This window comes from Carya illinoinensis, chromosome 16, assembly GCF_018687715.1.
Source record: "Carya illinoinensis cultivar Pawnee chromosome 16, C.illinoinensisPawnee_v1, whole genome shotgun sequence".
Taxonomy (NCBI): domain Eukaryota; kingdom Viridiplantae; phylum Streptophyta; class Magnoliopsida; order Fagales; family Juglandaceae; genus Carya; species Carya illinoinensis.
Genome location: NC_056767.1, coordinates 21,833,864 through 22,092,500, shown reverse-complemented (window position 1 = coordinate 22,092,500; position 258,637 = coordinate 21,833,864). Strand labels below are relative to the sequence as shown.

Here is a 258,637-nt window from a genome sequence, read left to right as displayed (position 1 = left end):
ATAAACAAAGAGAGAATTGCATTAAATTAGCATAGACAATCAAGCATAGTTCAGAAATAGGTTACATCGTTTTCCTAGAATGAAGAAAATTTAGCTCATGCTAGAAATGGAATTCAACATAAACGAATTCACCATAATTGTTCTGAGAAGATAGGAAGAAGAAAATAAACACTGAAAAATCCTCATTGCAGCCTTAACTTGTCGTCAAAAGCTCAAGGGAACAATTCAACGCTTTTCTCTCGTCCGTGCTCGTGTATGATTCCAACGTACGTGCAATTATTGGAATTCTGTCTCCAAAAACAGATGAATTGAATCCTTCTAACTGTGTTTTTCTCTCCCAAGAAGTGTTCTCCAGTCAAAACTCGCGGCTCTAGAGTAAAAAATTGCTTTTATATGGTCTCACGGCGGAAAACCTAAAATCTGTCAAAATACGATGTTCGCTCGAGCGGGGTGTCGAGCGCGCGTCGAGCGTTCGACTCTGCCTGATTTCGCTCAAGCGTCCTATCGAGCGCACATCGAGCGTTCGACTCTGCCTGATTTCGCTCGAGCGGCCAATGTCTCCGCTCGAGCGATCTTTTGTTTTTCAGCAACCCGTTCGAGCTGTCGAGCGGCAGTCGAGCGTTTAAATCTGCCTGAATTCGCTCGAGCGGCCAAAAGCCTCCGCTCTAGCGAACTTGTAAAATTTGCAATATGAAATTTTGCAAGTCATCAGAGAGGCAGGGACGTTAAAGTTAAGTAGGAGAGTTGACTTGTGGTCGATCAGCTGGAATTGAGAGAAGTCGGTGGGTGCTTAATGTGTTGTGCTGAAACTGAAAAATAAAAAGGAAAGAAAGCAAAGTCGGTGCATGATTAGAGAGAGGTATGTAAGTGTTGTGCTGGAATTAAAGTGTGTTTTGCTGGAATTGAGTGAAGAGCAAAGTCGGTGCATGATTAGAGGAAAGAGAGCCGTGCTTGACTTGTATAAAGCAATGGATGGTGAGAGAGACGTGGGATTAGAGGGAATTTTCTGGAGGTATGTAGCCGTGTTGGACTTGGTTTGAGTGGTTTGAATTGAGGAGAAGAAATCGGTGCTTGATTGAATAGATGAAGAGGCGTGATTGAAGCTTTCCACCGAATTGGACATCATTGAAGTCAGTGGATTGGCTCTTTAAATAAGAGGTGTAGTCTGAAAGAGAAGGGGGGAACTTTCTGCTTTGTTATTTCTTTGTTATGTTCTTTAAATAATTGGCTCTTTCTTGTGTTCGGCAGTTTTTTTTTTTTTTTGACTTAAACATTTTGTTTGCTTGGCAGTTTGTTTTTCCTTTTGGCTTGAATGCATTATTGTTTTAGAATTTTTATTAAGTGTATTAAGAATTGTTCTAGAATTTTATTTCATTAAGTGTAATACCTTAATTTCTATCAAGTGTGCTAGTTTGTTTCATGAAACAAAAGAATTGTTTTAGAAGTTTTCATCAAGTGTGCTAGTTGGTTTCATGAAACAAAAGAATTGTTTTAGAAGTTTTCATTAAGTGTGCTACCTTAATTTATTGCAAGAAGGGTTCGGTTGAGAGCTTTTGTTTTTTATTTTTTTGAAACATGATACATGGGAGTAGAGGGAATTGAGCTTTTCATTCGTAAAGTGAAGTGAGTCGGTTTAGATTTATTTTTCTAGAGGAGATTTAGTTGGTTTGAATTATATTTTTCAGAAAGTGAATGAGAGAGCTTTTGTTTTTGTTTTAGTTGGGTAATTTATTTGTTGTTTACTTATTTCATGTTATTTATTTTTATTGTTTCTTTAAGCATTTATTTAATAGTAATTACAATTGTTATGTGTTATTTTGAGAATTTGTGATTTAAATACAAAGACGAATTCTAGAATCATGGTTTTAGGCATTTTCAATTTTCAGTGCATGTTTTGTCAATTACTTTCTAATTTAGTTTAATTCTTAATTTAGTTTTATTAATTTCTGAGTTTAATCTATTAGTCCTTTACATTCCAATCCGAGACAATCAAAATCTAAAAACATGAATCTAGTCCATGACTAGTACCATTTTCCATCCATTGCACATATCATCATCTTGTTTTCCTCTTTGTGAAGTTTTTCACATTTTTCAACGAGTTTAATTTTAAGTAACTTTCCCTGAGGAGACGATCTAGGAATTTATTCCTAATTATTACATGACATCCTCCTGCACTTGGGATAGCTTTTGTGCTACTCATTTTTGAGTGAGTCAAGTTTTTGGAGCCGTTGCCGGGGAAAGTATTTTAGCTTAAATTTAAACTCGTTATTTTTGTTATACTCTTTAAACTGATGTTTCATGTCATGGGTGAGAGACACTTCAAATAGGTTGCTTAGAGTCACATCGAGTGTTGAGAGTAGTATACACAGCTTGGAGATAGATAGCTCGTCTATCTTTTCTTTCAGTGAGCCAGGTGACGAAATTGAAATTAAACCAGAAAGCATGGCTGCACCTGCACCACGCACTCTTAAGGACTATTTGCAACCCACTCGCACCACTACACCTTCATGCATAGTTTTACCAGAAAATGCACCTAATTTCTCTATTAAGCATGGCATGATGTCAGTGATACCTCAGTTCTACGGGATGGATTCTGAGAGTCCTTATCAGCACTTGACAGATTGTGAGTTGGCGTGTGCTACTTTTATCACTAGGGCTGTTCTTGATGAATTCATTAGACTTCGTTTATTTCCTTTCTCTTTAAAGGATAAAGCGAAGATTTGGTTTAACTCTTTGAGACCTAATTCTATTTCTAGGTGGTCTGATATGCAGCGTGAATTTTTACAAAAAAAAATTTCCTTTTCAGAGAACTTAGTTTTTGCAAGAGCAAATCAGTCAGTTCAATCAGAGACCTGATGAGCCCTTTCAGGCCAGTTGGGAAAAATTTAAGGATTTGATGAACATCTGTCCACATCATGGTTTTTAATCTTGGAGGTTGGTGAGCTATTTTTACACTGGTCTCACTCCAGAATGCAAACGTTTGTTCAGACAATGTGCAATGGGGAGTTCTTTAGCAAGGAACCTGATGAAGCACTATCATTTTTTGACTACCTTGCTGAGAGCGCACAACAGTGGAACACTCGTACTGATCGAGTTCCATTAGCAGCACAGCCACTGAGGGCTATTTCTGGAGGGGGTAGATATGAGCTTAAGGGAGACACTGATGTTCAAGCCCGAATAACTGCATTGACTAGAAGACTGGAGGTCATGGAAATGGAAAAAGTGAAGGCTGTGAAAGTAGTAGAGGCATGTTCTATATGTGCTGATTCAACCCATAAGACCCAAGACTGTCCGATAATGCCAGTATTTCAAGAAAGTGGGTCTGAGCCGATGCAATCAGCTAACTGGGTCAATAGAGCACAGAATCAGCCTTTCTCCAACACATATAATCTGGGGTGGAGGAATCACCCAAATTTCTCATGGAGAAATGATCAGCCTGGTCGGTCCCCACCACCTCAGCAGCAACCATTTAATCAGGGTGCTCCTCAGCACCAGTATCCGCCATATCAGAATCCTCAGAGCTATCCTTATGTAGCTCCTCCTGGATTTCAATCTCATGTAGCTGTACAAAGTTCTCAGCCTTCATCATCTGCAAAGAAGACTCTAGATGACAGTATGGCTCAGATGGCCAATACACTTCAGCAATTCATGCAGATTCAGGCCACCACAAATAATCAGAACACTCAGGCTATAAATGAGTTGCGAGGCACTATTAATAAGATGAGCACCCTAGAGAAAGGAAAATTTCCAGCACAGCCTCAACCTAATCCTCAAGTATACAGACAACAACAACATCAAGTGCATAATGTCTTAGGAGACGTTATTGAGACAGCGAAAGCTGTTCTTACTTTGAGAAGTGGGAAGGAAGTTCCCCGACCTGAGATGACCATAGACACAGAGGTAGTTGCTCCTACGCCTAAAGATGCAGTAGAGACGAATGAAGTTGAAAAAGAATCAGAGGTAGTAAGACCAGAACTGAAGAAGCCTGTGAGTGCAGATGTTGAGACTAGTAAGGGATACTAACCTGTGGTTCCCTATCCTCAGAGATTGGCAGCTGGCCAAAAGAACAAGTATCACACGGAGATTCAAGAAATTTTCAAGCAAGTGAAGATTAATATTCCACTCTTGGATGCCCTACAACAAGTACCTTCATATGCAAAATTTTTGAAGGACTTGTGCACAGTAAAGAAAAAGCTGAATGTGAAGAACAAAGTTTTCCTAACGGAGCAAGTTAGTGCATTGATATTGAGCGAGACTCCTCAGAAGTTTGGAGATCCCGGCTCTCCCAACATTTCCATTATGATTAGTGAATCACGCATTGGGAGAGCTTTACTTGACTTGGGGAGTAGTGTGAACTTGCTACCGTTCTCAGTATATGAGCAGTTGGGATTGGGTGAGCTGAAAAAGACCTTCATCATGCTACAGTTGGCTGACATATCAGTTTAAGTACCGAGGGGTATTGTAGAGGACGTGTTGGTCCAGGTGGACAAATTCTACCATCTAGTAGATTTTGTGGTTCTTGACATGCAACAGCCGGTCTCCACTATTTACCAAGCTCCTGTCATCCTAGGAAGACCATTTCTAGCTACATCAAATGCTTTGATCAATTGCAGAAGTAGAGTTTTGAAGCTTACCTTTGGGAACATGGCACTTGAGTTGAACGTTTTCAACGCTTGCAAGATGCCAGCATATTTTGATGACACAAGTGATTTGAATGCTGTGGAGAGTTTGACACCAACAGATTTTATTTGCTCAACTTCTCCCTTCTCTGATGATGATTATATTTTTCAGACACCTGAATTTTTACTTGATGAGAAAATTGATTATATCAATGAAGAAGACTTTGATTTTTTTGATTGTTTTGCAGATTCTTCTTTACCACTTGAAGTACAATTTATGGGAGGAAGATGGAAACCCCAGTTTGAAGCTCTACCACCACCAGACATACTTAGATCTTCAAAGGAAGAAGTTCCCCAGTTGGAACTGAAACCGCTTCCTCAAGATTTAAAGTATGTGTTTCTTGGTCCTGAAGAAGGCACTTTTCCGGTGGTGATTTCCTCAAAGCTAAATCAGAAGGATGGAGCCCAGTTGATTGAAGTATTAAGGAAGCATCGATGCGCAATTAGTTGGACAATGGCTGACATCAAAGGCATTGATGCCGCTGTATGTACCCACAGAATCCATCTTGAAGACGATGCTAGACTAGTTCGTGATGGTCAACGTAGGCTCAATCCTACCATGAAGGAAGTTGTGAAAGAGGAAGTGTTTAAGCTACTTGCAGTAGGTATCATTTACCCTATCTCAGATAGTAAGTGGGTAAGTCCAACTCAAGTGGTACCAAAAAAATCTGGTTTGACTGTCATAAAAAATGATAAAAATGAATTGATTCCAACTAGAATAGTTACTGGCTAGAGAATGCGCATTGATTATAGAAAACTTAATTCAGCCAGTAGGAAGGATCATTTTCCTTTACCATTCTTGGATCAAATTTTGGAAAGAGTAGCTGATAATGCATATTATTGTTTCTTGGATGGCTACTCTGGTTATTATCAAATTGCTGTAGCACCTGAGGATCAGGAGAAAACCACTTTCACCTGTCCTTTTGGCACTTTTGCTTTTACTAGAATGTCTTTTGGTTTGTGTAATGCTCCAGCTACTTTTCAGAGATACATGATGAGTATTTTTTTTTTTACATGATTGATGATATTTGTGAAATATTCATGGATGATTTCTCTATTTTTGAAAAATCCTTTGAGAGTTGTTTGCATAATTTGGCACGTATTCTCCAGAGATGTGAGGAAAAAAATCTTTTACTTAATTGGGAGAAATGTCAATTTATGGTTACTCAGGGCATTGTATTGGGGCATATTGTTTCTTCTGAGGGTATAAAGGTTGACAAGGCAAAGATTGAATTAATATCTAAACTTCCTATCCCTAGGACAGTTAGGGATATTCGTTCTTTTCTTGGTCATGCTGGCTTTTATAGGCGGTTTATTCAAGGGTTTAGTTCTATTGCAAAACCTTTGTGCACTCTTTTACAAAATGATATTGAATTTGTTTGGACTGATGAGTGCCAAAAAGCTTTTGATACCTTGAAAAAATCGCTTACCACTGCCCCTATTGTGCAACCCCCGCAGTGGGACATTCCCTTTGAGATTATGACAGATGCTAGTGACTATGCCTTAGGAGCTGTTTTGGGACAGCGGATGGATAACAGACCTTTTGTGATTTATTATGCCAGTAGAACCTTGAATGATGCCCAGAAAAATTATACCACTACTGAAAAAGAATTGTTTGCAGTAGTTTTTGCACTTGATAAATTTTGGACTTACATTCTTGGTTCTCCTGTTACTATTTTCACTGACCACTCTGCTCTAAAGTATTTGTTGGCTAAGAAAGATACAAAACCACGCTTGATTAGCTGGATTCTATTACTTCAAGAGTTCAACATCAACATTAAGGATAAGAAAGGAGTTGAAAATGTGGTAGCTGACCACCTCTCTAGATTGTCATCATCTCCTTCTTCAAATGTCAGCCTTCCTCTTGATGATAGTTTCCCGGATGAGCAGCTGTTTGTGGTTGATAGAGCTCCCTTGTATGCTGACATAGTCAATTATCTGGTGACTGAGCGAATGCCTTCTGAATGGTCAACCCAAGATAAGCGTCGGTTTCTATCTGAGATCAATGAATTGGATGAAGCTCGTCGGAATGCTTATGACAACGCGCAACTGGCAAAGGAACGCATGAAAATTCTGCATGATCAGAAAATTCATCCAAAGCATTTCATACTTGGTCAATAAGTTCTTCTTTACAACTCTCGCTTGTATATTTTTCCTGGAAAGTTGAAATCTTGATGGAGTGGGCCGTACATTGTAAAGACCGTTCATCCTCATGGAGCGGTAGACATTGTCAATCCGAAAAATGGTAATAGCTTCACTGTCAACGGACAACGTCTAAAGTCATTTCTGAAAATCTTTGATCCACATGAAGAGATCTTACTTGTGCAAGACCCCAGGGAAGTGTTTTAAGTTGCTTTTCCTTCTTTACAGTTTTCTTTACTTGCATTTATTTTATTTGTTCTTTTGCTTTGGTTTTATATTTCATGTTGATTGTTTGTTTTGCCTGCTTAGTTCTGTGCACTTTGTTTTCTTTCATTCGATTCATTGAGGACTATGTCTCTCACTAGTTGGGGGTAGCATGTGTGCACAGTTTAAAATATATATATATAAATAAAAAATAAAAAAATAAGATTTGAAAAATTTGAGCATCTTGGTGAAATAGTTAAGCGGGATCATTTGTGAAGATTTATTTTCAAACTTAAACACAGAGCATGATTTTTGATGCATCATATTTTGTTGATATGTGGCTTGAAACCCTGGGATGTTATGCTTATTGAGATGAAACTTGATAAAATTTTTGTAGAACGAAAGGCAAAGTTTGAAGGACATTTTGCACATGCTTACGCTTGTATTGTTCCTTATTTACCATTCATTGATTTAACACTGGAGAAGTAAACTGCAGGACTACCGAGCCATGCCAAAAAGAAAAAAAAATGAAAAAAAAAAAGAGAGAAAATGAATAAAGGCAACTTAGTGAACTTTCCTAAATAAAAAGGGCTAGAAACAGTTACCCAAGACTTTGGGGGTTGAGTGTCCAACCTTTAAAAACAGAGCTGGCGTGAAAACTGCTAGTCCCTTGGGCTTTGAGGTAGTTAGAATCAGCAATGATTAATCTTAAGGTTGAAAAATCCTATGGCAAATCATGGCTAGTAATGAGGAATACATAACCGGTCTAGTTCCACACACACATTTGAGTCTTGAGATATTTACCTTAATTCTATGTGAAAGATTGTTGAGATAGTCTTAGTGGGTATAACCCTTGGGTTTGAGTAGTAACATGTCACTTTTGTGAGAATTCAGAATTGTGTTTGATTGTTTTTGTTTGAATTTCGATCTTTATGCAATATTCATCTCAATTAATTTTCACTATTCTGCTCAAGGATTAGCAAAATGTTAGTTGGAGGGTGTGATTGAGCTGAAATATTGCATATTTTAACTATTTAAAACCAATGTATTTTAAATTCATCATGACATTATTATTGGTTTTAAATGGAAAAATGGTTAATAAGAATAAAGACAAGTTGTGATTTAAATTGATTAATAGCATGAGTTTATGCTTAATTTTATAACTTGAGATTTAATTGGATAATGTTTATTCATATGCATATTTTATCTTATTTAGAAAGCTTGGTATGAGATAAATTTTGTGTGTGATCCATATGTTAAACTTTTTCAATAGATTGGAAGTCATTAATGCATGCATGACTCAAAATAATGAATTTTGGCTTGTAGGTCCTATACACATGGCATGGAAAGATATATTGAATTGTTGACCACCTCTAAATTGAAGAGTGCCGTATGCACTTCATCCCACCAACTCAACCCAAGTCACTCTCATCAATCATCCACCACCTCTTCCGTTCACACTCAAATAAATCCACCAACTCCTTTCCAACCCACGGAAAAATACTTCTTTTGTCTTCCAAGTGGTTGCATATCACATGAATTTAATCCATTCACATGGCAACAACTTGGCAAGCTGGAAGAAGGAGCTGAAATGTGATCCCATAGAAGAAATAAAAAGGTGCCGTGCATTACTTGACTTGTGGAGTTGGTGGTGATTATTAATGAAGAGCCGTGAATTGGAGGAATGAGTTTGCAACTTGGGGCAGCTATTTATATATATATATATATATATTGCTAGATGAAGAAAAGAAAGGAGAGATGCTGTGCTTGACTTGTGAAGAGAAGTCGGTTGGAGTGAATTGTAGTTGGGAGAGTTTGGCGCCGACTTGATATATATATATTGCTGGATGGAATGGAGAAGCACCGAATTCAGCCATCTATATATATGTGTGTGTGTGTGTGTGTGTGTGTGTGGCTGGACGGTAGAATAAAGGTGTGAAAGGAGAGATGCCGTGATTGAAGGGGAGTAGGTAGGAGGATTTGCTGAGAGTAGGGAGGTAGACGTATAGGGAGTGAGCTGTGCTTGAATTGGAAGGGAAGAAAAGGGAGGTGCAGGCGAGAGAGAGTTTTGATTGAAGGAGTGAAAGAAGGCAGTCATGATTAGAGAGAAACGTGTTCGGTGCATGATTTGCTTGAGCTGAAGTGTGAGTGTTGTGCTGGAATTAATTGAGAGAAGAGAGAAAAAGAAAAGTCGGTGCTGGGGGTTGTTCTAATTTCATTAAATCCGTTGCTTTGAATTGACTGGAAGGTGTTGCGTGGAGAGGCAGGGACGTTAAAGTTAAGTAGGAGAGTTGACTTGTGGTCGGTCAGCTGGAATTGAGAGAAGTCGGTGGGTGCTTAATGTGTTGTGCTGAAACTGAAAAATAAAAAGAAAAGAAAGCAAAGTCGGTGCATGATTAGAGAGAGGCATGTGAGTGTTGTGCTGGAATTAAAGTGTGTTGTGCTGGAATTGAGTGAAGAGCAAAGTTGGTGCATGATTAGAGGAAAGAGAGTCGTGCTTGACTTGTATAAAGCAATGGATGGTGAGAGAGACGTGGGATTAGAGGGAATTTTCTGGAGGTATGTAGCTGTGTTGGACTTGGTTTGAGTGGTTTGAATTGAGGAGAAGAAATCGGTGCTTGATTGAATAGATGAAGAGGCGTGATTGAAGCTTTCCACCGAATTGGACATCATTGAAGTCGGTGGATTTACTCTTTAAATAAGAGGTGCAGTCCGAAAGAGAAGGGGGGAACTTTCTGCTTTGTTATTTCTTTGTTATGTTCTTTAAATAATTGGCTCTTTCTTGTGTTTGGCAGTTTGTTTTTTTTTTTTTTGACTTAAACATTTTGTTTGCTCGGCAGTTTGTTTTTCCTTTTGGCTTGAATGCTTTATTGTTTTAGAATTTTTATTAAGTGTATTAAGAATTGTTCTAGAATTTTATTTCATTAAGTGTAATACCTTAATTTCTATCAAGTGTGCTAGTTTGTTTCATGAAACAAAAGAATTGTTCTAGAATTTTATTTCATTAAGTGTAATACCTTAATTTCTATCAAGTGTGCTAGTTTGTTTCATGAAACAAAAGAATTGTTTTAGAATTTTTCATCAAGTGTACTAGTTGGTTTCATGAAACAAAAGAATTGTTTTAGAAGTTTTCATTAAGTGTGCTACCTTAATTTATTGGAAGAAGTGTTCGGTTGAGAGCTTTTGTGTTTGATTTTTCTGAAACATGATACATGGGAGTAGAGGGAATTGAGCTTTTCATTCGTAAAGTGAAGTGAGTCGGTTTAGATTTATTTTTCTAGAGGAGATTTAGTTGGTTTGAATTATATTTTTCAGAAAGTGAAGGAGAGAGCTTTTGTTTTTGTTTTAGTTGTGTAATTTATTTGTTGTTTACTTATTTCATGTTATTTATTTTTATTGTTTCTTTAAGTTTTCATTTAATAGTAATTACAATTGTTATGTGTTATTTTGAGAATTTGTGATTTAAATACAAAGACGAATTCTAGAATCTTGGTTTTAGGCATTTTCAAATTTCAGTGCATGTTTTATCAATTACTTTCTAATTTAATTTAATTCTTAATTTAGTTTTATTAATTTCTGAGTTTAATCTATTAGTCCTTTACATTCCAATCCGATAATCAAAATCTAAAAACATGAATCTAGTCCATGACTAGTACCATTTTCCATCCATTGCACATAACATCATCTTGTTTTCTCTTTGTGAAGTTTTTCACATTTTTCAACGAGTTTAATTTTAAGTAACTTTCCCTGAGGAGACGATCTAGGAATTTATTCCTAATTATTACACGACATCCTCCTGCACTTGGGATAGCCTTTGTGCTACTCATTTTTGAGTGAGTCAATGTTACGTCCTATAATCGATGGGGTATGAGCACGGAGTATCGACTTATATAACCAGGCAGGAGATGGACTCGACTGCACTAGGTGGTGAGGAGAGATTGGGACACTTGGGATAGGTGTTCCCTCCTATAATCTCCTGGGTGCGAGTGCAGATCAATAGCTTAGATAATCAGGCGGTAGATAGACTCAATTGTATTGGGTGGCAAGGAGAGACTGAGAAATTTAGAAGAGATGTTCCCTCTTATAATTGTCAGGGTGCTAGCATAGAGGATTAGCTTAGATAACAAGGTGGGAGATTGACTCAACCTCACAAAGTGGATAGCAGAGATTGGGACACTTGAGAGAGGTGCTCCTTCCTATAATTGCAAGGGCGCGAGCGCGGAACATGGACGATAGCTAGTAGATAGACTTGACTGCGTTGTGGGGGTGAGGAGAGACTGGATCACTTGGGAGAGGTGTTCCCTCCTATAATCACTAGGGTGCGAGTGTAGAGCATCGATTTAGATACCTAAGCGAGAGATGAACTTGGTGGCGTTGGGTGGCGAGGAGAGATTGGGACATTTGGGAGAAGTGTTCCTTTTTATAATCGTCATTGTGCGAGTGCAAAACATCGACTTAGATAACTAGGCAGAAGATGGACTCGACCGCATTGGTCGATGAGAAGAGACTGAGACATTTGGGAGAGGTGCTCTCTTATAATTGCTATGGTGCGAGTTCAAAGCATTGACTTAGATAGCCAAGTGGGAGATGGTCTTGACTGCACTAGGTGGCAAAGAGAGACCGAGACATTTGGGAGAGATGTTCCCTTATATAATCATCGGGGTGCGAGTGCGTATCATCAACTTAGATAACTAGGCAGGAGATGGACTTGACTGCTTTGGGTGGCAAGGAGAGACTGAGACATTTAGGAGAGGTATTCCCTTTTATAATCAACGGGGTGCGAGTATAAAGCATCGACTTAGATATCCAGGCAGGAGATGGACTTGACCCCGTGGAGGCAGCTTGAGGGGTGTCCAACGATACCGGCTCGAGGGGTACGTCGGCCCCTCCCTGCTTCAGATTCTGCTCATTCTGAGTCTCTACCTCCTAGTCGATGAGTTCGGATAATGGAGGTAGTGCTTGCGAGGTGGCCTACGATAGTTGCCGCAGGCGTCTTCGCTTCAATAATCTCGAGCTTTTCCTCTTTCGAAGCTGACATTGTCTTTAGTTCCTCTAACCCTACCGGTGTGTCCTCCTAGGTGACTAGGGCGGTTTCTTGTACATGGGCCATTCAAGAGGAGGTCGTATTTGGCTCATGAAGACACACTGATGTTGTTAGACTAAAAACAACAATCTCACAGATGTCGTCAACTATTAAGACGTGTTTCTAACCACCAGCCTTGAACCGTGCCCTAAACTTATAAAAGAAATAAGATGAGGGTGGTTGAGTGTGTTCGGGACACCTTTGATGCCTAAGTGAGAAGACAGTTCCCATAGGAGGACTAGAGAGAAGAGAGAGAGTCAGGGATGCGTATTGAGTGATTCCTCTTTCATTTGTTAGCTTTATACTACTTATATTCTTCTTGTTGGGGTCTTGTAAGCTCATATTGCCATACTGCTGCATTAAATGCAATAGTTCATTGTTCGTCAATAGGATTTCCAAGCAGGGTCTCATGCTTGCATTCCATGTTGGGGCATTTAATGTGGCTTAGCCTTTTGCCCAACTCGAATAGGGATGCGCCATCACTTATACCCGTATGGGCCGTCTTCTCGCGACCATTCTCCAGGTTCAATTATCCCAATTTTGAAGGAGGACCCCGCGTGCCGAGGTGGGGGCGGGTGGGAGGGGGGAGAAATATTCCCATCCTCCTAGCAAACTTCTAAGGGGATGTTTGGAAATAATTTCTATCTCATCTCTTCTCATTTTCTTTTTAAACATCATTCAAATATAAATATTCTCAAATAAATTATTACAACTTTTCAAATTAATTATCACAGCTTTTACGAACTTCTAAATAGAAAACTAAAAACAATTCAATCTTTTCAAATCTCAAAATAAAAATAAAATTAAAAAATTATACTTTAATAATATTTTAATTTTATAATATTTTATATTCAACTTTTTCTTTCTCATTTCTCAAAACTAAATAAATATTTAACTCAAACTATCTCACTACTATTTATAAATTATTTATAAAATTTTTATCTTGTCTCATTTCTCATAAATGTATTGCAGGTGGCAATGGCAATGAGAAATTGTCTTTTTTTAGTCTCTTTTTCCTTTTTCGCAATTTTTCGCAATTAAGGGCTACAATTGATTGGGTAGGGATTTCATGACTTGGTTTATTAATATATGCTATTATATAATTTTACTAATAAAGAGGTGTTGGCTCAATTTGGTCTAGGATATTATTACAAAGCTTATATTTAAAGGCAATATAAAAATTTTGTATTTCACCTTAAGTTATATTATCTTCTGTCATACCAACTATTGTAATATATTTTGAGTATTTTTCGTACAATTTGGTTTAGGATATTATTACAATGCTTATATTTAAAGGCAATATAATTTTTTTTTTTTAATTTCAGCTTAAGTTATATTATCTTCTGTCATACCAACTATTGTAATATATTTTGAGTATTTTTCGTACAAATAATTAATATAAGATGTAATTTAAAATTTCTAGCATTAATTAAATTTGAGAAATTCTTGATAAAAAAATTATAAAAAATAAATCTACAAATTGGTACTGTTTAATTTAGTGTGCTACAATCATGCTATTTAAACATCTGAAATTTACAGTTGAGACGACCCATGATACTAGTATTTTAAATTTCATTTTGGTGAGGATTCCGATTAAGTACTGAAATGAAGTATTTTAGTACTGGCATGTTTTGAATTATTATTTGAGAATTAACAATATATATGTATATATAAATTAATAAATAATAGAATCAATATATGTATATTAAAAATATTAAGTGTTTAATAAATATTATAAGATTTGTTTTAATTGTAATTGAACATCTCTAATCTAAGGATGAAAGTTAATGTAAGTGACTCAAAAATATATTTATTTATTTATTTTATTTTCAGGGGTCAAAGTACGCGATTCTATTGTTTCCAATAGTCAAGATGAAAAAATTATTGATGGTAGACACTAAAATATTGAGGAAAAGGAAAAAGAAAATTTAAATGTAGTTGACAACTTGACTGATGGAAATTACACTATCATGAGTTGCCAATAAACAGTTGCCTGGTTTGGTTTGGTAAATGAGATGAGTCTTATTTAATCATGATAATTTTATCAAGTTTTTGTATAAAATATAATAAATAATTTAATTTTTTTAAATTTTAAAATAAAAATTATATTAAAAAATAATATTTTAATAATATTTTATTTAATTTTTATTTCTTATCTAATTTTATCTCATCATCTCATATGTGTAATCAAACTATGCTAGAGTGATGTGAAAAGGCAGTTGATAGGAGACCGTGAAGATGTGCTCTCAGACCTCAGTCTTGAATTACCATTTAATATTTCAAACCGAAATGCAGATTCCAGTTGAAATGACTAGAATTTTAGTCTGAAATGGAACAATTACTATTCTAGCACAAAAACTTTAGGCTGTTCCAGCCGGAAAGGAGCGAAAATGAAAACTTTGTGTTATACCACCATGTGATGCTGCGTAGTATTTTTAAAAAATTAAAAAATAAATAAAAATGCATTTAATTAAAAAATAAAAAATACAAATGAAAAAGAAGTAGAGGAAACAAAGAGTTTGGCATATCGTGGTGGTGTCACGTCGAGAAGGCTAACTGAGCGGTAAGTTTTAGATGACTCAATAACAGTAGTTTAGTACGCTATATTGTAAAATAAAAAAAATATTTTTAAACTGATGTATAGAGTTCAGTTCATCTAATAAAATACTTACACGTTATAATTGAATTTAAAAGAGAATTTTTAAAATTTGAATTTTACAAATCAAATATCACAATTTAAGTGATATAGAATGTATGCTCTACACACCTACTTGATAATATAATAATTTTATTGTAAAATTTAATGAAATTTTTCCATTCATCATCTCCCCATACTACACACCATATTTATTTTTATTTTTTTTGATTTTCTTTTTTTTAAATTAATTGAATTATTCTATTCATTATTTATATACCACATATTTGATAAAAACAAATATTGTATATGGTATATGTGTATGATAAATAGAATTTCTCAACTTAATGATATATTATGTCAAGTTATATTAATTTATAATTTTTTTTATAAATTATTATTAGACATATGCTTTTATAAAATTTATACTTAAAAAGGAGAAAATGTTATTATGAATAAAAACATTTCAGCCGAAAAGAAAGTAAGGAAGAAGGAAAGAAAAACAACTTTTACAGGGCTGTTCTTCTTCAGCTTCCCTCTCCTTCAAATCAATAGGCATTTATTTCCCTCTTCGTTCTTCTTCACTTTATTACTCCACGCTCCTTTCATGTTTCTCTTTCTTGCCGATCTTTGTGATTAGGGAGGTTTCAATTTCACAAAATGCCACTGTTCCTCTCCGACGAGGAGTTCTCGCAGTGCGCAGAAGACGGCGCTGCGGTGGCGGAGAAGGCCGACGCGTTCATCGCCGAGCTGTACAAGGAGGTCGAGATCGTCAGGGCCCGGGCCGACGCCTCTGCCATCACCGCCGAGCAGACCTGCTCACTGCTTGAGCAGAAGTACCTCTCCCTCTCTGAAGAATTCTCCAAGCTCGAGTCCCAAAACGCACAGCTTCACTCCTCCCTCGATCAGCGCCTCTCCGACCTCGCCCAAGTCCAGGCCCAAAAGTATCAACTCCAGTTGCAATCCGTAAGAACACCTTTACCTGCACTTGTGCTGGATAGTAATTTTTTCTTTTTCTTTTCGGTTTCTATATGAGTGTGTGTACGTTTAAATGTGTTTTGTATGTTTGGATGGAATAATCTTAGAGTCTTGGAATTTCATAGATCGGAAAGGATGGGCAGATAGAGAGGTTGACAACGGAGGTGTCGGAGTTGCATAAGTCTAAAAGGCAGCTGATAGAGTTGGTCGAGCAGAAGGATTTGGAGACCGGTGAGAAGAATGCCACAAGCAAGAGCTATCTTGATAAGATTGTGAGTTGCGTATCTTGTTGCCTTAGCAATTATGTTTGTTAGATTTTCGTATTTTTAAGCTAAACAATCAATCTAATGTTGTTTATCCTTTTGATGGTGATTCCCAAGGTCAAATTATCCGACACTGCTGCGCAAAGGGAGTCTCGTTTGAGTGAAATCGAGGCTGAGTTGTCGCGTGCGCAGGCTACACGCTCTCGTCTTTCACAGGTATCTACACTCCTTTAGTTGTCAAGTCTATCGCTCTGTATCCTCTCGAAGCTGGCTTTAAATTTTTTGTTCTTCTGAAAAGTTAATTTTTTCTTTTTCCTGGTCTGGAATTTCGTGACTATAATTGGGGGGTGCATTTGATATGGGTGCGCCCTTCGATTTTGCCCCTTGGGTGTCCATAAGAATTGGAGTGTGATTTCATGATATCGCAAATAGCACGTGCAACAATTGTCATGGCCTAATTATAATTGAATTCTGAATAGCAAAATCTTGTGTGAAAATAGGTTATTAGGGAGTTTACTTATAGTACGGCAAAAGCTGTGATATGGAACTCTGGCTGGTTATAATATTTTCTGTTTTATTGCTTCTCAAAATATTGTTAATTAGCGGAGCAAAATGCTTAATAAGAAAAAGGTGGGCAGAACAGAGCTGCTATGCTTTCTATGCACTGTTCTTCACTTAGATAGAGATTTTCATTACAGTGCTTGTTTAATGTTGCTTAACCTTCTGATACAATGTTTGAGTAATAAATGGGAATAAAAAGGAAAATGAGAAGCATATTATTTGGTTCACACTTCAACAGGTTTCTTTAACAGAACTCGTTTTCCTTTGTCTGTTGTCTAAATTGACAGGATAAAAATATTCTGAATGGTGTATATCGCTCCATGTTCTTTCCCTATCCCATTTAAAAAATTCAACATGGTGTAGGGTTATATTAAACTTTGTGGTTAAGTGGGTGAATATTGTTTACGGATCAGGGGCTCAAGATAGGGCAACACTTATTTTTGCGATAAGTAAAGGGATGAAAACTTTTATCAAACAAAAAGTGCTAGGGGCGCAACCCAAGCACACGATATGTATATAGAGGAAAGACACCTGGCTAAAACAAGTGAGAAGAACAAGAATTCAAAAATCTGCAAAAGATGTGAGCATAAAGATACTTAACTCTGGCAACGTTCTTTCACAATCTTCATAGTTGCGGGTATTTCCTTCCTTCCCTATGCTCAACATCTTAACAAAGTAGCCATCTGCCATACCTTTGCATTCTAGTGCCTTTTTGTTTTACCTCCCAAAGCCATGCCAATAACTTCACCATCAGTTGGGGCATGGCCCAATCAATCTGGAAGAAGCTGAAGATTGAGAACCATAAAACCCTAGTCATTACACAAATTCATCCTTGCAACAAGTGATTTTGAACAAATAGATATGGTCCATCAATAACAAGTATAGCTCATTTTTTTTCGATTTTAAAAGACTTCTAGAATTGTGGTTGCTTTTCATATGCATTCTGTTCCTTTGGCATGTTCATGGGAGGTTCTGGCTTTGAGTACTTCCTCTTACTGCACACAAGCCCTACTGCTTTGAATTTCATCTATCTATTGCTTTATTTTGTGGTTCATTTACGACATAGATGTGTTTGAATTGGTGCAGGAAAAGGAGCTTATTGAGAGGCATAATGTCTGGCTTAATGATGAGTTGACTGACAAGGTTGATAGTCTCAATGAACTGCGGAGAAAATATAATGATATTGAGGCTGATATGTGTGCTAAGCTTGCAGAAGTAAGAATGCCTTTACAAGTTGTATTTGTAACCGGTGAAGCTTAAATTATAATACTATGCCAATTTTGGATTTTTTTATCAATGCTTTTAGGTTGAGAGGCAACACAACGAATGCTCTGGTTCATTACAATGGAACAGGGAAAGAGTGAGGGAACTAGAAACAAAACTAACATCCTTGCAGGAGGTGTGATATGTTTTTTTGACCTTCTATATTATTTTGCATGCCATTTGTTTTGTGACAGCTACCTCATCAATATTTGTCTTCACACATGTAGGAGTTGTGTTCATCTAAAGATGCTACCGCCGCCAATGAAGAGCGATTATCTGCTGAACTCTCAACAGTGGGTTTTATATATGTTTGCAATTTAAAATAATCGGCAGATATATTTTTTAGATATGTTGCTTATATTTTCATATTTCTTAACCCCTAGGGGTTGGCTCAAGTGATAAAGGCTTTGGTCTTAGTGGTATGCTCCCTCCAAGTATAAAGTTCAAATTCTCTTGGATGCAAACAATTTCTAGGGGCCATTGGACTGGGAGAGCTTCCCCGTGAATTACTGAGGCGTACTTGTGGGAGACTCATTGCTGAGAGCCTGTGCACCCATGGGATTAGTCGGGACTTTGTTCCTGAACACCTAGTGCCAATCAAAAAAATATTTATATTTGTTTAGGACATGCAAAAACTTGTGAATGCTATTGAGTAAATGATCTTATTAATGTATGGTGTTGACCGGTGTGTATTTGAACAGCCGCATTTAATCTTGCTTTCTATTATTGATACAATTCTTCTCTATAGAAACAAGACTGACTGCTGGAATCAATCTAGCATTTAATTAAAAAAATCATTTATTTTCTGTGTTGTTTGTTCTACGTTTATTCTATACAAGTAGGCCATTGTTTCTGATTCTGACTATCAAAGCATGAGAATGGCCATTTGATTTTTACCTAATTTTACCTGTCATGTATTTCCATTGTTTTCGTTTCTGACTACCAAAGCATGATGGCAGCCATTTGAGTTTTATCTAATTCAGTCACTTTTTTTTTTTTCATTTAAATGATTACAACTTTGCAGCTAAATAAGCTTGTTGAACTATACAAGGAAAGTTCTGATGAATGGTCCAAGAGGGCAGGAGAGCTTGAGGGCGTCGTTAAAGCCCTAGAGGTGACAAGTTATCTGTCAATTCGGTGATTTCTTAAATTTGGACTTGTGGTGTATTTTTCCTTATCTTGATTTTGAGATTTCGTTGCTATCCTAAGCAGACACATTTGATTCAAGTCGAAATTGATCATAAAGAGAGACTTGAAAAGGAAGTATCTGCAAGGAACCAATTTGAAAAGGTATGCTCCTGACTTATTTGTGACGGACTAATATTTCAATGGAATAGGAAGCAATTGTTTTGTTGCTGTCCTCACTTTATTTTGTTTACCAATGCCATCATTGCATGAAAATTTGATAATTTTATCTACTCATAAAAAAAATAATTGCATGACAATTTCATAGGTGTTAGTTAGTTCTCGCCCATTTGAACTATTCCAGATCAGTACTTGCAGTTCCTATCATTTGCTTTGTTTTGAAAACCTCATGATATGCGTTTATTTTGGTGTGCCTTTACTTAGTAGCTGGTTGTTCTATCATTTTGTTTTGTTGTGGAGTCTATACAATTACTTTGTACCTAAGTCCTTTTCGATTTTTTTCCAATAATTATGGTTATATCTTTTTTTTCCTCATAGGATGCTGCAGATCTGAAAGCAAAACTTGAAAAGTGTGAAGCTGATGTTGAAAACAGTAGAAAATCGAAGGAACTGAATCTTCTTCCACACAGCAATTTCAGTACTGAAATGTATGTTCGAATATGGTTCATCTAATAGTACCTTGTCCTGCTACTTTTTTCTTGAAAGATAGGATGTCTTAAATGTTAATAGTGTTAGTCCACTGATGTGGCATAGGTGAATGTGCTCTTGACTTTATTGGGTATGCTGGTTTGGGCAGATGTAAATCCCCGTCTCACTTATCGAAAGAAAAAAAAAGAAAGTCCTCTTCTAGTCTAGTGGTTTGCTTAATTTCCAATATTTTTGTTAATATATTTCTTGGTGAAATTTACTTAAAGAAAAAAATACTACTTGATGAAATTTTATTACTTGTAAAAGAAAATTTCTGTTATTGGGAAAATGGACTTGGTGATACCAACATGAGAGGAGGCCTTGTAGAAAGCTATAGTGGGCTCTAAATATAGTTGTGCTTGGGGTGACTAGTGTACTAGGAGTTACTTGTGTCACTTAGGGTGGCCTTGTGGAAACATGTCATAAGATGTTGGTCTTTTTTTAAGTCATACAACTTGAGGTGGTGATGGCTCGAGTATTAGATTTTAGCCTGACATATGGAGTGGTGACAGGGACTTCATGGAAACTTTCCTAGAGATGTATAGCATTTCTTGTGTACAAGAGGCTTCAGTGGTTGATCTATTGGATTTATCCTATGGCTACCTTTTGTAGAATGGTAGCTTTTCTAGGGTGGCTCAGGACTGTGAGGTTGATACCTTTACAGATTCAAATCATATACTTTGGTAGAATATGTCGTGGATGTATTGATCAAAATCTTTGGCCCCCTTTCAAGAACAGGAAGTTCAAGATTCTTTTGAACAACCTCCTTAAGGAAGTTCTTCATGATTGATAATCTAAGGAAACATCATATCATTGTGATTGATTGGTGCTACATGTGCAGAAAAGAGGGAAATCAATCGCCCACCTTTTACTCTGTTGTGAGTTTGCTAGAGCCTTGTGGAACGATTTATATGGTAGAGTTCGGTTGGGTTGGGTTATGTCCAGCAGGTTAGTAGATCTCTTTGCAAGCTGGAGAGAGTTCTATGATAACATACAAATTGCAGCAGTCTGGAAGATGATCCCTCTTTGTGCTGTATTTGGAGGGAAAAGAATCAAAGAAATTTCAAAACTCCAGGAACGGACGATGGAAGAACTTAGAAATTATTTCTTCAATGCCTTGTTTCTTTGGACAACCGTGATAGACTTTAATGGCCGGGTTTTTATGATTCCTTGTATTTTATTTTTTATTTTTTTATCAGTAACAATTCTCTCAATAAGCCTTGTGTACTTGTGTTGTGAGTTTTGATTCTTCAATAAAACTCTTGATTACTTCTAAAGAAATGTGGTAAGATACATTTGGTTACGTTCTTCTTTATTTCTGTCAGATTATATGGCATCTTCTTTTATGCCATTGGGGCAGCAACTTTGTAAGAGAGAGAGATGATCCGAGTTACATAGACAGTGTGTCAACATTTCATATTTTAGTATATGAGAAACTTAAACAATAATAATCTGGAGTCAACTTTTTTACCTAAAAAAAAAAAAAAACAGAATAACCAGATTTGAATGCTGGAGTCATAATAATCTAGAGAGATACCAGATGTTTATAAAGGTGCACTTATCATAACAAAATACCTGAACTCGTGACCAAAAGAGAGCTGGTTCTAAAATACAATGTTTGATCCACACACACCATTTCTCTCCAAAACCTCCCAAGCAATACAATAAAAAATCCCAACTAACATGATCTACGCTTTTTCCTTGTCCAATTTAATCAAAATTCCAGATTCATTTGATTTAATTCTGTTGTCCACATACTCATTAGCAACTAAAACCGAGTCAAGAATTTGTCTCCCTCTTACAAAGACATTTTGAGATTTCGATATAATATTTCCCAACACCACACTCATATGATTGGCTAACACCTTAGAGATTATCTTGTATTCCCCATTCACCAAACTAATAGGCCGAAAATCCCGCATCTCCACAGCCCCTACCTTTTTGGGAATAAGTGCTATAAATGTAGCATTGAATCTTTTCTCAAACTTCATAAATGTATAAAATTCATGAAAAACCTTCATAATATTATCCTGCACTATATCCCAACAAGATTGAAAGAAAGCCATTGAGAAATCATCCGGACCCAGAGCCTTATCCCTTGCCATTCCTCTAACCACATCAAGAACTTCATCCTCTTCAAAAGCTCTCTCCAACCATTCTGCACTTGCTTGATCAATGGAGTCAGAAAACGGTCCATCAAGCTTTGGTCTCCATGAGTATTCTTCACTGAAAAACTTCTCGAGATTTTCTGTTTTGGTAAATGGCACTCTGGTTGGGTTTTAATAGCTCACGTGGTTTGAGACAAGGAGATCCGCTATCTCATTTTCTTTTTGTCCTTGTCATGGATACATTGAGTAGAATGTTGGAAGCGGCAGTAGAAGGAAGGTACTTGTCGGGTTTTGAGGTGGGCAATGAGGAATGGAATGGCGTGAAATTATCCCATCTTCTTTTTGCTGATGACACTTTGATTTTTAGTGAGCCCAACCAAGAACATATTTGGTCTTTGAGAGCATTGTTGTTATGTTTCGAAGTTGTCTCGTGTCTCAGGAACCTAAACAAGTCTGAAATTGTACCTGTGGCTGCTGTAGGTACTATTTCAGATTTGGCTAATATTTTGGAGTGTAAGATTGCTTCACTACCACTGAAGTATCTTGGTCTTCCCTTGGGGGCTCCTCACAAATCTGTTTTGATATGGGATGGGGTGATTGAGAAGATTGAGAGAAGGTTGGCTGGATGGAGAAAGTTATATTTGTCTAAAGTGGGAAGAATTACTTTGATAAAGAGTACGTTGTCTACTCTTCCTACGTATTTTTTTTCACTTTTCCCTTTGCCTGTTGGAGTTGCTAGAAGAATTAAGAAAATTTATCGTATTTTTTTATGGGGAGGAATAGGAGAGGAAAAGAAGTTTCATTTGGTTAGTTGGAACAAGGTTTGTCAACCGGTTTCTTGTGGAGGATCGGGGGTGGGAAATTTGAGGTTGTTTTATTAAGCACTCCTTGGAAAATGGCTTTGGAGATATTATGGAGAGAGATGCTTTATAGAAGAATGTTGTTGCTGTTAAATATGGGAGTGGGTGGGGGGATGTTCTAATGAAAATAGAGAAGCGAATGGGGTGAGTTTATGGAAGTTTATTAGGAAAGGTTGGGGGGAGTTTTCTAAACATTAAATTTAAGTTGGCGGAAGGGAAGAGGATTCTCTTTTGTCATGACATTATGTTTGGGGAATCAGCTCTTAAATCACATTTTCCATCTCTTTACAGGATTGCAATGGATCAAAATGTTGCTGCAGCAGATTCTCTTCATTGTACGGATAATAATATTCTATGGAATGTTGACTTTATTAGAGATGCAAATGACTGGGAAGTGAATGTTGTTTCGGATTTTTTGGGAAGAATTTATAATTCAAAAGTGATTCAAGGAAGAGAGGATAGGCTATTGTGGGATCATGCTGGGAATTTCAGGTTTTCAGTCAGTTCCTTTTATAAGGTGCTTAAGTGTCATTCTGGCTGTGTATTCCCCTGGAAAAGCATTTGGAGGGTGAAGGTACCTGCTAAGGTGGCGTTCTTCGGTTGGGTGGTTGCTCTAGGGAAAGTATTGACCACGGATAACCTTTAAAAACGTGGTTTGTGTATAGCTGATTGATGTGTCATGTGCAAGAAGGATGTTGAATCTGTAAATCATCTTTTTTTACATTGTGAGGTGGCAAAGTCTTTGTGGAATGAGGTTATTGGTTGGACAGGTTTATATTGGGTGATGCCTAAGGAAGTTGCGGTGGTTCTTGCTTGTTGGCATGGTTTTGAGGCAAGGAAATGTGTTACTGCCAGATGGAGAATGGTTCCTTTGTGTTTAATGTGGTGTTTATGGCTGGAAAGGAATGAGAGATGTTTTGAAGACACAGCATTCTTTTGAAGATCTTTGAAATTTTTTCTGTTCTACTTTGAGTTAGTGGGCTAAGATCTTTGTAAGGAATGATGATAATGTACTGAATCTGTTTGTGTCTTAGTTTCCTGCTTTCTAGAGTGTAGTAGGTATTCCTTTGTATACATCCTGTATACTTGGGCTGTGCCTATTCTTGGTAATAAAATTCTTATTAATTATAAAAAAGAATATTCGAACAACAATGTAGAATCCTAATATTCAAATGGTAAAGGCATAAGAAGCTTAATAAAAACTCCCTTGAACTTCTTCTTAAAGTTAGCTTTTTGGTTTGTATGTATCTCCAGGATAATGGAGTTTTAGATCTGGCGGCTGTTTTTGCATTTATTTGACAGTACTGGTTGTTTTTATGGTGTAAACTAGGACACAGTCTAGTCTTTTCTTTGTATTTTTTGTTTTTTCAAGAATAATTTTCCTGTCTCTCTTTCTTGTTGCTGGCTTAATTGGTATATTTTATGCTTTTATGCGCTCTGAACTGTATATTTGTTTTTGTAAATGTGAATACATCTATTTGCAAGCATCTTTATTGACACACTAAACATACCGCTGATGTGGAAGCCTTACTGCTGATGTGGCAGGCTTCCACACTTGCTTACATAAAATAGTATTCGAACATATGACTCTTTTCATGAATATAATTTCATGAATATAATTGGTCCCACAGTAAACATTGTGTTAGAACCAGGCTTGTAACTAGCACAACTCTATGTATTAATCTTTGATTTCCAAATCATAAAAGAGAAAATATCTGATTTATAAAAGAGAAAATATCTTTTTTTGTTTTGTTTTGTTTTGTTTTATAATAGAATCTGTCTTTGTTTTGTTTTATGTTTTTATTTATTCTCTGATTTATTTTTATTTTTTCTGGGAATGATTGGAGTTGAAGATTTATTGGAAGGTCTTAGGATTAATATTTAAGTGTCTTGAGTGGGATCCAAAAAGTATGATTATTTTAAATCATGTGCTTTTAGGGGGAGTTCTAATTTCTGTCATTCCCAAAGGATCTTTAGAGCGGGCTTGTCTTTTCTCTCTCATTCTTCTATTCCTGTCCTTCAAAATTTTAAGCTTTCATCTTTGTCAATGCCTGAATCAAACAATTTGAAGTAAGGTTTCAGATCCCTCATTGAAGGATCTGACTAGCTCTTTTTTAACTAGTTTTTGCAAGTTCATCGGTGGTTCTTATATGATGCAGCAAGGGAGTAGATATAGATAGTAGATTTAGAAATTTATAGAGAAATAAGAGACAGGATCGACTTCATTTTTGCACTCATTTTTTATGTGTTTGACAGTTATTAATGCTGGAGAGATATCCTGGATTAACATCCATGCAGTGTACATGTCAATATATGTATATATCCATGCTGTGTGTAATACTGATGTTCCACAAACTAAACTCTCTTCATTTTGTTTAGTAAATTACCTTATGTGCTGGTTTTCGAATTTCTTAATCATCTGCTGAGTAATGTAGTACTAATTTAGACTCATTTAATATATTTATGATGTTAATATTTTATTTTAGGGCTACTTATCAAAAAATATTTTATTTTAGGGCTAGATGCAGATGGTTTATTTTACAAAGTCACTTTGACTCAAATCTTTTACGTAATTGAATTTATTTTTCTTTTACAGATTGATGAATTCATTTGAAACAAATTGCATGGTTGAGGATAATCACGTGGTTGTCCCCAAGATTCCTGCAGTTGTTTCAGGAACAGCCTTGGCAGCTTCGCTTCTGCGTGATGGTTGGAGTGTGGGTTTTGAACTTTAACTTTTTACTTGTTCTCACATTTTAACTAATTTTGAGTTTATAAACAAAAAAACCATTGAACTAATTTTGAAATTTTGTGTTTTGTTGCTTGCCTTTCTTTCTTTTAGCTGGCTAAAGTGTCTATTTGAATTTTAACTAATTTTGAGTTTATAAACAAAAAAACCATTTAAATAATTTTGAAATTTTGTATTTGTTGCTTGCCTTTCTTTCTTTTAGCTGGCTAAAGTGTATTTGAAATATCAAGAGACTGTTGATGCCCTAAGAAATGAACAGTTGGGAAGGAAGCAATCTGAGGTCATTCTGCAACGGGTAATCTATTCACTGTGCATTAATTTATAAAAGCTGATGCATCCTTTTTGTAAAATATTGTGCCTCCGCATTTGTCTATTAGAATTTTATTTTTTAATTATTTTATTATGTCAAGTTTGTGAGAATGGCCGAATGCCTTGGCCTTGAGAGCTCTATATATTATATATTCTTTACAAACAATTCTATACATGGAAACAAATAAGTATACACCTAATTCTAGCTCTATGCAATAGTACGTAGAGAAAGAAGGAAAGAGTTATATAAGGAAAGAATGATGAATAATAATGGACAGCAACACTGTCCATTGACAGCCCCCCTCAAATTGATGCGGATTGATCAACAAGCATCAGTTTGCTACTTAATAAGCAATGTCGATGGCAAGTGAGAGCTTTGGTGAAGATATTAGCAATTTGAAATTTAGTGGAAATATGTGGAAGAGTGAAAACATGAGCTTCAAATGCTTCACGAATAGTGACAGTTGACTTCAGTATGCTTTATGCACTCATGATAGACAGGATTGGCTGTGATCTGAATAGCACTCGTATTATCTACATGTAGAGGTGTAGGATTGGTCTCAAAGAAGTCTAACTCAGCAAGCAAGCCTTGAAGCCAAATAATCTCGAAACAAGCAAGAGACATCACCCAATTCTCAGATTTGGTAAATGACTTAGAAACTCTATCTCGCTTCTTACTATTTTAGGAGATCAATGCATCACCTAGAAACACACACCAACTAGTGATGGAGCGACGTGTATCAGCACAATTGACCCAATCAGCGTTGCTATAAGCAACAAGATGAGGAGAATTGCCTGCAGGAAAGAATAAGCCACGAGTAGAAGTGCCCTGAACATAGCGTATGATCCTACGGACAGCAGGCAAATGAAGATGAAGAGGAGTTTGAAGAAATTGGCTAACTTCTTGTATAGAAAAAGAAATGTCTGGTCTAGTAATAGTGAGATACACAAGGCTACCCACTAACTTTTGGTATAAACTGTGATCAGCAAGTACGTCACCCTTTTTGTGAAGATTGACATTTGATTCCATCGGAGTATCAATAGAGGTAGCCTCCTGTAGGCTAGCTGTGGCCACCAGGTCACTAGCGTACTTATGTTGATTAAGTGAAATACCAGAGGGACTATGATGCACCTCAAGACCAAGAAAATATGTGAGCGACTCAAGATCTTTCACATGAAAGGACTTTGAGAGATGAGTCTTAAGCTGGCCAAGTGAAATAGAGTCGGAACCAGTGATCACAATATCATCAACATAAACCAAAAGAACAACAATACCCATGTCTGATTTCCGAAGAAACAATGAAGTGTCATACTTGCTTTGCTTGAATGAAAATTGTAATAAAGTGGTGTGGAATTTATCAAACCAGGCGCTCGAAGCTTGTTTGAGACCATAAAGAGAGCGACGATGCTTACACACGTGAAGTCGAAGAGGGAAACAATCCCGAGTGTGGCTTCATATAAATACACTCTTTAAGATCCCCTTAAAGAAAAACATTTTTGACATCCATCTGATGTAGTGGCCAATCACTAGAAGCAGCAAGAGTTAGCATCGTACGAACAGTAGTCATCTTAGCCACAGGAGCAAATGTCTCTTCATAATTGACACCATATTTTTGATTATTCCCAAGTGCAATAAGCCGAGCTTTGTAACGATCCAAACTGCCATCAGATTGAATCTTGATTGAGTAAACCCATTTACAACCCAGAGGAACAATGGTGGGAGGACAAGACTCAATGTCCCAGGTGTGATTGGCCTTTAGAGCAGCAATTTCTTCCTGTATAGCTTGTTGCCAACATACATGCTGGGCAGCTTTTGAATAGGATGTGGGAATATCAAATCTAGACAATGCAACAGTAAGAGCTAAAATAGAATTACCAAAAGAGGGAAACCAATACCAATCGGGGGGTACAAACACTTGAGAAGAGCGACGTACCAAAGGCTCTGGAGGTGCTGCAATTGATTGAATCTGGAGCGTGGTAGGATCAGATATTGGGTGAGCCAGCGGAAGAGACTGAGGGCGGGAGCGTCTTGTATACACAATACCTGGTTTAAAATGAGAACTGATTTGATGAAGATCCGGGAACTGCTGCTCAAAGGAGGGGAGGACCACAGTAGAAGAGAAGGGCACAAAAGACACTAGAAAGAAATGTTGATTTTCAAAGAAAATATTCCTAGAAATGCGTGTACGGTGTAATGTAGGATCATAGTAAACAAATCCCTTTTGATACATTATAACCCAAGAATGCACATCGAACAGATTGAGTAGATAATTTATAGTGCTCATGAGGAGATAAATGAACAAAACATACACAACCAAAGGTACAAAGGTTTTCCTAACTAGGTTGCTTAGCAAACAAGCAGAAATATGGAGACTCCATGTGAAGGACTTGGGAAGGTAAACGATTAATCAAGTGAGTAGTAGTTTTCAGAGCCTCAACCCAGAACATGGATAGAATATAGGATTCTAACAAGAGAGTACGTACCACATCTAGGAGATGATGATTTTTATGTTCAGCTACTTCATTCTATTGTGGAGTGGCGGGACATGAATGCTGGTGAATAATACATTTAGAAATAAAAAATGTCTAGAACTCAGTAGTCAAATATTCACCACTGGAATCTGTGCATAATGTCTTAATAGAAGCAGAAAAGTGATCAACATATGCAAAAAACTCAGTGAAAGTATGAAAAACCTCAGATTTAGAGCGAACAAAATAGACCCCAGTAAATCTGCTATGATTATTAATGAAAGTCGCATAATATTTAAATTTTTCATGTGAACTAAATGGGGAAGGTCCCCAAGCATCAATATGGATAAGATCAAAGCAATGAGAAGCTCTACTAGCATGCAAAGGAAAGGGAAGAGTTTTGTTTTTACCAAGTTTGCAAGACGCACACTCAAGAGACAAAGAAGAACATTCTTTATTATCAAGTATACCGGAGTTCAATACATGAGATAAGATCTGAGTATTGGAATGGCCTAAACGACGATGCCACATCATACTAAGATTTGGAACATTATTACAAGCAAAAGACTTAAGAGAAGAAACTTGAGAAAATGCTGGAACAAGCAGAAGTAGTGGAAACAAGCTCCCCCGTTACCTGGTCCTTTACAATACAACCATTACCAGAAAAATTAATAGCACAATTGTTATCAACTAATCGACCAACAGAAAGAAGATTTGTGGAAAGCTGAGGAGCAAGAAACACATCAGTGAACTTAGAAGAGGCATCTCCGACAGCAGCATTGGGTAAAGAACTGCCATTGGTAGTTTGAATAGTAGATTGACCAGCGTAGGGCCAAACATTGACCTAGAGTAGTGGGATTATTCGTCATGTTGTTAGAAGCCCCCGAGTCCATATACTAAAGTTTAGTAGAATGGTTACCTTGGAACCCCATTGCTGATAATGTTGAAATTAGCATCTGTTGCACCATTTCTGGTGTGCAGTAATTTGCGGTAGGAGGTGCAAGATCAGAGGAAGCATTAGAAGAAGAGCCATGTGTTGTAGAAGTCACTGCTGAAGGGGCAAGAATAGAAGTCTAAAATGCTTGGGCCTGACGATTATGGGGACAAATACGACATTCTTTAACAATGTGACCCTTCTTTTTGCAATAAGAGCATTATTTTTTAGGACAATTAGCAGCAATATGCCCATATTCCTTGCAGCAAAAACACTGCAAGTTTTTAGAATTCATAGGTGGCCCTCGTCCTTGGGCAACATAAGCCATAGTGAGCGATCCTCAACTGCCATGGGAATGCTCCAGAGTAGCTTGAGTATTAAGACGTTCTTCGCGAAGTAACTCACCAAAACAAACCTCAAGAGAAGGAATAGAAGAGCGATTCAGCAAAGAGGAATGGACAGATTCAAATTCGGGATGTAGTTTCATATGAAATTGATCACGACGACTAGTCTTGTGAAGTTTTTGAATAATGAAAAGAGCAGCAACAGGAACATTCGCGGTAACCAGATCAGCATATTCGTTCCAAAGGGTTAGAAAACCTGAATAGTAATCTTGGATGAACAGAGTGTCATGTTGAAATGTGGAAATCGCATGCTCTAATTGAAAACGACGAGCAGCATTATCTTGATGATAAACTTTCTTTAAGTAAGTCCACATGGATTGTGCGGTGTGATGAGGCCGCAAGTTGGTGACAATATGTGACTCAACCGAGCCAAGAAGCCAAGACATAATTTGAGCATCAAGCACAACTCAAGAAGGAGAAGATACTGGATCCTTGGATTTATCAGGATTAGGTGCGCAATCCGTGCCATCAATATGGCCCCAAAGATCTTTTCCCTTGAGGAAAAGTTCAAATTAAAAAGCCCAGGGAGAGTAGTTTTTTCCCATAAACTTGATGCACACGGGTGCGGAATCCATTGTAAAGAAACGAAAGCCGAGACAAAAGCCAAAAAACCAAAGGCAAAATAACCAAAAACAAAAGAACCAAAGCTAAGAAGTAAATAGCACCCAATATAAATGGTTCCGAGAAGCAAGAGCACCAAGAAAAATTGTAAACTGCAAAATGAGAAGCAAGAGCACTGAAAAAGAATGTAAGCAACAAAAGAACGTGAGACCGAAGAACCAAAACCTGCAAGATGCATCGCACAACACCTGCTAACAGCCACAGAGGACTGTTTCGAGAGCCACACCCACAGAAGAACGTTGGAAATACCACCAGAAGGCTGTTTCGACAACCACTTAGCCACAGAGATGCCGAAAAAGACCAAGGAAGATTGCACTGACAGCTACCTTGTCTGTAAACCACCGACAGAGACCACCGAAATAGAAAATAGAGACCACCGAAAGACTTGCACCGAAAAGAAAACTACCTAGAAAATAGACTTGCACTGAAAGACAGAGAAGATGACGTCAAAGACACCCAAAAACAACATAGAGACCACCGAAACAGAGAAGGTTCATGTTGGAACCAGCACAGAACCACCGAGAAGAAGAAGTGCAAGTCGAAACTGCACAGAGGCACTGAAGCCGAGAGAGAAAAAAATTCGAAGGATGCTTGAATTGTTGGTTGACGGCTCTTGATACCATGTCAAGTTTGTGAGAATGGCCGAATGCCTTGGCCTTGAGAGCTCTGTATATTATATATTCTTTACAAACAATTCATACATGGAAACAAATAAGTATACGCCTAATTCTAGCCCTATACAATGGTACGTAGATAAAGAAGGAAAGAGTTATATAAGGAAAGAATAATGAACAATAATGGACAGCAACACTGTCCATTGACATATTATTCCCTAATTATAATACTAACACATTTATACTTCCACCCCGTTATTATCACCTATTACCCATCTCTTGTACTTCTCGTCAACTTCCAACCTTTATTACCATTCATTAGCTGTCTTTTGCACTTCTTGTAAACTTCCACCCATTATTACCACTTCATTAGCTGTCTCTTACACTTCCCGCCTCTTGCACTTTCTGTCAGTTACCACTTTTTATTTTCTTAAGTTCAATTTTACCTTAAAACTGTTTGGTTTCCAGATTATCAAACTTATTCGGTTTTCGGATTATTAATGGTTATTAAAACAATTGGATAACCATTTCAGCATTAATTTATTCCACCCCCCCCCCCCCTCTGTTTTCCATCCTTCTCTTCCCTTCTACACTTAGTTTTTCTTAGTTTCAATGGATAAAACTAGGCGTTTTACGGTTGAGTCAAAAAACCTTTTCATTCTCGAAGGTGGATGCTAACAGTTTTCGTATTACTAAGAGAAATAGGCGTATGGCTATGTTCATACACATTAACGGTGCCACTGCTTCATGGGTGGTTAGAATGGTGGTAGAAGCCATTGATGCTCGTTGGCGTGAAGTTTTCTTCAAAGAGTTGAGGATGGGTAACGGGGTCTTCACTTTGCAACATCATAGAAACTCAAGGGGATGTTATCTATTGCTGGAGGAGTTTAACAATGGCAAGAGAAGGGGCTCATTGATCATTCTTGAAGAAACTAAGGGTAGCGGCTAGGAGGGGTTTGCTTACCACCTAAAGAAGGTGGCGGAACACGTGGTGGAGCAACCAGAAGGTGTTACACCCCACACAAGTTGTGAATGTCGTGTATGCTCTTGGCTTCAAGGTGGTGGGTGGCGCAGGCAGCTCGCCAGTGCCCATTTGGTCTCGACGTCACAAAACCCACCGACGGTAGCCTTGGGTCAATTGGATTCAAGTGGGGATTTCTCGAAGGCCTCTGCTGCAGTTGCGATGGATGTCACCACCACCCAGGACAGTTTCATCTTGCCGTTGCCACAGATAGGGCCACTGGCTTCCTTCCCTGCCACGGTTGGCAGGCCAAACGAGTTGGGGACTATGTCTTCCTTAGGCCCAGCCACGAGGGAACACCCCGATGCTCCTGAACTTCTGTTGGGCCTCTCTGAGACTCTAGGGTCTTGTGCACTGAGTTGGAAGAAGTGGACGACTCATCCGTGGAGGGGGGTTGTTGGATGAAGGGGCACATTATGGGGAAGAATTACAGCTAGTATGCAAGGAGCTAGATGCGGGTGATGTGCCTAGTCCTCTCTGTTCCTTGCAACCAGCAGCTTCTTGGGCTAACCCACAGCCCGATTGGGTCATTCAGAAGGTTAATAATATGAGTCATTATCTGGGAATGTTTTGTGAAGGCTATGAGGACCAGTTGCAAGCTCTACTCATTGCAATACAAACAGGTCAGCCTCTACTCGCCAGATTTGCAGTTAAGAAGGATAGGGAGCTTAAGAGACTTGCTTGCTCCATCAATTATGACGCACGGGAAGGAAGTGCGAACAGGGGACGACACAATAATAGGGTGAACTTTGCAATCCATGAAGCCCAAGATTCTTTCTTGGAATGTTCGTGGTTTGAATGACCCGAATAAGCGCCTCAAAATTAAGAATTTATTACAGAATTGAAAAGCAGATGTCATTTGTTTGAGGAGACGAAATTAAAGCTTATTGATAGGCACATCATCAGAAGTCTATGGAATTGCTCTTATGCAGGATGGACCACCCTAGCTTCAAAGGGTGCTTCAGGGGGTATCCTGGTAATGTGGGATAAGAGAGCAGTTAACTTTGTAGAGGAATGAGTAGGGGAATTTTCAATAGTATGTTCTTTCACGAATGTGGATGATGGTTTTGGTTGGGGATTCGCAGGTGTTTACGGACCAAACGATGACAGTAGTAGAAATCTGCTCTGGGATGAGTTAGCTGGACTATGTAGTTGGTGGGAGATCCCGCAGTGTATCGGAGGTGATTTCAACATCACTCGGTTCCCAAGCGAGAGGTCGGGGGTTGCTAGCACGAGTACTGCTATGGCTGATTTCTCAGCCCTTTTATTTGAGCTAGATTTGGTGGATCTCCCTCTAGCAGGGGAGACTTCACTTGGTCTAACGGAAGAGCCTGGTTGAGGTTGGATAGGTTTATTGTTTCTCCCTCCTAGGAGGCCCATTTCCCCTCTTTATGCCAAAAAATGACTACCTCGACTTTACTCGGATCCTTTTCCCATATTACTAGACAATGGCGGCCTTTATGAGGGGAAGAGATGTTTTAAGTTTGAGAACATGTGGCTGAAGGTGGATGGGTTCATCGAGAAAGTAGGTGCATGGTGGGCTTCTTACTAGATCACAGGCACTGCTAGTTGTGTTTTAGCTGGGAAGCTCAATGCCTTGAAGAATGATCTAAGAAAATGGAACTTGGAAGTTTTGGGGAACATCAATGAACAATGGGACAAACTTTTTTTGGAACTGCGGCAACTTGATGAGCAAGAGGCTGAAGGGGCATTAACGGCTGAGGATAGGGATAGAAACATGTTTGTAGTCACCGAGCTGGAAAAAATACTTTTATGGAGGAAATCTCATGGAGGCAAAAATCATGGGCTGTCTATTTGAAGGAGGGGGATAGGAGCACAAAGTTTTTTCATAGAGTTGCAAACTCTCATCAAAGAAACAACGCCATAGAGGTTCTTCATGAGGAGGGCAGGGTATTAATAGATAGAGATGCTATTAAGGATCACATTGTTCACTTTTATGATAAGCTTTTGACTGAGTAGTGCTTGTGGCGGCGAAAGGTTGACAGTCTAGTTTTTGACTCCATCGACCACACGACGCGGTTTGGTTGGAGAGGCCTTTTGAAGAAGGCGAGGTGCTTGGCGTGCTAAAAAGTATGAACAAAGATAAAGCCCCCGGACTTGATGGCTTTCCAATGGCTTTTTTTCACGCCTGTTGGGATGTTGTGAAGGAGGATCTTATGAAGGTTTTTATTGAATTTCACTCTTATATGAAATTTGAGAAGAGTCATAATGTCTCTTTCATCGCCCTTATCCCCAAGACGGCAAGGTCAGTGGAAGTTAATGGTTTCCGTCCCATAAGCTTGGTAAGTGGAACTTACAAGATCATCTCTAAAGTTTTAGCAAAGCGACTGAGCGAGGTCATGGGGAAGATCATCTTGAAGTCTCGAAATGCCTTTGTAAAAGGAAGACAAATTTTAGACTCGGTCCTCATTGCCAACGAATGCTTGGAGAGCAGAATTAGAGCCGGAATTCTAGGTATCTTGTGCAAATTGGACATGGAAAATGCATTTGACCATGTGAATTGGGATTTCCTGTTATATATCCTTGGCAGGTACGGTTTTGGGGAAAGATGATGTCAGTGGATAAAACATTGTATCACCACAGTCAGATTCTCTGTCTTGGTAAACGGCAGTCCTGAAGGCTTCTTCATCAACTCTCGGGGTTTGCGCCAGGGGGATCCACTATCCCCGCTCTTATTTATCCTTGTCATGGATGCGCTAAGCAAAATGATGGACAGGGCAGTGGATGGGGGTTTCATCTCAGGGTACTCGGTGGGTGCTATTTTTTGTGACCTGGATTTGGATAAGATTTGCTCCCTTAGAGCACTTCTACTTTGCTTTGAAGTTGCTTCTGGCCTCAAGGTGAATTTGTCTAAGTCGGAAGTAGTCCCTGTCGGCTCGGTCAACAACTTAGGGGAGGTGGCTGCTATCTTGGAATGCAAGGTCACATCCTTGCCAATGAAGTACCTCGGACTCCCTTGGGGAGCCCCTCATAATTCTAAGTTAATGTGGGAAGGGATTGTTGAGAAAATTGAAGGCAAGCTGGCGGGATGGAAGAGGATTTACTTGTCTAAGGGTGGGAGAATCACACTTATTAAGAGTACGTTATCTAATCTCCCAACATATTTGCTTTCGTTATTTACGGTGCCCGCAAAGATGTCGAATAGACTAGAGAAGATCTTCTGTGATTTTTTATGGGAAGGCTGGAGGATACAAACAAATTCCATTTGATCAAATGGGATAATGTATGCACTCTGTTGTCTTGCGGCGGGTTGGGCCTAAGAAATTTGAGAACTTTTAACAAGGCACTTCTCGGCAAATGGTTATGGCGTTATCATTGAAGGAGATGCTTTTTGGAGAAATATTTTAGAGGCCAAATATTGGAGTGTCTGGGGAGGTTGGTGCTCTAATGAAGTCAGAGGGGCTTATGGCGTGGGACTATGGAAACTTATCCGGAAGGGCTGGGATGAATTTCTTGGCAATTACATGTTTGAGGTGGGAAGGGGCACACAGATCAAGTTTTGGCATAATATTTGGTATGGGGACGTGGCCTTGAAAAACGCTTTTCCCTCTCTTTATAGGATTGCGTTGGATCAAGGGTCTTCAGTGGCTGATAATATGTGCAATAATACTGATTCCATTACTTGGTCAGTGAGATTCACTAGAGCTGTACAGGATTGGGAGATGGGAGACATTACTGATTTTTTCCGTGTGTTATATGCGCTGAAGCTAAGGGGAGGAAGGGAGGACAGATTACTCTAGACCGATATAGGGAATAAGAAATTTTTAGTTCTTTCTTATCACAAAGCTTTGTCGACTTACTCCTTCAATGACTTCACTTGGAAGAGCATTTGAAGGAGCAATGTTCCCCTCAAAGTTGCTTTCTTTGGCTGGGTGGCCTCTCACGGTAAAATCTTAACAATTGACAAGTTAAGAAAGCGTGGACTACATAATAGATTGGTGCTATATGTGTAAACGCAATGGCGAATCAGTGGATCACCTTCTTCTTCATTGTGTAGTAGTTACGGAATTGTGTGATGCGATCTTCTTGAGGCTTGGTATTGCATGGGTCATGCCTAAAAGGGTGAGAGATCTATTGTCTTGTTGGCGAGGGATTCAGGGCAATTGCTAGATCGCTGCTGTAGGGAAGATGGTACCCTTATGTTTATGTGGTGCACATTGACCGAAAGAAATGGCCAATGTTTTGAGGATAGGGAACGCTCTCTGGACAGCTTTAGGGACTTTTTCTTTCATACATTGTTGCTTTGGGCTTCTCTATCGTATGGAATGGAATGAGTCTTAATGTTTTGTACGTTACTATCAGTAGCACGTAGTTTGGTAACTAGGCTGTTTTATGTATACTTCCTATGTACTCGGGCTTTGCCTATTTATGTGGATCAACAAACTTTTTACCTAAAAAAAATATTGTTTAGTTTCTAGACTTACCTGGAAGTTTGTTATACTACTGCTTATTTCTCTGTAGATCTTGGTCTTCTATTTAAGGTGTCATTTTTGGTTTAATTGTCATCTTGGAGAGGGATAGACGATTTTCATCTTTGCAATCATTGATGATACTCCAAACAACGTTGCAGTTTCTTCTTGAAAACTCATTTGATTGGGTGGTTGTGAAAGGTTCCAAAACTGGTTTCCCTCTTAGAGATGAAACTCAGTGGCAATGTTGATGGCGTTGATGGCTATCTCTTTTGTGCAAAAATCTGTGGCAACTGAGACTCCAGTGCCAAGCCTAACAACTGAAGTTGTCATCTTTGTACCCACTTTCTTTGCATCTCTGGGAATTTTGACTTTCGGATTGTTCTTTTGAGCAATAATGGTCTCAGTCCAATGACCACCATAGATAGGCAACATGATGGTTCATTTCTCTTTTGAACTTCCCCCATCTGTGTGCGTGTGGTCGAGCTTCTCATGACTATGAGAGAGGTAAGGAAATAATAGAATTAAAACCTCAATAATTTCCTAGGCATCATGTGGGTGTACGACTAGTTAATCCATAATCTTCTTGCAAGGATAAAAAATTGTATGTGGTCTATTTTAATCATAACAAAACTCTTGTAAAATGTCTTGTGTACTTGGCTATGTATACCCTTTTATTAATCAAACTTTTACTTATAAAAAATACAATGGAATAGCCATTCGGGATTAATGTATAATCTTCTTGCTAGGATAAAAATAGTTTGTGTTCTATTTCAATCATAAATGACTCCTCTTGTAAAATGTCCCGTGGACTTGGGTTTTGTATACCCTTTTATTAATCAAATTTTTACTTGTAAAAAAGAAACAATGGAATAGCCATTCGGGAGGAATGGTTAATTTCATGGTCTTATTTTGTAAAACAACTGTAACCTATGTTTTAAGTTCATTATATTTACTTTAGGTTTTAGATTGCTTCTCTCTTTCTTTCTGCTTAATATTTGCAATATCAGGCTTAGTATGTTTTATTGTTTTTGGAGATGGAATGTTGCAGAGTTTCTTTGCAGAGAGCTCATAAAATTTTGCTTGATGACTACTGCCCTTTCAAATTAAATTTTAACCCAGCTTTTGGAATGCTTCTTACTTCCTTTTGTCAACTGTTTCATCATTTGATCTGTCAGTTTATTGTTGAGCAAAAATCTTTTATATGCATTGGATGATATTTTCATAGTGTGTCTAAGATAGAGTGCTCAATTTAGATTTAATTTGGTCTTGCAGGTCTTATATGAATTAGAGGAAAAAGCTGAAGTCATTTTGGATGAAAGAGGTAGAAACTATTTTTTTTTTTTTTTTGTTTTGTTGTGTTGATAGGTAAGTTAGTATCAGGGATTGGGATGGTAATCTTGGGATTTGGTGTCTTGCATAATGAAAGTTATATAACACATTAATAGTGTTTGGTAGGACCTATCATCTTCTGAATGCCATGTGTGAAATGATTGATCTGTAGTTCCTATATGCTATGGGTTCTTTGAATACAACTTGATTCAAAGTCGCTAATGCGATCTGCCTTTGTGACGACTATAATTTTTTTTTGGTGCAACACACTCCATTTAATTTTATGATATGCAATTATTTTCTGCTGACAGGTCACTTTTTAATAGTTTTTATTTTTATTTTTTATCGATAAACAAAATTTCATTGAGCATAAAATAGACAAAAGCCTGAGTATAAGGGACATATACAAGAGCATCACCTATGCATGCTAGTTGAGTGATACAAGGAAGTCATGAAAAGACATGCCATTAAAAACTTGGTGCATACTTACCAAAAAAAAAAAAGGGTGCATTTATCCCCTTCAACCACAGTGCTCGTGACTTTTGTCTCCAAGATATTTCTTTCAATAGAGGAACCATTTAGAGATCTGCAGACACTTGAATTTTATGAGCCCTCTCCGTTTGAGATAATACGTTCTCCTCTTCTTATCCCTTCAATCCTTTGAGTTCCTCAAAGAGTGTAGACATTTTAGCTTCCACATTTCCAAACGCTTGCTCATTTCAAGCCTTCCAATCTTTTTTCAGGGACTTCAATTTACATGACATGATATAACTTGGAGTGCCATGAAATTGATAAGAAGACCACCATTATTGGATTCGATCAAGGAACCCTTCAGATTTCAACCACATGTTTGTCAATTTTGGTCTGAATGCCCTTTCCACACCATTTCCTTTCATTATATAGAAGAGATTTTACATCATTGTTGCCATGTTTCTATCGCCAAAGTGCTATACAACGTAAGTATCTCCAATGTATTTACAGCCTAATTATCTGCTATATATACAAGCTAGCTATAAAAGAAAGCATCCTAAAATATTACAAATCAAATATTATAGTATCAATCAAATATTAAAGTATCCTAAATTATCTCTATTAACATCCTCCCTCAACTTGATGTTGGGAGATCAAGAAGCATCAATTTCTCAACTAAGAACTGATGCTGGTGCCGAGAAAGAGCTTTAGTGAATATGTCTGCAGTGTGATGTTCGATGGAAATGTGAGGAAGAGTAATCACATGTTTGTCAAAAGCTTAACGTATGGAATGAAAATTGACTTCTATATGTTTCGTATGCTCTTAGAAAACAAGATTAGCGGCGATCTGAATAGCACTTGTATTATCAACATAAAGAGGAGTGGAATGAAGCTGAGGAAACTAATTTCACCTAATAACCAATGAAGCCATGTGATCTCAGAGCATGCAGAGGACATAGCAAGATACTCAGACTTAGTGGACTTGAAAACTTTGTCTTGCTTCTTACTCTTCCAAGTGCATTGCCTAAGAATATATGCACTGACCAGTAATAGAGCGATGAGTATCCGCACATCTGGTCCAATCAACATCACTATACCCCATCAACTGTAAGGAAGATTCCTTAGGAAAGAACAACCCGCAAATAGAGGCGCCTTTTAGATATCGGATAATGCGACGGATAGCGGCTAAACGAAGATGTCGAGGGGTCTGCATAAATTGACTGACTTGTTGCACTACAAAAGAAATGTTAGGATGAGTAATCGTCAAGTAGTTCAAACTCCCAACAAGTTGCTAATACAAGGATGGATCTGAGAGAAGCTCGCCTTACTCCTAACAAAACTTGAGACTTACCTCTAAATGAGTAAGAACAGAGTTACCCGATTGGAAACCATCCAATGAAATTACTTCTTGAGTATATTTGTGCTGATGTAACAATATACCAGTCGGAGTAATCTACACCTCAAGGCTAAGAAAGTATTGCAGGGGACTAAGATCTTTCATGTGAAAAGAGACCTTGAGATGCTGATGTAATTGCTGAATTAACTCAGTATCAAAGCCAGTAATCACAATGTCATCAACATATATCAGAAGTGATACAATTCTTGCAGTAGTCTTGCGAAGAAAAAGAGAGGAATCAGATTGACTCCGAGTAAAATGAAAAGCAAGTAGGGTAGAGCGAAATCTATCAAACCATGTACGTAGAGCTTGTTTCACTCCATACAAGGATCGACGTAGCCTACAAGCCTCTGAGGAAGGTTTAGCAAACATGCCGGGAGGTGGAGACATAAATTTCTTCCTTCAGATGCCCTTGTAGACAATCATTCTTCACATCCATCTGCCGGAGAGACCACCCTTGCGACGTAGCAAGTGCCAAGATGGTCCTCACAGTAGTCATTTGGCAATAAGTGCAAATGTCTCTTCATAATCAATACCATACTTCTGCTCGTTCCCAAGAGTCACGAAACGGGCCTTATATCTGTCCAGTGATCCATCAGACCGAAACTTGACTGAATACACCCATTTACAACCAATAGGTTTGACACCAGATGGATAGGTAACAATATCCCAAGTGTGATTGTCTTGAAGAGCTTAGATTTCTTCTTGTATGTCCTATTGCCAATATGTTTGGGTGGCTGCCTGGGTATAAGAATGAGGAATAGAAACAGTGTCGAGAGTGGCAGTAAGTGAGGTATGAGGAAAACTATACCTATCCGGTGGATGTGTAACCCGGGTAGAACACCGAGGTATAGGAACCGTGGAATCAGATGACGGATCAGTGATACACCACACCTAGTTTAAATCGCTTTATAAAAGAAGACACATCATAAAAAGCATGAAGAAGCAACAAGAGGATCAGAAATAACCTAAGACTGAAAGAAATATTGATATTCGAAGAAAATCACATTTCGAGAGATTTGAAATTTGTTTGCATGAGCATCATAACAAACAAATCCTTTTTGAGTAGGGCTATATCCCATAAAAGCACACATGACAGACTGGGCAACAAGCTTCTGACGATCAACAAGTGGCAAATGAACAAAACAAACACATCCAAAGTATGAAATGACTGATACTCAGGAGATATGCCAAATAATCGAAAATAGGGAGAATCATAATTTAGAGTGGCAGTAGACAAGTAGATAAAGCTTCTACCCAGAACTTAGAAGGAACGGAAGAATCAATCAACAAAGGACGAACGACATCTAAGAGATGACAATTCTTATGCTTAACGACTCCATTTTGTTGAGGGGTATAAGGACTAGAATGCTGAGAAATGATCCCCTTTTGCTGAAGATAAATTTGAAAGGAATGAGACATGTACTCCTCCCCTGAGTCGGAGCGTAAGATTTTGGTACAAGTATTGAACTGTGTCTCGACAAGCACAACAACTTTTTGAAAGACATAAAACACGTCAGTTTTAGAACGGAGAAAATAGATCCAAGAAAATCGACTATAATTATTGATAAATGTTACAAAATAACGATACTGACCATGAGAAATAACAGGACTGACACCCCAAACATCAGTATCCACAATCTCAAAGCAATTAGAAGCATGACGGTCATGCGCAGGAAAATGTTAAGTTTTACTATTACCAAGACGACAAGTAGCACAATCAAAAGATACAAAAGAAGAAGAAAATGAATTTTTATTGCCCAAAAAATCATGTTTCAAAAGATGAGTCTAGACAACAGAATTAGGATGACCCAATTTCTTATGTCAGACTTCATTATTATTGGTAGTATCCGTACAAGCAAGAGAAACAACATTAGGAATAGAAAACTGTAAAGGAAATAGACGTCCCACTTTAGGCCCCTTCATGATCACCGTCCTGGACATCCGATCCTGCACAAGACAACCACCATGAGAGAAGTGAACATTATAGTTATTATCCACCAATTGTCCAACAGAAATCAAATTGGTAGATAATTCAGGAGAGACAAAAACATTTCGAAATGAAGAGCCCAAAGTACCAACAACAGTTATAGGAAGAGTATTGCCATCAACAATCTGAATAGTTTGCGTGCCTCCATACTTACGAACACCATGGAGTCCTGTCATACTACCAGTCATATGATTAGAAGCACCCGAATCAACAATCCAAGAAGAAGTGGAGTTAGAACCCGTACCTTGCAGGCCTAAAGTCGTAAAAGTAGATACAATCATCTGTTGGACCATGGCAGGTGTGAGAACAGATGAATCAGAGCTTACAGTGGGGTGCACAGAAGAAGACAAGGACTGAACAACAGCTTGATAGGCTTGGGATTGGCGATTCTGAGGCCGAACTTGACAGTCTTTGATGATATGGCTCTTTACAGTAGTTACTAACTTTCTTAGGACAATTGCGAGCAATATGATCGAACTCCTTGCACCTGAAACACTGCAACTTGTTCTTCCCTCTCATTTGTGTTGCATAGGCTACATTCATAGCCTCGAAAAAGACATTTTCAGAAGTCATACCCATCTGAGTGGATAACCGCTGTTCTTTACGCAATAAATATCCCAAACAAGTATCCAACGAAGGAACCGGATTACGGTTCAATAAACAGGCTCGAATAGGCTCAAATTAAGGTTGAAGTGTCATCAAAAACTGATTGCATTGACTCTCAAAATGAACCGCTTGAAGAGCTGCGAGGGTCACAGGGGGAACCTTCGCATGAACAATAGCAGAATACTCGCTCTAAATATTAATAAAACTAGAAGAAAATTGCTCAATGGTCAAATTACCTTGATTGGAGTTGCTAATTTCCAACTCCAATTGGAATTTTCAAGCACTATGGTCTTGGTAATAAATATGATGCAGGTAGTCCCACATAGCTTGAGTCGTAGTAAAACATTAAAGATTAGTGACAAGATGGGGCTCAATCGTTCCCAATTTCAAGTGGATTCAATGCCTCCTTAGTGAGGATTTCCTTTCATTATATAGGCACAAGTGTGCAAGATACAAGCTGGAATCAAGCCTAAATTATAGGAATTAAATCTATCTACAAGAGAGGAAAGTAGGACTATCTACAAAATCTGTCTAAGTATGAAACTTCTGCTATCTAAATAAGGAAGTATATATATACACAACTCATAAAAGATAAATAAGGAAAGAGGAAACGTATCATGCTGTCATCCTCCCTCAAATTGATGCTGGTTGGTCAAGAAGCATCAATTTGCCCACAAGAAACTGATGACGTTGTCATGTCATGGCCTTAGTAAACACATCAGCGATTTGGAGGTCAGTAGAAAGATGAAGAAGAGAAATGATACGTGTCCAATACTTCCCGAATGGAATGACAGTCCACCTCAATGTGTTTCGTACATTCATGAAAAATGGGATTTGCAGCAATTTGAATGGCACTAGTGTTGTCAGCATGTAGAGGAGTAGGATTGGACTGAACGCAGCCAATCTCAGTGAGGAGACCACGAAGCCAAAGAATCTCAGAACAAGCAGTAGACATCGCATGGAATTCGAGTTTGGTTGAAGATTTGGAAACGTGATCCTGTTTCTTACTCTTTCAAGATATCAAAGAGTCACCAAGAAACATGCACCGGCTTGTAACAGATAGTCGTGTATCAGGACATTCTGCGCAATCAGCATCACTGTAAGCCACAAGACGAAGAGAAGTCCTAGTAGGAAAGAACAGGCCACGGCTAGGAGAGCTGTGAAGATATCGAATAATATGACGAACGACGGCGAAATGTAGATGACGAGGAGCCTGCATGAATTGACTAACTTGCTAGACATCAAATGAAATATCAGGCCAAGTAATAGTCAAATAGTTTAGGCTCCTCACTAACTGTCAATACAGAGTAGGATCGGAGAAGAGATCACCCTTGTCCCAACGATATTTCGTGTTTACTTCCAGAGGAGTATCCACAGAAAAAGTATCCTAAAGACTAGCCAAACTAATCAGATCCTGAGTATATTTATGCTGATTCAAAAAAATGCCGGATGGATTAGTATGAACTTCCAATCCCAAGAAGTATGTAAGAGGACCAAGATCCTTCATATGAAATGAGGCTTGAAGATGCTGCTGCAATCGGGTGATCAAGGCGAAGTCCATCCCAATAATAACAATATCATTAACATAAACCAGAAGAAGAACAATGCCAATAGATTTCTTGCAGAAAAATAAAGAAGAGTCATATTGACTTTGCTTAAAAGAAAATTGAAGCAAAGTGGATCGGGATTTATCAAACCATGCTTTGAGAGCTTGGTTCAACCCATATATCCGAGTGTTTCAACTTATAGACATCTGAGGAAGAAGAGGAGGACAAACCAGGTGGAATGGTCATGTATATCTCTTCTTTGAGATCGCCATGAAAAAAGGCATTTTTGATATCCATTTGATGAATGAAGAGGCCAACCTTGGGATACAGCAATAGAAAGTATAGTCCGCACCGTAGTCATCTTGGCAACTGGAGCAAAAGTCTCCTCAGAGTCCACCCCATATTGTTGCCTATTCCCAAGTGCAACCAACCGGGCCTTATACCGATCCAGGGTCCCATCAGAATGCAACTTGATAGAATAAACCCATATGCAACCAATAGCTTTCACCTGAGCAGGACAAGGGACAACATCCCATGTATGATTATCCTAAAGAGCCTGAAGTTCTTCGGCCATCGCCACACGCAAAAAATCATGTTTAGCAGCCTCAGAATAACCTGACGGAATGGGAATGGAAGACAAAGTAGCATGAAGACAGGTATGGGAGAAACCATACCGATCCGGTGGATGAGACACTCTAGTCGAATGTCGAGGAACTGTGGTAGTGTCCGGATCACCTGTAGAAGATTCAGTCTAAGCAGACTCATATGCGGATTAGGCTCAAGAAGGGGCAAAGACTGAGTAGGAGAAGAAAAGAATGACTGATTTTCAAAGAAAACAACATGACGAGAAATGCAAAATCTATTAGAGCATGGATCATAGCAAACATAACCTTTGTGTGAAGTATTATAACCCATAAAAGCGCATTTAACTGATTGAGCATATAGTATATGTCGTTCATGGGAAGGCAAATGAACAAAACAAACACAGCCAAAAGTATGCATATCAAGGTAGTGAGGATACTGATGATAAAGACCAAAGTACGGAGTTTCAAAATTCAAGACACTGGACGACAATCTATTAATTAAATAAACAGCCGTAAATAAGGCTTTAACCCAGAATTTAGGAGGAACAGATGATTGAAGCAATAAAGTACGAACAACATCCAACAAATGTCTATTTTTACATTCAGCGACACTATTTTGCTTAGGTGTATAAGGACAAGAACGTTGAGAAACAATGCCTTTTTGTTGGAGAAAATCATGAAACTCATGAGACATATATTCACCACCTAAATTAGACCTTAGAATTTTAATGCTATAAGAAAATTGAGTCTCAACATAAGAAGTGAATTGTTGGAAAATAGAGAAGACCTCATATTTAGAATGAAGAAAATAAATCTAGGTATACTTCGTATAATCATCAATGAAAGTAACAAAGTATTTATAATTTGCATGTGAGATAACATGAGAAATTCCCCACACATCACTATGAATCAAATCGAAACAACGATCAGTATGACTATCATGAGAATGAAAAGAAAAAGAATTACTTTTACCTAATTTGCATGTGGAAAATCAAGAGAGATGAGAAGAAAATTGATCTTTATTGTCCAACAAACCAGAATTTATTACATGAGATAAAACAACGGAATTAGGATGACCCAACCGTTTATGCCACACTTCACACTTATTGTTCACAGTGTTACAAGCAAACGAAATAATAGCAGGAAGGGAAAAATGCAGAGAAAATAATCGTCCAACTTTAGGCTCATTCGTGAGTATATGGCTCGACACCTGATCCTGTACAAGACAACCATCATGAGAAAAACAAACATAACAATTTTTATCAACCAACTCACCTACTGATATGAGACTAGTAGAAAGTTAAGGTCATACAAAAAATCCGGAACAGTGGAATCAACATCCCCAACATCCCCAATAGTGAATAGATAACTGACTACCATTAGCAATCTGAATGTGTGACGATCCATTATAACGCCGAACATTGCTAAGAGTATCAGAAGAACTAGCATGCGATTACACGCACTTGGATCAACAAGCCATGAGAAGGATGAAAGGGAACCGTTACCTTGCAGCCCTAAGGCGAAATAATCATCTGTTGGACCATCTCAGTAGTAAGAGTAGAAGAGTCACCAGCAGTAGTAAAAGAAGAGGAACCCACAGTAGCTTGATAAGCATTAGTCTGATGATTCTGGGGACGAATAGGACAATCTTTAATAATATGCCCCGGCTTCTTACAGTAGTTGCAAGATTTTCTTGCACAGTGGGTAGCAATATGTCCGTATTCCTTGAGTTGAAGCATTGAATGTTCTGCATGTCTCGTCCCTTACCTTTCCCTTGAGCAGCATAAGCCATAGCATTCACAAAGTAACTCCCCAAAACAAACATCCAAAGATGGCATGGGATCATGGTTCATCAAATTGGAGCGAGTGGCATCAAATTCAGGTCGTAACTTCATTAAAAACTTATTTTGCTCTTTTTGCTCATGAATGGCCTGCACAATCGAGAGAGAATCTTCCAGTACCTTGGCATAAATGATGTTAGTAAACTCTCCCCAGAGATTATTAAAGCCAGCAAAAATAATCTTGAATGGAGAGATTACCCTGAGTATAACTAGCAATCTCGTACTCTAAATGAAAATGCCGGGCTTTGATCTTTGATCTTCCTAACATCTTTGATCATCTAATTGAAACCTGGCAATCATCACGCTAGCATTTTTGATCTTCCATTGAGCCAACTTAGGAAGCTCAGTAGGAGCAGGATCACTACCATCTATATGACCCCATAATTCTTTCCTCAAAACAAATAAGCGAAACTGAAATTCCCAAGCAGAATAATTTTTACCTGCGAATTTCACAACAAAGGATTTTGAAGACATGATGCTTGTAAAAAAACAGCCAAGAAGAATGCTTGCCCGTGCCCACCACGAGAAAGGGAAACAGAGGGCAACCACAAAGCTTGCACAGAAACTACTGAGAACCAAGAAACCTTCACAGAATCAGCATGAATCAGCCGAGAACCAAAGAAAAGCTTCGCAAATACAACCGAGAACCAAAAATCCTTGAACGAATGCTGTCGAAAACCAAAAAACTCCAAGGAATGTTGCAACCCAGTGACAACGAAAGCAAGGAAACTTCACAGACAGTGCCGATAGGGGCAAAACTATCACCCACCACCGAAAAAAAAAACTATCGCAGCCCAGCCACAAGCAAACAGCTCACAGAAAGTGCCGACAAAGTCAACACTATCGTCCAACCAGAAGAAAATCCCACAAGAAAGAACCAGAAATATTTCTAAGTTTTGGGTCTTGATTCCATGTCAAGTGGATTCAATGCCTCCTTAATGAGGATTTCCTTTCTTTATATGGGCACAAGTGTGCAAAATACAAGGCTATAATCAAGCCTAAATTACAGGAATGAAATCTATCTACAAGAAAGAATACTAGGACTATATACAAAATCTGTCTAAGTATGGAATTTCTGCTATCTAAATAAGGAAGTATATATATACAATTCATAAAAGATAAATAAGGAAAGAGGAAACCTATCATGCTGTCACCCAATAACCGGGAGATCACCTTATCATCCTTGACCTCCCATTGGGCAAATTCCTTTTCATCAGTGGGATTTTTAGCAGAACTATTAATATGATTTGATAATTCTTTGCCTTCCAAAAATATCTTAAACTGAAATTCCCAAGTTGGAAAATTCTTCCCAGTAAAGCGAACAATAGTATTCTCAATAGACATGATGGAAGGCACGTAGAAAATAGCAGCAAATCCAATCAAATAAACCAAGGCAGGCACGGCAAAGAGAACAAACAGATGGCCCAAGTTTAAACATCAATAATAAGCCCAATTAACGTCAAAACAAACAGCCCACAATGAAGAAGCCCAAGTTACACAACAAAAGAGCCCAAGTGATGATACTTGCCCAGAAAAAAAAAAAAAAAAAAACCACCGAGAGAAGTAGCTCGCAACAAAGAATAGAATAGAGTTCATAACTTTGAAAAACAGGTCCGATAGCCACCAAAACTCAAACCCACAAGGTTTGATACTACAGAAAGTAGCGATTCCCACGAAGAGCAAGAAAAAACTAGCTGAAACCTAGAAAAAGAAATTCTCCCAAGAACAGCGATGAAAATTGCACCCAGTGATTAAGACCAAAAAATGACGGAATTAGAAGAGGGGCTCTGGTACCATGTCAATTTTGGCCTGAATGTCCTTTCCATAATGTTTCCTTTCATTATATAGAAGAGATTTTACATCAGTGTTGCCATATTTCCAGCACCTAAGTGCTATACAAGGTAAGTATCTCCAATGTATTTACAACCTAATTATTTGCTATATATACAAGCTAGCTATAAAAGAAAGCATCCTAAAATATTACAAATCAAATATTATAGTATCAATCAAATATTAAAGTATCCTAAATTATCTCCGTTAACAATGTTTTCAAATTTGAAGGACCTTGGGCCATCATGAATGCCCCCACAATCAAGAAGGGTGGGAAAGTGATCTAAGCACAACCTGGGGAGTCTCTTTTGGATGAGTTCAGGGTAATGTCTTCCCATTCAGGTGATACTAGGAATTTATTGATCCTTGACCAAGTGGGGTGTTCTCGGTTGCTTGACCAAGTGTAGGTGCCAGCTGTAAGAGGAATATCTAGTAAATCTTGTTCATAGATGAAGTTAGAGAAATCTACCATTGGTGAATTGAAGCTAGAACCACCCGATTGTTCACTCGAGAATCGAGTAATGTTAAAGTTGCCACCAATACACCAGGGGAAATCCCATATACTGCTTAGGCCAGCCAATTCATCCCATAGTACACTTCCTGCACAATCTAAGTTAGGACCATAAACACTTGCGAAGGCCCATTGATATTCATCCACAATGTTCTTGAATGAGCAAGCCACCATATAATCCCCCGTACAATCTTCTGACTTTTCCACCACTCTTTTATCCCTCATCACTAAGATGCCACCTGATGCTCTATTGGATGGTAAATAGTGCCACTCTATTTGATTACAAAACCACAAACTCCTAATAGTGGTTAGGGGGATAGATTCCAATTTTGTTACAAGCTATCATAGTTAAACCTAATCAAAATTGTGGGACTTGAGCCTTGCCACCTAGGATGAAATGGCTTCATGAGGACATAGGGATATAAGAGGGGGAGGTTGTAATATCCCGAATTGAGCATGGGAACGTGGTGAATGCGATAACACATTACTTGGGGGGAAAACTTATTCCCTTTCGTGACAGATTTGGTGCTCAATTGTCATGTGATTGTCTAGAAGATTAGCTATACTTCCTTTTATTTGTTGATTTTATCATTATTGTAAGATCTCTAATTTTTTTTTTTTTGATTCTTTGGCACTTGTTATATCAGAATTTACAACTGGTGGAACTCTGGCTTTGGGAGTTTGTCTTCCTTAGGAATTCCATAGTCTCTCTCTCCCCATCTTTTATACATTTCAATATATAAATTATATATTTCACACTTCACCTCACTTCAATTAAATATTTCATGTGTTGGGCCCACTTATTAAGAAAGAGTTTGCCCACATGTGAGGTGGGTGTTAAAATAAGTTAAATAATTAAATTCACATTTTTCCATACACTCAGTCTTTTGGGACAATTGGTGAATTTGGTCAAAATGTCTTGTGACTTTGTTGTGATTGATTACAGTGATCAACTTGTCCTTTTCATCTTCCATGGCATCTGTCATCTTTCGTACATTACAGCTCCTTGAATTCCCTTTGTTTAGTATGTTGTGAAATTCTTTTGCACTCAAACGCACTTGTACTCACACTGAATAGAGGACCTCAAAATCCGGGTATATCTCTTCCTGAGCAATTCTATTTTCTCTCTCTCTCCCTCATCTCTTGTTCTATTTCAACTGTAGATACTGTTTTTTCATTTTTTATTCAAGTTCATGAGCTAATATTTTTCATTCATCTGGATACACTGTTTTCACATTAAAGCAAATTCTTGGTGACTTTAAATTTGTTGCTTGGCATGTTATTTTTGTTTCATTATTAAAATAATTGATATCTATGCAGCGGAACATGAAAGAATGGCAGAAGCATACTCTGAAATCAACCAGAAGCTGCAGAACTTGCTGTCTGAACAGACTAACTTTGAGAAAACCATACAGAAATTGAAGGTCTGACATATTTATCTAAGTTATATGTCTGATGACATTTCTCATTGGTTGTGTTGACACATATATCTTCCAGGCTGATTCAAGGAGACATGAACGTGACTATACTCTAGCTCAAAAAGAGATTGTTGACCTCCAGAAACAGGTAGGTGACAAAAATTGTCAGTTTTGATAATCGATTTGTTGATGCACAAAGTTTTGTTCTTCTGTCTAGTTATTATATTGTTATTACTATTACTATGATGATGATGATTATTATTATTATTTGTGTTTCAGCACCAAAGCATAAAAATAAAGGCCATGAACAAGTTTTTAAACATTTATTATAAATGTTAGCATTTAGTTACAGAAAATATACAGCTGCATTGTTCTCAATCACTTCTTCCTATTCTTTTTATCCACTTTCTTTGCCTTATGATTGTGCTTCCATCAAATGGTGGTGGTTTTGATTTTTGATTTTTTTTAATGATAAGTAATAAGATTTCATTAAAAAAAGCAGAAGGTGCAATCCTTGGTTTTTAGTTATGGATCCACGCATAGCGCACAATTGTGTAGAGGCTAAGAAAAATCAACTCAAATAAATTTGTACATGTAATTAAGCGTCTTGGCTAGTCTAATAATATTTTTGATAAGTTTTTATTTTCATCCTACAAAATGAAGAGCAAAAGCATTTGATAGTGAAAATGCATGCTGAGTTAATTTGGAAGAGCTGATACTTTCATTTTTATAAAAATTTGGATAAATATTCTTTAAAATCTCCTAATTAGGTGTTACCTCTTGTATACTCCCCGTGTACTTGGGCTATGCAGATGTTTATTAATATAATCTTTTACTTATAAAAAATACATTCTTTAAAAACTGAATAAAGTTTTAGTTGAAGCTATACTCTCAAAAGTTATAAGCTACACTCAGAAACATCATTTAGTCTTTGCACTTCATCACGAGATATCCTTATGTGCAGAAAGTTCCAAGTTTTTAAACCATTGCAGCACTACGCTGACTTCTTCTAGCAAATGTGACAACTCTACAGCCAATAACAACGTGAACCGTCACAGTATCAATAACTCGATCTACCAAATAATCAGAAAACATATCTAAATTCTATTAATCTCCAAGCACTAAACACCAAATAAAACAGTCATATCTTTAGAATATGTACAGGAACCTTGCACTTCAGTTGGTCTGGCTCCTCTGTGTTTTTTCTTTTCCTTTGCCTTCCTTATAAACAGCCTTCAAAACCTACATGACCATCCTAGAATTTGGAAATTATGTCATGAACTATTATGTCTACATTTCACGACTGTTGTCATGACTTATCAAGCTGGCACATATAATAAAAATTAAAGATGGAAGTGCTACAGAAAATGCTTGGTTGAGTATGACAATACACTGTAAAGAACATGGAAAACTGAATCAATCAATGCAAAGATAAACCATGTAGAAACTTACCAACCTGAAGAAGAACTAAAGCGAACATACCTCACTCAACAAAACTGATTGTGCGAAAATATTATTTGTCCTGATTGTTGAGAAGTATTTTAATCAGCATCTGCACTTTTCGTGTCACATCTCCATCAGCAACAGCAACTCCTATTATCATATCCACATGCTCCTCACCAGACAACATGTTTGCACAGCTTAGAAGAGATGGTATTCACCATTATAAACATATGGAAATTCAGAAACTCATGAACCAAGACTAGAAATGACAGCCTAAAACAGAGGTGTGTTTGCTAATGGTTAGCATTGGTCAGTTAGGGCTCTTTTGGCAACACAACTATTCTAAAGTGTTCTTAGATTCTCAAATATTTTCTCCCCAAACATCACTCAAACACAAGCACTTTTCAATTTCAGATCTTCAACTTTTTCATCTAATCATTACAATTTTCCCAAACTCCCAAACAAAACACAAAAAAAAAAAAAAAATGTAACTTTTTCAAATTTCAAAACAAAAATTATATTCAAACAAATAATTAACTTTATAAGATTTTTATTAAACTTTTTCTCTCTCTTTTCCTAAAACCCAATAAAACATCTTAACTCAAACTATTTCACTACTATTCACAGATTATTGAGATATTCTAAGTATCCAAACGGTGCCTTAGATGACCAGGCATGCACTTAATACACCTAAATGAAGGTAGACATTGCCTTAAATGCTTTCTGTCATAGAGTAACTGCCAAGTAAAGTTCAAGCCCATTCACTATTTAGCATAGGATATAATTACCAAAAGGAAAAGAGGGGGGGGGGGGGGGGGGGGGGGTTAGAGGAGGAGATGTGGTTTTGTGTGGAAACTAAAACAAAAGAAATTGAATGGGCTGGAAGTTGAAGGGGCTGGAGAGTGAAGGGGGAAATTGAAGTTGAAGGGGTTAGAGATTGAAGGGGGAATTGACAGTGCTGAATGTAAATAAAAAGTAGAGTTCAAGTCCAATCTGGAGAAGCGAAAGAGACAAGGAAATTAGGGCAGCAACAGTTCCTACCCAATTAAATCCCTGAAGACCTAGAGTCCCTACATGTAGGAGAAGGGCAAGAGACATAATTGAAGAAATAATAAAATTAAGAAAAACTTTAAAAAAAAAAAAAATCAATGCTGGTGTGGAAAAATAGAAAACAAAGAAGGCGCTTCAGCTTTTATTTAATGTAATTTTTTTATAAGTAAAATAACATTTTATTGATAGTAGTAAATAGGCATAACCCAAGTACACAAGAGGTATACAAATAGCATACACGTAGTTACTTAACAAGGAGCTAGAAAGTGGTAGAAGAAAGTCATTGAAGCAAGCTCCATTAAATACACAAGAGGATTCCCAAAGAAATAAAGAATGGAAGAAGAAACTTCTTAGCTCATCCGGAGGATGCTCATTCTCTTTAAAGTTTCAACCATTCCTTTCAATCCTTAAACACCACTTGATACATAGAGGAGTCATCCTCTATACATCCTCAATAGGTGAATTGGCCCTACATCTTTGCCAACATGCAAACAATTTGACCAACCTCTTGGGCATTACCCAAGCTATGTCCATTCTATTAAAGATCTCCGCCCAGTTTTTCTATTGGGTGGCTAACTCTCATAAGTGGAACAATACCATAGAGATGTTGATGGTTGATGGTTGATGGAGCGGCTTCTTCCTACCAAACCAAGATAACAGATCACATTGTCAACTATTATAAGAGTTTGCTTTCAGTACAATTCTCTTGGAGACTGAGACTAGATGGGCTCCACATTGATGCTCTTGACTTGCAATAAGCAGAACAACTTGAGAGGCCTTTTGAATAAACAGAAATCAGAAATGTGTTAAGAAGCATGGCAGGTGACAAAACTCCAGGTCCGAATGGATTTTCTATGGCTTTTTTCCAAACTTCTTGTGAAGTGATCAAAGAAGATATAATGGGGGTCTTTAATGAATTCCAAGAAAATGGTATGTTTGAAAAGAGTCTCAATGCAACATTTATTGCTCTCATTAAAAAAAAAAAAAAAACTTGGTGCTGTAGAGGTAAAATATTATTGCCCTATTAGCTTGGTGAGCGGAATTTACAATATCATTTTGAAAGTTTTAGTGAATAGATTGAGCATGGTGGTTGAGAAATTAATCTCAAAGCCTCAAAACGCCTTTTTCCAATGTAGGCAAATTCTTAATTTGGTGAATCGCCAATGAATGCTTGGATAGTATACTCAAGTCAGGAGTGTTGGGGCTCTTTTGTAAGCTTGATATGGAGAAGGCCTATGACTGAGTCAATTGGAGATTTTTGCTCTATATTCTCGAGCGATGTGGCTTTGGCTCAAAATGGTGTTCTTGGATCAAATAGTGTATCTGTACTGTTTGTTTTTCTATCTTGGTGAATGGCACATCAAAGGGCTTTTTTAAAAACACTCGAGGCTTGAGACAAGGTGACCCTCCATCTCCGCTATTTTTTGTTTTTGTAATGGAAGCTTTTAGTAAGATGATTTTAGGGGTTGTGGCAGGTTCTTATCGGGATTCTTAATGGGGTAGGCAAATACTGGCTCACTTCACATATGCCACCTATTATTTGCTGATAATACCCTAATCTTTTGTGGCGCCAGTCATGATCAAATTTGAGCTTTGAGGGCACTCCTTTTATGATTTGAAGTTGTTTTGGGTTTGTAGGTGAACTTGGTTAAATCAGAAGTAGTCCTCGTGGGGAATGTTCCGAATGTGTACAGCATGGCTCACATCTTGGAAAGCAAGAAATCCCAATTGTTGTTGAAATATTTGGGTCTTCCTTTGGGTGACCCGTTCAAATCGAAATCTATTTGGGATGATGTACTTGACAAAATGGAGTGGAAATTGGCTAGTTGGAAGAGGATGTACCTATCTAGATACGTCACTTTAATCAAAAGTACCCTATCTAACTTACCAACCTACTTTCTATCACTTTTTCTGCTTCCCACCAAGGTGGTTCATTTCACAGATTTCTTTTTTTTCATTTTTCTTTTGGTTTTTTTTTTTTTGGGGGGGGGGGGGGGGGGGGGGTGTGTGTTTAAATTCCACTTGGTAAATGGGGAGATGGTGTGCTCTCCTATCCCGAAAGAGGATTGGCTATTCGGAACTTGCAATCTTTTAACAAATCTTTGCTTGGCAAATGACTATGGAGATACCATAATGAATGGGGAGCATTATCTAGATCTGTCATAGGATCGAAGTTTGGTGAACTATGGGGAGGATGGTGTTTGAACTAACACTTTTCTTTTTGCTGAATGAATCTCCTCCTCTTTCTTCTCATACATAAATAGCAAAAAATAGATTACAAAGATAGGAAATTCGAAATCTGACTTCCTATCTTAAAGGGATTCAAATCTTGGATAAGATATGTTTCCCATTAAATATTCAAATTACAAATCCTATAAATCCTATACAGCTGTACAAATCTATCTATACCCAAAATACATAGATAAACATAGGAATTATTAGATAAACATTGGAATTAATTTAAATAAATATAATCCACTAATACCCCCCCTCAAATTGATGCTAGCGTATCTACTAGCATCAATTTGCTAACTAGGAATTGATGCCGCTGTCTTTTCATCGCCTTCGTGAATATATCAGCTACTTGAAGATTCGTAGAGATATAAGGAAGAATAATAGACTTAGCCTCATAGGCTTGACGAATATAGTGACAATCCACTTCAATATGTTTGGTACGCTCGTGAAATACTGGATTGACAGCAATTTGAATGGCACTAGTGTTGTCACCATGAAGAGGAGTTGGCTTGTCTTGCGAAAAACCAATCTCTTGAAGAATGCCCCACAACCACATCACCTCAGAGCAAGCTGCTAACATAGCTCTATATTTAGCTTCAGTAGAGGATTTAGAAACACACTCTTGCTTCTTGCATTTCCAGGAGACGAGTGAATCTCCAAGAAAGATGCACCAACCAGTTGTAGAACGCCTAGAATCTGGGCAACTAGTCCAATCTGCATCACTATAAGCCATAAGTTGTAGAGAAGTGCCAGCAAGAAAAAATAACCCACAGTTAGGAGTCCCAATCAAATATCTGATAATACGACGAACAACCACTAAATGCAAGTGTCGAGGTGTGTCCATAAATTTATTGACAATATGGACAGCATATGAGATATCCGGACGTGTGATAGTGAGGTAAGTGTGCCATATGTGGCAGGACTACAGAAACACATAAGAAGAGGATGAGACACATTTTCAAGAAAAATTTGTTTTGAGGTGGGTGATGCATCCAAAATCAAATTTTGGCATGATGTATGGTGGTGGCGATAGGACACTCAAGGAAGCTTATCCAGAATTTTATGGCACAACAAGAATGAAAGAAGTATCAATTGTGAATGTCTTAATCCTATCTGATGGTACTCCCCAATGGAACATTACATTCTTTAGAGATGCACAAGATTGGGAAATTGACACTTTCTCAGAGTTCTATGATCGAATGTACTCCACCCTCAAGAAAGGGAAGTTCATAGTCCGCTCCTACCATCATGCCATAACCACACATAATGTAAATCCATTTCTTTAATACCCGAGTCTTACTATGTAGGTCCTTATGTCACTTTATTAATTCTTTAAGTTAAATATTTTAAGATAACAATTTTTATTATCTTATTATTTTATTATTTTATTTTAAGATGGGTGTGCTTTTATTTTTAGGTGGTTTATTAAAATAAATTAAGGGCATGATTTTAAGACCTTGTAATATTTTTCTCTTGAGCCCTATAATTTTCATTATTTAAGAAATGAACCAATTATTCTCTACCATTGGATTGGTAGGTGAAAAGTATTTTGAGGTGGATAGATCTCCACCATTCATTTGCTTCCTTGTAATGGAAGAAGGGAACAAAGACCAAAAAGCCCTTGCCCCTTCCTCCAAGTCTATGCCTAAGGCAACAAGAAGGGGGAAAAAGACAAAAGCAATTCTCTTAAGTCCCTCCCCCTTATCCGTTGGTCATCCTCCCAAGCTTGTAAAACAAGACTTTGACCAGCTTACTTAAATCTTTATTTCCTTGTTGAACCGTTGGTTTCCAAGAAAGAAAGAGCAAGTCTCCTTCCTCTCCAAGCTTTCAATACAAGATTTGACTAAAGACTTAAGTTAGTTTCCTTCCTCTTTCCATCGGTCACAAGCCAAAGAAGAACACAAACCTTCTTCCTTTCTTCTTCTTCTCATCTTCAAGATCAAGGAAACCAAAGTTTTTCTCTTCCTCTCTTCAAGCCGTGTGACCCCAAAGAAAGAAAGAAACAATTTTCTTCCTCCCCAAGCCGTGCCATACCTCTCCTTCTATACCCATTTTCGGGTTGCTTTGAAATTCAAAGCTTATTTTCATCTTCTAAAAGATGACATCTTGAAGGTAAAAGGCCCTTGATTCATTCCCTAGTATAATTTACATGTGGTTTTCGAATTTCATGATTTATCTCACATCTATGTTTCGGTTTTGACTTAATACTAAAGCATGGTAGCTGTCCATAATAGGGCCACTTGGGTATTTTATACGGAAAGGTAGTTGAAAAGTCATGGGCTTAACAAGGTTTAGTTGATTTAGGCTTACTTTGGAATTAATGGAAGTAAAGGTTCAAATCTGGAAAATGATTAGCAAGGCTTTAAAATAAATCTAGGCATCTCAAATAGGCTAAATAAATTCTAAGAATCATGCCCCTTTTTAAAATAGTTAATTGTGTCACTTATTAGAAGGGCTACATTGCACATAAATTGGCTTTTGGGTTGGTAGGAAATAAAATGAGAAAGAGCGAAGCCAAGGAAGGCTTTAGGCATCAACATAGGGCATTTATAAAATTTTTCTGCTTATTGGACAGCTTACACACTCTAGCACTTTTGCACAATTAACCATTTACTTCTAATATCAACTTAGGCTGGAAATCTAGTAACATAAGCATAATAAATAGCCTAGTTAACATACATTATTTAATTATGCATAACATAGAAAATAGCAAGAATAACCCATTAAGTAACTTAAAAATACTTAGCATCGAAGTTTATAATTTAATCGTTTAACACCTTTAAAAGCATGATATAAACCAATTAACACTACTTTTAAGTTTCATTTTTGAAGAAACCTCATTACTTGGAAGACCCCAAAACAGAACAATATTTTATATATGACATTTCCAACAGACCCAAAGCATTCCAAGAGTCATCTAAGATTACAAATTTGTTTGCTAAAACCCCCATTCATTTCGAAATATAATAATGCACAACACAAAAACAGTTTCCATATATATACACGGCTAAGCCAAAACAGGGCATATATATGAGGAATCACAAACAACATGAAAGATAAGGATCAAAATCTGGAACACAAGCTTGTTACATGATTCAGTTAGCCTCAAAACAACATCCCAATCAAATGGAGTTCAAGCTAGGGTTTATACCTTTGGTGAGTCCTTCCCAAAACACAAGAATGATGAAGAGGAGAGGTGATTTCGGCTTAGTGGACTAGAGAAAACACTAACCCTTGGCTGGAAACCCAAAACCGAAATATAGATGTGAAATAAGCCATGAAATTCGAAACTCACATATAAACCATACTAGGAAATGAATCAAAGGTCTCTTAACTTAAATTTTCACCTCTTAGAAGATGAAAACAAACTTTGAATTCCAAATTATGAACAACCTGAAAATGGGTATGGAATGACACGACTTGGGGAGGAAGAAGATTGTTTCTTTCTTTCGTTGGGGTCGCACGGCTTGAAGAGAGGAAGAAAAAAACTTTGGTTTCCTTGATCTTAAAGATGAAAGGAAGAAGAAGAGAAATGGAGAAATGGGTATCGGCTTGGAGAAGAAGGAAGAAGACTTGTTCTTTTCTTTTGGCTAGGTGACCGACGGATTGAAGGGAGATAAGGGATTAAATCACTTTTAGTCAAAGCTTTCCTTGGAAGCCAACGGATTCAAGGGATAAGGACTAAATCACATTTTGGTCAAACTCTTGTTTCACAAGTTTAGAAAGTGACCAACAGATAAGGGGGAGGGACTTAAGAGAATTGCTTTTGTCTTTTTCCTCCTTCTTGTTGCCTTAGGCGTAAACTTGGAGGAATGGGCAAGGGCTTTTTGGTCTTTGTTCCCTTCTTCCATCACAAGGAAGCAAATGGATGGTGGAGATCTATCCACCTCAAAAATACTTTTCACCTACCAATTCAATGGTGGAGGATAATTGGGCCATTTCTTAAATAATGAAAATTAGAGGGCTTAAGAGAAAAATATATTGTGGTGTCTTAAAATCATACCCTTAATTTATTTTAATAACCCACATAAAATAAACACACGTCCATCTTAAAAGAAAATAATAAAATAATAAGAATCTTTATCTTAAAATATTTAACTTAAAGAATTAATAAAATGACGTAAGGACTTACGTAGTAAAACTCGGGTATTACAACTCTACCCTCCTTAAAAACATTCTCGTCCTCAAGATTGAACGTACCTCAAAGAAAAATGGTGGGATACTTTTCTCTCATACCGCCCTCATGCTCCCATATCACCTCTTGTTTGGTGTGGTGGTTCCATAGCACCTTGACAATCGGAATTATTTTGCTACAGAGCACTTAAACTTTCCGATCTAGGATCCAAACTAGTGCTTCTTAATAGGAGAAATCGTCGTGTACTTCAAGGATGTGTACTCGATCGCATGTGAAGGATCATGCACATACTTTTGAAGCATTGAGATGTTAAATACATTGTGCATAGCTGAAAATTGTGGAGAGAGTGCAAGTTTGTAAGCCATTGCTCCTATTTGTTCAAGAATCTTGAATGGACCAATGTATCTTGGGGTTAACTTGCCCTTCTTGCTAAATCTCATAACTCCCCTTATCGGAGCCACCCGTAGGAATACCTTGTCTCCTACTTCAAAGTGCAGCTCCTTTCTTCTATGATCGGCATATTTCTTTTGCCTCTCTTGAGGCAAAGCAAGTCTCTTCCTGATGATAGTCACCTTTTCTTGCACGAAAGTATTGTTTAAATATTATGCATGAAAGTATTGTTTAAATGTCTATACATGAAAGTATGATTTATTTTTTCAACTGTTTATGCATGAAAGCATCGTTAAAATCAGCAAAGGTTTATGCATGCATGATTTCAAAAGAAAAAGATTAGATGATTAGTAAATTAACAGCATGGTGTATTGCTTACTGAGTATTAGACTCACTTTGTGTTTATGTTTTAAACGTCCAAGTAATGACGAAGAGGCTGGGGAGCAGGGCATTATTGCAAGAGGGAGAGGCAGACGCTTAGTGTCTTCTCTGTTGGTTCGACCTTACATGGATGATGGATTATGTTTATTGATGTTGTTTTTATGTTGGGATGGGTCCCTTGTCGGGACGTTTTGTTGGGTTGACTTTAAACCATGTGTCTTTTGGTATGGTGTAACCGTTATGGTGGGTGATGGTAAACCATTATACATTGACTTAGTGCCTTCTTATATGTATGGTAGAGATGAAGTCCCTTTCTCACTAGAATAGTTATGTTTTTATGAACGTATGATAGACTCTGAGTGTTTTTTATAGATGAATGTTTGAATAGAATGTCTATCAGGTGTTCCTTTATTAAATTAGAAATTTAGAGTACACGTGTATCATGTTCATGCTAATCGCATATTACTAGAAAAAAAAAAAAAAAAGGTGTTGCAGAGTGACAAGTATGTACATAGCAATTCCACCCTTCCCAGGGTGGGGTCATTACAATTTCCATGGAAGAGTATTTGGAAGAGAAAAGCACCCTTGAAGGCAATTTTTTATTTTGAATGGACTGCGTCGTTAGGGATCCTCACAAAGTATACAACCTTCGGAAATGCCACATCATAGTCATGGATTGGTGTTGTATGTGCAAAAGAGTGGAGAATCCGTAGATCATCTACTATTACATTGTGAGATTGCTATAACCACGTGAAATGACTTCTTTGCTTGGATGGGGTTAGCTTGGGTGATGTCGAAAAGGGTAATCAACCTCCTAGTTTCTTGGCGAGGTATTCGTGGCAACCCTCAGATTGCAACAGTGTGGAAGATAGACCCAATTTGTCTATGTTGGTGTATTTGAAGATCGAGAGTGGCCAAGGGATGAGCTTAGAAGTTTATTTTTCAATACTTACTCCATTGGTTGATCGTAATTGATTTTAATGGCATGTCTTTTCATGACTTCCTTATATCGCTAAACTAGCATACATAGGCGACGCTTTTGTATATCTCCCGTATACTTGGGCCTTTGTCTCTTTTATGCTCAATGAAATTTTGTTTATCGATCAAAAAGAAGAAAAAGATCTCCACCCATAACATTCTTGCCACCTCACAGTGAAGTAAAAGATGATCCATCGACTTCCCACTCTTCTTACACATATAACACCAATCCATCACGACGAGACCCTCTTTCTCAACTTATCCAAAGTTAAAATTTTCCCAAGAGATGCTGTCCAGCCAAAGAAAGCAATCTTAGGCGGCACTGTACTTTTCCAAATATACTTCTAAGGGAACTAAGTATGATTTTAACTTGACAAAACCTTATACAATGATCGTACAAAAAACTTCCTACTCCCTGTCTTCATCCAAAGCATCATATCCACCACATTATTACCAAAATTCAAGGAGTTCAATAAAATATAAAATCAGAAATAACTCCAATTTCCCAATCATGAGCACAGCTCTACTGAAATAAACGTTCCATTGAGACACCGAAGCCTCCTGATTAAGAGCCAACTGAAAGAGAGAGGGAAACATAGTCTTAAGAGCTGAATCACCACACCAAAAGTCATGCGAAAAACTGATCCTACCAACCGTGAAACTACTAAAACAAGCAAAATCCTCCCATCCATTTCTAATATTCTTTGAGGGTGCAGTGAACTGTAATTGTGAAAAGGTTGGAAGAGCTGGAAACGGAACAAATGCTGCTGCTGCTTCTCACTTCATTAGAACACCAACCCCCTCGCAAACTGCCACACTTCAACTCAATAATAATCTTCCATAAAGACTCCCCTTCCTAATGGTACCTCCATAACCATTTCCCAAGGAGTGCCTTATTAAAAATCCTCATATTTCGAATTCCCAACCCTCCACTAGAAATTGGTGTGCATACCTTATTCCACTTGACTAATTGGAACTTAGTCTCCTCTCCAATTCCTCCCCACAAGAAAGCTTGTAAAATCTGCTCAATTCAATTAGCCACACTTGCTGGAAATGGGAAAAGGAGACGAAAAAATATGTGGGAAGATTAGAAAGTGGAGTCTTTATTGCCAACTTTTTCTATTTTTTTCCTGTTTGCTTTAAAAAAACTGAATGACTTGTATCTTAATTGTTGGGTCTTGGCATTTGTTTTCCATATCTAAGGAATATACTCATAAAAACTGGTTTTGTGTTGTGTTTTATCAAACATGCATCTGTGCATAATGGAGCCTTGATGTGTCTTACGTTAACAGCTCCCTTTTTATGAGTGCCTGTGATACTGTGCTGCAGTTGGATGAGCTGCAACTCTGTGCTCTACTGTTCCTTCTAATATCATTTACATTTTGCTTAAGTGTTACTTTGTATCCAAAAACTTTACCATTGAAGTTGTGTTGACAGTGCTTTCCCATGTGTTCAGGGCAACCATACATTAGTGTTCAGTGCAAGCTTACATGTCTAGCATTGTTTGTGAGAATTTTTAGGTGACAGTTCTTCTTAAGGAATGTCGAGATATACGACTTCGTTGTGGATCTACTGGGCTGGAATGTTTTGATGATGGTAGCACTGTTACGGGGACAAATGCAGAGTCTGATACTGAAAAAGTGATTTCTGAACGACTGGTAGGTTTTTTGCATGTTTCTTCCTCAACATAACTCCTTACATTTCTGCTTTTCCTCTGTAGAAGTAATTAACCTGTAGTTGATGCTACTTTTGGGTGAAACACTTAATCAGTTGACATTTAAGGACATAAATGGATTAGTGGAGCAAAATGTACAACTCAGGAGCCTTTTGCGCAGTCTTTCTGATCAAGTTGAAAGTACAGAGATGGAGTTCAAGGTTGTCCAGAAAAAAATTCTCTGTCACTTGTTTTTTGGCAAAATGGTACTTTTTCTAGTTGATAACATTGTTTCATCAATGCATACTGATTACAGGAAAAGTTTGAAATGGAGCTTAAAAAACATACTGATGAATCTTCCTCTAAAGTTGCTGCTGTCTTACAAAGAGCAGAGGAGCAAGGGCGAATGATTGAATCTCTCCACACCTCTGTAAGCTTTAATTAATCCCTCCTTTGTTTTGCTGCTAAACCCCCTCAAAGTTGCAAACTGTATACCAATTTGCAATTACCCACTCAAAGTTTCATACTATCAATTTTGGCAATGCCCTGCATAAAAGAACTTGACATACATATGTTGATAAAAAAATAATATGCTCGATGCATGTCCAGTCCGTGGAGAAGTATTTGGAAAACAAAGGCTCGCATAAAAGCAATCTTCTTTGTATGACGGCTTCCTTGAGGAAGCCCTTATATTAGACAACCTAAGGAAAAGGCGGATAACTGTCATAAATCGGTGTTGCGTGTGCAAAAAGAGTGGGGAGTCCAAGTATATGTCCTGTGTACTTGGGATTTTGCCTATTCTTATGATTGATAAATTTTTTTTAATGGATATAAAATATTAAAAATGAAAAAAATGAAAGTTTGAAAAAAAATTAAAAAAAGTAGCTAATTTTAAAAAATAATTTTTAAAATAATTGATTGTTTAAAATATTACTTCGTTTGAATTTCAAGTGTATTTTGTCATTTCTTAGAGTCATTAGGTGTAATTAGTCTTTTTTAAGGGGAAATAGAGGTACATTGCAACTTTTTGGTAGTTTGAGGGGATGATGGCCAAAACTGATAGTTGTTTGGGGGTAGGCGATGATTGCAAATTGAGTGGTAGTTCGATGGGGCTTTGTGTATTTCTCCCCTTTGTTATTATTATAATTGGTTGAGTAAGTTACACCTTGTCCCTCCAAATGATCATCGCATTCTCAATGTTCCTCCTAACTTTGAAGTACTTGCCATTGATCTCTTAAATTGAAATTTCAGTTCATTGTACCCCCATATCCAAATCAAATGTTAATTTGGACGAGAAATGCGCCACAAGCTTCCCATGCTTGTTGGGTCAATATAATGACTTAACATCCCTAAATGGTCCCTTTATCATTATTTTTAAAGCGACTCCAATGTGACATGGAATTTTTTCAAATGCACCATTCTGGCCTCATTCATTGTCTTCATCGTCATACCTAGCTGTCCTTCAAAGAAAACTAACCTCCTCCAAAGACTCAGGGCAAGAAATAACATTTGCACTGCTTCATGTAATTATTCCCATCCACCAATATGAAAAGAAAAATGTTGCAGGATGCAATGAAGCAGGCACTGAATTCTCAAATAATACATATACATCAAGTGTTTGATATAATGCCCACTAGAGACACCCTTATATGGAATTCCCTGATAGATTATTATAAAATTGGGCATTAACTTGAGGGGGCTGATTGAAACTGTAATTAGCAATTTGAAGTTTGGAAAGAACAGGGTAGTTTGAAGGGGTAAGGTGTAATTTACCCTAATTGGATTATTGTTGATATGTACCATATTTTTTTGATAAGTAATATGTACTTTATTATTATACCTCCATGTGACAGATTGTTGATAATATAAATGTTTTGACCTAAGATCTTTTTCTTGCTATTTTCTTCACAGGTTGCTATGTACAAAAGGTTATATGAAGAGGAACGTAAACTTGATTCATGTCTGCCTCATTTTTTAGAAGCTGCTCCAGGAAAATCCATTGGTTCTCTCTCTCTCTCTGTGTGTGTGTGTGTGTGTACAAATTAAGACTTTTGGCTTATTAATTTACCGAAGCTGTTCCATTTAATCTCAATGGTGCATTTTGCTGGTGTTGAGATTTTGGCTTCCCTTTATGGGCCTTTTCTGTTTCAAATCTGAGCTTTCTTCAAGTTGGAAGCTACTGTCTGGCATATAGGAAGGTCCTGTAGAAATCGTGTGCATTCTTAGTTGAGATGATTTTTTTTTTTTTTGCACGTTCTTAGCGCACTGTGCACCTATTGTGTTTCCATATTTTGTTTTCCATGTCTGGCTTTATAAATACAAATTGGTTGTCACAGATGATGGCAGGACGAATCGCAAACTTCTTCTTGAAAGATCTCAGGTGTGGTTACAGAGAATATTACCTAAAAAATGAACTTTTGGTATGTCATTGTTTCTTTGTACTCACACATTATACACACACACACACATATATATATATATAGGAAGCTTCTACAAAGGCCCAGGAACAGGCTGTGGAGCGAGGGCTATGCATTGAAGAAGAACTGGTGAAGTCTAGGTAAATTTTTTAATTTCTAAATCTTAGTTTATACATTGTGTGCTAGCTTTGATTTTTATTGCTTGCATGAGACTTTAAATCATTTTGGTTTTTGGATATATAGGGAGGTATCTAATGCAATTCTGTCTTGGATGCATGGTCAATAGTTTTTTAAGTTTTTACAGCTTAATTGTATGCTAGGATTCTCATGTTAATATATAGATTTATTTAACTCATTTGACATTAAATGCTTTTGCGTTGTAAATGAAGTTACATCAGTGATCCATTAAAGTTATATATTGTTGCTACAGCACTTATCTACTTTTATGAGCAGCTAATGTAGGTTTTATCTAGAATATTTGCAACTCCTATGCCCTTCCTAATTTCCATTCACTGGGTTTATTTATCTGAGTCTTATTCCCTTCTACTTAAAAAAAAAAAAAAAAAGGTCTTATTTCTTTCTTCATTGCCCAATAGCAATTTAATTTGCTCAGGAAAAATATCTTTCTTATCAAAAAAATAAAATTGCTCATAACAAATAAATCTAGAGTTAATGGAATAATTTAACATTCTTTGCTTGGTTATTTATGTTCATGTGCTATTTTCATATTCCTTCTGAATGTATTAGCTCCTAGTGTGAGAGCATTCACGAGAAAATTAGATGGCTAATTTTTTATTTTTTATTTTACTTTCTCATGTATCATGTCATTTAGTTAAGAAAAATTCTATTATCACCCTCTTAATCATCAACGCTCGTTTCAATTAAACAACAAATAGTATTCCAATTATTTGATGCCACATCAGAGGTTGATGGATAATAGGATGATAAATAACATTACTCTTTTTATAATTAAAAACCAGTTTGTCCAAGTTCTGGGCCAAACTGATCTGGAATAGACATTTTGGACTATGTTTACTAGGAATTGATTTGGGTAGTGATTAGGACTACCCAAATGCCTTTCGCATAGGGAAAAGTGCCAGCACATATCCATCTAGTTTGGGAACCATTCAACTTAAATTATGGATATCAACAATTCCCATTGTTTGTGTTATTAAGGTACATGGGATAAACATCACTGCTGAGGAGAGCTAAGATCCCCAACTCCCACAAGCTTACTGTTGTGTCTCCTTGTCTTTCTAACTCTATGACCTCCATTATCATTGCATCACTAGCTCCTAATTGTTTATGGCCTTGAGCTTTGACTGTCTGTGGCAATAGAGCTGATGACTGTCTGAGCTAAGAAGGTGCCCAAAGCAGCAGCATCTACAGACACACAGAGAGAGAGAGAGAGAGAGAGAGAGAGAGAGAGAGAGAGAGAGAGAGAGAGAGAGAGAGAGAGGCTTGAATGTGATGAGCTTGGGAGAAGAGGGAAGGTGGACGTGGAGGGTGTGGTAGGTAGAGTTTGGAATGAATACAGATACTAATGAATTTGAAATTGGAAGGGACTGTTTAAAGAAATTTGCTAAAAGACCAGCTATATCTTGGTAATGAAATAAATAATATGATTGTGGTTGGAGCGAGAGAGAGAGAGAGAGAGAGAGAGAGAGAGAGAGGCTTGAATGTGATGAGCTTGGGAGAAGAGGGAAGGTGGACGTGGAGGGTGTGGTAGGTAGAGTTTGGAATGAATACAGATACTAATGAATTTGAAATTGGAAGGGACTGTTTAAAGAAATTTGCTAAAAGACCAGCTATATCTTGGTAATGAAATAAATAATATGATTGTGGTTGGAGCGGTTGCCTGCAATTAATTATTTTTGTTGCTTATGTGCAATCCATCAACTAGATGTGATTAGAGGATCAATGATTTGTATTTGGAGGTGATTTGGGGGATGCTTGGTGAACGAGATGAGATGAGAAGTCTGTGAATGCTAGTGAAATGGTTTGAGTTATGACGCTTTATGGGATTTTGAAAAATGAGAGAAAACAAGTTGAATAAAAATATTGTATAGTTAAAATATTGTTATAATATAATTTTTTAATATTATTTTTGTTTTGAGATTTGAAAAAGTTGAATTGTTTTTTGTACTTTATTTGGAAGTTTGGGAAAGTTATAATGATTAGGTAATGATTAGATGAAAAAGTTAAAAATTTGAAATTGAAAAGTTTATGCTTGAGTGGTGTTTGGATGTTGAGATGTAATAAGAAGAGATGAGATGCGATGGGATGATACCATCTTAACATCCAAACTGTCAAATTCGGGAAAACAGAGAAACTTTTTGGAAAAACTTGTCTGCCATGTGTGCAGCCTCATTCTCATTGAGCAGGCCAATCCGCCATTCTTTACAAGCTAAGAACTATACATGGTAACAGCTAATGTATAACTCCTAACTATTAGCATCTATACATGGTAAGAATAACTATTGAGTATATACGGTAACACAAGATAATATAATATCTAATATCTACGTTAACACAAACAATCCCTTAGGGTGTGTTTAGTTGTTGAAATCAACTCAACACATCTCAAACTAATCATTGATGAGACTCACTACTTTTTCAACTTCCCATAAAAAGTTAAACTCATCTCAACCTATTTATATTCAAACATATCTCAATGGGACCCACAGAACACTATTGTTCACAGATCAACTTAAATCATCTGAGATCACCTCAACATCCAAACACAGCCTTAGAGGTCAAGGAACCACCAATGCATAGTCTTAGTTGTGGAGCAACATGAGAAAGGGGATTGTGTAGGTCATGGTTCATATAAATACTTGAAAATCTTAAGTTCAGTGAATTCCATTTGATGTTTTATAATAGATATTTTATTTACTACTATCTCAAGGTAGATGACGTGTTTTTTTTTTTTTTTAATAGTTCAAAAATCAATGAAAGTTTTGTGGAGTAAAAGGATTTATCCATTTTCCAAATTACTCCTAATTTAACCTGATTTTCTTTCAAATTCAAATTCTCATATCTTAATTTCAATCCGTCTTTCTTGGCCTATATAAGGGCGTTTTAGGAAGTGTTTCATTGAAATGAAAGATGTATTGTGGGAGGGAGTAGGAACTTTTTATTTTATTTTGTTTTTGTTTTTTTATTATGCTATTGCATGGTTTGAACATGGGGGAGCCTTTGATGCTGGACCCTCTCCCTTGACCAGTTATTGGCTCTATTTTGGGGATGATGTTATAAATGTATCAAAGGCTTAATCCTAGCTAAAGGGGGGTCGATTTTCATTTATGGTCGAAGCTAGGGTATCTACAATTGGGATTGTTGTGGCATTTGGAATGAAGGCGTAAACATAGAATACTACGTACCTTGCGTTAGTTATGTTTGTGAATTGTTATTCAATGTGTAATCTTATATCATGTAACTTTAGCTGAACCATCTTGATTGTAATTGTTTGCACAAATCTCTCCCCACATCATGATCAAATTCTAAATATTTGTTGTCCTATTGGTAGGACTGAGATTATATCATTACGCACAGAGCGTGACAAGTTTGCTTTGGAAGCAAATTTTGCAAGAGAAAGACTTAACAGCTTCACGAAGGAATTTGAGCATCAGGTGATCATATTGTTTTAACATTCTCTCTGTCTCTCTTCTGCCCATTCACCTTGATCCCCATTCCCCATGGTTGTCTCATTCATTCTCAGTGTTTGTAAAACTGCACTTAAGTGAAAAGCATAAACCAAGGCTGAAGCACTGCCCTTACCAAAAGCAAAGTGCATAAATAAATAAATAAAATAAAATAAAATAAAAAACCCTTTTTGGTTCTTTTTGTGTGAGCTTAAAGTGCAGAAAAGAATGCTTTTGTATTTATTTATTTTTTGAAAAAAAATATAAACATTCAATTAAAGACCTTGAAAATGATGTAAACAAATGTTTGTAGACATTTAGTTGATATTGAAGATCATTTACGTACCGTGGCGCCACATGTTTCCATATGTTGTGATGTATATGCTTTGGACACGATATAATAGTCCAAGTTGGCCTTTTAGATGTACTGATATTTGATAGCTTATGTTAGCTTGTTTGATCATGGCCTTTTCTGGTATATTTGCCTCAACCATTTGATTTAATTTGATTATGGCTACCAAATATCATAGACAGGTGTATTTAGTAAAACAGAGGAGAATTATATAAAATGCGATGTTTAAATTTTAAGTAATTAAATGATTATTTGATTTTCATATTGTATAATACTTTAAGAAATTTCCTTTTTAAACATTTATCTTATTGTATTATAGGGAGTTTTCTTATTATTACATCAATTTTTAGAAATGTGTGCTTTACTTCTATTAGGCACGTGCTTTGGCGCTGTGCTTTGCGTTTTGATCCTAGGCTCTAGATGGTGTTTGTGCTTGAGTGCGCCTAGCACTTTCACCAACACTCTTTTATATATTTTACCATTCTCTCTCTCTCTCTTCCTCTCCCCCTCTCTCCATTTGCCCAGGCCCCCATTTCCCATAGATTATGTTCCATTTCTTATGTTCTAGACATGGTGCAACGTGTCATGACTGATGTGTGGAGTTTTATACAATGCATAACATACCAGAGAATTGAAACCAATGGCATTTTAGCCAGAAATGTGGAGTTCTCGCAATTAATAATTGATTATCAACGAAAGCTGCATGAAAGTTCTGAATCTTTGCATGCTGCTGAGGACCTTTCTCGGAAGCTTACCATGGAGGTTTATTTCATCAGCTCTTCTGTTGAGATTCTCTTATGATTATACTCCCTAATATCTTGTTTCCAAATAGGCATCTGTTTTTAAGCATGAAAAAGATATGTTAGTCAGTGAGGAGAAGAGAGCTTGTAATGAAGTTCGTGGTTTGTCAGAGAGGGTCTACCGTCTGCAGGTTGGGTTACTGGGACTTTTACTTTACATCAGCTGTGGTATTGTTCTCATATAATTTTATGCAGGCTAGTTTGGACACTATACAGGGTGCTGAGAAAGTTCATGAGGTAGCTCATCTTGTTTAACTTGGATTTTTTTTCCAAAATTGATGTGTCTGATGCTTCATTTTGGTTATATGATTTTTATTTCCTGGGAACTGCAGGAGGCAAGAACTTCTGAGAGGAGAAAACAAGAGGAGCACGTAAAGCAAGTTGAGGTTTGTTCCCATAAGTTCTTGATTGACTAACTTAGTGTTTTCTTGCTCAGCTGCTCTTTTTATATAGATGTGACCTTTGCATTTCCAATTATATATATTGCATGCTTGTTACTAGGAATGATCATTATCTTCTTGTTCTTCTTTTTGTGCATGTCAACTCTTTTTTGTTCATTGTTGTCTCTTAACAATGAAAAATTTGTCTGTATTCAAAGTTCTTTACTATGAAGAATCAAATTTAACTGCTTCATGATCTCAAATGATATTCTCTTAAGAGAGAATGGGCTGAGGCTAAGAAACAGTTGCAAGAAGAGCAGGACAATTTTCAGAACCTCAGAGTAGACCGTGAGCAGACTATAAAAGATGCCATGAGACAAGTTGAAGAAATGGGAAAAGAGTTAACTCATGCTTTGCGTGCTGTGGCAGCAGCTGAATCCAGAGCTGCGGTTGCTGAGGTAATTTATTTATCCTTCTTTTTGTATATTGAAACCTCACTGAATTATAACAGCGTGTTATTGCTATTGTTTCTATTAGTATTACTAACTGAAATTTTTAGTTAGATTGTGCTTTCATCCCATATCATTTACTAGCATTGGCTCCTTTGGTTTGATCACTCAGGTGAAACAGTCTGATCTAGAGAGAAAAATCAAATCTTCAGATGCCAAGGTAGAAGTTTGCACCTTTTTGCATGGTCTGTGCTTGTTATTTGAAGTATTACTTTATCATCAAAAGTTTGCTCTTTCTTTCCCTTGCTCTTTGTATTGTTTTTCTTGTTTTGAGTGTACTCTGGCTTCCACTGTAGATTTCCATGGTATATTATTTTTTTTATCTGTATTTCCATGATATACTATATCACAGAGAAGCTGTGATGGTACATTTATATTCTTTATAAGTATGATATATGTTATTATACTAAAAAGGGTGTTACCCTTGTACACATGAAGTATCCAAGAAATATACCTAACAAAAGGAAATGAATACGATAAATGCTGAAAAAACAAAAGTATAGAAAGCAACGGTATTGTGTAAGACAATCCAATGTCCAAGTGTTGGGAATGAATGACTTGAGGTCCAACAATGACTTCTCACAATCATCAAATCTATGCTCATTTCTCTCACTCCCCATATACACCACACCAAATGGACGTGAAAAGTGTTGTGTTGATCATTTTTCAAGTAATGATACTCACACAACACTTCACAACACATTTCACAACTATGTTTTAAAATGAGGATATTTGTGTAAAGTGATGTTACTTTTATAAGGTATTTTACAAAAAGTGTTATGTGATTATCATTTTTCATAATTGCATTTTATGATCACCGCACTGCCGTTTCCAACATGTTAGGAGATCATCACTTGAAATGGAATGAACCAATCCATCCCATACAGGTTAGAGATAATGTTCCGTAAAATACTAGCTATCTTGCAATGGAGTGGAAGTAATCTACTGTTTCCCAACTTTTTATTTTTATTTTTTATAGTTAATAAGAGAATTTTATTCCAAGTAAATAGGCATAGCCCAAGTACAGGATGTATACAAGTGAATACACCTAAATACAAGCTAAAACAAAACACAACTAAAACAGAACATTACAAATGCTCCGATCCCTTACAAGATTCTTCACCCAAAAACTTAACGTGCTAAAGAAAAATTCCCTAAGTTATCCCATAGAACGTTCACAATCTTCAAAACATCTTCCATTCCTCTTCAACCATAGGTACCCAAAATAAACACAAGGGGATCATCCTTCACACTACTGCACTGCCTCTACTCCCCACAAGTCCTTGCCAGCCAGCCAAGAAATCCACCAGATGCATAGGCATCACCCAAGCAATGCCTACCCTTGCAAAAATCTCATTCCACAACTTCGTCACCACCTCGCAATGAAGAGTATTCACCTAAAAAGTAGCAACCAGGAGCTATTCCAACTTTCTCAAATTAACCTTCTCACTGGAGATGGCTTCATAGGAATGCAAATATGATCCTGGTTGGCTTCACAAAATATTATGGTGTCATCTACAGCAAGCACTACTCTATCCTGGCAGCCACATGAAAACCTGACCGGAAGACCCCATGCACTGTATCAGAGTTTATCCTACTTTTTTTTTTTTTTTTAATAACATAATAACAACAAAAAGTAAAGAGGACAAGTGGTCCCCCCTGTTGTAGTCTTCAACTACTTCTGAAAAACCTAATGGCATACCGTTCACCCATACCAAAAAGCACATGGAAGAAATATAATGAGCAATCTCGCTACATCCTACACCATTTCTCCCCAAAGCTGCACCTTCTCAATAAATAGAAGCATCCCCAACTCACATGAGTATAAGTCTTTTCTATGTCTGGTTTACAAATCACTCCTTGATGCCCAACCACAGTCCATCATCAACTTGGCAACACAAACTGAATCATGAATTTGCATGCCCTTGGCAAAGGCATTTTGGGAATTGGAAATAATTGACAGTCTACCATCATCAATTTTTGTTTTTAATTTTTTTCTCTTTTGTTTTGTATGCGTATGCAGGATGTTGACATAGATGGTGGGAGGGAACCTTCATCTTTCTTGAGCAATGAGGTCAGTGTGGGTCATTCTAGCTAATTTGTCTTTTGACTTGTAATTTGTTGTTAATTTTATTCACTTTTCTTTGAGGGTTTGGTTCTAAGTTGAACCTTGTTGAATAATTTATTTGATCTTTTGTCTTATAATTTAAAATAGATTTTTCCTATCAATATGCTCTCCAGTCTGTCTCATTTGAGGCATCTGTTTCTCTTTCATCTTTTATATTTCGTCCTACTTTTTTTAAAAATGATATATATTTCCTCCTTTGCTACTAATGATATAATCCCAACCTTTACTTTCTCTATCTTTTTTTTTTTTTTTTTTTTTTTGGGTATTCTTTTGGGCTTTAGTAATCCTCTGGTCTGCCTAGCGGTGGAAATGTTTGTAAAGATGCCAAGAAAGCCTAACAGTTGTTAACATTTTCTGGCAATGTCTAAATAACATTTGATGCCAATCTTGTTAGTATATATATTTCGTAAGGTTGTGGAGACAGCAATGGTCCCCATATTGAGGATAAACCTCCACATGCCCTGGGCCTTATGCCCAAACTCATGTATGTCCATTGAGTGCAGAGATGTACATGATTCATGTGTGGAACCAGAAGCCTTTTGAAGATTGAAAAACGCACTTTGGATGATCTTAGATGTTTCCTTTTCCATACTTTATCCCCATGGGCTCCTGCTATTGTATTTAACAGGCTTAGTTTTCTTGATTTTCTCTCATCCATTTCTAGCTCCTAACTTGTAACTAGGTGTTCTCTTTCATATACTTCCTGTGCACTTAGGCTATGCCTATTTACTTGTTCTGTTAAAATTTATTCTACTTATAAAAAAATTTATTAAATCAGGACCAGTTGACAACTGCCAGATAATTGTTCTTTGAAACATCGGACAGTTTTCTAAATCTTTGGTTGAATACTTCAAAGTGGAATATGAACTTGTTATTTTTATTTGACTTTTTGGTTGAATTCGCTTTAGATTGTTGTCGAATTACGAATGGCAAAGGAAGAGATTGAAAAATTGAAATTGGAAGCACAGGCTAACAAGGATCACATGCAACAGGTGCTTACTTTACTCCTTGAACTGCTTAATTTCTTTCTTGCCTAGTACCCATTAGGGTGTATCCTAGGGGTGCAATGGGGTTGCTTGGAATAAGGTATAGACTTGGGCATCCTGAGTTTGTTTCTGCACTACAAGTTCCCTTGGATTATGTGATATATGGTTTTGGTGGGTCCTATTGTCAAGTATACGAGAATGGACGAATTAGTTGGCCTTTGAGTGATCTGTATATTATCTATCAACTTTACAAGATAGCTATACATGGAAAGAAAGTAATTTACGAATGATTCTAGCAGTCTAGTCCTATATGGAAACTATACCCTGTCAAACATGCTAACTGTACAAGCCTAAGTAAATTAAGAAAAAAGGTGAAAATAAGGAAAGAAGGATCGAATATTTGAATGATTATGGACAGCAAAGCTGTCCATTGACACCTATATCCAGGGTTTACTCCCTAGTGGTGGTCCAAGAAGCCTTGTCTTGATGAAATTCCACGTCAAAGGGAAAAAAAAAAAATCTTTATTGCCAAGTAAACTAATTGGTCAAGTACATATTGCACTTTTGCAGTTTAAGAGCATTGCGCAGGTGAACGAAGATGCATTAAAGCAGATGGAAACTGCCCATGAAACCTTCAAGATTGAGGTATTTTGGTGTTATGTGAATTTCGATGCACTTGTTTTTAATTATTGTATTAATTTGTCTGCTATTTCTCGTATTCCCTTTCCAATCGTGTACAGGCAAACAAACTAAAGAAATCACTAGAGGATGAAGTTCTTTCCCTTAGAGAGAGGGTTTCTGAACTTGAATATGAATCTAGTTTGAAGTCTGAAGAAGCAGCTTCTATAACTGCAGAGAAAGAGGAGAGCCTTGTGTCTGCTTTAGCAGAAATAAAAAATCTAAAGGAAGAATCATCAGTTAAAACGTCAGTTTTCTTTTACCCACATATTTGGTGATTGCCTATGGTATGGTGTCTCACATTTCGTCTTTGCATATAGTTCGCAAATTTTAGCAATGGAAATTCAGATTTCTGGCTTAAAAGAAGACTTGGAGAAGCAGCATCAACGATGGCGTGGCGCTCAGACCAATTATGAAAGACAGGTTACTCGATTAGATTTTCAATACAGTAGGAATATTGATAGTCTTAATATATGTTGTGTAGACATTATGTTTCATAGATTGTGTGGGAGAACAGTGAAGCTCTATTTTTATGTCGAGAAACTTTTGTTGAGATGCTCTTTGAAGCCTAGGTTTGGAATGTTTTGGCAATAATCTTTTCCTCGTGAGTGTTACTAAAATTCATGTTCGTTTAGTACCTTTTTAATAAGTAAATATGCCAAATTTTATAAAAAGCACTGGGAGCACAACCCACATACACAAGAAATATACAAAGAGAGCACCTAATCAAGGATAAGGAAAGAAGGATTCCATAAAGTCTACAGAAGAAGAATAACGTGTATTCATGTGGGCAGTTGCCCAATCATAGAGAGATCTAAGCATAGAGGTTTTAAACTCTAGCACCATTCTCTCATGATCTTCAAAGGTGCATGCATTGCAGTCCTTCCATATATTAGAGAGTGGGGTCAAGGGTACAGGCATTGACTTCCTTCCAAATATTAGAGTGCGGAAGTTTCTCAAGATCCATTATATATGAGGTGGAAGACTGGTACAAGATTAGATTCTGACATGACTTGTGGTGTGGGGATCAGCCCGTAGAGGAATTCTTCCTGGAGGCCAAAATTAATCTAAGCCATGTAGTATGGGAAAGATGGTAGTATATAATCCCTGTGATTAACTTCTAGTGTGCCATTTGGTTTCGAAGATTTATTTTAGTTGCCCACCCTATAATTAACAGTTCAGTAGTAGTTAAAAATCATATTGCATATGTGCTCTATATAATTCATTATCTTAACATCATTTCTCAGCTGTTGGGTACCATTCCAATTTTGCACAGGTCATCCTCCTGTCAGAGACTATTCAGGAGTTGACAACAACATCAGAAATCTTGGCTTCACTCCAAGAGGAAGCATCTGAATTGCGTAAAGTGGCAGATGCACACAAAAGTGAAAATGTATCTTTCTGTCCTGTACTGCTTTTGTTTTGCATTTCAAGTAGTTTTTTTTTTTGGTCATTTTAGTTTTTTCCCCTTTTTTTAACTTGTATTTTTTCAAATTTGAAGAAATGATTATGAACTGGAACTGGGCAGTCTTGTTACAATAGATGTCCCCTTCTGTCTTGGATTATCATGTTGGTCTCCCCACCCATTTACCCTGGTTTCTCCAGGTCTGAAGAATTGTTCATTGTCTTGGTCATTTTAAAACTAATTGTACTCTATTCTGCATCTCTGAATTTGTCTCTTTTAGGTTCTTACAGGTAGCATGAATAGACCCGTGGCCTTGTTACTCAAAGCATTACAAGGTCCACAATGAATTGTAATGCTGACCCTAAGTCAAAGCATCAATAGACTAATGACATTTTACCATAAAACATTATAATTTCTATAATGATGAATTGTAATCCTGACCCTAGATCAATGCATGAGTATGTATTCAACATGAACTAATGCCCTTTCTCTGAAGTTTTGCAAACATACTGCAGAAATTTCAGAGGGTTAGGTGTGTAACAGCTGGATTAATGGGGCACATAAATCCGATGGTGTCCCTGGACCAATAGTAGGTTAAAACAGTGTTGGAGGAATTGTTGGTTCTATCGAAGCAACTTCCCTCCCATGTTTTGCTGCTAAATTTGTGAGCAGTCCCATTGGTATTTCATGCCCCAAAAGTTTATTTCACTCTCTAATTAAATTTATTATTGCTATTATTATCATCATCATCATCATCACCTAAGTCATTGTGCCTATTATTTTTGTGCTTATAGAATAAATTGAAATCCAAGTGGGAAGTAGATAAGCCAATGCTTGAGAAGTCAAAAAATGAAGCTGAGAAGAAGTACAATGATACCAATGAACAGGTCAGTTCTCTCTGTGTAAGTTAATATTATTTTACGTTATCATCTGTGGCATGGAGCTCTGTGCATCACTCAACACCTTAGCACATTGCATTGTGGCATTGTTTTGCATCTTTAGCCATTGACCTTGATGACAGTTTTAAATGGGGATGTGCTGTGGATGATTTTGCTTTGGTTTTTGTTATCAAAATTTATCATTTACACCATTGACAAGATGTGGAGTTAGTGAGAGCTATCAGCGGAAGTTTTTTCTTCTCTCCTTTTGCACTGCAGTTGGGGGAATCAATGAAGATGTAACCATGTATTATTTCTAAGAATAGTTAATAAGAGAATTTTATTACCATGAATAGGCAAAACCCAAGTACACAGAAATTATACAAAGGAAATACCTAATTCACACTAGAAACAAAAAGAGGCTAAAGCAAATCATGAAAATTGTCACCATTCAATACAAGAGCCTTAGCCCAAAAATACAAAGTACTAAAGAAAAAACCCCTAAGTTCTCCCATTGAGCGTTCTCTGTCTTCAAAGCACTTCATATTCCTCTCCAACGATAAGCACCACATCAAGCACAAAGGAATCATTATCTATATGGCAGCATGTAACACCCCGCTCTCCACAGTAAAGTCTTTTTTAGCATTTTCATGAAATCAATGTGCTACTAAACTTTGACTTAAGCTTTTTCTTCTTAACAAAGCGCCATGTATAAAGATTCCTTATAATAAAATCTTTATTATATGCTTAAAATCCAAAAGAGAGTCTACGGAAGCACTTATTTAAATTCAATAAAATCTCATGTGCTTATCAAAATAACCTATTAAACTTTAAGGCCCTATTTCGATAGTGAAAGTGTTTCATCTCATCTCATCATTATAATTTTCTCAAATTCTCACACAAAATATAATAAACAATTCAAAATTTTCAAATCCCAAAACAATAATAATATTAAAAAATAATATTTTAACAATATTTTATTCAACTTTCATCTAAAACAATCTCATCTCATCTCATCTCACCATCCAAACCGCACCTAAGTCTTAAAATTGAGCATGACATAAACTATCTAGGCCTTTGCCTCACCTCCTTGGGCCAAGTCCTGTCCTACAAACCCATCCTCTTTATATCATCACCTGGGGTGTTTAAAAATAAAAATATACAAAAAATGAGTTGAATATTCAATAAGCAACAGATCATATAGTAAACATAATAAACATAAGGTTTCTTGAAAAATATGTATATGCATAAATACATACATAAATAACATGAACTTATCTTTCACTTGTCCATAGGCCGGTATCCACTGTTGACCCCCATGAGTTAGGGTTAGTGAATCTAAGTAGATTCTGATTCCGCCCGTGGCTGCGGGTTGTGGAATCCAAACATAAGGAAGACACATTGGGTGCACTACCTGCATGTACAGCCTAGCAATGCAATATGCCCATAATATATGGTACCGTCTTCGTATCATAACATAGGTCGTTACATATCTTATCATTTATACTTCATCATAATCATACTTGCATACTCGTCATATCATAAATGTCAAATGAAATCGCATTCTTTGGTAATATGTTATGATACATATTTCCTCACATAAAATCATGATTTTTCATAAATATTATGATGCACAACTCCTTTTATGAAACTATGATTTTTCATAAATCTTCACATAAATTATGGATTTTCATAAAATATTTAATGCATGTCTTGCAGCTAACATGAAACTTATGCATAAAATCATGTTATTTATGACTCAGGCACATAAAAAGGGGCTTCCAATGGAGGGTGTGCATGCATAATATTTTTTATAAAAGACATGTCTTTTACCGTACATATGTGTAAGGGTATAATCATGCTACTTATCTCGCAACATTAATCCAATATTTCCAGCATGAAATCGATTATTTGAACTAGAAGGAGAGAGAAAACATGAGGGATGCTGGTGGAATAGAGGTGCACTACATGATTTTGGGTAAGCAAAAACTACATTGAGGCTTGAAGAGGAATGAGATACACGTAAAGTGCATGGGGCTGAGCATATATATAAAGGGTTGGTTTAAGAGCTTTTGTGACGCCCCCAACTCCCACGTGTCCGTCAAGGCGTCGGAATGATGACAACATGGGTCACACACCCATCCACAAGTGCTAAATGTGTGTACAAGCAACAAGTGTACAACAAAAGACACAGCGGATAAGTTAAAATCTATCAACTAAGTACCAGAATTGTTCAATACAAATTTGTTTAAATACAAGTGTTTCAAAAAGTATTACAGTTATCTAATAAAAACATAATTAAGCCAAAATACAATAACTCAAAACGGAAGATAAATCCCAACACTCGAGAAAGTGATCCCCGAGCACTCCTCTAGTGGAGTTGCATTCTCAGACTCTGCATCCTCATTTACATCAAAATCTACAATACCAAGAAACGGTATCATAGATAAGTAATAGACCAAACAACCCAAGAGATAAAAATATATTCATGCCACAACAATTATGCGTGCGTATAATAAAATATGCATGAGACCCAAAAATCATTTTCCCCAAAAATGATTATTTTCCAACACACCAAAATCTCATTTGGCCCAAAAATCAACTCCATTAAAAAATAAAATCTGCCATTTTTTTAGAAAATGGCCCAATATAAAAATTCACCATTTTCCCAGAGAATGGTTCACATAAATCCATTTATCCAAAACCAAATATCCATTTTTAATTCGTATGCACCATGATCTCCCCTAGGGATCATCCGCACACTCTGCCTCCCTTCGCGACACATCAAGTAATGACCGTGTGTATGACTTAACGAGCGATGTCTAGTTCCGCACCCAGCGCGTTTGTGGCGAAGCATCCTTTAACTCCCGCCAGCAGAAGGGCCATGGAGTCGACATGTGAGTGTTACCATCTCGTCTGATCCTGTTGTTGCCCAGGGACAACCCAGGGGACGTCACTCAGTATATTACACTCCCGAGTGACCAGAGGAGCTCCATCGAGATGATGTCCCATCTCAGCTTGGGATCGTGATACACGCACCCAAAATTCATCTTACACATGAAAACCCAGTTTTCATTCATGCTCATGAACATGCATGCAATTATGCAATGTATAACATGAACCCAAGCAAGACATAAAAATACCAAGCACAATCCAACCTCACAAACAACTCCATCCTCCAATCTAATCGACCCCCAAATTCCTCGGACTTAACATCAGGCACAACCAACCAGATCACAAAGAATTGTTAGTGCAAAATATATTTAAATCTCAAAAAGGTATTTGGAAAATTACTTACAGCACTTAAAGACAAAAACTGAAAGATGAAGCACACGAACACCCGATTTAACGTCAAAAGCGAACCCGAAAATAAAATCACCAAAAATCACAGTTTTTGGGACAGAAAATGGATTTCGAAAACAAGTAAATTTGAAGGGGATTTTCAAGAGAAAGGGGCTGATTTATAAAATAAAAACTAGAAAATAAAGGCTTGACAATGGCATGCACTGCAAGAGAAAAAATAACCAAGCAAAATAAAAATGGAAGCTCACGGTTTGGGTGCAAAACAGGGGCACAGCAAAAAGGGCAAAATAGAGCATGGTTTGGAGGCCAAAAACACCCGAAAATCACAAGGTTTAACCCACAAGCTAGGACACGAAAATACTAAAGGCAAAAGACAGGGAAAACAAGGCTTCAAGGCTCACGAATAGAGCAAAACAGAGCATGGTTTTCAGGTCCAAAACAGGGCATAATTTCATGGGAAAAACAAAGGGAAAAGCAGGGGTTATTACACCACATTAACAAGAAATATACAAGAAATGAAGAAGAGGAAGGAGGCGCACAAGGGAGCTTCGGCCAGACCTGCAAAATGATGAAAACCCATGAAATAAAATGCAGAAAACGGAAGAGAGAGGGCTCGGTTTGCAGCAAAAATGGAAGCCAAAACAAAGAAATAAAGAGGGAAGCTATTATTGGACGAAAATGGTGGAAAGGGTGATGGCGTCGCTTACTTGCAGAAGAGAGAAACCTTTTTCTTTGGAAAAGGAGGCACACGGGAGAAAGAAGAAGGAAAGAAGAGGTGAAGAAGCCCTAAGGCTGGATGAAAACAACACCGTTTGGGGGTTTAATGGGCTGGGTTTTGAAGGGTAATGGGCTGGGCCTGAAAATGAAGGGGTTTTGGCCCAAAAAACAAAGAACAAGCCATTAAAACAAAACCCAATTCGAAAATACGGGTCTAAGAAAGGAAAAAAGGCACAATAAAATAAATGAAAGCCAAATAAAAACACTACAATTCACTATTAATAAAGTAAAATATTTAAAGCCCAACAATAGGATAAATTAAAGTAAGGAACAATTTAAATGCAAAATAATAATTCATATCAAGAAAGCATATTAAAATAAATTTCACAAGAGAGCCATTAATTATAATAATTAGTTCAATGATTAGAAATTTCATAATAACGATTAACACATTAAATTTAAAACAAGAGAGCCATTAATTATAATAATTTAAATAATCATTCATTAAAAATACACGTAAATACGGGGTATTACAGTTTTAATGTGAAGATGATTTGTAGAATTGGAAGAGAAAGCGAGAAGGGAGAAGTCTATAAGGAGATTAGGGTATTGGAAAATCATGTCACTACTTCAGATTTATCATAGTGGTGCTTCATATTTTTTATCGGGACAGTAAATCTGCGATTTTGGGGCATCTGAAGAGTAGAATGTGTTAATTTATATATATTAAGCTTTTATCTGCTTTCAATCACTCCATACACTCTCTCCGTACACTTGTGAAAAATAGTTTTTCTTCGTTCATTCGATGAAGTTGCTACTTTAACGATCGTAGTAGCACGGTGGCATCTAGATGTGGTTTACAAGAGAGCTTGTGATTCAATCAAAGTTATTTTCGCTCATGAAGGATTTTTGCTATGTATCATAGAGAGAGGTTGGAAGATTGAGCATGAGTTACTGCTGGGATTCTCCACAGTGCAATGGCTCGGGAGAGCATTGGAGTATTGTCCGAAAGGGAGATAAAAAGGAGTTTTACACAACGATTAGGGAGGGATATCATAGTCTTATAGCACAGTGATGCTCGAATAACCGTGGTTGATATATGGCTGTAGTAGAATATAGTGAGGGAGGAAGGTAAGCTTTATCTTATCTTTATACCTGAAAAGGAAAGGGGGGGGGGGGGGGGGAATGGATGGAGGAGATTGAGGGAGGCATTGTGAGAGTGAGAGTGTATACAGGAAGGGAGAAACATGGATGGGTCAAAGGCAAGAAAGATACCTTAAACCCCAAAATATTGGCCAGATCTGAAATATTCGAATGGAACCCACAGGAACAATTTGAGATTTAGATAAGTTCATTCTAAGTCCCGAAACAGCTTCAAAACATAACAAAATGGCTCTCGAAGAACAAAGATGATCTTGATTAGGCTTATTAAAAATATAAGTGTCATTAGCAAAGAGAAGATGAGAGACTTTTACTAGAGACTCATCTCCCACCACAAAACCCGACAAGAAACTTCCTTCCACTACCACTTTAATCATTCTACTCAAAGCATCCATAACAAGGACAAAAAGAAAAGGAGATAGAGGATCTCCTTATCTCAAACCGCAAGAACTGTTGAAGAACCCATCTGTAGAACCATTCACCAAGATGGAAAATCTTGATGTCGAAATGCAAAGCTTGATCCACGAATGCCATTTCTCTCCAAAGACATATCTCCCAATTAAGTACAAGAGAAACTCCCAACAAATATGGTCATAAGCCTTTTCCATATCCGATTTAACTAAAATTCCAGATTTACCCAACTTGATTCTACTCTCCAAACATTCATTAGCAATTAAAACTGAATCAAGAATTTGTCTACCCCTCACAAATTCATTTTGAGACTTCAAAATGATCTTCTCCATCACTACACTCATGCAATTAGCTAACACCTTAGAAATAATCTTGTACACCCCATTTACCAAACTAATAGGCTGAAAATCTCTCATCTCCACAGCCCCCACTTTTTTAGGACTGAGTGCAATAAAAGTAGCACTGAAACTTTTCTCAAATTTCATAAATGAATAAAATTCAAGAAAAACTTCATAAAATCTTCTTGCACTATGTCCCAACAAGCTTGAAAAAAATCCTTGAATAACCATCTGGACCAGAGCCTTGTCCCTTGCCATTTCTCTAACCACATCAAGAACTTCTTTTTTAAAAATTCTCTCCAACCATTCTGCACATACCTGGTCAATAGAGTGAAAAAAACAGCCTGTCTTACTTAGATCTCCTAGAGAAATCTTCCCTAAACAACTTCTTGTAAAAATTCACAATATGTTCCTTGATAGCTTCTTGATCCGAAAGAATGTTATTACCTTCATGTAGGACCTCTATAGCATTATTTCTTCCATGAGAGTTTGCCATTTGGTGAAAAAATTTTGTACACTTATCACCTTCCTTCAACAACAAAACCCGAGATTTTTGCCTCCAAGAAATTTTCTCCATTAAAGGGATCGACTCTAATTTAGTAACCACCCATTTTTTTCTCTCCATTACTCCCTGGATAAATCCCCAACTCCCTATCCTCCAAACACTGCAACTGATCCAGAAGAAGCTTCCTCATACCATCCAAGTTCCCAAACGCATGTTTATTCCATTCAATCAAATCTTGTTTAAGCGCTTTGAGTTTCCAGCCAGAACAAAACTCAAAAGTAGCAGAAAAAGTGTACGAAGGCCATCACCTCCTCACCCTATCCATAAAGCCCTCATCCTCCACTCACATATTTTCAAATCTGAAATACCTACGCCCTCCGTTAATACCCCCACAATCCAGCATAATGGGATAACGATCAGAACAAATTCTAGGAAGTCCTTTCTGACTCAAATCTGGAAAAATGAGCTTCCCAAGAAGCCGAAACCAAGAATTTGTCCAGCCTAGTCCTTGCCCTACCATTGGACCATGTAAAATCCCCTCCTGCCATCGGTAAGTTAATCAAATCTAACTCGAAAATCATATCTGAAAAGATTGTCATAGCATGAGAAAAATGAGAATCCCCTCCTTGATTGCTATGAAATCGAGTAATATTAAAATCCCTTCCAAAGTACCAACGGCAAAGACCCGCCATTTCATCCCACAAAATACTCCTACTACTATCCAAATTCAGACCATAAACACCTTTAAAAGCCCATTTGAAACCATTGTCCACAATCTTAAAATGGCATGCCACCAAATATTCTCCCACACAATGATCAATCAACCCCACTACCCTCCTATCCCACATAACAATGATACCCCCTGATGCCTCTTTCGCTACTAACTCAATCCATCCCACACAATGACAACTCCACAAACCATTAATAATAGATTGATTGACAAACTTCAATTTGGTTTCCTGTAAACAAATAACACCAACCCTCCACTTACGAATCAAATTTTTCACCTAGAGACGTTTTCTAAAATCATTAAGCCCCCGAACATTTCAAGAAATTATCTTAGGTTTCATTGATAACCATTGGCAACCCTCTCCTTGCCCTTATTACTAAAGGCACTTCCTCCCCTACCATTATAATTAACGGAGCACTACAATATTTTCGCTTCCCTCTCCTTTTTAAAGCAAAGCTAACCAAAGAATTCTAAGAATGAATGAGAGTGAAAGATTTCTTTGGGTGCAATTTGGGTTTGGATTGAGAGAGTTTCTCATGCCACTTTGTAACTACTTCGATATAGCAAAACTTTTCCATGTTGCTGGCCTTGGACATAGGGGCAGCAATGAGGAGAGAGATCCAATCAAAGGGAATTTTTACTTGAAGTAGGTCTGCTGTTCTCATTAATCCCTGGGCAACTAGAGAAATATACAAGCTAGGTTTGTTGAATCAATAGAGCTTCTGTATCTTATTTGAAATGTTAAACCTTACTAATTTTGTCAATTTACATATAAAACAAATCAATTTCTTCATTTTTATATTATGTCAACACTTGGATCCAGAATTGCATATCAAATTTTCTAGAAGTGAACGTTGTTTGCATATAATGTCACCAAGGTAGATATTTGGTGTTTATAAGTTTGCAGGCTAAACTATTGGAATTGACACATTGCACATTATAACTACCGACAACAGTCAAATCAGTGTTAGTGAAAGCTCTACGAGCAAGCACAAATGCAAAGCACATGTGCACGCTTGATTGAAGTGAAGTCATATTTTTAAAGATGATGTATGCTAACCCAAAATCCATAAAATACAATTAAAAAAAAAGGTTTAGAAAGGAGGATGGCAATATATTTAGCCTATTAACTCAATTTATTAGATTATTATGCGACATGAAAATCAATAAATAAAGTAATTAGATAAAATCTTAACATAACATTTTATATAACTCTCTTGTGTGCTACTTAATATACACGTCTGTGATATTTATAAGCCATAATCAAATTCAAATATATTTAGTTCAATCAAAATATACCAAAATGGTCATAACCAGAAAAGCTCAAGAATTGTAGGCATTGGCTTCTATGCTAACATGGGAAATCAAATTTCCATCAATAAAGCCAACTTGGCCGATTGTATCGAGTTTAAAGCATATACACATCACATGTGGTGCCATGGTACATAAATGATATTTTATAATTTTCCTTTTTAAAATTATGAAAGCATGCTCTTCTGCACTTTAAGCTCCCACAAAAAGCACGCTTTTCTAAATGTGCTTCGCTTGGCAAAAGCAAAACATTCTTGCCTGGAGTTTTGCACTTCCAGTCCAAGTGCACTTTGATCAAAACTAGGTCATATAGCATCCTTCATTATGATGCAATGGTCAGATTTACGCATTTGTCAGTTCCTAGTACCTTCAGGGTGAAAATTTTACAAATTTTATTTTATGTTACTAGATTTTGGGTTCGTGTTGGAGAAACTTCATTACCTTGCATTTATTCTGCAGATAGATCTTTGTAAATTCTTTTATATGTTTTTTGGTGTTCGCTTTATCTGCTTCATCTATTTTCTGCAGAACAAAATACTGCACAGTCGACTTGAAGCTTTGCACATTCAGTCGGCTGAGAAGGATCGTAATTCTGTTGGAGTTTCTTCTGGAAGCACCAGCACTGATACCCTTGGTGATACTGGTTTACATAATATTATTAATTATCTCCGACGACCAAAAGAGATTGTGAGTTTCTTTTTCCATCCTACTGTTCTTTCTATTTCTCGCTAACACTTGCACGCACACATGTACGGGTGACTAGTGTAAACTTCTCAATTTTTTCTTCAACCATAACAGGCAGAAATAGAGACTTCATTGTTAAAACAGGAAAAGCTGCAACTGCAATCACAAGTAAGTTTGTCTTAAGTTGTCTCAGTGTTAGCTTACAACTTTATCTTTCTTTTTTATTTTTTATTTTTGAACTGAAATACCTCCCATGATGAAAACCAGTTGAAAACTTTCTTTCCAGTAATATTTCTTTTATCATTCAGACAAGTTTTATTAAAGGGCCAGAACAGGAAGTACCTGTGGTGTAACTTTTTGCCAAGTACATTGGGGTAGTTATATCTGCACTAGGATTAATGATGCCATGCAAATGGTCTGTCATCTCTGTTTTCTAGTTTCATCTTTTACAATAATTTTTCTTTGGATATAATTTGTTTAAAATTGATTTTGTAGTCATTTTGTGGGATGACTTATCTAGAATTTTCATATTCCTAATCTAATGCATTCATAACTAATATCTCTCAGCTACTATACCGATAGCCATGTTGCTTTGGAATAACTTCTGCTCCCAACTTTAGGATCTAGAAGGATTGGCCACTTCACCTCATTTAAACTCAATAATTAAGCCTCATTCTGAACTAGTTGTTGCCTTTCTTCCCCTTCCATATTAATTTTGATAATTGCCTCACGATCTGAACCATATGGCAGAGATGGGTCTACTGCCATTCCGCAAAACTTTTCCTTAGACTTTATGGGTATCCTCTAATGGTACAGTACTCTAGATGTATCTCTCCACTTTGTTGACCCCACCCTATTTCTATGAGAAACATCCCAGTTGTAGAATTACTCTTCAGTATCTCATGCTTATCTAATCATACCATCCCCACATTTCTACTTCTAGTTTTGCCAAGGCCTTGTTTGGATGTTGAGATGAGATGAGAATGTCAAGATAAGTCAAAAACAGATGAATGAATGGCCGAATAGTTGGCCTTGTGATTTCTCGCTATTATATAAACTGTACAAGGAATTCTATACATGGAAAGAGCTACGTATATGCTACTATTATCCCTATACAATCTGTCAAATATTAAGCTAATTACACGGAAGAGTAAATCACGGAAATAAGTATGAAACAATTATGGAAACAAATATGGACAACAAAGCTGTCCATTGATAGCCCCCCTCAAATTGATGCAAGTTGATCAACAAGCATCAATTTGCTACTTAGGAAGCAGTGTCGATGACGAGTGAGAGCCTTGGTGAAGATATCAGCAATTTGTAGTTCAGTGGAAATGTGTAGAAGGGTGATAACACGAGCGTCAAAGGCTTCACGAATAGAGTGACAGTCAACTTCAATATGCTTGGTGCGCTCATGCTAGACAGGATTGGCCGTGATCTGAATAGCACTTGTATTATCGGCATGTAAAGGAGTAGGATCGGTCTCAGAAAAGTCTAACTCAGCAAGCAATCCTCGAAACCAAATAATCTCGGAACAAGCAAGAGACATCGCTCGGTATTCAGATTCTGTAGATGACTTAGAAACTCTGTCTTGCTTCTTACTCTTCCAGGAGATCAATGCATCACCTAAGAACACGCACCAACCAGTGATGGAGCGACGTGTATCAGCACAACCAGCCCAATCAGCATCGCTATAAGCAACAAGACGGGGAGAATTTCCTGCAGGAAAGAATAAGCCACGGGCAGAAGTGCCCTGAACATAGCGTATGATCCTACGGACAGCAGTCAAATGAAGATGACGAGGAGTCTGAAGAAACTGGCTAACTTGTTGTACAGCAAAAGAAATATCTGGTCTAGTGATGGTGAGATAGACAAGGCTACCCACCAATTTTCGATATAAACTAGGATCAACAAGTAAGTCACCCTCTTCTTTACGAAGCTTGATATTTAACTCCATGGGAGTATCAACAGAGGTAGCTTCCTGCAGTCCAGCTGTAGCCACCAAATCACTAGCATACTTGTGTTGATTAAGAGAAATACCAGAGGAACTACGATACACCTCAAGACCCAGAAAATATGTGAGAGACCCAAGATCTTTCATATGAAAGGATTCTGAGAGATGAGTCTTAAGCTGGACAAGTAAAGCAGAATCGGAACCAGTGACGACAATATCATCAACATAAACCAAAAGGACAACAATACCCATGTCCGATTTCTGAAGAAATAATGAAGTATCATACTTGCTCTGCTTGAAGGAAAATTCTAGTAAAGTGGTTCGAAATTTCTCAAACCAGGCCCTCAGAGCTTGTTTGAGACCATAAAGAGAGCGACGAAGTTTACACACATTGGAGGTCAGAGTGGGAAACAATCCCGGAGGTGGCTTCATATAAATACACTCTTTAAGATCTCCGTGAAGAAAAGCATTCTTAACATCCATCTGATGCAATGGCCAATCATTGGAAGCAGCAAGAGCTAGGATCGTACGAACAGTGGTCATCTTAGCCACAGGAGCAAAGGTCTCCTCATAATTGATACCATATTCCTGATTATTCCCAAGAGCAACAAGCCAAGCTTTATAACGATCCAAACTCCCATCAGAGCGAACCTTGACTGAGTAAACCCATTTGCAACCCAGAGGAACTATAGTGGAAGGGCAAGGCTCAATGTCCCAGGTGTGATTAGCTTCTAGAGCGGCAATTTCTTCCTGCATAGCTTGTCGCCAACAGTCATGCTTGACAGCATGTGGGAATATCAAAATTGGACAATGCAGCAGTCAGAGTTGAAACAGAATTGCCAGAAGAAAACCCATACCTATCCGGGGGTATAGACACTCAAGAAGAGCGACGTACCAAATGCTCTGGAGGTGCAGCAACTGACTGATTCCGGTGTATGTTAGGATCAGATATCGGATGAGCCATCGGAAGACTGTGGGCGGGGCATCTCGTATACACCATACCTTGTTTAAAGCAAGAACTGACATGATGAAGATCTGAGAGCTGCAGCTCAAAGGAGAGAAGGACCACAGTAGAAGAAGAGGGCACAGATGACACAGGAAAGAAATGTTGATTTTCAAAGAAAATAACATTTCTAAAAATGCGTGTACGATGTAAAGTAGGATCATAGCAAACAAATCCCTTTTGACACATTATATCCCAAGAATGCACATCGAACAGATTGAGCAGATAATTTATGTCGCTCATGAGGAGGTAAATGAACAAAACATACACAACCAAAGATACGAAGATTATCATAACTAGGTTGCTTAGCAAACAACGTTCTTTATTACCAAGAAAGCCAGAGTGCAATACATGAGATAGGATCTGAGTATTAGGATGGCCTAAACGACGATGTCATACCATACTTAGATCAGAAACATTATTACAAGCAAAAGACTTAATAGAAGAAACTGGAGAGAAAGATAGAACAGGTAAAAATAGTGGAAACAAGCGCCCCACTTTAAGTCCCTTCGTGCTTGGCTCCCCCGTTACCTGGTCCTGCACAACACAACCATCACCAGAAAAATTAACAGCACAATTGTTATCAACTAATTGACCAATAGAAATAAGATTCGTGGAAAATTGAGGAGCAAGAAACACATTAGTAAATGTAGACGAGGCATCTCCGACAGCAGCTATGGGTAGAGAACTGTCATTGGCAGTTTGAATAGCAGAGTGACCAGCATAGGGCCGAAGATGACACAAAGATGTGGGAGTATTCGTCCTGTGATTAGAAGCCCCCGAGTCTACATACCAAAGTGTAGTAGAATTGTTACCTTGAAAGCCCATCGCAGATAATGCTGAAATGAGCATCTGTTGCACCATTTCAGGGGTGCAGTAAGTGGTGGCAGGAGATGCAAGAGCAAAAGAAGTACCTGAGGAAGAGTCATGTGCTACAGAAGTTGCTGCGGGAGGAACAATAACAGACGTCTGAAAAGCTTGGGCCTGACGATTCTGGGGACGGATATGGCATTCTTTAATAATATGACCCTTTTTCTTGCAATAAGAACAATACTTTTCAGGACAATTGACAGCAATATGCCCATATTCCTTGCAGCAGAAACACTGCAGATTTTTAGAAGTCAGGGAGGATCCTCGTCCTTGGGCAGCATAAGCCACAGTTGTCGCCCCGGAACTGCCATGAGATTGCTCCAGAATAACTTGAGTACTGAGACGACGTTCTTCGTGAAGTAACTCACCAAAACAAATATCAAGAGAGGGAACAGGAGATCTGTTCAGTAAAGAGGAGCGAACAGATTCATATTCCGGGCGTAGTTTCATAAGAAACTGATCACGCCAGCTAGTCTCATGAAGCTTCTGAATAGTCGAAAGAGCGGCAACAGGCACATCCGCTATAACCAAATCAGTATATTCATACCAAAGAGTCAAAAATGCCGAGTAGTAGTCTTGTATGGAAAGACTACCATGTTGAAACATGGCAATCGCATGTTCCAACTGAAAGCGATGAGCATCATTATCTTGATGATAAACCTTCTTCAAGTAATCCCACATGGATTGAGCGGAGCGATGCGCCCGCAAATTGGTAACAATATGTGGCTCCACCGAACCAAGAAGCCAAGACATAATCCGAGCGTCAAGAACAGCCCATGAAGGAGTAGTCTGGGGCTTGTCAGAAGTGGATGGTTCGGCGACATCGGTACCATCAATATGACCCCAAAGATCTTTTCCCTTTAGGAAAAGTTCAAACTGAAAAGCCCAAGTAGAGTAATTGTTGCCAGTAAACTTGACACACATAGGTGCAGAGTCCATTGCAAACAAAAAAAAAATTCCGAGGCAGCAAAAAAATATCCAAAAAATTGAAAGAAACCGAGAGAAGGACCTGCTGCCGACAAATAATATAAGCCCAAAAAAAATATCCAGACCAAAAAAAATGCCGAAACCCCCCACTCCAGGAAAAAAAAAAACGACACCCAAAAAAAATAAGTAGGAGAACGAATGAAATACCCAGCCTTTAAACAGAAGCTGCCGAAGGAGACCACTCCAGGAGACACACGTGTCGATAGGCTGAGAGGGTACCGAGAATGCTGCCGAGACTCAGAAGACGCCGACACACCAACGCCGACACACGAAACCGAGAAAAAAAAGGCCAAAATATTCACGCGGGCGACAACAAACCGAGAGAAAAAAAATTTCAACCGGCTCTTGATACCATGTCAAGATAAGTCAAAAACAGATGAATGAATGGCCGAATAGTTGGCCTTGTGATTTCTCGCTATTATATAAACTGTACAAGGAATTCTATACATAGAAAGAGCTACGTATATGCTACTGTTATCCCTATACAATCTGTCAAATATTAAGCTAATTACACGGAAGAGTAAATCACGGAAATAAGTATGAAACAATTATGGAAACAAATATGGACAGCAAAGCTGTCCATTGATAGAGAAATCTGTAAATAGTAGTGAAATGGTTTGAATTAAGATGTTTTATTGGGTTTTGGAAAGGGAGAGAGAAAAGGTTAAATATTATAAAGTTAAAATATTGTTAGAATATAATTTTTTAAGATTATTTTCGTTTTGGGATTTGAAAAAGCTGAATTTTTTTTTGTGTTTTGTTTAGAAGTTTGGGAAAGTTGTAATGATTAGATGAAAAAGTTGAAAATTTAAAATTGAAAAGTGTGTGTTTGAGTGATGTTTGGAAAGGGAATGAGATGAGATGGGATGGGATGGGATGAATGGGTTGAGATAGATATCGAAATGAGGCCTAAATGTTTATTCTATATACTCGAACTTAAATATGCATATCTTACATCCATTAGATTCTGAAGTTGATCTCCATAGTTCTAATTGGGAATTGACACTACTCTAGTTTCATAATCTATAATTTATTCAATGAATAACATCCACCAAGGGACCTTGTCCAGAATATGTTTGGTAAGCTTATCCATAGCCAAAGCAAGTAGATAAGGATTCAGAGCTGATCCTTTCATGTAATCCTACTGTAATTGGGAATTCACTTGACAATCCTCTAACCTTTTGTTGTTGTTGTTCTTGTTATTATTATAAGTACCCTTTCATGCAAACCTGAATTTATTTCAGATACAGTTGTTTCTTTGACCTAAGTTCAATCACACCCCCTCCCACGTGCCCAAACCGAAATTTATTTTTATGGTTAACGAGTTTTATACACTAATTGTTGTTGGTGCAACTTTGGATGTCCCCCATATTCTAATAAATGGGAACTGGGATTCTCCTTCACTCATAAGGCATCCTCTTATTCATTTTCTTAAAAAAGTGTAATACCCCAGATTGCGCATGGAGTGTTGAATGGGATACCAAATAGCTAGGGAGGAAGAAGTTCGGTTTATAATGATTTAAAGAGACTCTAATTGTAAAATTGACTAGTTCTTTCGGAGCTTAAGCTTGGATGTGGCTTGGGCTTTCTTTGTATTGTTAAAAAAGTTTAGTCGACAACTGTAGCAGTAGTAGATGCCATGTATAGAGTTACTTATAATACCTATATATGTGCTTATGGTATCAATCTATGTATAAATTGGTGTATATATGCCTAAATTTCTATGTATGATCGTGAACATGCAGTATGCAGGTTTATATATATATAAATATATATATGTATGTATATGTATATATTTAAGGAGGATCCAACTTATTGTTTTCTGTCATTGGATGCTTTGAAGTGCTTACATCTCTTTTGGTTGCTGTATAGCTCGAGAGGGCTCTCAAGGCAATAGGGACTGCCCAAGCATCACTACAAGCTGAGCATGCAAATTCAAGGGCATCGTTGTTCACTGAGGAAGAAATCAAGTCTTTACAACTTCAGGTTTGTTACAATCATTCTTTTTTCTTTTTGATAAGTAAACAAAATTTTATTGATCATAAGAATAGGCAAGAGCCCAAGAATACGGGACATATATAATATCAACGCCTAATCGTGCTAGTTTAGTCATACAAGGAATTCATGAAAAGTCATGCCATGAAAATCAATTACAATCGACCAATGGAGTAAGTTTTGAAAAAGAAATTTCTAAGCTCATCCATTGACTACTCTCGATCTTCAAAGCGTCTTTCATTCCTCTCCCTCCAAATACACCACCATAAACATATTGGAACCATCTTCCATATCGTTGCAATCTGAGAGTTGCCCTGAATGCTTTACCAAGAAGCTAGGAGGTCGATTACCCTTGTTGACATCACCCAAGCTAATCCTATCCAAGCAAAGACTTCATTTCACAATGTCTTGGCAATCTCACTGTTAGAATACATAGTTGTAACTAAATGAATAGTATGAGGGTATAATGGTCACTACTCTATGTATATGTATAGTTGGATATTCATCAATAAAAACACAACAAAGTATTTTCTCTCCCTCTCTTGTTTATCGACTTCATGGTATCAGAGCGGTGAGTAGTCGGTGGTGATTGTGCGACAGAGTTAGTGGTGTTTTCAAGTGGTTGCTAGTGGTTGTTGATGGTCGTTGGTGGTGCTATGAAGAACTATGAAGTTTCGGCTGGTAGCTCCTTCCCAAGTGATTTTCTGGTGACATAAGGGGCTATCTCCAGTAATGGAAACTGGAATCGAGGTCGCCAGCGTGGTCTGTCCACTCCGATGAGTTTTCCATCTCCATCGGCTGCCGGAAGGATGGTGTATCGCCGGCTGAAGAGGGAGTCTTGGGGCGTTTGGCTGCAAGTCTCCACTATCCTATCCGTGGTTGTGCATGCCCCCAATCTAGAATAAGAACTTATTCCTATCTGGAATAGCACCTGTTTGGTAACAGGAATACGGTAACCTTGCTTTCCTTATTCTGGGTTAGGATAGCTTATTCGCGGTTTTGTTTGCTTTTGTAGAATTATGGGGAGATTTAATTTGATGATCTGTCAGCAATGTTAGGGGCTAAGATTGAGGAGATCTACAGCTACCAGATCATGTTTTCTTATCCCATGATTTTAGGAGATTTAATTTGATGATCTATCAGCAATGTTAGGGGCTAAGATTGATGAGATCTATAGCACAGATCATGTTTTCTTATCCCATGATTTTAGGGGATTTGGTAGTCTGTTACCAAATTCGTAGATATGAGTTTCCATTTTTATAGCTTTCTGTTTTAGGTATTTTTGATTCTTTCCTAGGTAAGTTGTAAATATCCCTAAAATAGATGAGTATTATCATCTATATATATTTTTTTTTTGATAAGTACTTTTATCATCTATATATATAGAGGGGAATGTAATCATTATCTGATATATATATATATATATTGGAATATTGAGTTTTTCCTTCCACTTCGATAGTTTTCTTGAACCTGATACACCCGAATCCGATACCAGCCGATACAGGCCGGTTCAACCCGATACAGGCCAGTTTAGGCCCTAAAATTGGCTGTTTTGACCCGTACAGGCTGTTTTTCACCAGTACAGATCCGAGATTTGGTTTGTTAAGCTGGTTCCTATTTTTCCAGCGTGTATTTGTTCAATTTTCATCCATATTCTCATATTTTTCTCCATGGAAGCTAAGTTTGAGTCATTATCTATTGCACCAAATGTTAATATGCTTATGACTACGGTGAAATTGAATGGAAAAAACTAAATATTGTGGTCAATATATTTTGAAATGTTTTTGAAAGGGAAGGGTCTTCGTCGTACCCACTTGGTTGATTTAATGCCTGATTCAACTAGTTCTACTTTTGCTCAATGGGAGCAAGAAGATGCTCAAATATGCTCCTTAATGTTGGCTAATATTGAGCCTAATATTTATGTTAGTTTAGTACACTTTGACACCGCTCAAGAGATATGGAGGCATCTAAAACAGATGTACTCGGGTGCTGGAAACACAATCCATATTTATGAGTTGTGTCAACAATTTTTTGGGTTGGAACAAGGTACTTTGTGCCTGGAAGAGTATTATTCTCAAGTGATAAGCATATGTGAAGAACTCAAAATTTATCAACCTATTACTTCTGATGTTTCGATTATGCTAAAACAACGTGAAGAGTTTAATGTTGTTCGGTTTCTAGTTGGTTTAAAACCTGAGTATGAGTCGGTGCGTTCTCAAATTTTGGTAAGCCCATAGCTCCCATCATTTCCTGATGTGTTCTCCCGACTTCAGCCAGCCACATTATCTGGACTTAGATCTCAGTTGTCTTCTGACCAAAGTAATAAGAGATCCGCTTTAGTTGCCTCCTATGTTGCTTTTGGTGGGCATGGCGGCTGGGGTGGTAGAGGTGCACGTGGGGGACTTGATGCCAAAGGTAACCGCACTCGAGGTTGTGAATTTCGTAAGTGCACCCATTGTGGTTGCATTAACCACTCGGTGGACTATTGTTAGAATCTACATGGTAGACCATCCGGGTCTGCTAATCAAGCTATTTGCCAAGACACTACATCACAGGCAACGAGTTCCAACTTGGCACCAGATATGATTAGCATATCGAAAGATAAGTATGATCAGTTTTTAGTCACACGGGCGGTTTCATCTTCTAGAGCTCGTCTTGCCCAACCAGGTACAGCATCCGCATGTCTTGTCTCATCTACCCAAAATCCATGGATCATCGATTCAGGAGCTAATGAACATCTGACCAATTTGTCTCATTCCTTATCTGAGTTAGGTACTATGTCATTTCCCAAGAGTGGTACACTTGCTAATGGTTCTCTTGCTAAAGTTACAGGCATTGGATCCACCAAGCTCCATTAACAATGTTGAGGTTTTTTTCTGAAATTCCTAGACCCCGTTCTGGATATTTGAGGGGTTTAGGACATTGCATGAAACCTTCCTCCTCAACCTCATCCTCTTATCAAAGTAGATAGAATAACAACTATTGAGACTTTGAGGAAGTAAGGCTCGAGATCGAACAATTGAAGCCCAAGAAACGTGAGTTGGAAAATCAACGAATATGAAGGCACAACTAAGAGAACAACAACAAGACCTAGGGAGATGGAAACTTAATCCCAAAAAATATTTGAACAGATGTAGTTAATGATACCCTGTCATCTGTTCTATATGTTCCTAGTTTTCCCTTTAGCTTGCTATCCATTAGTAAAATTACTCAAAATCTTCAATGTTTTGTGACCTTTTATCCCTCTGTATGTATCTTTCAGGATCTCAACATGGGGAAGAAGATTGGTACGGGGCATGAAACTGGTGGTCTGTATTACCTTGACGTCGAGTACTCACCCACTCAAGCCCGCACTTCCTCATCCGCTTTTGAATGGCATTGACGCCTTGGACACATCCATTTCTCTTTTGAAACGTCAAGTTAGGGATCATGGAAATGTGTCTTCCTTTCCTTGTGAAGCATGTCAGCTTAGTAAACACCACCGTGTGTCTTTTGTACCTCGAGTTGATAATCGAGCATCTTGTTCTTTTGCATTGGTTCACTCTGATATATGGGGACCATTCAACATTGTATTAAACAAGTTTCAATATTTTGTTACATTTGTTGATGACTATTCTCGTATGACATAGTTATTTCTGATGAAAGCACGATCTGAACTCCTTTCCATATTCAAAGTCTTTCGAAAAGAAATTAAAACTCAATTTAGACAAAAAATTCAAGTTTTGCGTTCTAACAATGCTAAAGAATATCAATCTAATGCCTTTACTACTTACTTAAGCAATAAGGGAATTGTTCATCAAACTTCATGCTCTTACAAACTCACAACAAAATGGGGTGGCTGAACACAAAAATCTTCATTTTTTAGATTTAACCCGAGCACTTTTACTACAATTGCATGTTTCTAAACGTTTCTGGAGTGATGGTGTTCTTACTGCGTGTCACCTTATCAATCGTATGCCTTCATCTGTCCTCGATGGTTCCCCTCCCTTCTCCATCTTGTTTCCCTCATTGCCATCCTTCTCTTCCACCCAAAATTTTTTGTTGTGTTTGCTATGTTCATAATCTTGGCCCAGGTTTTGATAAGTTTGATCCACGTGCTACCAAGTGTTTTTTTGTTGGTTATTCCCGAACTCAAAAAGGATATCGCTGCTATAGTCCTGCTCTTAAATGCTACTTCACGAGTGCTGATGTCACATTTTTTGAGTCCATACCCTATTTCTCAGACACGTCTTCGATTGTTGAGTGTGATCCTCTACCATTACATACTCTTACCCTTTTTCCTCCACAATCACGCACTATTACCCATCCCCCTTCAGTGCCTTCTCTTGTCCCTCTACAGGTGTATTCGCATCTCTCAAGGACTCCGGCTCCCCTACCTCCACCAACTTTGTCTCCGTCTTCAGATCCTGAGTTACCCAGTGCTTCAAAATCTCCACCTATTGCTCTCCGGAAAGTTACTCGTTCTTGTGTTACTCAACATCCGATTAGCCAATATGTCTCTTGTCATGTCTTGTCTCCATCTTTTACTTCTCAACTGTCAAAAGTTTCTGTTCCCAAGACAGTTCAGGATGCTTTATCTGATCGTGGATGGAGGACAGCTATGGAAAATGAAATGGATGCTCTTAACCATAATGGGACATGGGATCTTGTTCCTCTACTGCTGGGAAAACAACCTATTGGTTGTAGATGGGTATGTACAGTCAAATTCCATCCTACTAGCTGTGTGGAACGTTTGAAAACTCGCTTGGTAACTAAGGGTTACACTCAAATTTATGGCATTGATTACAACGAGACTTTTTCCCCCATTGCCAAAATTTCATCTGTTCGGGTATTGATCTCTCTTGCTGCTAATTTGGATTGGCCCTTATTTCAGTTGGATATTAAAAATGCATTCCTACATGGTGACTTAAATGAGGAAGTGTATATGGAGCAACCACCTGGGTTTGTTGCTAAGGGGGAATGTCGAGGTACAATTTGCAAGTTAAAAAATGCATTATATGGTTTGAAACAATCTCCTCGAGCATGTTTTGGGAGGTTCTCTGATAGTGTATTGGCATTCGGTCTTCATTCGGTCTTCATAGTGTATTGCCAAACAGACCACTCCTTATTTCATCTGCATAATGATGTAGGTCATATCTTATTGATTGTATATGTAGATGATTTTGTAATTAGTGTGAGTGATTCAGTTGGAATCGCCAGACTGAAACAATTTTTACATGATCAATTTCAGACAAAATATTTGGGCAAACTTAGATACTTTCTTAGAATCAAAGTTAGTAGATCTAAAAAGGGTATCAACCTATCTCAGAGAAAATATGTGCTTGATCTTTTGGAAGAAATTGGCATGTTGGTTGCACGGCCTATTGACACTCCTATGGATCCAAATCGTAAACTCTTGAAAGAGGAAGGTGAGTTGTTTGGAGATCGAGGTCGATATCAAAGACTTGTTGGAAAATTAAATTATCTGACTATCACTAGACCTGATATTTCTTATGCAGTAAGTGTATTGAGCCAATTTCTACAAACGCCTAGCGTCTCACATTGGGATGTTGTAATCCATATTCTTTAGTATCTTAAGCAAGCTCCTGGCCTTGGGTTGTATAGACCAAATGGATATCTTAGAATTGAAGCTTTTTTAGATGCTGATTGGGCAGGATCTCCTTCAGATAGAAGATTGACTATTGGATATTGTACCTTTGTAGGAGGTAACTTGGTTACATAGAAGAGTAAGAAGCAAATAGTAGTAGCTCGATCTAGTGCAGAGGCCGAATACAGAGCAATGGCTCATACTGCTAGTGAGCTGACGTGGTTGCAACACTTTCTTCATGAGATTGGTTTTCCAGCTCCTGTCCCCCTTCAGTTATTTTGTGATAATCAAGTTGCAGTACATATTGCGTCTAATCCTATGTTTCATGAGAGGACTAAACACATTGAAATTGATTGTCACTTCATTCGAGATAAGATATTCAGTGGTGACATTTCTACACCCTTTGTGAAGTCTGCTGATTAACTTGCAGATGTGCTTACCAAACCACTTTGTCATAGTCGGCTAAAGTTTATTTGTTCCAAGCTAGGTTTATATGATATATATGCCCCAGCTTGAGGGGGAGTGTTAGAATACATAGTTGTAACTAAATGTGTAGTATGAGGGTATAATGGTCACTACTCTATGTGTATGTATAGTTGGATATTCATCAATAAAAACACAACAAATTATTTTCTCTCTCTCTTGTTTATCGACTACACTCACAATGAAGTAATAGATGGTCGACAACTCTCTGCTCTTTTTGCACATACAACCCCAATCCATAACCATGATTCGACATTTCCTTAAGTTGTCTAGAGTGAGGATCTTCCCCAAGGAAGCCATCCACACAAAAAATATTGCGTTTATGGGTGCATTCGTCTTCCAAATACTCTTCCATGGTAATGGATTTGTATGGTGCGTTCTCGTGGCTTGGTAGAAAGAGCAAACTATGAGCTTTCCTTTCTTAGAGGCGCACCAAGAAAACTTGTCTACGACTCCTCCCATCAAACAGGTAGAGTACACTAGGTCATAGAACTCCAAAAAGGCATCACTTCCCAATCTTGTGCATCTCTTAGGAATGTAACATTCCATTGGGGAGCACCATTGGAGAGGATTAGGAGGTCCACAATTGAGGCTTCGTTCATTCTTGTTGTACCATAAACTCGTGGATAAGTTTCCTTGAGTGCCCTATCTCCAAACTGTACATCCTCTTCAACTAGCTAATTTCTGCTCTATTTTTTCTAGTACATCATTATAAATAGATTTTGATTTGAATGGAGCACCCAACGGGAGGCCAAGATATTTCATGGGCAGCTAAGTTATCTTGCATCCCAAAATGGAATTCATGCTATCCACGTTGGGAATATCCCCCACTAGAACTATTTCTGATCTTAGTGGCTTCAAATCATAAAAAGAAGAGCCCTCAAAGCTCGAATTTGATCATGCCTAGCCCCACAAAAGATTAGGATATCATCGCCAAATAATAGATGAGATAAGGTTGGGAGTGCCGGCATTTGCATCCCCCACTAAGAGTTTGGATATGAACCTCCCACCACGGCAACTTGAAATCATCTTGCTAAAAGCTTTCATTACATAAACAAAAAATAGCGAAATTAGAGGGTCACCTTGTCTCAAGCCTTGTGAGCTTTTAAAGAAGCCATTTTGGCTTGTCATTCACCAATATAGAGAAACAAGCCGTAGAAATACAATGATCGATCCATGTACACCATTTCATACCAAAGCCACATCCCTTGAGCATATAAAGAAAGAATCTCCAATTGACTCGATCATAGGCCTTTTCCATATCAAGATTGGACAAAAGCCCCGGCTCTCCCGACTTGAATATACTATCCAAGCATTCGTTGGCAATAAGCACTGAGTCAAGAATTTTTCTACCTCTGAAAAAGGCATTTTGATGCTTTGATATTAACTTCTCCACCATGCTCAATCTATTCGCCAAAACTTTCTAAAAAATCTTGTATATGTTGCTCACCATGCTAATGGGACGATAATCTTTTACCTCTACAATGCCGGGTTTTTCTGGACTGAGCGCAAGAAAAGTTGCATTGAGGCTTTATTTGAACTTTCCATTTTCATGAAATTCATGAAAGACCTTCATTGTCTTCTTTAAGCACTTCCCAAAATGTTTGGAAGAAAGCCATAGAGAAGCCATTTGGACCTAAAGCTTTGTCACCCGCCATGTTTTTTAATGCTTTCTTGCTCTCTTTCTCTTTAGAAGGCCTTTCGAGCTATTCTATTTCCTGTGAATCAATAGCGTCAAAAGTAAGCCCATTAAGTTTTGTCTCCAAGAAAATTATTTCAAGAGCACATTCTCATAATAGTTGACAATGCGATCTGTGATCTCAAGATTGGTCGGAGGAAGCCACCTCATCAATCATCAAGGTTGCTATGGCATTATTTCTCCTATGTGAGTTAGTCACCCAGTAGAAGAACTTTGTGCATTTATCCCCTTCCTTCAACCATGGTGCTCTCAAGTTTTATCTCCAAGATATTTCTTCCAATAAAGAGACCCTTTCAATATCCATGGTCCCTGGGGTTTTTCGAGCCCTCTCCACTTCAGATAATTTCCTCTCCTCCACTTCCTCCAATCCCTTGAGCTTCTCAAAGAGAGTATTCTTTTGACCTTCCGCATTGCCAAACACTTGCTCATTCCAAAACTTAAAGTTTTTCTTTAGACTTCAATCTACATGCCAAGATATAGCTTAGCTTTTCATAGAATTGGTAAGGGGACCACCACTACTTAACTCTGTGAAGAAATCCTTTTGGCTTCAACCACAATTTCAAACTTGAAGTACCTTGGTTCTCCACGAAGACCTCTACAATCAAGAAGGATAGGAAAGTGATCTGAACACAACTTGGGGTGTCTCTTTTGAATAAGATCCAAGTAATGTGCTTCTCATTAGGGTGACAGTAGAAATCAATCAATCCTTGACCAAGAGGGGTGTTCTCGGTTGCTTGACCAGGTGAAGGAGCCATCTGCAGGAGGAATATCTAGTAAATCTTGTTCAGAGATGTAAGTTGGAGAAGTCTTCCATTGCTAGGTTAAAGCTAGAGTGACCCTATCTATCACTTGGGAGCTGAGACGTTGAAGTCGCCACCAATACACCAAGGTAAATTCTATATGTTGCTTCGTCCTACCAACTCATCCCATAATAAACTTCTTGCCCGATCTAGATTAGGACTATAAACTCCTGCTAAGGCCCACTAATATCCATCCACAACATTCTTGAACAAGCAAGCCATCATAAAGTTCCCCAAACAATCCTCTATCTTTTCCACCACTCTTTTACCCCACATCACTAAGATGCCTCCTGATGTTCCATTGGAAGGTAAATAATGCCCCCCCACTAGATTACAGCCCCACAAACTCCTAATAATGCAAAGGGGGATAAATTCCAATTTCGTTTGTGGCAAGCATACGATGTATACTCTCCATTTAAACAGCCGATGTCTAACTTTGAGGCGCTTTCCCTTCTCATTCAGCCCCCTTACATTCCATCAAACAATTTTTGGTTACATAAAACAAACTCCATTGCCCTTCCCTTCGATCTTCCACGGTTAGAGCTCCTCTCTTCTGCTCTATCAATGACTGTCCAGTTAAGCCTTCTTAGTTCTCTGGCTCTCTTCTTAGCTGAATTGAGCTTACTGGGTGAGCTAGAATGGGTCTGTCCAGCCTTTATAGCTGCAAGGAGAGCTATGATTTCATCCTGAAAACCATCACACAAGATTCCCACACAATGTTGAATCTCCTTTGCTTTTGTAAGACCCAATCTGAGACCTGGATTTTGCTGTTGTTGCTTGGGTGTGTAGAGAAAACAGTAGAGTGGGTTCTTCCCAGGACACCACTTCACTAACCACAGTACTTGTTTGTACATCACCCATCTTGTCTGAGACAGTACACAACACCTGTCAATACTCTCCCTTGGCCCCATCCGAGTCATGCACTGCCATCGCATTGTCTGGAATTTGTCTTTCCCCCGTAATACACACTTCACAAATCCCATACTCCGTCTGTACATTTTCTGGACTCAATATATCTTTTGTTACAATCATTCTGGAAGAAATCCAATCTCTACGGCTAAAGGTTAGGTTGAGTTCAATTTGGAACTTTCATCTGTAGAATCCTAGGTCAATTTTCTATCTACCATTATTGGTTTACATTTATTCTCTTATTTTAACGTCATTTTGCTTTTTCCAATCTTTCTTTGGAATTTAACTGGTTGTCATTTCCTTGCATGTGACGTTTAGGCTCTAGTGCTTGAAATATTCCCCTATAGAATATCATTTTAATTCCAACAGTAAGCTGTATTTTCTAAATGCTTGTCAGGTTAGAGAAATGAACTTACTTCGTGAAAGCAACATGCAACTCAGAGAAGAAAACAAGCACAATTTCGAGGAATGCCTGGTATGGCAATAGAAATTATTTGTGTTTGAGTGTCATTTTAACTTTTATGTACTTCATCGATAGTTTTAACCAAGTTTATTATTTTGATTTGGTCTTAGAAATTGCGTGAAGTAGTTCAAAATGCAAAGGTTGAGACAGAGAATTTAGGGTCTCTACTGAGGGAGCAAAAAATTGAGGTGGAAGCTTGTAAGAAAGAAATTGAAATGCAAAAGGTTAATAAAGATAACCTGGAAAAAAAGGTTTGTGAGGTGTTACATGTAAGCAATGCTCTTTATGCCATTTACGATATTATATCAATGTTCTGACATTTACTTGTTTGAAGTTACTTGAAAGGTGTAAAAATATAGATGTGGAAGATTATGACGGTATGAAGGATGATATTCAACGAATGCAGGTGAGTTCATGTTTTTATTCACTCGAAAAAACATTTTTCATGTCATCAATTGATTAAAAGCTGTTAGCTATTGCGTAATTTTTTGTCCTTTGTTGACATTACATCTAGCCTCCTATCCATCGTTCTCTCTTTTGTTCTGTAATGGTCAGTAAACTTCTTTAGCTGAATATTGAACTTAGCTTTCATGGTACTAGCTATTGTTTAGCCCCCACTCATTGCTCCTGTGCAATTTTTAGCATACATAATTTTTTTTAAGTGGTGTACAGTATGCCAGAAGGCATAAACTTTTAAACTTCCTTAGTTTTAGTTTGCCCTTGGAAATAGCATGAGGCCTCAAGCTGCATTCAGGCTGGCCTTTGAAAGGATTCTGGTAGTAGATGTTGCTTGATTTAGATTGAGCCTTCAAGCTGTCAATTATTTTGTATCGTTAGTACTTGTTAAATCAACCGAACTGAGAAGAAAAAATGTTGAAGCTATTGGAATCTACCTTCCATGAAAAAAAATGACATAAATGCCTTGATAAAAATAAAATAAAAGAATAAAGCCATGAAAAATAAAAAATACCAAAAATTAATTGTTTAATCTTTTTTGAAAATTATTTTTATTTTTTAATATTTTATATTTTAAATGAAGAATAAATTTTTGGAGTATATTTTTATATTTTAGAAAATAGTTTTTCCAAAAGTGGATTTTTTTTTTTAATTCAATTGGTTATTTTGACTTTTTTTAGTTTTTATTTTATCTTGTACGTGGAAAAGGAGAGGCATTGCAATTTTATCGTGGATGGGAGGCAATCGTAATTTGGGTGGTAGTTTGAGGGTGGTTTGTGTATTTTTCCCTTCTGTTTTTCATTACGGGTTCAAGTGCTGGAAGAGCATAACTTCCCAGTATTATGTTAGAAACGGTGTTGATTTCTTCTTTATTTAAATGTTATCTGTTTCATCGTTGTTTAGTAATTTGCTAGAAACAGTGTTCATAGGCCATTTTTTACACCTGTTATACTCAGATGCTGCAGATTTTTCTTTCAGGATCAAGTTGATATCACAAATATTATTGGATTTAAGTATCATATCTTTCAGGATCAAGTTTATCAAATATTCTTCTATCTTGGACTGTCTTCATACACTTTACAGGACTAAATAGACATTACTTTCGTGTATCTTTATCTTCTTCTTGATAGGCGTCTCTTTTGTGTGCTTCTTATGTACTTATTTTGTGCTTATTAACAAAGAATTATCACTTATCAAAAAGAAAGTATCATGCATGGGTAAGATCTTTCAAGTGTAAGTTGAGATAAAGTAGAAAAATGCCTTTGTTTTTTATAATTCTTTTTGCTTATTTTACTATAGTGGATTTTGTTTGACTAAACTATGTAAGAGTCAATATTATTTGCTTTCAGTTTTCTATGGTTTTTATTTCTATCAAGATGCATCTTTGGTTGTTCTTTAATTTTCTTTAGTATCTTATGCTCACCATCGATTTGTGCCCTTTGCTTTGTTTCCATCAGGAGAAACTGAAAGATAAGGATGCACAGATAGCTGAGATCAGAAAGCTTCTGTCTGAAAGGCAGGATACAACATCAAAATTGGAACAAGATCTTTCAAGACGCAAATTAGAACTGATTGAGAGGGAGAAGAGGATAAATGAGATTTTGCAAGTTGAGGTATTTAATGTTGTTATGTGATTAGAGAAAGATATAGGCATACAGCCAAGAGACTTCCTTTGGCCATCGTATAGCTCCTTATTGTGACTAACATGTGCAGGCTCGTTCAAAGCTAGATGCCGAGAAGCAAAGAAAGATGTTTATTCAGTTGAAGGTTGTTAAACATTCATGCTGCGATCATGAAATTTAAGTTTATCACCTAGTATTAGTAATAAGATATTTCCTTTTTATCCTAATTAACTGGGTTTAGGCTATGGAGCTGGATGTGTTCTATTCCTTGTGAGTTGTATTGCTCTGTTGTGTAACTGCCATTATTTTCTGTTTCATCCTGCAGAGGAGGTTTGAGACTCTGTCAAGGGAAAAGGAGGAACTGAGCAAGGAGAATCAAGCTCTATCTGGGCAGTTAGAGAAGGTCAAACAAGGTAGTCAACTAGTCTTCCCTTCTTATATAAGTTGTCCATCAAATTCTTATTATTATTTTTTTCAATCATGCATTTCAGGGAAGAGGTCTGTCAGTGATACTGGTGGTGAGCAGGCCACGAAGGAGGAGAAAGACACCAAAATACAGGTTCATCCAACTATCAGCTGTTTTTCTCATTTTGCTTTGGCCGCTCTCTTTATGATGTACTTACTATGTTCTTTGCTTACCCAGACTCTAGAGAAACATTTGGAGAGGCAGAGGGGGGAGTTAAGGAAGGAGAAGGAAAGACAGCTGAAGGCTGAGAAGGCACTAAGAGATTCTTATAATAAAATTGAGCAGGTTTTCCTCATGTTGTTCATTCATTCCATGTGTTTGGTATTTGACGTGAGTTACTATATTGCTTTTTTCACACTCATACAAGCCCTTAGAGAATGTGCCTCCTCATTGCCAAGGCATTTTCCCCAAGTTTTCAGATATGATATATAGCACGGGATGTATATGTTTTGTCGTTCCTGTTCTGAGTCACAGTAAGATTGATGTTTATTGTTTGCTCCTAGGGGATAACAATTAATCATAAGGTGCAGACACCTTTGGTCAACCTCTTCGCACAGCATAGACATTTTCCTTATGAACTAATCTGCACCGTGCTTGTTAAAAATCAAGCTGCAAATGAAGTTGAAACTGTTAATAGTGATTACTATTGGAAATAGAATATTGCTAAATGTGCTCTTGGAGGCCCTTATATCCAATGTGGTTAACACCGTTCCGCGTAGAGGAAAGAAACAGATTTGGTAAATAGATGAGGATGCACGAGAATGCTATGGTTTCAGTCTTACAATTACATTATGTATTGTGACATCAACTGCTGAATAGTGTTTTACTTGCAAAAATTGGTTTTTTTTTTTTTTTTAATTTTCAAAAGGAAGACGACATTGTTTAATGTGAAAAATAGTGTTTGCTTGTATTGGTTCTTCCAGTTCCATCTATGTTTAAGTAAAAACAGAGTGCTTAATCATTCTTTTGGCATTCGATTGTTTTTTTTTTTTTTCATAAAGGTAAGATGTTAGTTATTGATGCATGATAAATTTAGAACCTAACAATCGATGTTGTGTGGCTAATATCCTTTGTGGAGGCTCTACTCCAACCCCCTTTGGAGACATTAAGTAATAATGCTGTTCAAACAGTTGTCGCTCATCGAGAGGTTAATCATGAGTTTTTGCCTCAGAGAAGGTTATCCCAAAGTGCTTTGCAGTCCTATACCTCAAACAGGCGGGGCTCCATTTCTTTTAAATATGAGGGCCCAATATCTTATCCTAATGAATTAGCTTGGGTAGTCTTTTTTGAATTACATGTGGAAAATGTAACTCCCAATTAGGAGTTATCAAAGACCTATCAATCCTCGACCAAGATGGGTGTTCGCGGAATTAATGGACCAGAAGATCATGTTTGAAAATCAAATCAGAATAATCCCTCCTAGCAGAGTTAATGTGAGACGCACCCAATCTTTAGCTCGGAAAGCAGCCCCCCCCCCCCCCCCCCCCCCCCCCCCAAAACCCAACCAATACAGCTTGGTATCTCCCACCAACTAAAAGCCCCGCCAAGTCTTCCCAAAATAACCTTCTTTCCGCCATATACTTCTGCTTCCATATCCTTGAAGGAGCAAGCCACAGCAAAATATCACCTTGTATTTGTATTTGTAATAGAAGTTAATGGAAGTGCACTTGTATTTGCAAATCTTAATTCTAGTCGTTTGTACTAAAATATCGCCTTTTGTGCTATTCAATGAATCATTACCTTATCCAAAAAACAAAGAAAGAATAAAGCCAGACAAGTTTGAGAATTTAATTCATCTATAGGATATAAGGAACATTATCAAATACGAGAACATTCTTTCCCCTACAAAGCAAAGCATGATAAACAGAACATTCTTTCTATTTTTAAAGTCATGGTGGATTGTTTCCCTACTCTTCCATTTCCAACTCAATATGCGTGTGATAAGTTTCTGAATGATGGTTCCCATTTTCCAACCTTAGGATAAAACAAAGTTTGTAAATGAGCTTGAGATGCATAAGCAGGCACTGAAGCGGCTTTCTGATGAACTTCAAAAGCTTAAGAATGCGAAAGACAGTTTGCCTGAGGTAACTATATTTCTTAGTTATTAATCTCATGTTTTTGGATTTTTTCTGCATAAACTGCTGGGGGGGAGATAGGAAGAGGAAGGGAGATCTGAATTTAAACGTCATGTCAATGAACTATTGTACTGATTCACTGAATCTTAATTTTGATTGTTCTCTGTCTTCTCCCTCACTCCTAACATGAAAATATACCAATCAAGCTAAGCATATTGTGGTATGTTTTCTACCCTTTGAATTTTAGTTGCTCAAGAATAGGAAATAGCAGCTTTTTTCCAACCACTCGTGACATTACAGGGTGAACTTTTATAAACAAGCAAAGTTTTCTCTTTAACCATATTGCATTAGATTCCATGTGCTCAATTTAACTTTCTATTATTGTTGCATTATTCATCTTTTGGAACTGCCCATGGTTGCCATTTAACCCAAACTTCAAGCTCTGTTGCATTAATTTTTCTCAGGGTGCTTCAGTGGTTCAAATTCTTTCTGGCACTCTACTGGATGATCTTGCTGCTCCCTATGTCATGGCCGTTGAAAATTTAGGAAAGGTAGCACATTCAGTTTTTGGTGAACTTGGAGCTCATGGTGTTCCCACGGACACCTCTTCAATTGCAGACACTTCATTGACAACTGCTGCAGGTGTTTTTTTTCTTTTCTTTTTCCCCACCTTTTTCACGTGTTATCACCATTAATATTCCATTTTCTGTGTTTTCATCTCATATTTTGCTTGCAATTATTTCCATTCAAGATTTGATTTATCCTTCATAAAGCTGTGATTCCCTTTGCAGGTCCTATAGTTTCTATGCAAGCCCCTAGTCTTGTATTCCCAGTGGGACCTTCAACAAGTGGCTTGCCAGCCAAAGTAACTGAAGAAAGTGAGAAGAGATTCACTTTGGCCAAAACCAATGTTGAGACTCGAAAAGCTGGGAGGAAGTTAGTCCTAGTCCGGCCACGTATTGTAAAATCTGATGAGCCACAAAGGGATGTGGAGATGTCAGAGGTTGAAGGAGCAAACAATGCGGGCATGCCTGCACCTTCTACTGACACAGAAACTCAGGGAAATCTTACTTTACTAACCCAACCAGTGGTCCGCAAACGTTTAGCATCTTCATCCACTTCTGAGTTGCATGAGGAGACAGTCATCAAAGGAGAAATCAGCTCTGATGTGGGAGTACCTGTGCTCAAAAAAACAAAAGGTTCAGAACCTGCACAAGAGAGTTCTGAATGTCAATTTGCTGTTCCTGTTGAAAATCTTGGGACACTAGTGGCCTCTGAAGGATTATCTGAGGTTCGCGAGTTTCCACAAGGTTCAAATGAGGAAGTAATGGATGCTGAGGAAGAGTTTGAGACTACAGGAGATAAATCAGAGGATAAGAAGAGTGTTCCAGATGAGAATGTGGATAGACAAGGTGGATTGCATGGTGATAAGAAGAGTGTTCTAGATGAGAATATAGATAGACAAGATGGATCGGAGATGGTGTCTGATGATGGGCAAAAGGATCAAGCAGAGGAGAGGAAGAAGAGGAATCTGGAATCCGGAAGTGAAAGAGAAGAGGGAGAGCTCATGCTTGATTTTACAGACCCTGAGGTTGGTGATATTTCTAACACAATGGGGAAGTCAAAAATAGGGGAAGGACAACCGGAGCCTATTGCAACCCCATCGGCTTCCCCAGCTAGGGCTGGTGATGAAACTCTAGTTGCTGCAGCAATGGAGATTGGTGAGATAAATTCTCCAGAGGCTTTAAATGATGAGAAAAATGAGGAAGGTGATGCGGAAGTAGAGACTGCTGAGGGTTCTGATAAGTCAAATGATGGGAAGGAACAGATTGTGATGGAAACTTCTCAGGTCAGTGAAGCTTCCTATGTTCCAGTCGAGAATACTTCAGGTGGTGCAGTTACAGAAGTTGATGTCTCAAAACAAGGTAGCCCTTTATCAGAACAAGGCATTTCAACTGTCAACACAGAAACCGACGTGGTAAGACAGGGGTCACCCGTAGGTATTACTTCAACTACTATAAATCTTTCAGAGCGAGCTAGGCAGAATGCTGCGAGAAGATTAGGTGTGGCTTCTTCTCCAGTGGTTAGAGGCCGTGGAAGAGCTGTGCCACGTGCTCGAGGTCCACGTGGTGGGCGTGGACAATCATCCAATGAACAAGGTTAAAGCTTGGTGCTTTTGCCTACTGTTTTCTAATTATATCCTTTCTAAGATTTTGCCTCTGCATTCTATTTATAGAAATTCCACAGGAGATGCATGCAGAAGAGTTACGAGTGATAGTAATTACCTAAAATCAATTTTGTCTTTTGTATAGTGGCTTTTTTTCTTCCCATAGTGGATATAGATACTACGTCCTTTTGTTGACGAATAATCTATGCTGTTCCCTGCACTCACAGAAGCAACTACGATCTACTGGGAAAATGTATGATATCTCTCCATTTTAATAATCTTATGAATCTACGAATTGCTTTCCCCGTTCTTAAAAAAGTTTAGTACTTTTCTTTTTGCATCGACGTTGTGTTCCTGATGGCCCATTAATGGACCAACATTTCCTTTCTTTTTCTTAGTTCTTTGTCTCTCTAATTTTTTCCTTTTTCTTTTTGTTTTCCATCTTCCTCCCAATTGCAAATTTTATAAAGAGTGTAGTTATATATTGCAACATGCTCTTTAATAATTACATGAGAGGTAAATTATATTGATCTTAAATTTTTGGTAAATTAGAAATATTCTAACTCAAAATATTTAGGCCCCATTTGGATGTTGAGCTGAGTTGAGATGAATTAAATTATTTATGAAAAATAGTGAGTTGAAATGGTGGAGTGAGTTTTGTAAGGCCCACCTAAGATGAGTTTAAATATATTTAGATGTTAAGATGAATTTAGATGTATTAATGATAAGTTGAAAAGGATTGTGGGTCCCACATGTAAATAGATGTTTGAGTTAAAAAATATTGTAGATCTTATGTATAAAAAAGTTTTGAGTTGAAATGAGTTTAACAATTTAAGTTGAGTTTTAGTATATTAAACTCAGCTTAAAATTATACTCAATCCAAGTTCCAAACGGCCTTAGTTTCTTTGTTTCCAATTGGATAATGTATGATGGGTAAATTAGAAACTTTCTGGTTTTTAAGGCTATTCACCCGTCTACTGTCAATATTGGACGCATCTCCAAATTTCCAATCAACTAACTGTAGTTCAATTCTTCTTCATCTCTGTGTGTTGTTTAAATTATATGATTTTCTTTGGGTATGAACTCAAATTTTGTTGAATAATAAAAATTGGTTTTTGGGACGGAAGGGTTTGTCTAATTTACAGGTTTGTTCTTCTATTCGGACATTGTAAGTAATTTTTTCTTTTTTTTGTCTTTTACAATGTTTTGGCCCATTTGTAATTCTCCGTCTTAATAAAATATAAAAGAGGACAATATCCTATATTTTTATTTATAATTCTTCACTTAAAGCAGAAAAAAAAAAAGATAATAATAGACTTACTACTCTTTTACCACATGTTTTTCACTTTATAATGTATTTGAAATTTTTATTATTTTTATTATTTTGTTTTAAGTATTATTTTAATATCTTTAATCATTACGAAAAAATTAAAAAATTATACAACTTCGTTAATAGTTATTTTTTTAACTATTAAGTAAAAATTAAAAATTAAAAAAAATAAAAAGAATAGTAAATAGATGGTAAGCTTATAATTATCTATTTACAAAATGCAAATTACACATTAATGTTTATCTAATTATTTCAGTTTTCAATAAAGTATGCTCAGCATTTCTGAAGTATGTTCGACATTTTTAAGCACCTTACGAACTTCCGAATCCGATTTTCCGACAAGGCCCTAACAATACCAATGTCACATCAATGTGTAGTTCACTTTTGTAGCAAATATGTGTAGACAGAGCATTTTCCTACTGAAGCAAGCTCCACTGTAGCTGGATAGTAGCATTGTCGCTCTTTGTGCTCCTTCTGTCTTTGACCCTTTTTCTTCTCTTTCAAAGAGAACATAAAAGATGAACTTCACAGGTACCAAAACAGCTTTAGCAGTTGCCAATGTCCAACATGGCAAGACAGGTAGATGCTTTACACGTACTCATGAGTTGTATTTTGTTGAGGTCTGCATCTGCAAAAAGTGAATTGCTCACTCCAACATATGCACACCAAAGAGTTTCATTTAGGGACAATGCTACAGTCACACCACATGTACATCTTAAATATGCACACCAATATAAATGATTTTTTTCTTTTTCTTTTTCTTTTAAACATCCTTAATCATTAAGAAAAAATAAAAAATATATATATAATTTCACTAATAATCACTTTTTTAATCATTAAGAAAAAAATTAAAAAAAATTAAAATATATAAGTGGAAATGCATATTTAAGAGTCATACTATCATTTTTCTTGATTTTGTCAACAATAGATAACAGCTTCTTACAATCAATTATATTTATAGGGCCCCTCTTGAAAGTTGTGATTCAACTTTAGATGAGCTTATATATCTCACCAGTTGTTGCCATTATATTGTCACACTCCCTCAAAATCCTAGTTAACAACAAGATTCAAAATATGGACACTTCTGTTAAGGGATATAATAAATAAGTAAATCTATCTATTGTCACTTGCTTATGCTTTTAAAACAAGTGGCAATTTTATTTACATAATAACTTATATGCATATATCTCCAAATGTAATGCCATTTAAAAACTTCTTGAAATACTCAACTGCCACATCATTTGACGAAAAATTATTTACTATGAAATTGAATATCCTCTCAATAATAAGTAAATGAAACATGTCTTCCATGCCTCTCAATAGTATCTCCCAAGTAAATGAGAATTAGAGAGAGTCTAACTTCTCGCTAAAACTTCCCAAAACAGCCTAGAGGGGGGAGGAGCTTCAGCTCCTATCTTATCTCTCCTCCCTCTTCTCTCTTGTTTTTCTTTCTTTATTCAAGTTTTGTTTTTTAGGCCAACGTAAGGTGATAGGCCGATTTCTTGCTCTCTGGCATCCAGTGACCACCACGCACCCTACTGTAAGAATCCCAAGGCTCCAATCTCTCCAGTGAGTGAATAATTTTGCTGAAAGGAGCGGCGCTTGAGCCACACGCCTCGTCTGAAGTTGGGCGTGAGATCCATGTGCCTCTGCCATGGGTGATTGGTTGTCGCCACGCATAGCTTTTTTGGGTCCAAGACCACCAGATTCTTTGAGACTATCCGCCATACATCCAGGGTCACGCGCCACCTTTGCTGCTTTGTTTGGTGTTTTTTTTTTCCTCCAAGGTTAAAGATGCGGATCTACAGCTCAAGCTGTAATTCATTATTTTTCTATGTATTTTTAATTTATGTAATGGTTTTTGTTTTAGAAAAAAAAAATTAAGAAACACATTGTCTCTTGGACTTATGTCCATAAAATGTGTCCTATGCTCCGTCTTAGATGGAATATGAGGTTTGTTTAACTCTGTTTTGCACAGAGTTATGTTGTCTCTTAGACTTTGGATATGTAGAGATATGCAGCATAGACTAGACCATGTCAATATAGCTATGTACTAGGAGGCTACTAATGTTGTAGTTGGCTTGTAATGTTTGTTTTAGGTCAAATTTGTAATGTTCGTTATTAATGAATATAAGATGCTTTTATAAAAAATAAAAAATAAAAAAATAAAAAAATAAAAAAGTAACTGAGAATTAGATAAAAATTCATTCCATGCTTTTATAATTTCCTGCTTTAAAAACCTTCTTGAATTTTTCCTTTCTCCATCCCTCATGCTTTCATGCAATTCTTAGGGACAAATAAACCTTGATTCAAGTGATCTATATACCTTCCTAATTCACTACCTGTCCCGTTTCTACAACGATAAATGCCAACCCATCAACAATAATCATTTCCACAAACGCAAACCTCATAAATAAACTTATGGGTTACAAAGTTCTTGCCACTGAGCGGTTGTGCCTCAACTTTGAATTTACAATTGACCTACCTCTGCGGGCCTCTTTCTTCCCTTTTTATTTAAACAAAACGTATCTTTGTATTTATCAATATTAATCAATACACAACTTGTCCTATATAACAAAAGTAATATGTCCCTCAGGGCCAATCTTCTATGTACACTTGTTCTTCATTGATACTAAAAGCAAATTTTGCTAGAAAATGGGCTACCCTTATTCCCTTCTCTGTATGTATGTTGAACTGTCCATGAAGATTTTTTGCATAGAAACCCTTTGATGTCTTCCACTAACGAGGCCTCTTTCAACAAGCAAGTAAATGATGTTTTATGTAAATGTTCCGTTACTCTTAGAAGTTGCAATTATAAATCATGCAATAATTATTACATTTGGCCTTCAAATACGTTAGATAATAACTTTCTATTTTTGTGAAATGATCCCTGTTAGATATAAAATCAACAAGTGTCCAATCCATTGAAAACCTATTGCCAAGAATAAAAAGAAGAGATAAAAGATAAAGAAAATTGAGTGAAGTAGTTGGGATCCGACCAGGTAAAATGATGCATCTATAAGCAAATGAAATATTGTTACCATTCCATTTAAGTGGAAGCAGACAAGTTCTACCATTAGGAGTGGGAAAACTTTTAGGGTTTTGTATTTGGCTATGCCCCCATTACCTCTCAAATATGTGGTAAGTGTGTGGAGTCAAGATCAATTGGGTTAAATAACTATCCATATGTAATATTGACCCACTCAAAAATAAGTAGCACAAAGGCTATCACAAGTGCAGGAGGATGTCATGTAATAATTAGAAATAAAATTCATAAATCATCTCCTTGGGAAAAGTTATTTAAATCCCAACTCATATAAAATGGTGAAAAGTTTCACAACAAAATGATAATATGTACAATGAATGGAAGAGTGCAAAGAAAATAAAAATGGTACTAGTCATAGACTAGATTCATACTTTTGAATTTTTTATGAGTGTCAAAACGGAACATAAAAGACTAACAAATTAAAATTAACAATTAAGGATTCAACTACGCTAAATAATTTTAATTAATTTGAAAATTAAATAATAAACTGAAATTATTTAAATCCTAATTAACATTTAATCAATCTAAAATGTAATTATAATGCATATTTAATATAAGCTTAAAGAAACAAGAAAATAACTTAGACAAAATAAAATAAACAACAAAAATATGCCCAAACTTTTAAACCAAAAATTTTAAGAATATATTATAAATTTCAAATTGAAATTAAATAAAAAGTAATGAATAAAAAAAAAAGTCAAATGAATGAAAATAAAGATTAAAAGTAATCAAAGAAGTTCGACTGTAGCAACAATTAAACCTCTTAAAAAGCTCTTTAATAATTTTGTGCAACATTAAAGGGAAGCCCCCAAGAGAAAAATATGTGTGGCATGCGTTAAAGATCCAAAATGTTAAAGATCCAAAATGAAAAAACATGTGCGGCGTAGGTCAAAGTCCCATAGAAAATAATAAAAGTGTTGCCGTGTTGAAAGTGCCCCCAACCAAAATAAAAGTGTGCGGTGCCCTTTGATATATATATAATAATAAATGCATATATATATATATATATTGCTGTCCCCACCAGGTCAAAGTCTCCCCACTAACAATTACGTGCAGCATGTATCAACTAAAATGAAAAGCCCTCTTTACCTTCCGTCGTGAATGACCAAAAAGCAAAGGAAAAGTCTTTCGGGTCCCAGCGTATAACTTTTAATAACTTCTAAATTTTCAATTCTTTTGACCACTACATATAAAGATAAATCAAATAAAATATATATATAAATATATATATTATGCATGTAAAGAAAATTACTCAATTAAATCACAAGTTCTAAAATCAAGCATAAACTATGCTATTAACTAATTTAAATCATAACTTAGATATATTTATCTTAATATTTTTTTTATATAAAATCAATAATAATGTAATAAAATAAATAAAATATATTGATTTTAAATGTATAAAATATGCAATATTTCAACTCAATCAAATATTGAAGAGTAGTCTGGGAGTGGTGGATTGTTGGGCTAGGAATTTCTTACTTAAAGACGTGGAGGAGGTGGGGGTAGCGTACGAGGTGGGGGTAGTCTAGGAGTATTGAGTTGAGTTAATGGACCTTAGGTAATAGGTATATTAAAGATTTTTGGGCTTGGCGAGTGACCTCTTCATCCTGCAAACAGGCCAGACCAAAAGCAGCAAAAAGAGTATTAGGTTTGAACATGATAACTATTATCCTCAGATCATCTCTAAGCCTACCAAAGAAGGTAGTGATGTGAAACTCCTCAATAAACCCATTGATCATGTTGGATAGGATCTCAAACTGGGTTTGGTATTCCTCTATTGAGTATGTCTGGTGAAGTTTTGTGAAACCCAAATCGAATTCTCGTAGGCCGAAGGCCCAAAATAGACCTTGAGTGCCACCACAAATTCCACCCAAGAATGAACTGGGCTACAATCCATCAACCAATAATACCATGAGAGAGCCTTACCTTCCATATGGAAGGAAACAATATGCAATTTGTATTCTTCCGAAGTATTACAATAAGCGTAAAATTATTGGGTCTTGAGAATCCACTCTACGGGTTCCAAACCATCAAACCTTAAAAAATCTAGCCTAAGTGTCCAAGCCTGAATCCCTATATTTCTCTCAAACAGCGGATTACCATTGATTTTCATCACCAATACAAAAGAACCCTCATATAAAGTATTGGCCCTTGTTGTAACAGCCAATTGATTGTAGTTAGTTGCCAAATTACTAATATACTTCAGCACCATTTCCAGCAATTATTGTTGCCGCTTGTTCCTCTCTCAAATGAATTGTTTCACCCTTCAGAGTATACACTGCATCAGCAAGTTGAGCGTGACAAGTAGCTTCTACCATTATGCAGAAACCTGGTTTTGATACCACTTGTTATGAACATAGTAACAATAAATGTAAAACAGTAAATAACTTAAATACATTTTAAAATAGAGCGGTGCTACTTTACCATTCAGAGTGCACTACTCAAGCTGATCGTTAAGCGATTTTTTTTCACATTTTTTTAATATATTTAAATATTTTTAAAAGATAAAAAAAAATATACTAATACACTTAAAATCACTTTCTTAATTATTAAGTAAACAAAAAAATTATGACCAGCAGTCACTTTGAGGGAGCAAAAAGAAAGGACATAGTAGTCTTTTCTTTTGAAATAACCGAGTCCCAAAAGAAATGCAACAACAAACAAGCCCATGCACAACAGACGACTAAAGACCCATCCCATCATGGATTGACCCAATAAACTTGGTAAATAAAAAAACAGTACTAAAAGGAAAAAAAGGGTAAAAAGACAACCCCACACGTGACCAGACTCAAACATCCCACATTTTCCTGTGTATCCCACATGTACTACCCATAACACAATTGACCTTCACGGTAGCCTGTTTTGAACCACCATTGGATTGCTAGATCTCGATCACCCCATAGTTGCTGAGGTGGTGCTCCGTCCTATGCATAACCAAATTTGCCATAACTTTATATCGATTTGGTAAGAGACTTATATATCGATCGAGAATTGTTATAGTCATAAAACATTTACATAAAAGTAAATCCACAAACTAGCGTAGTTTCATGAGATCCATTAAATCTATTTTATAATAAAAGTAATTTTACAATTTGACGTACCATATCAAGCTATGTCAGTTTGTAAATTTACTTTTGTGTAATCCCTATGTAGCTAAAGTATTTTCCATTTCAATTTAGTTTAAAAAAGCTAAAATATTTTCCATTTCAATTTAGTTTAAAAAAAAATGTAGAGTGAACCACATAAATTTCAGATCAATCAGTTTATCAATTTTGACCAATCTCAGTTGGTCAACCCATGATCTCTTACAATCCTATGAAAATCAAGATCTTCAATTTAGTGGTCGTTTGGGGACCTAGAAAGTGTGAGAAAAAATGAGTTATGAAGTTTTGACCATGTTTTATTTCTCTTTGGGTCCACGTGCCATCTCCATGTTTTATCAAGTTTGTTCCTTTTGTTGAAATTACCCCATGAAACGCTTCAGGTTCCTACACTTCCTCCAGACAAGAAATTCACGGACAACTCATGAGCACAACAGTACAATATTTTTCTATTTTAAGTTGGTTACGATGAGTTGTAAAGAATATTCTTTGTTCTTTTTGTTGTTTTACTGCCTATAAAATGGCAAGGCATATTGTACATTTTAACATGAGAAAAAAGTTTCTTCTCCAATTCCTCAACCTTCGACTCTGCCTACACTCTGTTATTTGCTTTTTCATTCTTTTAGCACCAACTTTAATATGGTACCAGAGCTTTAAGCCAAACAAATTCTCAGACCAATAAACCATGCAAACCCCTCCCACTTAGGAAGCCAACCCCCAAAACAATACAAACATGCCAACCCCTCCCAATCCTGAGGGCAATCCACATCATTCAGCAAGTCCATATTTCCTGAGGGCAAGCACAAACATAGTGAGGGTGCTTCTTCGCCGCTAGTTCCTGAACTCCTCACAACTGAAAACTATGTCACCTGGGCTCGAACAATGTGGCATGCTTTCAACATCAAAAACAAGCTAGGATTCATCAATGGTAAACTTTCTAAACCCATTGATTCATCACATCCTCTATTCACTATGTGGGAACACTGCAATGACATGATCATTGCTTGGATTCAACACTCCGTTAGCCTTGAATACAGATCCCCCATTGCTCACGCTGATACTGCAGCAAACGTATGGAATGACCTTCGTGAACGCTTCTCCATCCAAAATGCTCCTCGCATTTTCCAACTCACGAAAGCCATTTCCTCTTTGGTTCAAGATGATGACTCTGTGAGCCTATACTACAACAAACTGAAAGGCTATTGGGATGAACTCGAGATTTATGAATCAATGCCAATCTACACTTGTGGCTCGGTAAAAGCTCTTATGAACTACCACCATCGCAATAAGGTGATGCAGTTTCTGATGGGACTGCAGGACTCATATGACTCCATTCGTGCCCAACTTTTGCTATATGATCCTGTTCCTACCTTGAATCGGATCCTTTCTTTAGTTCAACGAGAAGAAGAACACCGACAGCTCCATTCCCTTCCAGCTCCAGTCGTAATGGCCACACAAGGATCTTTTCCTTGAAATCAGTCCTCTGCTCTCAAAGACCGCCTATTTTGCTATCACTGCAACATCTCTGGACATTCCTTGGAACGGTGCTTCAGGGCGAATCCAAACCTTCCTATTTGTTCCCACTGTCGCAACCCCAGGCCACACCAAAGACAAATGCTATATATTACATGGTTTCCCTCCTAGACACAAAAATAGTTTCAATAATAAATTCTATTCTAATAATATTTCTCTTGATCAAGAGCAAGTTAACAATGGCTCACCTATTACTCAGGAGCAATACAGTCGGCTTCTTGCCTTACTAAAGCCAACACTGGAGTCTCCTACTCCTGCTGCAGTTAATCATGTCCAGACCATCGTTTCTGACCAAATAGCTACGTCAATGTCTGGTACACCACTTTTTTTTTTCAGCACTTACATGCCACAACATGTATCGACAATCCACACCATGGATTATCGACACTGGTGCTATAGACCACATGGTCTACAGCCCAAATTTTTTTCACACAACACCAAACGAGTCAATCATGTGGTCAAGTTGCCTAATGGCACCTCTACTACCACATTGAATCATGTGGCAGTAACCCATTGATTCATCACATCCTCTCTTCACTGTGTGGGAACACTACAATGACATGATCATTGCTTGGATTCAACACTCCGTTAGCTTTGAACACAGATCCACCATTGCTCACGCTGATACTGCAGCAAACATATGGAATGACCTTCGTGAACGCTTCTCCATCCAAAACGCTTCTCGCATTTTCCAACTCACGAAAGCCATTTCCTCTTTGGTTCAAGATGATGACTCTGTGAGCCTGTACTACAACAAACTGAAAGGCTATTGGGATGAACTCGAGATTTATGAATCAATGCCAATCTACACATGTGGCTCGGTAAAAGCTCTTATGGACTACCACCATTGCAGCAAGGTGATGCAATTTCTGATGGAACTGCAGGACTCATATGACTCCATTCGTGCCCAACTTTTGCTATGTGATCCTGTTCCTACCTTGAATCAGATCCTTGCTTTAGTTCAACGAGAAGAACAACACCGACAGCTCCATTCCCTTCCAACTCCAGTCGTAATGGCCACATAAGGATCTTCTCCGCGGAATCAGTCCTTTGCTCTCAAAGACCGCCTATTTTGCTCTCACTGCAACACCTCTAGGCATTCCTTGGAATGGTGCTTCAAGGCAAATCCAAACCTTCCTATTTGTTCTCACTGTCGCAACTCAGGCCACACCAAAGATGAATGTTATATATTACATGGTTTCCCTCCTAGACACAAAAATAGTTTCAATAATAAATCATATTCTAATAATATTTCTCTTGATCAGGAGCAAGTTAACAATGGCTCACCTATTACTCAGGAGCAATACAGTCAGCTTCTTGCCTTACTATAGCCAACACCAGAGTCTCCTACTCCTGCTACAGTTAATCCCCAAACCATCATTTCTGACCAAATAGCTACGTCAATGTTTGGTACACCACTTTGTTTATCAGCACTTACATGCCACAACACGTATCGACAATCCACACCATGGATTATCGACACTGGTGCTACAGACCACATGGTCTGCAGCGCAAATTCTTTTCACACACAACACCAAACGAGTCAATCGTGTGGTCAAGTTGCCTAATGGCACCTCTACTACCACTACCCACATTGGCGATATGCTTCTTTTGCCCCATTTAATTCTCAAAAATGTTCTATGTGTCCCAGATTTTTCTTTTAATCTTGTCTCTGCCAAATCACTAACCAAACACTCTAATTGTTGTCTCTCTTTTTTTTTTTTCGGACTCTTGTTACATCCAGGACCTTTCCTCTTGGATGACAACTGGACAGGGTAAAGTACATGATGGCTTGTATCACTTGTAGCTCCAGAAACCTGTCCCTACTGCTCTAAAATCTTTTTTTTCTGCTTTACTTCCCTCAAAATATGTCAATACTACTATTAATACAAAGTTTGTTGAATTTACTTTGTAGCAGTACCAGCTTGGGCATAGCTCCATGACTCAGCACGTTTTGAATGATATAAATGAAAATCATGTTAAGTTTTTGCTAGCAAAAATCCTCCTTGTAGTATATGTCCTTTGGCCAAACAACACAAATTATCTTTTCCTCAATCCATCACCAAAGTGAACAAACCTTTTGATCTTATATCAGCTGATATATGGGGTCCCAATCAAACACAGGCCAATGATGGCTCAAAATATTTCCTAAGCATTGTTGATCAGTTCACTAGGTTTACATGGATTTATTTATTGAAAGCTAAGTCCGAAGCATAGATTTCTCTCCAAAATTTTTGTTCACTTGTTGAAACCCAGTTTTAGACCACTATTAAAATCATTAGGACTGAGAATGGAGCCAAGTTTTCAATGCCTCTCTTTTATCAAAATAAAGGCATTCTACATCAACTTACATGTGTTGCCACCCCACAACAAAATGCCTTAGCCAAAAGAAAGCACCAACATATTTTAAACGTGGTGAGAGCATTAAAATTCCAATCCGGTCTTCCTATAAATATTGGAACGATTTTGCATTAACAGCAGTTTATTTGATAAATCGGACACCAACACCACTTCTTAGTTACAATCACCCTTTGAAGCCCTCTATCACACCAAACCTTCATATTCCCACTTGCGCGTTTTCGGAAGTTTATGTTTTGCCTCAACTCTTAGTCACGCTCGCCACAAATTTGACCCACGAGCTCGTAAGTGCTTATTCTTGGGCTATCTGTATGGTGTCAAAGGGTATAAATTACTCAACTTAACCACCCACCAAATATTTATTTCTCGTGACGTCGTGTTCCATGAGCACATTCTCCCGTTGCAACGTTCCACCAACATCATTCCAAACTCCCTTCACAAATTTCCTTCACAAACACTTGAGATCTCCCCTGCCTCTCCCTAACCTCAACCATTTCAAAACACGTTTTATCATTTAACAACAACCCCTGATACACCAATACAGCCAGATTCTCCTCCTAATATCATAAAAAACAACCCAGACCTCCCTAACTCAATTTCCTCCTCTAAAAATCCTGAACCTCAATCCATTCCCCGTCACTCAACTAGAACAAGACGTGCCCCTGCCTATTTGCATGACTTTCATTGCCAACAAGCGACTGCAGTTGTACCCCTCCAGTCGACACTCAAGCTGCAAGGTTCATCCTCTTCCTTGAGCACTTCACATGTTTTATTTCCTTTATCTTCATCTCTATCTTATAATTCTCTTTCACCACAATCTAAAGCTTTCACTACTTCCATATCCACAAACACTGAGCCCACATCTTACACCCAAGCCATCAAAGATCCCATTTGGCGTGAGGCAATGAAGCAAGAGCTCAATGCTCTTGAGCTTAATGAGACTTGGACCATTGTTGATTTATCCCATGAAAAGAGAACTGTTGACTGCAAGTGGATTTACAAATATAAATTCAAAGCAGACGAAACGATTGATCGAGCTAAAGTTTGCTTGGTCGCCAAAGGATTTACACAACATGAAGGCATCGACTTCCATGATACTTTTTCTCCGGTTGCTAAACTTGTATCCATTCGATGTCTTCTTGTAGTGGCATCTATAAAAGGATAGGATCTCCAACAGCTTGATGTGAATAATACTTTCCTATATGGCCAACTTGACGAAGAAATTTACATGCGACCACCTCCAGGACATCCTGCTGCAAAGACCAATCAAGTGTGTTGTTTGAAGAAAAGCCTTTATGGGCTGAGACAAGCTTCACGGCAGTGGAATGCCAAACTCACATCTTCCTTGACTGAATTCGGATTCATCTAATCCAAGGTTGATTATAGTTTATTCACCAAGTCTACAGCAAACTCATTCATGGCGTTACTCGTATACATAGATGACATAGTCTTGCTAAGCTTAGATAGCACTTCTACTACTGCTGTGAAGAAGTTTTTGGAAACCAAGTTCAAAATCAAGGATTTAGGGAGCTTGAAATATTTCCTTGGAATGGAGGTGGGACGTTCAAAGAAGGGGATACAGCTATGTCAACGAAAATACGCATTGGACATCCTTGTAGAAACTGGGATGTTGGCATCAAAACCGTCTCGCCTACCTATGGAGCCCAACATCAAACTAAGCAAAGATGAAGGTGAAGCCTTCAAAGACCGTGTTCTGTACAAAAAGTTAGTCGGCAAGCTCCTTTACCTCACACATACACGGCCGAACTTAAGCCAAAGTGTGCACTTACTCAGTCAATTCATGGAAGCATCTCGTGTCCCTCACTATGATGCAATCCTCAGAGTAATCCGATACATGAAAGGGACTCCAGGGCAGGGACTTTTCTTCCCTGCCAATTCTACACTTGAACTTATTGCTTATTCCGATGCGAGTTGGGCAAATTGTCCTGACACACGGAGATTGACTATTGGTTTTTGTGTTTTCTTAGGAAATTCTCTTGTATCTTGGAAATCCAAGAAGCAAACAACTATGTCAAGATCTTCTGCCGAATCCGAGTATAGAGCGATGACAACCGTGGTCTGTGAACTTACATGGTTCCGATACCTGCTTGATGATTTATGCATCAACGTGTCGAGGCCTACGACTTTATATTGTGATAATCTTGTAGCGATTCATATTGCAACAAATCCCATCTTTCATGAATGGACAAAGCACATCGAACTAGATTTTCATTTGGTTCGAGACAAAATATTAGATGGACAAGTAGTAACAGCCCATGTCCCTTCACATCTCCAAGTAGCAAACATGCTCACTAAGCCTTTACATTCTCCTGTATTCACTCGACTTTTGTCCAACATGGGAGTTATTAACATATACTCTACATCTTGCGGGAGGATGTTGAAATTACCCCATGAAACGCCTCAAGTTCCTACAGTTCCTCTAGACAAGAAATTCACAGATGACTCGTGAGTATAGCAGTAGAATATTTTTCTGTTTTAAGTTAGTTATGATGAGCTGTAAAGAATATTCTTTATTCTTTTTGTTGTTTTGCTGCCTATAAAATGACAAGGCATATTGTACATTTTAACACAAGAAACAAATTTTCTTCTCCAATTCCTCAACCTTCTACTCTGCTACACTTTCATTCTTTCAGCACCAACTTTAATACCTTTCTCTTCCTACTCGTAGTGAACAGGTGAAAAAGTATAATATTCCGAGAGTTAAATGCAAGCAAGATGATTTCAGATTTTTTATTTGAGAGAATCTCTTATCTGTTTTCATATTGGTTGTTCCTTTGAGGCCTCCATTGGGTCTCATTTCTGGATTTCGAAGATGGCTTTCAGCCTTTGTTTTATGTTGAATTGGATGGAACCAAACGGATTTGACTCTTGAGATTTAATTAGGGGAAAAGAAAGGCTCTCCATTGCAGCCTTAATTTTTTTGTGGTGAAGAACCATAGCTAGTGGGATGGATATTTGTATAGTCTTAAATTACTTTTGCTTGTTTTATTTGAAGCAAAACGGATCGGGAAATACTCTTAGACACAAAAATATTATATAAAAATAAGGGTGGTGCCATTTCCACCGCTTGGAACTCCTCCTAGTCATTTTAAATTCTTTTTTTTTTTTTTTTACTTTTTTTACATATATATTTTTAACACATTTAAATATTTAAAAACATTCATAATATTATTAAAAAAACACTTAATCATTAAGCAAAAAAATAATAAAAAATTTTTTTAAAAAAAAAAGCACAGCATTAACTTCCAACAGTAAGAGTAGCATTTTTCCAAAAGTAATCCCACAAGCTTACATGGCTTGATCTAATTTAGCAGATTATAAAATTACTTTTATGATAAAGTAAATCTAACAGATCAAATAAAATTATGTCAACTTGTAAAATTACTTTTGTATAATCCATTTGTGACTATAGCAGTCCTCAAATTGATTTACTACGTTCTAAACATAGGGAAGATCATTAACAAGAAATTTAGAGGGAAAAAAACTGCCATTCTACCTTCCCCCAATATCCGATAAAACCTCCCTCTTCGTTCACAGAGTTCCAACACATACATTAGGAGCACTGGTACTAACCAGGATAGTTCAATGCATACGAATTCTTAAGGGCAAAAAATAAGAAAAACTACATACACCTTACAGGAAGAGAAATTTTGAAAAACGAAAATAAATAGAAAAACGAAAACACTTGGATTGCATCCGCATCATACCCCATAATCATATAAAATCAGTGGGGTCATCCAAGGTTAAGTTATGGTACATAAACAGCTTGTTGGCAGCCAAGCCACCATCTATATTTTGAAAGGATCAGCCTTTTATTTGTAAAAGGAACACTTGAGTCTTCAGAAAGAAAATTTGCCTTCTGTCTGAGAACCTTATATCTCGCCGTTGGAGTTGGTCTCCGTGGCAGTTGGACCCTTTGTGACAGCTTCCAAGATGCCACTCCTTTTTTCTTGGCAAAACCATAGGTCCATATTCCCTTCATTTTGAGTCATTTCTTCACCTCATCTCCGACCTCAGGTTGCTCAATACTCTTCACAGTTGACAGATCTACTGCCTTAAAACTGGTGGTTAATTCAACCATCTCCTGCTGTGCCACATAAATATATAATAAGTGAAGCAACCAAAACAAAATCAAAGATCAGTAGTACAGAAAACACATGTATAGGCTTAAGACTTAAGTAAAACTAAAATAAAGCACCACCACAAAGGCCCATTCTATGGAACAGAATAAGGTCAACACCCGTTAGAAAAATCTCATTGGTACAACACTCCACGCTATGCTACTTGTATAAAGAACCTTCTTTATTCTTTGATTATTTGTAATCAAGAAGAGAATCTCAAGACAAACAATCCCACTGTTAGTCAATTGGTCCAGACAGAACATATGATTCCTAATCCACCACCTCCAATTACTTCAACAAGGTCCCGCATTAAATGCACTCATTGACAAGCTCGAATAAGAACAGAAAAGTGAACAACAAATTTACTCGTTAGGATAAATGAAGCATGAGGAAATAAGGCAAAACCTGCAGATTGTAGCGGGGTATAAATTCCCTCATCCTCTTCTCTAGCATCATCTTCTCGCGGCTTTCATAAAAATCGAAGTCATCCAATATGGATGTCTTGGACATATTGTTCTTAAAAATATTCAACATTTCAATACCCTGGGGAAATCTCACCTAGGAATGAAAGACAACAGAAATAAGCAACTTGTGCACACGTTCATTAAAAAAACTAAAAACTAGAAAACTAAAATATGTGGCTAATAGTGAATTACACATACCTCCTGTGTGTCTCGACTGTTGGTAACTGGCTTGTTGTCATTATTCTCAAGTAATATTTGCCGTAAATGCAGATTCGGAACATCTTTTATAATATGCCACTTAACAGGGAAATAACCATTCCATTTGTCTTGCTGCCAGAAATCCATGCTCTTATTAAAATCAACTCGACCAATCATCTCTGCTATCCCACAGAACTGGCCACTCGCATTAACCTGAACCAGACAAACAAAAAATTAAAAAAGGCATTAGTTTCTTTTTTGGGGAACAACAGGTGTACAGAGTGGAAACTCATGAACTAGAATCAAGTTACTCTAAGAGCATACCGAAAAGAAAAGAAACACTGGGCACTTGCTGCCTTTCTCCACCGTCCTCTCTTGGGCATCTTGGTATGCACTATCCAGCCTCTTATTCCCATTAGGAGTACTAGCCCATACATTGTACTTGATGCTCTTATGAATATCATCTTCACTGTAAGATTTGATAACAAAGAAAAATGCCTGATCGTATTTGGACGGAAAGTCGGGAAGGTTATATTGATTTGTGCTGATGAGAGAGGTTATGCTGCAACTGTTTCCATTCCCATCAGTACCCAGTGAATCAGCGGCACCTCCAGAAATCAGCATGCCTTTTGCATTGGCTGTTCTAGGGCCATGGTTCTGCTCATCAAGCAATCCAATATCACTAACTCCATTAGTCTTGCTTCTTGATTTCAACTTCTCACTGCCACCCCAACCCCGCGCATTTGCTTTTAAATTAACTGGGTTGTTTGAATAGAGCACTCCACTCTTCTCTTGAGTATTGGCTACAGATTTTGCAATGGGAAAGTAACCATTGGCATCTACATCCAACTGGATAGATGAGCCATGAGGCAAGGCCTAAAAATAATTACAAAATTCAGTAACATTGCCTGAGTAGGAGAGGACATGCTAAAACAGAGCACAAATGCCAAAAAACCTAGACTACCTTGTTCACTGGTTTTAGGTGTTTGTGATTGCCGTCACCTGATAAGACACAACAATGGCCAGTAACTATTAATATCAAATAGATTACTAAACTCAGTAAAAGATTTAGAAAGAGGAGAGTGAGTATTACTTGGGGCAGATAAATTATGCTTAGGGACTGGAACTTCTGGAACTCCAGCATAGTTATTTCCAAACAATCCATCTCCAACAAGAAGAGATGGATCCCACATGTAGGGTGACGGTCCCAACTTCCCAAAAGGAAGAGAAGCAGGATAATAACCAGGTGAGGCAGTAGGTGGTTGAAACATTGGTGGATATGCCTGTTGATCAACGTATTGCCCATTGACGCCAATTGTCGATAGGGGCAAATACGGAGTATAACCAGGCGGAAATCCTGGCATGCAGTAGACAAAAGATCCATTATCTGCTTGAATGACCTAAATGAAGCAAAAGTGAAAATAAGTCTGACTTGTTATGCAATTTCTAATTGCAAAAGCATGATATTTGCAGCATGCTATCATCATACAGGGAAAACTCAAAAAGCAAAAACAGAAATCAAGGTGACATATGAATGGTTTTTTTTCTGAGGGGTAGAAAGCAGATCAAAGACAAATTACAGACTTCAGACCATTAGTCACGAGAATTCAGGAAAAATATCAAGATAATTACAGGATATTGAAGTTCCATTCCATCACCACCAACATAGTATCCTTGGTTGTCCAACTCTCCATAGAAACCGTGATAACCTGTCAACGTGTTAATGTAAGATATGAAGACATAAATACTGAACCAATTAAAGAAAAAACAATACTAATAACAGCAAACTGTATCTAACTACCCACAGCTAACCTGGATAGTAGTGACCATAATAGCCACTGGTTGAATAAGGCATGCCTTGATAAGTAGCAAGGGAGTCATGGTCAATTTCACTTCCTTTTATACTTCCTGTTGTAGCTCCCGCAGATGATATACATGATGCTGCATCAAATTGTGAGCCCGTGTCTTTCGAAGGAGCCTAAAATTATGTACCAACGTTAACAAACCAGTTTTAGGGAAAGGAAAGACTCCCTTTTTTACAAATATATATATATATTTAAAAAAAAAAAAAGACAGAGAAAATATCCAATTTTGAGAAAATTATTGATGGAGAAAAGATATAAAAGAATGCTATAATACTCAGTACAGCACCACTTATGTCCTTAAAATATCATAGAATGAAACTTGTAAAAGCCTATTATGCATCTTCAATTACCCTGAAAATTCCTAGGTCCAGAAAGTGAGGAATAATTTTGGTTTAAACCCCCAAAATTGGAATATGGAAACTTGATTTCTTTAGAAGAAGATGAAGGGAAGAAAACAAGACTTTCGTATAAAACGAGGCTTGGAAAAACTGGAAAGAAGCATATATAAGTATAGCTCCTACTATTTGAATTAGAACTTCAAAGTAAAGATTACTTCGTGAGGTTTGGGATTTTGAGATTACCAGGTTGGTACCAGCGAGCTCCATAGAAGGATCAGCAACACTTTTAACATTCTTCGTCATCCCTTCTAGTATACGTAAGTCTGAATCTGATGGGAAAAGACAAACAAACAAATAAATAGTCAATCAGCAATAAAAAGAACTTATAAGTGTGAATTAATGCATCAATATCCGTAAGAACAATTAGCACAAAACACAATAAACCGAAAAAGACGCCAAGAGCAACATATATATATATATATATATTTATACACACATATGCATCCGTACATATATACATGTGTCTGTGCATAATCTCGATTAAAGGGTCCTTTAAACAGGGAAAAATATCCTAAAATCCTAAAAGAAACAACTGGTGTTAAAAGGAGTTTTGATTGAATTCAGGTAACCCTTTTTGGAAAATCTTTAGACCAGCAGCTACACTACAGTAGATTCGCAAAGAAAGATCTCCCAAGACAAACTCAAAAAGCTCACCGGAATTGTGGCGGTCGCCGTGGGAGGAGTAAGCAAAACCCGAAACGCTAAGAAATGAATGCTTCGAGAAGGCTTGCAGATTCAGAATTGTGGTAATTTTTTTGTCAGCGGACCGAGAGAGAGAGAGAAAGAGAGAGGAAGTTGAGAGGGAAAATGGTGGGATGATGACTCATGTCTCCATTGAAAAAGGAATATTGCTCTTTTTATTTCATTTTTCCATCTTTTTTTATGTTTACAAAATCGACGGTGGTGAGGCTTCCACGTCACCAACGCGTTCTTGTTCCTTTGTATACACCTGTTCACAAAATAGAGTGGCAAGGCAGGCATGCAGCCACCGACTCGTCCGACAAGTGTTAAAAAAAATGGTTTTTTTTATGTATTTTTAAATATTTAAAAATAAATAAAATTCACAAAATTAATAAAGAAATATTTACTTATTAAAAGAAAAATAAAAAAAGAGTAAGAAAAAATACTGACCCATTATCGAGATCACAAGTATTTCTCCACAAAATTTATTTATTTTTTCAAATCTAATTTTGATTCAAATTAAAAACAGTAAATCCTATAAGCTTGAGTTGAATCAATCTCTTTTGGATAATCATCTTATTATTATAATTTTTTTAAATTTTTACATAAAATATAATAAATAATTTAACTTTTTTAAATATTAAAATAATAATAATTTTAAAAAATAATATTCTAATAATAATTTATTCAACTTTCATCTAAAATCATCTCATCTCATCTCATTATCCAAACTGTATCTTAATTTAGAGCTATTTGCCTTTGAATTTGAAAGTTTAAAAATTATTTTTAATAATCTAAATTTTTTTAAAAAAATATTATATTTGGTAAATTTATAAAAAGTGGTCTAAGTATTTGAAAAAAAATGCTAAAAGTTCACTTTTTTATAAATAAAAAAAATCAAATTGAAACTTTTTATTGAAAAGCTCTTACAGACAACTCTGTATCAAAACAAACTACAATAATTAATTATAAAAATGTTTTAGATGCATGTTTTCCAAACATTATGACTAGTTTGGTTACCAAATATCAAACTATCTCATCTCATCTCATTTTATTTTATCTAATAATTACAACTTTTTTAAATTTTTACACAAAATATAATAAATAATTCAACTTTTTCAAATTCTAAAACAAAACTAATATTAAAAAATCATATTATAATAATATTTTATTCAACTTTTAACAAAATATCTCATCTCATCTCATCTCATCTATACTGTATAATCAAATGAGGTCTGAACAACTTTTTTATAATAGAATAATATATTTTATAAATCACTATCATAAAAATCTCTATTTCCTAGTGCAATCTCAAAATAACCTTTAAGACTTATGAATAAAACTTGTATAAACTTTTTTGAAAAACTCATTTAAAATTCAATTCGCTTTAATTCAAATATAGCCTAATCTATGAGTATATAATACTAACCCGAAAATTCACTCTAGAATTACAAATATTATAATGTTCGTTTTATGTATCTCTCACACTTTATACCTTAAATCTGTACACATTATTAAGTCGTTTCGGAACATAGACAGGCTTACTCTTACTTATCATGGATGTAATATCAATTAAAATTGACGTTTATATAAATAATTTTAGTTATATGTCTATAGCAATTTATGTATCTTTAGATTTACACGTAGATTTTGAAGCAATCTATGTCTCTTTTATATTTTTGTGGGTATTTTGTTAGAGAAAATCTTTAAACCGGTCGGTCTGTTCTCCCTCATGTAATAGCTATCTAATGTGTGATTGCCAGATAGATCTCCCATTTCGAATCCCATGTAATTGCACAATAATATACAAACAAAAAAAGACTTCCCCTCTCTCACTACAACAATTTGAGGTTTTTGCCATGAATTCTTTTTCCACGACACAAGAGGGTGGCAAACATCCACTAATTCTCTCCAAAACCATTTGTGGGAAGGAAACATACTTTTTACCATGAGTTTAGTTCGGTGTGAATAATTTAGTGGGAAAAGGAATTTTTGTCACTAACAAATATATTTTTTGCCACCACTTGAATTAGTAGGGAAAAAAAATAAAATAAAAACTTGGTCCTCATGAGTTATATCCTTTAACGTAGAACTTTTTTTTTTTTTTGCCATGATAAGGACTTAATCACAAAAGGTTATTGTGTCTCACATTAATGTATCCGTCGGTAGCTATTTATTTGCCACGATGATGTATGCTTTTTGCGACGATTGAAAGTGACCGGTATTGATAGAAAATAAAAAAAAAACACCTGGCATAATCCCCGCAATACCCCGCGAGACCCTTTTTCCCTTTCTTGGTTCATCCCGCCAGCCCTTTCCTTTCTTCCCCAGCTATCCCCCTACCCAACCTCGCGATAATCACCATGGCCCTCTCCCTATAGACGGCGGCGAATTCGCAGGGAGCATAGGATCCGCCCCACCTCGCAACCTCACCGACGTTGCCTATTAAATCCGTGTTCATGCCCTAGACTCCAAAACCCTCTCTTCAAGCAGAAATCAGTGGGTGCGTCCCCTCTCTCTCTCTCAATTCATATACACAGTAAGCCCCTCTCTCTTCTCCCTCCGTGTTCTCTATCTATTGGTTGTATGATTGTGTACCATTATAGAAACTTTTGTATGTTTGTATAAGATTAGTGGGAAAATATAAGTTCAAGGTTGTCACAACAGATTTGAGTGGTAATTGATGTTTCAAATCTAGATTTCTAGAATTAATTTTCTGCATATGCCCGCTATTTAGACAGGAAAAAAAGCTGAAGAGCTACCTCTGATGATGGTGCACTATTTTTTAGTTTTAACGAAATAGTAGAACAACCCTCTATTCTGAAAATACCCCTGTAGAAGATTTAGCATTTTGATTTATAATAAATGAAATTAGTTGCTTAAAATGCCATTAATTCAGCATATTAACGGGTTTGTATGGAATTTATAAACAGTATTGAACAATTGCAATATTAATCATCATTTTAGCCTTCAATGAATAAAACTTAGTTTTTTTGTTTTTGGACATTCTTTGTAATGAAAAAGCATACGAACAGAGAACATGATTGAAGTATTGAATAAGACTAGGTAAGATGTTGACGTTTCGTGAGCAGCCCCAAACCTTTATATTTGCCTTGAGATCTTTATTGCTCTTGTTTCCCAATTATACACAATCTCATTGTGTTTTTTTTTTTTTTTTTTTTTTTTGCAATAGTACCTATGGTCTGAAAGCATAAATACAGTTAGGGTGTCACATACGCACAATTGTGATTGTATCTAACCAGCTGGCTCATGATAAGCTAGTACTATTTGCATGCAGGAACACAATAGCTTAGTTCTAATGGTAGGTGTACAAGCTAATTGAATGATGGTCTTTTGTATGTGCCAATTGAGTTGAATATTTAATTTTCCATACACAAGCTCGTATTCATTTGATTTTCCCTTAATAAATCTGTATATGCTATAAGGGCTAGAGTATAATTAATTAAGAATAAACCCAAGTGTATTATCAACGAATAGTATAGTACATTCCCACCCCATGCCATATCATTCATTATTCTAGTATACTCTTAGTTTGACACAGTACTTTTTGTAAAGTTAAGATAACATTTAGCAACTTGCTTTATGTTCATCAGGAATTCAGATTGTTCTGGAGTTTGGATGTTAGCAACATCATACCCACACTACACAAGCTGTCTATATGGACATTCTTCATGTTCACAATAGATGCTGTTGGAGAGGGAGTTGTGTTATCACCTGTTATATGTACTTGGAATTCTGTCTTTCCCTTGTTGTACGTTACATGGAATGTAATTAGCAGTTTAATATATATGTATAAGATTTGGTTATTAAATGCTATTTCTAAGGATGTTGGTGGATTTTTGAAATATTTATGGTATGGATATGATTTTTGCTTAACAGGTTATTATGGATGATTGGTATAAGATTGGTGAGGTTTTTAGTGATTGGTTTTGATATTGAGCAAATATTTGGATGCACTAAAGTTGGAATCAATTTGACACTGATTTACCCAGTGTCAAATGATAATTCTTTGTGTCAATGACTGTGAATTCTATTCTTTTTTGCAATGATCATTGGTAAGAAACAAAAATGTGAGGTAAGGTGTCAGTGTATAAAGGAAACACTTGTTGTGCCAAATATATATTTAATTTGCATGGTTAGCTTCGTGGTAGAAAATCTACTTCCCACGAAATGGAATGGTGGGAAAAAAATTGGAGGAGCTATATGGACTCCCAATTAAGATAGACAGCACGAAGGTTGTCATGGCAAAATTTCATTTTCTGCAACAAGGTTAATTATTGGACTAATGGCTAAAGAAATTGTATCCACAAGTGAAACCATCCGAATTCACTAATAGCCACCACGAAAAGCTATGACCATATAGCCTATTGTCACCACAAAAGGATTATTATATAAAAATAAACCTACAAACTGTGTAAAGTTATTTTTATTATAAAGTAAATTTAATAAATTACATGAAATTATATCAGTTTATGAGTTTATTTTTATGTACTCTTTTTGTATATATAGCATTTCTCGTTCATTATATCTGTTATTTCGAATTTTTCAATCTTTGGTCAAGACAACTAGTTGTAAAAGCCAACAATTCTTTTTCTGAAGAATCTAGTTCATTCTAGTTATCCTTTGTATGAAAAGTATGTAGGCCAACTTGCTCTATTGTTTAAATTACAAAATCATATCAAGGAAACTTCCTAGGTGAACAATAATAATGTTAAGAAATACAAATGTCAACTCTATGGCTTGTCACGCATAGACCTTGTAACGTCTGGTGAGAATTGTGGTAATTACAAGTCATTTTCCTCGTATGTTTCCCTTCATATGCTTTAGCACCATTCTTATCCTCTAGCCCTCTTTCTTTTCTCTTTTAAAATCGGATAATATTATAACTATTTTATAACTCATTTTATAATCAACCAATACAATCATGCCATTTCATTTCATTAAAAATAAATTTCAATTTACAAAACTACCCTCAATTGTACAATGACTATAAAGCTATTATAAGTTAATCATTTCTTTCTGGGAAGTAAGGTTGTAGAAAAAGCAAAAGAGAAAAACCGGTGAATCAGACCAAACCAAACCAAACCTGTTTGTTGCTAGCTCCTAATTAGCAAAATTGGTTGAAAATTAGTTCGGTTCCAATTTTAGTTTTTAGAACATTGATTCGAACCGATTTGGTACATATATATTATTTTTAATTTTTTATATTATATTATATATTATTTTCTAAATTACTAATTAATATAACGTAAAATTTTAAAAGCATATTACTCATGTTTATTAAACTTATAACATAAAATTAATATAACATTTGATTATGATATAATATAAATTAATATTATAATTTTTAATATAATATTTGAATTTTGATATAACATATAAATTAATAAAACATAGAATGGTGGATATGGGTCAATCACTTGCTAAAATTTTGTTGTTGTATGATCTTGTTTATCTGTAAAATCGAAAAAACTGGATCGCACTGAAACTAAAAAAATTGAAAGTTCCAGTGTAAGTTCTTAAATTTCTAAAACCGATATATACTAGTTCAATTTTAAAAAAATGTCCAAAATCAAATTGAACCAAACCGATTACATCCTTACTGGGAAAGGGAACTTCCAGCACCAATAAAACTGAAGAGGAAGTTAAAAAAGTTATTCAAAAAAGAAACAGAATTGCTAGATGCAGTCGATAAATACAAGCGGGATGCAAACGGTTGTACGGAATGAATAAAAAAAATTATAAAAATAATTTTTTTTTTCATGTGGGTCCTATATTAATTCACTTTTTTCAAAATGCTTGCACAACCATGACTACAAATATAATTTCTCAAAAAGAAAAAACCATAAACCAAGAACTTCCAACACAATTGCTTATTCTCTAAAAAAAGGTTTTATAAAAATAAACTCACACAATAATGTAAATTGATGTAGTGTATTAAATTATAAAATTATTTTAATTATAAAATAAATATAATAGGTCACGTAAGGTTACGTCAATTTATGAGTTTATTTTTATAAATTTTTTTCTTATCCTCTAAATAGCTACCTTAATAAACTGTCGTTACAATCTCAAACATATTTTCAAACTATGATTTGTAACAACCCGTTGATATATTTATTATGTTCAGGAAAAAAAAAAAAAATCTATATTTTATTCCTAAAAACTTTATAAAGGAAGTTGGTGAGTGGGCCATGCATGGAAGGTTCCTGCAATGGTCATGGATGGTGGGAGCCATGGCTCTTGACTTGAATGCTTACCATTTTTTTAATTTTTATTTTCTATGAATGAAGGACAGGTATGTAATTTTCAATCTAAATATAGGATAATTTCATCATTTTACAACCCACTTAATACCCCAATATGACTCAATTGCAATTATAACAAAAAATTGATTGATGATGTGAATTGTAACGAGTCCTAGCGTATTTGAGATCATGATTGGGATAATAATTTATAGAGCAAGATCTATAAAGTCTATATACAATTAAAATGAAAGACATATATATATATATATATATATATATATTTATATAAAGTGATCCCACGTCGTTTACTATTATTTGTATAAATTTCTTGAAAAAGATTAGACATTCAATAATACCATAAAATTTATTTTTTATGCATATTTTTCTCACATTCCAAGTACAAACTATATAAAAAAAAAAAGAATAATATTAAATACAATTTTAATATGAGCAAACCTCGCACTCCCTTAAAAAAAAAGGTGATTCTAGTGTATCGCCTAAATTTGACCGCTGGGCGTGTCCATTAATACGACTTTTATTTTTTATTTTCTTATTTTTTAAGAAAAATATATCAATATATTAAAAATTACTTTCTTAACCATTAAATAAAGAAAAAAATTTAAAAAAAAATTAAATACATTATTGGTCAAAATGAGAGGACAAATTAACTCATTGGGCATACTAATATTTTCTTTTAAAAAAAAGGTGATGCTAGGATAGAATGTCCTCCAAATATGCTCCAAAAGTGTCCTCTAGTGTATTTTGATTTTTTTAAAATTCTTTTAATGTTATAAAAACACACACACAAATTCACCAGTAATAACTCTTTTAAAAATTTAATGAAAAAATAAATAAAATACACTAGGGGCACTTTTGGGAATACATTTGGAGGTCACCCAAGTATTTTTCTTATAAAAAGTGAGTCTATTATTAAAAAAATAATTTTTTTATGTATATACTATATGTATTTATATTTTTTTAAAATAAATACACAGAACTTACATATAATAACTATGCAAATATAATTTCTTATAAAAAAAAAATAGAAAAAATTTAGTTGTAAGTATAATTGTATACTAATATGTGCACCAATCAAATGTGATTGGTCAAAAAGTTGATTTTATTAAAAACAGAATTAATTTAAATTTTAAATATAAAAAAATTAATATTAATATATAAATTAATACACGACTTTATTTATAAGTAATAAAAATTCGAAAAAATAAAACCTATGAAACCGTGTAAAAAAAGAAGCAATTCTATTGTGTAGTCCATTCAAAATTTCAACATTGAAATAATGGCAAAAAGTCATCAAAGGGAGAAGGCATGAAGAAGGCTATACCATCAATCATTTCAACGGTTGAGAACACTATATTAAAAAATGACAAAAAATTTCAACATATTGGACTCCAAAATTCAAGAGTCCAGAAGCTGTGGGAGAAAATGGAGACAATGTATCGAAGTTTTCTTGGAGGCAAAGTAATCTCAGCCGTCCACCCAAACTCTATGTCAGGGCAAAGAAATATCTTTATTTATTTGTTTTATTTATTATAGAGAGCCTAAACTGCCACGTTGAACCTTTAACAGGGGTGCACGTGTACTGCTCTATTGACACCGAACTGGTGCTGAGTTTGGATAATAAACATAAAAGGGTATTTTTTTATAGTAATAAATTTATAACTAAAGCTTCATAATCTTATGAAAAAATAATGCTATTTCCGTCCCAAAAATAATATTACTTGAAAGGAAAAGTATATACAGGAACATATCTAGTCAAGTATTTTAAGCTGAAAGAAAAAAGAAAAAAATCAGTAAGGAAAAAAATACGCAAAACTAAAAACAGGAATGAAATCATATTAACGGATCACCAAGGTGGTTGTCGAGTTGATACAATTTGGTATTTTATAGTTTCGAGATCAAGAGTTCGAGTCAGAACATAAGTTGAAATTACTTGCAGTAGTAAAGCCTGACTTTTAGGCTATAAGATGAGTTCTGAATCAGCCAGATACTTTAAAAGTGTTGTGGTGATAAACTTACATTTGAGGTTATATTTATGGTTCAAATCGAACATTCTGCAATGGAAATGAGCTCATATGGTCATGCTTAGAGAGGGTTGCTATACTGGTCATTCTCATCTTTTTTTTTTTTCTTAAGAAAGAAAAAAAGAAATTATGTTAACGGACATCAATTCACAGGTTTTTCATGGAGATATTGAAATTGTTGTTATTCTATTTCAAATTAGTGTGTAGAGTACATTTTTTACATTACTTAAATGATAAGTGATTTATAAAGTTCAAATTTTAACATTTATCTTTCATATTAAATTATTCCATACAAATATTCTATTAGGATTCCTTTATGCATAATTTTTCCTAAAAGTTTTTACTGTTAATAGCTTTGTTCAAGTATAAGAGTACATGTGGTTTAGTAGAAAAAAGTGGTGTTGTGAGTTGTGATTAGTTGTCAGTAGATGATAAACTACTTTAACATTTCTCTTTTAGGAAATTAACTTTTCAATTGACAGTTAAACCAGAGTTTAAGAAACTAAATATATTTTGAATATTAGGGTTGTTTAAATTGAGAAATACTCTTAACTTATCTTATTTTATTTTATTATTATAATTTTTTAAATTCTCACATAAAATATAAGAAACAATTCAACTTTTTCAAATCTTAATTTAATTTTTTCAAATCTTAAAATAATAATAATATTAAAAAATAATATTTTAATAATATTTTATTCAATTTTCACTTTTCATTTAAAACAATCTCATCTTATCTCACTATCCAAACAAACTCATATAGGATAAGGCTCCGTTTGGATAGTGACTACTATTTATTATTTTATTATTACTTTTTATCTACTTTTTATTACTATTTATTATTATTTAATATTTTATTATTATCTTTTCACTACCATTTACAAAAAATCTAATATCATCTCATTATCGAAACACAACTTAAAAAATTTGTAATAATTAATTTAAAATATTTGTATTTAAGTGATATTTAATAGAAAGATGAGATGAGAATGAAATATTTTTTCAAATAAGCCGCATATGTACATGTAATCATTGCTAAGAGATGGCCCAAAAGAAAGCACAAAATGCCTCCAGCATTAATGGGCCCACGGGAAGAATGAAACATGGCACTCGAGCTGTGTAAATTAAAGGTCCAAAGAAAAATAAACGCACACAAAAACTAGCCCATATTGTGGACCTCCTTATGTAAAATCCAATTTGAACTCGATTATTATTTAATAGTGATGTCTCCTTTTGGATTTCATTATAAAATGAAACGATTTCTGTAACTTGCATTAAGTAACTGTTGACATAAAATAAGTTCTCCATTTAATGAAGTCATTGAATAAAAACATATTTGGAGTCTTAAAAGTAAAAAGAAAATACATTAAATAATATGATAATATAATGTGACGCCTCTATCCTCCTGTTTTTTATTTAACGGGTTGTCGAGATGTTAGGATATGTAATATTGGGTTACACACCCCGTAAGTCCATGACAATATTAAGCATGCTTCTAACATGTTACTAACAATATGATGAAGTTGCAGTAGAAAAGTACTCAAACTAAGATAAGAGTTCTGTTCCGTATAATCACTTTTGTGCACTCCACTAATATGATTAGTCAAAACAATTATTTTATATTAAAAAAAAATGACACAATCACATTAGTGGAGTGCTCAAATAGTACGTAAAAGTGACTGCATATAAAATTTTTGCTAAGATAATTAGTACTAGAGGAAAAATTTAAAACCTTAAAATACCATCTTCAAGTCACCAAATACATCGTAATACCACTAAGTTATTATATAACCACAAATTGTTCAGATGCCAAATAAAAGTTCTCCCTAAGAGCATTTACATTGGATTATGCATATGCATATGCAAAATCATCTCTTTTGCATATCCACTTTATCATTTCAACAAAATTTCCACATTGGTTTATGCATATTTAAAATAAAATAATAATAAAATATTATCATTTTATTATTTTTTTTTTGCCTAATTTTTTTTTTTAGAGTGCAATTTCCATGTACTGGTTTTATACATGCAATCAGTACCCAGTACATGGAAATATTTCAGTGCCACCGAACCAGTGCCACCGAACCTGTAGAATGAAATAATCTTCATTATTTCATGCATCCATACCCAATTTCATGTATCCAAATTTACCAACTGTATATATAATAAAATTCATCAAATTTAAAGAGTATCAATCAAGCTTTCATAGAAGGAGAAATTCATCAAATCTGTTACAGCCATGGACCACGACCCAAGTGAGTCTTTCCCACCAACCCAATATACACCAAACAGCACATATTAAACATGTACTCAGATTAATACATTTGACTAATATCAACATTCAAAACTTACATTTGATTATATCAACTTCAGAAGATACATGTGACTGATTCTATGTATCAAAATCAACTTAATACAAGTTTCAAAAAGTTGATTTTGATACAAATTCATTACAATAACAGCAACCAGCAATCAGAAAACAGCAACCAACAAATTGTATCATCTGTGAATCAGCAACCAGCAACAAGTCCAGTGGCTCCAGCACCCTTCAACAGCAACAAAAACAGCCTTGCCATTGGGTCCTCCAGCAGCTCCAGCACCAGCACCAGCAGCTCCAGCATCAGCAGCAAGCAGTACAAAATATCCCACCAACAACAAATATTCACCCAACAAAATGTTCCCACCCACCACCAACCACCAACAAAATAAAAGGCCCAAATAGATGTACAAAAAAGGGCTTGGTGTTCATAGCAACCAGCAGTATATAAATATCCAAGCTATGTCACCACAGTGTCAAAAAAAAAATCAAAAACTGCACAAAACAAAGCATACAGGACTATGTACGAGATATGGCCTTATTTCTTTGTTCCTCAATAATTTCCATTTGAAGATTATGGAAATACTCTTGCTGCAAAGAATTCATGGAACCAATATCCAATTTCATAATTTCCATATCATTTTTCCTCTTCTTTTTAGCTAATATTATAGATCTTTCTTCTTGAGCCTTAATTTCCATTTCAACCTTTTTCTTCTTAATAGCCAATAACTTAGAATTGCGGTTTTCTAACCTCATTATGCTTTCTTTTCTCTCCAACAACATAATCTTCCTATCATCTGTCATGTCTCTTAAGGCTTCACTAAATTCTTTATCTTCTCTTTCCCTACTTTTTCTTTTTTTCTCTCTTTCTTTTTCAGATTTTTTCCCCAGAGGTCTCTCACACTCCACGGGAACATTTTCCATTGGGTTCTCTAATTGTATTGAGTTTAGAGTACTACCTGAACGTGAGACGTTGTCTCTTCTTCTTACACTCTCCATGTGTGTTTGCCATTTCGGTTGATTCCTTAAAAGATTCCAACAATGATCCAAGGTGAAGTTGGTTTTTTGGGTCTCTCGGTACAAAATTTTTGCCTTGTCAATCTACAAAATAATAGAACAATCAGTAGGACAAATCTGAAATTATTTTACACAATGACAAAATAAACGATTATACCTTGTCTAGCTCGGTTGCACCGCTTGGATGCATTCCTTCAACTTGGGCCAAAGAACCACAAAATTTATTGACACATTTTTGAATGGTTGACCACCGATTGGTCAAAGATGGTACAGATCGTTTTTGACTGTTAGGTTTTTTATAAGTGGAGTAGTAATCATAAATTCTACTCCACAACTGTGTGGAGGTTTGGTCAGTCCCCCGTATGGAATCTGTACTAACGTTAAGCTAAGCTGAAATGAGGAGAGTATCTTCCTCAATAGTAAATGACACACCCCGCTGGGATTTATGTTTAGGTGCCATTTTTTCCCGTTGGGGTTGTGTCGCTTGGACATCAACGAAAGCAGCATCCACAGTAGGGTTGCTTATACCACCCTCACCACTTTCCAACAATGTGGTGAAGAAGGGATCTTCATCAATTAAAGTGTTCATCCTTCAACAAAATATTGAAGGACAAAATGTTACTAAAACAGCACATATTAAGCAAAACAGGACCAACATGTTTAAATATTTCAGATTAAGCAAAGTCACATGTTTACAAAATTCAGATTATGTAGTTTTTAAGATGATATACAAATTTATCTAAATACAGGACATAAAACAGGACACATAACAGGACATAAAACAGTACAAAAGCCATCCATTTTTCTTGTAATTGTTCTAATAAAAATCTAAAATCTGAATGCAACAAGATCAAAACTATGTTTTCCTTCACTTGGTTCTGCCTAAGAGAGGTCTATACTAGATAGAGATGCACACTGACACATAAATGTAATTAAATGTAATGTAAAGTAAAATGAACAAGAAGCTAGAATAGAAGCTGCAGTCTATGTACAAAATTTCTATTATTATTTTTCTTTCTTCTATAATGGCTATTAGCTTCAACAATAAATTTCTTTCTTCTTGTAGTACGATTTGTAATAGGTCACAGGTGGGTACTTTATATGATTGTAATGATGATCTTGAACATGTGGATATTTATTTATTGTTAATGCAGAGAGGGGCTTAGTTTTATTTTTTTTCCTCACTAATTGTTTGAGTAAAAGAAACATGTTCATGTGGAGCCTAAAAGTACTTTATATGATTGTAATGATGATCTTGAACATGTGGATATTTATTTATTGTTAATGCAGAGAGGCGCTTAGTTTTATTTTTTTTCCTCACTAATTGTTTGAGTAAAAGAAACATGTTCATGTGGAGCCTAAAGACTTTTGTCTGCACTTTAAACCTTTCGGTTTTTTTAGAATAGTGTTATTGTGATGTAAAGCAGTGTCTTTACAAGACCATAAACTACAACAAAATGGTATTGTTGATTTGCCGGGAATAGAAATCGAAATGACTCATCAAAGTTCAGAAATCGACAAATCTTTGTCACTATTTTACTGGTTTTGAGCGAGAAGGGGATGGCAAGAACAACATGACATTCCATGAGATTCACAGATCAGAAACCTAATCTAAACCAAGAACAACATGAAATTTCCAAATGGCAACAGAAAAACATCCACACACTTTCACCAATCTAAAACCCTAACTGAAGCTGTGAAGATAAAGTGAGAAATCATACCTGAAATAGCAGAAAAATAAGAAAATCAGCAACCTTGATGATTCCCAGCAGCAGTTGCAGGCTCCATCGACGAGAGGTGCACGGATTTGCTCCTTCCGGTGGGTGGTTTCGGTCGAGAGAGGGATGAGATTTGGAGAGGAGAAACCAAGTACTATGCAAATGAAATAATCCCGTTTGGGAGAGGGGGGGTTGTTTCGGGGAGAGAGAGCATGGGATGAGAGAGAAATAAACATTAAAATATAACTTGGAGACTAAACAGTGGATATGGAAAGTTATAAATGTACTGTTTATAGTTAGTTAAATTTTTGGAGATAGAGAATCCAATGCAGCTCAATTTATGTTAATATTATGTAAAATTGACTTTGCATATGTGGATGCATAATCCAATGTGAATGCTCTAACGGGGTAAAATAAAACATGGATAGGGGGTGGCCAATAGGTGGTCCGCTGATGGATGGTGAGGACATCCTCTTCACAAAACATGATGCGATTGGTCGTCTTGCTCGAAGACATCCTCATGGCATGCAAAACCTACGATTTTGATGATCTGTATCTTAGAGGGATTACTATGGTAAATTATAAAATCTCAACAAGTTAACCTTATGACAAGCCTCAGGAAAGTATGCAATGAGAGATATTACACATAGATAAATGCATGAGAATAAAATGCTTCTAAGGAAAATTTTCTCTAGATTCTTTAACATCTTTGTTTCCAAAATGCTCCATTCGTTCCTTATTAACCGTTTGCCATGGCCTCGCAAAAGATCCATTATATGCACGTCTTGGTTTCGTTCATTACAACTACGAATAATGTTTGTTAGTATGACTTCGTCTCAAGAATATATATAGGCTTCGTGTGACCGTCTTTCACCTTAAACTTCTCAAGCCTCCATAGCCAAGAGGCAAGTCCTCTGACCCAAGACCGTTACTGTAATACCCTAGTCTTACTACGTGAATCTTTACGTCATTTTATTTTATTCCTTAAGTTAAATATGTTCATATAAAAATTTTTATTATTTTATTTTAGATAGGTGTGTTTTTATTTTTATGTGGGTTGTTAAAATAAATTAAGTACATGATTTTTAAGGCCTTATAGTATTTTCTCTTTAAATCCTAAAATTTTATTATTTATGAAAGAGCACAAATGATTCCCACCATTGGATTGGTAGTTGGAATAGTTATCTTCCTAAATCTAATCCTAACCCTCCATTTCCTTAAGCTTTTAAGGACCAAAAATTAACTAAACCTTCTTCTCTTATGAACCGTCGGTCTACACCTAACAAATGAAGAATTTCCCTTCAAACCGTCGATCTACACCTAACAAATGAAGAACAAATCTTCTTCACCTCTCTTTCCATGTAGCCAACGCTACTTCCCTCTTTTCTTCTCCTTTTCAAGAAATCAAACTCCTCTCATTTTCTTCAAACTTTGGACCTTCATTTCACCTCTTGAAAGAATATAGGAGCTTAAGGTAAATTGTTTAATGTGATTTAATGTGATTTTGGAAGCTAACTAAATTGTTTAGCTTATGTTTTGAGGTTATGTTTTATATATATACATATATGTTCTGTTTTAAGGGATTAATTATATATATAGGGCTGTTTTGATGTTATGTTTTGTATATCTACATATATACTCTGTTTTAAGGGATTAATTATATATATAGGGCTATTTTGATGTTGTGTTTTGTATATATATATAATTATGTTCTGTTTTAAGTAATTAAATGCATATATGAAGTTGTTTTGATGTTATGTTAACTAAATTAACTATCTTCTTATGTTACTCTTGTAAGGATTTGTTGAGATGGTAGTTATTTGAAGTAACATTAAGGGTAGAAAACGACGTTAGATTTATAATTTTTTTAGCTATCGTTAAAAAGGGAATCTAAAGGATGTTGGATGAGTTTTAACACACTTGTTATTTATTGGATTAGGATTTTCTGAAGTTAAAGGGGTTGCAGCGGATCGAGGTAAGTAGCTATGACCATGCGCCCACGCCAAGTTCTCTTGTGGAAGAATATATCTCTATCTCTTTCCAAACGTTCCTCTAATTAAATAATAAATGAATTTATATTATGTACAAGCCTTTCTTGGTAGCCCCTGTTAAGTATCATATCGATTATAATTGATTGTATGTGTATATGGTAATGCATGCATGTAGATCCTAAGTCATGAAATTTTTATACATGCTTCTTGAAATAACTAAGATTTTATTTATATGTAAACATGACATAAAATGCTATTTTTCAAAATAAAAGCATATTCATCGGACTAAGGAAGATATTGAAAATATTGATTTCAAAGAAAAAAAAGGAATGAATTAATGTATGAAAATATGTAATGGTCACATGAAAGGAAATGATATCAAAGAAATGTGCAGATTGCAATGCCGGATAAGTAATACTAGTAGTGCACCCAGTGCTACTCCCTGACAGAAAAGGGTTCCTAACCTGTGGCCATGGGTGGGATCCAGGTCCAATAGGACCGCTAACCCCAACACATGGGACGTAATAGTGTGTTGGCCAAAAGAAAGTGAAAAATTAAATTAAGTGTATGCATGAAGATACGATATATAAGTACGTATGAAAATAAGAAATAAAAATTTTGCATGAAAGTATGAAGTGAGTATATTCATGATAGTAAAAAGTAAGTGTATGCATGATGTTATAAAGAAAGCATATGCATAGAAGTATTGTCAGAATTAGTATTGGTTTATGGATGCATGTTTTCAAAAGAAAGTACTATATGCTTATTAAGTTAACAGCATGGTGTACTGCTTACTGAGTATTAGACTCATTTTGTATTTATATTTTAAACGTCTAGGTACAGACGAATCTACTGAGGAGCTGAGTATTTCTGAAGAGGGAGGGGCCGACGTTTAGTAGTCCCTGGGTAGTTTGGTTTTTTTTTTTATGACGATATACGTTTCTTATGTTTTAATACTGGACCCCACACGGGGATGTTTTATTGAGTTAACTTTTAGACAAGATACCTTCGGGTATAAGGTATATAGTGGGGTAATGGAAACCCCTCCTGCTTAAGTTAGTTTTCTTTTGTAAAGACTGAAGGGACTGAGTCCCTTTTTGTTTAAAGTAGTTATGTTAAATAAATGGATGACGGACTTTGAGAGTCATTTGTAAAGGAATGTAAAGGTATGTCTATTAGATGTTTCTTTCAGTTAGAAATTAGAATTTATGCGTGATGCGTTCGAATCGTCACGCATTATCTTTAAAAAAAATTAATAAAATAATAATAATACTAATAACAATATGTGCATTCATTTAAAAATAAATTTACTGTTATAATAGGAAAAAGAACAGGTACGAGATCACAGTCTCGCTCTTGATAGGGTGGGGTTGTGACAGTTACATTCTCATCCAAGGTCATTGATAGCCTAGTGTTAACCTAGGAGATACCACTCTTAAACATTACAAAATAGTTAGAGAATTTCCACTGGGATAATGCTCAATTCCAGTTTTGTGACCCAACCTTCATGCTTCATATTAGAAAAAGATACAATTTTTATAAAAGTATGCTCATGATATATATATGACGCATAGAAAAAATAAATAATCCAACAATTATAAGGAAATAATCAACATGGAATTGAAACATTGTGCATAACATACAATCATAATACACATGCTCATATTTCTAATGAAAGGTACAAGCAACATAAGAAGTTAACTAGATGGTCGTCTTTGCAATTAGGCCTTTAATGAAGGCCAAAATGACATCTAGATCCTTCAGTTTTGACTTAGCCCCACTTGGCTCTTAACCTATTATTTTGCTTCCATCTCTTTTTGCTAACTTAAGTCATCTCACTCAAGGAAGTTGAGAACTATTACCATTTTAAAGGCAGAAGTCCCTCCTTGGAGCCCCATTGGGACCAAACCGAGAGCCTCAAGAATTCTATCCCTTGCTTCCAAGTCTCAAATTGCTTGTATTTTCCAAACTAAGCCTCATCTAACCATAGAAATTTACTCTTGAGCTTTATATGGCTAAAACCGGGCACTGTACACTAACTTCATTCCTTGACAACACAAGACCTCTCTTGGACACTCATAAACATCTTATTTGACTCATCTTAAACTACCATTCCTAGATCATATTTCTAGGGTTGTTGATGGTAGAGGTCTATTCTTTGCTTGACTACCTCATATTTCCATATTTGGCATATGCTCATATACTCTCACACATAAAATGCACATGGGCACAAACAATGTTAAACTCGAAACACTTCATATTCCTAAACTAGGCTCTTGACTCTTCAAACAAGATCAATACACTTGTAAGTCATACTTAAGCCAATATTCACACGCTTTACCACTTAAGAAGAAACCAAAACAACCTTTTGTAAAAATCAAGTTTTTTGTTTATAAATTCATCAATGCATCCCTTGGTTCAAGCAAGATCAAACACATAACATTTCTAAACTTGTATCCTTACAAAGATATCAAGTCAAACTTCAAGGAACTAAGACCTATAGGCATTTAACACTAGGCATACTATACACTTAAAACTTTTGAAATCAGACAAACCAAAATTATCATCATCACTATTGCCAAAAGCTTAACCCTTTAGCTAATAGAAATCTCATGCTATAACTTATAGATTCAAGTAGGTCTTGGAATCGAATCACATAATAGGAAGTGTTTAGGATTACTGATGACCCATTTACTTATCAACCAGTAATGTCCTCGTGAAGCTAGAGTTGACTATGGCTCAAGTTTGACTTGTAGGGAGCGTCTACAGTTCTCGCCATTTAAACTCTTCCTATCTAGCTCACCAGTGAGTTGGGTGCTATTATAATCACGTTTTAATAGAAAAGCCATCTCTACTTGCCCCTTCCAATCATTTTGTCCAAAAAAAAAAAAAAAGAATCTAATAGTTAATAATTTATTTTTAAAAAAATTACTATTTAAAAGCCGTGGTCAGCAACCATTCCAAATTGATGATCCAGCACAATTTAATTCTTCAAAGAAACTTTTAAAAAAACTAATCTTTTACATCAAATCTTGTCAAGTGGATAAGATATATATATATATATATATATATATATATAATATATATATATATATATTTTCAATTTTTCTAACTTTTCTTTCCATTTTTAACGAATTGAAAGGGTAGACCGGTTGGCGTGGCATTTTCTGGATCGAACATATAACATTTCTAAACTTATATCCTTACAAAGATATCAAGTCAAACTTCAGGGAACTAAGACCAATAAGCATTTAACACTAGGCATACTATACACTTAAAACTTATGAAATCATACAAACCAAAATTATCATCATCACTATTGCCAAAAGCTTAACCCTTTAGCTAATAGAAATCTCATGCAAACGTGAACACACCAACATAACCATCTACAAAACACCATTTCTTTCATTATTTCATACCAAAGCTTATGAACCCGAGACTTAGATCAAAATGGATCATGGTTGTCATGTCTATTTTTTTTTTTTTATGCAAACCCAAATTGATATGAGATATCTTAATTCCGATCCTACGTTGATTGCGTTTAACTATCTTAAGAAAGTGAATCTGCCTAAATATGCAAAGAAAAGTTTAATATCTTCCTCAGACTGGGGTAATATCAATTGTTTTTCCCCCCAAATCATTTATTTACGTTCGTGTTTTACTTGTTAGTAAAAATTTGGTTTCAAGTTTTGGAATTTATTCTCGTTTCGATTTTGGTCAAATTTTTTGCAGAATTCTTGTTTTTTCATTTATTTAATTTTCATGTAATAATTTAGATTTTTATATTTTTGAAAAAATCATCATAATTTCAAATTTTGAATCAATTTAAGCCCTGTTTGTGGGTTTCAAGAAATAATTTTAAATTTTACTATTAATCAACATTTTTTTAGATTTCTCTCTATGTTTTACGTCTTTTCTCAATCTCAATTCTTAGTTGGCATCATAGTTCATAGCTTTAGCATTTTTCTCGAGTAATTTATCATCAGTTTGCATGGCTAGTGGTAGAGGTCGTGGTCAATATAGGCATGTTCCGAATAAGGAAGCCCCTCACCGCAATCATAACTTACAAGACGTGATAATTGCAAATTTGCAGAAGCAGATAGCGGAATTAACCTAGCATCTAGAGGTGCAAAACCTGAAGGATAAGATGGTTAACCAAGATTCTAACTCCAGTTTCAAGACTACATATCACAACCGTACTCTATTTTGAGAGTAACATGTTTGGGAGGAACAACATGAAGACCTAGGTTTCAAAGTTGGTTTAACATAATTTCTTGTTACTCTGTAGGTGGTTTCATCGATTTATTGCATGAGATTGAGTTGATTTACTACTCTAAGGAAGAAGACTTTGAGGAGGAACATTTTTCCAAAGAGTAGAGCTTAACACCAGTCTACGATGCATATCCTAATGAAGATAACCTAATGGATGAGGTAATTATTTTTTTTTGAAAACATAGAAAATTTTGAAAAAAATTATAGCATTGAAAGTTTGAAGTTTGATTAAGAAATAACTTTTGAGACAATTAATCATGTTGATTTTCTGGGAGTTGAAGATTTTTTTGGAAGTTATTCTATGCAAAACATTGCTTTTGGATTTGAGATGTTGGAAGAAAATTTGATTTTAGAATATGAGATGTTCAATATTATTTTATTTCGAATTGATCAACCCAATTTTAAATTTTCCATGATTGTTGGGACTGGACTACAAAAGAAAAGAAAGATGAGTTTAATTGGACATCCAAAAGACTAGGGTAAGAAAGTTTAGAATTTGAGAACAAATTCTCTTCAACCTAATGAGAATGAAGCAAACCCAAAGGATGAATTCTCTTTCACTTGCACGATCCTCCATTGGCTCTAAAGTTGGCTTCCATCTTCTATGTGTACAAGTGTAGAACTTGAAGATGTGGAAGAGGTGGAAACTCAAATAAAATTGGTGGCTCTTGGTGGTGACAATCTCTGCCAAAGATGGAGGAGATGAGGGTAATTGGCAATCTCAACATAAAGGGTGCTCTAAGGTTGTCACGTGATACTTTGGGATTTGCCACGTTGATGACACATGATTGGCACATGGCACAATTTTTTTCCCTAAGAGTGGGAGTCCGAAATGTGATAAATCAATTCTTCATATGATCTTAAAAGATTTCAATGGAAGTAATGTATTTTCTAAGGTTGGAAAGTTATTACGCATCTTAACCCCTGGAGTTTCCTATGCAAGTCTGATAAAGTGTTAAAAATGCATAATTAAATAGTTTAAATAAGTGATTTATCTTATCAAAAGAGTTGAGCATTGAATTATGCATCAGATTTTAAGTACTAGAGCCAAATTAATTATTGTCAATACTTTGCACATGAACATACAAGAAATTGTAGCTAGTAGTACCCAATGCCATTAGACATTATATGTATCCTTAAAATAATAAATACTTACACTCATGTGTGCAGGGCATTTTTGGAAGAAAAGAAAAACTCACTAAAAGGGAATATTGAGTTGAGTGGAATATGAGGTGCTAAGTGAAGTGGGCGTGGGGCTCTGGGACATAAAGCAGCAATGCACGACATGAGAGGCAAAGAAGCAGCGCACGGCATGATGAGAGGCAAAGAAGCATCAACGCACGAATGAAGGGGGGTCCGAGAGGGAGTAAAAATGCGAAGAAAAAATAATTTTTATTCATTCTGTGACTTTTGGGGGAAGCAGGTTTTTGCTGTATTTTGGAAGAAGAATAGGGGAGAGGTTTTCTTCATTTTATCTTTGAATAGTAATGTTGATTTCATTAGCATTTTCAGCTAATTTTACATTGAGTATGGAAGGCTAGTTTTATAGCCTAAGCCGATGGAATAGCTTGAATTGGTTGTGGTTTCATGTAATGAAAATCACCTATGCTCTTATTCATTTTCATTTACTATCTTGTTGATGGATTTACATTAGATATGACTTGAATCTCTTTCTCAAAATCTGTTGTTGACAAAAGGCACACCAGATGCTTGAAATAATGCAAGGATTCAATGCTAACTCCAATTTCTATCTCCTTTTATGCATTTCAGAAAAAGATGTTGGAAAAACTTTGCAAATGAATTTCCAAAGTCAAATCCTCTGATTATAAATACCTTGGCTGAATTAATAATCGAGAAAACTAAAAGGAATTGATATTGCAAGAATCATAACCAACTAAAGCTAAACCTAAAGTTTAGGTCTTTGTTTATTTGACCATATCATAATTTTATACTACAATCATTGTTTCTTTTCTTTTGCTGCAAATTTCAATTTTCATTTTACCTTTCACATTAGCAAACGCTATCTTAGAATGACAACTCTCATCTACAAATCACAAATCCCTTTTTATTCATATATAACTTTATTTGAAAAAAATAGCAATTCTTATTTTTAGGTTTCAATTTATGCATTAATTCATGATTGGTCTTTAATTTATCATACCCACTACTTTATTTTCTTTTCTATGGTAACACATTTTAGATTGATCTACTTGTCATGAATTTATTTTAATTTTAATTTATAAAAAATTATTATCATTATTTTATACATGTCTAATTGGTCTTATAACAAGTAGAGCAATGTGCATCCTACTGTGAATTCTAAACATTTGATTTGTTACATGTTCATTAATTTCACATTTTTTTTTTATTTCTTTCATTTAGATAAAATGTAGTAGTACTTTCAACCAAACATACATATCAGCTTGCACGTAGAATTCTTGCTAATAAATATATATATATATATATATGTGTGTGTGTGTGTGTGTGTGTGTGTTTTGTGTTTGTAAAACTCAAAAGTCTAACATTTGTTTTTAAAAATAAATCGAAGATGCCTTTTTTTTTTTTTAAATTGAAATATTTATTATTTTTATATCCTTTCCCAAAACCCTTCAAATATTCTTCTTTTTCATTTAAATTAAAATGTTTAATGTGACTAATTCATATAACAAACTCATACTTGGGTTTTCGTGTGTTTTATAAATGGAAATCTAGATTTTCAGTTTTTATAAAATTGTTACCTTAATTTCACAAAGAATAATGATAGATCCCCTAGAAGGGATCCCGTTGAGAGTTACTGCTCTTAGTATATTTTTTTCTCTTTTTCTTAGTAATTAATTCTTTTTAATATTATTGTGAATTTTTTATTTATTTTATTAAATATTTAAAAATATTAAAAAATAATGTAAAAATAAAATAATTTTTTTTTTATAAGCCTAGCAGAAGCTCCCAATGCCGAGCGATGGCTCTAGCAGGCTGCTTTCACAAAACTTTGCAATTCGGTATGCCTTTCAATCATCGGTCATCCCTTAGAAAACTAATGTGCCATGCTCATGCCTTTTGCCAGCAATCGAAATCTACATGGCTTATACCAGCTGGCAATCCTCCATAATTGCAAGTTTTTTAAAATATTAGTATTAATTTTCTAAAAGTTGATAATCTAGACCTTGATCTATAAAAATGTGAAAATCTAAACACTGACTTGTAATGAAGGTCTAGATACAATAGTTAATACTATGGAGGGTGGTGGTTCAATACCTCATGAGTTTGGCACGGAAGTGTTTAGAATTATTGATAATCTATTGATTTATGAAACATTAATGTCTTCATAAAGTTAGAGTTAGATTATGACTCAAGTTTGATTCGTAGGGAGCGTTTGCAATCTTGCTGTTTAAACTCTTCCTATCTAGCTCACGAGTGAGTTAAGTGATAATATTATCATGATGAAAGTCATCTCTATTTTTTCCTTCGAATCCTTTTGTCAAAAAAAAAATCCAATAATTAATAATTTATTTATTTTTAAATTACTATTTAAAAGCCGTGGCCGGCAACAATTCCAAATTGATGATCCTTCACAATTTAATTCTTTAGAGAAAGTTTAAAAAAAAGAGAAATGATATTTGTAATTGTGATTGTGCAAGCAGCGTGCAGTCGCTTTAAAAAAAATAAATTAATATGAGACTCACATAAAAAAAAAAAAACTAATTTTTCAATCGTGGACTCTACTCTTTTTCAAAACGATTGCGCAATATTTATAATTCTACGACTGTATATAACATTCCTCTTAAAAAAAATTAATCTTTTACATCAGATCTTGTCAGTGGATGATATATATATATGTATATATTAATTTTTCTAACTTTTCTTTCCATTTTTAAAGAATTGAAAGGGTAGACCGGTCGGCGTGGCGTTTTCTGGATCGACCAAAAAGATTTTCTTCCCATAATCGCAGTAGAAGATAATTGGTCTCACACGTACGTCTCTCTTCATCTCTTGGAATAACGAGGGGAATGAAACTGGAACCACAACCACCCTCAAACATCCCCAGAACGAGGCAAAGACGACATCCTATATATCTCCGATGATTTGTTTCGAAAGCGAGGAGGTCAATGCATAGCGCCAACGGCGACAGAAACTGTCCAAAATAGTAACTTCCCCATAAAGAGAGCGATACCCAGAATAGTAATGGAAGTCGTACGCACACATGTGCACAGTATCTCCATCTGCAATACCTACAAATACCACTATAAGCTATCCTGTCCTGTAAAATCTCACGTATGCTTTCTCTCTAAGCATTCTTCAATCATGCCCACTCTTGTTGCTACCTATGTTAGGCCTCTCAGGAAGAGGAGGAGGATGACGAGAATTGTCGCCAGCACCAAATCTTCACCCCCAGACTCTCCCTCAACTTCAACTTCAGCTACGAACCCAGATGAGAAGGATGTGAAAAGGGATGGCCCCGATGGGCAAACTACGCTTTTGAGGAGATTGTGGAAGGTGGCAGCCCCATATTGGTATTCTGACGACAAAGTCCCAGCTAGATGGCAGCTGGCCGCTGTCTTTGCTCTCACTTTAGGAACCACCGGAATCAGTGTTGGATTCAATTTCCTTGGCCGAGACTTCTACAATGCTCTTGCCAGTAATTTTCTTTCCCTTTTTTCCCCTATTCTGTCCCTTTCTCTTCTGCTAATTCTATCTTTGTTACTACTTTAGTTTGGTAATGATAAGTTTAATGTTGCAAAAATAGACAAGGACCAACAACAATTCACGAAGCAACTTCTATATTACCTTGGTGCCTTTGCTGGTGGAATCCCGGTGAGCACATTTGCTCCACTTTCTGTATTAGGTATTCCTCTGCTAGCTTTATCTTCTCTTCATTCTTCCTCACACTATCGTTTTGTGAGATAGAGGAGGTAAAAGGTTCGCCTAACTTATAATTTCGCTGGCAAATAATGTGGGATTGCTCGTCAGGACATCAGATCTACGTTTTTCTTTGGTTGGCGCTTTGAGCTTTTCGAATATATTAAAAAAGGAAAATAAACAAGCTTTAAAAATAAGAACCTTGTTTTTTTTAACAAAGTTGTGCTCTATATTTCTTCGTAAGAAATCTCCATCTTTTTCTCTTTTTTTTTTTTTTTTTAACAAAGTCTGAATTTTGACTTAATAATCTTTATAGAATTATTAACTGAATAAAAGGAAAAAACCCCTCGTACGTGGATGCTTCAGGAACTAGTTAGTTATTAAGTCCAGGCCTCGTGTTCGAAAGTGCTTTTGGATCATGAAAATATGAGATTTGTCCTTATTAAAGATAATTATACATAATATAAACATACAAGTATTGTCATTTGTCTTATGAAAAATGCAAATGAGCATATAGTTTCCTGGGTTTCCTTCCAATTAGTAGCCACTTCTATCCGTTTTGCCCAGTAGTCCAGTACTATAGGATTCATAAGCAGTATCTTGCTCTGTTGATGCTATTGTTTTCATTAATTACCATTGATAGTCAAATTTATGTCAATTGTCCCAATACTTATTGTCGCTTTGCAGTTTTTTGTTTTGAGAGATTATGCAAGAGACACTCTTGCTTTGAGATGGAGGTCTTGGATGACAAGATATTACATGGAACGCTATCTGAAGAATCAGACATTTTACAAAATCCAGTCACAATCAATTATTGATAACCCAGATCAGCGGATTGTTGACGATCTTAGTTCCTTCACTGGGACGGCCCTTTCCTTCTCCTTGATACTTTTCAATGCTGCTGTAGACTTGATATCCTTTAGTAACATCTTGTATGGCATCTATCCTCCACTGTTTGTTATTCTTCTTGTATACTCGATCGGTGGAACAGCTATCAGTGTGTTTCTTGGAAAGGTAAGTACCATATTTTCTTGGACTTAAATTTTTCGAGAAAAGATACTACCAGTTCAACTGACTAGCAACAGTTTTTCTTCTAATTTCAGGGTTTGGTGACTTTAAACTTCTTGCAAGAGAAAAAAGAAGCAGATTTTCGTTATGGACTTGTTCGCGTTAGAGAAAATGCTGAATCAATTGCTTTCTATGGTGGTGAAGAAAACGAAATACAACTTCTGCTGCAGTACTTCAGAAGTGCTTTTGAAAATTTTACTGTATGGATCATTTTGGTCTTCTGCTTCTGCTGTTACACTTCATATTCTTAACTACATTATGGTCATTTGCTTTTGCTCTGAAAACTGCTTGTTCTTTTTTTTTTTTAATAATTAATAAGAGTTTTAGTACCATAAATAGGCATAGCCCAAGTACACAGGAAGTATACAACAGGAAATATCTACATATAGCAACTAAAAAGATAGAAAAAACTAGAAAAACTCCAACACATCATCACCATTCATTACATTAGCCTTGGCCCAAAGACACAGTTTTAAACAAAAATTCCTCACACATCATCACTATTCATTGACATACCTACATATGCTTTTGGAAACTTCTTGTTCTCTCACACCTTGAACAATTTACCCCATTTTGCTTATAGGATTTTACGACATATATTCTTTTATGAGGTTGCGTAAGGTGTCATGCTATTATTATAATGCCAATACCTAAGGGTATTTTCTCTGGTCAGGTCATGATTGAAAACACCACGTATGTTAATAGTTATTATGGCAACTACAACACCCCCCGCCCGGGGGATATAGCTGCTAGTTAATATTTATCTCCTAAGATTTGGCCTTATTTTTGTGAAACCATTAAGTTGGTATTGGTTGCCTTTCCCTGCAGCATGGGAAGATTAATTAGAGTCCGTGAGCTCAATGATACTAGTTGGTGTGTTCAGCCTGCAAAGGTCTTTGGGAAGAGGAACTTATATGTTCACTTCTTTGAAATCCAACTTTATAGACCTTTTCGGCACATACCACAACACCACTATGTTATATATTTTGCATATGGTTATATATTCATTATTGCTCAAAACTAAACAATCTATTTTGAATTTCTAGACTTGTATTGACTGAGAACAAGCATTGTTACCAACTTTACACACTAATGGATCAAAAGGTATGTTTTTTTTCCTAGAAGTTTGAATTCTTTATTTAAAGGCACAACCCAAATATAGTATGCAAAAGAGACACCTATCTAGAAGGAAAAAAGGATACAAGAAAATCATGTAAGTCATAGAAGCAGTCCAAGAGAAAAGGGTATTTGATTAAAAAACTTTTTAGCTCCTTTAACATCCTTTTGCGATATTCAAAGATTTTGTTGTTTCTTTCCTTACAAATGCACAACATGAGCTTAGTAGGAATTATCTTCCAGGCTGCTGTTTGTAATCTCACTCTAAAATCGAAGATGATTAATAGTCTCCACTCCTCTTACACATACAACACCAATCGATCACAATGATTTGTCACTTCCTTAAATTATCCATGGTGAGAATGTTCCCTAAAGAGGCCAACTAAGTAAAGTCAGCAACATTCAAGGGAATCATCATCCGTCAAATATTGTTTCACGGAAATGAGCTATGATCATGAGGAATAAGGATACTATAGAAAGAACAAATGCTAATCCCTCTTTTGGAAGAGGTCCACAAAATTGTCTTCACCTCCTCTTCTCAATCTAGTGAATACAAGAGATTAGATAACTCATCCAAAGTATTGCTATTCTAAAACCTCTACACCACACACTGCTTACGTGGCACAATTTGATTTGGAAGAGAAATTTTAAAATTTAAATCTTACAAATCAAATCTTACAATTTAAGTGATGTGGATGGTGTGCTCTACACACTGGTTTGTGAATAAAATAAATCATTCATTAAAGGTATCCACCTCCTGATCTTGAGCTGCTTTGATGAAGGATTATATTCCATTGAGGTAAAATTTCTTCAAGGTCTTGTAATCACGACACAGATCGTGCCAAAATTTAATCCTGGATCCATCTACCACCTCAAATTGGAAATTTTTGAAAACTTTTACCGAATTTTCCTTATATTCTTCTATAATCCCACCCCATGAGCCCCTTGGAAATCATTCAAACAACACCCACTCCATAAGCATTAGCACATAGAACCCCACTATTGTTGCCTCTCTCATTTTGGTAATGCCAAAGCCACTTCCCTAGTAATGCATTGTTAAAACTGAGCATATTCCGAACCCCTAGGGGACGTTAATGATTATCGGCCCCTTAGTCTTATGAATGGGGTGAATAAGATCATCTCCAAGATGCTTGCAAATCTCCTAGGGGAGGTATTGGGAAAGATCATTACAAAATCCCAAAATGCATTTGTAAGGGGTAGGCAAATATTGGACTCAGTTCTCATTACCAATGAATGCCTAGATAGCAGACTAAAAGCTGGCAATACAGGGATCCATTGTAACTTGAATATGGAGAAGGCCTATGATCATGTTAACTAGGATTTTTTACTTTACTTACTTGGGAGGTACGTGGGTTTGGGGGGAGATGTTGTTCGTGGATTAGATTGTGTATAGCAATGACAAAGTTTTTAGTTTCGGTGAATGGCAGTTCAGTTGGTTTCTTTAATAGCTCTCGAGGCTTAAGACAAGGAGATCCGTTGTCCCCACTACCTTTTGTCATTGTCCTGGAGGTGCTTAGCAGAATGATAACGACTTTGGTTAATAATGGATTTGTGGTTGGATTCTCGGTTGGTGACCCCAATAGGGGTACTCGTAACATTTCTCACTTACTATTTGCAGATGATACACTAATTATATTTTGTGAGGCAGACCAAAGCCAGATTCAGGCATTGAGAGCACTTCTACTTTGTTTTGAAGTGGTATCATGTTTGAAAGTGAATTTTGACAAATCAAAGCTAGTGCCAGTTGGAAATGTTTGTAACATCCAGCAGCTGGCTAATACTCTTGGATGTCAGGTTTCCTCTCTTCCCATGGATTACCTTGGCCTTCCATTAGGGATTGCCTCAAGAGCTAAATCAATCTGGGATACAGTGATCGAGAAGATAGAATGTAGATTGGTAGGTTGGAAGAGAATGTACTTGTTGAAAGGTGGTAGAATCACTTTAATCAAGAGTACCCTGTTTAATTTACCAATGTATTTTCTATCTCTATTCCCAATTCCAGTCAGTGTGGCAATCTAGATCGAGAAAATTCATCCTGATTTCCTTTGGAGAGGCATGGGGGGATGGGATGACTTCAAATTCCATTTAGTTAGTTGGAACAAGGTATGGTCTCCATTATCCTCTGGAGGGTTGGAATTAGAAACCTAAGGATTTTCAATCGGGCTTTACTTGAGAAATGGTTGTGGTGATATAATATGGAAGTAGAAGCCCTATGAAAATCAGTGATTGACTGTAAATATGGAGGTATGTTCGGGGGGGGGGGGGGGTGTGGGAGTTTGGAAGCACATTAGATGAGGGTGGGGAGTTTTTAATTATCATACAAGACTCGTGTTGGGAGATGACTCTAGAATAAAATTTTGGAGCGACCTATGGTGTGGGAATAATGCCATAAAGGACTTGTTCCCTTCAGTTTTTTGGGTTACATGTGAGAAAGAAGTTTCAGTGGCTGATCTTATGGCGATATATAGGGATCAAGTCCAATGGAACATCAACTTCATTAGGGCGGCCCAAGATTGGGAAGTTGGCGGTTTTGAAAACTTTTTTAGTCTCTTGTATTCCATGAAACCGAGCACTCAAGTAGCTAACACATTGTGGTGGATGTCCACAAGCAAAGGTACATTCTCAGTTCACTCTTTCTATAAGTCTCTCACACAACTGCAAAACAACCAGTTTCCATGGAGAAGGATTTGGCAAAATAAGGAGCCCCCCAAAGTAGCATTCTTTGCTTGGACAACTTCTCTAGGTAAGATTTTGACGACAGATAACTTGCGGAAATGCAAGGTGATCATAGTAGGTCGATGCTGCATGTGTAAGAAAAATGGCGAGACTGTGGATCATCTCTTACTGCATTGTGAGCTTGCTAGAGCATTATGGAATGAAGTGTTTTGCAGATTAGGGCTAGCTTGGGTACTGCCTGCCACAGTGGCTACGTTGTTGGCCAATTGGACAAACTAAGGAGGTTTTCCACAAATCAAAACTGTGTGGAAGATGGTTCCTATATATATTCTGTGGTGGTTATGGCAAGAGCAAAATGACCGGACATTCGAAGACAAGGAGCACACAATATCCTGGTCCAGCTCACCATGTGATATTTTACCTCTTCACCTAAACCTCCTGAAAGGAAGTTCTGCTTTAGCTTCCTGGTACAATTAGCCATGCTAGATGGGAAGGGAAAAGGGGATATAAAATTTGTAGGCAAGTTAGAAAGAGTTCTTTTAATCAATGTAATCCTACAACCTTTGCACAAATACATAAACTTTCAACCCAAAATACCTTTGCCTTGAAAATGGCTCCTAAAGGGAGGCCAAGATACTTCTTATGTAAGGAAGACATCTTGTATTCCAAGTAAGCCACCAGAATCACCACATTGTCAACATGATCCACTGGAACTAGTTCTTGATAGATTGATAGGCAAAACCCAAGCACTTAGAACATAGACAAGAGTGACATCTAGGCATGATTGTCCAGTGATGCAAGAAAATCATTGATATTTAGGCCATCAAAATCTATTAAAATCAACAATGGAATAAAGTGTTAAAAAGACTGTTAAAAAAAAAAAATTCTAAGCTCATCCATTGACCACTTGCGATCTTCAAAGCTTCTTTCATTTCTCACAATCCAAAGACACCACCATAGATGAATGGGGACCATCTTCCATAGTGTTGCGATTTGTGAATTACAGTCCAGGCCTCTCCAATTTGCTAGGAAATTAACCACTCTTCTTGGCATCACCCAAGATAATCCCACTCTAGCAAAGAAATCATTCCATAGAGTCATGGAAACCTCATAGTGAAGTAGTAAATGATTAACAATCCCCCGCTCTTTTTGCACATGCAACACAAATCCATTTTAATAATCTAGTGGTTCCTTAGCTTGTCTGAGGTGAGGATATTCCTTAAAGAAGCTGTCCATACTAAGAAAGCTGCTCTTAGGGGTGCCTTAGTCTTCCAAATACTCTTCCATGGGAATGAGTTTGTCTTGTGCATGATAAGAGACTTGTAGAACGAGCGGACGGTGAATTTCCCTTTCTTTGAAGGATGTCAAATGATCTTATCGGCCTCTCACACCCTCACTTTAATAGGCTTTCTTGGAACTAGTTCTAATTTAGCCAGATTGATCTTCAATCTAGGAACTGCTTCAAAGCATAGGAATAAAACTCACAAACACGAGAAGTGATTTGCGTTAGGCACACAGAACACCAAAGTATTGTTTGCATAAATGAGATGAGATACATTAAGTACGCCAGCATTTACAGCCTCACAGGAAAACCTGAAATCAAATTCCGTTCAACCAACGCCCATGACGTCTTGCTTAGTGTCTCCATGACTATGACAAAGAGCAAAGAAGACACTGGATGTCCTTGTCATAAGCCATGAGAGCTGCTAATGAAGCTGGAGAAAGTATCATTCACAAACACTGAGAACTGCACCATATTTCTATGGTGTGGATTCCAAGATCATCATTTTCCCCGTTGCCACACCATTTAAGTAAATATATAATGAATTCCCAGTTCACATGATCATATGCTTTCTCAATGTCCACTTTGCACAATGCACCATGCTCTCTATATCTAAGCCTAATATCCAAGCACTGTTAGCAATAAGAACAGAGTCTAATATGGGATTAGCAACTAATATTGAACTTGTATGCCTTATCATGTTGTAATACTTATGTGTTAAACTTTTTTTTTTTCATTTAATAACACACTACCTTCTGATAAAATCTGCTTGAGAATGTGCACTTCAATTACCATACACATATACTAGCCATATGAGCATTATTATTATTATTAGCCATTTTCATAACATTTTCAAATTGGATGAAAGCATGTCCTTAAATTTCATATCTTGATATTTCCATTGATATTGATACTTTCTGATCATAATTGATTAATCTAATCATATTGATACTTTCTAATCAATGATATTAGTATTATTGAGTCGTCTAATTACTTACAATGATATTCATGGTCCACTTGAAAGAGTGAATTACTTTGGGTTCTTTGCAGCAATTGTTGATATCTTCTAGAAATCTAGATTTCTTCACCAGCGGCTACCGCTACCTCATTCAAATTCTTCCTGCTGCTGTTGTTGCTCCCATGTATTTCTCAGGAAAAATTGAGTTTGGTGTCATTAATCAGTCAGTATCCGCTTTCAATCATATCCTTGGAGACTTTTCTCTCATTGTTTACCAATTTCAGGCTATTAGTGCATTTTCAGCTGTCATTGATCGACTAGGTACTGTACATTTTCCTTTTTCTCTCCTTATATAATTAATCTGTGTTAAATCTCTGAGCAATTATAACTTTGTATAATGGGATGAACATCCTGCACATCCTTCAATGGAATCTTCAATGAAAATTGCATAAGAGAAGATTATGTCTTTTTGTGATTTTAGGAGGTTGAAATAAAAGCTGATGAATGTCTGTTCAAAACTGCATTTGAACAATGCTTTAAAAGCAATTATGGTGGCCACATTCAAATGCAGTTTTGTTCGAAACTCTCTGAAGTTCTATGGATGGCCTCTGTTTACACCTCCTTTCGAATGCATTTCAAACATGAATCTCTAGATCTGTTTGGATGGCCTCTGTTTGAGCCCTATTCAAACTTTGCTTTGAATACCTCTGGAACTCTTTGGATGACCTCCATTCTAAGCAGTACTAAAATATTGTTTATGGCTTTATTCGTTTTTTGGTAATTCCATTTATTTTAGGGTTTTTTTTTTTTTTTTTTTTTTTTTTATCACATTGCTTCCAAAATAACTTTGTTTTTGAGCTTGAATTATAATTTTGGAAGAATTTTCTCTTTCCAACTCTTTTTATTCTTTGTAATTAAGAGTCGACACCCTTATTCCTGGTATTCTTGGCAAATCAACAGGTCTGAGGAAGGCTTTATGGTATTCATGCATGAATCAACGGGTTTATTATGAGGTTGCTGTAATTTTCCTAGCATCTTTGTCCTGTACACTCACTGAAATTTGAAAACATCTTCTTTTTCCTCTACACTTCATGCATCAATCTCACTGAAAGTGGGTAAGATACAAGATTGGAGGAAACTAGGATGCATTTTTTGCTTTTCTTTTGAGTTATCATTCCTGGAAAGCAGAAGGATGTTTCTTCTGTAGTTGTTCTTATTCATTTGCTTTCCTGGATCCATGGATATCAGCTGTGGTGTAAATATTGTATCTCATTGTTTAAGAGGTACCTGAAGATCTGTTTTTCCTTGACACTTTTTATAATCAATCGAGTCGTATGTATCAAGGATATTGGAAATAACAAGAATGTTGCTTGAGTATTTTGTTGGTAGTATATACTTATTGGACATTCTGTGTATGTTCATATGGTTCTCCTTTTTATTCTTTTGGTTAGAAATATGCATGACTAGTGAAACTAGGCAAGGGAGTCCATGATGGTAGATGTGTTCAAGTTTGAACACTTATTTACCTTATGATAACAACTTTACCTCTCCCCCAACTCTATGCAGGTGAATTTGATGACATTTTAGATAGAAGCTCTAAATTAGTTTCCGAACCCTCAGAAAAGATACAACTTGTGTACCATAGTGTTAGTTCACATGTACTGGAGTCCAATGGATCCATGCCCAAAGATAAGCATAAAAGATTACTGGATATAGAGAATTTAACCGTACAGACACCAAGTAAAGCTACACTGGTTAGAGACTTAAAATTGGTGGTCAATGAGATGGATCACTTACTGGTTAGTGAAGTATTCCTTTATTTATTTGTGGATTTTTATTATGGCAAGCCTGTTGGGGCTGAAAAGTATTTACTGGTTAGTCATTTAACTAACAGGTAACAGGACCTAGCGGGAGTGGTAAGACTTCCTTGGTAAGAGCTATGGCTGGCCTTTGGAGTACTGGAAGAGGAAAAATCACATTCTATGTGAAAGATGGAGAAAATCCTCCTGAAGTAAGAACTACGTCTGATGTGAAAGGAGAACATGAAAGAGCCGTAAATAGAAATGCGAGAGGCATATTTTTCCTCCCTCAAAGACCGTATATGGTTTTAGGAACTCTACGTCAGCAGTTGCTTTATCCAACATGGGCTGAAGATACAATTACCAACCCCAATAGTGCTGAACCAACTGGTACATATTTAAATTATTTTCCCCATGTGCTAAAATAGTTTTAAAAGACACTCTGCATTTACATTAATCTAACGTGGCATGCTCGAGAATACTGCTTCTGCTTATCACATTTGTCATTTGAGGGACAAATGGTTCAAATGACAAATTTCTATTCTAGGAATCTTAGAAGATGTTTTGGACAAGGAAAGAGTAAATAGGCAAATATCTTAGGAAGTGGACCGTAATGTATATGAAGTCCTCCATACATAAACATACAAACAGAACTTAAGGGCTCAGATAGAGCTGTCCTATCAACATTACCTGATCAAGTTCATCTGATGATTACATTTTGTGATGATGATATTTGGCTGCTCATTTTTTCCATGTATCAAGTTCTTATTTTCACTTGGTATATTCCGTTGGATGTCTAATTGTGATATTTATTTCATAGGTCCACTTCCTTTCCTGACACGGGTACCAAAGGCAGGAAATTTGAGTGAGAAGCAGATTAAGCCTACAACGGATGAGTTAATACAAGTCTTAGAGGATGTCCGCCTTGACTATATATTGTCTCGTGTTGGCAGTCTGGATTCGATGTGTGAATGGTCTAGTGTTCTTTCTCTTGGAGAGCAGCAACGCCTTGCTTTTGCACGCCTTTTGCTTTCAAAACCGAAATTGGTTCTATTGGATGAATCTACCAGTGCTCTAGATGAAGCCAACGAGGTATCACCAACTTTTGATCATCTTTATATTTATTCTATAATGTAAGTTTTGTTTCTAGACTAGATTAGACTAGGGAATGCATAAAATGTGGGCATTGAAAGATGGATTGGTGCAAATTAATGTTCCTTTCCAGTCCTTCATGTTTGAATCCTGTGGACTTCTGGTCTAGTGATTTCCATCCGACATGGTTCAGTAACAGTCCATCTGCTGGGGCCCTACTAGTTTTGGACACATCATCCTATAATAAAATCATATGCAGTGAGGTTTCAAAGAAGAAAGGCTTACCAAGTTCTGAACTGGCGTCAAATATCTCTGTTTCTCTACCTTTTATCAGATCTATCTTCTATATGTCTTCTTCTTTTGTGATAAACTTCATTGTTTTCAACCAGAAAACAATCCCCTGTAATGACTTCTCTTAGTCGATCTGTACGAAGACCTTGCTACAGGTGGTTTGTGTTAACTAGAAAAATCTTCATGCAGCCAAGGGGTGGATGAGTTAAATTGAGATGACATAATAAAATCTTTGACATGAAGTTTTACAGGTTTTGCTTCTGTTTGCAGACTCATTTATACCAGCGGATTGGAGCAGCAGGCATCACATACATTAGCATTGGCCATCGGCGGTCCCTGTTTGATCACCACAACAGGGTCTTACATATATCCACAACAGATCCCAGCGATACTCGACGTAATTGGCACCTTGATTCGATTAATCACAACACTGTATGACATATTAAAGCTGTAATTGTTGTGGACATTTATTCTCTACCGGTTGCTGCTTTGCATAAGGTGACATTCATGCTCCAAGTTGGGAAGGAGCACTCCAATTGGAATTTTTATTTCACAATGGCAATTTGATTGCTTGGTCATATACATCATGGCTTCACATAGCCACTATGTTTCAAGCGGTTCACATTTTGCTCTTTGATATTATTCTCTCTTTTCTACAGTAGATGTCAACAACGTTATGACATGCTGTACTTTTGTATATCTGCAGCATTCGTTTGGCTCAGGTATTCGTATAGAATGCTAAAACTAGGTGGGAACTAATCGCTCTGCTTTTGAAATCTGTGGGGGAAATGTACAGTGAACTTGTTGGAGTCCCACCTTTATGATGACTGAAAAAAAAAAAAAAATGGTGGAGGTGGGGATCTAGTATTGCTTCAAGATAAAAATAAACAAAAATAAATAAATAATAAAAATTAATCCCTGTATTACTAATTTTGCATATATGAGTGCAATGTTGATGGCTAATATTCCAATCTGTAAACTCCATTAACGTTAATTACTATAGAATGGGGTTGACAAATTATCTTTTAGGTGTAAAGGTCATTATAGGGAATGGTAATAGTATGTATGTGGTTGAATCAAAGTTTTGAATATTGTTCCGGTGACCGTTTCAGTTAAGGCACTAGAATGAAATATTTCGGTACCTATATCATTTCAAAATTATCTATATATGTATAAATTATATTTTAAAATAATATTAATACAAGTCTTAAAAAGTTAGAATCTTGAGATGTGAGTTTTGACCTAGTACTGGCCAGTATTAACTGAAATGCATTGAAATAGCTGGTATTTGATCCAGTACAAAACACATAACTCTCCCATGCCTGGTAGGGTAAATTCTAGTCGAACCGGCCAGTTTGGTATTCAAAACATTGATGTTGAATTATAATTTGAAACATAAGTTAATTTTTTAAAATAAATTATCTTATCCTCAAAAATTTGATCGTTGTAATGAAAAAATTTAAAAATAAAAATTGGAGTGATCAAATCTACATGGAAATGAAAATTGTAGCTTAAATTTTAAATTAAGAAACTGAAGGTAATTGATAAATTTAATAGGTTGGATTTGCAATTGACGCATTGAAAATAATTGATAATACAGAATATAAAATATAATTTTCCCTTACTAATTTTTTTTCAATGTGTATGTATGTCTCTTGGACGGCCTTTAGGATCAAGTTTTAAAGTTGACATGGATTCTTGAAGTACAGAAACTCATTTTTCAACTTCCCTCTTTCCAAACTGGAGAAAACAAAAGTGGCCTTTTCCTTCACAATTATGCCTTTGACATTGATGGATTTGTGCCTATTTGACTTTTCATCTATAACTTCGTATGCAGAGGATTTTAATCCCACCATTTCCGCTAACATAAACATAAAGCAACCTAAGATCATTGTAACTGAGTTTACATTATATGACCAACAGCTCGTCCAGATAAGAAGATTTGGTAGGAATGGAATGAAAACCAAGATTTGGAACTTTTTGAAAGGTAAAAGAAAGAATACAACTCAATATATCACTGGCACTGTCTCTAAGCTCAATACATCAGCAGAATACAAGTCAAGATGTGTGCCATGAAGTTGAAGTTGTAAAAGGTAAAGTCTTGTGAGGAAAAAGCAAAACGATTTGCTTTTACATTTCAAAATTAAAAAGTGGTTGATCTCTCTCTTTCCAAGGCCAAGAAAGTCAAGTCCTAGCAAAAAAGAGGAAACTCAGTCTAACATAGCAACTTTCAGCTACGGGGTATACTTCTTGGAAGTACAAGGTATCATTCAAAGAAACCACCATCTTCATGCCGAAGACATGTCCCCCAAGCTATCACATCTACTCATACTCAACAGCTGTACAGACAAACCCGACGCAGACGGCTACCAAAAAGCTCTTTGAGTGAAAACTGTGGAAGAAATGCCATGAGGATCACCAATTTCGTTCCAGGTGTATGCCATTTCCATTGCTATACACACCATTTACTGTCCCATTGGACGACTTAATTGTGCCATCATTTTTGTAGGCTCTCACTGGTGAGTGTCCATTAGCCATCCCATTAGTCACTGATTTTCTTAAATGGCCCTTGTCATGTAGGACAGTCTCCAACTGCTGGCAAGCTGCTGCTATTAGTCCTGTAAAGCAAGAAATTATGTCCGCCTATCAATATAGATCCAAATTCAGGAAGTAAAGCCATTGGAATTCTGACCATTTAGAGAATCTGGCACATGTTTGTTAATTCCACTCTAACCTACACCACCTTAATGAATTTGACTTGTTGGATGGGATAAACGTATACATGCATACACAAGTGACATTCTAAATGAAGAGAAGCGGCTTGAAATATACTTTTAACAGAATTCAAACAAAATGTCAGGAAATAGCCTTCAATCCTCTACTGATAGTATCCACATGAATTACTTACCACAAAAAAGAAAAAAAAAAAACATCCACGTGAATTTTAAAAGTAAATTGAAATGACTCCAGGCACTGGAGTCTGGAACCGGCCGAAACCGGTAGAGAACGGGTTGGCCAGTGGTATTAATTTAATGAAACCGATGTTGGCCGGTTCAGGCCTGATCTGAAACAGGTTCAAACCACCGAACTGGCCGATTAATTTTTTTTTTTTATAATATATATTTATATATATCTTATGTAAAACGACATCATTTCATACCCACAGTTTAGAAAAAAAAAAATTATATAAAATGATGCTGTTTGGTTTCATACACCAAACGGCACCATTTTGGGTTTAGGGCTTCAGCCCTGTCCCTCGAAACCCCCCCCTTTTCCCCTCGATTGCACCGTTTCAGCCTGGGCTCTCTCTCTCTCTCTCTCTCTCTCTCTCTCTCTCTCTCTCTCTCTCTCTCTCTCTCTCTCTCTCTCTCTCTCTCTATTGTAATGATTTTGTTGTGACTTTTTGAGATTTGTCAATGCGTTCTTCTAATTTTTCTGGCTTTGGTAATGATTTTGTTGTGAAATTTGTTGATGGGGGTTGGAAAACCGACGGGAACACCAATGAACTGATCGTAACCGGCCGAAACTACGCCGGCCGATTTTGTCCCACTTAGTCAGCCGGTTTCGATCGGTACAACCCTCTGAAAACCATGTTGGTGTGGTTTCGGTTTTGGACCGAACAAGACCGAAACCGCACCGATTCTGTTGGTTTTCACCCCTAATTCCCTCTTCTAACACAGACAATTCCATCAGCCTACCTAGATGTTTAACACAACCCGAGTGACAAAATCAAAGTGATAAACACCATCAATAGCCAACTATTTGAGGACCAATGAAGTGAAAAAATGCATAATTTTTTTATAATAATCTATCAAATATAATAATCTATTTATGGCAGATCCAGTGCACCAGCATCATAGAGCTGCGTTACGGTCCGATATTCTGGCTCCAAGTTACTGAGATAAAACTGTCTGTGTAACACTTTGAAATCAACTCTACAGAATTATTGAACCTATAAGGAAATGTGACTAGGTGCTTGCTAGATCAACAAATGGTAAGGAAAAATCCTTTTGAACTGAAAGATTGCACAATTGGAATCTATACCAATAATTTTTGAAGTTGCACCCAGAATATAGTCTATGTACAATGATTTCCTTTAATGGAAAAGACGGGGAAATAATCTATGGATTGATGTATTATTGACATACAAGTACAGAGTCGATATTTTGATAACATCAAATTATTGGATAATTTGTACTTCTTTCGCTAAGCAACTGATTCCAAGTGTGAAAAGTGCCAATGAAAACAGCAAAATAAGGTTCTAGAAGTACCTAAGAACAGTGCAGAAGGTTTCCCAGGTCTTGACTTAAATTCAGGATGAAATTGAACACCAACAAAGTAGGGATGATCAGGCAACTCAACAATCTGCATTCGTTACACCAATAATTTTCTCCAAATTATCAAAAGATTGATGAATTTGAAAAACTGAATATTCTTTGGTTCAACCTCATAAAGCTAATATTCATAGAATCCAGTGTCACCTATCCTGCTACAAAATACTTACCTCCATGCGCCGACTAGTTTCGTCTCTACCAACAAATAATAGACCAGCATTTTCAAGTTGTAATATCATATTTGGATTGACCTGTACAACAGGAATTTCAGTAACTACTCAACTCAATGGTACTTACTGCTGCTTTCATAAAGAACAATGATATGCATGCACAAATTTGTGAGCCAAAGTACACATGTACCTCGTATCTATGCCGATGTCGCTCATCAATAAAACTTACATTGCCATACCTAAACATAATTTCAAATCATATTTCCAGGTTAGCCGAGCTGAGCTGAGATTCTAGATGAGTAGCCACTGAATAAAATCATTACATTTTATTTAACAAGATGTTATCATAAGTTCCTATCTGGAGATAAATTATCGAGTGAAAAGCATATTAATCATCTCTTTAGTATACCCCAAAGTCGTGAAGTGTGTGTGGTATATGTATGCAAGCTTAAGTTGGTCTGAATCCTTACAACTTTGCAGATGTGCAATCCGCAACATTGAAGTAAGTCCTCCTTGATCCCAGTCGCATAGTACCTCCCATATGAGTTTTTGAACCCTACTAAGTAGAACAGAAACTAGCTTATTAACCAGATTAAACATTGATCACTCCATCAAAAAGTTTGACATTGACTTCACTACAACTCATCTACGATAAAATACCTCTGGCATAAATATTACACAAGGATTTGTAGTATCAGGATCAAACTCTGTGCTGTTAGCATCATGCAAACCAAGAACAGACCGTGCAAACTCAATGACAGCAATTTGCATCCCCATGCAAATCCCCAAGAATGGAACATTATTCTCCCGAGCATACTTTGCTGCAAGAATTTTCCCCTGCACTCCTCTATCACCAAACCCTCCTGGAACAAGAACACCATCAGCACCCTGCAACACAAACAATATTAGAAGATCAATGGGAAAAATAAACTCCATATTAAATAACGTACAACCAAAAGACACTTTAGAGTCACCTTTAAACAATCCCATGCTGCTTTATAAACATCAGGGGTCTGCAAGTGGTAGTGAATGGTAGTCAGTTTTTCAATAGCACATATGATAAATAAATGTCTAAATCACCCCCTCCCTTGAGATATTGCAAACTGAGAAATACCACCCTTATTGTTTCTGTAATGACTCTAACCCTTACTATATCATCTCTCTTTCACTGGAATGCCCCATATTAAGTGAGTATAAGTAGTGAATGGGATCCCACACTGCTTGGGAGGAGGAAGTTCTTGCTCTTTATAATGATTCCAAGGGGCTTCAATTGTACCATTGACTAGTTCATTTGGAGTATGAGCTCAAATGTGGCTTCGGCCTTCCTTGGGGTTCACTTGTAGTGAGAAACTATGAGAGGTGCGCTTCAACTGGAAGGATCCCCACCCCCTTCAAAGAAAAACCTAAGAGCCAAGATAGAACTCTAGCTAATATACATCAAAAATAGGTGCCTCTCGTGACCTCATTATTGTCAAAACTTTATCGCTTCCAAATAGTCTCAAAGCCAGATCAATATGACATCTTCACTATGGAAGCACCACCTACCCAAACGGAGGATCCAGAACAACTTGAGGAGCATCTCGAGTTATTGTCAGCAGGAGATGGTGTGGATCATGAGGATGTGGTGGATGTTGTCGAGGATGTTGAAGAGGGGATATCTTAGATGATCATTCCTATTGGTGGTTGCGACAAAGGGATGGTCCCTGAAACTCAGTTTCTCCCTAGCAATGATGCAGTCGAATGGGAGGGCAGAAATCTGTTTGGGGGTGGAGGAGAGGGGGACGCCTTTGAATTTGCAGTGGGTTTCTAGAGAAGGGGAGCCCATTCCTCTGAATCGGATGATACCAAATGAATCCAATGTGTCGGATTGGGTGCTTCGCAAGGTAAAGAAAATTCAATAGTGTGTGGGAATTGAGTGTGTGGGTTTTGAAGAGCAGCTTATGGCCATTCTTACTGCCATTGAGGTGGGTCACTCACAGTCTAAGAAATCTGGGTCTAAGAACCAGCAAGAGCTTAAGCGACTCAAAATGGTCACTGAATTATGAGGGCAGCTCAAGCAATGATAGATCCAAAGGGAAGGGGCTTGTTTCTCCTTTATGAAGCCGAAAATTGTGTCTTTGAATGGCTGTAGGTTGAATGAGGCAAATAAGTGACTTCGTATAAAAAACATTATTCGGGAATGGAGGGCAGACATAGTTTGTTTACAAGAACCCAAGCTGAAATTTGTTTCTAGGAGAATAGTGCGAAGTGTTTGGAGTTGTACTTACGCAAATTGGGTCTATCTTGTATCGAATGGGGCTTTGGGTGGAATTTTAGTGATGTGGGATAGAAGAGTAGTGGAGAAAATGGAGGATTTTGTGGGAGAGTATACTGTGGCTTGCTCCTTCAAGAGTGTGGCAGATAATTTTTTGTATGCTTTTGCAGGTTTATGTGGGCCGAATGTAGACAATGATCGAAGAATTTTATAGGAGGAACTCGTTGGGTTACATACCTGGTGGGAACTTCCTTGGTGTATCGGTTGCGATTTCAATGTCATTAGATTCCCTAGTGAATGCTCTGGAGACAGCAGGAAGTGCCCAGCAATGACAGAATTTTCAGATTGTATTTTTAACTTGAATTTTTTGGATATTCCTCTCATGGGCGGGCTCTTTTACTTGGTCTAATAATCAGATGTGGTCTCGGCTGGACAGATTTCTAATCTCACCGGATTGGGAATCTCATTACTTGGAGGTGTGTCAAAAGAAGTTGCCTCATCTTTGCTCAGATCATTTTCTCATTACCTGGAGGTATGTCAAAAGAGGTTGCCTCATCTTTGCTTGTAACGATTGGACTTTCGAAAACAAGGAGCAGTCGCTAGAGGAACTTCGATCTTTATTTTTCCATACTTTATTTCTATGGGCCATAGCTTTAGATTTTAATGGCCTAAGCTTTCATGATTTTCTTGTTTCCACTGCTTCAACCTAGATAGGTCTTATCTCTTGTATACCCTCTTATGTACTTGAGCTATGCCCATCTCTATTAATAATATTGTTTACTTATAAATAAAAAATAAAAATAAAAATACGTGACATCCAAACAACCCGAATCTACCTCCATTCCCGCAATTAACGCCAATCAAAACCCAAATAACCACACATGTAAAAACTTAATTTCGTCCAAATCCCATTAACTGTCAACACGATAATCTATCAACAAAATTCACCACAAAACCATCATATTCCATCACAGCCAGAAACTTTCAACTGTAATAGAATGTTAAGCCTATGGGAGATAAGAGTTTATAACATTCCAAGGTGTTACAAATATAGGGCTGTATGCTTAATGGATTCCCTATAAATACAATTTTTTTTAATTACCTACATGCAAAGTTTATATCTTAGTGGATAAAAAGAACAAGGATGAGTGAGAACCACAAGGGAAAAAAAGGAGATGAAATGGAACACAGATGCACTGGAGAGGTTTGTATATTGGAAAAAATAACTACAAGAAAGGGAAGAAATCAGTGGAAAGTAGAGTAGAAGTCACTTCATATGTGCCTTCCATTTCTCTTTTCCTCTGATTGTTCAAATTTAAATAGAGAGAGAGCTTGAGAAGAAAAACAATGGTTGACCTCAGATTTGTGTTCTGGTGAGCACAACCGTGAAACAAGCACACTTCAAGCATAACCATCATCAGCTTCTTCCCCAACAGCCTTCTTTTGTCTACAAATTTCATAAACTATTTTCCAGGCATTTTCCGTGTATAAAGCATATTTTATGGTGTGACCTTTAACATAATGGAAGGAGGGAAATCTGTTAATTTTTTTAATGGGTTTCTTTGGTACTTAATTGTGCACCACCTCCCCTGAGAAGAAAGATATTCTAGTGCAGCCGGCATCCTCTAAGTTCAATTCCTAGCTTCTCCCTGAGTAAAGTTTCATTTCTAAAAGAGGTGGTCTGTGCAATATTATATCTCTGAGGGAGTAAACGGTAAGGCAAGTAGAAAACAGTACCAACCTCTTCAGCAGTCATGTCTTCAAGGTCACAAGCTGCAATCCATTCTACAATAAGCTTCCGCCGGCAAGCGACAGATGCATGCAAAAGAGCCTGCAAAAGAAGCCAAATGAAAGGAGCTGATCTACTAAAACCTTAAAAGCATGCTGTGTATGAGAATTGACAATGGATACTTATAAATTGCAGCCAAGAACTATGATAAAAGGTTTGAGTGTGTTTTTGAGTGGGGAGGGGGCTGGTTATCCTCCCCATGTTCTAGTGGATAGTGCAAGCCCTCCCCACCCTAACCTTAATCAGACCAAAGAATCTCACGGCTACTAATGTCTTAAAATTAAAAGGCATCATGGTATTTTTCTTTTTATAAGTAAAAAGGCATCATGGTATTTACACAACCATTCTTTGTCTTTCTGTTTCAACCAGGACTCTATTGACCAATTGACTGTCTCTCCTTAGGCATTTGATTCCCTGCAGGAATCTTCCACTGCACAAACCACCATTATCATCAAAATCCTAATACGCAATTCAAACTCTTCTTACCGACCAGGAGTTTATATGGTATAAATTCCACTCATCACCATTTATGAGACCTTGATGATTTCTCTCATCAACCCATCTGGGTTATTAGTTGCTTCAGGAATCAGTTTTTCAATTTAACGTGCAATTTTTTGGGCAAGTCTATAGCAAACACAACATCAATGCAGAATCAAGGGAACATCCATTCAGAACACACACAGCTTTTTGATTGTCAAAATGACCGTGTGAGAAATAGTTTAAAATGCAAATTTCTATTTTGTTTCAGTAGATATTTCTACTTTTTCTCTTTCTGTCATTCAATCTTATTGGTTGAAACTGAATGGAGGCTGCAAAAGAAGAATGAAGTGCTCCCCTTGCAGTCTTCTGTTTTTCAGATTTTTGTTCTTCCAAGAAATTACTAGCATACCCTTATTTTAGGTGTAAATTGCAGTATAAATTTCTCAAATTAAAAATGGGGAGTTTTTGTCATCAGGACTATGTGGCCAGTTCAAAATAATGTTGTTGGTATGCAGGGTATATATATAAATATTGCAACTCCTATGGTGATAATTTGAAGAATAATGATATAAATATAACCATTTTACAACCCATTTTATAACCAGCAATTGTGATAGTGCCACTCTTCACATTAGACTATCATGGGGCCATGCCATGCTGGCACACATGCTGGTAGATCATACAATATTTCGAATTGTATAAGTATAAGTGGAAGTTTCAAGAAATGCAACACCTATTGCTCTACATCAATTAGTCATTAGACCATACAAATAAAAAAAGTAAAAGCAGATAAATGTAAGCAAAGTTCGGTGGCATACAAAAATAAAAAAGCCAGCATACATCGTTAAATATAACACATATATGTTACATAGAAAAAGATAATTATGATTATTATGAAAATTGGATTTGCATATGTCTGAACAAAAAGGCAACTCACCTTTAAAACAGATAGGTAAGAATCTGAAAGGCCAGTGTATTTTCCAACCATGGCAATTCTAACCTGTAAAGTAGATGGCAGATAAGAACATTATTGTTGAGATTAGAGAAATAAATAAGTCTCATCTAAAAATGAGATGTCTTTGACCCACTGGATCATGCAACTTGTCAGAAACTATTGTCCTCGCAGTCCATTCCTTCAATTCAGGCTCCCTAGTGACACTGCAAATTATGGAAACGTTAATGGTCCACTGGAAAAACAATAGCCTCTTGCAGCAGCATAAATATTATTCATACAATCAAACCCTCTGTGTGTGTGTGTGTGTGTGTGTGTGTGTGTGAGAGAGAGAGAGAGAGAGAGAGAGAGAGACAGAGAGAGAGACAGAGAGAGTTAGTAAGACAAACCCAAGGTTCAGCCCTTTCAGGATAGCTTCATGTGCCTTCTGATCCTGTTCAGAATATTGGGGGATGAATAAATAGGCAGAAACAAGCATTTTCAAGTCCATCTGTGAATTAATTGTAAACATAAACGGTTTCAAATTTGATAACAAAACTACTTACTCTTAATAACAGAGGAACATGCCATATGTTTGGAACATCATAGAGAGTGACAATGTTTTCGGCCTGTAAATAAACGAGTCAGCTCTTCTTAGAAATCTTAAGCACAAGTGCACATACACATTCATATGGGTATATATGAGATGATACCGGCACATGGCAAAATTGAGCAAGTTTTGCCTTAACATTCTCCTCAAGTGCCTGTAAAAAAAATTAGGAACTTGAGATTGTGCTCACACGAAGTGGAAAGAGAAATAACATAAGGGAAAGAAGGGGACATTTGTACTCCGACAGGCTAGAATATTTGGTGTCAAGCCAAGTCCTCTAAGTCCCCGAACACTATGCTGCGTAGGTTTTGTTTTCTACAAGTTGAAATTTGAGCACACTACTAAGACAACAAGATGAATAGTATATACTTCATTGCAATTCATATTCATACAATTTAAAACTAGCATGCCACATTGAATACAAGTGTTGAATTGAATACCTGCTCACCAACGACATTGATAACAGGGACAAGGCTGACGTGAATTAAGCAGAAATTACCAGGGCCTAATATAATAAATAGTTGGGTAAAACCGGTTTATAGAAACTAAAGAAAATATATTTATTCACAATAATCTGTAAAATAAGACGATCATACCTACACGGTATGAAAATTGGCCAAGTGCCTCAATAAATGGCATAGATTCAATGTCTCCTGCGTCAAGACAAATTTATTCAATGTTTAATAATGAAAAGGATATTGGCTGTCCTAATACACATGAAAGATATATATGTACCTATTGTTCCACCCAATTCGATGACACAAACATCTGCTGGACCTTCTTGTCCATCCACTGGTATTTTTGCTACACGCTCTATCCACTCTTGAATGGCATCCGTAATGTGTGGAACAACCTACAGTAAGCAAAGGTAGAAACAAAATCATGAACTATATAATATTATCAAAAGCTTATAGAAAAAAGTTGGATGTCGAGAAAGACCTGGACTGTCTTTCCAAGGTAATCTCCTTTTCTCTCCTTGTCAATAACAGACTGTTAAATATCAAATCAAAGAATTAAAGACAGAAACAGCTCTATGTCATTTCAGACATCCACATCCAGACAAGACTAAAGACAGGAAAAAACTCAATATACCTGATATATTTTTCCAGTTGTAATATTGTTGTCACGGGTTAACTTGATGTCTAAAAATCGTTCATAGTTTCCAAGGTCAAGGTCCACCTTCAAAAAGAAAAGGCAGGTCATCCTTTGATTCTATAATACGAAAGTATCACATCCAACCTTTTAAAACAAATCAGTAACCAAAAATCAATTTATATTCAACGATAAAATACATTAACAAAGAAACCCAAAAAAAAACTAGGGAAAGTGTTGTTTAATAGTGTCAGAACCCTCTTCAGCTTGCAGTTACTCTATTTAGGAAAAGCCGAAATTTCTTGCACGGATGTTCTTTCCCACCCCTACGTGAAAATGAAGGGACAGCAAAGTGAAAACAATCCTTTAAGTTAATTTACCTCACCGCCATCATCTAAGACAAATACTTCCCCATGCTCAAAAGGAGACATTGTCCCCGCATCTGTGTTTAGGTAAGGATCTGCACGTACGGAACAAAATAATCACAAGGAAAAACAATACAAAAACTAGTTTCAATGAATAGGCATCCAAGATGGTAAATTGAAACTATGCAGCAGGATTTGAACAAGCTAATGGAGACAATTCTGAAAGGCTAATGGAAATTATACCTCTTTATTGCACGGCCAGAAACTACAACGTCCCAAGTTTCATATTTTTAGCAACACCCAATTGATTAAAAAATGCCGCCATGTCGTGTGAAAAAGTTATCATCTCTATTAGAAAATTACCAATTTTGTTTCTGACAACAGAAGCCATGCATTAAGATGAAAGATGCTCAAGTTGATCTTCCAGACAATCCACTAATTAATTACTTTATTAGTAATAAAATAAAATTAAAAAGTAAACAAACAAGAAGGTAAAAACAAACAAGAAAATCGCAATCGGTCCAATTCTTATAGTTGACTTATAAACTATCAGAAAACCAAGTTGTTTAAAATCTAAACGCACCAATCTCTCTAAATGAGAAAACCAACTGAGAGAGAGAAAAAACATAGTAACAGAAAAATACCAATCTTAATGGAAGTAACACGAAGTCCACAGGCTTTAAGGAGGAGTCCTATACTGCTAGCAGTAACCCCTTTGCCGAGACCGCTTACTACACCACCCGTCACCAAAACGTATTTCATTTGCGCTATCTTATTTCCTTCATAAAAATCCAATTTCAGATGAAACCAAACAACACAACATCAAAACTAACTTATAAACAAACGCAAAGCACAATTTAAAAAGCTTGTACCAGAAGCACTGGTTATAGTCGTCCACTAAGACCCGGTTCCTCTTTGGTCCTGATGGTATCAAAAGAATGATAGTCACAATGTAAACGCAAAAGTGGGATTTTATTCATATTACCAATAAAAAGGTGTAAGTTTGAACGGAGAGAAAAAAGAGGGAAGCTAACCTTGTTCACAATGGCGGTCTTTACAAAGCTTTTGCCTTTTCTTCTTTAGCTTTCTCTTCCCGGAATTTTCAATGGTGGGCTTTCTGACTCTCTCAAAAGTCTAGTCTAATCTTGGAACGTACAAAACCAAAAGACAAAAACAGAAAGAAACAAAGAAAATTTGCTTTTCCCTTTATTTGAAAAACATATGTAAATAAAGAAAAAAATCCCGAACAAATGGATGATGATATACGTAGAAAAAGATAACTTAGATTCCGCAGAAGGGGATTCTGGGGAAACGCAAAAGATGCCTCTTGTTTCTTCTCCCAAGCTGTGCTCTATGAAAGATTTCCTCAGCACCCACCCAGCTTTGTGCTTTGTTTCGGTTTCAGACTCTTGAGGCGGCGGGTGTCTCTTCGCTCGTCTTTTATTCTTGCTCTTTGCTTTTTCTTTTTCTTTTTATTTTTCAAAATAATAAAAAGTTCCGCTCAAATAAATATTTTTTTATTTTTAAATATATAAAATAACGTTAGATATAGCCCGTCATGATTCTTAAAACATTTCATCTTATTTTATTTAATTTTATCTCTTTATTATAAATTTTTTTAAATTTTTACACAAAATATAATATATAATTCAATTTTTTAATCTCAATTCAATTTTTTTAAATTTTAAAATAATAATAATATTAAAAAATAATATTATATTAAAATTTAAATTTTGATTTTGTACAATTTTTATGAAAAAAATAAAGTTTATTATTAAAAAAATAATTTTTTATATAAATCTTAAACTTAACTATTTTTTTTTAAAGAATGGGCGAAATCTTTATAATTTTAAAATTATAAATATTATTATATATATATAATATTGATTTCTTAGGGTTTCTCTCTACTTTTGGCTTCTTTTCACACCTTGAAGGAAAAGAAAAAAAAAAAAGTCTTTTTCCTCATTGACGGTTCGCAAAGGATTTCGTGACCCCATAGAATCAAAAAGGAAAAGATCTTTGTGCATTAAAATTCCATATAATATGAAAATTCTTATTTTTAATTATTAGAAAATTTTTACTTCCAAATTAGTACCAATATACATCATTTGCTTGTTATTGATAAGACATAATTTAATTTATCAAAAAAAAAACTATTAAAATTAAAAATATTTTAAATTAAATTTTATCATATCAGTAATATAGACGATGTATTCATTGCATCGACGCGAAAATAATATATAAATGTATTTAAAATAATAACAGTTAAAAGTGCATACCTATCTTTCAACAACATATTAACTTTCTCAAGATTTATCATTTGTAATTAAATTAGTTCTATTTAATTTTTTCATTCAAATTCTATTATATATAGTTATTTTTATATGTTTTTTATATATTTTATTAATATAATTTATTAAATTAAATATTTTATATTAAAAAAATAACAAGTTTAATAATATTAATAAAATATTTAAAAATATATATATATAAATGACTTCATTTTAAAAATTTTATTCACATAGCCGACAAAGACGTTTTTTTGTTTGTTCTTCCCTCGTGACAGCTAGGAGAAAACCAAGACAAAAATTAACAGAAGACAAAACAAAAGCACACGTGGCATCCAGTCAGCAAGCAATGGTATGAGCAAACCTAAAAGACAAAGCGGAAAAGGCCAAGTCTCTTTGCAATGAGTTCGAGGCCGTTTATATGGTAGTTTTGGATTTTCTCTAGTATTAATTAACATTATCCTTAGGTAACCTCAATAAACACACACTTTCATCTCTCTTTTTAATTTTTTAATCTCTCTAACCTTTGGTATACCTAATCAAAGTAGGGTATGGCTGAGGAGATTTGTCACTATGGATAGGTAAGGAGATTAATTCTTGAAAATAATAATTTTTTGTGTGAAAAAGTTTTTCTTTATGTTAGACCGGACAAGTCTCTTCAAATCTGTTTAAATAATTGATATGTATCTATCGAATATGTGACAAATACAGTCTATTTTTTTTTTATTGAATGGATGTATGTTTAACGGACATTTGTCATATTTATAAATGCATTGGAGAAAACCTTCTCCAAATTAGGTGTCTCATGCATTCTTTTAAAAAAAAAATAGAATCCACTATTTATTTAAAAAGTGGATTTATTTATGTGGTTCATAGATTTGTCTGTTTTTAAAACGATTATGTGGTGCTTATACACACTGAGAATATACAAACCATTTGCCCGTGCTATCTAATACAATTCCAATTAACATTTATTATGATAAGTAGTGTTTCCTTTTTAATTTTATTTATTAGTTTTGTAATTTATATGTCAAATATAATTCATGTCATATATAATTTATAAGTCAAATATAAGAAAAATAATATTTACAATTATGAGTATGCAAGTGCTACACCATTTCTTTGTAAAAGATAAGTAATTACGAGATTCATACGAAACAAAACTAATTTTTTAATAATAGATCATACTCTTTCTCAAAACGATTTTGTGGCACTTGTGAACTCTACAACTACATGTAGTATTACTTCAAATATAATTCATACGTCAAATAAAACGGTAGCTAGCCAACTTGCAATATCATTGCTAGCTACCTAATTAATTGAGTTATGATTAGTGATCATGCATGGCTACTTGCTGCAATATTCTTGCAATCTTACTAAATATAAGGCTATAAAAAGTTAATCATTTTCTTAATATGGCGATGAATCATGAAGCACATGTAATATCATAGATATACATGCATGCAATTGTCAAGACTTGTCTAGACGATTTCGTAGCACTTGTGAATTCTACAACTACATGTAGTATTACTTCAAATATAATTCATACGTCAAATAAAACGGTAGCTAGCCAACTTGCAATATCATTGCTAGCTACCTAATTAACTGAGTTATGATCAATGATCATGCATGGTTGCTGGCTGCAATATTCTTGCAATCTTACTATATATAAGGCTATAAAAAGTCAATCATTTTCTTAATATTGCGATGAATCATGAAGCACATGTAATATCATAGATATACATACATGCATGCAATTGTCAAGATCACTTGTCTAAACGGTTTCGTGGTACTTGTTAACTCTACAACTACATGTAGTATTACTTTAAATATAATTTATACGTCAAATAAAACGGTAGCCAGCCAACTTGCAATATCATTGCTAGCTACCTAATTAATTGAGTTATGATCAGTGATCATGCATGGTTGCTGGCTGCAATATTCTTGCAATCTTACTAAATATAAGACTATAAAAAGTCAATCATTTTCTTAATATGGCGATGAATCATGAAGCACATGTAATATCATAGATATACATGCATGCAATTGTCAAGACTTGTCTAAACGATTTCGTGACACTTGTGAACTCTACACCTGCATGTAGTATTACTTCAAATATAATTCATACGTAAAATAAAATAGTAGCTAGCCAACTTGCAATATCATTGCTATCTAGCTAATTAATTGAGTTATGATCAATGATACATGGCTGCTGGCTGCAATATTCTTGCAATCTTACTAAATATAAGGCTATAAAAAGTCAATCATTTTCTTAATATGGCGATGAATCATGAAGCACATGTAATATTATAGATATATATGCATGCCATTGTCAAGACTTGTCTAAACAATTTCGTGACACTTGTGAACTCTACAACTACATGTATTACTCTAAATATAATTCATATGGTAGCTAGCCAACCTGCAATATCATTGCTATCTAGCTAATTAATTGAGTTATGATCAGTGATCATACATGGCTGCTAGTTGCAATATTCTTATAATCTTATTAAATATAAGGCTATAAAAAGTCAATCATTTTCTTAATATGGTGATGAATTTTGAAGCACATGTAATATCATAGATATACATGCATGCAATTGTCAAGACTTGTCTAAACGATTTCATGGCACTTTGCAACTGCATGTCTTACTCCAAATATAATTCATACATCAAATAAAACGGTAGCTAGCCAACCTGCAATATCATTACTATCTAGCTAATTAATTGAGTTATGATCAGTGATCATGCATGGCTGCTGGCTGCAATATTCTTGCAATCTTACTAAATATAAGGCTATAAAAAGTCAATCATTTTCTTAATATGGTGATGAATCATGGGCTATTGTCAAGACTTGTTTAATAGTTGAAACCAAGGACCAAATATCTTAGAGGAGAAAGTACAAATTAAAAACCCTTAGAAATATCATATATTTATGTGGAGATTAGGATAATTATGGGCTATTTGGAAAATATAACTCATCTCATCTCATTTAAATTGTTTTTATAATTTTCTTTTTAAACATCACTCAAACACAAATATTTTTTAATTTTAAATATTCAATTTTTTTTATCTAATCGTTATAACTTTTTCAAACTTTCGAACAAAACAAAAAGATAATTCAAAATTTTCAAATAAAAAATAATATTTTAATATTATTTTAACTTTTTAAAATTTCTTATTCAACTTTTTCTCTTTTATTTATCAAAATCTAATAAAATATTAATTTAAATCATTTCATTACTATTCATAAATCATGCTATTTTATTAATATTGATAAAATTCTCATATCAACTCATTCCTCAACATCCTTTCTAGTCTTCTCAGTCAGGTATTAAAGCCAATGTTTTCCGTTGTTTATAAAACGACATCAAACATAAAATTATGTCATTTTGTAATTTTTTTTTATAAGATCTCTTTGTAAATCTATCATTTATCATACTTATACTAATGGTGGGCTGTTCTAATTTGCCTCCTCGATCATCTTAGGTGTTGTTTGGATTGAAAATGATTTTTTTCTTTTAAAAAAAAATAGCATACTACACATGGTTATTTATATACTTAAAAAGATTCATCTGAGGTAAGTAAGTACTACAACAGGTCAATGTATGTTCTGAACGAAGTCTTTCATCCCAAAAAAAAGTCATTTCTATTGTAACAAAGGCTTAGTCAAACCTAAGAGCATTCACATCTGTCCCTAATTAAATAGCTTTGATCTTTAGCCAAAGGGGGGAGTAGAGCCACCGTTGGAAGCTACCGCTAGTTGTTTTATGTGTTTTTTTTCTTTTTTTACATGTATTTTTTAACACTTTTAAATATATTTTTTTTAAAAAATCACAACATGATTAAAAAATATTTACTTAATCATTAAATAAAAAAATAAAAAAATAAAAAAAAAACCAACGGTAGCCCACAAGAAGAGCTATTAGCGGGCTGCCAAGCATTTCCCTTAACCAAAATCCGGTGAAAAGGGGTTAACTTTGTCCAAAAGCCACCCACATCCTAGATTTATCTTTGCAACAATAGAATCCCATTTTTAATTTTCATTAATGTCCCTCCAAATAAGTAAATAACTCTGTTTGAATTGTTTATTCAACATCTCGTTAATCATGAATGATTCAATGCATTGTTTTTTTTTTACTTCCTTTAAATGCATCACAACTCTATTTAACTTGGAGAAAATATATTTACCAAATTTATTTTTAATACACCCAGCACACCGCTGATATAGAAGCTTTCCACATCAAGTACTATGTTAAAAATGATTGGTGTTTTGATTTTTTTTAAGTAATATCGAGTTCCACTACATATAAGTGATGCATGTGCTAACACACCGGTTTCTATGTAGCAAAACTGATCTTTAAGTTTAAACAACAATTTAGGATGAAAACAATTATCACATTCCTTTTATCATTAGGAAGAAACAAATTTCAAAGATAAGAAATAATATTTGTAATTTTAAGGTGTATAAGTTCTAAGATTGCATGCAAATAAATGCTTGGTCTCGAAAAAATGATTGTAAAAAAATAAATACTTGGTCTCGAAATAATGATTGTTAAAAAACATTTGAAAAAATATGAGTTAAAAGACAGAGAAAGAATAAAATATAGAAAATATTTTTATAAAATAAAAGAGAGTGAGATACATGTTTTAAATTTTAATATTAAGATGAGTAGTTAAAATATAAATAGATGAAACGAGATGAGAATCATGAGATGATAAATTTTTTTTTTATGGAACTTTATGATGTGAGTCTTAAGGTCTCGTTTGGTTACATAGATAAGATGAGATATTTTAAATAGTAATGAATAAAATATTGTTATAATATAATTTTTTAATATTAATTTTATATTTAGATTTGAAAAAGTTAAATTGTTTATTATATTTTATATGGAGATTTAAAAAAGTTATAATGATAAGTTGAGATGAGATGAGATAAAATTTTTAATTTTGTATAACCAATCCGTTAGCTTTGAACTAAAACATAATTTAAATTAATTTATATAAAATAAATTATACAATATTTATTATTTTCTATATAAATTTAATATCAAATTATTCAATAAATATAATAAATTCTAAATCTGTTTTGCTAAATTTAGATCAAAACATCATCCCAAATTAGATCATGACAGATTGGTCGTTCATTCACAGTAGCTGACAAAGAGGTTCTTTTCTTTGTTCTTCCCTCAAGAGATCTAAAATTAAGAAATAGACAACAAAAGCACACGTGGCATCCACCCAGCAAGCAATGAGGCCATGACCCTTTGCAATGAATTCGAGGCCGTTTTTATAATAGTTTCTAATGCTTATTTTCTCTATTATTAATTAACATTATCCTTAGATCACCTCAACAAACACACTTTCTCCTCTCTTTTTAATTTTTTTATCACTATAATCTTTGGTATACCTAATCAAAGTAGGTTATGGATGAGGAGATTTGTTCTTGAGAATAATATATTTTTGTGGGAAAAAGTTTTTCTTAAAGTTAGACTGGACGTACGAGTCTCCTCTGATTCATTAAAAAAATTAATGTGTCTATTGACTATGTGACAAATTAACATATAATTCTTTTACCGAATAGATGTATGTTTAATGGACGGTTTTCATATTTATAAACGGATTGGAGAAAACCTCATCCAAACCAAATGTCTCGTCTGCACAGCTCTCTTTTTGAAAAAAAATAAGATTCAGTTTTATTTTAAAAGTGAATTTTCTCATATGGTTCATAGATTTGTCTACTTTTCAAAATGTTAACATTTATTAAGCTAAGTAGCGTTTCCTTTTTAATTTTATTTATTTGTTTTGTAATTTATATGTCAAATACTAACATATAATTAGCACATAAATTTAGAATTTATATTTTTCTAAACATATGAAACCTCTATATATATTTTTTGTAATTATAAGAATAGTACCATTAGATATAACCTCATCTAGAGTACTTATGAGGTTACATGTGGCAATGATTAACATTTTTTGCTGATAAATATAACAAATCCGTGCGAGGAAGGCAAGTACAATGCTTGAACTAGTGCAACTTTTAAGGGTTGGTCATATGCCTCCCCGAGTGACATTGGGGCGAAAGTCACATAATCATTAATGAAGAAAATATTAAAAAAAGAAAAAAAATAAAAAATAAGAAATACAGATTTACATGATTCAACAGTAAAACTTATAGTATATGCTGACATTTAAGTTAAGAAATTCACTAGAAAAATACATATTATACCTTGATCGATCTAATAATTCTTTTAGAAATATATGTTATGGTCACTTTCACCTTTATTAGTAAGTCCTCCTTATCTTATTTCATTTGGTGCAACGCATGGGTAGGCGATTTTTGACATTTTTTTTACGACGAAATACAGCGTTAAAAAATGTCATTTTTCTTATAGTGAAGACGTTTTATTAGAGCGGTTGGTAGAAAAAAGAAAGCTATCTTTTGTATGTCCTTTTGTATTTGGCAACCATCTTGTATTTGCATATCAAAATGGATCAAAACAGTGAATAGTTATCTCTCAATTTTCACGGTTGACTTTTGTTAGACATGCCTAAAATTAATTCTTTCTTTACCTAACATGAATTGATTGGCATTTGTCTTTAAGCATATACAGGGAATTTGTCGAGGAAGTCCTTGTGATCAAGACGTACCCTTCAAAGTACTCTCAAAATGCTTAATTTCAAACCTTACAAGGTGCCTCTCGATCTAAATATTATACCTCAGGTCTTGCTCAACATGGGAACTTGAGGTGACCCTTGATCAAGACATATTCCTTATTAGTGTCTCATAATGCATTCATCACGATCACCTTATCGAGGTGCCCCTCAAATAAGACGTTTCTTTGGTGTCTCGAAATATCTTTTAGACGACTTGACTTTCGAAATGTCTTGATCAATACCTTATTCATGAGGTGCCCTTTGCCCAGATGTAGCCTAGGCATGTCTTGGCCAGGGAAGTCGATGATACGATTGGAGTCCAGGAACTGTTTACTCTATTCCATTCCAAATTATATTTGACTTTTACTCAATGTGCATGTCTTGAATTGGAAATTTACACCCTAGACTCAAACTTATATTAACTGAGGTAAACATTAAAAAGATTTTTTTTTTTTTTTAACAGGAGGTAGGGGATTTCAAACCTAGATTTTTCATTTAGAGAACCAGCTCATGTGCCCATCAGACCAATAGTACTGTGATGATTAGTCATGATCATGCATATATGGCTGCTAGCTGCAATATTCTTGCAATATTACTAAACATAAGGCTATGAAAAGTCAATCACTTTCTTAATATAGTGATGAATCATGAAGCATATGTAATATCATACATATATCATGCATGCAATTGTCAATTAGACTTGTCTAATCGTTGAAACCTAGCACCAAATATCTTAGGGATAACGTACAAAAAACCCAGAGAAATATCGTATATTTATGAGGAGATTAGGATAATTAGAGTCTTCTCAAATATATATAGGTACTGAAGCCAATATTTTTTTTCATCTTTTTTTTTTTTAAAAAAAAAAAGAGGTAAAATCATGTCAGTTTGTAATTGTTTTTTTATAAGATCTCTATGTAAATCTATGATCATTTCTCAAACTTATATTAATAGTGGGTTGTTCTAATTTGCCTCCGCGATCGGCCTCTTCGATGTTGTTTGGGAATGTTATATATCTCATCTCATTTGATCTTATCAAAATTTTGTATAATTTCATTCTCAAACATCACAGAAATATTTTTTAGATTCAAATTTTTAACTTTTTTATCTAATCATTACAACTTTTTTAAACTTTTTAACAAAAAATAATAATATAAATTTTCAAATTTAAAATAAAAATAATATTAAAAAATTATATTTTACTTTATAATATTTTTATTCAATTGTCTCTTTCTGATTTTTTAAAACCTAATAAATCATCTTAAATTAAATAATTTCACTACTATTCACAAACTATTAATTCATTACTATTCACAAATTTTTCATCTCATTATCCCATTTCCCAGACATCTCTTATTGTACGTTTTTATAAATTAGACAGTAATCATTGAAGAGCAAGAGCATAAGAGCGCAAACAATGAGAGGGATGGGGGATATTCCCTAGCTTCCACATTACAGCTTCCATGTTTGAGAAAGGATTGGCTGTCTGTTTCATTTCATGAGTGATTTTTCTCTGACGAAAGAATTAATCTATGACATTAATCCTTTATCTATAAAATCTTAAAAGTGTGAATTAAATAAGAGTATTCAATACAAATTTTGAGGATTACGTGATGTAAATGCGACAATGTTTTTGATCAATAAGATTTTTGGGAATTCTCAGAAGTTTTCATAGAAATTTTGTGATGTACTAATCCCATGTATTCGGATTTAATTGTGAAAGTGTACACGAAAAATGAGAATTGTTTGGATAAAAACTTTTTTAACAGTATTTTCTATTCAAGTTGTGTAATAGTAATTGATAGCTAGCTAGATTCAAAATAGTTTTTGTATAAAAGTTTTGCAAGAGTTTTTTTTTTTGGTTTTTGCATTTAAAATTGTAGTTTTGATTTTTATATATTTTTTTAGTAAAAATATAGGTAATTATAGAAACACCCATTTTTCCACTTAAAAAGCCTAATAAGAGGAGTAGGGTAACTCCTTATAAAGTTTAGGATGAGTTTGTTTCTAAACCATGTAGGACTCCTTAATACGCCCTCTCACGTGTGGGCCGGTATTTCCGGTACCATCATCGTGGGTAGGTCGTGAGAGTCCATCATTGATCATAGGTTAGCCTGTTATGATATCATGTAGAAACACTCATTTCTTCTCTTAAAATGCCTAATAAGAAGAGTAGGGTAACTTCTTATAAAGTCCAGGATGAATTTGTTCCTAATCTATGTGGGACTCCTCAATAATAATGACTAAAGGTTAGGTGAAAGGGATTTTTAAAAATAGATTTTAGACATGCAATTAAAAGATATTTGTATTGAAGTTGATTTTTTTTTTTTTAAAAAAAAAAAGAGAAATGATACTTGTAATTGTGAATATATAAATATTGCACAATTACTTTTAAAATAAGTGAATAAATACGAGACTTATAGAAAAAAAAGATTAATTTTTTAATAATAGATTATACTCTTTTTTAAAATAACTATATGATACTTACATATTTTATAACTGCATATAATATTACTTTATAAAAAAAATAGCAAACTAAACATGGTTATTTATGTACGTATAAAGTTTCATTCAATGAAGTAATTAAGTGCTACAACAGAATGCATTATTTGTTTAAGGAAATCTTTCATCCCAAGAGAGAGTCATTTCTATTGTATCAAAGGGGCCACCAGACTTCAGAGCATCCACATCCACACCCGTCAAAATCTGGCAAAAAGGTGTTAACTTTGTCCAAAACCACCCACATCCGGCCTGTCAAAATAGGGATTAATAGATTTAAATTTGCAACAGTAGAATCCCATTTTTATATTTCATTAATGAGACCCAAATAGCTTTGTTTGAATTCATGTTTATTCAACATCTCGTTGATCAAAGATTCGATGCATTATTATTATTATTATTATTATTAGTATTATTATTATTATTTATTTCTTTAAATGCATTACAACTCTATTTAATTTGGAGAAAATCTATTTAGCAGACTTATTTTTAATACACCAAACACACCGCTGATATAGAAGCTTGGTTTTCACATCAACTATGCTAAAATCGATTGGTATTTTGATTTTGATTTTTTATTTTTAAGTAATAATGAGTCCCTCTATAAGTGATGTGCTAATATATTGGCTTCTATATAGCAAAACTGATCTTTAACTTGAAATAACAATTTGGGGTGAATACAATTATCACATTCCTTTTACTTACATGTTACATATTCAGAGGGATACCATTTGGAAAGAGACAATTCAAAAATTTTTAAATTCTCTAAAATGATGAAAAACACTATAAAAAAACATCTAATTCTCTAAAACGATGAAAAACAAATGTTATAGGAAGTTAAATAGTTAACTACCCTTAAATAACTAATTAAGAGATATGTTTTATTATTAATAGTTAACACATGTTAGGTAATGAATACAGAGATAAGAAATAAGAAAACAAACAACCTAAATATAGAGATAACAACTAACTAATATTTTTTTTTTAAATTATTTAACATATGTTAGAATATTAATAACTATGAGATATTTAACTACTAATAGTTAAGACATGTTAGGTAATGAATATATAGATAAGAAATAAGAAAAACCATACTAAATATAGAGATAACAACTAACCAATATTTCTAAAAAATTATTTAATACATGTTAGAATATTAATAAAGCATGTTTGTTAGATTTTGTGTGATATTGCATGAATAACCGTAGAGCCGCTTGAGAATTAGTGTATACCCACGTGTCCACTAATTCTTGAATTGTCAAGTGTGGATAATTTGAAATTATATTATCTATATTGCATATTTTCGTTACTCCTACTTCACATGTTTACAATAAAAGTTTAGGTGTCTTCCTCATTTGTTCTTTGGGTATATTATTCGCAAGGTGACAATCTATCTTTGGAAAACTATGGAGATGTGCTATCGAAATTTCTGCTGACGTGGAAAGTATAAGAGTGACAAAATTTGTACATTATGGATGATAAAATCTTGAATAAGATAAGACTAACTACCTTTATCGAGCGACCTGTGGGAATTGGATCATGCATTGCATGTGAAATTTGTTTGCATTATACTAATTGCTAGGTCTATTTAAAAATAGACAAAAGTTGGATGTATCTTGGCGATTGACTTGGAAATGATTACATACCCTATGCACGAGGAGTAAGAACTTTAATTGATTTTGTCCAGGCCTCTGCTGATAGTTGTGGTTTCATTAAGTATCCATGTTGAGGGGACAAAAATATATGTGCTATAAAATTGGATGAAGTAGAAAGTTATATATTTGTAAATAGTATAGATTTGGGGTATACTCGACGGGTACTTCATGGTGAGCCTTATGAATGTTGAATTCAAAGTTTCAAGTTTCGTATAATTATATATCTATACATGAATTTTGATGATAACAAATGAATTCAAAAAATAAATGAGTCTCAAACTCAAGTCGTCTATACAATGGAGTCAAGCACATCAAAAAACTAAGCATGAACAAAAAGCGAACAAGTTCACATTAAAACTCATAGAGTAATGTTGTAAATCTTTTAAAAATTTGAAATTAGGATTAAAGCTCAAAATTAATATTTTATCATAAAGCATTAAAATATATTTTCCACATGTGCATGAATATTTTGAAAATTAAAATTTGAAAATATTAAAGATGATTGATTGTCATCTTTCACACATGTATGTTTTATTTGAATATTTTTAAAAGTGATTGATGCTATTTTTGACTTATGTAAAATGTAGATGATTTTGTTTGAATTTTGAAAATATTAAAGATGATTGATTGTCATTTTTCACATGTGCATGCTTTATTTGAATATTTTCAAAAGTGATTGATATTCTTTTTGACTTATGCAAAAGGTAGATGATTTTATTTAAAAATTTTGAAAAGTAAATAGTACTCCTTTTATCATATGCAAAAAGTAAAAATATTAGATTTGAAATTTTTAAAAAATGAAAGAGTCTTTGACAAATGAAAAAAAATAAACTTTTATTTGAATTTTTTGAAAAAGTGAATGATATTGTCTTTGACATGTGAATCTTTTTAAATTTGAATATTAAGGCTCATATGCCTATAAATAGATCATTTGAGAGCTTCAAATTGACAACACCAAGAGTATACAACATTCATTCAAAATTTTTATTCTTTCTTCTCTAAGCACTGAGCCTTAACTCTTATTCATTTTAAGAGAGATATAATTTGATCTGTATTATTCTTATTTCACTAATTTAGGATTGTTCTCTGTTAACCTACCTACTATTAGTTCTTGTATCAGTAAAATGATGTGTATAACCCTTGTGTGTGTAGAAAGTGTTCTACACAGGAAATAGTTGAATCACTACGTATAAGGTGATTGTAATTATAGAAGGTGTTCTACACGGATCCTTTGTAGCGGTGTTGTTCAAAGGTGTAATAGGTTTCTATTTCCACATGAAAGAAGTTGAATAGTAAATTTGGGGATTCTCAAGGGCTAGCTTGAGGCTTGAACGTAGGCAGTGGAGCCGAATCTCATTAACATACTGAATTTTTTTCTCTCTTACCCCTTCTCTTTGTATTTATTATTATTTCGTATTTTATTTATATTTTATATTGTGTATTTGATTTATAATTATTAATTTTTAAATACAATTCAATTCATCCTCCTCTTATGTTAGTCATCTAGGCAACAATTGGTATAAAAACAATGGCTTTGTCATAAGATTAAGTATCTTTTGAGTTAAAATTTTATGACTAATATTACAGTTTCATTTGATGAAGGTCATTATATCTGTTGGCCTCCATTCTTTTGTGGAGACAATTACTCATTCTGAAAAATTAAAATGAGAATATTCATTCAGGCTCAACGTTGAGAAATTTGAAAATGTATTATAAATGGACCTTATATTTCAACAAAAGTAGTTGATGGAGTAGAGGTCATAAAAGAAGAAGAAGAGTTTGATAGTGAAGCTGATATACTTTATACATTAAATTTAACTGCTATAAATTTATTATATAATGCTCTCAATGAAAATGAGTTTAATAGAATAATGACTTGCACTAAGGTAAAGGAAATTTGGGATAATTTGGAAGTTATTTATGAAAGAATTTCATAAGTTAAGGAATCAAAAATTTATATTCTTATTCATGAATATGAAATGTTTAAGATGAATGATGATGAATCTATTTCTAATATGTACACTCGTTTTACTAACATCATAAACAGTTTGACAGTTTTTGACAAAATTTATTCCAAGGTGGAGATATTAAAAAAAATTCTCAACTCTCTGCCAAAATGCTGGAAATAAAAAATGACAGCGATTCTTGAAATTAGAGACCTCAAGAAACTCGAAATGAATGAATTCATTGGATCACTTACCACCCATAAGTACACATTGAAAAGAGGAGAAGAATAATGAAAGCTAAAGAAGAGATTGACACTTAAAACTATTTTTCATGAAAGTGAAAGTGATAAAAATAAAGAAAATGACGACAAAGATGAAAAAGTTATGATGATAACAAGAAGAATTAAGAGGTCCTTAAAGAAAAATAAAACTCTTTTGAGGAAATCATTTAAAAAGTTTTCCAAAAAAAATTCAGGTAAAAATAATTCTTTAATTTGTTATAAATGAATAAGGCTGAACATATCAAGCCAGATTGTCCTCTACTAAAGAAAGATCGAAACAAAGGTAAGAAAGTAATGAAAGTTATATAGGATGACGATTCAAGTAGCTCAAATAGTAAAGCAAGTAATGAAGAATCAGTAAATCTTTGTCTTATGGCTAAAGATGACCTTGAGGTAACAAATCTTGATAATATTGAAAATCTTTCATAAGAAGAAGTGTAAAATATTTTAGAAGAGGCATATGAGAAACTTGAAAAATTGGGTATAAAGTATACTATTTTGAAAAAGAAAAATTATTCTTTAACAAATGAAACTGATGTTTTAAGAAAAGAAAATATAGTTTTAAAAGATGAAAATTTTGAGTTAAAGAAAAAAATAACTGATTTAGAAAATATTGTTGAAAACTTTACGAATGGAAAATGAAAGTTTGAAAAACTTCTTGGTAGTTAAAGATGTGTTTTTGACAAGGCAGACTTGGGATATATGCCAAAACAAAAATACAAATCTTATAAAAACTTCTTTGTTAATCCTTCTACATCAAAGTCTAGTATTCAAAATTCTTTTCATAAAAATAATTTTGTCAAAGAAAGATACTATTACAATCATTCAAGTTCTTCATATATGCCACATGCTATTTGCAACTTTTGTAATATAAATGGTTATAATTATATACTTGTCCTATCAAAAGAAAGCATACAATGATTATTAGGACCATATGGGTACCTAAAAATCCTGTTTCTTCTAATACTAATAAATAAAGGACCCAAAGACCTTGGGTACCAAGAAAAATCATTTTAATTGTTTTTATAGGTATACATGAAGTCTTCCACAAGTAAAAATAAATAATTTTTAGATAGTAGATATTCAAGACACATGACGGGAGATAAGACTAAGTTTTTTTAGTTTAGATTTAAAGAAAAAAGATACGTGACATTTGGAGACAACTCGAAATGGAAGATCGTGGGAATATGTAAAATTAGTAATGAATCTTTTCTCATAATTGAAGATGTTCTACTTGTTGAAGGTCTAAAACATAATCTTTTGAATATAAGTCAATTATGTGATAAAAGATTTACAGTTACTTTAAAAATGGATAAGTGCATTATTTTGAATGATCATGATTGAAATATTTGTTTTATTACTTTTAGAAGTAACAATATTTATACAATCAATTTTGAAAAAATTATCTCACAAGATGCTATTTGTTTTTATCTCAAAATGAAACTAGTTGGCTATGACATAGAAGACTAGGTCATGTCAACATGAAACTTATTTCCAAATTTTCATAAAATGATATTGTGAGAGGTTTACCAAATAAAAATTTTATCAAAAACAAAATTTGTGATGCATGCCAATTTGGTAAACAAACAAAAACTTTTTTTAAAACTGTTTCCACTATTAGATCATTGCAACTGATACACATGGATCTTTTTGAACCAAATAGAGTTACAAGAGTAGGAGGAAAATATTATACATTTGTTATTGTTGATGATTTCTCTATATATACTTGGGTCATCTTTCTTACTCATAAAGATAAGACATATAATACATTTACCAAGTTATGCAAGTGAATTCAAAATGAAAACGGTTATATTATTTCAAGTATCTGAAATGATAGGGGAAAATAGTTTGTTAATAAAAATATTAAAACCTTTGTGATGAAAATGGTTTTGTGCATAATTTTTCTACTCCTTGAACTCCTCAACAAAATGGGGTAGTAGAGAGGAAAAATATATTTCTTCAAGAGATGGCAAGAATAATGTTCAACGAGAACAATTTGCTTAGTTACTTCTGAGCCAAAACGGTAAGTACTGCATGTTATGTTATAAATAGAGTTATGCTAAGGTCTAAGCTAGATAAAACCCTCTATGATCTTTGGATTGAGGAAAAACCCAACATTAGTTACTTTCATGTATTTGGATGCAAATATTTTATTTTGAATAACATGAATAATTTAGGCAAGTTTGATGCAAAACCTGATGAATGTATCTTTTTCGGGTATTCTACTAATAGTAAAACTTATAGAGTATTCAATAAAAAGACTTTGACTGTACAAGAATTTATGCATGTAGTATTTAATGAATCTAATTCTCTACTCTCCAAGAAATCCATTGATGAAGAAATAGGATCTATAAATAACACAGAAAGTCTCAATCTCAACAAAAAGAACACAATAGAGGAAGTCCAACATAGAGATATCAAGAAAATCATCAAAATTTAATACAAAATGCAACCAAATAGTGAAAATTTGTGAAAGATCATCCAATAGAACAAATTCTGGGAGAACCTTCATGAGGTGTAAGCATTTGATCATCTCTTAGAAATATTTGCAATCATACTGCTTTTCTATCTCAGATAGAATCCACAAAGATTGATGAAACACTTCTTGATAAATCTTGGATTCTAGCTATGCGTGAACCGTTGAATCAATTTGAAAAAAATGATCTTTGGACATTTGTTTCTAAACTAAAAAATCATACTATTATTGGAACAAAATGAGTTTTTAGAAATAAGAAAGATGAGTCCGGAGTCATTACTAGAAATAAGGTTTTACTTGTAGCCCAATATTTCAATAAAAAAGAAAGAATTGATTATGATGAGAAATATGCACTAGTCGCAAGATTAGAAACTATTCAAATGCTACTTACATATGCTTGTTATAAAGATTTCAAACCTTTTCAAATGGATATAAAAAGTGTTTTCTTAAATGATTTTATAAATGAATAGGTATATGTTAAGCAACTTACAGGTTTTAAAAATCATATTTCTTCAAATTATGTTTTCAAACTCACAAAAGTATTATATAGACTCAAGCAAGCTCCTAGAGTTTAGTACGAGAGACTCAGTGGTTTCTTGATTGAAAAAAGTTTTTCAAGAGGAAAAATTGACACAACTTTTTTTATTAAACAAGAAAATGATGATATTCTTTTGATTCAGATTTATGTTGATGATGTAATATTTGGTGCTACTAATGAAAATATGTGCCAAGTTTTTGCTAAGATTATGCAGGAAGAATTTGAAATGAGCATGATGGAAGAACTTACATTCTTTCTTGAATTGCAAATCAAGCAAGCAAAAAATGAAATATTCATTAATTAGTCAAAATATATTAAGGAATTACTCAAGAAGTTTGGGATGAAAAGTGCTAAGGAAATCGGAACACCAATGAGCCAATCCACTAAACTTGATAAAGATGAAACCTGTGATGACCCGCTTTTGAGTGTATTTTCGCTGAAATAATTGTTTTTATTTTAATTAATATATCAGTTATTTATTTTAATTTATTTGCGTTTTAAAATTGGTTTTTAATTTATTTGATGTTGTGTTTTATTTCTTTAAGTTGTTTTGTGGTTTTTAATCTTTTTGGCGGTTTAGTTTTGTTTTCCCGGAGTGAGGATTGGATCTCATCCTTTCCCTACAGCTCTTTTCCTTTTTCTCTTCTTTTTCCTTTTTCTTTTTCTCTTTCCTTCTTTCTTTTTTTTCCTTCCTCTTTCTTTTTTCTTTCTTTTCTTTTTTTTTTCTTCTCTTCTCTCTCTTCCCGCTCGAGCCCCCCCGGTGTCTCTCTTCTCTCTCCTCACCCACGCCGGAAACGGTTCCACCCTCGACCCGCCGCCATCCGGCCGCCGTGGTCGACACCACCCCCACCATCCTCTTCGTCTCCCTCCGGCGCACCACCCCTCCGAACCTCAGCCCCATCCGGCTGGCCGTTTGGCCGGAAAACGCCCAACAAAGCCGCACGGTTTTTCCTCCGTTCCGCCGCCGTCGCTCCACCTCCGGCCACCATTTCTTCACCACTTCATCACTGGTCCCTTGCCGTCCTAACCCACCCATTTTCGGCCTCCAACGACCACCGGAACAGCTCCTACGAGCTAGCTTTCCTTTTTGGGAAATCCGGCCTATTTCCGGCGATTCCGCCGCCATCCACGGCCAACCGCCACTTCCAATAGCTTCACAACCATCCCTAGACCATTCCCTATCATTTTCGTGTCCTAGTTTGTCCCTGTTCAAAAGTGGGTTTTTCACAACCCACGCCCACAGTGAATTTTCACTGTGACGTTGCTTTTCCGGCGCCGTTTGCAACGCCGCGTGTTTTCTAAAATCGCCATATAGCGCTGTAAGTATTTTCCAAACCCTATTTTCAGATTTAAATATATATCGCTCATTCAATTTATTTATTGTTGTTGGTTGTTGATTCCGGATTGAGTCCGAGGAGTTTCGGGGGTCGGATGGATGGAGGACGGAGTTGTCTGTTTAATTGTTTTATGTTGTTTGATTATTTTATTATGCATTGTTATGGCATTGCATGATGCATGCACGTGTGTTTTTGTTTAAGTGTGAAAAGCTTGTGTATTGGCGTAAGTGGTCTTACGGGTGCGTGTGTATCATGACCCCAAGTCGGGATGGGGTATTATCCCGGTGGAGCTCCTCTGGTCACTCGGGAGCGGAATAAACTGAGTGATGTCCCCTGAGTTGTCGCTAGACGATGAGAGCGGGGGCTAGGGGTTGCTTGGCTACGAACGCGCCGGGCGCGGAACCGGGCATCGCCTTACGCACCGACTCCGTGGCCCTTCGCTGGTGAGGGCTAGAGGATGCTTGGCTACGCATGCGCGGGGCGCGGAACTGGGCATCGCTTGTTAGGTGTCACACGCTTGGTGGTACTCTACGGTGTGGCACTGGAGCCAGGGTGTGCGGATAACCCCTAGGGGAGGTCATGGTGCATGCGGTTAAAATTGGATAATGGTTTGAGAGGCCAAATGGGACTTTTGGCGTGGTATTGGGCCAAATGGACTTTTGGCGAGATATTGGGCCAAATGTGACTTTTGGCGTGTTAGTTAAAAAGGTTGTGTGTTTTTGGGCCAAATGAGTTTTTGGCGTGTGTGGAAAACTTGTGTTTTATGGGCTTTGTGCATTGGGCATGTTTCATGCATCTTGTTTGAGTTTTATGTGTTTTTATCTGGTAGTGTTTGGGTTTTACTTACCTGCGGTACCATTCTTGGTTCCGTAGCTTTTGGTGCAGAGTTAGAGGACGAAGAGGAGGAGGCTGAGCCCGAGGATGCGGCTCCGCCGGGTTGCTGATGCTATGTTTTATATTTGTTTAAATCTGTATTTGTGTTTTTGTAATATTTTATCTATGTACGTTTTAAACAGCTTGTATTACGTTAAGAAAAATTCTGGTACTTAGTTATGACTTTCGTTATCCGCTGCGTGTTCTTTCGTGCACATTTGTTGCCTTTGCACACACTCGGCACCCGTCGATAGGATGGTGACCCGGGTTGTCACCATCCGGACGTCTCGATTTCCTCGTGTTCGGGCGTGGGGATTTGGGGGCGTCACAAAACTGATAAACCAGTTGACTCGAAAGTATATCAAGGTATGATTGGTAACTTATTATACTTGACAACCAGTAGACCAGATATTATATTTAGCATATGCTTATGTGCACGCTTTCAATCATCTACAAAAGAATCTCATTTGATTACAGTTAAGCACATTTTTAGACATCTTAGTGGTACAAGTAACTTTGGGTTATGGTACCCTAAACACACATTTTTTGATCTAATCAACTACATAGATGCAGATTATGCTGATTGCAAAATTGATCGAAAAAGTAATAATGGAGATAGGGGTGTAAATCGATGAGTCGGCGTCGATTTCAGCACTAAACCAAAACCCCTCCGACGTGGGAAAACGTTGCTTACAACCGGTCGAAACCGATCGACTGGGGGAGAGAAAACCGATTCCATCGATCTCGACTAGCATCGACGCAGTCTTCGGTCTGCCGTTGGCATCGTCTGGGATAGAGGAGTAGTGTCTGCGACTCTGCCATGGGTGTGCGATGAAGCTTTGGTAGAGGAAATAGACAAAACCCTAGAGCTTAAAGAAGAAGACGACGAAGAAGGAAGGGATGCGAGTTGGTTTAATGCTATTTTTGAACGAGGTTGTCAAACAGTGCCGTTCCACTAAATTTTTTGCTCAGTGAAGGGTCTTAAACGACGCCATTTCACTCATTAAAATGAAATGGCGTTGTTTCTTTATAGGTAGAAAACCAAAAAAAAGGTTACCGCTGATGTCGGTCGGTTTAGCGATTTTCCCTAGGGTCGAACCACGAACCGAATCGGCCGACGTCGGCTCCTATATATTTAGCTCAACTGACGACCGGTTCTTCACCGGTTTTGGCCGGTTCCGGCCTCTGGCGGTCTGTCTCGGTTGGTGTAGGCTGGTTTTTCAGTTTGGTGTACAGCCCTAATCGGAGGATGTCATTTTTTAGGTCATGCATTAGTTTTCTGATTTAGTAAAAGGTAAAATTCTGTTGCATTATTTACTGCTGAGGCAGAATATAGTGCTGTGGGTAATTGTTGTGCTCAAGTTCTTTACATGAAGCAATAACTTGAAGATTTTACATTAATGTATAATCACATTCCAATCAGTCGATATAGGCTGGTTTTTCAGTTTGGTGTACAACCCTAAGTGGAGCATGTCATTTTTTAGATCATGAATTAGTTTCATGGTTTAGTAAAAAGTAAAATTTTGTTGCATTATCTACTGCTGATGCAGAATATGGTGCTGCGGGTAATTATTGTGCTCGAGTTCTTTACATGAAGCAATAACTTGAAGATTTTAAATTAATGTATAATCACATTCCAATCAAATCTGATAATACAAGTGTTATAAATCTTTCAAATAACTCAATATAACATTCTAGAACTAAGCATATTGAAATAAGATATCATTTTATTCGAGGTCATGTGCAGAAGACGATATAGTACTAGAGTTCACAAACATACACGATCAGTTGGCAGATATTTTCACAAAACTTTTGCCAGAAGATATATTATGTATGATTAGAAGAGAAATAGATATGATGCATGCTATGAATATCTTTTCAAAAATAGACCATAGTCAATAAAAATAGAGAGATAATTTTTATAAATACTTTTACATAAATTTGAGGTTCTTAGCCTCATATTTGAGACGCTCATTCTCTTCATACAATATCATGCCATCCCTATTCATACGAATTGGCAAGTGGAATTAAGAATCTAATAGAGATTTCAACTGTTTATTTTTCTACCAAAGGATTCATTCCCTTATGTGAGATTCTTGAACAATTCGCTGAAGTACAATAATTTGTTCTTTAAGGTTTTCAACTTTATAGTTTTTGACCTGTATCCACTGAAAAAAGCAACAATAGAACATGAATAGCGAGTCCCGAGACTCACCAAGTCATAGATAGCATCGGAGTCTGACTTGTTAGTCAAATTATTATTTTCTTACTGCAACATGGCACCAATGGGAGCTGCAGAATGGACATGAGGTTGAGGTGTAAAATATATCATGGATGGATTTAAAAAAATGTTAGAAAAATGAGTCATTGAGAGAAGAATTGAAAACTTAAAACGAGAATGTTGAAGTAATGTAGATAAGTTATAGAGATGAGAATAAGATTTGATGCGAATTTTATGAACTTTAAGACTGATTTTATATGGTATTAGATGCAAATTTCCAGCTACACTTGTTGGGTCACGGAAAACTCCAATTTTTCAACTATATAGAATTTCTACTAACACACAATTTTCTTCAGTCCATTTACTTGCTGCGAATCCTTTTTAATTATGACAAAGATATAAGTTTTAGATTATAATATTAACATTGTTTGAATTACTAAATTTGTTATATATGCTTAAAATTATATTTATACTTTTGCTTGAAAAACTAACGCACATTTTCAGAGGAGTTTAAGTATTAATACATGTTTCAGATTCTATCAAGTATTTGTCATTATCAAAAAGAGGAAGATTGTTGAAGTCAAGGTTTCAAGTTTCGTATAATTATATATCTACATATGGATTTTTATGATAATAAATGAATTCAAAAAATAAAGAAGTCTCAAACTCAAGTTGTCTACACAATGGAGTTAAGCCCATCAAAGAACTAAGCATGAGCAAGAAGAGAACAAGTTCATATTAAAACTCATAGAGTAATTTTGTAAATCTCTTAAAAATTCAAAATTAGAATTAAGGCTAAAAATTAATATTTTATTATAAAGCATTAAAATACATTTTCCACATGTGCATGAATATTTTGAAAATATTAAAGATAATTGATTGTCATCTTTCACATGTGCATGCTTTATTTGAATATTTTCGAAAGTGATTGATGCTATTTTTTACTTATGCAAAAGGTAGATGATTTTGTTTGAAAATTTTAAAAAGTAAATAGTACTCATTTTGTCATATGCGAAAAGTAAAAGATTAGGTTTAAAATTTTTGAAAAATGAATGATATTGTCTTTGGCAAATGAAAAAGAATAAATTTTTATTCAATTTTTTTTGAAAAAATGAATGATGTTATTTTTGACAATTGAAAAAGAAGAAGTATTAATTTAAATTTTTTGAAAAAATAAATGTTGTAGTCTTTGATATGTGAATCTTTTTAAATTTGAATATGAAATCTCATATACCTATAAATAGATCATTTGAGAGATTCAAATTATCAACACCAAAATTATACAACATTCATTCAAAACTTTCATTCTCTCTTCACTAAACATTGAACCTTAACCCTTGTTCATTTTGAGAGAGATATAGTTTGCGCTGTATTGTTCTTATTTCATTCATTGACGAGTGTTTTCTGATAACCTACCCACTATCAGCTCTTCTATCAGTAAAATGGTGTGTATAACCCTTGTACTTGTAGAAAGTATTCTACACAGGGAATAATTGAATCACCACGTGTAAGGTGATTACAAGTGTAGAGGGTGTTTTACACGGATCATCTGTAGCGGTATTGTTCAAAGGTGTAATAGATTTTTATCTCCACCTGAAGGAGGTTGAATAGTAAATTTGAAAATTCTCAAGGGGTAGCTTGAGGCGAGGACATAGACAATGGAGTCGAACCTCGTTAATATACTAAGTTTGCTTCTCTCTTACTCTTACTCTTTATGTTTGTTGCTGTTTCATATTTTATTTTTATTTTATATTGTGTATTTGATTTATAATTGTTAATTTTTAAATACAACTCAATTTACCTCCCTCTTGTGTTAGTCATCTGGGTAACAATGAACAATCAGGTGAGATTTTTAATACTTATCCATTTGATATGCGGCACATGGATGAGGATACTGAGTGGGATGACACTAATGAGTGAGATGAGATGGAGGAGATGTTGGGTGCCATTGAAGCTAGGATGTTTATGTATGAAGTTGACGATGATGTCTTAAGTGGCTGAGGGAGTGAATCGGAGAACTTCTCTGCAATATGGGAAGATACAAAGCGCAAGCTTTATCATGGCTGCACAAAACACAACAAAATGTCATTTATTGTGCAATTGTTTCACATCAAGTCATTGTATAGGATGTCGACGAGGGCAATAAACATGGTATTGGACTTATTTAACGAGGTGTTCTAGATTTCTATTATATAATTATTTACATTTATATCTGTTCTATATTATAAATATATTATAATTAACATTCTTAATTAATTTTGTGCCACTTAAGTTCTATAAATGCACAAAATAGAACCGCTTTAACTATCAACCATCGTGGCGGTTCAAGGTCATTCCAATGTCTTGGTGATAAAAAAGTAATTAATAACTTATAGAAATTCAGTCCTTTTTCTCATATTCTTTTATTTAAGTACTAACATTATTTTTTAAAATTGTTAATGTGATTTTGTTAGAAATGTGATGATCTTGAAAATTTCTCCTTTATTTATGTCTATGCTATTATTCACACTGATGAGCATAGTGAGTGAATTGATCATGTTGCTAAATATAATTATGTAAGCGATTTTAATTTTTTTAATAAATTATGCAATATGTGAATAATTTATTTTTGACTTGTATTTCTTTTAATATATTACTTATTGTGTGTTTTTTTTTTTCTAATTGCAAGAAAAAATTATTGAGATATATTCAGCTTCCAAGGAATCATCTTGTAGTGATATGGACATATTCACGCAAGTGCTCAGGACCAAGTCTAGTTTGGTAAAAAAGTCTGGAACGTTCTTTCAAGCATGTCGGTTTATCTTCACGACTTCGACTTTATAAGTTAATAATCTTACTAAAGATTTAAATACATCATGTCAAGAAATTGAGTATATGAAGTTGAGACAGCAGGAGTTAGAGTTTTTCTTGGAGCGACAGTTTGATTTAAAATGCGTTTACATGAGCAACAGAGAGATCAGGAGGAAATAATACACATTGAAGTCTAAGAACAAATGCAAAGGGATGATGTTGGTTTAGATGGAGTGTGTTATGTCACTGCAGCAGGATCGCAGTAGCTGAGGAAAGAAAAAGAAATAAATTTAATATTATCATTGTTCAAATTTTTATTTTCTAATTTTACAAATTTATAAGACATTATTAATTGTTAAATTTATTGTGTAATATAATACGATTTGTATACTTTTTAATTAATTTTTATGAAATTAGTATTTCTCCTCAGAATGCTCGAATCAAATATAGGTCATAAACATTCGAACATTGCTCCACAATCGAACTAACGTTCGAACATAATGCCAACAAAAACCAACAAAACGTCCGAACGTAAACCGATATGTTTGAAAGTAAAAACTGCTGAACGTTTGAATGATTACAATGGAACGTTCGAATGTCAACACAAAATTTGAATGTTAAATGGCTTACGTTTGAATGCATAATCATTGACATCCAAATCCAACATTCAAACATCATTGAGGAAATGTTCAGACTTTGTTACGTTCGAACGTATATGTCAAATGTTCAAAACAAAAACAACGAATGTCAGATTCTTTTAGTTCGAATGTTAATCGGTCATGTTAACATTTGAACATTTATTTTTATGTTTGAATGTACTTTTCTGTAATGGAATTTAATTGTCACAAAAAATCACGTTCGAATGTCAAATCTCATTGAAGAAATCCAATGGTCACAATTTTTTTTTTTTTTTTTTGTGATAGTTGAATAGTAAATCGTCACGAATTACTTTCTGTGACATCTTTTAGGTGACGGTTGTGGTAATGGTTTCTAACCGTCACAGAATTTTGTGATGGTTTGCTCATTTTAGGTGACGGTTTTGTTCATCACAAAAAGTAAATTTTGTTGTAGTGAAAATATATATTATCATTAGGAAGATATATATCATGATTTTGAAGATGAAAAATGATATTTACAGTCTTAATATGTCCAAGTTTTAAGACTACATGCAAATAAATACATGATCCTAAAAAAATGATTGTAAAACAATAATTATTTGGTCTCTTCCTAATAGTAGTGAGAAATAAATAGTTGGTCCTGAGAAAATGTTACAAGAAATTTGAAAAAATATGAGTTAAAAAATAAAGAAAGAATAAAATATAGAAAATGTATTTTTTTTAATAAAATAAAAGAGAGTAAGATATAGCACGTTTTAAATTTTAATAATAAAATTTATCAATATATATATATATATATATATATATATATATATATATATATATAAAATGTGGTTTACTATTATAATTTTGCAAAACTTGAGCCTCAACCTTGTTTGGTTATATGGTGAGATGATATGGGATGAAAAATTTATGAAGATTAGTGGGATAGTTTGTTAATAGTAATAAAATAGTTTAAATTAAGATATTTTATGGCGTTTTGAAAAATGAGAAAGAACAAAGTTGAATATATTATGAGCACTTTGTTTTCGGTATTGCTTGTCTGGTGGAGGACATTTGATCTCTTGCCTAGGATTTGAGCACTTTTCTTCATGTAGTGCTTGTTTGGTTACCTTGGTGAGCACTTTGATTACATTCGTGTTCTCCCTGTTGCTCCCTGGGCTGAGAAAGCAACTGGCAACAGAGAGAGAAAAGAGGGCTGGTGCCGTGACTTTTAGCCGTGCGTGGCGGATAACGACTGGTCGGATGGCCCTGAAAATTGGTGGGGGTGATCATCGGTGGGAGGGAAAGATTTTGGTGGGGGTGGTGTACTACACGGCGGCCGGACGGTGGCGGTCTGGGTTGGTCAACGGGCGGCGACGGGAAGGGGAGAAAAGGAAGCAGCGCGTGCACGGGGAGAAGAGAAAAAGAAGAAGAAAAAGAAAGAAAGAAGAAGGAAAGAAAAGGGAAAAGGAAAAAGGAAAAAGGAAAAAAGAAAAAAAGAGAAAAGAAAAGAAATGAGGTCTCCAATCCTCACTCCGGAATCTAAAAACTGATTCGTCGAAAACGATTTTAAAACCGTAAAACGACTAAAATAAATTAAACACCACATCAAATAAAATAAAACCAATTTAAAATACAATAATTTAAAATAAAAGAACTAATATATTAATTAAATTAAAAACACTCTTTCAGTGAAAATATACGTAAAAACGGGGTCATCACAAAATTTATCAATATATATATATATATATATATATATATATAAAATGTGGTTTACTGTTATAATTTTGCAAAACTTGAGCCTCAACCTTGTTTGGTTATATAGGTGAGATGATATGGGATGAAAAATTTATGAATATTAGTGAAATAGTTTGTTAATAGTAATAAAATAGTTTGAATTAAGATATTTTATGGGATTTTGAAAAATGAGAGAGAAAAAAGTTGAATATATTATGAGCACTTTGTTTTCAGTATTGCTTGTCTGGTGGAGGACATTTTATCTCTCGCCTAGGATTTGAGCACTGTTCTTCCTGTAGTGCTTGTTTGGTTACCTTGGTGAGCACTTTGATTACATTCGTGTTCTCCCTGTTGCTCACCTACGATATGAGCCATTTTCATTTCCTTTCTGTTTACATAAGTGATGAGTATGTAACTTCTGTGGTGCTTGCTTCAACGTGAGCAATTAGACCCCATGCTGCTTGCCAAGTGGCAAGCACTTCATCTCTCATAGTGCTCGCTTAGAGAGTGAGCCCTTGCCTCTCGTCGTGTTTGCCCAAGGTCTAGCACTTTGCCCATGTGGTGCTTGGCTAGTTATCTTGGCGAACCCTTTAGTTATCTTGATGCTCTCTATGGTGCTCATCTGGGTTATGAATATTTTACAACCCATTAGGGGTGAGATTCGGCCGGTCCGGACCAGAGAAACTGACGAAATCGATCATTTTTGGATCAGACTAGACTCGCCTGGTCCAAATTATATAAGACGGAATGCATTTGGTCCGGTTCCTAGTCCAAGAGTTTTTCACCCCAGACTAGACCAAATGAAAATTAAAATATATATATATATATATTTTATTATTTATATATACGATTTATATAAATAATTGTATATAATTAATTATTAATATATCACAATATTACATAAGTATTATATTCTTTGATGTATAACTATAATATATAGTAGTAGTATATATTAATATATTATCATATTATAAGAGTTATAGCATAAATTATAACATATGTATAAAGTTATAAGAGTATTAGTATAGTTAACTTAATACGTTAGTATTGAATCACTATAACTACATAAAGTATTATTTAATATAGTATTATTAATTTATCACTAACATATAGTATATTAGTAATGCTACTAGCATAGTTATTAGTTATAGTATTGGTACTAAGTCTATAACCATATATATTTAGATCAATGTATTATTATATTCTTTAATGTATAACTATAATATATAATACTAGTATATATTAATAATAGTACAATTTATTATATAATTTTCATTTAATAAGTCACTTAATTTTAATTTATTATTTTAAATAAAAATTTTTTATTAATTGATTTAAAAAAAAGGTTGGACCAACCGGACTGAACTGTCCCAAATAGGACCGGACATGCCCGATCCTTAGGCTGTTCGGTCTAGTTTAGGGTGGGAAAAGCTTGGACAGAATAAGAGTGGAACTATGATTTGGTCTCTAGGGGGCAATCGACAAAGTGTGCAGTATGTGTGAGCATAAGTAATATGTACTTTTTGCACGTGACTATATAAAAAAATAATCATATATCATAAAATTATACAATTTTTCTCAACTTACTCATATTTTTCTAAGCTTTGAAAATAAATTCATAGATTAAGAATAAACCTAAAAAAGTATCTAATAATATAAAAGTCGTTAAATTTTTATTGTATAATTATATTACTATTGATAAGTGAACAAAAAAACCCACGTGAATAACTAATAAATTCTTTACATACTCTCTCTATCTCTCTAGAAATGTCTCATCAATCATCTAACTAGATAAATTTGCTGCCTCCCATATGCAAGAATCTTCCAAATTTGTTTTAACTATTAGATAAATTCTATTGAAACTTCTAGCTAGTTAACTGATTAATATGTGGTTAAGAACATCTCAAAGGTTGTAAAAAATGATTATATACAGGTAATAGGCAAGAAATTCAATGAAGTCAAGAATGACCCAAAGGAGAAAAAAAAAAAAAAACCATCTAACTATATTTGTAAGCTCAGAAAGACAAGAAAAACTTATATGATATTTTTGATATAAAACTAAACAAATTGCACAATGCACAATAAAGGCAAATAAAGAGAGATAGATATGTCAAATCAAGACTATTATGTTAATGTACTTAAAGATTTTTGAGTGACATACTGTGTATTTGAGTGTTGGGGGGGGGGGGGAATCTTAAATATTTTAAGAATATTTACCTTTAAAATTATAATTATATAATATATAAGACTAATTTTTAAAATTTAAATTTTTGGGGTGCTACCCTACAACATAGTTCCGCCCCTGCTAACCCGAGTATTGAGCATTGTCTCTATGTACCTTGCTCACCAAGGTGTTGAGCACTTTGCATCTCACAATTCTTGTCTAGGGTGACGAGCACTTTGGTTCCTTTTGGTGCTCTCCATGTTGCTCGCCCAGGGCGATCACTTTCCCTCCCCACCCTACACGCCGAGGTGATGACTAGCTCTTTGCCTCCCTTGGTCCACATCGAGATAGCGAACATTTTGTTCTCCATTATAATCGGCTAGGAGATGAGCTCTTTCCCTCTTCATGATGCTTATGGAGCTGGCCGTGAGCATCACGCTCCTTGGTCCTTCACGATGGCGAGCATTTTGGCGCCCGTGAGGTAATCAAGTACGTGCATTGTACATACGATACTCAGCAAGTACTATACTATTAGCCAGATCTTGCAAGCGAACAAAATTTTATTAAAACATATTGATAATTGAAGAAGGTTCCCTAAATATTAGTTATCCTTTAGTTGCTATAAAGAAAAAGCATAGTCTCTCGAATATTAAGAATATAAAACAAATAATTAATTCTACATTTTTCTCTTCCCATTACTTTAGTCTTTTAGAATAAATAATAATTTCAAATGCTATCAGGTAAGTAAAGGTCCTGAGTTAAGATTTTGACAACACTTACTCAATTTAAATCAAATATTCTACGTACGTCTCGAGCCCACTTATTAAGTAGGCGAGTAGCGAAAACGTTTCCATCCCCTTCAACTCCCTTCCTAATTAGCATGATAATTAGTTTCACATGAGATGGATTGAGGATGGATATGATCTGAGAACTATTTTCTAGATTGAATTGCCCAAAAAAGATGAAATTTAAAAAATAAAAAGCTGACGCACGTTTGTTATAAAATACTTCATATGACACTAATTACCAATTAAAACGAGAGAAGGGCTGCTTCTTCCCAGCTAGTTTATCCATTATATATATGCTTTAAACATCCATTGACGTTCTTCCCCTTTCTTTTTTGGTACTTGCTTCATATGTGTGTAGGCTGATCAGTCTACACCTAGTTCTTGATCATCAAGCATATACTATTGTAAACAGAAAGGAAATTGAAAGGTAAAAACAATTTGATTAACGTTGCTGACAAAACGAGAAAGAAACAATAAATATATATTGTACGTGATCAGTAATTGTTCTTAACAGTTTAAAGTACTTATATATAGTACTTTTCCATGATCATGAGAAGTACTTAAAGTTTTAAACTAGAAGGCATAGAATCTCAACCAAATATCTAACTGGATTATGCTGCTGATCATCAAAGATCATAAAGATGTCTGCCATACAGCTTAGAACAGAAAATTCATGAGGGTTTTACTTGGAAAACTTCAAGATGTCAGTCTCACAACCAAGGTATTGAAATGGGAATTTCTGACTAGTACTTGAGGTACTACCCACGTGATCAGGAACTTGATGAGATGAAGAGTTGCATTTGCTTTGAGGGTGCTGATGATCCATGCTCTGATGATGAGAAGCAAGGAGCTTGTCCAAGAATGACCAGTCGCCATTAAACCTCTCCTGCTGCATAAAGCCGGCACAGCCACCTGCTGTTAGCCTTAACAAGTTTTGAGAACACTGGATGTCCATGGTGTTCAGAGAGGCGGGAGATATAAAGGAAGGCTGAGCAAAAGCTGACTCTGGGCTGAACAACTGTGGAAGATGCATTGGTCCATCAAATTTATAGTCATATAGTGGTTGAAGATGGGTTTGTTTTGGCTCTAGTAGTACTGGGGCAGAACCACTTGCCTTCATTTGAGTGAAATGTTCAGCTTCTTGAGCACTTTCTGGCTGGAAAACTCGACAGTGATTCTTCTTCTTGAAAACTCTGCAGACAACCCAGCCATCTTCCTGATAGAAGTGAGATGTTATATTATTTTCATTTCACAGATAGAGGGTTTGTCAGATTCGAACTCTTTTTATTGTAAAACTAGATCTAATATACGATACGTATAAATAATTACCTGAACCTGGGAATTTTCATCATCAAGGCGGTATTCATGCATGATCCAGTCAGTCTTTTGGCCGTGGGGAGCACGACCTGTGTAGAACACAAGGGTTTTCCTCATGCCAATGCTTCTGGCATTGCTGAGATGGATGGCTTTGTCCCTCCCCGTTGCCTTCCAGAACCCAGCTGTGGTTGCCCGATTTGTTCGAGTTCCAGTTGGATATTTCTTGTCCTTGTGGCTGAAAAAATACCACTCATTCTGCGGCCCTGATCCAATTCTACACTTCTCTGCATGTCAATAACCAAAACTATTTGAAATTAGAACAGTACATATAATTAGGGACTGCGAATCAATATTTTTCTGTGCTCGATCAAGAACTTATTCTTCTGTTAAATGATCGTATGTGTCAGTTTTTTAGAGCCGGGAAGGATTCAAAAGAAAAGCTGGGATAAAATGTTCTTTCTAAGATATGTATCTGAACTATATATATAAATATATATAGATATATATAAACAGTGATCTTCCTTCCTTTGCCAACCCTAGTCAACCCTAAAAAGTTTTCTTCAAGAGGCTTGTCTCCTGTGGTGACAACGTGATGAAGGCTGACAGTAGGTGGGGTAGAAGGTGTGATGGGGTTGACATGGCTGAGATGTTTGAGTCAGCAGCCATAGGATCGAGAAAGACGTGAGTCAGAGGAATTCTCTGATACCATAAAGAATTAAATCTGGAGAAATCAACTCTACCATTCTGTAGAGTGATGGCCGTGTATTGTAATATATAATAGTTTGTTACAAGAGTTTGATAAGATAAATATGAAAGATCAACCTGTTACACAAGCCTAGGATAAGGTTAAGATGATAAGGCTGGTGGTGATGGGCAGCCGATGGAACCTGAGCGTTCAATAAGGCGCAAGTGAAAATCATGAAGTCAATAAATACCAATATCCTACATATGCGTTTCTGACTTTTACAACGTACGTACTTTGCCGAACTCAACACTCAAAACATATGCCGATCAACCATGGTCGTAGTTACATATAATATATTTGTGTGACGACAAACTATATGTATGTCCGGATCGAGAATACATGAAGTTATTAATGGTGGAGGATTGGAGGAAGAAATGATGATCAATCAAACCTTTGAGGTCCCAAGGCTCGAGTTTGTTGAGATCTACTTCCCTGATAACATCAAGATCGATGGCTTCGTATGAGACCTTCTTCCTTAGATAATAGTAGAGAAGCTCCTCATCTGTTGGGTGGAATCGGAATCCTGGGGGAACACTCAATTGTCCATTTCCTGGCATCATTTTTTGATCTTTATGAGGCCTGACAAAAAAAAACAAACATGGCATAACATGATGAAAACAAACTAGTTTAGAACAGGAAAATAAACGGATCATCAGAATAATTTAATTATGAATATATAAGATGATATTTCTGGAAGATCTTTGCAAAGGTATATAATGTCCCAAGTGCTTAAAAGATCAATATGCTCTATTGGTTCTCCAATAGAATGATTAAGATTCATAAACGCCAGAAACAGGAAAATCTCAACACCCAGATCATCAGCACTTATTTCCCGGAAGGTAGTCTTCTGGACGTGGATCGAACCGGAACATGCAATTTTCACTTCAAACTTTTTAGGTTGAAGGAGGAATGATTCTAAAAACAATGTTTTCTGTGATGAACAAGGATCGAGATGAACTGAACACCCCCAGTACCCCACAGAGAAGGAAATGGAAATATAATTTGGAAGGAAGATTTGTTATATATACACACCGTCTGTATAAAAAGTTCAAAATATGACAGATTTGTCCAAAAAAGAAAAAAGAAGAAGGAAAACAGTTGGGAACTTGGGTGAGACGAGGGAGCTAGGAAAGTTCGCAAAGAAAAGCTCTTTGTTGATAGGATCGATCTTGATATAACTCTTTCGGTAGTGCTACTCATGCAGCTCATGATTCAAATAACCGTATAGGATCTTTATATCAAGTCGTAAACACGAGAGGAAAATGAGCCGTAAAGAATAAAAAGCAAACCTCAGCCGTCTTAAAGCTTTGATCCCTTCTGTGATAAAAGGAAGAAAAGATCACAACGGCCGGCCACACCTGAAATCTAAGCACTAAGCAGACAGCGGTGGTTTGAGTTGCATATTACTTGGCTTCAACGGCACGACGTGAGAGAGAGAGAGAGAGAGAGAGAGAGAGAGAGAGAGAGAGAGAGAGAGAGAGAGAGAGAGAGAGAGAGAGATGTGTGGATCAGTGCAAAGCGTTAGGACTGACTAAAAGCCGATCGAGCATGGGCACAGAAATAAAGGAAAAATATATTAAAATTCATTAGAAAGTAAAAGTATTGCAGGAAAGTCCGACTGTTTGTTGTTCCTGTTCTCACAAGATCATGAGTAAATATGCATATGATCGAAGTCATGTCATCTTTCGGAATTATCTCGCAATAAGAGAAGAAGAGGGAAATTATGTCCGTTGAATAGGAGACCTCATCCCAAAAATCGCCTCATGAGGATGAAGAAAATGTGCTTAACTGTCAATTAATCATTGAACCCGGCCATCTCTTTGTTTGTGTTATAATTAAATAAATGTTTTATTTTCTGTCTTTCTCAGTGTAATCTATCTGGATTCGACTATGTATGTATCACACAAAGTCAGAGTCAAAGAAGGAATATTGAGAGCGTTCTATTCCATTATTCCAACCAATTTATGAGAAATGATATTTATAGGAGTAATTATATAAATATTGTACAGTCTTTTAAAAAAAAAAATAAATTAATATAAAATTTATATAAAAAAATTAATTTTTTAATCATAAAATCTACTTTTTTTTGAAATGATTGTGTGGTATCTGTACACTTCACGACTGTATATAATATTATTCCTTCATATATATATATATATGCCAGTTTAATAAAAACTATTATTTTTAATTTTTCTTTTTGGGTTTTATTAAAATAGGCAAAAGAATAAAAGTTTATTCTTCGTAAATGTGAAAATATTATGCCTTAATATGTATAACATCTCTTTGGCCGTTTGTCTCTTTCCAAAGGACAAATAGTATTCTTTGAGTTCCTTAATTCTTAATTCTTTTGAGATACATGAGAGAAGGCTTATCTTTTGTCACTTTCCTTTTGTGTTTGCGTCATCATGTGTTTATTTAAAATTAATATGAACTTCTGTCTAATTAAAATATGAAATGAAAAATGCTAAAGTTCATGAGATTAAGCACTTGATTGATTTGCTAATTCGTTGTTTATGAGGTAGAGGACAAATATATATATATATATATATGTATATATAATAATTGATCTACTTAATTATATCCCAACATATACCATACACTATACTTATTTTAATTTTTTTTTTCATTTTTCCTATAACAAATATATAGTACGTATATGGATGATAAGTAGTAAAACTCAATTAGTTTAACAATTGTTGAACTCAAGGTTTCAAGTTTCATGTGATTATAAATCTACACATGGATTTTGATGATAACAAATGAATTCAAAGAATAAAGAAGTCTCAAGCTCAAGTTGTCTACACAATGAAGTCAAGCACATCAAGGAAACAAGCATGAGCAAGAAGGGAACAAGTTCACATTAAAATTATAGAGTAATGTTGTAAATCTCTTCAAAATTCGAAATTAGGATTAATGTTCAAAATTAATATTTTATCATAAAGTATTAAAATACATTTTCCACATGTGCATGAATTTTTTTGAAAATTAAATTTGAAAATTTTGAAAGATGATTGATTGTCATCTTTTGCATGTGCATGCCTTGATTAAAGGGTTGAACTTTGAAAATATTAAAGATGATTGATTGTCATCTTTCACATGTGCATATTTTATTTGAATATTTTCAAAAGTGATTGATGCATTTTTAGACTTATACAAAAAGTAAAAGATTAGGTTTGAATTTTTTGAAAATGAAAGTGTGCTCATTTTGTCATATGCCAAAAGTAAAAGATTAGGTTTGATTTTTTTGAAAAAGTGAATGATGTTGTCTTTGACAATTGATAAAGAAGAACCTTTTATTTGAATTCTTTGAAAAAGTGAATGATGTTGTCTTTGACAATTGAAAAAGAAGAACCTTTTATTTGAATTTTTTGAAAAAGTGAATGATGTTGTCTTTGACAATTGAAAAAGAAGAACCTTTTATTTGAATTTTTTGAAAAAGTGAATGATGTTGTCTTTGACATGTGAATCTTTTTAAATTTGAATATGAAGTCTCATATGCCTATAAATAGATCATTTGAGAGCTTCACATTGACAACACCAAGAGCATACAACATTCATTCAAAGCTTTCATTCTCTCTTCTCTAAACATTGAGCCTTAATCCTTGTTCATTTTGAGAGATATAGCTTGCGCTGTATTGTTTTTATTTCACTCGTTGAGGAGTGTTTTCTGATAACCTACCCACTATCAGCTTTTGTATCAGAAAAAGGGTGTGTATAACCCTTGTGTGTGTAGAAAGTATTCTACACAGGGAATAGTTGAATCACCACGTGTAAGGTGATTGCAAGTGTAGAGGGTGTTCTACACGGATCCTTTGTAGCGGTGTTGTTCAAAGGTGTAATAGGTTTCTATCTCCACCTGAAGGAGGTTGAATAGTGAATTTGGGAATCCTCAAGGGGTAGCTTGAGGCGAGGACGTAGGCAGTGGGGCCGAACCTCGTTAACATACTGAGTTTGCTTCTCTCTTACCCTTACTCCTTATATTTATTGTTATTTCATATTTTGTTTATATTTTATATTATATATTTGATTTATAATTGTTAATTTTTTAATACAACTCAATTCACCCCCCCTCTTGTGTTAGTCATCTGGGCAACAATTGGTATCAGAGCTAAGAGCTCTATTATAAGATTAACTATCTTTTGAGTTAAGATCTTATGGCTAACATTGCAGCTTCATTTGGTGAAGGTCAATCTAGTAGTCGGCCTCCACTCTTTTGTGGAGATAATTACTCATTCTGGAAAGTTAGAATGAGAATATTTCTTCAAGCTCAAGGTAGAGAAATATGGAAATGTATTGTAAATGGACCTTATATTCCAACAAAAGTGGTTGGTGGAGTAAAGGTCAAAAAGGAAGAAGAAGAGTTTGATCGTGAAGACGATAGACTTTATACTTTAAATTTAACTGCTATGAATTTATTATATAATGCTCTTAATGGAAATGAGTTTAATAGAATAATGAATTGCGCTACGGCAAAGGAAATTTGGGATAACTTGGAAGTAACTTATGAAGGAACTTCGCAAGTCAAGGAATCAAAAATTTATATTCTTACTCATGAATATGAAATGTTTAAGATGAATGATGATGAATCTATTTCTAGTATGCACACTCGTTTTACTAACATCATAAACAGCTTGACAGCTCTTGGCAAAATTTATTCCAAGGTAGAGATAGTAAGAAAAATTCTCAACTCTTTACCAAAACGTTGGGAATCAAAAGTTACAGCGATTCTTGAAGCTAGAGACCTCAAGAAGCTCGAAGTCAATGAACTCATCGGGTCACTTATCACCCATGAGTACACATTGAAAAGAGGAGAAGAAGAAGGAAAGCCAAAGAAGAGTTTAGCACTTAAAGCTGTTCCTCATGAAAGTGAAAGTGATGAAGATGAGGAAAATGACGATAAAGATGAAGAAGTTGCGATGATAACAAGAAGAATTCAGAGGTTCTTGAAGAAAAATAGAACTCCTCCGAGGAAATCTTTCAAAAAGTTTTCCAAGAAAGATTCAGGTAAAAACGACACTTTAATTTGTTATAAATGCAATAAACCTGGTCATATCAAGCCAGATTGTCCTCTGCTAAAGAAAGATCGAAACAAGGGCAAGAAAGCAATGAAAGCTACATGGGATGATGATTCAAGTAGCTCAGATAGTGAAGCAAGCAATGAAGAATCAGCAAATCTTTGTCTTATGGCTAAAGATGACATTGAGGTAACAAATCTTGATAATATTGAAAATCCTTCATATGAAGAATTGCAAAATGTTTTAGAAGAGATTTATGAGGAATTTGAAAAATTGGGTATCAAGTATACTGCTTTGAAAAAGAAAAATTCTTCTTTAACAAACGAAATTGAAATTTTAAGAAAAGAAAGTATCATTTTGAAAGATGAAAATCTTGAATTGAATAAGAAGAAAACCGATTTAGAAAATATTGTTGAAAACTTTACGAATGGAAAAAGAAATTTTGAAAAACTTCTTGGTAGTCAAAGATGTGTTTTTGACAAGGCAGGTTTGGGATATATGCCAAAACAAAAATACAAACCTTATAAAAATTTCTTTGATAATCATTCTACCTCAAAGACTAATATTCAAAATTCTTTTCATAAAAATAATTTTGTCAAAAAAGGATATTATTATAATCATTCAAGTTTTTCATATATGTCACATGCTATTTGTAATTTTTGTAATAGAAATGGTCATAATTATCATACTTGTCCTATTAGAAGAAATCATACAATGACTATTAGGGCCATATGGGTACCTAAAAATCTTGTTTCTTCTAATACTAATAAATAAAGGACCCAAAGAACTTGGGTACCAAGAAAAATCATTTTAATTGTTTTTATAGGTATGCATGAAGTCATCCACAAGCAAAAATAAGTGGTTTTTAGATAGTGGATGTTCAAGACACATGACGGGAGACAAGACTAAGTTCTTTGATCTTAGATCTAAAGAAGAAGGACACGTGACATTTGGAGGACAACTCGAAAGGGAAGATCGTGGGAATAGGTAAAATTGGTAATGAATCTTCTCTCATAATTGAAGATGTTCTACTTGTTGAAGGTTTAAAACATAATCTTTTGAGCATAAGTCAATTATGTGATAAAGGATTTACAGTTACTTTTAAAATGGATAAATGCATTATTTTGAATGATCATGATTGTAATATTTGTTTTATTGCTTTTAGAAACAATAATGTTTATACAATTGATTTTGAAGAAATTACCTCACAAGATGCTATTTGCTTGTCAGCTCAAAATGAAACTAGTTGGTTATGGCATAGAAGATTAGGTCATGCCAACATGGAACTTATTTCCAAACTTTCAAAAAATGATCTTGTGAGAGGTTTACCAAAAACATATTTTCTTAAAGACAAAATTTGTGATGCATGTCAATTTGGTAAACAAACAAAAACTTCTTTTAAAACTAAGAAACATATTTCCACTACTAGACCATTGCAACTGATATACATGGATCTTTTTGGACCAAATAGAGTTGCAAGTCTAGGAGGAAAATATTATGCATTTGTTATTGTTGATGATTTCTCTAGATATACTTGGGTCATCTTTCTTGCTCATAAAGATGAGGCACATAATGCCTTTACCAAGTTATGCAAGAGAATTCAAAATGAAAAGGGCTATACTATTTCAAGTATCCGAAGTGATAGGGGAAAAGAATTTGTTAATAAAAATATTGAAACATTTTGTGATGAAAACGGTTTTATTCATAATTTTTCTGCTCCTCGAACTCCTCAACAAAATGGGGTAGTAGAGAGGAAAAATAGATCTCTTCAAGAGATGGCAAGAACAATGCTCAATGAGAACAACTTGCCTAGTTATTTTTGGGCCGAAGCGGTAAGTACTGCATGTTATGTTATAAATAGAGTTATTTTAAGGTCTAAATTAGATAAAACCCCCTATGAGCTTTGGAATGAGAAAAAGCCCAACATTGGTTACTTTCATGTATTTGGATGCAAATGTTTTATTTTGAATGACAGAGATAATTTAGGCAAGTTTGATGCAAAATCTGATGAAGGTATTTTTCTCGGGTATTCTACTAATAGTAAAGCTTATAGAGTATTCAACAAAAAGACTTTAACTGTACAAGAATCTATGCATGTAGTATTTGATGAATCTAATTCTCCACTCTCCAAGAAATCTATTGATGAAGAAATAGAAGGTATAAATAACACAGAAAGTCTCAATCTCAACAAAGAGAAAGCAATAGAGGAAGTTCAACATGGAGCCATCAGGAAAGATCATCAAAATTTAATACAAGATGCAACCAAACAGTGGAAATTTGTGAAAGATCATCCAGTGGAACAAATTTTGGGAGAACCTTCACAAGGTGTAAGTACTCGATCATCTCTTAGAAATATTTGTAATCATACTGCTTTTCTATCTCAAATTGAACCCAAAAATATTGATGACGCACTTCTTGATGAATCTTGGATTCTAGCTATGCAAGAAGAGTTGAATCAATTTGAAAAAAATGATGTTTGGACACTTGTTCCTAGACCCAAAAATTATACTATTATTGGAACAAAATGGGTTTTTAGAAACAAGAAAGATGAGTCTGGAGTCATTACTAGAAATAAGGCTCGACTTGTAGCCCAAGGTTTTAATCAAGAAGAAGGAATCGATTATGATGAGACATATGCACCTGTCGCAAGATTAGAAGCTATTCGAATGCTACTTGCATATGCTTGTTATAAAGATTTCAAACTTTTTCAAATGGATGTTAAAAGTGCTTTCTTAAATGGTTTTATAAATGAAGAGGTATATGTTGAGCAACCTCCAGGTTTTGAAAATCATATTTCCCCAAATCATGTTTTCAAACTCACAAAAGCACTATATGGACTTAAACAAGCTCCTAGAGCTTGGTACGAGAGACTCAGTGGTTTCTTGATTGAAAAAGGTTTTTCAAGAGGAAAAATCGACACAACTCTTTTCATTAAATATGAAAATGATGATATTCTTTTGATTCAGATTTATGTTGATGATATAATATTCGGTGCTACTAATGAAAATATGTGTCAAGTTTTTGCTAAGACTATGCAGGAAGAATTTGAGATGAGCATGATGGGTGAACTTACATTCTTTCTCGGATTGCAAATTAAGCAAGCAAAAAGTGGGACATTCATCAATCAATCAAAATATATTAAGGAATTACTGAAGAAGTTTGGGATGGAAAATGCTAAGGAAATTGGAACACCAATGAGCCCATCAACTAAACTTGATAAAGATGAATCCGGTAAGCCAGTTGACTCGAAGATATATCGAGGTATGATTGGTAGCTTATTATATTTAACAGCCAGTAGACCAGATATTATGTTTAGTGTGTACTTATGTGCACGTTTTCAATCATCTCCAAAAGAATCACATTTAATTGCAGTTAAGCGCATTCTTAGATATCTTAGTGGTACAATTAACCTAGGGTTATGGTACCCTAAGCACACATCTTTCGATTTAATCAGCTACACAGATGCAGATTATGCTGGCTGTAAAATAGATCGAAAAAGCACTAGTGGAGCATGCCATTTCTTAGGTCATGCATTAGTTTCCTGGTTTAGTAAAAAACAAAATTCTGTTGCACTATCTACTGCTGAGGCAGAATATGTTGCTGCGGGTAGTTGTTGTGCTCAAGTTCTCTACATGAAGCAACAACTTGAAGATTTTAAACTCATGTATAATCACATTCCAATCAAATGTGATAATACAAGTGCTATAAATCTTTCAAAGAACCCAATACAACATTCTAGAACTAAGCATATTGAAATAAGGTATCATTTTCTTCGAGATCATGTGCAAAAAGGTGATATAATGTTAGAGTTCACAAACACACACGATCAGTTAGCAGATATTTTCACAAAACCTTTACCAGAAGATAGATTATGTATGATCAGAAGAGAAATAGGTATGATGCATGCTATGAATATCTCTTAAAAGATAGACCAGAGTCAATAAAAATAGAGATAGATTTTTTTTAATACTTTTACATAAATTTGAGATTCTTAGCCTCATGTTTGAGACGCTCATTCTCTTCATACAATATCATGTCATTCTTATTCATGGGAACCGGCAAGCGGAATGAAGAATCTAATAAAGATTTCAACTGTTTATTCTTCTGCCGAATGATTCCTTCCCTTGTGTGAGACTCTTGAACAATTTGTTGAAGTACAACAATTTGTTCTTTGAGCTTTTCAACTTCGTGATTTTTGGCTTGTAGCCGCTGAGAAAAAGCCACAATAGAGGAAGAGTAGCGAGTCCCAAGACTCACCAAGTCATAAATAGCATCAGAATCTGACTTATTAGTCAGATTATTATTTTCTTGCTGCAACATGGCACCAATGGTAGCTGCAGAAAGAACAGGAGGTTGAGATGCAGAATGCCTCATGGATGGATCTAGAGAAATGTTAGAAGAATGAGCCATTGAGAAAAGAATAGAAGGCTTAAAACGAGAATGCTGAAGGAATGCAAATGAGTTATAGAGGTGAGATGAAAACTTGATGCGGATTAGATGAACTTCAGGACTGATTTTATAGAGATAGCATAAAGAATAAGACAAACTATTTTCTCTTCAAATCTTATTTAGTCAAAAGAAATACAAGATATGCTGGACACACATTGTCAAAAGTTTTCTTACTAAGCCAGCGAAATTAACAGTAGATTGTCCCTATTTTTCTAGTAAACGATGAACCTCTGCTGTTATCTGCCGATGTTGACCTTGTATCTGAACCCTTTCTCGTTCCAGCTCTTCTATTCGTGGTTGCAGATCATGAGCATACCAATCTGCAAATTTTTTCAACTCTTGGTTTTCTTGCTTTAGCCTTTTATTCTCACTATCCTTATTAGCAAGCTTCTGTCGTAACTCAGATATTTGCATGTTAAGATGATCAATCTCACTCACCCTCGCCATTAACCTTCGAGACATGATCGTAACAGAGGCAGCATATTGATTACTGAGCATTCTTGATTCTGCAATAATCTCAGAATCAGCCTTACTAGAAAAACGGTTCACTGCTCCTATCATGGTATTGACGGCCTCAGGAGAGAAGATTGATGATTGATGCGTCAAGGGTTCTTGATTCAAGTCTGGAACATTAGTGGAAGAGAATTGCTCAGCCATTCTATCGTTGTGGAAAAACAGAACTCAGGTCAAGAAGTGATTATTTTTTTGGCATCCGATAGATGAAAATGATCATTTTTTTATAGAAACTCGGAGCCTTCAATCCCGTTTGTCAACAACATCAGGCGATTGTTTAAATCTTCAGCCGTATTAAATTCATAGAGTTAGGCCTCGAGGCTTTGCAGCACTTGTCGGGTCACGGACGGCTCCATTTTTCAACTATCTACAGTGACTATTAAACGCATCGTTTTCTTTAGTCCATTTATTTGCTGCCGATCCTTTTTAATGATGCCAAAAGGGGGAGAAGTTTTAGACTAGAACATTAACATTGTTTAAATTGCTAAACTTGTTATATATACTTGGAATTATATTTATACTTTTGCTTGAAAAACTAACGCATATTTTCAGGGGGAGCTTAAGTATTAATACAGGTTTCAAGTTCTATCAAATATTTGTCATCATCAAAAAGGGGGAGATTGTTGAACTCAAGGTTTCAAGTTTCATGTGATTATAAATCTACACATGGATTTTGATGATAACAAATGAATTCAAAGAATAAAGAAGTCTCAAGCTCAAGTTGTCTACACAATGAAGTCAAGCACATCAAGGAAACAAGCATGAGCAAGAAGGGAACAAGTTCACATTAAAATTATAGAGTAATGTTGTAAATCTCTTCAAAATTCGAAATTAGGATTAATGTTCAAAATTAATATTTTATCATAAAGTATTAAAATACATTTTCCACATGTGCATGAATTTTTTTGAAAATTAAATTTGAAAATTTTGAAAGATGATTGATTGTCATCTTTTGCATGTGCATGCCTTGATTAAAGGGTTGAACTTTGAAAATATTAAAGATGATTGATTGTCATCTTTCACATGTGCATATTTTATTTGAATATTTTCAAAAGTGATTGATGCATTTTTAGACTTATACAAAAAGTAAAAGATTAGGTTTGAATTTTTTGAAAATGAAAGTGTGCTCATTTTGTCATATGCCAAAAGTAAAAGATTAGGTTTGATTTTTTTGAAAAAGTGAATGATGTTGTCTTTGACAATTGATAAAGAAGAACCTTTTATTTGAATTCTTTGAAAAAGTGAATGATGTTGTCTTTGACAATTGAAAAAGAAGAACCTTTTATTTGAATTTTTTGAAAAAGTGAATGATGTTGTCTTTGACAATTGAAAAAGAAGAACCTTTTATTTGAATTTTTTGAAAAAGTGAATGATGTTGTCTTTGACATGTGAATCTTTTTAAATTTGAATATGAAGTCTCATATGCCTATAAATAGATCATTTGAGAGCTTCACATTGACAACACCAAGAGCATACAACATTCATTCAAAGCTTTCATTCTCTCTTCTCTAAACATTGAGCCTTAATCCTTGTTCATTTTGAGAGATATAGCTTGCGCTGTATTGTTTTTATTTCACTCGTTGAGGAGTGTTTTCTGATAACCTACCCACTATCAGCTTTTGTATCAGAAAAAGGGTGTGTATAACCCTTGTGTGTGTAGAAAGTATTCTACACAGGGAATAGTTGAATCACCACGTGTAAGGTGATTGCAAGTGTAGAGGGTGTTCTACACGGATCCTTTGTAGCGGTGTTGTTCAAAGGTGTAATAGGTTTCTATCTCCACCTGAAGGAGGTTGAATAGTGAATTTGGGAATCCTCAAGGGGTAGCTTGAGGCGAGGACGTAGGCAGTGGGGCCGAACCTCGTTAACATACTGAGTTTGCTTCTCTCTTACCCTTACTCCTTATATTTATTGTTATTTCATATTTTGTTTATATTTTATATTATATATTTGATTTATAATTGTTAATTTTTTAATACAACTCAATTCACCCCCCCTCTTGTGTTAGTCATCTGGGCAACAACAATAATAAAATAAAAAAATTAATATTAAAATATGTAAAGTGTGTGGTGTGGGATGATGAGTAGCATCCTTATATGTATATACAATTTTAGAATATACAACTCCCGTGTACTCTCTTTAAAAAAAAATAATGTATACTCTTAAAAAAATAATTTTTCTATATGGATTTCAAATTTATCTACTTTTTTTTTTTTTTTTCTAAGGGAGTGTATGTAATTTGTACATTTAAGACTGTAAATATAACTCTACGTGTGTGTATATATATGAGCCTTTCTGCTTAATTTTTCTCCAAATATATAATACTGATTGATCATCATCTACAATTTGAAAAAATTAAGAAAAACCTGAAGAATAATAATAATAATAATAATAATAATAATAATAATAATAAAACAAAGAGTACTGCTGCATGCCGTGAAGGTTCTATCCAGAAAGTTTGTTAAAAGAGATAGAAAAGAAAAAGTGATGCATGCCCTGAATGTTGTTCCTTCACCAAGTAGAAAATATATATTTACATCAAATTCAGTGTAAGTGTGAAACAAGCTTTTTGGGTTGTGGGGGGCGGTGGTGGTCTGGCCTCCTAAAACATGCATACATTAATATTAACGTGCTTATAGTACTTAAACCTCTTTTGCATTCTTTAGGTTTTGCTAATCATGAATCATGCATGCAGATTCCAGATCCGAGGTAAGTAGCTAGAGCTTAAAAATGAGGGAAAAGAGTACCCATGAACGCTCAAATCAACCATCTTATAGGATATTGGTGCATCATTGATCAAGAGCTTGCCTATTTTTAGTTCGTGATCTCATGCAATTCTGAGTTGCATTTTTTATGCTCTTGTTGGGGACACTGTTGAGCAAGCTGATCATGGATCGAAGTCCATTGAATGGTTGGTCAATTGAATTGATAGTCTTATACCATTTGTAACATCTCAAATGTAACATCTGGAAAACATCATCGACTTAATAAGGATGGCTATCACATTATTCATAAAAGAAAAATTAAGGGACCCAATCCCCAGTGTACATTCTGATCATGATACAATATTCTCCAGAGTGATAAATTAACAAAGTCACGAATGAATTGGGTGTTTGGGGGTGGGGTGCTCTGCACGTGATGAGAGAGAGAGAGAGAGAGAGAGAGAGGTCATGTGTACTGGCAGCAGAGAAAAGCAAAATCCTGAAAGTCCGTGGCATTTACGTACACATGCTGATACAACACACGGAACACAATTCAAGGTCTCGATTAGCTTAAAACAAATAAACAAATCCCTGTAGAATTCAGGAAAAAGGGCTTTGTTTCAGACCCGTTTGAAGGGATTCCCACGCAATCTCCACATATATGAAATCTCTCTCTCTCTCTCTCTCTGAAATTCCTGGTCAAACACGCTGATGAAACAGTACCGTTTGATATATATATATGTGCCCATGTTTGCATATTATTACAGTACTGTTTAATTATATTACCCAATAAATTTTACTTTGAACTTAAGTACTGCATGCACATGCTAAAAGATTTGTATTTCTTTTACATTTAGCAGAACAACTGGCGCCGTTGCCTTTACGTACACTGCTATACGCAACATTAATTTTGAGGCTTACTGTGATGGGAATCCTATGGTTTGGTTTGGTACGTTTTGTATATGTATATATATTTTGATTGTAGACTTTTAAACAACGAGTTAAGATTTGAAATAGAACATGGTGGTATTGAGGATTAACATATGAGTCATGCTATTCGTAACATCTTAAGAGTAATAGTTGCGCAACACCGTTGACATGACAGGCATTGATATGTCTTTTGTATCGATAACGCAAAATATGTCATATCATTGGTTAAAAAATGATTGCGTTTAAGTGTTATACTTAGGAGTATTTGGAGTAAAATTTTCCCTTGGCATGCATATATTTGAAACTTAAACCACATTTAGAGCCAATGGAAATCATTATGAATTTGGATTTTTCTCTTCCAATAACGAGGAATCCAATTGGTTGGGATTGTTCTAATGCCATTTGTAGAGAGTCAAGAAAAGCTCAAGCTGCATCTGACCATACTCTAAAATGACTCGTCAATGTTACAATTGGAGTCCATTAAAATAATTATGTTGTGCTTTAACTCTTTCACAAGCAATATGGTACTCGTAATATATATACCACGATCCTATATACATCCAGGAGTATTGTTCTGACGCCATTTGTAATGACTCAAGAAAAGCTCAAGCCGCATTTGAGACCATGCTCTAAAATGACTCCTCAATATTACAATTGGAGCCCATTAAAATAATTATGTAGTGTTTAAACTCTTTCACAAGAACTATGGTACTCATAATATATATATATATATATATATTTATATATATACACTATGATTCTATATAGATGCAGGAGTAGGCAATCTCCTCAAATCTTCGACAACTCTGATATTATGGAATCCATGCAAGACATTGAGCCACATATCTCAACAGCCATTTGTCTGCACGGTTATTGTATATCTACAACATTTCAAAGAGGAAGGTTACATTCAATTGAGCTACAGGCTACTAATCGCTATCAATGTTCATCTTCTCAATAACAAGAAGAAGGATATGGAAGTTGGATGCGGAGAAAGTTCGAACAAACCGGTGGATATAACCTCAGAACACGAACTTTCCTTTTGGTACATGCCTCATAGGGATCTAGTAAAATACAGGAATAGTAGTGTTGTTGCAACTTTGACTGGGAAATGTTCTGGTCACATTTATACAGCCAAGGGCAGGTTTTAAGAAGAAGGTGCACAAGGCTTCCATTGCTTTACACTCTGACTCAGAGGACCTGGGACCATAGCAGACCACGAAGCCAAGTCGGGCAAAGGTCCTGTTAGTGCAAGATAATTTTCACCATCCCTTCTAGGCATTCTCTTCCAGCTCAACTGTGATGGTCAAATTTCAAAACCATGAGCTTTCTGTTGACATAAGGCTACACTGGATATTAATAACAAGAAAAATAAAATTATGTATGGAGAGAGGGGTGGGGGATAACAATGAGAACCAGAGTACATCTCAACTTTTACAAGCAGAAATACACATGCAACTAACTTGTACATCTCCAATAAGGGATTTAAATCTCTTGTGCTATTATTATTATTATTATTATTTTAAAATTTATCTTTACTACTTTAAGGACGTTTTGGAGCTTTTAATTAAAAAGTCTCCATTCTTAGGCTGTTTGGGATTGCAATTTCTTGAAGTTTCTTTAGTAGGGATGAAGCAAGCGGAACAGGGACAATTTGAAAACCTTATACATAAATTTGAAAACATTGTACATAAGGCAGGGGATCAATGAAACCTCCTAGAAAACTGGAGGACAGTTTGAAGAGGAATCCTCCCCGTTAACACTCCTAATCCATCTCTAATTTAATAGGCACTTTCATCTCCAATACACCCTTATCGATCACCAAACTAGAAAAATTTCCGTCGGGAGATCCACTGGTCATAACTTTTCACCAGTCTCTCTAGTGTACTCAATAGTTTTACATAATATGAACTCCACATATTTAATATTATGTGTGGACCATGCCAGCCTCTCTTGATGTTTGGGATATGTCAGAAAGTTTTCTCCTAGCTTCAAAAATGACGTCTGCTCCCTGAGGTTTGTAACTCACATAACATACAAAGCATTTCATTTGAGGTCAGCGATTCACAAAACATCCAACATTTCATTTGTGTCATTAACTTCATTGACGGAATTCCAAGTTCTCAAAATAGATTTCCCTATAATATAACAAAATGAGTGAATAACCAAGCAATCAGAAAAGAGGAAAAAAAGGCAATCCCTATAAACTGCAGTTAGATGAGACGAAAATGAGAATAATTAATGATCTTAAGGAGTGAAAAAGTCCTTAACGTCCACTTATTTGGTTTGGTCTTGCCAACCAATGATTCTTCAATTTCTAATGAGAGGCACCAAGTTTTAATCAGTTATCAACCTTTTTCTAGTTTCTTGAGCTGAAATTACATCACCAGTGAACAACAAATAACATGGTCCTCAATTAAATTCTAAGTCACACACAAGGTAATTACAAACAAAGATGGTCTTTCTTTGATTCTTCCTCTCTTAATGCTACATTGGCTTTGCCGCAAAGGGCTTGTTTGTCTGATGAATTAAATTATTTTATGAATGGCAGATGTAACTGTAAAAAAATCTGAAACAGGGGCATTTCATGTTTGTGCGAAATACAATTTGGAACCATATTGAACAATCAAACAAATCCTATTTTTTTTCTCAACTCTGTCAATATCCTGAAAAAGCAGCTTATCCTTTTCTTTTTTCTTTTTTTGTAACAGGGGAAGACCTTCCGTACACGGGGATATATACATGAGCAATAATGAAGATCATGCATATGATTAGTAATGAAGATCATATCCAATGAAAACAGTATTAGTTAGAGAAGGGAGACACTATTATTACAAAACTCTTGAAGAGAGAGTAGATGCAGAAACATGAGTAATGAAATGAACATAATATTTTCAATGGAAGAATCCCTACTTGTTCCGGGAATGCTTTCAGTAGTGCCTGGATGGTAGAATTTTGCACCCAGGGGCCGTCAATTGAAGAAGTCTCAGGACGAGGTACTCCATCTGTCACAACAGATACTTCATTGATGCCACCGCAGTTCACCATGAGACGACCCTTGGGCATCAATCTATCAGTCAATTCTAACCAAGTATTGACCTGCCAAAGACACTCACGTGAGGAATAATCAACAAAATGTAAGTGGAGAAAAAATATGCCAATTAATTGCTGTGGATGAGAAGAAAAAACTTAAGGTGTAGGCAATCATATACAGCGAAGGATAATGCAGTGCAGAAACTTGGCTCAAAACACAAAATGATCACAGTGAAGTATATGATTAAAACTTTCCACAATCTTCGATCTAGAACTGCATATATTGGCAAAGCCACATTATCTCTAGTGGGTGAAATTGGGATTTCGAAAGGGAAACTTTCAACATTGGCAGAGCCAAATTATCTCTAGTGGTCTACAAATACAAAAAAAAATTGTCACATTGTACAATATTTTACAATTGCACCCCTAAAAATATTTTGGACAATTATGAGATTTTGTTTGTAGTAGCACCCATGAAAAATCATGTGTTCAATTATGAGAACCTTTTAAAATTTGAACCACAAGAAAAATCTTTTTTCACATGGAACAAAAGTACAATTCATTTACTTAAAAGTAGAACTACATGTTAGAAAAAAAAGTGATTCCAACTCCTGCAACACTCTGGTTCATTCTTTAACTACTCCAATTTAAAACTTCTATTTCTGAATACTTATTTTAAGTGGGCCCCTCCAAAAAATGGCCCTGTACATTCTCAACTTGCGTGGGTTAATTAAAGAAAGAAAAATATGAGAGAGAGATTACATGTGTTGGGATAATTTTGATAGCATTGTAAAGAATCGGTTGCCTAACCAAACAATCTGATTACATATGTTAAAAAAGATGTTTTTGTTAACATTATTGATGAAACAACTTGAGAATATGAAAAAGTGAAAATAATAATAATTAATTTTTGAATTGAAATCATCAGAATTGTTCCTCCAAAAGTAGTATTATATAATTTGTTCTTTTATTTATCTATTTTAGTTAGACTTTGCACCAATTGAAACAAAATTCTCACTCAGCTGATGATCGCATAATACGTGTATTTATAAACAAAATGCCTTGTTTGAAAACTGGTAACATTGAGCATCGGAGACCACAACATTATTTCAAAAGCCAAGGCCCAATTTTTACGTAACAAATGAGATGTGTACCTCTTGCAACTGTGGCAATACTTTTCCTTCAGAAAACAAGTCAATTACAATGCCTGACATTGTTGCAAGCACAGATTAGTGAAACAAAAACAAATTCCTCATGGACAAGAAATAAGTAAAATATAGACTTTTCTAGAGATGGAAGTGGAATAAAAAGACTTGAAAATTATATATGGATTGCAAAAGAAAATCCTCCTTCACCCTTATTTTTTTCTTTCTATGAGACAAGTAAAGAGGTCCAAAGACACTACCAAGAAGGCGTACAACCCATCCAACAGTGTTAAAATGAAATAGCAAGAGGTGAACTAGGAAATACAAAAAGCGAGGAGGACAAGGATCTTACCAGCATATCCTTCAGACACATCAACTGATTGGGAAAGGGCATCACCGATATGAACATTAAGGATGCCACCAGCTACAGTATGTTTCTCAAGATATGACAGCCCAAGATATTCTCTTGCTTTATCGATCAACTAAAATAAAAAAAAAACATCATGTAAGGATGTAGTCACCTTGGGAACAAAAAGCTTGAAGCATTTAAACGATACAGATCTGGTACTAGAGAGAATATATTTGGATTTGGTTAAGAGTTAAAACACTTGAGACCATTGTAATAAAGATGGCATTCCTTCTAAGATGACAGAACACTATACAACACCAGCCGTTATAACCATCGGAAATTATTGCAACTTCCTTTATCCTATGACTACTGTAGATCACAATTGCAATTTAATAGCCACAATTGTACTTGCACCTTAAAAAAAGGATGAAAATTACTGTTAAATCTTAACATTGTCTCACATGTGGGTTTTCAAATCCTATGATTAATAAATTCCATGGGCTTGTAAATTATGAATGCTACCTGAAATAGGTCCATTAATCCTATTTAATGCATGTCTTCGATGTTGATGGAATAGACTTTGTAAAGTGGAGATAATATACATGCCAGCCCTCTACAGCATGCATGAACCAGAAACAGTGCATATTCTTGAGGGAAGTTTTATGATATCTAGTTCTTTAAGGAAATACCCCAGCAGAGATAACTTGGTAGTCTAATACGTCCTGTATAGGGAATTTTTCAATCCCAGTGCTAAGACCTGTTAGTCTCAATGTCTTCTTGCCTATTTAACATTACAATTGATCATAGGGAATTGAAAATTTGTAGAAGTTTATAGATGTATGTGGTATGCAAATATGTTCTCTTTATCAAGATATTGAAAAAAACTATATGAAAAACAATCCAATGCCTTCCAATTATGAGAGTTTCTGGGTGGTATAACTAGCACATTGCAAGAAGTTTTCTCTAGGCTCCCTCTTGAAAATTAGTTGAGGAGAAAAGTAATTTAAAGCATTTTGAGCTTAAAGTTGGTCCTGAATGTGTGTATATATATATGTGTATGTATGTATTTATATATATAGCCTCAAGTAACTTTTTAATTAGTAAGTTCACTAGTCTTTGGGGGTCTCAAATCTAAAAGTATATTACTGACAGTAACTGTCTAACTGACACAATGAAAGATCAACAATAGACCTATAGAAAAGCAAAATACTGACTTCAAACAAAATGAAATTAATTTATTAGGAAGAAACCAGATCATGATGGAAATCATCATATTTCATAATATATATATATATAAGTCTACTGGAGAAGATACTTAGGGGTGTCTTACAATGCCATCAATCTCCCAGCCATCAAGTTGCAATGAAGGCCACAAGTCAAGCATTAGCCGAGCAGTAGTTCCACCACCCTGAAACATTTAGACTAATATGAGTACAGTCCTGAAAATTACATGTTTGGTTCAGAAAGAATGTATCAATGCCATTCCCAACAATTACCAAACCAAAGATGGCGATGGGACCTTTCGGAACAATAGCAGGCAAGCTAGCAAACTCATCCTGCATTACGAAACATAATCCATGAAATGAATAGAACTAATTTATGAATTAATTCAAAAATGCAGGTGCACACATACGCATAGATATTTTAAATATATACGCAGAAAGTTAAAATGAATGAAAAGCATGCAGCCTCCATACACTTCTATCCTCCCTCTCTCTAAATAGAATTTGAGTACAATGACGTGATAACTTTTATGTAGCTTAGTCATTTGAATGATTTTTATTATTAAATAGAAACTTCTATAAATCTTATCATATAAGTTTACCAGTCACTTACCATCTACATGGCAAAGTCAAATTCCCCGAAGCGAAACATGGTACTGGAAAAGTTCAAGAGAAGGAAAGCATGACCCAAGAACCGTGTGTATAGTTGATTAGCAAAGGTGCCAAATTCAACATGACAGATGTTTTACTAGATATATGGAAAATTCTTCAAGTCTGGTTTCACCGTTTGTCTCTACAGTAAAGCAATGCATTACTCTCTTGGGAAAGCTTTTGATACAAGAATGGAACATGTGGTCTATCTTAAGACGTATATCTAGACACTCCCAAGTAAAGGAACATGATTGCCAATTGCCACTCACAAGAAAATATCTGGGTGACATCCCAAGAAGTAATTAGACCCAAAATTCAAGAAAAGTACGAAATCATCGTAATACAAGCTATACTATAGTCTAAAGCTATAACAAAGGATTCTTTTATGAACGATTCACAAGTATATTTTAAACAGATTGATGGTTCATAATTACAGAGAGGTGTCAAGAGGAAGAAGCATAAGTTGTGGGGACTCTCTATCCTAAGATTTGGTTAATAATTGTGCTCTCTCTCTCTCTCTCATGTCCTCTGCTCCTTTTACCACTTGATAACTTTTATGAGAAATGTTATCTCACCTTCTCTAACATGTAACCCGAGTACCTTCCATGGTGTTTGGCATAACTACAACCACATTCACAAATAGTTCCCAATTCAAGATAGTGAAAAAGATATCTTTCCACCAAAAAATAAATATATAAGATGGCTAATTCATTGGGTGCACTTCAAGTTTCCCAAGAGGACAAAAGAAACATCAACAAAGATTCTCTGACAACCAGTGCACAAGTTATAGCAGTTCTCCCCTTATGCATAAGCTTTCTACCCAAAACTGTAGATTTAACTTTACCATGTGCAAAGCTTCACTCTACTCGTGACATTCTCAAGCTTTCGCAACTTAAATTGACAGAAGCAGGTGGCAATAACACTAGAAAAAGGCTATAAAATGGAGAAAGAATTTATATGATACATGATCATCTTCAGAATGGAAAATGCATAATTAACCACTTTCATTACAGAAATAATACACAGAAGATCTGTAATTGAAGGGCCGAATGATCACCAGGAGGTTTATCAACTAAAGATGGTCTACTCCCTTCCAAGATCTCCAAGTGCCATTGCTTAGGACGTAAGACTGGAGTGACAACAGACATACTAAAGACAAAATACATCCCAAGAGACAAGTTCTCTTGGGACATATTAAAGTCATATCCATTCTTTTCTCCTTTTTCTTTTCTCTTCTCTTTTGAGTGCTAGAGCTTCAAGACAAGTAAGATTGAAAGCCGATCCAGCGTATGACCAATAAATCAAGTATAAATATGTATTTGTTTACAGTAATCAAGAAGTTTTATAATAATAGGCATAGTCAAGTACAAACGATGTATACATGAATCAAGTGTAATATTACAACCAAGCATATAGTGAGAAGAGGGAATCTAACAGAAGAGATGCCTTAACGTAAGAGAGGATTAATGTTCAATCAGCTCCTCACAGGATCGTATAAAGGACATGAAATATTATTTTGTTGAACTGAGGGAAAATGGTATCTCATCGGAAAAAGCATTGGTGATGCTCATGTATCAAAATTAACGACAACGAGTAAGCAACGCCCTCACCAGAATTTCGCAAAGTTAAGTGCCCACAATCAGAAGATGACAAAACAGAAAAAAAAAAAAAAAACACAATCACACTAATTTTCTTAACATGCCAAAAAGAGAAAAATATCCCCATGGACATCATTATTCCCATGTTTGCTACTAATGTGCTAGCTCTATGACAACTACTACGTATCTAGACTGTCAACAGATCATAAAACAGACAGCGACCTCGATAAATAGGAGTCTTATACACTCCCGATATTTTTTGTTCGGATTGACTACATTACAAACATACGTTTGTGATAAAGATAAACCCAAAACCAGGACACTATCTCATAAGTTCCACAGTGAATTCAAGTAATATACCTATTTGATAGCAATTATAACTTTTAGATTGCCACATTACATAGATAATGGATCAGTTGCACAAGAAAGCTAACTTTCCAAGAACGATGAGCAGTTGAGTTGAAATAGCAGTGACAAAATAAAGGAAGAAAGGAATAAGAAGAGAAGCTTTAAATACCCAATAGGAACCAGTCCATTTCTGGTCCTTGTAAAGAATGCTATGAACATTATCTGCAAGCGTCCACATCAACGAAAAACATATAGATAGCAAAGTCAGAAAGAGTCGTGCCTTTAATATGTGTGTTGTTGTTGAGAGAGAGAGAGAGAGAGAGAGAGAGAGAGAGAGAGAGAGAGAGCCTACGAGTAGAGTCGAGGAGCAGTATCCTGGACTTTGAACTATCGAGGATTAAAATATCGTTGAAACTGCTTTTTACAGCCGACAGTACTCGATAATTTTCGTCGTCTCCTTCTTCTTCTTCTTGAGTGGCCTCTGCCCGTGAAGAATCAACGGGTTCTTGAGATTTTGCTTCCGAGACCTTTAGTTTTCCGACACAAGATCTTGATCTAAAGCTTGAGCTCCATCTTTCTTTCGAAATTGAAATCGAACAGTTGGTACGAAATGCTAAGGACCCTTTACCTTTAGCCTTCCTCTTCCCCTTCTCCGTCTCATCGCTGATAGCATGGTGAAGACCCAATTTGGTGAACTCCAACACACCTCCTGCCATGTGGGTACGTGGGTATGTCGCCATATACGCATGCATTGTTTGATAACCGAGGCCAACCAGAGAGAAGCAGAGTTATCCAAAGTTGCACATCCCCGCCCGTTCCAGTCCCTCCGAGAATAAGGCCAATGTTTGGATGTTAAAATTAGTGTAGTTACTTCTTAACCAAAAATATAAATAAATAAATAATAATAATAATAATAATAATAATAATAATAATAATAATATAGTTACTTTTGTGTATTTTTTGTATATTCCGTTTTTTGTTTTGGATAGTGAAACATTGTTCATTCATTCATAAACGGAGAATTACAACTTTGACTTGAGAAATACAAGCCATATTCTAACTTTTCAAACTTCCCAACACACAAATTTTCTTGTGGATAGCATGGTCTTGTCCAGCGCCTCTAGACAAACCGTCTATGAGGCATCATGCTGTCTTAGAATACCGCCTAAGACAGTAACAAGTCTCACACTCCCATGGAATTGAGAACAGACTCTACAGACTTGATCCTAGAGACAATGTTTTTCATTTTTTGTGTTTTTATTTTTTCCTAATACAACCTAAAGTAAAGTAAATAACAGAAAACATAAATACATGGAAAAGATATGGAAAAGGACATGGAAAACAGAAAAACACAACAAAGTAGAGGCTATCATGGGGCGTGAGGGACACGCGCCACCCTAGGAGATGACGGTCAATTAGTTCTGGAGTAACTGGTGGTACTAGACCCAAAACAGCAAAGCACCCATAGTAGAGGCGTGTGTGATTCACGTGCCATCTTCGAACTGTGCGTGTGGCTCACGCGCTACTCATTTTGGTGAACTTCTTTGCTCGTCTGAAAGATTGGTGCCTTGGGAATATTGTGGTGGGGCGCGTGTTGGCTGTTAAGTGCCAGATAGATATAGATCGGCCTTTCTTCCTTACTTGGCCTGAAAAACACCGAAAAAGAAAAGGAAAAGTAAAAAACTAGAAGAAGAGGGAGGAGGGAAGAGGGAAGGAGGAAGCTCCTCCCTCTCTGCGTAATGTCTCTTGTGTTGTTTTCTAGAGAGAAGGAGAAGCCATTTGGACTATGAGCCTAGCAAGATAGGCCTGCTATGCAACTGGGCACTCAAGAGGGTGCGGCCCATTGGCTGTCCAAGATCAATGACAATTTTTTTTGACAAAATGATTGGGTGGTATTTTGAACGCAAGAGCTCACACACAAGGGCTATAAGCTCAAGCATTGGGCTAGGGCTTATTGATAATGTGTTTACTTATTTTATTTATTTATTCAGCATGGTATTGTGGCATATGAATATTTATCTAAAATATTTTATGCATATGATTATGGTTATTGAATACATGCTTGCCATGCTATTATTTTGTCATATTTGTTAGGCATTTTATTTTACCTTATAAGTTGCCTATATTATTATTATTTTTTTGTGAATAATAATTTTTTGGATGAAATGTGATTATTTTTGTGCATGCATTGCCATTACATGTGCTAGCTTTATTTTATCACTTGTATTTGTTAGGCTAATTTTAGAAATTAGTCTTTAAAATCCTTTTTAGATGTGATAAAATAGAGGATTAAGTAATCCGAGTTTGTATTGTCCATGCTTATGATTGGCTCAAAATGAGATTCATTGATCTGAGAAGAAATTGTTTTTTGCACGTGATTGACTCGGTAGATTACTTATCCCAGTAGGAGTATAGTTGAGATTGATTTCGAATTAATCTCCAATACAATATAAATTTGTGAGAAAATTAAATTAAAAATTAATAATTGGGCATTGTGGCGCAAGAGATAATTAGGAAGCATAACAAATTTTTGATGTTGCGACATGTATTAATTATTTTTGTTCAGACTTAGATTAGCATGGCAAATTTATTAGATGTGTGTGCAATTAGATATGCATAGGTTAGTAACTTTGATATAACTGAGAAGAAAGTCTAGAGATTATTTATACGACTTAATTGTCTTATTAATATCCTCCATGAGCAATAGTTGGAAATGAATAAAGATTATTATGAGTGCCAGATAGTCTTAGACCATCATTATTGGATAAACCTCTTAAATGTCTAGAGTAAAATTGGAAGTGCGCGTAGGATGCATTCACTACAATTTTTTAAAAGTTGAAGAGATTAACTATCATATAGAGCTAAACCACTATTTTGTCTTTGAAAACTTGTGGGCAATAATAAAAGTTGTGCATTATTTATGTTACACAAAGATTAATTGCTCATATATTTGAGGTTGAGCATTATAATCTTGAAGCAATTTAGATGAACTCACATATAAGAACATACTCTTTAAAACTTGCTAATATGTCTGGCGAGTAAGGACATTAAAATCTGAGTATCCAAGAGTATTGAGGATATTTTTGATTGACGCATTCATTTTAAAGGTTTTATTAGTGCACCTCCATGCGGTATTAATACTGGTAATCTTGCTCTTTTTTTCTCTCTAGCAAGAACAAATAGGTTCTTGCATATATATGAATTTAGGAGCACCCGTTGAGAGTAATACCAAGCATCTTGGAGGTTTGCATGGTAACAGTTGATTGAGCTGAAATATTACATATTTTATATATTTAAAACCACTGTATTTTAATTGCTTCATGACATTATTATTGGTTTTAGATAGAAAAATGGTTAATAAGCATAAATACGAGTTGTGATTTTTAATTGATTGATATCATGTTTACGCTTAATTTTATAACTATGATTTAATTGGATAATATTTCCTCACATATATAACATATTTTTGATAATCTAATTTTCATTTTAATTTATTTTTGAGTGTTATTTTTATCTACTTATTTTCAGCTTAAATAAAATTCACAGGGGATCTGGTTGGAACTTTTGACCAAAAGTGCATGTTAATTGAGAGGAAATATAAAAAAATATACAGAAGATAAACAAAGAGAAGGAAGGAAGTGGTGGACTTGGGCAGCTGAAAAGGACACAAAATGAAGATGACTTTGAACGTTAAATAACTTTTTGTGGTGGCTTTCTTATTTTGGTTGTTCATAGACGCATGCGGTCTTGAGTTATGGTTTGAATGAAAATCACAGAGGCAAGTTGAAAGTGGGTTTTATGAAAAGAAGAAAATGGTTCTCGGTGGACACCACATGCAACATGAAAGTCATAGAAGGGGGTTGAAACCAAGTGGAGGCACGCACGTTGAAAAAGAAAAGAAAAGAACGTAGCGGGATTGATAGAAGAAAAAGGAGGAAAGCACGCTTGGATTCTCTGGAGAGAAAGCTTAGAAAAAAAAAAGAGAGTACACGGGGATGGGGATCAAACAAAAAAAAAAAAAAGAAAAAAAGAAGAGTTCTGGTTTTGGACGTGAAAACGAAGGCCTAAAACGGAGAGGGAAACGAAAAGAAGTTTTTACGTAAAGGAGGGGAGTTTTACCGAAAACCAGAAAGAAAAGATGAGGACGTTCAGAGAGACTTACTGGGGAGAAAAAAAACAAGAAACTCTGGCCAAGCGAGAGAAACTCTGGAAGCTGGTTTTGTGGAGTTTGACGAAAGAGACTTTTTCAGAGATACTTTTTCAGAGACTTTTTCAAAGATACTTGAGAACTTTGCGCGAATATTTGCAACCAATAAGGACAAGTACTCCATCTTGCATGGTTTTTCCTACGAATATGGGGAATTTTGATTTAAAACCGGGAGTAATTCAATTACTTTCCAAGTTTCATTGCTTAGACTCAGAAAGTCCTTATTTGCATCTGAAAGAATTTGAAAAAGTTTGTGTAACTTTACAAACCCAAACTGTCAATGACGATGTTGTAAGATTAAAATTGTTTCCATTCTCTTTGAAAGAAAAAGCTAAAAATTGGCTGAATTCCTTGAGACCAAGATCTATTGGCACATGGCAAGAAATGCAAAGAGAATTTCTGAAAAAGTTTTTTCCCACTCATAGGACCAACACTCTTCGCAGAAACATTATGAATTTTTCTAAAAAAGAAAATGAAACATTTTTTCAGTGTTGGGAGTGTTTTAAAAAATTATTGCTAACTTGCCCACATCATGGCTATGAGACTTGGTGCACCATTAGTTTTTTTTATTTTTTATTTTTTTTTATTTTATTTTTTATGAAGGTTTAACATCTCAAATGCGTCAGTTTGTAGAAATGACGTGTAATGGTGAATTTTTAAATAAAGATCTTGATGATACTTGGGACTATTTTGACCAATTGGCTGAAAATGCCCAATCTTGGGATAACACAGATCGTTCTGATCGGTCAAATAAGCCCAAACTCAATGCCATGTCTTAAGAGGGTATGTATGTCCTTAAAGGAAATGATGATGTGAATGCTAGGATAACAAGTTTGACAAGAAAAGTTGAGGCCATGGAACTTAGGAAGGTAAATTTAGTTAAGGCCATTGAAAAAGAAGAAGAGAATTGTGGCATATGTGAGATTAGTGGACACCTAACTCAGGATTGTCCAACAATCCCCGCTTTTAAAGAGGTGTTGCACGAACAAGCAAATACCATGAAATTAATCTTTTCATTCTTTCCTTTGCTGTTAGGGTTTCACGCTGTTAGGGTTGCACGTCGCTAGGGATCAAGCCGCTAGGCTGCTGCGTTTGCATGGCTATTGCCGAGGGTATCTCGGTAACGGCTCCTGTTCGGTTACGTTCCTTTGCAGAATTGGTTCAAGCTTCTCCACAACCTCTTCCTGAGGTTTTGGTTCCTTTCCGGGCTCCAAAATCTGTGGATGGAGAGGTGTGTGTCTTATTCACCAAGGATGAAATAGATAAATCGGCGGCTCCTTTTCGGTTCTCGATTGTCCTTAAATTTTTAAGACAGCGGCCTTCTTTAGATTCGATCAGAGCTTTCATTCGTGCAAGATGGGGTCTCACCAAGCAACCTATTGTTTCCTCCATGTTAAGGCCTCGTAACGTTTTCATCAGGTTATCGACTGAGGAGGATTTTGTGAAGGCTTTGACGAGGGAGGCGACATATATTAATGGTGTGGTATATCGTGTTTTCAAATGGACTACAGAATTTCATGAGGATAAAGAACCGGTCTTTGTGCCTGTATGGATATCTTTGCCTGGTCTTCCTCCCAACTACTATCATGATTCTTTTTTGCGATGTATTACGGCTCCTCTTGGGAGATATTTGAAACGGGATAACCCTACTAAATGTGCTACTTGGACAGAGGGGGCACGAGTTTGTATCGAGATGGATGTTTCGAAGGAACCGTTGAGGATGTTTTGGATTGGTATCCCTCGACAGCCTCATAGTTTTATGCAGCAAGTGATATACGAGACGCTACCTGCATATTGTATAAAGTGCAATATGCAAGGACACAATGAGAAGACCTGTAAAAGAAACGGACGTAAAAAGGCGAGTGATCATGATCCTAAAGAGGATGGAGGGTTGATGGATTCGACTCGGATAAGTAAAGATCAGGAAAAAATCCAAAAGGAGGAGAAGAAGGATATAGACCAAGGTATGGTGATTTTTGAAGCAGGCGAAACAAGTGATCCGTTGAAGCTGCAAGAGGGTGAAACAAATACTCAGGTAAACAACCAACAAACTGAGAATACTCCGATTGACACTTTGAATAATTTCAGAAAGGAAGCAGCCAATACAGATGGGGCTGAAGAGTTAGTGCCGATTTATTCTCAGGAGGGATTGGGTGCACAGAAGGAGGATTTATTACAGGAGGACAGTCCTGACATGCAGAATGTGCCTAATGTGATGGAAGTTATGAATGAGGTGCATGCAAATGCATTAATTTCTGAGACATATACCGGGGGGGAAGAGCATGATTGTATGATTGTGGTTGGTATTGTGGAGGAACCTGGTTTGACTGTTGTGGATGATCAATTTGGAAATATTGTGGAGATGAATGAACCGAATGTTGTTGAGGAAAATATTACGGACAGAGAGGAAGGGGAATTTCAGGTTTGCTCAGAATCAGAAATGGAAGGACATGCAGAACACTTGAAGGAAAGGACTCTATATCCGATTCTGAAGTACAAGTAGAGATTGGAAAAGAAAAAAAAAACTAAGACTGTTAAGATAAGGGGATCTGCAAGGGTTAAAAGCAAACCCTCTAGATTTGCCTTATGATTAGTTCATACTTATTCTGGAATGTGAGGGGCCTGGGTACGTCAAGAAATAGATTGAAGAAGTTAATTGTGAAGTTGAAGCCTAAAGTACTTATGATTGCTGAACCTTTCTCAAAATCGCATCCAGGTATGGAGAGATCGATATAAGTATGATAGTTGTGTCTCAAATGAAGATGTGGGGGGAAAGATTTGGTTGATGTGGAAAAATGAAACTAATGTGGTAGTGCAGGCCATGGGAGATCAATTTATTACGGTTACAATGGTGGAAAATTCGAAAACTATTCTCATGACTATAGTTTATGCGAAATGTTATTACCAGGATCGAAGACGGTTATGGCGTGATTTAGAAGTAACTAATCTGCAGAATGTGCCATGGATTGTAGTTGGCGATTTCAATATCATTAGAAACGATAGTGAAAGACGAGGTGGGAGGCCCAGAATTTCAGTAGCTATTGAAGATTTTAATAATTCTATTGATATATGTGGCTTAATGGAGATGAATTTCAGTGGGTCAATGCTGTCGTGGTGTAATGGACATGCAAATCTTACTCGCAGTTGGGCTCGTCTGGATCGTGGGTTTCTTAATGCATCAGGATGTGATGAGTATCCAGACGCTCATCTTAATTACTTGACTAGAACATCGTCTGACCATGCGCCCATGCTTTTTACGCTATCCAGGAAGGTAGTGCCTTATGGGTATCCCTCCTTTAAATTTCAGCAAATGTGGACTACACATGATTCCTTTCTTGAGTGTGTTTCTAAGGTATGGTCGGCAGAAGGTTCGGGGTCAGCAATGTCCAGTTTAGCTTTTAAACTCAAAACATTAAAAGTTGCTCTCAGGGTCTGGAATAAACAAGTTTTCGGAAGGACTGAATCGCATATTGAAGCGCTGGAAGGGCGTATTAAGAATATTGAGGCTAATCTACAGGGTTCTTACTCTCAAGAGGAGGAGATGGATCTGATGGCGTCCCAATTGGAGTTAAAGGTCTGGCTGGACAGAGAAGAACAGAGGTTATCTTAGCAGGCTAAACAAACTTGGTTACCAAAGGGTGAAGCTTCCTCTATTTTCTTCCGAGCAATTAGTAGACGGAAGAATTATCAAGTGGCTAAGATGCAGTTAGTGGATGGAAATTTTCTTACTTCTCCCGAACAAATACATAATGGTGCGGTTGATTATTTTAAAAATTTTTTGGAGGCTCGTCTAATGGGTGAAATGCCTAATTTGGAAGGCCTGGTTGATAAGGAGGTCAATGAATCCGATAATGAAGATTTGTGTTGAGTGCCATCTCAACAGGAAATTAAGGAGGCTGTTTTTTCTATTCCGGTGGACAGTAGTCCGGGACCTAATGGGTTTGGCGTTGGGTTTTACCGAGCATGTTGGCAGATTATTTCTAAGGAGGTTGTTGAGGCGGTGGTAGAGTTCTTCAGTGGTGGCATGCTACCAAGATTTTATTCAGCCTCATTCTTGGTATTAATTCCGAAAATCCCTAATCCCACTAGCTTTGATAAATTTCGTCCGATTAGCTTATGTTCAGTGTTTTACAAGATATGCTCTAAAATTCTGGTTACTCGATTATCTTCGATATTATCCAGAATTATTTTGCCGGAAGAAGGAGCTTTTATTCAAGGTCGGAGTATTTTTGAAAATATTAGTCTCACTCAAGAGATGTTCCATGGTTTAAATAAGCCAGCTCGGGGGGGTAATGATGTTTTAAAAATTGATATGGCGAAAGCATATGATAGCATTGATTGGAGATTTCTTTTACATGTGCTGAATTCTTTTGGATTTTCTGACGCGGTTTGTGGTATTCTAAAACAATGTATTACTACTCCTTGGTATTCCGTGGTTATGAATGGAATCCCGAAGGGATTTTTTAAGGGGGGCCGAGGATTGCGACAGGGTGACCCGTTATCTCCATATCTTTTTATTCTAGTGGAAGAAATCCTCTCAAGGATGCTTAAGCAACAAATACAATTGGGAAAGATTAAACCATTCTATCATCCGAGGGGAGCACCAATTATTTCCCATCTACTTTATGCGGATGATATTGTTATCTTTACAAATGGTGGAAAGGCATCTCTGAAGGCTATTTCTACTGTTATCAAGAAATATGGCGAATGGTCGGGACAAATGGTGAACGAGAGAAAATCTTCTATTTTTTTCTCTAAATATATGTCTTTAACTCAGCGCCGAAGGATTTTACGTACGACTGGTTTTAGTGAAGGGACAACACCATTCAATAACTTGGGAATTCCTATAGTGGCAGGCAGACTTTTGGTGGCACATTTTGAAGGTATAATAAATAGAGTACGAGATCGTATTGAGGGGTGGAAGACTAGGCTTTTGTCTAGTGGTGCTCGACTTATTTTATTAAAGTAGGTCTTACAAAGCATTCCAATTCATTGTCTATCTATTTTGCATACTCCGAAAGGGGTGATGGAAAAATTGGAGCGTTTATTCAGTACCTTCTTTTGGGGAGTAAGAGATGGGAGGTCGAAAAAGAAATGGAAGGCTTGGGAGGATCTCTGTCGACCTGTATCGGAAGGGGGTGTTGGGCTACGGAAGTTGCAAGAGGTCCAGACTTCTCTACAGATGAAGTTGGTCTGGAATTTGTTACATGGTACTTCTATGTGGTCGAAGTTCTTTCTTGCTAAATATGTTCGTCAAAAGCATATTTCCATTGTGGATCCATTAAAAGGGTCTAAATTCTGGAAGATGCTCCTACATAATCTACCAGAAGTGCAGAAATACTCAAAATGGAAGGTCAGAGATGGTAAGTTATCTTTCTGGCATGATAAATGGTTTTTGGCTGGTCCTCTCTCTAACGCACATGAAATTAGAGAACTACCAGGTTTATCTTTAACCGATTGTAAAACTGAAAATGGTTGAAAGGTGGAGGTTTTTGATCAGTTGGTAGGGGCGGAAACAACAGAAAAGATAATTGTTGAATTAGGAAGGGTGAAACAGGGGAAAGACGTCCTTATTTGGCTTCCTAAGGCTCATGGTAATTTTTCAACCAAATCCGCATGGGAATGCATTCGGTTACGTAGTCCAAACTCACCTTGGGCTAAGTGGCTGTGGAATCCGGCCTTACCAAGGAAAATGTCAATTATCATGTGGAAAGCTCAACATAATTGTCTTCCAGTGGACGATCGAGTGCGCAGAACAGGAATTCCGGTGACATCAAAATGCGACTGCTGTAGGGAAGGGAGCTATGAAGACCAGAATCATGTTTTGGCTACCGGAGAATTTGCAGAACAAATTTGGAGGATGTGTGCTTCAGAGCTAGAGCTGCCATGCTTGCAAGGTAAAACATGGAGAGAAAAGGTGGAGTCTTGGTATAGGCGTGCTAAAACTTCTTCTCAAAGTGGCCAATTAATTGGCATGTTGTCGAGCATTATCACCTGGAGATTATGGAATCGTAGATGTACTGCTAGAATGGAGAACCGGCAGGAATCTATCCAAACCATTTGGCAGTCGATAGTATATTGGGTGGCCTCGGTAGGTGAAAATCTTAAGGCGTCACCAAAGTGGTCATCACGGGATGAGAATATTCTGAGTAGCTTCCAAATACCGTATAAACCAAAACGGGTTATGACAAAGATAATTAAATGGATGAGACCCCAGGAAGGATGGTATAAACTGAACGTGGATGGCAGTTCAATGGGTAATCCGGGTACTTCGGGGGCAGGAGGAGTGATTAGAGATTTTGGAGGTAATTTTGTTTCTGGTTTTGCTATAAGCACTGGTAATCAGACCAATAATTTTGCTGAATTTATGGGGCTGCTTCAAGGAATCAGGTGTGTCTGTTTTTTGGGTTTAGATAAGATAGAGATCGAGATGGATTCGAAGCTTGTCATAGATTGGTTTATGAAGAAGAGATGTGGTCTTTGGTACTTGGAAGACTATTGGGAGGAGTTGCTAAGTCTTCTTCAAGGAATAACATTTCGGATTACACATGTTTATAGGGAGAGTAATTCATTGGCTGATGGTTTTGCTAGATTGGGAGCTGCTGGTGTTAATAAAACTTGGAATACAAGTTCGGATTTACCTTTGCCTCTTAGGGGCATTTTCCGTTTAGATAAGGGTGGTTGTCCTTATCTTAGATTAAGAACCTTTTGTGGGTAGTTTGTTTTGATTGATTAAGATGTTTTTCTTTCTTAAGTTGTTTTCACGGTTTTCCTTCGCCTAAAGTGAGGATTTATTAATAAAATTGGGGAGGGGCCACTCTTGGACATATGGTCCCGACTCTTTCGTAAAAAAAAAAAAAAAAAAAAAAAGACCATGAATTCTTATAGGAGACCATTTTCTTCCCCTTATTCGGAAACATATAATCCTGGATGGAGAAATCATCCCAACTTTAGTTGGAGGAATGAGTCCAATTCAAATCAAAATCCTCAAGGGCCTTCTTCTTCTACTCCTTATATGCCTCCATATAAGAAAACCCTTGAGGAGACATTACAAACTTTTATACAGGAACAATCCAATATTAACACCCAGACAATGCAGACCATTATTGAGATGAGAAGTTCCATTAGCGACTTGATTTCCGCATTGCACGCTCAAGAAAGGGGTAAGTTTCCTACTCAACCTCAGCCGAATCCCAGAGGGAAATTTGAGGTAAGAAATTCAAATTCTTCTGATTCAAAATTTGAACATGCCAAGTCCATCACCACTCTACGCAATGGAAAAATAATTGATAAGAATATTTCAACGAAAGTTGATGAGACCAACAATTTTTCAAATTCTAAGAGTGATTGTGAACTTGACAAGGTTGAGCTAGATATGCCTGTGAAAGTCCCAATACCTGCCCCATTTCCCCAAAGGTTGCAACATTCTCACAAGTTGGTTCAAAATGTTGATGTTCTTGAAATTTTTAAACAAGTAAAAATCAACATTCCTCTGTTGGATGCAATTAAACAGATTCCATCTTATGCTAAATTTTTAAAAGATTTGTGTACAGTGAAGTATACGATGAAAGTGCAAAAGAAGGCTTTCCTCACTGAGCAGGTAAGCGTCATCCTTCAGAACAATTCTCCTCTAAAGTACAAAGACCCAGGTTGTCCAACAATTTCCTGCGTGATCGGAATTTATAAAATTGAAAAAGCTTTACTTGACTTTGGAGCTAATGTTAACCTCCTACCTTACTCAGTATATGAGCAGTTGGGTCTTGGTGAACTTAAACCCACCAAGGTAACACTCCAACTTGCTGGCTGTTCAATTAAAATACCGAGAGGGATAGTTGAAGATGTGTAAGTAGGCAAATTTTATTTCCCAGTGGATTTCATTGTTTTGGACACAGAACCTGTCTTTGATGTTTGCACTCAAATTTTGGGTAGGCCATTCCTTGCGACCTCGAATGCTTTAATAAATTGTAGGAGTGGAGTGATGATAATTTCTTTTGGCAACATGACTTTAGGGTTGAATATTTTCAATATTTGTAAACAACATGGTGATGATGATGATGTGCATGAAGCAAATTTGATCCAAACTCTTGTTCAAAATAAATTTGATTTGTCAATTCTTTCTGACCCTCTTGAGACTTGTTTGGTTCATAGTAAAAATTTTGATGATGATTCTGTACTTGCATCTATGAATTTTTTGTTAGAATCTACCCCTATAATGGACACTGATAAATGGAGAACACGTTTTGAGGAATTACTACCTCATGATGTTGTGTCTCTCTCTTCAAGTGTGCAAACACCAAAACTCGACTTGAAACCTCTACCTGCTGATCTCAAATATGCATTTTTAGGTCAAGCAGAGACATTACCAGTGGTCATCTCATCAAAACTGGATGAAATTCAGAAGAGAAAATTAATTGGTTTTCTTATTGAACACAAAGAGGCAATAGGATGGACCATAGCTGATATAAAAGATATTAGTCCTTTGATTTATACCCATAGGATATATCTAGAAGACAATGCCAAGCCTTCTAGAGAGATGCAGCGGAGACTGAACCCCAACATGAAAGAGGTTGTTAGAGCAGAGATGTTAAAACTTCTGGATGTAGGGATCATTTACCCTATTTCTGACAGCAAATGGGTTAGTCCTATGTAGGTGGTGCCCAAGAAATCTGGTGTGACTGTAGTTAAGAATGCTGATAATGAATTGATCCCAACTAGAGTTACTATTGGTTGGTGTATGTGCATTGACTACAGAAAACTAAATTCTGTCACCAGAAAGGATCATTTTCCCCTACCATTCATGGATCAAATCATTAAACGTGTAGCGGGCCATAAATTTTATTGCTTCCTAGATGATTATTCTAGATATAACCAAATTGAGACTGCTCCTGAAGATCAAGAAAATAACACTTTTACATGTCCATTTGGTACCTTTGCATATCGAAGGATGCCATTCGGACTTTGTAATGCTCCTGCTATATTTCAATGATGCATGATGAGCATATTTAGTGACATGATAGAGCGTTTCGTTGAAATATTCATGGATGACTTTTCTATTTTTGGTGATTCATTTGATGAATGTTTGACTTATTTGGAAAAAATGCTGATTAGATGCAAAGAAAAGAATTTAATTTTAAACTGGGAAAAGTGTCATTTTATGGTCACTCAAGGGATAGTCCTTGCTCATATTGTCTTTTCTCAAGGCATTGAAGTGGACAAGGCCAAGATTGAATTAATTTCTAAATTTTCCATCCCAAAGAACATCAGGGATATCAGATCTTTTCTAGGTCATGCAGGTTTTTACAGGAGGTTCATTAAAGACTTCAGCACAATTTCTAGACCTTTGTGCAATTTATTGTCAAAGGAAAATTCTTTTGTAAGGACTGATGATTGTGAGTTAGCTTTTATAAAGCTAAAAGGTATGTTGATTTCAGCCCCAATTATGCGATCACCTGATTGGAATTTACCATTTGAGATTATGTGTGACGCTAGTGTGATGACCCGCTTTCGCTTGTATTTTCGCTGAAATGGTTGTTTTTATTTTAATTAATATATTATTGCGTTTTAAAATTAGTTTTTAATTTAATTGATGTTGTGTTTTATTTCTTTTTGTTATTTACAGTTTTTAATATCTTTGCGGCGGTTTAGTGTTGTTTTCCCGGAATGAGGATTAAACCTCATCTTCTTTCCCCACACCTCTTTTCTTTTTTTCCTTTTTCTTTTTTTTCCTTTTTCTCTTTTTTCTTCTTTCCTTTTCTTTTTCTCTTTTTTCTTTCTTTTCTTTTTTTTTTTTCTTTCCCTTCCCGCGTCGACCCCCCCGTCTCTCTCTCTCTCTCTCTCTCTCTCTCTCTCTCTCTCTCTCTCTCTCTCTCTCTCTCCTCTCTCTCTCTCACGCCGGAGCCACTTTCAGCCTCGACCCGCCCACACCGGTCGACTCCCCTCCCTCCGGCGCACCTCCCCACCAAAACCCACCCCCATCCGGCAGGCCGTTTGGCCGGAAAAGCCCTTCAAAGCCTGCACGGTTTTAGCTCCGATCCGCCGCCGTAGCTCCACCTCCGGCCACCATTTCTTCACCACTTCATCATCGGTCCCTTGCCGTCCTAACCCACCTATTTTCGGCCTCCAACAACCATCGGAACATCTCCCACGAGCTAGTTTTCCTTTTTGGAAAATCCGGCCTCTCTCCGGCGTTTTCGCCGCCACCCACGGCCAACCACCACTTCCAATAGCTTCACAATCATCCCTAGACCATTCCCTATCAATCCCAAGCCCTGGTTTGTCCCCGTTCAAAAGTGGGTATTTCATAACCCACGGCCACAGTGATTTTTCACTGTAACATTGCTTTTTCTCCACCGTTTGCAACGTCGGGTGTTTTCTAAAATTACCGTATAGCGCTGTAAGTATTTTTCAAACCCTATTTTTAGATTTAAATATATATCGCTCATTCAATTTATTTATTGCTGTTGGTTGGCTGATTCCGGACTGAGTCCGAGGAGTTCGGGGGTCGGATGGATGGAGGACGGAGTTGCTTGATTTATTGTGTTATGGTTGGTTGTTTGTTTTGTGCATTGATAATTGCATTTGCATGGTGCATGCACGTGTATTTTATTTTATTTGAGAAATCCTGTTTTGCTTACGTGAATGGTTTTTGGGTGCGTGTGTCTCACGAGCCCAAGCCGGGATGAGTTATTATCTCGGTGGAGCTCCTCTGGTCACTCGGGAGTGGATAAAACTGAGTGAGATCCCTTGGGTTGTCGCAGGGCGACGACCGGATCGCACGATACGGTAACGCTGTCGTGTCGACTCCATGGTCCTTAGAGTGGCGGGGACTAGAGGATGGCCTGGTCAGGTACGCACTGGGCGCGAGTCTGGGCATCACTCGTGTAGGTGTCACATGCGTGGTCGTTACCTGCGGTGTGGCACAGAGCCAGGGTGTGCGGATGATCCCTAGGGGAGATCATGGTGCATGCATAATTGGATCGTTTTTATGGTTTTCGGATGTGGGCCATTTTCTAGAAAAATGGTGGTTTGGGCCATTATCTGGGATAATGGCGAGGCTTGGTTATGAGGATATGTTTTTTATGGGCCAAATGGGTTTTTTTGGCGTGCGTGGTAAAAATGTGGTTTTGCGGGACTTGTGCATTGGCTTTTGTTGCATCCATGTTGCTTGAGTTCTATGTATTTTTATCTGGTGGTGTTTGGGTTTTACTTACCTGCAGTACCATTTTTGGTTCCGTAGCTTTTGGTGCAGAGTTCGAGGATGAGGAGGAGGAGGTTGAGCCCGAGGATGCGGCTCCGCCGGGTTGCTGATGTTATGCTTTGTATTTGATATTATATTATATTAGTGTTTTGTAATATTTATTTATATATGTTTTGAATAGCTTTGTATTAAACAAGAAAAAATTCTGGTACTTAGTTATGGACTTGTTTTTCGCTGCGTTTTTCTCGTGCACTTTGTCGCTTTTGCACACACTTGGCACACGTCGTTAGGGTGGTGACCCGTGATGTCATCATCCGAACGTCTCGATTTCCCCGTGTCCGTGCGTGGGGATTTGGGGGGCGTCACAGGTGGTATCAGAGCGGTTTGGCTCTGGGTAAAACCACATGTCCCGTAGGTAGTACCAGAATGCTTTTAAGGTTGTGTTTTAAATGAACCAAAAAAAAAAATTATGTTAAGTACAGTTATTTATTTGTTTTATTTGTTTTATTTGTTTGAGTTTGTTTATTTGTTTTTATTTAGTTATGTTTTTGCAAGTTGTTTCTTTTGTTTTGGTGTGATGTGGTGTTGGTCTTTGGTTCTGTTTTTGTTGGTTGTTGGTTTTATTTGTTTTTTTTTGAAAGGGGGTCAAAGGTTGTGGTGGTAGGAAAATGGGACGGCCAAAGAAATCTACTCAGGAGCCACGGGACAATACATCAAGAGATGACTCCATAGCTCAAGCCATACGGTAGATGAAGGAGTTTATGCAGCAAAATTATAGGCCACAACAGATAGGGCCTTGGCCACAACCAGGGGGACCTTGGCCACAACAAGGGGGTCCCTGGCAGCCACAAGGAGGGCCTTGTCCGCAACAAGAAGGATTTTGGCCGCAACCAGGAGGTCCTTGGCCATATCAGGGAGGGCCTTGGCCTTACCCAGGAGGATCTAGCAGCATGGTGCAAGCCGGGTGCACCTATGAGCGCTTCCTGGCGCATAGGACTCCACACTTCACTGGAGAAGAGGATCCGCTTTGAGCTGGAAAGTGGATCAAGGACCTGGAGAGAACATTTGAGGTGTGGATGCACCGAGGCACAACAGGTACTCTACGCCAGCTATCTCTTGCAAGGCACTGCTTCGGATTGGTGGGATACCAAGAGAGTGTGCTGGAATCAGAATTGGGATCTTTCGCTGCGGTGACCTGGCAACGCTTCAAGAAGGAGTTTAATGACCGCTTCTTTCCCGCATCGGTAAGGAAGCAAAAGGCGAGAGAGTTCTCAGATTTGGTCCAAGGGGGCGCGACAGTGGAACAGTACGCCCGGAGATTCATAGAACTTGAGCGATTTGCTCCTCACCTTATCGCCACAGAGGAGATGCGAGCTGATCGTTTTCAGGAGGGACTGCGCCCTGATATACGCCGTATGGTGGTCAGCCATTGGATATCCACTTTTCAGGAATTAGTGGATGTGGCCACGCTGGTGGAACGAGAAAACAATCTGAGTATGGGTTCCCCTCCAGGGCATAAGAGGCGGAGTTTTTCTGGTGAAGGAAGCAGCTCGGGTTCGCCTCAAAAATTTGTTCAGCGGACCCGGACTCTACCACAAGCATCCTCAAGTGTTCGCATGGGAGGACGTGTGCCTGTTTGCGGAGTTTGTAATAGAGCCCATGTGGGTGAGTGCCAACCTAGTGGAACTCGATGTTATAATTGTGGCCAGCAGGGTCACTTTGCCCGAGAATGTCCAAGAGCAGCTCAAGGAAGCCGTGGGGGTAGACGCGGTGGAAGAACAAACCCGAGACAACCAGTGCAAGCCCGGGTTTATGCTGTCACACCCGGAGAGGTGGATGATGAGGCGCCAGCGACCCATGATGCTGGAGTAATCACAGGTATGGATTAATTTAATTTTAAGTTGGATTTAATTTTTGGTGTATTTGGTTTATTCTTTACTTTTTGGATTTCATGGGTTGATGTGTTTGGTTCAGGAAGAGTCTGTTTGTATGAGTTTTATGCTTGTACTTTGTTTGATTCCGGTGCGTCGCAGTCATTTGTATCTTCCATGTTTGCACGGGTGTGTAATTTGGTCATGGAACCGTTGCCAAAGGCTATGGTAGTGGCTCTACCCGATGGTGAAATGGTGTGGTGTTCCAGGGTTGCTTTGGGATGCCCGTTAAATTTTGAGGGAAGGTTCTTGGATGCTGATTTGGTGGTGTTTAAGCTGTTGGGTTTTGATATCATCCTTGGGATGGATTGGCTATACCGATATTCTGGGAGTATTAATTGTAGAAGTCGGATAATTAGCTTTCAGCTTCCAGATGGTGATTGTCTGGAATTTGCAGGGAGTAAATTAAAAGAAAAGCCGATGATTATATCGGCGATTCAAGCAAGAAGAGAGATTGCATGGGGAGCGGATGCATTCTTGGTTCAGATGGTGTCCACGCCATCTGAGAAGAAGTCGTTGGCAGACATTCCAGTTGTGGAAGAATTCCCCGATGTGTTTGTGGATGACTTGCCCGGACTACCCCCTGTGCGGGAGATGGAGTTTGTTATAGACTTGGAACCTGGAGCGGCTCCTATGCATAAAGCTCCTTATCGCATGGCACCGGCTGAATTAAAAGAGTTGAAAACTCAGTTGCAAGAGCTGGTAGAGAAGGGATTTATTCAGCCTAGTACTTCACCGTGGGGTGCACCAGTTTTGTTTGTTAAAAAGAAAGATGGAACCCTCCGTATGTGCATAGATTATCGGGAATTGAATAAGGTGACCATCAAAAATAAATATCCTCTCCCGCGGATTGATGATTTATTTGATCAGCTTCAAGGAGCAGCCGTGTTCTCTAAAATTGATTTGAGGTCGGGATACTACCAGCTGAGGATCAGAGACAAGGATGTGCCTAAAACTGCTTTCAGGTCGAGGTATGGGCATTATGAATTTAAGGTGATGCCGTTTGGGTTAGCTAATGCCACTGCTGCTTTCATGGATTTAATGAATTGAGTGTTTCGACCTTATCTGGATTCCTTTGTGGTAGTATTTATCGATGATATTCTGATTTATTCCCGAGATGTTGAAGAGCATGTGTATCATCTTCGTCTGGTACTTGGGAAATTGAGAGAACACCAACTGTACGCCAAGCTCAGCAAGTGTGAATTCTGGTTGGAAGAAGTTAAATTTCTTGGGCATATAATTTCTCGAGACGGAGTGGTTGTTGATCCTAGTAAGGTAGAAGCCATTTTGTCATGGCAGGGCCCGACTACAGTGCGCGAGATCCGGAGTTTCTTGGGGCTCGCCGGGTACTACTGAAGATTTGTAGAGGGTTTTGCTCGCCTATCCGGACCTCTCACAGCTTTGACTCGGAAGAATACAGAATTTGTTTGGTCAGACAAATGTGAGAGAAGCTTCCAAGAATTAAAGAACAGGTTGACGACGACACTAGTGTTAGCGCTCCCAGAACCGCATAAGCCATTCGTAGTCTTCAGTGATGCGTCTAAGTTTGGTTTGGGTTGTGTCCTTATGCAGGAAGGACGAGTTGTTGCCTATGCATCTCGTCAGCTAAAGGACCATGAGAAGAATTATCCGACGCACGATCTAGAATTGGCTGCGATTGTTTTTGCTCTCAAGATCTGGCGGCACTTCTTGTATGGGGAAGCTTGCGAGGTATTTACTGATCACAAGAGCTTGAAGCATTTGTTTTCCCAGAAAAATCTGAATATAAGGCAGAGGCGATGGCTGGAGCTAATCAGTGACTATCAGTGTGAGATCAAGTACCATCCGGGGAAGGCTAATATAGTTGCTGATGCTTTGAGCCGGAAGTCACACTTGGAAGATAAAGCCGAGCCGTCAGAATTGGATTCGTTGCTTTGTGGGATGAGAAGGCTCCTTATAGAGAGTTCGCAGCAAGAAGAGGTTTTATCTTTAATTCTTGATATTCGGCTAACTGATTTTGAAGAATTGAAGACTCTCCAAAGGAAGGATCCGAAGCTGCTGAACATCAGAAAAAGAGTCAAAAAATCTCGAGGGCCGTTGCATTATAGCATGGATAAAGATGGGATACTTCGGTTCCGAGATCGCAGAGTGGTCCCCAAGGACTCAGATTTCAAAGAACGGATCATGGCAGAAGCTCATGCGGCCCCTTATTCAGTTCATCCCGGCAGTACAAAGATGTATCGGGACTTGAAGAAAAATTACTGGTGGGATGGAATGAAGAAGGATATTGCCTTATATGTTGAGAAATGCCACACATGCCGTCAAGTGAAGGCCGAGCATCAGAGACCTACAGGTATGCTCCAACCCCTCCCTATTCCTGAGTGGAAATGGGATGACATCACAATGGACTTTGTAGTGGGTTTGCCTAGAACGCCTAGTGGGAAAAATTCTGTTTGGGTGATTGTTGATCGGTTAACGAAGAGTGCTCATTTTCTGCCTGTTAATAACACCGACTCTTTGGGGAAGTTGACCCGCTTGTATGTCAAGGAGATAGTGCGGCTACACGGCATACCAAAGAGTATAGTGTCGGATCGAGACCTGAGGTTCACGTCGCAGTTCTGGAAGAGTTTGCAGGCAGCTTTGGGTACTAAGTTGAAGTTCAGTACTGCATATCACCTGCAGACAGACGGCCAGTCAGAGCGCACAATTCAGACCCTTGAAGACATGTTGCGAGCATGTGTCATGGAATTCCAAGGGAGTTGGAAAAACCATTTGCCGCTCATCGAGTTTGCATACAATAACAGCTTCCATGCGACCATTCAGATGGCTACCTATGAAGCTCTTTATGGGAGAAAGTGCAGGTCGCCCTTGTGTTGGGATGAAGTCGGGGAGAGTAGGATAATTGGACCCGAAATAATTCAAGAAATGCAAAGCCAAGTCCGGATCATCAGAGATAAAATGGCGGCAGCTCAGAGTCGCCAGAAAAGCTACGCTGATACCAGGAGGAGAGAGTTATCTTTTGAAGTTGGTGATTGGGTTTACCTTAAAGTCTCTCCCATGAGAGGTGTTAAGTGTTTTGGTAAGAAGAGGAAGCTAGATCCGAGGTATGTCGGCCCTTTTCAGATTCTGGAGAAGGTAGGGTCCGTCGCCTATAGAGTTGCTTTGCCAGATTATTTTGGGGATGTTCATGATGTCTTCCACGTATCATCCCTGAAGAAGAGCTTTGGACAGCAAGAGCCACGCTTCGTCGACCCAGCGGGTATTCAGTTGCAACCGGATCTCACTTATGAGGTTGTTCTGTCGCAGATCATGGATTGGAAGGCGCAACAGTTGAGGTCTAAGACGATACCTTTGGTTAAAGTGGCTTGGGGAGATCCGTTAGCTCAAGACTTCTCTTGGGAGCGAGTAGCGGACATGAGGGAGAAGTACCCATACTTGTTTGAAGGATGAAGGTATGTATCTTAATCTTGGTCACAGTTGGTTTATGTGCTTTTATGTGGCTTGCTTTAAGTTGGTGGTTGATCTTGCAAATTTCGAGGACGAAATTTCTTTTTAAGGGGGGGAGGATGTGATGACCCGCTTTCGCTTGTATTTTCGCTGAAATGGTTGTTTTTATTTTAATTAATATATTATTGCGTTTTAAAATTAGTTTTTAATTTAATTGATGTTGTGTTTTATTTCATTTTGTTGTTTACAGTTTTTAATATCTTTGCGGCGGTTTAGTGTTGTTTTCTCGGAATGAGGATTAGATCCCATCTTCTTTCTTTACATCTCTTTTCTTTTTTTCCTTTTTCTTTTTTTTTTCCTTTTTCTCTTTTTTCTTCTTTCCTTTTCTTCCTTTTTCTCTTTTTTCTTTCTTTTCTTTTTTTTCTTTCCCTTCCCGCGTCGACCCCCCCGTCTCTCTCTCTCTCTCTCTCTCTCTCTCTCTCTCTCTCTCTCTCTCTCTCTCACGCCGGAGCCACTTTCAGCCTCGACCCGCCGCCGTCCGGCCACCGTGCGGCTCACCGCCCACACCGGTCGACTCCCCTCCCTCCGGCGCACCTCCCCACCAAAACCCACTCCCATTCGGCCGGCCGTTTGGCCGGAAAAGCCCTTCAAAGCCTGCACGGTTTTTGCTCCGATCCGCCGCCGTCGCTCCACCTCCGGCCACCATTTCTTCACCACTTCATCACCGGTCCCTTGCCGTCCTAACCCACCTATTTTCGACCTCCAACAACCACCGGAACAGCTCCCACGAGCTAGCTTTCCTTTTTGGAAAATCCGGCCTCTCTCCGGCGTTTTCGCCGCCACCCACGGCCAACCACCACTTCCAATAGCTTCACAATCATCCCTAGACCATTCCCTATCAATCCCAAGCCCTGGTTTGTCCCCGTTCAAAAGTGGGTATTTCACAACCCACGGCCACAGTGATTTTTCACTGTAACGTTGCTTTTTCTCCGCCGTTTGTAACGCCGGGTGTTTTCTAAAATTACTGTATAGCGCTGTAAGTATTTTCCAAACCCTATTTTCAGATTTAAATATATATCGCTCATTCAATTTATTTATTGCTGTTGGTTGGCTAATTCCGGACTGAGTCCGAGGAGTTCGGGGGTCGAATGGATGGAGGACGAAGTTACTTGATTTATTGTGTTATGGTTGGTTGTTTGTTTTGTGCATTGATAATTGCATTTGCATGGTGCATGCACTTGTATTTTATTTTATTTGAGAAATCCTGTTTTGCTGGCGTGAATGGTTTTTGGGTGCATGTGTCTCACGAGCCCAAGCCGGGATGGGTTATTATCTCAGTGGAGCTCCTCTGGTCACTCGGGAGTGGATAAAACTGAGTGACATCCCCTGGGTTGTCGCAGGGCGACGACCGGATCGCACGATACGGTAACGCTATCGTGTCGACTCCGTGGTCCTTAGAGTGGCGGGGACTAGAGGATGGCCTGGTCAGGTACGCGCTGGGCGCGAGTCTGGGCATCACTCGTGTAGGTGTCACATGCGTGGTCGTTACTTGCGGTGTGGCACAGAGCCAGGGTGTGCGGATGATCCCTAGGGGAGATCATGGTGCATGCATAATTGGATCGTTTTTATGGTTTTCGGATGTGGGCCATTTTCTGGAAAAATGGTGGTTTGGGCCATTATCTGGGATAATGGCGAGGCTTGGTTATGAGGATATGTTTTTTATGGGCCAAATGGGTTTTTTTGGCGTGCGTGGTAAAAATGTGGTTTTGCGGGACTTGTGCATTGGCTTTTGTTGCATCCATGTTGCTTGAGTTCTATGTGTTTTTATCTGGTGGTATTTGGGTTTTACTTACCTGCGGTACCATTTTTGGTTCCGTAGCTTTTGGTGCAGAGTTCGAGGATGAGGAGGAGGAGGCTGAGCCCGAGGATGCGGCTCCGCCGGGTTGCTGATGTTATGCTTTGTATTTGATATTATATTATATTCGTGTCTTGTAATATTTATTTATATATGTTTTGAATAGCTTTGTATTAAACAAGAAAAAATTCTGGTACTTAGTTATGGACTTGCTTTTCGCTGCGTTTTTCTCTTGCACTTTGTCGCTTTTGCACACACTTGGCACACGTCGTTAGGGTGGTGACCCGTGATGTCATCATCCGGACGTCTCGATTTCCCCGTGTCCGTGCGTGGGGATTTGGGGGGCGTCACAGCTAGTGATTATGCTGTTGGAGCTGTGTTGGGCCAACGTAGGGACAAAAAGCCTTGTGTTATTTATTATGCAAGTAGAACTTTAAATAGTACTCAGATGAATTATTCAACAACTGAAAAAGAGCTTCTTGTAGTAATTTTTGCACTTGACAAATTTCGCTGTTATTTGATTGGATATTAGATTGTCATTTTTACTAATCATGCTGCGTTGAAGTACCTTTTAGCGAAAAAAGATGCAAAGCCCAGGTTGCTTAGATGGATCATTTTGCTGCAAGAATTTGATTTGATAATTAAAGATAAAAAAGGAGTTGAGAATGTTGTTGTTGATCATCTGTCTAGACTTGTTCTTTCAGATTCCATAGAGACAGTTCCTATTAGAGACACATTTCCAGATGAGTAACTTTTTGGCATATCTCAATTGCCTTGGTATGCTGGCATTGCTAATTTTCTTGCTACAGGTGAAATTCCTCACATTTAGACTCAACAAGATAAGAGGAAATTTTTTGTAGAGGTAAAAAAATTCTTTTGAGATAATCCATATTTGTTTAAATATTGTCTGGATTAGATAATTAGACGATGTGTTCCCAATAGTGAATTTCAAAGTGTGATGTCTTTTTGTCATTCTGGAGCATGTGGTGACCATTTTTCTGGGAAGAAAACTGCTCTTAAAATTTTGCAATGTAGTTTCTATTGGCCTACCCTTTTCAAGGACACCTATGAATTTTGTAAAACTTGTGAGCGTTGTAAAAAATTAGGAGGGATTACTCGCTGGAATATGATGCTATTAAATCCAATCTTGGTTGTTGATTAATCTTAAGGTTGAAAAATCCTATGATAAATCATGCTTATTAATGAGGAATACACAGAGGTGTAGCCACACACACATATCCGAGTTCTAAGACATTTGCCCCAATTATATGTGAACAATTGTTGAGACTGTCCTTGTGGATACAACTCATAGTGTTGAGTAGTCACAAATTGATTTTTTGTGAGAATTTAGAATTATGTTTGATTGCTTCTGTTTGAATTTCGAGCTTTATGCAATGTTCATCTCAATTAATTTTCACTATTTCGTTCAAGGATTAGCAAAAAGCTAGTTGGGGGGTGTGACTGAGCTGAAATATTGCATATTTTATATATTTAAAACCAATGTATTTTAATTGATTTATGACATTATTATTGGTTTTAGATGAAAAAAATGGTTAAGAAGCATAATACGAGTTGTGATTTTTAATTGATTGATATCATGTTTATGCTTAATTTTATAACTATGATTTAATTGGACAATATTTCCTCACATATATAACATATTTTTGATAATCTATTTTTCATTTTAATTTATTTTTGAATGTTATTTTTATCTACTTATTTTCAGCTTAAATAAAATTCACATGGGATTTGGTTGGAATTTTTGACCAAAAGCGCATGCTAATTGAGAGGAAATATAAAGAAATATACAGAAAATAAACAAAGAGAAGGAAGGAAGCGGGGGACTTGGGTAGCTGAAAAGGATACAAAATGAAGGTGACTCTGAACGTTAAATAACTTTCGATTGTGACTTTCTTACTTTGGTTGTTCATAGACGCACGCGGTCTTGAGTTATGGTTTGAACGAAAATCACGGAGGCAAGTTGAAAGTGGGTTTTACGAAAAGAAGAAAATGGTTCTCGATGGACATCACATGCAACATGAAAATCATAGAAAGGGGCTGAAACCAACTAGAGGTACGCACGTTGTAAAAAAAACAGAACGTTGCGGGATTGACAGAAGAAAAAGGAGGAAAGTACGCTTAGATTCTCTTGAGAGAAAGCTTTGAAAAAAAAAAGAAAGTACACGGGGGCGGGGATCAAACAAAAAAAGAAAAAGAAAAAAAGAAGAGTTCTGGTTTTGGACGTGAAAATGAAGGCCTAAAATGGAGAGGGAAATGAAAAGAAGTTTTTACGTAAATGAGGGGAGTTTTATAGAAAACCAGAAAGAAAAGAGGAGGATGTTCAGAGAGACTTACTGGGGAGAAAAAAAAAAAGAAACTCTGACCAAGCAAGAGAAACTCTGGAAGTTGGTTTTGTGGAGTTTGACGAAAGAGACTTTTTCGGATAAACTTGAAGGGAGGTCTGGAGTTTTGAAAGGCTGGGGGTTGGAACGTTGGGGTCTAGCTGAACCAGAGAAGAACAGAGGAGCATTAGGGGGATTAATTTTTCTGGGTTTCTAGATAGAGAACCTTGGAAAGGGGAGTTTATTTTTGTTTGGGGACGCGGGTGGACTGAAAAATAGAGCAGAGGTGACTTACAGATTGAGGGTGGTTTTCGGGGTTCTTGGTGAGAGGAGAGAGAGAGACGAGAGGCTTGGTTCACTGGTTCGGCTGGACTTGAATAGAGAAGACGTGAAGGGAGCTCTAGAGCCTCTGAAGCTCGGAATGCAGTTGGGAGAGTGGCTGGATGAAGACTTACATTTTGGGACTTTTTAGTTTGAGCAGAGAGATGGAATGGACGGAGAGGAGGATGCTGGATGTTGGGCAACGCGGGAGAGGTTTTCTGGGGTGCTTGAATGAGAGGTTGTGGTCTTGAAACCAAAAAAATGAACGCCGCTGGCTTGGGGAGAAAACGAAAAAGGATTTCTTTTTGGCTGGCTTTTAAGGAAAACGTAAACCAGGGGGTGCTTTGGGCTCTATTTTTTTCTCACTTTTGTTTTAAGAACTAAGTTGTTTTCTAGTATTTCTTGTGTTTTATTTTAGTTTTCTAATGGATAATGTTTATTTGATTTCTATAGCACTTGTGATGAACATGGTTGGCTAAATTCTCGTACTAAAGTTAGAGGTGAAGTCTAATGATTTAGACATTATTTTCGGATCAACATTGGAATTTATTTTGTGAGTTTGATCGATTGAAGAATTTTATTATTGGATATTTTGATTATCTATATATTTATCTTGATTCATTGTGGTTTTTGAATACAGTGAATGCTTGAAGAATCCCTGTGATATTTAAATATATTTGTGAATGTTTTAATCATAAATCGTTCATGCTTAATCATTAGTGATTATTTTTCTTGACCTTAAATGCTAAAAGTTTCAATTAAACGGAATTATTATTCTAGTTTAATTGAAGTAAATCGATCGGAAACAATATTCTAAATTATTAGACGGAACCTCGAAACCTTAGTCTTCTCCATATCAATTCATTTTATCATTTTAGTTTTATTCAGTTATTTCAAAAATCTTCATATCAGTAATTTTATTTTATATTCGATCGCATGTTTCTTTTAGTAATTTCTTTTCATTATTTGAATTTATTTTTTTTATCACATAAGTCAATCCCTGTGGATTTGACCCTGTAAGGTACTGCAACACCTGTATACTTGCAGGTAAAACTGCACTAAATTTTTGGTTCATTAGTTTGAGACAGAGTTTGAGACAAACTGCACTATCCCACCTTTCTTTGTGAAGACTAAATTTTTGAGGGATCATTCTTACATCCAAAAGTTCTAGCACAGAATGCTGCTCATCAACTTGATGACTTCAGAGTTGCTCAAGTGGTTCCAGTGCCTGTTTCCTAGATGCACACCAGCCATGCTTCAAGTTGGATCCCACCACCTGAGGGAGTAGTAAAGATAAACTGGGATGCAGCTTTGAGTGAAGCTCGTGACAGGGTGGGGTTTGGTCTGGTAGCTCGAGATCATGAAGGTGGTGTAGTTGCTGTAAAAAAGGTATCTAAGGGTGGCTGTGTTGCTTCACTACTGGCAGAGGCAGTAGGAGGGCTTCAAGCTGCTATTTTTGCGTTTGAGTTGAAGTTGTCTTCAGTGATCTTGGAGGGTGACTCTCTTCAGGTAGTCCAAGGACTTAGTCTTCACAAAGAAAGGTGGGATAGTGTAGGGTTGGTTATGTCAGACACTAGAAATCTGCTTACTCAGTTTGTACATTTCAGTGTTTCATTTGTCAAGGGGTGTGGCAATCAAAAAGCATATTGTCTAGCTAAGGAAGCCTTAGAACTTCCTGAGGAATAATCTACAAGGGTCATTTAGCCCAATTGTAATATATTTTCTTCTTTGTTCTTAAGTTGAATACAATGGCAACTTTCCTTTTCAAAAAAAAAAAAAAAGTTTAGGCGCAACGACTGTGGTAGTCAAAATAATTAGGTATGACTTAATAAAGCCTAAAAATTTTGCTCATGGTTGTATTGACGCAAGATAGGTTTTATGATAAAATAATTTCTTGCAAAATTTTCTTTTCTCTTCTATAGTGGATTGGAGATTATGAAAATATTGACTAAACGAGAAATGGGGATATATCGCTAGTTAGCGGCTAAAATATTACATACTACATTTGTTGCACAAAGTGATGTTTTTATTAGCACTTTTATTGTGATTTTAGAGAGGTCTAGACCTAATCTGATTTAAGATTAATTGAAAATAGTGGTGTTAGTGAGAATTCTTAGAGGTTTAGAAGTTGGATAATCACTCATTGACCCAATGATATAATTTCTCGAATGGAGAAATGATATATTAAAATGTGTCGTGGAGGCATAGGATGTTGATGGGTGTGAAGCTTGAGAAATTGAAGTTTTTTTTTTTACTCTCACTAATGAGATCTCTCTCCTTTATTTAAAAGAGTCAAAGAGAAAAGACAATATAAACATTTTCTATATGAAAGTTTCTATAGATGCACAATAAGGACATGAAATAATAAAAATATTGTTTCATCATAAAAATGCGATTCCAAAATTTTTTAAGGAAAATATATTTTTCAGTCAAAATATTTTTTCAAAATCGCAATCGTATGAGTTATATGATAAGAACAATTATCTCACAATTTAATAACTTGCTGAGAATGGAGTTATAAGTGAATTATGGTGCAAAAGCAGTTGCGGCCTTAATTCTGATTTGTCATCCTTAGATCAAGTTCATTCACATTTGAGAAGGGCTGAGTGACTATTTTGTGCAAGTGTGAATTCTATTAAAAATCTAGAGGATCTAAGCTTGATTATTTTTTGGTTGAGTTAAGAGAATTACTTGTATTTTCAGCGAAGGTGGGGAATTGTGGATTTTTTTGTAACATTTTTTTTTTTTTGGGTAAAGAATGTTCCATTCCACATCACCTTAAATTAAATTTTTTTATAAAAGATTGCCGAAGATAGTGGGAGTATTCAACAACTAGTGGGAGTATACTATTGAGTCAAGGTGTACCATTAGTGATAGCGACTCCCAAAATTTATAAAATATAAAGATTCTCATAAATAGCGTTGAAGCAATATATCAACATTATCTCTTCGTTTAGAGACTAGAAGAAAATATTTATAATATGGCTCCGCTAAAGGTATTGAATTCACATAGTAGGAATTCCAACATAGAATCTTAGATTCACTTCACTTAGATGATCCAACTTGGGGTTGTTGATCTAATTGACAAAAAAATAGTGGAATTGTAGAGGTATAGATCCATCTCTTGACACTAATTGAGTTATATTTAGATAACCATTGATTGCACATTGATTGGATTTTTTTTAAAAGAGTCAAATAGTTGATTCTCGCAGGAGAATTTGGTTATTTGTTTTTTTTTTTAATGTTTAGGCACAAAGTACTTTGAGCGCATGATTATTGCTTGTACTATTTTGGTACAAAAAATGAAGGAATGCTACTATTATTGTTTTTTGTTTGGCCTAAACCAACCATATATTCAAAGATACCCATTGAACCTAGTTGTTTTTTTAATTAACGACCTATTGAATAAAATGAGGTTTTTTGAACACTGTTGACAATCTTAGAAAAATGTCATCCAAAGAGAGATGATGATATGGTTGTCTTATATTATTAATTGTCACCTGGTTTTCCATACTACAAGGTGATGGACATGGGATTATGAAAAATAGCTAAGATTTTACTACAAGACTATGTATAAGAAAAATAGTTTCTAGGAGCTCTCATTCAAAATCCATAGTCAATTAATGAGATGGAAAATACCAAAGAATCTAGTTTTGCTCAATCTCTTGAATCTCTTGTATACTATTTGTCGTTTCCATTATGGTTGTTCATAGGAGTTAAAGGTTGAGATTTAG

At 36.0% G+C, this 258,637-nt stretch overlaps 9 protein-coding genes across 13 annotated transcripts; 4 read left to right on the top strand and 5 right to left on the bottom strand.

Annotated features, from left to right (window-relative positions):
- The first annotated feature begins 15,207 nt into the window (after positions 1-15,207).
- Positions 15,208-109,103, top strand: LOC122299111 (nuclear-pore anchor-like). 2 transcript variants are annotated; one of them, XM_043109056.1, is made up of 48 exons: positions 15,208-15,709; positions 15,847-15,993; positions 16,102-16,200; positions 17,632-17,760; positions 17,852-17,944; positions 18,036-18,101; positions 18,833-18,922; positions 19,021-19,098; positions 19,492-19,601; positions 25,206-25,326; positions 25,561-25,653; positions 37,436-37,484; positions 49,589-49,692; positions 49,766-49,834; positions 61,819-61,956; positions 62,069-62,173; positions 62,269-62,382; positions 63,864-63,942; positions 64,289-64,332; positions 64,436-64,509; positions 67,899-68,001; positions 68,993-69,127; positions 69,198-69,296; positions 69,361-69,402; positions 69,498-69,551; positions 69,824-70,003; positions 70,167-70,214; positions 72,078-72,128; positions 73,091-73,174; positions 73,739-73,813; positions 73,909-74,093; positions 74,167-74,269; positions 75,123-75,239; positions 76,046-76,138; positions 85,134-85,292; positions 85,404-85,457; positions 91,976-92,089; positions 101,974-102,051; positions 102,150-102,290; positions 102,374-102,445; positions 103,953-104,108; positions 104,209-104,262; positions 104,443-104,530; positions 104,609-104,676; positions 104,761-104,868; positions 106,563-106,667; positions 107,123-107,300; positions 107,450-109,103. In XM_043109056.1, the coding sequence occupies exons 1-48, from the start codon at positions 15,404-15,406 to the stop codon at positions 108,820-108,822; spliced, it is 6,225 nt and encodes a 2,074-aa protein (XP_042964990.1). In that variant the 5' UTR covers positions 15,208-15,403; the 3' UTR covers positions 108,823-109,103. The 2 variants fall into 2 exon arrangements, with proteins under 2 accessions (XP_042964990.1, XP_042964989.1); XM_043109055.1 differs by having other exon boundaries at positions 63,864-63,954.
- A 12,510-nt stretch (positions 109,104-121,613) lies between these two features.
- LOC122298910 (uncharacterized mitochondrial protein AtMg00810-like) lies at positions 121,614-122,666 on the top strand. Its single transcript, XM_043108754.1, has one exon. The coding sequence runs from the start codon at positions 121,614-121,616 to the stop codon at positions 122,664-122,666; it is 1,053 nt and encodes a 350-aa protein (XP_042964688.1).
- A 1,019-nt stretch (positions 122,667-123,685) lies between these two features.
- On the bottom strand, positions 123,686-128,102 carry LOC122299435 (YTH domain-containing protein ECT4-like). Of its 2 annotated transcripts, none has more exons than XM_043109719.1 (10): positions 127,918-128,102; positions 127,447-127,532; positions 126,813-126,978; positions 126,633-126,709; positions 126,094-126,400; positions 125,965-126,002; positions 125,325-125,876; positions 125,001-125,213; positions 124,744-124,896; positions 123,686-124,304 (listed from the first exon to the last, which is right to left on the bottom strand). In XM_043109719.1, exons 2-10 carry the CDS (start codon positions 127,504-127,506, stop codon positions 124,206-124,208), a joined length of 1,665 nt encoding a protein of 554 aa, XP_042965653.1. In that variant the 5' UTR covers positions 127,507-127,532; positions 127,918-128,102; the 3' UTR covers positions 123,686-124,205. The 2 variants fall into 2 exon arrangements, with proteins under 2 accessions (XP_042965653.1, XP_042965654.1); XM_043109720.1 differs by having other exon boundaries at positions 123,686-124,301.
- A 10,536-nt stretch (positions 128,103-138,638) lies between these two features.
- LOC122299434 (glutathione S-transferase T2-like) lies at positions 138,639-140,254 on the bottom strand. The gene is made up of 2 exons (XM_043109717.1): positions 139,747-140,254; positions 138,639-139,673 (listed from the first exon to the last, which is right to left on the bottom strand). Exons 1-2 carry the CDS (start codon positions 139,777-139,779, stop codon positions 139,092-139,094), a joined length of 615 nt encoding a protein of 204 aa, XP_042965651.1. The 5' UTR covers positions 139,780-140,254; the 3' UTR covers positions 138,639-139,091.
- An 11,254-nt stretch (positions 140,255-151,508) lies between these two features.
- LOC122299124 (ABC transporter D family member 2, chloroplastic) lies at positions 151,509-163,367 on the top strand. Its single transcript, XM_043109094.1, has 9 exons — positions 151,509-152,206; positions 152,315-152,382; positions 153,115-153,441; positions 153,531-153,695; positions 159,641-159,869; positions 161,115-161,347; positions 161,443-161,737; positions 162,168-162,439; positions 163,001-163,367. The coding sequence occupies exons 1-9, from the start codon at positions 151,753-151,755 to the stop codon at positions 163,166-163,168; spliced, it is 2,211 nt and encodes a 736-aa protein (XP_042965028.1). The 5' UTR covers positions 151,509-151,752; the 3' UTR covers positions 163,169-163,367.
- Positions 163,368-164,687: 1,320 nt separating this feature from the next.
- Positions 164,688-176,184, bottom strand: LOC122299252 (CTP synthase-like). Its single transcript, XM_043109368.1, has 23 exons — positions 175,790-176,184; positions 175,628-175,676; positions 175,400-175,534; positions 174,771-174,850; positions 174,391-174,477; positions 174,238-174,288; positions 174,034-174,151; positions 173,895-173,951; positions 173,739-173,803; positions 173,530-173,613; positions 173,402-173,452; positions 173,255-173,317; positions 173,099-173,142; positions 172,846-172,915; positions 172,695-172,757; positions 171,230-171,319; positions 168,209-168,247; positions 167,895-168,122; positions 167,705-167,790; positions 167,425-167,473; positions 167,235-167,315; positions 167,002-167,095; positions 164,688-165,348 (listed from the first exon to the last, which is right to left on the bottom strand). The coding sequence occupies exons 3-23, from the start codon at positions 175,515-175,517 to the stop codon at positions 165,146-165,148; spliced, it is 1,821 nt and encodes a 606-aa protein (XP_042965302.1). The 5' UTR covers positions 175,518-175,534; positions 175,628-175,676; positions 175,790-176,184; the 3' UTR covers positions 164,688-165,145.
- A 29,886-nt stretch (positions 176,185-206,070) lies between these two features.
- On the bottom strand, positions 206,071-209,342 carry LOC122298701 (protein SOMBRERO-like). 3 transcript variants are annotated; one of them, XM_043108568.1, is made up of 4 exons: positions 208,959-209,342; positions 208,061-208,248; positions 206,937-207,208; positions 206,071-206,823 (listed from the first exon to the last, which is right to left on the bottom strand). In XM_043108568.1, exons 2-4 carry the CDS (start codon positions 208,227-208,229, stop codon positions 206,290-206,292), a joined length of 975 nt encoding a protein of 324 aa, XP_042964502.1. In that variant the 5' UTR covers positions 208,230-208,248; positions 208,959-209,342; the 3' UTR covers positions 206,071-206,289. The 3 variants fall into 3 exon arrangements, with proteins under 3 accessions (XP_042964502.1, XP_042964503.1, XP_042964501.1); XM_043108569.1 differs by lacking the exon at positions 208,959-209,342 and having other exon boundaries at positions 206,071-206,625; positions 206,722-206,823; positions 208,061-208,952; XM_043108567.1 differs by lacking the exon at positions 208,959-209,342 and having other exon boundaries at positions 208,061-208,952.
- Positions 209,343-222,064: 12,722 nt separating this feature from the next.
- On the bottom strand, positions 222,065-230,470 carry LOC122299866. Its single transcript, XM_043110339.1, has 8 exons — positions 229,978-230,470; positions 229,795-229,847; positions 227,302-227,361; positions 227,136-227,213; positions 225,809-225,938; positions 225,466-225,518; positions 224,192-224,377; positions 222,065-222,575 (listed from the first exon to the last, which is right to left on the bottom strand). Exons 1-8 carry the CDS (start codon positions 230,375-230,377, stop codon positions 222,426-222,428), a joined length of 1,110 nt encoding a protein of 369 aa, XP_042966273.1. The 5' UTR covers positions 230,378-230,470; the 3' UTR covers positions 222,065-222,425.
- A 25,673-nt stretch (positions 230,471-256,143) lies between these two features.
- On the top strand, positions 256,144-256,590 carry LOC122298909. The gene has a single exon (XM_043108752.1). The coding sequence runs from the start codon at positions 256,144-256,146 to the stop codon at positions 256,588-256,590; it is 447 nt and encodes a 148-aa protein (XP_042964686.1).
- Positions 256,591-258,637: the final 2,047 nt, after the last annotated feature.

Excerpts from the sequence above, each read along its gene's own strand:
- LOC122299124 (XM_043109094.1), top strand. The coding sequence starts at position 151,753 with ATGGAAGTCGTACGCACACATGTGCACAGTATCTCCATCTGCAATACC. Across the intron at positions 153,696-159,640 it reads GTGCTTTTGAAAATTTTACT|CAATTGTTGATATCTTCTAG; the intron begins GTATGGATCATT and ends GGTTCTTTGCAG. Across the intron at positions 162,440-163,000 it reads CTCTAGATGAAGCCAACGAG|ACTCATTTATACCAGCGGAT; the intron begins GTATCACCAACT and ends TTCTGTTTGCAG.
- LOC122299111 (XM_043109055.1), top strand. The coding sequence starts at position 15,404 with ATGCCACTGTTCCTCTCCGACGAGGAGTTCTCGCAGTGCGCAGAAGAC. Across the intron at positions 17,761-17,851 it reads TGTGTGCTAAGCTTGCAGAA|GTTGAGAGGCAACACAACGA; the intron begins GTAAGAATGCCT and ends CAATGCTTTTAG. Across the intron at positions 106,668-107,122 it reads CGAAAGACAGTTTGCCTGAG|GGTGCTTCAGTGGTTCAAAT; the intron begins GTAACTATATTT and ends AATTTTTCTCAG.
- LOC122298909 (XM_043108752.1), top strand. The coding sequence starts at position 256,144 with ATGCACACCAGCCATGCTTCAAGTTGGATCCCACCACCTGAGGGAGTA.
- LOC122298910 (XM_043108754.1), top strand. The coding sequence starts at position 121,614 with ATGGCGTTACTCGTATACATAGATGACATAGTCTTGCTAAGCTTAGAT.
- LOC122299866 (XM_043110339.1), bottom strand. The coding sequence starts at position 230,377 with ATGCATGCGTATATGGCGACATACCCACGTACCCACATGGCAGGAGGT. Across the intron at positions 229,848-229,977 it reads ACTGCTCCTCGACTCTACTC|ATAATGTTCATAGCATTCTT; the intron begins GTAGGCTCTCTC and ends GGACGCTTGCAG. Across the intron at positions 227,214-227,301 it reads CCATCGCCATCTTTGGTTTG|GGTGGTGGAACTACTGCTCG; the intron begins GTAATTGTTGGG and ends TAAATGTTTCAG.
- LOC122299252 (XM_043109368.1), bottom strand. The coding sequence starts at position 175,517 with ATGAAATACGTTTTGGTGACGGGTGGTGTAGTAAGCGGTCTCGGCAAA. Across the intron at positions 168,248-171,229 it reads AAGACATGACTGCTGAAGAG|ACCCCTGATGTTTATAAAGC; the intron begins GTTGGTACTGTT and ends TACCACTTGCAG. Across the intron at positions 167,474-167,704 it reads GATTGCACATCTGCAAAGTT|GTATGGCAATGTAAGTTTTA; the intron begins GTAAGGATTCAG and ends AATTATGTTTAG.
- LOC122298701 (XM_043108567.1), bottom strand. The coding sequence starts at position 208,322 with ATGATCCGTTTATTTTCCTGTTCTAAACTAGTTTGTTTTCATCATGTT. Across the intron at positions 207,209-208,060 it reads CGAGCCTTGGGACCTCAAAG|AGAAGTGTAGAATTGGATCA; the intron begins GTTTGATTGATC and ends ATTGACATGCAG. Across the intron at positions 206,824-206,936 it reads ATGAAAATTCCCAGGTTCAG|GAAGATGGCTGGGTTGTCTG; the intron begins GTAATTATTTAT and ends CACTTCTATCAG.
- LOC122299435 (XM_043109719.1), bottom strand. The coding sequence starts at position 127,506 with ATGACGAAGAATGTTAAAAGTGTTGCTGATCCTTCTATGGAGCTCGCT. Across the intron at positions 125,877-125,964 it reads ACCTAAAACCAGTGAACAAG|GCCTTGCCTCATGGCTCATC; the intron begins GTAGTCTAGGTT and ends AATTATTTTTAG. Across the intron at positions 125,214-125,324 it reads CAGTGTTTCTTTTCTTTTCG|GTTAATGCGAGTGGCCAGTT; the intron begins GTATGCTCTTAG and ends TGTCTGGTTCAG.
- LOC122299434 (XM_043109717.1), bottom strand. The coding sequence starts at position 139,779 with ATGCATCCAAGCGGTGCAACCGAGCTAGACAAG. Across the intron at positions 139,674-139,746 it reads GTGCAACCGAGCTAGACAAG|ATTGACAAGGCAAAAATTTT; the intron begins GTATAATCGTTT and ends ATTATTTTGTAG.